The sequence below is a fragment of the Schistocerca nitens genome, chromosome 6, assembly GCF_023898315.1.
Source record: "Schistocerca nitens isolate TAMUIC-IGC-003100 chromosome 6, iqSchNite1.1, whole genome shotgun sequence".
NCBI classification, from domain to species: domain Eukaryota; kingdom Metazoa; phylum Arthropoda; class Insecta; order Orthoptera; family Acrididae; genus Schistocerca; species Schistocerca nitens.
In genome coordinates, this window is record NC_064619.1 from 602,748,947 (window position 1) to 603,037,304 (window position 288,358).

Genomic DNA, 288,358 nt, shown 5'->3' on the forward strand with positions numbered 1-288,358 from the left:
ACGACAAAAGGCAGAGCTAAGCACTATCTGTCGGCGAATTAAGGGAGCTATAAAGTTTCATTTAGTTGTACATTTGTTCGCTTGAGGCGCTGTTGACTAGGCGTCAGCGTCAGTTGATGCTAAGATGGCGACCGCTCAACAGAAAGCTTTTTGTGTTATTGAGTACGGCAGAAGTGAATCGACGACAGTTGTTCAGGGTGCATTTCGAACGAAGTATGGTGTTAAACCTCGTGATAGGTGGTGTATTAAACGTTGGTATAAACAGTTTACAGAGAATGGGTGTTTGTGCAAAGGGAAAAGTTCTGGACGGCCGAGAACGAGTGATGAAAATGTAGCACGCGTCCAGCAAGCATTTGTTCGCAGCCCAGGAAAATCGACTCGCAGAGCTAGCAGATAGCTGCAAATTCCACAATCAACTTTATGGAGAGTCCTACGAAAAAGGTTAGTTATGAAACCTGAACGTCAACTACCCGAGGCGATGGATCGGCCGCCAGGCAGCCCGTGACAGAGCACTTCATCACTGGCCTCCAAGAAGCCCTGATCTTACCCCCTGCGATTTTTTCTTATGGGGGTATGTTAAGGATATGGTGTTTCGGCCACCTCTCCCAGCCACCATTGAAGATTTGAAACGAGAAATAACAGCAGCTATCCAAACTGTTACGCCGGATATGCTACAGAGAGTGTGGAACGAGTTGGAGTATCGGGTTGATATTGCTCGAGTGTCTGGAGGGGGCCATATTGAACATCTCTGAACTTGTTTTTGAGTGAAAAAAAACCTTTTTAAATACTCTTTGTAATGATGTATAACAGAAGGTTATATTATGTTTCTTTCATTAAATACACATTTTTAAAGTTGTGGTATTCTTTTTGAATCACCCTGTATTTCTATTTGAATTTAAGCATTGTGAAATATGTTCGTTAGTATTTCAAGTGCGGGTTACGACAGTTGTTTCGGTGGTTTCACTGTGACGATCCTGTTGTTATGTCAGCTTAAAAGGAAAATGGGATAAGTTTTTAACTGCTCTGCTTTGCCTTACATCCAGTGATGATCTATGACCGAAACCGATGAACCGATATACGACTTCCAGGCTAAGTAAACCAGCTGATACAATCCATTTTCTGAAGTACACTGTGCAAGCCTCCTTATATAACTACAGCAACCTACATCCATTGGAACCTGATTTATGCTATCAACTGTCCCCTTCGTTTAATGAAATACACACCTCGTAGTTTACGTACGTAACTCTACACGGGCTGTATTATTTCTGGCTTTACAACCATCATATTCAGCTACAAGCAGCTCTTCTTAGAGCAGTTAAGAAGACAGCAGTAGGTTCATGATGTAATGTGATGTGAGGTACCGATAACAGATGATTTGTTCGGTGCTTGTATCGTGAGAAAGACAGTCCAAACTGTGGTCTTCCTCCGCGATTGGCTACTGTGTTCGGAAAAGGGCGCTTAACAATAAACACAACAAACTTCTGTTATAAATATTAAAAAACTGAACATGTTGTCTGCCGCAGCCGGTAGCAGTTAAGACTTTATGAGGAATTTGGTCTGTAAATGTGATCGCTCCATCGGTAGTTTCGGAGGACAATATGTTGTCTGCTACGGTCGGTATTGCTGCAGAAGTTAATTGGCAAACTTTGGTTCTTTGGACATGTCACTGAGATCTAGACCGACAGTAACACCGCAAACTAAGTTCATTATTTTGTTTATTGTCTATGAACGTGTGGGGGAATGGAAATTATTTGTGGTTCATAAAGTGGACTGTAGTTGTGCAGTTTCTCGTATTCTGCAAATAAGAAGCGAGTGGCATCCCGTTTAAACAAACCAAAATTTAATTACTTATACAATATCAGCGAGTGCTAACAGTTTGTTACAGCAAACTACGTGCTGTTTTCTGCGCAGGACACAACTACTGTAGAAGACTGCACGTTAGTGAACATTAATCCAGAAATTATGCGTTCCAGGACGGTGGACGCAATTAGCCACCTTACATGCACTGCAGTGTTAGTACAAATGAGATCAGTGACACGTCCTCTGTGATAACAGAGGAAGTATGAAGGAGGGAACTTTAAAGGGAAGGCATTTATCACAGACACGCAAATACTCCCCACCCCCCCCCCCACCCCACCCCCACAATCTCTCTCCCACTTGCTGTAGAGTACCAGAGACTGCTCTCTTTACACTAAAAAAAATTAAAAAATTAAAAAACACGCCAAATATGGCTCCTAGTATGATCTTAGGCCATGAGAGATTCCCTGTATGGGGAATCTAACTCTTGTCAGCCATGCCTGTGCGGTCATCTGGTGCGACACGTGCCTTCGTCCTGTTGAACAGTGGAAGCAACTGAGTCAGTTTGCGTCTCGTGAGAATGGTTAAGGTACGATAGCGTTCAAATAACGCAATAAGAAAACTATGTACATGAAGAGCAAATATTGCATGCAACTGAAAGTCTGTACGTACCCGTGCACAGCCGGCCATACAGGAAGCAGACGGGGAAGAGACGTTTGTGTGGGGCGCTACGTGAGGGTGAGTCCCGGAAATCGCCAAAGACTGAGTGCACGGCAGATGTTGCAATTTCAGCCGCCAGCTGCCCAAGGGTAATTTGTCTCACGCGATAGAAAAGCTTCTTCCACGTGTCGGGTCAAATGTTTTAATGACTTCTCGTGATGCTATCAGAACGAAAGGACTAAGAAATGTCTTGCAGCGACATTTTTTACTCCAGAACCCGCTTTCTCTCTCTCTCTCTTTCTCTCTCTCTCTCTCTCTCTCCCTCCCCCGAATTTCTGCACAAGGATAGATTTAGTAGTTTTATTAACAATCAATAATTAACTGTCTTTTACAACAAAAGGCACTTGATTTTTCTGTATACATTCGAATTCCATTTCTTCCCATCAAACTAAAGTTTGAAGTTAAGAGATAGGATGCTGCAAATGTAAAGGTGCCATCAAGCAGAAGACTGGCTTTAGCTCCGCAGTGCACTACTGTAGATGGTATGCCCTGCCTTTCTCCGACCTTCCAGCTGACTGATCCAGACACTTGTAGGTAGGCCAGTAGTTTAATGCGGGATTCGAACCACGGTGCAACTTCTTCTTTTGTATTAACAATGTACAACTATATACATGCTCCGCTAGCCATTTTTTGCTGGCGGGTACCTTGTACCACTAGTAGTGATTTCCAGGCGCAAAAGAAGCGGTGGAAAAACGACAATCTATATCCCTTCATACGACCACTAATTCGCCTTGCCTTGTCTACGCACTTATTCTTCTTACCTTGTTTACGCTGTCCTTGAGAGAAATGTTCGTTGACGGCAGTAAAATCGTTCTGCAGTCAGCTACAATGCTGGTTCTCTAAATTTCCTCAATAGTGTTTCGAGTAAAGAACGTCGTCTTCCCTCTTGGATTCCCATTTGGGACCAAGAAGCGTCTCCATAATACTCACGTGTTGATCGAACCCACATAGATTGTTTCGATGTCTTCCTTTAATCCGACGTGGTGGAGATCCCAAACACACTAACGTTACTCAAGAGTGAGTCACAAATGTTTCGTAGTTGGTCTCCTTTATAAATGAGCTTAACTTTCTTAAAGTTCTCCCGATAGACCGACAACTACTGTTCGCCTTCCCAACTATCGCCCTTACTTTCTCCTTCCATTTCATACCGCTTTGCAACACTACTAAGTTTGTATATTTAATTAGCATGATTGTGTCACGCAGCACACCCGTAATAGTATATGCGTATGTCACATGACTGTCGTTCCTACTTATCTGTATTAACTCTTTCTTTACATTTAGAGCAAGCTGTCACTCATCACACAAACTACAAATTCCGTCAGGTGATCTCGTATTCTTCTACAGTTACTGATCGACTATACTGCAACAGTCGCAGATTGCTGCTCACCCGATCCCTCAGATCATTAGTGCATACAGAGAACGAGAGTAGTCTTGTTACAGCTCCACTGCCAGAAGCAAAAGGAATCATGAAGTAACAGAAGTGATGACTGGCAGGCAGAAAGACTAGAACAGCATTTACGGCTAAATCAAGAGAGTATGCTGGACGATGAACCAGTTTTAATTGTAACCGATGTATCGTTGGCGACTTCAGTTACTTGGGCATTAGGGTCTGATCGAAGACATGTTTCTGTGTCTACGATTTCGCCTCCTATCGCTGGAGGCATCCTCAAATGCTGTAAAAACTGTTAAAACTAACAGTTCAGCTTACTAACCTTGTTCGAGTTCGAAAATACACTAACGAAGCCCCGGCAGAAAAAATACTTCTCAACAAAAAGTGATGTTAGATGTTAACAAGTTCCTCTTTTTCAGAAACGACTTTCTTACTACTGAGAGTCTGCATTTTATATCTTCCCTACTTCAATCACCATCATTTATTTTGCTACCCAAATAGAAAACTCGTCTATTTTTAATAACTCATTTTCTAATTTAATACCCTCACCACTGCCTGATTTAATTTTCCCGCATTCCATTACTCCTGTTTAGCTTTTACTGATGTTATTCCTCCTATATTACTGCGAAGTCCACACATTTTTCTCGCAGGAGCAAACTGACTGAATAAAATGCCTTGGCTCACGAAAGATCACCCGGCAGTATCTAACGCGGTAAGGCTTCACGTACCCATTGCAGGAGCGGAACCATAATGTCAGATGCAAAGTACGTGTTTACTGTTATGACAGACAGGTGCGCTAGACACTGTTACAGTACTGACTTAGGTTACTGCAGAGCTGACGTCTTGCAACTTTATGTTCTGCGCGCTACAGCACTTATAAACAACATCGAGGAAATTCAGTAGTGACGCATGTCTTGGGTCACGCACGGTGACGCCAGACATCCTGATACCGACAATACATACTTTTAGTTTGAGTGGCAAGTATCACATACAGGTTATATCATAATTAATGGCGTAAACGCATACAGTTTAAAGTACACGATACTAGAAGCAAAAAAGTACAGTAAATGCATACTTTTTAAGAGCTAAGAGCAGTTTTTCATCTTCGATACTGTGAAGCGAATTTCTACTGCAATCACTTTGCTTTCCATATTTTGGGAAGTGGTAGTATGGACCAAACAGTAAACATGTGCTCTAAAATGCATACCTAAAGAGCTATAAGCACTTATTTATCTTCCGTACTTTGGAACACATCTCTTCTTATGAACAAGCGCTCATAACTTTTAAGGTATGCATTTTAGAGCACATGTTTACTAGACCTTTTTTCTTGTTTTGGTCCGTATTATCACTTCCCAAGATATGGAAAGCAAAGAGCTTGCAGTAGAAGAGATTTGCTTCACAGTATCGAAGATGACAAATTTCTCGTTGCTCTTAAAATTATTCATTTTCGACCCTATGATTACTGAGACTTTTTTGCTTCTAGTATCGTGTACTTTCCAACTGCATGCGTTTACGCCATTAATTATGATACACCCTGTATAACGCGGAATAAGATGGAGGAAGAACAAAAATGGGAAACGGAGCCGGCCGGAGTGCCCGAGCGGTTCTAGGCGCTATAGTCTGGCGCGCGACCGCTACGGTTGCAGGTTCGAATCCTGCCTCGGGCATGGATGTGTGTGATGTCCTTAGATTAGTTAGGTTTAAGTAGTTCTAAGTTCTAGGGGACTGATGACCTCAGAAGTTAAGTCCCATAGTGCTCAGAGCCATTTGAACCATTTTGGGAAACAGACTTTTACTCTGAGATGTATTCATATCGGTGTGCTATTACAGGAGGCACTTTTTGCGTGTTTAATGCTATGTTGTTAGACGGGGGCAGACTTGATACACCATCTGATGAAAAACATCCGGACATCCCCATGTAATGAGGAACTGACCACTAAATGTGACGAGAGATAACCTTGGCAGGAGCCAGGGAGTATTATGTCCACAGCAGAGAGACAACAACATCAGAACGGCTGGGCTGGGAGAGCTCAGTGAGTTGGAACGCGAACTAGTCACTGCATGTCGTATGAATAAGAGATCCTCAGGGACGTCTGAACTCTTCCAAAGACGTCCGCCAGATCTCGTGTGCTGTCGGACAGAGACGTCCAACGTTGCAGAGGGTGGTTGTAAAAAAATTAAATCGGCAGAAGCAGTCACTCGAGTTCGAAAGTGCTCTCAGCAGTCCAGACAGCGTTTTGGTTAGGAAACAGCAACAGCCTCCGTGCAGCCCTATTTCTTTCATCGTGTGATTCTCATCTTTGGCGATCTGAAGAAAAACATGCGGGGACGTCGCTTTCAGTCGGACTAGTAGGTGCAAGAGTAGATGCTGTTGTGGATCCGTTAGCTGCCGACCGCTCTCTACGAAACAGGAATTTATCGTCTCCTCTCCCAGTGGGATGATTGTCTTTACGCGTCTGGTGATCAACTTTTGGATGGAACCATTTGATGGTCCCTTTGTGGAAGGTGTTCATTTGACTGCTCCTTATGATATGATGTAATTCCTTGTCCACGACTCCTTTTTCATAGGCGTACATTTAATCAAACACTATGGTAACCTGCGTCATACAGTAAAAAAAAAAAATTAAAAAAAGAGAGATATATGTCATCTTCGTTGCTAAACATGTGTTGCTCTTGTAATATCAACGCGACGAAAACTAATATGGCCACTTTTATTCAAGCCACTGTGTTATTATTCTGTAAATGGCCAAATAGCCATACGCACAAACAGGTTACTTCTTGTACCGCTGCGAAGAAGAGTGGTGTACAGATGTTAGAGTGCGTAGAGTGTGATAAAGAGAGGTACAGGGGGAGAGCGGGTCCTCATAAGCTACATATTTCTGTAGTCACTGCTAAGCTACGCCGCTGCACAGTGGATGACTGGACTGATGAGTCACGCCAGGCCGTGTGGCAATCCCGATGCAACGCTTTGGAATCTGAACACACTACCTCCGCACCAGAAACTACTGTCAACTAACTCTGCACTACGACCGCTCATGTTAGTTGTACGGAGACTTATCGCTCCGTGATGGCTAATAAGTGGCTTTCGTTGCAAGTTTATTTTCTACGACTGTTACACTGACGAGGAATGACAATGAAATGAATCTTAAATTTCTGTTAATTTATGAAACGAAGAACAGACGGCAGCTAAGAAAGAAAAATATTTCTTACGACTGATGCAGGCTTCTCACGAATTAAATTTTCGAACGTAGTTTAAACTGACAAAGTTGCATTTTGTGGCAATTTTATTCTCACGTTAAACATAAGGACACTGGATATCGATGAATATTACCTACTTTGCTTTTCATTAAACCGTCATTGTCTGGTACCACTTGCTCAGCACTGCTGATTCGACGATAAACTTTTAAGTTGAAGTCTGTCAGTGAGCTTCAGTGGATAGGCTCAGTTCTCTTCATTGCGGGAAAATGTTGCTCGCACAAGTAAGCAGTTCCAAACACAGAGGCCTCGCGGGGTAGCCGTACGGTCTGGGGTGCCTTGTCACGGTCCGTGCGGCTTCCCCCGTCGGAGGTTCGAGTCCTCCCTCGGGCATGGGTGTGTGTGTTGTCCATAGCATAAGCCAGTTTAAGTCAGATTGAGTAGCGTGTAGGCTTAGGGACCGATGACCTCAGCAGTTTGGTCCCGTAAGACCTTCCCACAAATTTCCAAAACCGACATAATCGTAGCTACAAACTTGTAATGTCGTTGAAATTTACGCCGGGGAAAATTTTTATACAATTCTACGAGACGTTTTATTACGAAAAATGTCACAGATCCGCTGTACACTGCAGCTCTGTAAGTTCTGTGGCTAGACAGGTTGCACTGGCGTGTTGTAAACTGATGTTTGTGTGCCTGACCTTCACTTTTGAAGTTCTTAGCCCCGGCATCACGCTGCTTTTCATCGGCTTCAAAAGGACAACTCTGCGCTTTAATTACTGCGCCCTGAGAACAAGTGCTTGCGTCTAAGTCTAGGGCAAACGAAAGGCATGGCCATTCCTGTGCAGACGGCGCATAGTTTGCAATTCCCCTGCGCTATATGACGACGGCTATTCGCCGCGAGCGCTCGTGTGCGCCTGGCCGCCTCCTGAACAGTACTGTGACGTTGAGCCATCCAGTGGCACAGCCGGTGTTACAGACGTCACCGTAAATACAATTTGGGGCTGGCTTTTGACCCACTACAACTAATGTGAGCCACGGTAAAACGAGAATAAAAATGGCCACAGCCACTAAACAACAAGATAGGAAGACTGCTTTGCCCGTTTCTATGGCTGGCTCAGAAAGCAGTTCACTGTGCGGCCACAAAAATCTTTGAGCCTTCGCCCAACAACGTATATCTGACAGGTATCAAAAAAAAAAAAATTATAATCTATGAGGGGCAGTCAAATGTAAACCAAATACCCGCCACAACAGGTCCATGGAAGGGTTCCATTCAGTAGTAATTTTTGTGTTGGCAGAAGAGCCAACACCGTGTTGCTAGAGGAGGCCGAAATGCACGCGTTTAATTACACGCAGACTGGCGTGAGGTCTGGAACAGTTAAAGGAGTTGGGTCTAGTAAATAAAGTACGGAGCTTCTGGAATACTTAACTTTAATCCATAATTGGTGAACATCGCTCTTGATGATACATGAATTACAAGATCAATAGCAAATGATAATGGCGCCTTGCTAGGTCCTAGCAAATGACGTAGCTGAAGGCTATGCTAACTATCGTCTCGGCTAATGAGAGCGTAATTTGTCAGTGAGCCATCGCTAGCAAAGTCGGCTGTACAACTGGGGCGAGTGCTAGGAAGTCTCTCTCTCTAGACCTGCCGTGTGGTGGCGCTCGGTCTGCAATCACTGACAGTGGCGACACGCGGGTCCGACGTATACTAATGGACCGCGGCCGATTTAAAGGCTACCACCTAGCAAGTGTGGTGTCTGGCGGTGACACCACAGTAATCACAACACGCTTTAAGACATGTATCTTACGGGATCAGACGATCAATTCCTGTTTGTTAGAACGCGATCAATCGCTGACGTATCCACAACCGCACCCACTGTTGCGCTTCCCGCGGCTGCTACGGTCGCAGGTTCGAATCCTGCCTCGGGCATGGATGTGTGTGATGTCCTTAGGTTAGTTAGGTTTCAGTAGTGCTAACTTTAAGGGACTGATGACCTCAGCTGTTAAGTCCCATAGTGCTTAGAGCCACTTCGAACCATTTGTTGCGCTTCCTCGTCCGACTGAAACATACATCCACGGATGTCTTTCTTCAAATCGCCAAAGATATGAGAATCACACTGTTAAAAATCCGACCTGTTCGGAGTATGTTGCAGTGTTTCTCAGCCAAATAGCTGAAGCGTAGTCTTCGTCCCACTGGCGCTGCCGGGGCAGGCGTTATCGTGCGACAGGATGATTCAGTCCGGCAGCATTCCGACAGCCCGAAGGCAAATGGCAAAGACAACAGTGGAAACGTCCTACATTTTCCCTGCCAAATAAATAAAGCTATCCACACGAGTCCCGGTAAGGTCATGATAATCACCTCCAACTGCTGTGGCCCTTTGCTCGTCGAATTGTTTGTGCGTTGTATGACAATAAGCGTGCAGCACTACGAAGACTAATGTTTCTTATTTCAGTCTTTGATCACAATATGAATTCTTTAGACGATGACCGGTTTCAGACCGTAGTGACCATCCTCAGATCTTTTTTACACCAAGTCCTAAAGTGATAAGGCCATAATGGCAACGTCAAAACATATGATCAGCATAGATGCAATTATGGCCTTATCAGTTTAGGACATGGTGTAAAAAAGATCTGAGGATGGTCATTACGGACTGAAACCGGTCATCGTCTAAAGAATTGATATTGTGATCAAAGACTGAAATAAAAAACATTTGACAGTATTGGAGTCACTGTTTGTATACGCGACCATGTCGCAGTTGGTGAAACTATGAAGACTCTTTGCAGAAATTGCGACGCGCCATGAAGTCAAAACTCTCACGAATACTATCAGACGGAATGACCCTGCTGCACAATAACGCCCGCCCCCACAATCTCAAACGGACGAAGGCTACACTTCAGTGTTTTGGTTAGGAAACACAGCAACAGCCTCCGTGCAGCCCTATTTCTTTCATCGTGTGATTCTCATCTTTGGCGACCTGAAGAAAAACTTGCAGGGACGTCGCTTTCAGTCGGACGAGTAGGTGCAAGAGTAGATGCTGTTGTGGATCCGTCAGCTGCCGACCGCGCTCTATGAAACAGGAATTTATCGTCTCCTCTCCCAGTGGGATGATTGTCGTTACGCGTCTGGTGATCAACTTTTGGATGGAACCATTTGATGGTCCCTTTGTGGAAGGCGTTTATTTGACTGCTCCTTATGATATGATGTAATTCCTTGTCCACGACTCCTGTTTCATAGGCGTACATTTAATCAAACACTATGGTAACCTGCGTCATACAGTAAAAAAAAAAAAAAAGGGAGAGATATATGTCATCTTCGTTGCTAAACATGTGTTGCTCTTGTAATATCAACGCGACGGAAACTAATATGGCCACTTTTATTCAAGCCACTGTGTTATTATTCTGTAAATGGCCAAATAGCCATACGCACAAACAGGTTACTTCTTGTACCACTGCGAAGAAGAGTGGTGTACAGATGTTAGTGGCGTTGAGAAACAGCTAAAACGGCGAAAATTAAACAAGGCTGCACGACCTGATGCGATTCCTGTCAGATTCTATACCTATTTCCAGCTGCGTTAGCCCCAATTTTAACCATAAGACATCTTGAGTGTCTCTAAAAAAAAAAAAAAAATAAATAAATAAAGAAAAAAAAGTGCCCAGTGACTACAAGAACGCAAAGGTCAAATCCATCTCTAGGAAGGATAACGCAGGCTATCCACGAAACTGCGGCCAACGTAGCCTAAATCATGCCGCAGAATCTTAGAACTTAATGAGATACCTCGAACAGAATGACCTCCACCATGCCAACAAACGAGGATTGGCAAAATACCGATCATGCGAAATTCAATTCGCGCTTTTCGCACATGACGTCCTGAAAGCCATGTAAATCAGTTGGATCCAATATTTCTTGACTCCCTAAAAGGCATTTAGTACAGCTGTACTGAGGTATCAAACAATAAATGTGTCTCCGAGGCTTTCTTGGTATGCAGGACGCAGCATGATACCTTCGGTGAAGAGTCATCGACATAAGAAGAAACGACTGTCTGTGTGTCCCAGGGAAGTGTGTTGGGACGCTTAATGTCCATGTTGTGTATTAATAACTCGGCAGACAGGATTCACAGCAACCTCAGGATTTTCAAAGATGGTTATGTCTGTAATGAAGTACTGTCCGAGAAAAGTTGCAGAAATATTGAGGCAAATCTTGGTAAGATCTCGGAGCGTTGCAAAGCTTCGGCACTTTCGAAAGATATACAGATACGTAAAATTATGCTCTTCAAAAAAACAAAAAAACTTAGCATTCTATGACTACAATATCAGTAATTCACGATTACAGTCACCCAACTTCGACAAATATCTGTGTCTAAATATTCACAGACAATGACAATACTTCAACCATAGGTAAAGCAGCTGGAAAACTTCGGTTCATTGCCAGTCTACAAAGGAGACTTATTACAAATCACTTGTGTGTCCTGTCTGAATATTGCTCTAGTGCAGTGGTTCCCAATCTTACTGAGACCACTACCCCTGAATGTCACATACTAGCTAGTATCCCCACCCCCTCTCCCTGTCAGCAACATTAGCGCCTAACTAAACTTCAGGAAAAAAATTTTGAACACATTTTTAAAATGGCGAAAGATAAATGATACTTAGTTTTCGTAGGTGTCTTGTTAAACCATGAACTAATGACCCCATGGCACAATTGGTACTGGTTATTTCTAAGGACCTTTTTATACAACGAAATTCTCTGTGCGTCGCTAGTGCTATCTGTAACTCCTTTTCAGCAAAGGAAAATAACTATGCACACTGAGGATAGACATTTGTTACAAAACATCCTTCCTCTCTACTCTTCCCCTAACGACACTTGCCTCACACATACGTTGCATCCATTAAGTTCAAACGAGTCAAAATATTGCACTATACTTAGGCCTACTGTTTGTAAATCATTTGATTGCTGGGCTCTTTACTTTTGAACTGCAGAAATTGCAGGACTTCAGGCTGTCAATGCTTTGTGTCTGACCACTACTACTTTTTTCAATAATAATGCTGTTAGAACCTACAGCAAAGTTACTACCCTGCTGTGCCAACAATTAGTTCGTATCTGTTGCGAAGTGAATAGTGACGCAGTTTCTGGTCGACTGCGGGAACTGGCTACAACGCTAAGCAAGCATTTTGATGAGATATTTAAGGAAATGTGATGTAGGATATATGTCTCAATTTTACTGTCGCAGATGCATGGTACAAAGTAGGTGTCTACAGGGTGGGAATATGTAAGGAAAATGATGTTCACACATTCGTTTCCCAGCTAGGACCTTCACATGTTAGTGTTTAGCATCTGTAAAAAATGGTAACTATGTAATAAGGTTACAGTCTTACGAAATAGTGATAATAATTACCCATTAAAAATAATTTCACGTCGTAAGCGTCGTAACTGAAACAACTGAACACCTCTCCTTTGCCCCTCAGAAGATTTTATTTTACCCCTTTTGCGGATATTATCCCAGGTTTGGAACCACTGCTCTAATTGTGTAATCCACAGCAAACAAAACAGCATAACGCGGAGCGCTTGCAAAGAATGGCGGCAAAAATTGTCACAGATTAGTTTGGCTCACGGGAGAGCGTCACGGAAATGAAAAAGCGTCATTTACCAGACTTTTAGGCGGACGCAAATTATCGCGCGAAAGCGTATTTACGAAATTTCAAGAACGTCTAAGTAAAGAGAGTCGAGGTATTCTACGTAACGCTTATGGACGTAGAAGCAGACAAGTCGTGGGTACATAGCCTGTCAACTGACCCGTTCTACATCATTTCCATAGAAATCGTGCAAATCATACGAAATACGTAACTAAGTACCACAGTACAGCTGATCTGACGAGTCTGACATTGGCCTTATAGAAGTACTCCATGCTTCTACTTCACTGTACTTAATCTATGTTTCCAAAATGATTCCTAATACATTTATCCACCTCTTCATCCAGTCACTCACAGACCTCTCCCTACAACACCCCAAAAGCTTTCTCTCAGCCTGTGTAGAAAATAAGACGTTTCCGCAGTCGCGTTTTCGCATGACGGGTCAACCAAATGTGAAGTCTCATATTGGAGGGTGGTTTTAATTGTCTCCAACTCTTGGATCAGGTGGTGGTCTACGCATTAACTCCCAGAGACTTTTAAGCCAAACGTCACCAACCATTTTTCACAGTGTGCCAGATAACTAGCAAAATGACGAGCGTGGGCCACTTTTGAACGCTGTACAATACTTCCAAGCTCGACTGAAAGCTCTGAGAAAAGAAAATTGGAAATTAAATTCGGAGTCCGTGAGTGGCATGCAAAGCACAAAAAAACAAACACCTGGGATAACCAAAATGTTTACTATCAAAGACGGCGACGTGAGCAAACACAGAAGTTCCGTCAGACCTGGTGAGCATATATCTGCATCTGTCAAACTAAATAGCAAAATACGTTAGTGAGGTTTGTAAAACTGACGTTTGGCTTTCAAGTTATCATCAGTACTTGGTAGGATATTGCTGAACCAAATCAACAGAATTGCTTTCAACTGTTCATAAGTCGACCTCGTTCGATATGCTGATTTAACTTTTGAAAAATGTTCAGATGTGTGTGAAATCTTATGGGACTTAACTGCTAAGGTCATCAGTCCCTAAGCTTACACACAACTTAACCTAAATTATCCTAAGGACAAACACACACACACACACACACACACACACACACACACACACACACGCCGGGACCAGCCGCTAACTTTTGAAAACGTTTGCTCATAGACATGATAATGATGTCATGCCTGCGACAATTTTTTTCACTTTCGGAAACTCCTTCTCTGTACTTCTCTTTCGGTAAATTACTTAGTTGCAAATCAGTGAGCTTCAACTGTAGTTGAACTGGCACATCAACAAGGTTACAATTACACGGATTCCGACAGAGAAGAATGTCACTCAATTGTGTCACTATCTGAAAATCTCAAAAAGTACCTGAAGTCAGAAGTAACTTATTCAGAAAATCAAGGCTGACGTCTTTAGAGATTGTAGCCCAAGGCTCTTTGAAACAGCCAAAAATGAGAAAGGTTTTCTCCCTCCAGTTGTGCTTGAAACAACGATAGCTTTCTCCGAAATCCTTTGATCCTGTCAGAGATCTTAGCACACCCGGTAACTTCTGCATACATAGAAACGTAACGCAACTACCGCTGGTCACTACAGTTGCTGTGTTACATCAACCACATTTGTATACACTCGCCATTTCTCCTGATGGTACAGCACCCCGCTGTCACGGAAACGGCGTCTACTGTTGCTCCGGCAGCGAAGGAACACACAAGGCCACGTGCTGATTCCACGCCCCTATTCTGACAGCTAAGCCGTCCTGCCACGTGCATTACCCCCTCTACAAGTTCTGTTGCCACTGGGTGCTCTTGATACCAGCGTGCGTTGGATGCCGATGTCTTAACTGACTAGCCAACCAGTTCGGCTTCTAACTGCATACTTGTTACCTGTTCGAGCAAATCGCCTTCAGAAAATTGGTATACTCTGTCCACGACACGCCAAAATGACAATATACACTGGACGTGATAGCCTCCGTGTAATCCGCTGAGCGGCTGTCAAATGTTTACACTTTTGACAAGTAGTTAATAGCCAGATTCCAACGAGAATTATCAGCGCCTCTTGCATAGGCATTATCGCTGCATTCGCTTTTGTTTTTAGTCATCTAGTGAAAATATAATTTAGTTCTCACGACACGGATGGACGGCGAAGTGCTCGTAATACCCGACAGTTTCAAGTTCTGGGTATACAGTAAATTTTCTTTTGTTAAGTCACTCCATAATGCACTGACAGTGGTTCGCTTCGTTGCGATGGCTTCTGAGAGTTGAGCCGACAAATAAGTAATACAAAAAATGCGAAACCGACTTGCAGTGTGTAACCTGACATGTGTACAGATTCTTTGTTCTGTTCCTGAAAAATATATATATATATATATATATATATATATATATATATATATATATATATATATATATATATATACTCAATGGCTGCTGTGAAATGTTCAAGATAACCTTTAGATATATAGTACTGACAAACCACAAGTGAAAAATGAGACGTGAATTCTCAGTGGCATCATTCAATTTGTACAGGACAATACAAATATGTCGCGTGATTGTGCTGTTTGAGGTAGTGAACTCCCATATACCAAGAAGTAGCTGTCACCAGAACAGAACACGAGCAGAAAGGCAACAGTTTTACTCTCACAAAGAAGAGCGAAAACTAGGAGAAATTTCTGTATGAAAACGAGTACACGGTAGAAGGAAATGCAAGTCCGTAACACCCAAGGCAACCTGCAATAAACACAAAATAAAATACGCCCGTTGCTCACGGACTACGATCACTCCAAGACGTCCGCGTCTAAATAGTGTACTACTCTAGGCGTCATCCTCTAAATATTTCCCTTAGAAACTGGTTTGCAGAACGTGTGATACTGTTTCATACCTCGATATCACGTCCATACATAACTGCCTCCCAAACCATCGAAACTGACTGAAGTTATTGAGGTCCAGCGATATAAGCCTAGTATAACTTTAGCACGTTTATCAACCACTCACCCTTTAATTCAGTCCGTTAGGATTCCTCACGGCACAGGTTTTGTTATCCAACCGCACTGCAGACAACATAAATGAACAGGCTTGCGCTTAGACGAAGTCACAGAAACGTAGCACAGATGACACGTATGTTTGACAAAACTGAGAACATATCGGCTGCTCCGCGCCGGGCGAACTAGCTGCGCAGACACAGAGGTCCCCCGCATTACCCGACACACTCACTACGCCAGCGCCCCACAGCGAGCGCCATGCACACCAGCGAGAACAAAAGCGGGGAGAATGGACGCTACCTGTGTGTTTACACCAGTGGCCGGGGTCGCTGGCTCGTCCCTGCCACGCAGCACAAAACAACACGCGACGCAGCTGGACGCACACTGCCCGCTACCGCTCGCTCGCCGCGACTGTGGCGGCGACTCACTTCCGCAGAGAAAGCCCCCCAGCCGAGGTCACGTGAGCGGCGGTGCGCACGCGCACTGGCTCGCCAGATGACAGACGAAGCGCGCAGCGTCCGAGCTGACAGTACAACACCGCACTGCCACGCGGCCCCCAGGCGCGCGCGGGTCGATCTATCGACGGAAGCGCCGCCTGCACTGCGCGCTCCCATCTCTGTAACGAACATCTAAGTCACGTGACGGAGGGCAAAAAGCTGTATCATTGTGCACTATGGTAAACGGATTCGACGGTCACAGGTTTTCTCGTTTACAGCCGATATCAACTGAACGGCTTGTTGTACTAGCATCACACGTGTAGCGGGGCAGTTAACCTAACTTCCCCGAAATTTCTGACATTAATTCGACGGTCATCGTTTTAACATTTGGCCACATGAGAGGATAACAAGGAGTCTGGCACGCTCTGTTGACAATTCTGTGTGTTTTTTTTTTTTTTTTTTTTTTACAAGAGAAAGAGACAGTTCTACAGTCAGTTCCTGTATTTGTTGCACTGCGAGTCATTTAGTTCACCGCAGCGTAGAAAACAAAATATATATATAGCTTTGGCAGGAAGCATTTAGTTTCCTGAGACTGATGACCACGCTGTCTGGTCTCCTTCCCCAAAACCAACCAACCAACCAATTTAGTTTCCTGACATAATCTCAACATTACGTGGGAAATGTTTTGTTTTTCTTTCGTGAGGAATGATATCATTTTTTATCCAAAATCCCCCAGATTTACGTAAAATGAACCTTTATGTTTTGACTTTTGCTTAATTCTGTTTAGACACTGAAAAAAAAATCCACAAAAGTATGATATATCAGAAAACGATGATTACAGGGAAAACTCTTGTAATGAATTACATGTTATTATTTTGTCGTCTCAAAACTTTCCTCATTCGTCGATATTGTAGTAATATATATAACGACCTATATCATTCGGTTTCTAATATTCGGTCACAAATAAATACTCTCGCAATCCTTTGCTTCAGCCTGCAAATTCACTAACTTAATCTCGAAAAAGGAGTTCGAATTTTTTTGTTTTCTTAAAGCAACTATACCTGTGGGGCGAAATATTACTTGCTTTCATATATCTTTGAGTGCAACCAAACGTTACACACGATTTCACCATTGTAACAAGGAGACGGTTACGTAAAACACAACAGTTAAGATAAAGATAAGTCGAACTGTATTCCAGAAGTAGTCTGCAAATGAACCCTGCCTGTTAGGAGCTAGAGCATTTCCTTGTTTCATCCTCATGTTTCACCGAAAATCAACGTGTATAGCCAACTTTTCCTCTGTCAAACAGTGAAGCCAATTCTTCCGCCTTTTCCTAGTTAATGTTTCTTTTTCTTTTCAGATATCAATCGGAGACAGCAGGGCAACAGTGTGAATGATTGACTGACCTGGCCTTGTAGTATCACACATGACCTTGCTGTTCTGGTGTTAACAAACGACTGAAAGCCAAGTGGAATGTATAGTCGTTATCAGAATGTTGTTTCATATCACCGCACATTCCGCTGAAGAGCGAAAATTTCACTCGGGAAACAACGCCCAGGCTGCGGCTAAGCCTCGTCTCCGCAACATTCTTTCTTCCAGGAGTTTTAGTCCTGCAAGTGTCGCCGGAAGGTTTGGGGGACATGAGGTGCGTGCGGAAGTTAAGCTGTGAGGACGGATTGTGAGTCGTGATCAGTGGGTACAGCTCATTCGGTAGAGAGCTTGCTGTCGAAAGGCAGAGGTCGAAAGTTCGAGTCTCTGTCTGGCATATACTTTTAATGTACCGGATAGCTTCATGAACTCCAGGAAAACCAAAACTGGCATGTGGATGTTAGATCCCTTAATCAGTTAGGTGGGCCAGACAATTTGAAAAGACGAATAGAAACATTCAAGTTAGCTATAATGAGAAATACTGAAGTGTGATGGAAGAATGAACAGGCTTTCTGGGCAGAGTTATAAATACAAAATCAAATAGGGGTAATGCACCAGCTGGATCTAATGATGAATACGAAAATATGAATGCACGAAAGCAACTGTAAACAGCACAGGGAACGCGTTATCGTAGTCTAGACAGATAAACAGCCAACAACACCCACCACAGTAGTACAAACCAGATAGCTCAGTTGATGATGATGAGGTTGCAGGAATGTATGTAGGGATAAGGAAATAATTCAGATAGTTAATGGAGAGGGAAGTTTAACTGTGGTAGCAGGCTGGAATTCGATAGTAGGAAAAGGAACAGAAGGAAACATAGTAGGTGAATGTGCACTGGGCGAAAGGAATGAAAGAGAAACGCTCCTGCTACACTTACGCGTAGATCATAATTTAGCCATTGCTAAGACTTAATTTCAGAATCATTAAAGAAAGTTCAACACATGGAAGGGACTCGGAGGCACTGGTGATTTTCCAACTGATTTGTATTATGGTCAGTCAAGCTTTCGAAATCAGATTTTAAACAATAACACATTTCCTGGGGCAAGTTTGGACTCTAACCACTATTTATTGATTATGAACTGTAGATTGTAGCTCAAGAAATTGCACAAAAGTAGTAAATTAAGGAGATGGGAGCTGGATAAGTTGACAGAACGAGAGATTGTTGAGAGTTTTGGAGGGAACATTGGGTAACTATTGACATCAGCAGGATTACAGCAGATGACAAATAGATAGCTTTGAAAGGTGAAATAGTGAAGGCAGCAGAGGATCAAAAGGGCAGAACGATAATGCCTAGTTGAAACCCTTGGATATCACAGGATATTTTGATTTAAGTGATGAAAGGAGAAAATATAAAAATGCAGTAAATGAATCAGGCGAAACGGGATACAAACATCTAATCAATGAGACTGACAGGAAAAGCAAAATGGTTAAGCAGGAGTTGCTAGAGAACAGATGCAAGGTTGTAGAAGCGTGTACAACCAGAGAAGAGATAGGTACTTCCTATTAGAAGATTAAAGACACCTTTGGAGGAAAGAGAAATAGCTATAGGAGTATCAAGTGCTCAGATGAGAAGCCATTACCAAGCAAAGGAGAGAAAACTGAAAGATGGAAAGAGAATATAGAGGGGTTCTACAAGGGAAAAACTTGAAGATAGTACTATAAAAAAAAGAAGAAGACGTATACCAAGATGTTGTGAGAGGTATGATACTGCGAGACGACTTTAATATAACATTAAATCTACGTCGAAAGAAGATTCCTGGTGTGGATGTCATTCCCTCAGAATTATTGAGCTCCTGGGAGAGCCAGCGATGACAAAACTATTCCTACGTTTGCACCATTTGTCAGGGTTGATATGACTACAGTTTTCGAAATTCTGAAGGCACCAGTGTCATATACAGGGAGAAAAAGATTATTTACAACTTGTGCAGAAACAACTGTAGCTATAAAGTCGAAGGACATGAAAAGAAAGCAGTGGTTGAGAAGGGAATGAAGCGGGCTTATCCCAATGTACACTGAGAAAGCTGCGTAGGAAAAGAAAGAAAATTTGGTGTAGGAATTAAAATTAGGAGAGAAGAAATAAAAACTTTGAGATTTGCCTATGACATTGTAATTCTGTCACAAACAGCAAAGGACAATAACAGTTGAACGGAATGGACAGCGTCTTGAAAGGGGGTTATAAGAAGGGAAAGAACAAAAGTAAATCAGGGCTAATGGATGCATCCGAAGTAAATGATCCGTTGCGCAGCGAATTAGTAGATGATTTATGCAATTTCAGCAGAAAAACAAGTGATGATGGCCAAAGCGGATAAGATATAAAATGAAGACTGAAATTAGAAATTTTAGAAATTAAAAGACAGATCTGTATATCCCCACACCTGTTATTAAACGAGCAAACCCAATTCAATTATTCATCTCGTTTAGGGGAGATCACAGTCCCAGGATAGAAGCAAACATTGGGACCCAGTCCATCGTAGTTAAAAAGTTCTTGGCTGACGCATAATTTTATTCTCGTCATTCTAGTGTAATTGCTGAATTGTGTAATAATGTATGTAATTCGTTAAAAATGGTCATTGACGTAATTGCACATTAAGCTATGGATCCATACCTTAAGAAGTTGAGATGATTGTCTTTGCCGTGTCATCATGTTTATCTGTGCATTATCATCTTTCGAAATCAGTAATGGAAAATGGGTTATAACCCGGAACCTAGGTTTCAAAAACCCACAGTTGATACAATTAAAATGAGGGAATCACCGTTTGTCAAGAACCCTGATCGATGACGTGCGCTAGCCCTCTTCCCTGTTGTAGTGGCGTGTCAGTTTCCGGTTGCAAGGGGAAGGCGATTTTGTTCAGCCTGTGGGTGATGGGCCGGTATTTCCCTAATCCTCATAAATGGATGGTGGATGGAGCCGACTAGATGAGCAGGTTGCAGATTAAACCTTTCCAGGAAGCAGCACTTACAGAAGTGCTACAAGCTGGAGAAGGAACTGGGCAATGAGAACGACTACATTTTGATGCTGGAGGGCGTAATTTCATGGTGTAATTTGGTAGCTCGCGAAATCGAAGAGTCGGCCCACAGTGCTCGCGGGTGTAGGTGGTGCTGTGTGCCCTCTGCTGCGGAGTTACTATCCTAAAGTGTATTTCTGGAGTCATTAGTTACTGATCCTGAGTGATGAAGTTACCTTTCCTGCGCGGGAAGGCTACAAGAATCGGAAGTGAGCCGATGTGGAAATCTGCTTAGGCACTTTGTGGCGTTGTCGGAGAGCGTTGCATTTAAGTGCTCGGCATCTAGAGCCCTTGCATGAGATTGCCGCGGAGCTAGTAGCTAGCTGGATGGTGGTACTTTAGTGAACGAGAGATATTTGGCGAGGTTTAACAGAAGGCAATAAAATATATCTGATTCCGTGGGAATTTGACAGTCATGTTTCCGTGAGGCCCTTGACGTGTTGTTGCGATGATTATCGATAGGATTTGTTAGTAGCACGTCTACTGAATTGTTAGTAGCTAACACATTCCAGCCCAGTTCCTAGACCTCTCAATCTTTCCGGAAAGTACACTATTGGCCATTAAAATTATTACATCACGAAGTTGACGTGCTACAGACGCGAAATTTAACAGACAGTAAGAAGATGCTGTGATATGGAAATGATTAGCTTTTCAGAGCATTCACACAAGGTTGGCGCCGGTGGCGACACCTACAACGTGCTGACATGAGGAAAGTTTCCAACCGAGTTCTCATACACAAACAGCACCTGACCGGCGTTGCCTGGTGAAACATTGTTGTGATGCCTCGTGTAAGGAGGAGAAATGTCTACCATCACGTTTCCGACTTTGATAAAGGTCGGATTGTAGCCTATCGCGATTGCGGTTTATCGTATCGCGACATTGCTGCTCGCGTTGGTCGAGATCCAATGACTGTTAGCAGAATATGGAATCTGTGGGTTCAGGAGGGTAACACGGAACGCCGTGCTGGATCCCAACGGCCTCGTATCACTAGCAGTCGAGATGACAGGCATCTTATCCGCATGGCTGTAACGGATTGTGTAGCCACGTCTCGATCCCTGAGTCAACAGATGGGGACGTTTGCAAGACAACAACTATCTGCACGAACAGTTCGACGACGTTTGCAGCAGCATGGACTATCAGCGAGGAGACCATGGCTTCGCTTACCCTTGACGCTGCGTCACAGACAGGAGCGCAAATGGCAAAACGTCATTTTTTCGGATGAATCCAGTTTCTGTTTACGGCATCATGATGGTCGCATCCGTGTTTGGCGACATCGCGGTGAACGCACATTGGAAGCGTGTATTCGTCATCGCCATACTGGCCTAACACCCGGCGTGATGGTATGGGGCGCCATATGTTACACGTCTCGGTTATCTCTTGTTCGCATTGACGGCGCTTTGAACAGTGGACGTTACATTTCAGATAAGTTACGACCCGTGGCTCTACCCGCCATTCGATCCCTGCGAAACCCTACATTTCAATAGGATAATGCACGACCGCATGTTGTAGGTCCTGTACGGGCCTTTCTGGATACAGAAAATGTTCGACTGCTGCCCTGGCCAGCACATTCTCCAGATCTCTCACCAATTGAAAACGTCTGGTCAATGGCGGCCGAGCAACTGGCTCGTCACAATACGCCAGTCACTACTCTTGATGAACTGTGGTATCGTGTTGAAGCTGCATGGTCAGCTGTACCTGTACACCCCATCCAAGCTCTGTTTGACTCAATGCCCAGGCGTATCAAGGCCGTTATTACGGCCAGAGGTGGTTGTTCTGGGTACTGATTTCTCAGGATCTATGCACCCAAATTGCGTGAAAATGGAATCACATGTCAGGTCTAGTATAATATATTTGTCAATGAATACCCGTTTATCATCTGCATTTCTTCTTGGTGTAGCAATTTTAATGGCCAGAAGTGTAGATAGGTAGGTTTAGGGCATTGACTTAGAGCAGTCAGAAATCGAACACTGCCTAGGGCCAAAGTGAGGCTGTCGACCCTTATTCAGACTGATACTACGCGTGTAGGATGGCTGAGAATTAATTGCGGTCGCCCGATAAACTAATCGCGTAATTTGTCCCGCGCGTCGCACATCTCCGAGAGTGCGCGGCTTCTGGCCGCGCAGCGGACGCGAGTGTGATTTCTCGCGTTGCCACAGAATCTCCGAGAGACATATCGAAGGAACGTTTCACTGCGGCTTGGACATCTCAGAAACATCTGAGCAGCAAGCACCCAAACATCCAGTTCACCGTCTAGACAGAGAAAGAGGGACGGCTGCCGTTTTTACATGTTTTGGTACCATGAAACTCGAATGGAGGTCTCGGCCGCGTACCGGTTTATATCTTGGCGCCCAGAGTTTCCACCACTCAATTCCGAAGAGAGAAATTTTAAATACACTGGTACACAGAGCAAAAACAGCTTCTGACGTGTAGGTCTGTTACATTTTCTAAGTGTCCTGCCAATAAAACGCAGTCTTTCGTTAGCCTTCCCCACTACATTTTCTATATGTTCCTTCCAATTTAAGTTGTTCGTTATTGTAATACCTAGGTATTTAGTGGAATTTACGGCTTTTAGATTAGACTGATTTATCGTGTAACCGAAATTTAAGAGTTCCTTTTAGCACTCATGTGGATGACCTCACACTATTCGTTATTTAGAGTCAACTGCCACTTTTCGCACCATTTAGATATCTTTTCTAAATCGTTTTGCAGTTTATTGTGATTTTCTGATGACTTTATTAGTCGATACACGACAGCGTCATCTGCAAACAACGGAAGACGGCTGCTCAGATTGACTCCCAAATCCTTTATATACATAAGGAACAGCAGAGGGCCTATAACACTACCTTGGGGAACGCCAGAAATCACTACTGTTGTGTAAGGCGCTTCAATATGTTACATGTGCATTTCCTTCCTTTTTCTTATTTTGCGACTATCTTCAGTGGCCGTAGTACATTACTGGCATTGATTAAGGTACTAATACCTGAAAAAACCATTTTAAACCATTTTTACATCAAAATTTTGGAATTGCTTTCTCTGTATAGACTATAGCTGTGTTTGGTGATGCGCATCGCGACTGTGACTGTAATTATTTCTACTTAAGACTTCCTGCAATTCCTTTTCACAACTCTGTTTCTTCTACATGGTGATTCCCTAATGATGTTACACACTTTCAGGGATGATGGAGAAGGGTAAATGTCTCAATTTGAGGTAGAGATGCTCATCTAAAAATGACCGAGTCGAAAGTTATATGCTAAAATCGCTCTCATTCCTTTGTCAGTGGAATCTTCTACTGTAAGTTTTTTGCTTTCCATATTTTGGGAGGAGCTAGTATGGACCAAAAGAAGAAGAAGAGAAAAAAACGTGAGATCTAAAGTGCACACCTCAAGACCTGCGAGCACTTGTTCATCTTTGCTACTGTGACGCCCACATATTTCTTACACTTAACAAGTGTTCATGGCTCCTAAGGTGTGCATTTTAGAGACCATGTTTACTAGACAATTTTTCCTTTTTTTCTCCATATCACCTCCGCCCAAAATATGGAAATCAAAGAGCTTGCAGTGGAAGATGTCCAATGACAGTGGAATGAGAGCAATTTTCGCTTACAACTTTCGACTCGGTTGTTTCCGAGCAGGGACCCTGCCTCACATTGATTCATTTACCCTTCTCTGTTATCCCTGAAGGTACATTCATGCTCATAAGTATAATACTGCTACTTGGTGAATCAACGCTCTGATGGGCGGTTTGCGGGTTTAAATCACCTCGGGGTATGACCATGCGGTGCATTTTACCTGCGCTCGTCGCACGGTGGCGCTGACAGCAGTCCACATACGCGGAGGTGTGTTGGTGTATGTCAGAGTACGGTGCAGCGAGTAAGTGTGCAGACGTTTTCAGACGTGCTAGGTGACTGTGTGTTGAAAATGGCTCAAAGAACACATATTGATGACGTTATGAGGGGTAGAATACTAGGGCGACTGGAGGCTGGCCAAACACAGCAGGTCGTAGCACGGGCTCTCCGTGTGCCACAAAGTGTGATATCAAGATTATGGCAACGATTCCAGCAGACAGGAAACGTGTCCAGGCACTACCGTACGAGACATTCCCAGTGTACAACACCACAAGAAGACCGATTTCTCACCATCAATGCCCGCAGACGGCCACGGAGTACTGCAGGTAGCCTTGCTCGGGACCTTACCGCAGCCACTGGAACAGTTGTCGCCAGACACACAAATCTACAGACGACTGAGCAGACATGGTTTATTCGCCCGGAGACCTGAAGGTGCATTTCACTGACCCCTGGTCACAGGAGAGCCCGGAAAGTCGGGTGTCATGAACACAGTACAACGTCATTGGAACAGTGGTCCAGGTTATGTTCACGGACGAGTCCACGTATAGTCTGAACAGTGATTCTCGCCGGGTTTTCATCTGGCATGAACCAGGAACCAGATACCATGCCCTTAATGTCTTTGAAAGGGACCTGTATGGAGGTCGTGGTTTGATGCTGTGGGGTGGGATCATGATTGGAGTACGTACACCCCTGCATGTCTTTGACAGAGGAACTGTAACAGGTCAGGTGTATCGGGACGTCATTTTGCACGATTATGTCCGCCTTTTCTGGGATGCAGTGGGTCCCACCTTCTTCCTGATGGATGATAACGCACGGCCCCACCGAGCTGCTATCATGGAGGAGTACCTCGAAACGGAAGATATCAGGCGAATGGGGTGGCCTGCCTGTTCTCCACACCTAAGCCCCATCGGGTACGTCTGGGATGCTCTCGGTCGACGTATCGCTGCACGTCTTCAAACCCCCACGACACTTCAGGAGCTCCGACAGGCACAGGTGCAAGAATGGGAGGCTATACCCCAACAGCTGCTCGACCACGTGTTCCAGAGTATGCCAACCCGTTGTGCGGCGTGTGTACGTGTGCGCGGTAATCATATCCCATATTGATGTCGGGGTACATGCGCAGGAAACAGTGGCGTTTTGTAGCAAATGTGTTTCGGGACGGTTTTCTCAACTTATCACCATTACTGTGGACTTACAGATCAGTGTCGTATGTGTTCCCTATGTGCCTATGCTATTAGCGCCATTTTGTGTAGTGCCACGTTGTGTGGCACCACATTCTGCAATTATCCTTAATTTATGAGCATGAGTGTATTTATCATCATCACGGAATCACTCTGTGTAGCTGTTCGTACTGCGAGTTGGCGTGTCAAACAATAAAACAAAGACGTTTTTACTTCCTGCGAAATTTTTGCACGGAATTTTTGTCACTAACTTTCCCCTCTGATGGCCAAAATTTTATGCTCACTCCCACTGACATATGGACATTCATTGAACGTCGCCATAAAAAGAAGAGAACTCAGAGCTTGCACCGAAAAACAGACGTGTTCATAAAAACTGAGATGTTCATTTTTCTCCACTTGCTATTCGAGAATGGAACAGTCGAAAAACAGGTCGTTGTACGAACCCTCTGCCAAACACTTTGGTGTGGTTGGCAGCATCCCAGGAGACGCAATGGACTCTGAAATGTGTCGTTGCAACACAGAGAAGCAGACGCCGCTAAAGCGGGACAGCGCTGCGGCGGCGGCGGTGGTTAGGATGCGTGGAAGTGAGCGAGTGATTTGAGTCTCACTGCGGAGTCCCTGGAGTACGTCGCCGCCCGCGCATGCGCAGATGCCGTCTGGCCTGTGCGTCACGCGATTATGCAGCGGCGCAGAGGCCGCGCTTTTACGCGCACGTCGCTTTTTACGGCGGCCGCCGACGTGCCGACGTCCCAGAAGTCCCCACGAAACCAGTCTCTCTCTCTCTCTCTCTCTTACACACACAGACACACACACAGTGTCACGTTGGCTTCTTTCGGTCCCTTCACAGGCCCGCCACCCTCTTCGCTCCGTATGTCTCCACGTACATGCAGCAGGGCAGGACAGCAACCACACGCGATAGCTTGAAACGACCCTTCGCTCCGCGTCTCGGAGCTTCCGTGGCGTCGAACGATGTCAATCAGCGTACGCGTCCACAACCCAAGCGCTCTAGGCGATGTGCGACGTACTTGCCACAGATTTAATCGGAAACGTTTACTGGTGCACCCACATTAACCCTCTGCACTGCTGCACGTGTAACATCAGTCCAAATAAGGTCAGCAGCCACGCTCTGACACGCCCGACAGTGTTAAACTTCTAACCCTATAGCGAACAAAAAAAAATGGCTCTGAGCTCTATGGGACTTAACATCTTAGGTCATCAGTCCCCTAGAACTTAGAACTACTTAAACCTAACTAACCTAAGAACATCACACACATCCATGCCCGAGGCAGGATTCGAACCTGCGACCGTTGCAGTCCCGCGGTTCCGGACTGCAGCGCCTAGAACCGCATGACCACCGCGGCCGGCTATAGCGAACAGGCCGCTTTCAAAAATACCCGAGCTGCGACCAATGAAGTCGAATATCTTATTCACTAAATACTTCCGTAAATGGAGGCTTAGGCCTAATGCCACGAAGACGGAAGTAACTTCCTTCCACCTCAATAACAGAGAGGCCGACAGAGCTCTGGAAGTATACCTTGATGACAGGCGCCTCAACCACAACAAGAACCCAAGGTACCTAGGGGTCACGTTAGACGGAACCTTGTCATTTAAATCACACCTTCCAAAAGCAGCTGCCAAGGTGAGAACAAGAAACAACCTCATCCATAAACTCTGCGGAACCACCTGCGGATCAACGGCATCAACTCTGAGGACGTCTGCGCTGAGCCTGGTATACTCTGCGGCGGAATACTGTGCACCAGTATGGCTAAACAGTAGCCAAGTGAGCAAAATCGATGTCGAACTTAACAACCACGCGCATTATTTCAGGAACCGTTAGGTCTACCTCTAACATATGGCTACCTGTCTGAGTCATATATCACCCACAAAAATACGATAAGCAGCTTTGGTCAGGGAATACAACAAGATCGAAGCAAACCCTGAACTACCGGTACACATCAATATACATGATCTAAGAGGCTTCTTTCAAGACATCTTCCTCTTCCTCTCGACAGCCTCACTGGGTCTGACATCAACTCTTGGAGAAGAGAATGGCTTCAGATTGCCCCAACAACTTGTATTATTGAGGCAGTTCCTGAGATTGATCAGCCCCGCGAGATCTGGTCAACTCTGAACCGATTAAGAACTGGGCATGGAAGATGCGCTGACTAACTCTTCAAATGGGGGCTGCTGTCTTCGCCAGCATGTGACTGCGACGCGCCTTCAACACATCAGAGACGAATGCACTGCTAAAGCCTTCAATGGGGACTTCGAAGAATTCCTCGTGGCGTCCCAAAAATCCATCCAATATACAGGTTGGTCCATTGATAGTGACCGGGCCAAAAATGCCACGACATAAGCATCAAACGAAAAACTACAAAGAACTAAACTCGTCTAGCTTGAAGGGGGAAACCAGATGGCGCTATGGTTAGCCCGCTAGATGGCGCTGCCATAGGTCAAACGGATATTACATATTCGTTTAGTACGTAAAGAAGTATGAATGTTTTAGTTGGACCACTTTTTTCGCTTTGTGATAGATGACACTGTAATAGTCACACGTAACATTCTGCCAGTGCGGACGGTATTTGCTTGGTGATACATTACCTGTGTTAAAATGGACCGTTTACCAATTGCGGAAAAGGTCGATATCGTGTTGATGTATGGCTATTGTGATCAAAATGCCCAACGGGCGTGTGCTATGTATGCTGCCCGGTATCCTGGACGACATCATCCAAGTGTCCGGACCGTTCGCCGTATAGTTACGTTATTTAAGGAAACAGCAAGTGTTCAGCCACATGTGAAACGTCAACCACAACCTGCAACAAATGATGATGCCCAAGTAGGTGATTTAGCTGCTGTCGCGGCTAATCCGCACATCAGTAGCAGACAAATTGCGCGAGAATCGGGAATCTCAAAAACGTCGGTGTTGAGAATGCTACATCAACATCGATTGCACCCGTACCATATTTCTATGCACCAGGAATTGCATGGCGAGGACTTTGAACGTCGTGTACAGTTCTGCCACTGGACACAAGAGAAATTACGGGACGATGACAGTTTTTTTTGCACGCGTTCTATTTAGCGACGAAACGTCATTCACCAACAGCGGTAACGTAAACCGGCATAATATGCACTATTGGGCAACGGAAAATCCATGATGGCTTCGACAAGTGGAACATCAGCGACCTTGGCGGGTTAATTTATGGTGCGGCATTATGGGAGGAAGTATAATTGGCCCCCATATTATCGATGGCAATCTGAATGGTGCAATGTATGCTGATTTCGTACGTAATGTTCTACCGATGTTACTACAAGATGTTTCATTGCATGACAGAATGGCGATGTACTTCCAACATGACGAATATCCGGCACATAGCTTGCGTGCGGTTGAAGCGGTATTGAATAGCATTTCGTGACAGGTGGATTGGTCGTCGAAGCACCATACAATGGAAGGCGAATTAATCGCTGTTGAGAGGAATGTCGTTACCCGTATTGCCAAATGCATTGAGGTTGACGGACATAATTTTGAGCATTTACTGCATTAATGTGGTATTTGCAGGTAATTACGCTGTAACAGCATGCGTTCACAGAAATGATAAGTTCACAAAGGTACATGTGTCACATTGGAACAACCGAAATAAAATGTTCAAACGTACCTACATTATGTATTTTAATTAAAAAAAACCTATCTGTTACCAACTGTTCGTCTAAAATTGTGAGCCATATGTTTGTGACTATAACAAAGCGAAAAAATTCAAGAATTCGTGAAACACCGTACTTTTTCAGTTGCAATAGAACCTAATCCTAAGCGGGACGTCAAGTTACATATAAGTTTTATTGGAGCAGTCTCTGAGCTTCGTTTAATGAATTCAGTGTTGTGATGTGATGGTGGCAGTACCCACAGTGTCGTTCAAAGAAACGTATTAAGCGATTTTATTCGCAAAAGAATCTAGCGGCCAAGTCTTATTCTTCGCAAGTGAACACTGGTATCCCTTCTGCATTGTGACCCAAGTCGCTGGTAACTACACTTAAAAATATTTCGAAGCGAGCGAAAATTGTTTGCAAACATCGGCTTCGGCCAAGGTAATAAACGGAGTTATATGACAAATAACGATAAACTATGAAAAATTCGACAAACAATGTTCCATGATGAATAAAATTTTGTCGATGTCTTCAAAAATCGACGTGATACAGAAAAATGATTTTCTCATTTGAAACTAGCATGATAACCTATGTTGCACATGTACGTATGTTAACCGGGGAAGTAGAAACGACGGAGAGGCTCCATCTCCGCCGCAGCCGCAGTGGTCCACAACCCCACGACGGCTACCGCAGTCCACTTCAATCCTCCGCCGCCCCACACCGAACCCAGGGTTATTGTGTGGATCGGCCCCGGTGGACCCCCCCCCCCCCCCAACCCATATAACGTCTCACACCAGACGAGTGTAACCCCTATGTTTGCGTGGTAGAGTAATTGTTTGCGCAGCAATCGCCGACAGTGTAGCTGAGGTGGAATAAGGGGAACCAGCCCGCATTGCCGAGGCAGATGGAAAACCGCCTAAAAACCATCCACAGCCTGGCCGGCTCACCGGACCTCGACACAAGTCCGCCGGGCGGATTCGTGCCGGGGACCAGGCGCTCCTTCCCACTCCGGAAAGGCGTGGGTTAGACCGCTCGGCTAAACGGGCGGGCTTATATTGCACATAGAAAAATCGTGTGCGATTCACAAAGAACTCTAGCAGGCGATCACAGTAATCGCATAGGCAGTGTTATCCAGGGTGTTACCTTCTGGTTCGGAAGAGCCAACCATCTCGTATCCTGAGAGCACTGATGTGGCTTGTGATGGATATCTGCTACCTCCCACCAAATGTCACGTGACAGGTATCGCTCGCGCACAGCGAGGGGAACGTAATGAGACAAAGAAGTGGTCAGCGAGCGACTTACCACTGCGTGTAGAGTCGGCCGTCCGAGACGTCGTCTTCTGCGGCGCTGGGCGACGGCCGCCTGTCCAGGTCACTCCTGCTTCCGTCCACTGCAAACAAAACGGAGCACGCAATCAAATCGGTCACAACGACTGTTTCGTTACAGGCAAAATCTCTGGACAAAACGGCTAGGTGTCGCCGATTTGCTTCGTGAAACACGGTGGTACGATGCTGGTGTAACTAGGCTGCGCAGTTTCTGCTGTTCGTCAACAAGTACCAGAAGTACGAGGGGCGTTTGAAAAGTCCCCGCAAAAATAAAAACTACTCACTTGTTTGGGGTAAACCTTTTTTATTTTTCGACATAGTCTCCTTTTAGACTTATACACTTCTAATTTGTTGATCCCTTCCGACTGAAATTGTCCAAGTCTGCAAAATAGCTATTAGTTGCTGCAATCACCTTCTCGTTTGAATAAAATCTTTATCCCACCAGCCATTTCTTGAAATTGGGAAACAAATAGTAGTCCGAGGGAGCCAAGTCTTGAGAATAGGGGGGATGTGAAACGAGTTGGAATCCTATTTCCATTAAGTTTGCGACCACAACTGCTGGAGGTGTGTGGTGGTGCACTGTCGTGATGGAAAAGGGCTTTTTTGCGGTCCAATGGCCGGCGTTTTTCTTGCAGCTCGGTTTTCAAACGGTCCAATAACGATGAATAATATGCACCTGTAATAGTTTTACGCTTTTCCAGATAGTCGGTGAGGATTATTCCTTGCGAATCCCAAAAGACGTTGCCATAATCTTTCCGGCCCAAGGAATGCTCTTCGCCTTTTTTGGTGCAGATTCTCCCTTGGTAACCCATTGCTTAGGTTGTTATTTGGTCTCAGGAGTATAGTAATGTATCCATGTTTCATCCACAGTGACGAAACTACGCTTAAAATCCTGAGGATTCTTCCTGAACAGCTGCAAACCATCCTTGGAACACTTCACACGATTCCGTTTTTGGTCAAGCGTGAGTAATCGCGGAACCCATCTTGCAGATAACTTTCTCATGTCCAAATGTTTATGCAAAATATTATGTACCCGTTCATTCGAGATGCCCACAGCACTAGCAATCTCACGCACCTTAACTCTTCTGTCATCCATCCCCATATCATGGATTTTATCAATAATTTCTGGAGTCGTAACCTCCACAGGGTGTCCAGAACATTCAGCATCACTTGTGCCCATATGGCCACTCCGAAAATGTTGAAACCACTTATAAACTGTTCTAATCGAAGGTGCAGAGTCACCGTAATGTTTATCAAGCTTCTCTTTCGTCTCCTGACACGTTTTGCCTTTCATAAAGTAATGTTTAATCACCACACGAAATTCTTCTTCGTCCATTTTTTTGAGAATCACTAGACTTCCTTGATTCACACGGATGCCAAACACAAAGAAATAGCTCAATATGGCTGAAGCTTGGTGTGCGTTCTTTCCAAAGATGCTACTAACTATACATAATCTCGATACGCGCCTTTGGTGCCATCTCTCCGACTTTGCACGGATTTTTCAAACGCCTCTCGTAAGAATTGACAGCCGCAGTTCCTCTTAAACACCAGTACTCGTCACTGTCACCTCAGACTAATTGCTTGAGCTACTGTTTTAATTAAGTCTGTGAACGGTGTACGTAATAAACGGAAATTTGTCACTGCTAGTAGGACCGCTGGGCTAAGGATAGGGGGAGGATGGAGGCAGCGTTGCACAGTAGGAGCGACCGTCGCTGACAAACGGTCCCTGGGTCATCACTGGCAGTGCTGTGTGGCCCGCACGCCACGCACTTCCTGTAGTGAAGCACAGAATACCTCCCAAAGCCAGGGCAGATCGCGAAACCCACCCCCGTCACGAGCTGTGCGACAATCGGATCGCGAGGCGCCTACGAGTGGCCCGCTACCTCCAACTGCCCTTCCACATAGGGTTGAAAGCCGGCACTGACGCCTATATGACTCAGTGTGTTCGCTAGGTTCCGTCACTAACACTCTATAAAATGCAATGTTATAAACTTTTATCGTATTACACTGACGGAAAAAAATGGCAAAACCAAGATAGATTTGTCCGACGTAAACTGAAGTTTCTGCATTTGAAAGATGGTTCATATTAAGCCCCCGTCGTCTAAGAGTGGCGCTAGTAGCGCCTCTATGAGGAAGTAAATCAGGTTTGCTTCACATACACACTGTAACGCTCCTCAACGTTAGTACCTTTGAGATTGCACGTCATGAGTTGATGATAGTAAAAAAAAAAAATGGTTCAAATGGCTCTGAGCACTATGGGACTCAACATCTTAGGTCATCAGTCCCCTAGAACTTAGAACTACTTAAACCTAACTAACCTAAGGAGATCACACACATCCATGCCCGAGGCAGGAATCGAACCTGCGACCGTAGCAGTCCCGCGGTTCCGGACTGCAGCGCCAGAACCGCTAGACCACCGCGGCCGGCTGATGATAGTCAACAATGCCTTTAATGTGAACGCACTGAGTTTGAAAGACGTCTTGTAACTGCGCCACGAGTAGCTGCGATACTGCGGAAAGAGGTGGTAGAAATGTAGCCACTGTTCAAATGGTTCAAATGGCTCTGAGCACTATGGGACTTAACATCTATGGTCATCAGTCCCCTAGAACTTAGAATTAAACCTAACTAACCTACGGACATCACACAGCACCCAGTCATCACGCGGCAGAGAAAATCCCTGAACCCGCCGGGAATCGAACCCGGGAACCCGGGCGCAGGAAGCGAGAACGCTACCGCACGACCACGAGCTGCGGACATGTAGCCACTGTACGTGATTTTTGGTAATGGTGGTCACGGGAAGGTACGATCACAAGAAGACCGGTTTCTGGACGGCCACGTGGCACTTTCCGGAGGGAAGACCATTGTGTTCGCCGGCCGCTGTGGCCGAGCGGTTCTAGGCGTTTCAGTCCGGAACCGCGCTGCTGCTACGGTCGCAGGTTCGAATCCTGCCTCGGGCATGGATGTGTGTGATGTCCTTAGGTTAGTTAGGTATAAGTAGTTCTACGTCTAGGGGACTGATCACCTCAGGTGTTAAGTCTCATAGTGCTTGCAGCCATTTGAACCATTTGAACCATTGTGTTCCGCGAATGGCTCTGGCGCGTCGTACTGCATCTGCAGCAGCAATCTGAGCAGCAGTGTGTACCACAGTGACAAAACGAACTGTAACAAGTCGGTTAATTCAAGGACAGTTTCGAGCTAGACGTCCTGTATCGTGCATTCCACTTACTCAAACCACCGTCACTTCCGACTTATGTGATGTCAAGCGAGAGCTCATTGGAGAACAGGGTGGAGGTCTGTTGTGACTTCTGATGAAAGCTGGTTCTGTCTCGGTGTCAGTGGTGGTTAGAAAAAATGGTTCAAATGGCTCTGAGCACTATGGATCTTAACTTCTGAGGCCATCAGTCCCCTAGAACTTAGAACTACTTAAACCTAACTACCCTAAGGACATCACACACATCCAGGCCCGAGGCAAGATTCGAACCTGCGACCGTAGCGGTCGCGCGGTTCCGGACTGCAGCGCGTAGAACATGCTTGACCACCACGGCTGACTCACATGCTGTTGTCGTTGGTATCTACGGAAAGAGGTAGGAGGACAGTGGAACTACCACTCGGTGCTAAATGGTTGGACGTCCACGACTCTTCACAGAACGCAGCGTTCGGAGGCTTCTTTGCTCTGTAAAGTAGGATAGATGCTGATCTGTGTGGAAAGAGCACAATGCTGGTGCACTCGTGGCACGTCGATAATTGTACATTGTTGAACCGGAGTTCAACAGCAGACCACCCCTACGTGTTCACATGTTGACCCACTGGCATCGTCAATTACAACCGCACTGGCGCGGCACCATCGAGATTCAACCGCCGACCATTGGGAAACTGTCGGCTCTTCGGATGAATATCATATTTGCTACACTAGGTCGATGGTCATCTCCACAAACGCCGCCATCGAGCTGAACGACGGCTCGAAACGTGCAACGCGCCACGGACGCAGGCTGGTGGTAGCAGTACTATGTTATGGGAGACTTTCTCCTGCGCTTGCATGGGGCCTGTGGTAGTAATCGAAGGCAAGCTGACAGCTGCTAACCACGTGCATCTACATCTACATCTACATGATTACTCTGCGATTCACATTTAAATGCTTGGCAGAGGGTTCATCGAAACACAATCATACTACACCATTCCACTCCCGAACAGCGCGCCGGAAAAACGAACACCCAAACCTTTCTGTTCGAGCTCTGATTTCTCTTATTTTATTTTGGTGATCATTCCTACCTATGTAGTTTGGGCTCAACAAAATATTTTTCGCATTCGGAAGAGAAAGTTGGTGACTTAAATTTCGTAAATAGATCTCGCCGCGACGAAAAACGTCTTTGCTTTAATGACTTCCATCCCAATTCGCGTATCATATCTGCCACATTCTCTCCCCTACTACGTGATAATACAAAACGAGCTGCCCTTTTTTGCACCCTTTCGATGTCCTCCGTCAATCCCACCTGGTAAGGATCCCACACCGCGCAGCAACATTCTAACAGAGGACGAACGAGTGTAGTGTAAGCTGTCTCTTTGGTGGACTTGTTGCATCTTCTAAGTGTCCTGCCAATGAAACGCAACCTTTGGCTCGCCTTCCCCACAATATTATCTATGTGATCTTGTTCGTAATTTTAACACCCAGGTACTTACAAGGGAACCTCCCCATCACACCCCCCTCAGATTTAGTTATAAATTGACACAGTGGATAGGCCTTGAAAAACTGAACACAGATCAATCGAGAAAACAGGAAGAAGTTGTGTGGAACTATGAAAAAATAAGCAAATTATACAAACTGAGTAGTCCAAGTGTAAGATATGCAACATCAAGGACTGTGTAAGCTGAGGAGCGCCGTGGTCCCGTGGTTAGAGTGAGTAACTGCGGAACGAGAGGTCCTTGGTTCGAGCCCTCCCTCGAGTAAAAATTTTACTTACTTTATTTTCGCAAAGTTACGATCTGACCGTTCATTCATTGACGTCTCTGTTCACTGTAATAAGTTTAGTGTCTGTGTTTTGCGACCGCACCGCAAAACCGTGCGATTAGTAGACGAAAGGACGTGCCACTCCAATAGGAACCGAAAACATTTGATCGCAAATTCATAGGTCAACCGATTCCTCCACAGGAAAACACGTCTGAAATATTCTATACGACACTGGTGACGGCATGTGCTTCACGTTACAGGAATATGTTGTCGACCCACCTAACTTGCACACTTGGCGAATGGGTAAAAAGATTCTTCTACCTTGCCCGATTTAGGTTTTCTTGTGGATGTGATAATCACTCCCATAAAAGTGATGAAGACGTAAGGGTTTGTCACATAAACTGCAACAAATGAATGCAAGTTTCACAGCCGCACAGTTTTCCCTGTGCTCTGTCAAAACATACGTTTTTAACGTATTCAAGTATTTTCGTGAGTAGACCGTCAAATCCTGCATGTGTCCAAGCAAATCTGAACATGTCCTGGAATTTTGGAGAGCGAAGTTGATCATGTCTGAGTGCATGAACTTTGATAATTTTCTGAAAATAAAAAATTAAAACTTTTCACTCGAGGGAGGATTGAACCAGTGACCTTCCGTTCCGTCGTTGCTCGCGGTAACCACGGGACCACGGTGCTCATCAGTGTACACGTACCCTGATGTGGCTTATCTTGGACACGGACTACTCAGTTTGTATATTTTGCTTATTTTTTTCATAGTTCCATACAACTTCTTCCTGTTTTCTCGATTGATCTGTGTTCAGTTTTTCATGGCCTATCCCTGTGCCAACTTATAACTAAATCTGAGGGGGGTGCGATGGGGAGGTTCCCTTGTTAGTTGAATGGACAGCCTTGAGAATTGTACTATTTATCGAGTAATCGAATTCCAACGGATTTCTTTTGGAACTCATGTGGATCACCTCACACTTTTCGTTATTTAGCGTCAACTGCCACCTGCCACACCATACAGCAATCTTTTCTAAATCGCTTTGCAACTGATACTGGTCTTCGGATGACCTTACTAGACGGTAAATTACAGCATCATCTGCGAACAACCTAAGAGAGCTGCTCAGATCGTCACCCAGGTCATTTATATAGATCAGGAACAGCAGAGGTCCCAGGACGCTTCCCTGGGGAACACCTGATATCACTTCAGTTTTACTCGTCTATTACTACGAACTGCGACCTTCCTGACAGGAAATCACGAATCCAGTCGCAGCTTGATTAGAAGTCGCTTGTGAGGAGCGGTGCTTCGTGCTCGATCTCTTCCCCGACGGCGACGTCATCTCTGAGCTGTCGTTTTCGTGATACGCAGAATCAGTGATGTACTTCGTTCCAAAGACGCTATTAAGCAGGTGATCAAAATGTTTTGGCTCAGCAGTGTATGGCTGGCTGAAGTAAAGCTGCTAGCATAAAAACGAGTCGCGGCAGAGGACAGTTTAGTTTTGAGCCTGGTTGCTGGCCCTTATCGACCACGTCCCGCCACGCTTGCTCAGACGCGGCAGAAGGAGGGGGCAGTCCAGCAGACGGCAGCCGCCCGTCCCGGCGTTTACTTGGCGCCGAGGTGCGACTCGCCGCGTCACGCCGCGACCTCGGCACCCTCTTGACGACGACGCCTCCCAAGGCGATAGCTATCAGCCTGTTTGGCACGCTGTCTGCAGCTCGCCACTGTTTCTTACACCTGCGCTAATTCCCCAGTGGCATTCTACTTCGCCCGAGGAATTTTACGTGTGCGTACTGGAAAATATCGACAGCCGATAACTGAGTGTTGGAGCGCTCGCCTAGCGTCAAGTACACCTCTCGTAGCTGTCGCTAGAATAGGCCGAGCGTGATCCCGGCTGTCTCTCCAACAAAGTTCCTACATCTACATACAAGAACGAGCTAAAACATTACGATCACTGCACGATGTGCTACTGAATCACTTGCCGGTCGCAGTGGCCGAGTGGTTCTAGGCGCTTCAGTCTGGAACCGCGCGCGAGCGCTACGGTCGTAGGTTCGAATCCTGCCTCGGGCATGGATGTGTGTGATGTCCTTAGGTTAGTTAGGTTTAAGTAGTTCTAAGTTCTAGGGGACTGATGACCTCAGATGTTATGTCCCATAGTGCTCAGAGCCATTTGAACCATTTGAACTGAATCAATAAAGGCAAGGCCTCCGGTCCAGATTGTATACCAGTCAGGTTCCTCTCAGAGTATGCTGATAAAATAGCTCCATATTTAGCAATTATATACAACCACTCGCTCACAATAATATCCATACCTAAAGACTGGAAAATTGTTCAAGTCACGCCAATACACAAAAAGGGAAGCAGGAGTAATCCGCTGAATTACAGGCCTATATCTGATGTGTCGGCAGCTGGGCCAACACCTTGTAGATAGAGGTGGCTTAAGGCACGCTATGACTAACGCAGACGGGCGTGAAGTACTGGAACAGGATACGTAATTAATGCTATGAAGAAAAGAACGGAGATTCTCATATACTTATCTTTAATGTCTTCTTGTACATCTCTATGGTGAACACAAGTGAGACTCTAATTACAATCACTGTAAGGCTAATGGCGCCTTGCTAGTTCGTAGCCATTAACTTAGCTGAAGGCTATTCTGTCTCTCGGCTAATGAGAGAGAAAGGCTTCGTACGTCTAGTCGCTAGTACTGTCGTCCGTACAACTGGGCTGAGTTCGAGTCAGTCTCTCGAGACCTGCCTTGTGGTGGCGCTAGGTTTGCGATCACACAGTGGCGACACGCGGGTCCGACATGTACTACAGGACCGCGGCCGATTTAAGCTACCACCTAGGACGTGTGGTGTCTGGCTGTGACACCACAATATCACTATCGTCGTTTTGCAGTAGGGTTTTGGAACATATACCGTATATCTTATCTTTGATTTTCCAGCAACACGGGTCTAAGTAAAATATATATATAGCGGTGCCGGAGGCGGACAGCGCGTGAAATATTCTAAGTCCAATTAGACGACAAAAATCATCACCAGACAACCCCATACCAAAATGACGTCAGATGTACTTCTTTAAGTGCTCTTTCACAATGTGTATTCAGAATCAACATACAACGTATTATAGATAAGAAAATGAGGCAGAAAGATAAGAAATATTTAAAATTTATTGACACACACTCAGCACGGATCCAGAAAATATCGTTCTTGTGAAACACACCTAGCTCTTTATACTCATGTAGTAGTAAGTGCTATCGACAGGGGATGTCAAATTGATTCCATATCTTTAGATTTCCACAAGGGTTTTGACACCGTTCCTCACAAGAGTCTTCTAACCAAACTGCGTGCCTACGGTGAATCGCCTCAGCTGTGCGACTGGATTCGTGATTTCCTGTCAGAAAGGTCACAGTTCGTAGTAATAGACGGAAAGTCATCGAATAAAACAGAAGTAATATCTGGCGTTCCCCAAGGAAGTGTTATATGCCCTTTATTGTTCCTGATCTATATTAACGACATAGGAGACAATATGAGTAGCCGTCTTAGATTGTTTGCAGACGATGCTGTCATTTACCGTCTTGTAAAGTCATCAGATGATCAAAACGACTTGCAAAATGATTTAGATAAGATATCTGTATGGTGCGAAAAGTGGCAATTGACTCTGAATAAAGAAAAGTGTGAAGTTATTCACATGAATACTGAAAGAAATCAGTTAAATTTAGATTACGCGATAAATCACACACATCTGAAGGCTGTAAATTGAACGAAATACTTAGGGATTACAATTACAAGTAACTTAAACTGGAACGATAACATAGATAATATTGTGGGTAGAGCAAACCAAAGACTGCGATTCACTGGCAGAAGACTTAGCAGGTGCAACAGGTCTACCAAAGAGACTGCTTACACCACCCTTGTCCGCCCGATTCTGGAGTATTGCTGTGCAATGTGGGATCCGCATCAGGTGGAACTGACAGATGACATCGAAAATGTATAAAGAAGGGCAGCTCGTTTTGTATTATCGCGAAGTAGGGGAGACAGTGTCACACACATGATACGTGAACTGGAGTTGCAATCATTAAAACAAAGGCGTTTTTCGTTGCGACGGGATCTTCTCATGAAATTTCAATCATCAGTTTTCTCCTCCGATTGCGAAAACATTCTGTTGGCACCCACCTACATGGGGAGAAATGCGCATCACGATAAAATAACATAAATCAGAGCTCGCACAGAAAAATTTAAGTGCTCGCTTTTTGCAGTTCGAGAGTGGAACGGTAGAGAGACAGCTTGAAGGTGGTTCATTGAACCCTCTGCCAGGCACTTTATTGTGAATAGCAGAGTAATAACGTAGACGTAGATGTGAATGATGCCTGGCGGCACTTGCAGGGAAAGAACATAAGCGGAGCAGAGGCGAACGGGGAATCATTTTAGCGGTGAGTCGGATCGCAGAAGGGGGTAATACTGTCTTAAGCGACTTTCCCAAAGGGCAATTCTGGGAACGAGCATCTGGGAAAAGGTGAAACTGGTCGGTTGCTCGCGTGCTACTGCCGTGAGCATCTACGGGAAGCGACTGAAGGACGAGGAAACCACGAGTAGACGACAAAGTGTTCGATGCCCACGCGTCACTACAGACTGGCAGGTCGGAGGCGTAATTAGACGTCAGACCTGGCGACAGAGTGCAACTGTGGCGCAGTAGCAAGTGTTTCGGAGCACACCGTTCGGCGCAGATTGTCGAACGTGGGGTGCCGCGGCGAACGACGCCTACCTGTTCCCTTGTCGACCCAAGGACGTGGTCATTACGATTGCAGTAGTCACAGGATCATCGAGACTGGACTGTGGATCGGTGGACACTCGTCGCCTGGTCGGACGAATCATTTTTTTTTAAAATGACAATGAAATGAATACCCCTAGCTGCATACAGGCGTTGATGTAAGTCAACGGGGGCTGTTGATAATGTGTGCCCCGAGCGGGACTCGAACCGAGGATCTCCTTCTTACATGGCAGACGCTCTATCCACCTGAGCAACCGCGGATACAGAGGATAGTGCGACTGCAGGGACTTATCTCTGGCACGCCTCCCGTGAGACCGACATTCCCAACTTATCGTCCCGCACTATATTCATAGTGCCCCTGCCCATTATACTCATTACTCGCGGCTTCCCGTAAGAGTTCGGGCACTATTTGTACATCCGCACAGAAGAAGATGGTCGAATGGCCGGTGAGCCTTAACTATAAATGCCGTATCGGGATACGTCATACTTAGGCGAAACACTCACAGTGCCACGGACACAGGCCGGGGCACACCGACTTGGGCTTCCATAGGACCTGTGGCAGTGATCAAAGGTACCATGACGCCTGTGGACCCGCCACGATAACTGCGGAACATCTGTACCCTACATGCTGATGTCTTGGCAACCAATTTTATCCGATTTAAACGAGATGCAACACATCTGGAATGCTACGTAGCAGTAACTCCGCGCCGACAAACCACCGGCCCGTGATTTACGGAAATTGCGTGAGCTGTGTGTTCACGTACCTCGTTGAAACCTGCCGAGGGTTGCGCTGGGACGGTGGACCAACAAGCTACGAAGCAAGTGTTCGCAACGTTTTTCTCGCCAGTGTATATACTCGGCGAGTTTATTATGGTTATGGACGAGAGTTTTTACTGCCTCCATATTTTATCGTTACTTGTGGTACAACTTTGATACACGACAACTCGTGATATTGCCAAGGGATGTACTTGCAAACGCTGTTTACCTTCTAAGCACTATGCGACTGCGGGAGATGTAAACCGTGAACCTCGTTGTAATCGTCACTACTGTATGCTCTACAAAGCAACCCACTGTGCAGTACTTGGCGGAAAGTACTTTGCACCAGTGTCGGCCGATTCTCTGCCCCACTCCACCCCCAACTGAAAAAGCGAAAACAGCGCTCTGTACGCCTCTATACGCTACTTGAACTCTCGTATCTTATTCTAGTGATCCCTAAGCGAGACAGACGATTGTAGCATCGGAACAGTGACACAATAAATTTACACAACACGATTTCGTGATAACATTGTCGCCTTTTCTCCAGAGATGACCAGTATCTTCCGAGGGTATCTGTTACACTTTGGCGTGGACTATTTCGCCTTGTTACGATCCTAGCATTCCTCTGATGTCTCTTGTCACGCCTGCTAGACAAAGCCTGCAAACACTGGAACACTATTCTAGTTTTGGTCGCACTAGCCTGTAGTGTGCGGTTTCCTTTTGACGATCAAATGCTCTTTGCCGTAACCTTTCTAACAAATCAAATACTTCCATCAGTTTACCAACTACAGATTTTATTAGCCCGTCCAGTTTCATATCTGTTAGTTTTTTGCAAATGGTTCAAATGGCTCTAAGCACTATGGGACTTAACATCTGAGGTCATCAGTCCCCTAGACTCCCTAGACTTAGAACTATTTAAACCTAACTAACCTAAGGACATCTCACACATGCATGCCCGAAGCAGGATTCGAACCTGCGACCGTAGCAGCAGCGCAGTTCCGGACTGAAGCGCCTAGAACCGCTCGACCAAGTGTTTTGCATCTATCCACATCTCAACAGAGGTGCAATTCATTCCACCAACAGGAAATTTCGTCCATATCTTTGTGGATTTCCTTACGATCGTCCAACGACTATACTTTCCTGCTAGTCAAACATTCATCGCGTGAATCTCACATTTGCAGAGATAAAAAAATGGCTCTGAGCACTATGGGACTTAACAGCTAGAACTTAGAACTACTTAAACCTAACTAACCTAAGGACATCACACAACACCCAGCCATCACGAGGCAGAGAAAATCCCTGACCCCGCCGGGAATCGAACCCGGGAACCCGGGAACCCGGGCATGGGAAGCGAGAACGCTACCGCACGACCACGAGATGCGGGCATTGCAGAGATACTCCGTATGGCTGCATTTAGTTTGGTAGTGTATCAGTGTGGTACAGAGGCGAGTTGCTTTCCGAAATCTAGTAAGACGGAATTTATATGCTCATCTGCATCTGTTGTTTGCGAAATGCCATGTTTTAATGAAGCAACATGGTTTTTACAAGAGTGGTATTTCATAACTGCGTGTTGGTTCTTTGAGACAAGCCTATTTATTTCTCTCTACGACCGATGTAACGGCGGAGCTTAAAATAGTCTTAAGATTCTCCCACAGGCGGACGTGAACGGCAGCGGTCTGTAACTGTGTGCATTCGTTCTAAACAGAGGCGACCTCTGGTATTTCCATTCACGCGGAATCGTTTGCTGCGCGAGATATTCTCGACAAGAGTAAGCTCCTTCATAACCAACTGACCAAATGGTGCGGTGAACGTACTGAGAAAGACCACTGGAAATGCCCTCACGCCTGATTACATTATTAATTGGCGACAGGCAGAGGAAGAAGAAGAGAGAAGATGAAGAAGGCGACATAACGTCCAACCGAAAAGGGAAGTGTTCCATTTGAAGGTCTTCATAAACGTGTTTCGGGTCTGCTGTTTGCGCGACACTTAAAATTCTGCACGAACTTGACAGCTTCTGTAGCAAATACTTGTCTACAGGAACAGCAGACACATCCAAAAAAATTATTCTGTCTGTCAGTGAGGTTTCGTTTGAGAACTTCAGTGTAAGATATTTACATACTAGCAACAAGCCATCTGTGTTTTGTTAATGTGGTGGCTGCTTCTGCTGCTGCTACTACAACTCCTGGTTTCATATTCCAACTCCGCATCTTCCCAGTCCGTTAAATTTGTAGTAACGACAATCGGGAACTTTCCTAAAATAAACAGAGGTATGATATCGCATGAATAAAGAAAGTCGTATGGAATTTTTGGCAGCGAGGGACCAATAGGCAGCTTCAGACGCCCAATCGTAAAAGGGTTGTACTTCTCCGCAGACAATGTCCCCTCTGAAACTTCCTGGCAGATTAAAACAGTGTGCCGGACCGAGACTCGAACTCGGGACCATTGCCTTTCGCGGGCAAGTGCTCTACCATCTGAGCTACCCAAGGTACTGGCAGAAGGAAAGCTGTGAGGACGGGGCGTGAGTCGTGCTTGGGTAGCTCAGATGGTAGAGCAATTGCCCGCGAAAGGCAAAGGTCCCGAGTTCGAATCTCGGTCCGGCAGGAAGTTTCACATCCGCGCACACTCCGCTGCAGAGTGAAAATCTCATTCAATGTCCCCTTTTTTCGCTGAGTGGGAGAGGTCCGTCTTACGTATGTTTGCGGAGGATAGGTGACTTTAATATATAGTGTATAGTGTGATCTTATGTCTGTCCGTGTTGAAGTAAGATGAGAAAAAGAAGAGGGTTAGCCACGGTGTGGTCCCCATCCGATGAACGGACCATCAACGGTGTCACGTGCCCTCACTCCATGAGAAACCTCGGAGAGGTTTCGTGACCAAGAAGTTTCCGCAACGATCTCTCCTCCTCTTTCCGTTTTGTTTGTATCACAATCGCAGATCGAAACTCTTATTTTTACTGTTTCTAAAGTGACTAATTTCGGGCTGAAGATGGATATAATGTTTCGAAACTAATAATCACTCTGTGTGACGCTCAGTTAACCAAATTCTGAAAAGATCGCTGCAATAATTGCGGCAGTGGTCAGCTTTGGGCGAAGCTTCCCTTCTCGAATCGAGTCTCGAATGGTGACAACCCGTTTGTAGGACTGGTTAGTATTGCGCTCTTTGTCGCTGGCACGTTTCTGGTAAAGATTCGCCGTCATTACAGGCAGCGCTTGACACTTTCCGTGTGGCAGTATCGCGAGCATTTGATAAGGGCAAATCCAGGTGAGTCGCGGGCAAACTTCCGCCGGGCAGATAGCACCGACTGCCACCTGGCGCGGGGCCAAAGCACCCTCCGTCTCCCACCTATTTATCGTCGTATTATTTCCACTCAAATAACGCAACAGATGCTTCGTCTTAGCAGTTCGCCGTGCCGTGCGTGGACTAGCGGCAGTGCCAAATCACCGTACAATTTGTTCCTTTGCAACCAGGTGATCTACAGGGTCAATCATAATTCAGTAAAAATATTACGAGGATTGCTTGCTGCTGTGCCCAGCCAAAAGAACAGTTGCTTATTTTTCTTTGGGTTTTGCTGTTTACAAAACGAAAAGAAGTTAAGCATCTAAGTAAAGTGAACCAATGACAAATTTGGAAAAGGATGAAAATTTTGGGAGAAGAGATAAAAACTTTCAGATTAATTGAATTTTTCGTCGGTGCTTGGCAGAACATGATAACAATAAATAGGAAACATTTCCAAATGTTCTCAAAATTATTTTTATTTCGTCGACAACCGGCTTTCGAATTCTTAGGCCATCAATAGGTGGCAATGCCGACAGCGGCATCGTGACCAAATATATACAACTTTGCAAAATATTAGAAGTGTTTCCTGTTTACCATTGAAAACTTTGAAGTTTACTCATAACATTGTAATCATGTTTGAGACAGCGAAGGACTTGGAAGATCAGCTAAACGCAACCGATAATGTCTCAAAAAGACGTTGTAAAATGAACTTGAACAAAAGTAAAAGAAAGATCTGATTTGATCCATTATAAACGGTTCTGAAAGCCTGCGACTGTGAAAACAATAGGTTTGTTTAGAAATAATTCATCTGCTACCAGTGACGATTTTCTTTATTTTATTTTTCGCACGACGCGTTTCGGGTAATGATTTCCATTTTCAAGTGCGTTTTTCTGTGTTTGTTATGCCATTTGTATGTGTGACAGTCCGCTTCATTTCGTTGACTTTAGTTTCCGTATGGTCGATTTGAGCAGAGTCTCACACATTCTGAACATCACACACAACTTGTTGTACACTTTTAAACATTTATGTAAAATAAAAAAAACACTACAAAATGGAAACATTTCCTGAAACGCGTCGTGCGAAAAATAAAATAAAGAAAATCGTCACTGGGAGCAGATGAATTATTTCTAAACAAACCTTTTAAAAGAAAGATAGTGGAATGTAATGGAGTTAAAACCCGGCGACGCTGAGGTTACTGTAGTAGGAAAAAAGACGCTAAAAGCAGTAGACCAGATTTGCTATTTAGACAGAAAGTAACTAACGATGGCGGAAGTGGAGAGGAGAGAAAATGCTGAGTGGCAATAGCAAGGAAAGCTTTTCTGGATGAGAAAAATTTGCTGACACTGTATAAATTGAAGCGTCAGTAAGTCTTTTCTGAAGTATTTGTATGAAGTGAAGCCTTGCACACAAGTGAAACGGCTATGACAAACTCTTGACGAGTGTAGGAACTTCTGAAACATGATGCTATAGAAGAATGCTGGAAATTACGTGAATAAAATGGTTCAAATGGCTCTGAGCACTATGGGACTTAACATCTGAGGTCATCAGTCCACTAGAGCTTAGAACTACTTAAACCTATCTAACCTAAGGACATCACACACATCCATGCCCGAGGCAGGATTCGAGCCTGCGATCGTAGCGGTCGCGCGGTTCCAGACTGAAGCGCCTAGAACCGCTCGTCCACACCGGCCGGCGTACGTGAATACATCGAATAACTACTCAAGAGGTATCAAATAATGAAAAACGACATTTGTGGAACAATTCGACAGGACATATCCTGATATTCTTTGCAATCGAAGAACAGTCGGTCTGATTATGAAGGGAAGTGTGGGGATAGAAATTGTGGAAGGAGACCAGTGGATGTGCACTGTAAGTGGGATCAAATGGATGTGGGCTGGCAGTAGCTGTACAAAAACGAAGAGGTTTGCACAGGGTGGACTAGCGTCCAGAGCTGTACGAAAATCACATCAGCAACAATTACGTGACCTATATTGTGTTCGATACTGTAAACTGTAAGGGTACACGTAAAGAGAACTCCATTATGGATACTGACTAATCACTTAGATTAATTACGTTCACTATGTTAGATATGGCATTTGTTATTTTAAAATTCTCGAAGGTAAAGAAATGAAATGATTAAAAGTAAATTACCGACAGGTGCTGTGGACATTGGTACACGCTCCACGGACTGAAGACAGTAAAAAATATAGTAAGAAAGTTAAACGACTGTGTAGAGGGACCGGTGACAAAAGAAGAACGCTGTAGAGTGGCCCCGTACAGAACGAGGCTCGATGATAACTCAGTGAGTTACTGCTGCACATGCGGCATTCTCGCGGTACCCATTAGCCTGCTGACAGGGATAGGTAAGTAACAGCCGCCTGCCGTTACAACACCCAGTTGACTGAGGGGACTGATGTGAGCTTACAGAGGACTTAATCTGCATTCAGAAAGTTGCATTCGTGGCACGGGTTTTAGTAAATTTTCTACATCCGAATTATTCTTTGCAGCACTTTTCCCATTTCTGTACGAAACCCTGCTTTACTGTCACCATAAAAAAAAAATGGTTCAAATGGCTCTGAGTACTATGGGACTCAACTTCTGTGGTCATCAGTCCCCTAGAACTTAGAACTACTTAAACCTAACTAACCTAAGGACATCACACACATCCATGCCCGAGGCAGGATTCGAACCTGCGACCGTAGCAGTCACACGGTTCCGGACTGCGCGCCTAGAACCGCGAGACCACCGCGGCCGGCACTGTCACCATCACGCCGGCCAGACTGCTCCACAATCCATGTCTCCCACACACGAATGCTGATGGTACCGCTGTCCTCCATAGGTGGTTTTCAACTGCAACTCGATCGACTAGATAAGCGTTCTCACGCTAAGAAATCTTCCAGTTTTGGAGCAACTGGTTGTTTTATCAACTCAAATCATACTTACGGGCCGGCCGGTGTGGTCGCGCGGTTCTAGGCGCTTCAGTCCGGAACCGCGTGACAGTTACGGTCGCAGGTTCGAATCCTGCCTCGGGCATGGATGTGTGTGTTGTCCTTAGGTTAGTTAGGTTTAAGTAGTTCTAAGTTCTAGGGGACTGATGACCACAGATGTTAAGTCCCATAGTGCTCAGAGCCATTTGAACCATACTTTCGGTTAAATCAGCTAATCTTTGCAGTTTTCACAACACCTCATCCCGTCTCAGTCGTACATCTACCTGCCTCCCCCCTCCCCCCCCCCCAATCTCTCCCTCTCTCTCTGCCTCTGTTCATACACAACTGCCAGTATCAAACTCGCAAACGCCCACATAGCTAAATTTATCGTTAAATGAAGCCATCAACATGCTAATCTGTGATGTATAATTGATTAACAATATGTATTGAGTAAGAATAAACCAGTTAGACGTAATTTTAGACCAAGAAGTAATGAAGAAATATCAGAACGCTAGTTTTATAGATTGTGTAAATAGCACACGTTAATGTTATTTCTGCAATTTCATCGCTGTGCAACTTTCGAAAATTCATGTGCTCACCAAAGAAAATCCCTGCTTCAACGCAAACTTTGATATCCGCTTTAGCTACATTGTTTGGTTTCTTTACATCCTATAAGGCATATGGCGAAGTTTGTGTAGAGCTGCGTAACCAACGTAGCTGTAAGACATCAACGCCGGCCGCGGTGGTCTCGCGGTTCTAGGCGCGCAGTCCGGAACCGTGCGACTGCTACGGTCGCAGGTTCGAATCCTGCCTCGGGCATGGATGTGTGTGATGTCCTTAGGTTAGTTCGGTTTAAGTAGTTCTAAGTTCTAGGGGACTAATGACCACAGCAGTTGAGTCCCATAGTGCTCAGAGCCATTTGAACCATTAAGACATAAACTGTGTTTTCCAAAATGACTTGTGCATCAGCATTCTGCTAATTACGGTAAATCAGTGCTAGTTAACGGGGTCACTACCGGCCACTAGTGACCGCTCAAGCTTTATTGGTTAGCTGTAGGCGGTAGTGCTTTTATATATATTTTCATAAGGTTTTGTTAAAATTGACATGAAAGGGAAGTAGTTGTTGGGAAGGGAGTGCGACAGGGTTGTAGCCTATCCCCAATGTTATTCCAATCTGTATATTGAGCAAGCAGTAAAGAAAACAAAAGAAAAATTGGGAGAAGGAATTATAATCCATGGAGAAGTAATAAAAACTTTGAGGTTTGCCGACGACATTTTTATTCTGTCAGAGACAGCAAAGAACCTGGAAGAGCAGCTGAATTGAATGGACAGTGTCTTGAAAGGAGGGTATGAGATGAACACCAACAAATGCAAAATGAGGATAATGGAATGTAATCGAATTTAATAAGGTGATTTTGAGAATATTAGATTAGGAAATGAGACACTTAAAGTAGTAGATGAGTTTTGCTATTTGGGCAGCAAAATAACTGACGATGGTCGAAGTAGAGAGGATATAAAATGTAGACTGGCTATGGCAAGGGAAGCGTTTCTGAAGAAGAGAAATTTGTTAACATCATGTATAGATTTAAGTGTCAGGAAGTTTTTTCTAAAAGTATTTGTATGGAGTGTAGCCACATATGAAAGTGAAATATGGACGGTAAACAGTTTAGACAAGAAGAGAATAGAAGCTTTCGAAATATGGTGGTACAGAAGAATGCTGAAGATTAGATGGGTAGATCACATAACTAATGAGGAGGTATTGAATAGGATTGGTGAGAAGAGAAGTTTGTGGCACAACTTGACTAGAAGAAGGGATCGGTTGGTAGGCCATCTTCTGAGGCATCAAGGCATGACCAATGTGGTATTGGAGGGCAGCGTGGAGGGTAAAAATAGTAGAGGGAAACCAAGAGATGAATACACTAAGCAGATTCAGAAAAATTTAGGTTGCAGTAGGTACTGGGAGATGAAGAAGCTTGGACAGGATAGATTAGCATGGAGAGCTGCAGAAAAGCAGTGTCTGGACTGAAGACCACAAGAACAACATCGTTACTTCACAAAAAATAATATTTGCAGTTATCTCAAATTACGAACTATTATCCAGGCGACGAACGTAGCCTACGGATTCCTCCGTCATCGCGAAGGAACTCTACTCGATCACCCAGGAAACTTTTCATTCTTTGGACTGCGTGGTGACCAATGTGCTTTTCAGCGTCACTGCCACAAGTTAGAGACGTTATTTTCTTCCACTTGTGCAGAGCATCGGCATACCTTGCAGTGTTGGTTGTTATTCAGTCGGAAACCGACCAGATGTGGTTCAAATGGCTCTGAGCACTATGGGACTCAACTGCTGTGGTCATCAGTCCCCTAGAACTTAGAACTACTTAAACCCAACTAACCTAAGGACATCACACACATCCATGCCCGAGGCAGGATTCGAACCTGCGACCGTAGCAGTCGCGCGGTTCCGGACTGCGCGCCTAGAACCGCGAGACCACCGCGGCCGGCACCAGATGTGGCGTGGCAATTCAAAGCCAAACGGCTGCATCAGTATGCAGTTTCATCGTGATCAGCCACACGTGTTTGCAGCAGTCATTAGTATCAGAACCGTTGTCGACTGATATCCTTACGGTTCGGAGCAGTGGGTGACGAGAGCGAAGGCTTCCTTTCCTGGACGTTTAGCGACCGCTTATATATAAGTAAAAAGATGAATATGGAAAGAGACGGATTATTTAAAGCAATTTTATGCAATAGCTGAAAGTGTCACATCTGAACCAACATTTGAACGCGGAATTTAGGTTATTACGAACAAAGGGTCTTCCTTTGCGAAGCAATCGATTAGGCATAAATCTATCTCTGATCCGCGAAAGGATCGGAGCATTCAGTATAATGATGTCGTGTGGTGATGAGGAGGCGGCAGAAGTCTGCGAGACGTAGGGCGCGCTGTCGGGTTGGACGCGTTTTGAGGCCGCGGCCTTGTTTGCGCAACACTGGTGCAGACTGCAGAGCTGCCGGCGAGGCGGGAGAAAGCCAACAAGTGGCCGGCCGCCTCCCCCTCCCCCGCCCGCACCCACACACGGGCCCACGCGCCCAGCCGGCCGGCTCACAATCAGTGGTAGCTGCGCCACAGGCGGGACCGCTACTGCGGTGCGGTACGCTCCGCAATCCCGCCGCACGCGACCAGGCCTAGCCTACACGCTCACTCAACTTTCGAACAAGAGCGGGACCACGTTTAACTTTTAAAGTTGTACGCTTGCCTACCATTGTCACAGTGATAACAATAATGCAATATACACTGATAAACCAAAACATCATCCACCGCGACGTTGTTGGCGCTGCGGGCACGTGACGCGGTAGCAAAATTATACAGGGTGGTCGGAAATTCCCGTTACAAACTTCTAGGACATGTAGAGGGTAGTGAGTACATTACATTTTGAATAGGAACCCACGTCCGGAAATGTATCTTTTCCGCTCTACGACAGTTTCAATGCAGATGATTACCTCATCCACACCCACGTGAGGAATGTACTTAGGCGTGACCCAGTACAGTTGTCGCAATCCATTTGAAAAGAATACTGACTCGTTCCGTTACTACTTACGCATTTGCGTTACAACATACACCTTATTGTTTACATTAGTCGACAACAACAAGAACCCAGCATCTACGGCACCAGCCGCAATGTACCGATGCATTACAACAGCGGCTCGATGTGGCGACCACCAACGTTGTTACACACATTGCACCTCCGATGCATGTTCTGGCACACTCTCTCCATCCCACCTGGTGTCTATTCAATGTCTTATGCAGCGGCGGATCTTCCTCTGTCTACATGTGTCTCATAAATTAGGGTCTTCATACGACCCCACAAGAAGTAGTCCATAGGGGTTAAATCCGGCGATCGTGGCGGCCACGCGGTTGGACCACCACGCCTATCAATCTTTCACCATACCGTCTGTTGAGATGTCTCCAGACAGCCAGTGAAAAGTGAAGTGGTGCTCCATCATGCTGAAACTACATTTCCTGACGGACATTCAATGGCACAGCTTCCAAGAACGGGTCCATTACTAAGTATGCGGGACCCGTGAGCTATGGTCCAATCACAGGACCGTCCAGAATACCTGCCCACACCTTAATTTCAGACCTGGCTTGAAATCCCTGAGTAAGCGTGGCATGAGAGTTTTCCTCCGCCCAGACATGGCTATTGCGCACATTCAGAACACAATCCCTTGTGAACCTACATTCATCTGTGAAGAGAACTCGACGTGGAAACAGCGGCGCGTCGATGCAACGGTGCAGGAACCATGTGCAGAAGGCGACACGTTGTGTAAAGTCTGCTGGACTCATAGCGTGTACCCTTTGTAAGTGGTACGGATGTAATTGTTGCTCATACAGGACGTCCAAGACGGTACTGTGACAAACAGCCATTGCACGTGCAATTGTTCGCGAACTCGTTGACGGGGTATCTTCACTGCGGCGTCTCCGTGGAGCACCACAGTCCTGCCTCCTCACGGCGAGGGTACCTGTTTCTCCTAGCCGCTTGGGCAAACAGTTTGTGCGATGGAGTGTGACGGTGTGGAAAACGTTCGTGATACAGCCGACTAGCAGATCTTACGTTACCTCGAGATTCGCACATACACAAAGAGCATTCCTGTGTATTCCGCAAACGTGCACTGCACCATGTTTCCTCTATCGGTGATGCACAGGTATTGACTCGGTCTCACAGCAAAGCGGACAATAAGTGACACCTGGGGATCGTTTGACGGAGTACACGTCATCGTGTCTACCCTGTTGCATACAAGGACAGGAAACTCTGAGACGTTTCTCCTGCCCTAAACAGACGTTGACGAGGTACGCATCTGAATTGAAACTGTCGTAGAACGGAAACGATAGATTCCGGACATGGGTTCCTATTCAAAATGTTCTGTACTCACTACCCTCTACATGTCCCAGAAGTTTGTAACGGGAATTTCCGACCACCTTGTATATGCGGAGCAGACACGGACGGGGGATCACCCTAACGAAGATACGTGCTGCATATGGGGAAATCCACTGAGATAAGCGACTTTGACCACGGGCAGATTATTACTACGCAGAGCCTGTGAACGAGTACGTCGAAAACGGCGTACCTAGTGGAATGTTCACGCGCTTTTGTCGTGAGCATCTACGGAAAGTGAAACTACCACTGCGCAGAACTTCACAGAACGTGGAGTTCCGAGGCTTGTATGCTACGTAAAATAGGATAGATGGTGATCTCTGCCTGAAGAACACAAAGCGGTGCACGCACAAGAGTTTCGGAGCACACCGTTCAAAAAAAAAAAAAAATGGTTCAAATGGCTCTGAGCACTATGGGACTCAACTGCTGTGGTCATAAGTCCCCTAGAACTACTTAAACCTAACTAACCTAAGGACAGCACACACATCCATGCCCGAGGCAGGATTCGAACCTGCGACCGTAGCGGTCGTGCGGTTCCAGACTGTAGCGCCTTTAACCGCTCGGCCACTCCGGCCGGCCGAGCACACCGTTCACCGTACATTGTTGAATATGGAGGTCCGCAGCAGGCCGCCTCTACGTATTTACTTGTTGACCCAACAACATCGCCGATTACGATTGCAGTGGGCACGGGACCATTGGAATTCGACCGTCGATCAACGCAAACGTGTCAGCTCTTCTGGTGAATCATATTTTTGCAACGCTAGATCGATGGTCGTCTGCACAAACGCTGTTATCGAGGTGAAAGGCGGCTCGCAACGTCCAGCGCGCCACGGGCACAGGCTGGTGGAACCCGTGTTTATGGGAGACATTCTGCTGCGCTTGCGTGGGACCTGCGGTAGTAATCGAAGACACGCTGATAGCTGCTATCTCACGACATAACCGTGTACGCAAATCAGCGGCTCGTTATTTACGCGAATTACATGACCTGTGGGTAGACATCTGACGCCACATACACTATGTGATCGAAAGTATCCGGACATCTGGCTGTAAAGGACTGACAAGTTCGTGGCGCCCTCCATCGGTAATGCTGGAATTCAATATGGTGTTGGCCCACCCTCAGCCTTAATGACAGCTTCCACTCTCGCAGGCACACGTTCAATCACGTGCTGGAAGGTTTCTTGGGAAACGGCAACCCAGTGCTGCACTGAGGAGAGGTATCGATGTCGGTGGGTGAGGCCTGGCACGAAGTCGCCGTCCCAAACGTGTTCTATAGGATTCAGGTTAGGTCTCTGTGCAGGCCAGTCCATTACAGGGATATTATCGTCATGTAACCAATCCGCCACAGGCCGTGCATTATGAACAGGTGCTCGATCGTGTTGAAAGATGCAGTCGCCATCCCCGAATTGCTCTTTTACAGTGGGAAGCAAGATAGTGGTTAAAACATCAATGTAGGCCTGTGCCGTGATACTGCCATGCAAACAACAAGGGGTGCATGCCCACTCCATGAAAAACACGACCACACCATAACACCACCGCCTCCGAGTTTTACTGTTGGCACTACACACGCTGGCAGATGACTTTCACCGGGCATTCGCCTTACCCACAACCTGCCATTCGATCGCCACATGCCGCGTGGGATTAGCCGAGCGGTCTAGGGCGCTGCAGTCATGGACTGTGCGGCTGGTCCGGGCGGAGGTTCGAGTCCTCCCTCGGGCATGGGTGTGTGTGTTTGTCCTTAGGATAATTTATGTTAAGTAGTATGTACGCTTAGGGACTGATGACCTTGGCAGTTAAGTCCCATAAGATTTCACATACATTTGAACATTTGATCGCCACATCGTGTACCGTTATTCGTTACTCCACACAATGTTTTTCCACTGTTCAGTCGTACAATGTTTACGCTCCTTACACCGAGCGAGGCGTCGTTTGGCATTTACCGACGTGACGTGTGGCTTATGAGCAGCCGCTCGACGATGAAATCCGTTTTCTCACCTGCCGCCTAACTTTCCTAGTAGTTGCAGTGGACCCTGATGCAGTTTGGGATTCCTGTGTGATGGTCTGAATAGATGTCGGCCTATTACACATTACGACCTTCTTTAACTGTCGGCGGTCTGTCAGTCAACAGACGAGGTCGGCCTGTACGCTTTTGTGCTGTACGTATCCCTTCACGTTTCCACTTTAGTATCACATCGGAAACAGTGGACCTAAGGATGTTTAGGAGTGTGGAAATCTCGCCTACTGACGTACGATATCAGTGACAGAGAATCACCTGACCACGTTCGGAGTCCGTGAGTTCCGCGGAGCGCCCCATTCTGCTCTCTCACGATATCTAACGACTACTGAGGTCGCTGATATGGAGTACCTCGCAGTCGGTGGCAGCACAATGCACCTAATATGAAAAACGTATGTTTTTGGGGGTGTCCGGATACTTTTTATCGCATAGTGTACATATACAAACCTACCAACAAACTCTCGGATCCCTGATACCCGGAATCAGTGATGTATTTCATTCCAAAGACGGACAAAAAAGCTGTTGAGGAGCTGGTCATAATGCGTTGGCTGATCAGTGCATATAATGTTTTATATTCTAACGAATTGGTGGCATCAGTGTTCAGTACACCGCATTCGAGTAACTCTCATGAACTGTATTCCAGAGAAAAAGATGGTGTTTAAAAAATATGTCACATATTCCTACAGGAGGCAGTCTGGAAACCAATGACTGTTTAGATACGGGCCGCTCTACTTGTGACGAGTATTCGGTGGTGCAGGCCGTTTACTGTAGTAGTTCATTCCGCACGTCTGATTGGTTGCAATTTCCAGGACACTGTTGGTTACTTCTGCAGAAAGACAACGACTGAGTGTATCCACGACGGTGCCCACAACATTTTGTACGGTTCGTGCGACGTTTCACTTGCGATGGATTGGTGGCGTAGGTCCGACAGCATGGTCTACGTGTATGGGGTACGCCCAACAATCGACAATGTGCAGACGTTACAGGAGCGTGCATGTGGCGTAATTCGAATGGTGCCAGGCGTATTGGAAAGAGTGCGTGACTGACTGTGAAGGAGGGCTGAAGTATACGCGAAGTTGCTTGGTGACCACATGCAGCACTGTTCGTAATGTCTACTTCTACGTAACGGACAGACGCCTGTGAGAGGACAGATTGGCACCATATGTCAGCAGGTACTGGTTTTTCACTCATACAGCTAGAGAATATTTTGTTCCAGTTTTGATCAATACCGCCTCCTGTAGGAATATATGACATATTCTCTTTAAACAATCACTGTAGCATCTGAAAAGCGTTCGTCCGATAAATTGTATCTCGCAACTGATTTAATAACTCAACTAACACGACAAGCTCGTAGCTTTGACAGCATCAAAGTTTATGCGATATAAAACTGAAGTGTGCATTTACTATGATCAGTGTTGTGTACAAAGGTGTGGAGACCGTGACCGTGTCAGCGTGCCTATGAGGAACTGAAATCATCGTCTGGCATTGACAGGCGGGAGTCCACACATGAGGAAGCTCGGTCGCCGAGTTACAAATCTTTTCAGTTGACACCACATTGGACGGCTTGCTTGTCGATGATGATGGTGAAATGACAACGCGCCCAGTCCCCGAACGGAGAGAATCTCCGACCTGGTCGAGAATCGAACCCGGGTCCGCTGCATGGACGCGCTGACCACTCAGCCAAGGGAGCGAACGTCAATGAGGAGAAATATGTTTCTTTCAGTCGTTCCTACCTATGTTCGCGTTGTCACAGGTGCTGTTATTTTTTTGCTTAATCTCTCTCTCTCTTGCCGGCCGATGTGGCCGAGCGGTTCTAAGCGCTTCAGTCTAGTACCGCGCGACCGTTACAGTCGCAGGTTCGAATCCTGCCTCGGGCATGAATGTGTGTGATGTCTTTAGGTTAGTTAGGTTTAAGTAGTTCTAAGTTCTAGGGGACTGATGACCTCAGATGTTAAGTCCCATAGTGCTCAGAGCCATTTGATCCATTTCTCTCTCTCTCTCTCTCTGTGTGTGTGTGTGTGTGGCTTGCTCCAACTTCTCGTGGTTTGCCGGAGCCACAACCCTGGACAGATTTCTTTTCTGGCCATGTACAGGCAACCTAAGAGTGGGCGTCTTCACCCGACTGTCACATTCTCAGTAGCCGGCCAGGAGGCAGGTCCATCCATGCCATCGAGAAACTGTGAAAAAAACTGTGCGAACCGTAGCTTGTAATTTTCTACAATTCCTCGCTGTTTAGTTTTTATGTTAACTTAGTCCCCGAAATTTATCTGAGAATTTTGAGAACTGGCGCATGTAAAAATATAAACTCAGCATTTTTTTTGGGAGGAGAGGGGCATGATCAGCCCCCGACCTCTGCGTCATCGCCTGGCTCGAGAAGCGGATACTGCCTACGGCGGAACTGCATCTAAATTTCAAATTTTGACAGTTCTGTTTTCAATGAAAAGAAACGCACTGAAATAAAGAAAAGACGATAATAAAATCAATGACGATGCAATGATATCGGTGCAGACCGTTGAGATAAGCTGAAGCCTCGGTGTAATGAACTAGAAACGGGATTGCCTCCTTTCCACGAACCAGGAACGTCAGTGATGTGAAATGAATATTGCGGATAAAAATCTTGTAGGTTGCCACCTGCGTCAGACTCCTCTTCAATTTCTTCTTAAGCTATAGACGTGACGTTTCGAACTCTCTGCTGGTATCTTTTTCAGGATCTTTGGTATCCCCAGTTAGCTGAACACTGCCTAGGGCTAGTGTTGCGTTCACTTACAAAAGGAAGTTCTGCCTAAGACAAGTGTTGCGTTCACTTCCGAAAGGAAGTGGCGTTATTGCGTGGAATTGGATACGACGTTCTATTAGCCTAGTTTTACTTTTGTTTATGACACTATCCACTGATTTTTGACGTCTCGGACAGAATTATCATGTTATCAACAAACCTCATTTGTTACTCCTGATGACGACATCCACCTGATTAGTTCCCACTTGGAGATCCGAATGGGGGACCATTTTACCTCCGGAACATTTTACCCGAGAGGTTGCCATAATAGTAAAACTGCACAGTAGAGCTGCGTGCCCTTGTGAAAAAATAACGGCTGTTAGTTCTCCTTGCTTTGTTCAGCTGCTCGCAGTACCAAGCTACGGTGCGGATGTCTGAGCAGGTGAGACACTCCACCTTCTAAGGTCTGCGGTACATCTTGTTACTACAGTTTCCATCATTTCAAACCGTCCTCGCAAATTTTTCTCAGTTCACAATTCCATTTTGCTTTTAAGTAATAGTTGTAATAATAATTTATCAAAAAAGAAAGACAGGGGATGGAAAGGTAGAAGCTGGGTGATTTGCAGAGACCGCCAGCACAGTGGCTCATCGTAATGAAGTTCGCTCTCCCCGCCTCTTCTCTGTAGAACAGTTACTCTCCCTCGGCCACTTGATATATTCAGGCCCGGGGCACCATCTACCCTCTGCGGCTTTATTAAACTTCTGCCACGGTGGGGGTGCTGCCCGGCGGAACGCCCTTTTTTTATGTTTTTCCTGCACGTTTTATTACCCAGCGTGCAGACAGCGTACGTAAACACTGGAGGACGACGTGCTAGAGGCTATCGTCCACGCCCCATTTGTCAGACGGGGCAGTGTCTACAACTGTTAGAAACACTTGCGAGGGGGGGGGGGAGGGGGGGAGAGAGGGGGGGGGCGAGAATAAAATGGAAAAAAGTTTCCTCATTCCAAAATGCCACTCTCCAGTTTCAGACATTGGATACAACTACTAAAAAAAAAAAAAAAAAAAACAGCTTCATGATCACCCTGCATTTCACAGTTACATGTTTGGAAAAGGCTGATAGAACCACTTTAGGCTATTTCTCTGATGTTTCACTATAGAAAAGCACATGGGGAAAGTGAACAGCTAAACGTTTGCGTGCGAGTTCTGTTTCCGTTTCTGCCTATCTGGGTGAGAGAACCAAATATTTTGGCACTCAGAGGAGAAAGTTTGTGATTGAAATTTCGTGAAAAGTTCTCGCCGCTACGAAAAACGCCTTTGGTTTAACGACTGCAGTCCCGTCTCGCATATCGTATCAGTGTAACTTTCCCCTTTTTCTAGATAAAAGAAAACGCGCCCTTCTTACTTGAAGCTTTCGATATCCTCTGTCAATCCTACCTGGTACGGTTAGCACAGTGCGCAGCAGTACTCCAGAAGGAGTCGGATAACCTTAGAGGAGGCAGTCTATTTAGCAGATTTGTTGCATTTTCTAAGTGTTCTGTCAATACAATGCAGTCTTCGATTCAACTTCCCCACAGCATTTTCTATATGGTGGTTCCAATTTCAGTTGTTCGCAAATTGTAACTGCAATGCAGAGGTGTTTAGCTAGATCGGCAACGTTTAATTTTCTGTGATTTAGACTTATCTTAGAAAATAGATTACGGAAAGGCAAACCTAAGTTTCTAGCATTTGTAGACTTAGAGATAGCTTTTAACAATGTCGACTGGAATACTCTCTTTCAAATTCTGAAGGTGGCAGGAGTAAAACACAAGGAGCGAAAGCCTATTTACAATTTGTACACAAACCAGAAGGCAGTTATAAGAGTCGAGGGGCATGAAAGGGAAGCAGTGGTTGGGAAGAGAGTGAGACAGGGTTGTAGCCTATCCCCGATGTTATTCAATCTGTATATTGAGCAAGCAGTAAAGGAAACACAAGAAAAATTTGGAGTAGGAATTAAAATCCATGGAGAAGAAATAAAAACTTTGAGGTTCGCCGATGTCATTATAATTCTGTTAGAGACAGCAAAGGACCTGGAAGAGCAGTAGAACGGAATGGACAGTGTCTTGAAAGGAGGATATAAGATGAACATCAACAAATGGAAAACGGATAGTGTTTCTGAAGAAGAGAAATTTGTTAACATCGAGAATACTTGACTAGAAGAAGGGATCGCTTGGTAGGACATATTCTGAGGCACCAATGGATCACAAATTTGGTATTGGATGGCAGGTGGAGGGTGAAAATCGTAGAGGGAGACTAAGAGATGAAAACATTAAACAGATTCAGAAGAATGTAGGTTGCAGTAGGTACTGGGAGATGAAGAACCTTACACAGGATAGAGTAGCATGGAGAGCTGCATCAAGCCAGTCTGTGGACTGAAGACCACAATAACAACAATCGTGTGACCGAAATTTAACCATATTTTTTAAGTATCCTTGTGGGGGTCTGATCCTTTTTATTGTTAAGGGTAAACTGCGATCAACATCTTAATATGTAAAACAATTTTACAGAAAGGAATCAACGTAACCTACTGAAGATCGCACTGAAAGCACTGAAACATGTCTGGGTAAAACAAAACTCCGAAGGTGTCCCGCATAAGGCGGAATTCCTTATCCAGTTTTCTTAGCGAGCACGGAAATAATAAGAACTGCAACACCACAAGACGATTACCTGTTTAAATCATTTTCCTATTAGCTTTGATCTTCTGAAGTCTTTACTGCACCGTAAACGACGGCATCATCTGCAAACAGTGTAAGAGGGCTGGTCAAACTCTTAAATCGTTTATACGGATTAAGAACAGTGAAAGACTATAACGGTTCCTTCGGAATCTCTAGATACATCGTTGGTTTCACTTAACGACTTTCCGTCATTTATTACCAACTGTGATCTTCCTGACACAAAATCTCGAATTGTGTCACACAATTGACACGACACCCTATAGGCACGCAATTTCATTAGAAGCCGCTTGTGAGGAACGGTGTCAAAAGCCTTCCGGAAATATAGTACTATGGAGTCAACTTGAGATGTCATGTCAATGCAATAAATTACTTCGTGTGAATAAAGAGCCACTCGGGTTTCACAAGATCGATATTTTCTGAATTCGTGGTGTTATTTGTCAGTAGATCGTTTTATTCGAGATACCTCATAATGATGGAATATAGTGTATGTTCCACAATCCTACGAATCTGTGTTGTTGATGTGGTTCTATAAATCAGAAGATTACTTCTCTCTTGTGTACTGGTGCGACATATGGAACTCTCCAGTGGAAGCATAGGCTTTGTCGGTGAATTTCATTGATGAAATCGTGTTGGGGTACCAGCGGAGCGACAGCGCAGCCTTGTAGCAACGTTTCAGCGAGTCTCCTACGCGTCACCTTCAGGCGAAGTGTCGGGTTCTTTTACGGCCGGCCGACCGCAGACTGCTCTGGCCAGGACTGTTATGCGCCGCGAGAAAAGTGTGCGGTCTGGCGGCTTTAAAGGATCGCACGCCACACGAAGCCCGCACTGCGCACGGCTGACATCCCGAGAAGATTTCATCGATCTGGGAGCTGCAAGCGGCTATCACGCAGAAGATGTCCGGAGCAATGACTCGGAGGCACAGTCACAAAATGAAATATTAGAACACGTATTTCTTGCTCCCCTGCATCGGCACTGCCGTCAACAATAACGAAAATGATTATGTAGCCCAACGAATCATACTGGATTTGTTTGTTAATAAGCTGAATAAATAAAGCCTCAAACGTAGAAATGGAGTAGACGACTAATTTCAAGTAATAATTTCTCACTAGGGACTGAAGAAGTTAGTGGTCAAGACATAAGTAAAGTTATTAAAACTTTAAGTGATGTCCTTGCCTGCGGTCCAAGGAGCGAAATCACTATCTGAACTAGTTACAGACATTGAAATTAGAAATTTATCTATTCGGCGATGATCATTTAATACTTACGAGTATTGCTCGTTTACAGTTTTCAATGAAATACTCAAGTAGATGTAATGTTTGCACACATCGAACTCAGAGGCAGTGTTTCTATCGCTGGATATTCGTAAAGTAAGTGACTTTTAATGATTAAAAAATGTATGACAATATATTACGTGCTGGACGTTAGCATAGAAGTTCTACCAATTCCTGTATATTTAATCAAAACACGGTACTGTATTACGATTAATTAACTGACATGGAAAGAATAGGAATTCGACACTGTCTGTTAAAGCAATGCAGCAGAACGACTTAACTCAAACTAAAGTAAACAATATTATTTGAGTCATTACTGAAATAGAAACTTATTTACGTAGATCCAAAGATAATTTCGTTTCGCACAACGAGAAGACCACTTCTAGGGTGTCGGAAGAAGAACGGACTGGGGCGGAAATGATATGATAGAATTTCTGGTCTCGTCGACGTCTGAATTGTTATGACTGGATCACTAGGTCAGCTGGAAAGGGCAGTTTGTGCTCGTGCCACTGGGAGAACCATCGCAGCTTTCGGATGAAGTGAATGATGAGAACCATAAGGAACCTGGATTAGGATGGTTCCCGTAGAGGACGCTGACTGTGATTTTGGAAGAGCACGCTGTCGACACACTCGAGTGCAAACAGAGTGTTTTACGAGTACTTGTCTGTATTGGTACACCTCACTACTGAGGTGAGCGACCCTGCTGGTACACTCTGTTTGCAAACATCATTGGTACTGACTAAATGCCTGAATATTCAGAAAAAAAGCAGCAGCCTTCAAGAATTTACCTCTCAAAAATCACAAAAGATACAACACAACTGCAACGCTTGTAGACAGAGAAAAAACTGGAAGTATTCAAACAAGCGTAAACAAATTTATGAGTGACACTGAAGTTTCGTAGAAGACAGTTGCTACTGCTCATCGGGTAGAAACCGACGGTATGGTGAGTTCTAAAACAAAGTCTACATGAGAAATACTGCAAACTGCGCTGATTGTAAGTATTGTATCCTGATGACCCCAACAAGAAAGGTACGAATTTTGCATTACAATTCTAGAGGACACGACATAAAACAATTTTACTAAACGATTGATTTTTTCTGATGAATCCGCATTCCATATTTCTGGTGCAGTTGATTGTCATAATGTTAGATTTTTGGCAAATGGGAATCCTATGGAAGACTCGTCGAAAATTAACGCCTTCTGTGCCATTCCTGTAAACAAGTGACGCGGACCATTCTTTTTTATTGAAATCAGTATCACAGAAATCTGGCATCTCGACATGTTGGAAAACTGGCTGTTTCTTCTACTTCAAAGCGCTTCACCTAACTTTATCTTCGTGCAAGGTGGCGCCCCGTCTCACTTTTCCAAGCGCGTCCGACGTTGCCAAAACGTTGGATTGAAAGAGGACGCCGGCCGATTTCGCCGAGAGGTTCTAGGCGCTTCAGTCCGGAACCGCGCGATTGCTACGGTCGCAGGTTCGAATCCTGCCTCGGGCATGGATGTGTGTTATGTCCTTAGGTTAGTTAGGTTGAACTAATTGTGAGTTCTAGGGGACTGATGACCTCAGATGTTAAGTCCCATAGTGCTCAGAGCCATTTGAACCATTTGAACCAATTTGAAAGAGGACGAGCAGAACTCCAGTTGTATCGTCGGTGACCTCCAAGGTCAGCAAGGGATACATAAAAGCACGCCTTTTTGTCCCATCTTTGCCTACTACTCTTCAAGATGTGCGGCATGGAACTGTTGACGCAGTGAGTCAGATAACTGGACATCAACTGTAAAGCAAAAAAATGAGCTACGCTTTTAACGTTCAGCGCGTAACGTCTGTTGTTGATATAGAGTGACTAAATCTTTCACTGTTAAAGTAACGTTGGAATTTTGCTTCTGCCCTTGTAGAGTTTGTGAGAAATAAATTTTTCAAATCTGCTCCTTCTTTTTGGGTAATTCCGTGTATAGCTGCAATTCTCGTGAACCGATGTACTGGATACCAAAAGCGTTTCATACTGACTACCACATGCAGTAGTAAATTGTGTTGGAAATCGTGAGTTATTTCGTCAGCTGGATACAGAGATGCTTTTGGCAGAACTTTCTTCTGATCAGCTGAGTGAGAGAACGTCGTCACTTCTTTCTTGTCTAACTTGCTTTACAACCTTCTCAGGTTGCTGCTCCATTAAATCGCCACAATGACGCTGCTGCTTTTCAACTTTTTTCAAACGTTCAAAGTCTCTTTCTGTTCTCTGCAGTCACTTCTTTTATGTATCTCAGTGTCAGTCTTTTTAAAGTTTCCAACGAAAGATTTTTGATATTTCTTGCTAATATTATCTGCTTACGTTCCAAAGCTTCGCGATTGGAATTACCTCACAGAGGTAGGGAGGGAATTTGAGATTAGGAAGTCCTGTTTCTTGTAAAATTCTGTCCAAGTCTACGCAGACATGGGTTTGTTTCGGTTAAAAAATTACCAAGTCTTCTGTCACTAAGACAATATGTTTCGCAGCACAACGCTTGCCTTATAAGAAGCAGACATTGGACTGCCGCTGCAACCGCTTCAAATATTTTCCGTTGTTCATATCTTCAGCTCTCCGGAATAGCTGCGCGAGGCTTTCTGCTTCTCTTCTCTGTGGAAGTCAAGGACACTGGCTACCACCTTTGAAGAGATAGAAGGTATTATGTGCGGCTATTTCTGTGGAAATCTCTATTCTTGTTACATAACGAAGAACGAAAGAAGATGGCAAATTTTACCACTTAATGGTAGCGGCGAGCTGCATGTGTGTCGCCGGTAAAGATATGTTACACGAGTACTACGCACAAAAAACTGCTGCGAAGAAAGTGGCTAAAACAACTGTACTTATTTACGAGTCACGTGTAAGTAACACTTACTTGTTTCCAACGTCATTTGGTAGGAAATCGGACTGTTTCTTTGTGTAATATTTACCACCTTTGTATGGTTCAAATGGCTCTGAGCACTATGGGACTTAACATCTGTGGTCATCAGTCCCCTAGAACTTAGAACTATTTAAACCTAACTAACCTCAGGACATCACACACATCCATGCCCGAGGCAGGATTCGAACCTGCGACCGTAGCAGACGCGCGGTTCCGGACTGCGCGCCTAGAACCGCTAGACCACCGCGGCCGGCATTAGGCAACTAACCTAAGGACATCACACACATCCATACCCGAGGCAGGATTCGAACCTGCGACCGTAGCGGTAGCAGTGTAACCTCGTTTCCTTTACTTTTTGAGACTATGCACCGAACTTTTCAGATGCACCTTATAACTTAACGCAATAACCACATGTGGGCAGAAACAAATCCTCAAGAGTACAAGGAAGGAAATAATCAGGTTCACTTTAGTACGAATACGTGGACAGGAAGTGTGGGTGACATAAGGCCATACACTTTACCAGACAGATTAAAAGGTACCTGTGCAACTCGAGAACGTTACACTTTCAGAAAGATAAGGCACGGGGTTTACGAACGACGGGGCATCAGCCCGTTTACTAGGACTCGTGCGACGGTATGTAAACAAAACCGTTCAATGAACGATGGCTCGGATGAGGTGGTCAAGTAGCGTGCCCTGACCTTCATCCCTTACGATTCCTGGCTGTGGGGACGTTTTAAGGTATTCCAGACCGACCGACAAGGTGTACACGTTATGTGAGTGTGTGTAGCGTGCATCTAACGAAACCCGAGAACAGCCAGATGTGTTCGCACGAGTTCGTGATGCTCGACGAGAAGGAGGGGCTCTAGGACGAGTGCTATCCACATTGAGCAGCTCCTAGAATATCAACAAACAAATGGCTATTATCGCACACAATCGCCCATATCTCAACATTTTATTACTATTATTTGGACATAGGCCAGTAGCACAATTTTTCAAGTCTTAACCGCTACTAAGCCTATCTCCTGTAAGAGCCCTCCAAGGTCTCATTAATTATGAGGCTCGTGAAAAAAAAAAAAAATACTGCACAGGTTGGCAACACTGCGATGTGAATGACACAACGATACTGTCGTTTAACCCTTTGTTGCCTGACGGTACTTAAAAGTACCAGTAAGTTTTGACTCTCATTATTTTCTCGTGGTGCAGTTTCGTGATCTGAGAGCCTGTCGGTACATAACAGTAACTCTGCTCTACTGTTTCATAGATGTTATTGTGCAATACATAGACCTCTCTGGCGGTCAGAGCTTGAAACTGTTTTTCGCGCGCTGCTGTGATAACAGAAGATTGTATGTGCTTCTTTCCATGGTGTTGCCTGAATTTGTGCGCTCTTTATTGAAACTTCCGTTGAGTTTTCCATTGTACATACTTACCTTCTTTGTTTTTTTATTATAGTTTGAAGCATTACGTTACAAGTGAATGAGATAAAGTGGAAAATATAAAGCGGACTTATTTGTACCGTCAGGTTGTGCGAACACTTTATTGTAGTAACAAAGCGTAACCTCTCACTAGTTGTTCTGTCCACTTTTTCTCACACAGAAATCGGTAAATACATTTGCCTGTGGAACAATTAGAACAAACAGGAAAGGTTTGCTAGGGAATTTACCTAAAGAAAAATGTCTAAATCAAATCACAGAGAGTCATCTTTAGACCTAACAGTATTTCAATGGAAGGAAAATAAATTAGTGTATTTTGCGTCAAACTTCCATGGCACTGAACAGAGCGTAGTGACAAGAAAACAGAAAGATGGAACTAGTATGACTATACCATGTCCAGTTATTGTATGTGATTTCAATAAAAACATGGGTGGTGTGGATCATGCAGACAGATTACGTTCAACTTATGGTCTTGACAAGCGATCAAAGAAATGGTGGCGCCGTCTCTTCTGGGGAGCAATACAAATTGATTTTGTCAGTGCTTACGTCATTTTCAGTGATCTACATGGGGCACTGCCAGTGCTGGAATTCAGGCGTGCTGTGGCACTAGGGCTAATGAATGAACAGCAAGTGCCAAATCTCAAAAAGAGAAACTCTGGTAAAGATGAAATAACTCTCCCAAAGAGAAGGAAGGGTAACTTTTCTGTTCCGAAGGATGTACGTCTTGGCAACCGAGGAAACCATTTTGTAGTGTTCAGTTGTAAAAGAGGACGATGCGAAATGTGTGCGAAAAATAAAATTCAGTCGAGACCACATTCACAATGTAGTACACGTAAAGTGTATGTGTGCTGCAATGAGAAAAAGAACTGTTTCCTACAATTTCATGAGGTATCACTAAATATGTGATATGTATATACTGTCAAAAATGTATAGCTAAGTTACTATGTATTGTGAAGTAACTCTAGAATACATTTATGCGAAATTTAAAAAAGTTCAGAAATATCATATTTCTGTTAATTAATTTTCTAATGTAAAAATATGTAATATTTATGTGGAATAAAGTACAAGTTATAAAAATTGGAGCATTTTTCTGTGAATGTTGTGATTCTGTCCATGGAGTCTGACGGTACTTCTGAGTACCAGGAGAGAAAAAAGTTGTGAAAAATAAAATAAAATTTTACAAAAAATCCTACCGTCATTTGAGACCACAATAGCATAAATTCTGCAAAGAAAATTTAGGAAACGAAGGGTTAAGTCAGTTTTACGGCAGTATTAAGTAAGAAGACCATATTTTGTTTTTGCTGAAAACGGTGTTTTGTTTTATAAGAACGGAAGTTGAAAATGGTGTCCGTGCTGATCTCGGGTACAGTGACTGTCAAGAATCAAAGATAGTACATAAAAATCGAAAATTTTCGTGGCAAAAATTCTACCAAACATTTGACATACGTGGCCAAACTTTCTTGCATCGTATCGTCAATATTCGTGAAACTTGCGTTACAGAATTGTGAGCCGGAGTTGAAATAACAGTCGAACGACCAAATAAATTTCATGGGGCTCAATCAAAGGTCATCTTTACTTACAACTACCTTGGAAGCATCATTACAGATAGATATCCATGTGGACAAAGTGTCACTGACATGTATTATCTTCAGTGCATTCGCCAGCAGATCAGAAAAACGCACAAAATCCGACGTCAAATCCTGATTCTCCATAACGCTTTCCCGCACAACGACAACGTCGTTACTGAAAAACTGCGCGGATGTGGCTGATGGCTGCCACCTCACCTCAGACGGCGTTCAGTCCACCTCACGCTAGAGCTTCGCGACGCCGGCGTACACGTAGTCTGCTGCCGCCGTTACCTCCGCTGAGGAAAGATGGCGAAGTGCCCCAGCGTTGGGACGCAGTTATTAAGAAGCAAAGACAGTACATTCGAGGACTCACAAGAGTATGATTAAAAAACATGGGAGCAAAAAATTACGTAATATCTGTCAGTTCGCACTTGCCAGACGATTTTCGCTTCATTTTATTCAGGCATGCCTCGCACGTTGTATGTTCCATAGATCATTTGATCGCTTTTTCGTGGTAATGAAGTGACGAGCGAGATTATAGAATATCTATATACGATTAGTTTCAATGGATGGTTACGTGCTGTCCATTTATAAGTTGCTTAATGGCAATCTGGCACAAATTTAACTTGCATCAAAATTTTATTTCTCAAAAATAAAAAAAATTAAAAATAAGGTTCTAATGGCTCTGAACACTATGGGACTTAACTTCTGGTGTCATCAGTCCCCTAGAACTTAGAACTACTTAAACCTAACTAACCTAAGGACATCACACACATCCATGCCCGAGGCAGGACTCGAACCTGTGACTGTAGCAGCAGCGCGGTTCCGGACTGAAGCGCCTAGAACCGCTCGGCCACCGTGGCCGGCACTTGCGTTACTACCTGTCAGACAAACTATAGTGTTGGGTAAATGGTCAAAAAAATTTTTTGATACATACTGAACTCCTTTGTGAGCCACTGACAGTTTAAGTGATGAGTAATGAAGGTGTTTTATTCCTTCTAGTGCTGTACACATGACTATCGCTATTCTTCTTCTCCCTGTATTGAAATCTAGAATCGTATTCGCTCCTACCGCCCGAACACCGTTTACTCCTTGCGTAACTTGAGGCGTCTGGAATGCAGACAAGTAATTTCGTGATGACACTACCCGCTTGTTCCCGAAGCTATAAAGGCTGTCCCATTCGCAATAAGCGCAAATAACACCAAAGAAAAGAAGAAACAAAGAGGCACGCTTAGCCCTTAATTTCTTTACTAAATAACTGTGAAACTGTTTCACTGCCCCAAATTGTTATTTAATCGCTATCTGCAAGTAAGAGTAATTAACGACCGACAGAGGGAGCTAAAATCACGCAGCTCAACAAAAACAGCGTCCCAGAAAAGGAAACTGTGAAGTGTGCAGGCGAGTAGTAGCGTGGTCTCTTCTCCACAGCAGTACTCCGGACCATTATGTTCTCTGAGTGGTCGAAAAATGTATGTACGCTAACGGCGGCACGTCATCCGAGCATGCCGTTCCTTTTGGCAGTTCGGACGGCAGGCTTTCACACGGTGCACCATAATTAGTCACTGTTATGACAGGCACTCCCTGCAGTTTTTAATTAGCGCCTCAGACGGCTATCTCGTAAAGTGAAAGGGGTCCTTCCTGTTTCCTCTATACTTTTCTAACTATCCTGCCCAGCGTGCCACATCTCGATCCGGGCGCTAATTACCGTAGCGCGGAAGCGAGCGCGCTGCGGTTGCACAAAGTAATCACCCGTCATAAGGGCTCCCGTTTCAGCAGGGAATCTGACAGGCGCGATTTTTCTCCAGACTGGGTTCTAATAATACCCGAAAGACCCACATTTTAGAAGGGCAGCCACAGGGACAGCCGCTCTGACCTTGACAACGTTAGTTCAGGAGGTGCCAATTTTGCGTGCAGCAAGTGTGAAAAATCTCCGTCAGTTTCCCTACTCAACTTAGCACCGGCGGAAAGATTGGTGGCTAGGATGGCGTACAGATCTACAAAGCACCCGGTAATTTCCCACGAAGCAACGACGTTGTCATACAACGCGGTAACTCAGAAAGACTTCTTCTTTCCAAAATGAATTTCCATTCTGCGGTGGAGTGTGTCACAGTTTGAAACTTCCTGGCAGATTAAAACCGTGTACCGCACCGCGACTCGAATCTGGGACCTCTGTCTTTCGCGGGCAGGTGCTGTGCCGGCGGAACAGTCCGAGAGCTACTGCTTTCTTCCAGGTGCGCTGGTTCCGCCAGATATGCCCGAGGGCTTCTGTCAAGTGTGGAAGGCAGGAGACGAGGCGCTGGCGGAGGTAAAGCTGTGAGGGTGGGTCGGGAGCCCCGCTCGGATAGGCCAGGCGATAGAGCACTTGCCACACAGTTTCAATCTTCTTCTCAGCGTTAGCACCGCCTAGTACGGGGTGCGATGTACTCGAGACTTGGCACGTCTCTTATATTTACCTCTCTGTCTCAGCGCAGTCGTCAGTTACCTGAGGCGGGGAAATCTACGTGTCTGTTATGGTCGTATTTTAACCGAAATTACAATGAAATGAACACCCTTAGCTGCTTACAGGCTTTGACATACATCAACGGGGAGAGATGAAAACGTGTGCCCCGACCGGGACTCGAACTCGAGATCTCCTGCTTACATGGCAGACGCTCTATCCATCTGAGCCACCGAGGACACAGCGGATAGTGCGACTGCAGGGATTAATCTCTGGCACGCCTCCCGCGAAACCCACATTCTCAGCGTACTGTCCCGCACTACATTCGTAGTGCCCCCGCCCATTATACTCATTACTCGAGGCGCGTTGACGATTCCCGTAAGAGTTCGGGCTCTGTTTGTGCATCCGCACAGAAGAAGAAGATGGTCAAGTGGCCGGTGAGTCCACATTCTCACCCTCTCGCGGGAGGCGTGCCAGAGATAAATCCCTCCAGTCGCGCAATCCTCTGTGTCCTCGGTGGCTCAGATGGACAGAGCGTCTGCCATGTAAGCAGGAGATGCCGGGTTCGAGTCCCGGTCGGGGCACACATTTTCATCTGTCCCCGTTGACGTATGTCAACGCCTGTAACCAGCTAAGGGTGTTCGTTTCATTGTAATTTCATTCTAACGAGCTGCATGGTCACCGATGGTATCTGTTCTTTCGGACATGTACGTATTTTAACTGTTTGTGTATCGCAACCTCAGGTGTGGCAGTTTGGAAATAGCACAGCATTTGCCTAAAAGAGCATATGAAATGGCCCGCCGCGGTCCTTAACGCATCGCGAACCCCTGCCCTCCCTCGTGCCCTGTCTTGAAAGTTAGCGCGCTGGGCGCTACGCTATACGAGCAAGTCCGTAGCTCAGAAGTCCGTAGCTCAGTCTTCTCTCTTACATAATATAATATTTAACGTTTCGGAAGCCAGTACAGGTTTTTAATTACACCAGAGGATGATTACTGTTCGAGACTACAACGTAGTTTTGTACCTGTTTCATTCGTTTTACGAGTGAAGTAATTCTGTTGATATCTTGTGTTATTGCAGCTATTTTGTACTGAAACTTTCCATGAGTGTTGTGGTGTCACCGCCAGACACCACACTTGCTAGGTGGTAGCCTTTAAATCAGCCGCGGTCCGTTAGTGTACGCCGGACCCGCGTGTCGCCACTGTCAGTGATCGGAGACCGAGCGCCGCCACACGGCAGGTCTAGTCTAGAGAGACTCCCTAGCACTCGCCCCAGTTGTACAGCCGACTGCTAGCGATGCTTCACTGTCTACATACGCTCTCATTTGCAGAGACGACAGTTTAGCATAGCCTTCAGCTACGTCATTTGCTACGACCTAGCAAGGCGCCATATTTTTCAAGAATGTATTCTGAACAGATAATATTGTGAATATTGTACCGTCAAGAGCGACGTTCATCGTTAATGGATTAAAGTTAAGTATCAAACTAATTACGTCCGCTTTCTGAATTCTCATTCCTTGTCATGTTCCAGACCTCACGTCAGTATAGTTCTTCCCTCCTCAGGCCAGTCTGCGTGAGCTAAAACGCGTGCATTTCGGCCTCCTCTAGTAACACGGTGTTGGATCTTCTGCCAACATACAACAAGTGTACGTTCGAACGACGCAAAGATTTTAAAAAAATTCTGAGATAGGGACAAAGGTAAGATAACTGTTTTTTCGGACATTTGTAGCGAATGAAAGAAGAGAAGCTAACAACAAATATTGTTGTCCGGAAAAAGATGTCAACGATAGCCTGGATCAGAGAACTAGAGGGAAACAATACCAAAGAATCTTAAAAAGAGATAACAAGTGCATAAGAGCCAAGTTACCAAGGAATACTACCATGGCTTCAGAAATTAAAAAAAAAAAAGAAAATATCGAAAAAAATTAAGAACAAAGTGGAGAGAAGAACAAAAAAGTATGATGGAGAGAAGACGAAAAAGTACTCCAAAAAAAGAGGGGGGGGGGCGGTGAGGAAAGTAGCGAAAATGAATCTGTTAGATCACCCAAAAATGGTTCAAATGGCTCTGAGCGCTATGGGACAACATCTGACGTCATCAGTCCCCTAGATCTTAGACCTACTTATACCTAACTTATTTAAGGACATCACACACATCCATTCGCCAGGCAGGATTCGAAGCTGCGACCGTAACGGTCGCGCGGTTCCAGACTATAGCGCCTAGAACCGCTCGGTCACTCTGGCCGGCAGGATCACCCCAGAGGGTCCGTTCGAATGTATGTAAAACAAAGCCGCCAAGTGAGGAAGAGCGTTCGTTGCGCCCCTGCTGAAAATAAGTAATGTGTGTGTGTGTGTGTGTGAGAGAGAGAGAGAGAGAGAGAGAGAGAGAGAAAAGAGAGAGGGCGGGGGTCGGAAGAGAGGGGCCGTCGAACGGGCGTGGAGGAAAAGCCCATAATTAAAAAATAATGGGAGGGGTGGTAGGTGCCGGGACTCCGGTGGAGGGTGTCTCGCTCACTTGCCTGAGGGGGAGGGGTGGCGGTTGTTGGCTGGCGCTCGCCCGGACAGCGCGAAGCTGTTGGCAGCAATTAGTTCCCCGTGGGCAGACGGGCTGCCGGAGCGGACTGCGATAACGAGTGAGGCGAGCCGAAGCCGGAGAGAAGGGGGGCCGAAGGGGGGCAGGGGGAGAGGTCGCGTGGGCGGCCGGAAGCCCGCGCCAGCGGCTGCCGCTGCACGCAGGCCTCCCCTGCTAGTGCTCCACTGGGTGGCGTCTCACGTTGCAGGTACCAAATTGAGAAAACTACTGTCTGCGGGCACCAAACCTGTGTCACTTGAGTTGCCTATTTTAGCTGTTGGTATAAGCATGCGTATTCAAATAGAGACAGATGTAAACAGGCAGAATACGGTGCTGCAGTATGAAAACGCCTATACAGGGTGTTACAAAAATGTACGGCCAAACTTTCAGGAAACATTCCTCACACACAAATAAAGAAAAGATGTTATGTGGACATGTGTCCGGAACCGCTTAATTTCCATGTTAGAGCTCATTTTAGTTTCGTCAGTATGTACTGTACTTTCTCGATTCACCGCCAGTTGGCCCAATTGAAGGAAGGTAATGTTGCCTTCGGTGCTTGTGGTGACATGCGACTCATCGCTCTACAGTATTAGCATCAAGCACATCAGTACGTAGCATCAACAGGTTAGTGTTCATCACGAACGTGGTTTTGCAGTCAGTGCAATGTTTAGAAATGCGGAGTTGGCAGATGCCGATTTGATGTATGGATTAGCACGGGGCAATACCCGTGGCGCGGTACGTTTGTATCGAGACAGATTTCCAGAACGAAGGTGTCCCGACAGGAAGACGTTCGAAGCAATTGATCGTCGTCTTAGGGAGCACGGAACATTCCAGCCTATGACTCGCGACTGGGAAAGACCTAGAACGACGAGGACACCTGCAATGGACGAGGCAATTCTTCGTGCAGTTGACGATAACCCTAATGTCAGCGTCAGAGAAGTTGCTGCTGTACAAGGTAACGTTGACCACGTCACTGTATGGAGAGTGCTACGGGAGAACCAGTTGTTTCCGTACCATGTCAGCGTGTGCAGGCACTGTCAGCAGCTGATTGGCCTCCACGGGTACACTTCTGCGAATGGTTCATCCAACAATGTGTCAATCCCCATTTCAGTACAAATGTTCTCTTTACGGATGAGGCTTCATTCCAACGTGATCAAATTGTTAATTTTCACAATCAACATGTGTGGGCTGACGAGAATCCGCACGCAATTGTGCAATCACGTCATCAACACAGATTTTCTGTGAACGTTTGGGCAGGCATTGTTGGTGATATCTTAATTGGGCCCCATGTTCTTCCACCTACACTCAATGGAGCACATTATCATGATTTCATACGAGGTACTCTACCTGTGCTGCTAGAACATGTGCCTTTACAAGTACGACACAACATGTGGTTCATGCACGATGGCGCTCCTGCACATTTCAGCAGAAGTGTTCGTATGCTTCTCAACAACAGATTCGGTGACCGATGGATTGGTAGAGGCGGACCAATTCCATGGCCTCCACGCTCTCCTGACCTCAACCGTCTTGACTTTCATTTATGGGGGCATTTGAAAGCTCTTGTCTACGCAACCCCGGTACCAAATGTAGAGACTCTTCGTGCTCGTATTGTGGACGGCTGTGATACAATACGCCATTCTCCAGGGCTGCATCAGCGCATCTGGGATTCCATGCGAAGGAGGGTGGATGCATGTATCCTCGCTAACGGAGGACATTTTGAACATTTCCTGTAACAAAGTGAAATCACGCTGGTACGTTCTGTTGCTGTGTGTTTCCATTCCATGATAAATGTGATTTGAAGAGAAGTAATAAAATGAGCTCTAACATGGAAAGTAAGCGTTTCCGGACACACGTCCACATAACATATTTTCTTTCTTTGTGTGTGAGGAATGTTTCCTGAAAGTTTGGCCGTACCTTTTTGGAACACCCTGTATAAGACAATAAGTGTCTGGCGCAGTTGTTAGATCGATTACTGCTGCTACAATGGCACGTAATTTTAGATTTCAGAGAGTTTGAACGTGGTGTTATAGTCGGCGCACGAGCGATGGGATACAGCATCTCCGAGGTAGCGATGAAGTGGGGATTTTCCTGTACGACCATTTCACGAGTGTACCGTGAACATCAGGAATCCAGTAAAACATGAAATATCCGACATCGCTGCGGCCGGGAAACGGAAACAACGACGGCTGAACAGAATCGTTCAACGTGACAGAAGTGCAACCCTTCCGCAAATTGCTGGAGATTTCAGTGCTGGGCCATCAACAAGTGTCACCGTGTGAACCATTCAACGAAACATTATCAATGTGGGCTTTCGGAGCCAAAGGACCACACGAGTACACTTGATGACTGCACGACACAAAGCTTTCCTCCTCGCCTGGGCCCCTCAACACCGAAATTGGACTGCTGATGACTGCAAACATGTTGCCTTGTCGGACGAGCCTCGTTCCAAATTGCATCGAGCGGATGGACGTGTACAGTTGTGGACACAACTTCATGAGTCCAAGGACCCTGCATATTAACAGGGGACTGTCCAAACTGGTGGAGGCTCTGTAATAGTGTGGGGCGAGTGCAGTTGGAGTGATACGGGACTCCTGATACATGTAGATACGACTCTGACAGGTGACATGTACGTAAGCATCCCGTCTGATCACCTGCATCCATTCATGTCCATTGTGCATTCCGACGGGCTAGGGCAATTCCAGCAGGTCTGTGCGACACCCCACACGTCCAGAATTGCTACAGGGTGGCTCCATGAACACTCTTCTGAGTTTAAGCACTTCCACTGCCTACCAGACTCCCCTGTCATGAACGTCATTGAGCATATCTGGGCTGCCTTGCAACGTTGCTATTCAGAAGGGATCTCCACCCCTCGTATTATTACGGATTTATGGACAGCCCTGCAGGACTCATGGTCTCAGTCCCCTCCAGCACTACTTCAGACATCAGTCGAGTCCACACCACGTCGTGTTGCGGCACTTCTACCTGCTCGCGGGGGCCCTACATGATATTAGGCAGGTGTACCAGTTTGTTTGCCACTTCAGTGTGTATCTTCGGATTCTACAAGACACATAATTTTCTTATCCTTCTCTTTCATTTGCCCAGGCGTGTTTCCACACACACGGATACTGCGATTCACATATTATTTCTAGATACCTGTGACTTACATCTCAAATTTACCCGAGTGTCAAACTTTGGTAGTCGACTCTCCTGATACAACGTAACGCGCAGCGCGCTAGCTTGTGGGGCAGGGAGCTGATCCGGACCCGGTTCAGTCCGGGCAGCTGATCAACCACCGTGGCTGGTACACTGGCCAGCCTTAGTGTGGTGCTCAGGCGTTTTCCCACGTTTGTGTAGGCAAATGCCGGGCTGGCCCTCAAATTCCACGTCAGACAATACCATACAAAAAGTTTTAAAATATAACACACAGAACAAAGTCTACACGATTCGGGGACATATGGTTGAGACGACTTCCCTCCCCTAGGTTACGGTGACGAGTGTGACGTCAGGAGGAGGGAAGTTAAATAGTACAGTAACACCTGCCAAATCCTGGAAAAGTCGACCAAGTACTTGACCGATATTCTCTTGGGAAATCAAGAATAAGAAGAAGAGGATATCAAAATTTCGTAGACACGTGCAAAGACAGCATACTGTATTTTCTTCACATATTATGCTTCCTTGAGTGCGCTATAATCTGGGGTACTCCTTCAACGTCTTTCCTTTTTACCATGGTTTCGGTTTATAACCTACATTTAAAAAAAAACGCGCAAACAAAACACTTCGTCACTCTGTCAAAGAGATCTGTTTAGCTAGTACTGTCACCTTAGCGAACAGAAACATCTCTTAAATTGTAGACGTCAATGACATGCATTAAGAAATAAAATGAGAAGCAATATTTTTCGGGAATTTTTCACTGATCAACACGACACTGCTAAACTAATAAGAATAACTGGGTGGTTCAGTGAGTACGTGCTAGGCCTAAAAAATCCAAAGATCACGTGTATCATTTGTAGCCTGTCGTAGGATTTTTTATCTCAGTTGTCGCTTTTTTCACCCCTGGAGACGGTGTCATAACGTGAAAATGAAATGTTGCACCGTGTTGCGGGGTGCACGTTAAATTGTAGGTGGTGTTGTCCCCAGCACGTAGCTGGGTACTCTGTTGGAGGCGAGAGAAAGAGGCGAGCGCACACCATCTGCAGCAGGACCATGCCTTGTAAAGCTCCGCGCGGTGCTCTAATCAATGTTCAAATGTTAAACTGTGTGTGAAATCTTGTGGGACTTAACTGCTAAGGTCATCAGTCCCTAAGCTTACACACTACTTAACCTAAATTATCCTAAGGACAAACACACACACCCATGCCCGAGGGAGGACTCGAACCTCCGCCGGGAGCTCTAATTATCGCTAAGCTTGGCTCAAATGGCTCTGAGCACTATGCGACTTAACTGCTATGGTCATCAGTCGCCTAGAACTTAGAACTAATTAAACCTAACTAACCTAAGGACATCACACACATCCATGTCCGAGGCAGGATTCGAACCTGCGACCGTAGCGGTCGCTCGGCCCCAGACTGTAGCGCCCAGAACCGCACGGCCACTCCAGCCGGCTATCGCTAAGCTTGATGGCGGCTTTACCTTTTGACAACGACTTGTAGAAAAGTCCGGTTACCATGATGTCCTTTACTGCCCTCATCACCTGTTCAGTATAAGAGTCAACATATCAGTGGCGACAGCGGAAGCTCTACGAGGCTCTTCGCAGGTGTTGCAGTTGCCTGTATGAAGGTACAGGGTGTTTCAAAAATGACCGGTATATTTGAAACGGCAATAAAACCTAAACGAGCAGCGATAGAAATACACCGTTTGTTGCAATATGCTTGGGACAACAGTACATTTGCAGGCGGACAAACTTTCGAAATTACAGTAGTTACAATTTTCAACAACAGATGGCGCTGCAAGTGATGTGAAAGATATAGAAGACAACGCAGTCTGTGGGTGCGCCATTATCTACGTCGTCTTTCTGCTGTAAGCGTGTGCTGTTCACAACGTGCACGTGTGCTGTAGACAACATGGTTTATTCCTTAGAACAGAGGATTTTTCTGGTGTTGGAATTCCACCGCCTAGAACACAGTGTTGTTGCAACAAGACGAAGTTTTCAACGGAGGTTTAATGTAACCAAAGGACCGAAAAGCGATACAATAAATGATCTGTTTGAAAAATTTCAACGGACTGGGAACGTGACGGATGAACGTGCTGGAAAGGTAGGGCGACCGCGTACGGCAACCACAGAGGGCAACGCGCAGCTAGTGCAGCAGGTGATCCAACAGCGGCCTCGGGTTTCCGTTCGCCGTGTTGCAGCTGCGGTCCAAATGACGCCAACGTCCACGTATCGTCTCATGCGCCAGAGTTTACACCTCTATCCATACAAAATTCAAACGCGGCAACCCCTCAGCGCCGCTACCATTGCTGCACGAGAGACATTCGCTAACGATATAGTGCACAGGATTGATGACGGCGATATGCATGTGGGCAGCATTTGGTTTACTGACGAAGCTTATTTTTACCTGGACGGCTTCGTCAATAAACAGAACTGGCGCATATGGGGAACCGAAAAGCCCCATGTTGCAGTCCCATCGTCCCTGCATCCTCAAAAAGTACTGGTCTGGGCCGCCATTTCTTCCAAAGGAATCATTGGCCCATTTTTCAGATTCGAAAATATTACTGCATCACGCTATCTGGACATTCTTCGTGAATTTGTGGCGGTACAAACTGCCTTAGACGACACTGCGAACACCTCGTGGTTTATGCAAGATGGTGCCCGGCCACATCGCACGGCCGACGTCTTTAATTTCCTGAATGAATATTTCAATGATCATGTGATTGCTTTGGGCTATCCGAAACATACAGGAGGCGGCGTGGATTGGCCTCCCTATTCGCCAGACATGAACCCCTGTGACTTCTTTCTGTGGAGACACTTGAAAGACCAGGTGTACCGCCAGAATCCAGAAACAATTGAACAGCTGAAGCAGTACATCTCATCTGCATGTGAAGCCATTCCGCCAGACACGTTGTCAAAGGTTTCGGGTAATTTCATTCAGAGACTACGCCATATTATTGCTACGCATGGTGGATATGTGGAAAATATCGTACTATAGAGTTTCCCAGACCACAGCGCCATCTGTTGTTGAAAATTGTAACTACTGTAATTTCGAAAGTTTGTCTGCCTGAAAATGTACTGTTGTCCCAAGCATATTGCAACAAACGGTGTATTTCTATCGCTGCTCGTTTAGTTTTTATTGCCGTTTCAAATATACCGGTCATTTTTGAAACACCCTGTAGCAACGCCAGTAAGAATGTCGCGAATTGTCGGAACACCTGCAGAGGACTGGTGACGGGTGCAGTTGGCTCTGAATGTAAAAAACGTAACTTATTCCGTTCAATTGCACAGCTGGCGAGTAATCACGGGAAACAGTAAGTACCATAAAATACAGATGAGTAACTATCCGGAGCCACCTAAAATGGAATGATCACGTAAAATAAATCGTAGGAAAATCAGATGCAGGGCTCACATTCGTACGAAGAATGTTAAGGAAATGTACTCATCCACGAGGGAAGTGGCTTACAAGACGCTCGTTCGACAAATTCTTGGGTACTGCTAGCCAGTCGGGTACCCTCACCAAGTTGGACTAGTAGAAGAGATAGACAATATCGTACAAAGTTCTTCATCGGGGTCGCTTAGTCAGCGCGCGAGCGTTCCTCAACTGCTCAATAAACTCCAGAAGCAGACGCTACAAGAGAGGTGTTGGGCATCACGGAGGTATACTGTCGAAATTCCGAGACAGTATGTCCCGGGAAGAGTCGGAAAAGTGTTACTTTCTCGCACGTACACTGTGTGATCAAAAGTATCCGGACACCTGGCTGAAAATGACTTACAAGTTCGTTGCACCCTGCATCGGTAACGCTGGAATTCAATATGGCGTTGGCCCACGCTTAGCCTTGATGACAGCTTCCACTCTCGCAGGCGTACGTTCAATCAGGTACTGGAAGGTTTCTTGGCGAATGGCAGCCCATTCTTCACGGAGTGCTGCACTGAGGAGAGGTATCGATGTCGGTGGGTGAGGCCTGGCACGAAGCCGGCGTTCCAAAACATCCTAAAGGTGTTCTATAGGATTCAGGTCCGTACTCTGTGCAGGCCAGTCCATTACATGGATATTATTGTCGTCTAACCACTCCGCCACAGGCTGTGCATGATAAACGTGCTCGATCGCGTTGAAAGATGCAATCGTCATACCCGAACTGCTCTTCAACTGTGGGAAACAAGAAAGTGCTTAAAACATCAGTGTATGTCTGTGCTGTGATAGTGCCACGCAAAACAACAAGGGGTGAAGCCCCCTCCATGAAAAACACGATCATACCATAACACCACTGTCTCCGAATTTTACTGTTTGCACTCACACGCTGGCAGATGACGTTCACCGCGCATTCGCCATACCCACACCCTGCCATCGGATCGCCACATTGTATGCCGTGACTCGTCACCCCACACAACGTTTTTCCTCTGTTGAATCGTCCAATGTTTACGCTCCTTACGCCAAGCGAGGCGTCGTTTGGCATTTACCTGCGTGATGTGTGGCTTATGAACAGCCGCTCGACCATGAAATCCAAGTTTTCTCACCTCCCGCCTAACTGTTCTAGTACTTGCAGTGGATCCTGATGCAGTTTCGAATTCCTGTGTGATGGTCTGGATTTATGTCTGCCTATTACACATTACGACCCTCTTCAACTGTCGGCGGTCTCTGCCAACAGACGAGGTCGGCCTGTACGCTTTTGTGCTGTACGTGTCCCTTCACGTTTCCACTTTACTATCACATCGGAAACAGTCGACCTACGGATGTTTAGGAGTGTGGAAATCTCGCGTACAGACATATGACACAAGTGACACCCAATCACCTGACCACAATCGAAGTCTGTGAGTTCCGCGGACGGAACCACGCGGCTGCTTCGGTCGCAGGTTCGAATCCTGCCTCGGGCATGGATGTATGTGCTGTCCTTAGGTAGGTTCAAGAAGTTCTAAGTTTAGGGGAGTGGTGACCTCAGATGTTAAGTCCCATAGTGCTTAGAGCCATTTGAACCATTTGAGTTCCGCGGAACGCCTCATTCTGCTCTCTCACGATGTCTAATGACTACTGAAGTCGCTGATATGGAGTACCTGGCAGTAGGTGGCAGCACAATGCAGCTAAAATGGAAAAACGTATCTTTTTGGGTGTGTCCGGATACTTTTTATCACATAGTGTACGTATTGTGAAATGGGGACACAAAAAGAAAATCTGGAATATTAGGGCTAACGGTTTGTCGACAACCGTTCTTCGCAAGCGGCACCCGTGAAAGGAAAAGACAAGAAGGATCAGATAGTGGCACCAGAAATACCCTCCGCTACACACCGTCAGTTGGCTTGCGGAGTATAAACGTAGATCTGGACGTACAGCACCCCGTGGTTGTACATTTTTCCTCTTGGCCTTGTTGTGTGATTCCGCAGATGCCGACTACTCTCGTCTATTTGCAAATAAAGAGCAAACAGCAGAAGTGGACAACGCCAAAGTAGGAAATGGAGATTTACTATTCCATTTGTTCATTAAGGAAGAGGAGAGTCGAAATAATAGCTGGGGCGCGTATGAAATGTGTTGCTACAGGTGAGTGCTAAAAACTAACTGATCAAGTGATGTAGGAATTTATGAGTGCCAAAAACTAATTGAGCAAGTGATGTAGGAATTTAACATACTGTAGACATGACGGGCGAAGATAGAGTTCTTTGGGGTCGTACCAGGAGGAGAGGGAGGAGGGGCTGGAAGGGGGCGGGTGCTCTCCGCTGGGAAACGTACGTCAAGACGCCTCGACCAGTGCTTACGCTGTCTTGCGAGTAAATTATGCTGCTGTTTCTTTGTAATACGGTAAGAACACGGCAGCGAAGTTTCCGGCAGCGAAGCGACGGAGCGCAGTCTGCTTGGCTTGGCAGGGTGGAGGGGGAGGGGGTGTGGGGATGCTCCCCGCGGGTCTGGCGCGCCCAGCCGCTGAGAATTCGATTTGATCGCTTTGCGGAGATGGAAGTTATTAACCTAAGAAATCCAGCCTGCCGAGGGGCGGCCCCTCCTTCGGGAACTCGCAGCTGCACTACACTGCTGCTCCTCTGCTGTCTGCTGCACTGTGTCTATTACGCATGTGCCTGACACTTTTTAAGCATTCGCAGACCTCCTCCCTACTGCATTATGGTTTCTTGCTTTTTGAAGTAATACGCCACAGTTAAATCTTTCTAGATGTTCACTCCATTTCCTACTGTTGTCCTCGATTCCATTTCGTATTATGTTTAGTTCCCCCAAGTAACTGTCGCCTCATCGTACGCCTGCTCTGGTACAACCTCTCACAGCCCTAACAAATCTCACCTCGGCCCCACGAACTTTACTTTCATAACCTTTGTTATTGCCCACTACTCGCTACTACAAAGTATGAGAGCGGCAGTTACTCGATAGAATTCCGTGTCGGAAGTTGCATGCGGCTTTTCGCGGATGATGCTGTAGTATACAGAGAAGTTGCAGCATTAGAAAATTGCAGCGTAATGCAGGAAGATTTGCAGCGGATAGGCACTTGGTGCAGGTAGTGCCAACTGACCCTTAACGCAGACAAATGTAATGTATTGCGAATACATAGAAAAAAAGGATCCTTTAGTGTATGATTATATGATAGCGGAACAAACACTGGTAGCAGTTACTTCTGTAAAATATCTGGGAGTATGCGTGCGGAACGATTTGAAGTGGAATGATCATATAAAATTAATTGTTAATAAGGCGGCTAGCAGGTTGAGATTCATTGGGAGAGTTCTTAGAAAATGTAGACCATCAACAAAGGAGGTGGCTTACAAAACACACGTTCGACCTATACTAGAGTATTGCTCATCGGTGTGGGATCCGTACCAGATCGGGTTGACGGAGGAGATAGAGAAGATCCAAAGATGAGCGGCGCGTTTCGTCACAGGGTTATTTGGTAACCGTGATAGCGTTACGGAGATGTTTAGCAAACTAAAGTGGCAGACTTTGCAAGAGAGGCGCTCCGCATCACGGTGTAGCTTGCTGTCCAGGTTTCGAGAGGGTGCGTTTCTGGATGAGGTATCGAACATATTGCTTCCCCCTACTTATACCTCCCGAGGAGATCACGAAAGTAAAATTAGAGAGATTCGAGCGCGCACCGAGGCTTTCCGGCAGTCGTTCTTCCCGCCAACCATACGCGACTGGAACAGGAAAGGGGGGTAATGACAGTGCCACGTAAAGTGTCCTCCGCCACACATCGTTGGGTGGCTTGCGGAGTGTAAATGTAGATGTAGATGTAGACTATCCGTGTGTCGCTGGGACAGGAAAGTAACAACACATTGGTTCCGAGGAGTTGAGAAACATTCGGTAGCACAAGGAAATGTTTTGAGAACGCAATTATTGAAATTGGAAAGATCCTTCGGCAGGTGGTAACTTCCAATGGGACCAAACTGCTAAGGTCATCGGTCCCTAGGCTTACACACTATTTAATCCAACTTAAACTAACTTAGCTTAAGGACAACACACACACCCATGTCCGAGGGAGGACTCGAACCCCCGACGGGGGAAGCAGCAGGAACCGTGGCAAGCTACCCTAGACCGCACGGCTACCCCGCGCGGCCCCTTAGTAGGGGCGGTGAAGTGAGCGAGCAGGTGTGAAGCTGAGAACAGGAAACAGACACACTGTGAAAAGACGTAAGAATATGTGGGTGGAAAAGGACACAAGAGAGAGAGAAGGAAACGGAACTGGCACGTGATCGAGCAACAGTATATGCAACAGTCAGCCGATGCACTACTATCAGTATGTAAGGTTTCAGTACAGCTGATTCTAGGCCTTTGCAGAATCAGGAAAATCACAAGTATATGAGAATTCTGTTATGAATAAAAACTCTGTACTCCAGAGGGGAGGCAAGTGTCCCCTCTCGGCGCCTTCCATCTTCAGCCAGGAATTATACTAATTTTCAATTTTTCATAAGAACCATATACCGAGCACAAATAAACGGTGAACGAGTAAAAACGAACAGTTCCCAAAAAAGAGCGATCAGCAGTGAACTTCACTACTGGCCATTAAAATTGCTACACCAAGAAGAAATGAGGATGATACACGGGTATTCATTGGACAAATATATTATACTAGAACTGACATGTGATTACATTTTCACGCAATTTGGGTGCATAGATACTGAGAAATCAGTACCCAGAACGACCACCTCTGGCCGTAATAACGGCATTGATACGCCTGGGTATTGAGTCAGAGTTTGGATGGCGTGTACATATACAGCTGCCCATGTAGCTTAAACACGATACCACAGTTCATCAAGAGTAGTGACTGGCGTATTGTGACGAGCCAGTTGCTCGGCCACCATTGACCAGACGTTTTCAATTGGTGAGAGATCTGGAGAATGTGCTGGTCAGGGCAGCAGTCGAACATTTTCTGTATCCAGAAATGCCCGTACAGGACCTGTAACTTGGGGTCGTGCATTATCGTGGTGAAATGTAGGGTTTCGCAGGGATCGAATGAAGGGTAGAGCCACGGGTCGTAAAACATCTGAGATGTAACGTCCACTGTTCAAAGTGCCGTCAATGCGAACAAGCGAGACGTGTAAGCAATGGCACCCCATACCATCACGCCAGGTGATACGGCAGTATGGCGATGACAAATACACGCTTCCAATGTGCGTTCACCGAGATGCACCAAACACGGATGCGACCATCATGATGCTGTAAACAGAACCTGGATTCATCCCAAAAAATGACGTTTTGCCATTCGTGCACGCAGGTTCGTCGTTGAGTACACCATCGCAGGCGCTCCTGTCTGTGATGCAGCGTCAAGGGTAACCGCAGCCATGGTCTCCCAGCTGATAGTCCATGCTCTGCAAACGTCGTCGGACTGTTCGTGCAGATGGTTGTTGTCTTGCAAACGTCCCCATCTGTTGACTAAGGGAGCGAGACGTGGCTGCACGATCCGTTACAGCCATGCGGATAAGATGCCTGTCATCTCGACTGCTAGTGATACGAGGCCGTTGGGATCCAGCACGGCGTTCCGTATTACGCTCATGAACCCACCGTTTCCATATTCTGCTAACAGTCGTTGGATCTCGACCAACGCGAGCAGCAATGTCGCGATACGGTGAAGTGCAATCGCGATAGGCTACAATCCGACCTTTATCAAAGGCGGAAACGTGATGGTACGCATTTCTTCTCCTTACACGAGGCATCACAACAACGTTTCACCAGGCAATGCCGATCAACTGCTGTTTGTGTATGAGAAATCAGTTGGAAACTTTCCTCACGTCAGCACGTTGTAGGTGTCGCCATTTGCATAATACAGCATCTTCTTCGTGTCGGTTAAATTTCGCGTCTGTAGCACGTCATCTTCGTGGTGTAGCAATTTTAATGGCCAGTAGTGTAGTTCTCAAGAATGTACGAGTTTGCCCATCTCTAGTCGGAGCCCGCCTCGCTATGGAACGCCGACCCAGGTCTTGCATCGCACGTGAGATACACTCTATAAAGGAACTGTATACTTGCCTGTTTATGCCTTTCCCTTACTTTCCTGACAGAAAGAGAATGTACCGTTCCAGGTCGATCACACAGTAACTGTCATAATTAGAAGCAATACGAGACGGTGCCTCGGTTCCTCTGTTACTTCTGACATCAAGCAGTGACGTGGCAGGAGTGAGGGCCGCCGCAGGTGCCGCAGCCGGCAGTTACAAGTGTAGCGGCTGCCCTCCATCTCCGCCTCCGGCAGTTTTTACGGCGCCAGTTGGCTCCTGCCTCTATCGCCGCCGCTGGCCGACAGCTGCGCGGAACGCGATGGCTGCGCCGCCACCGCCACGGTTCGTACGAAATACTGCGGCCCACCACTGGGCTAAGGTGATTTAGGGTCCTTGCGGGGGAGATTTGATCCTCTTGTTGTGGTCTTCAGTCCGAAGACTGGTTTAATGCAGCTCTCCACTCTATCCCCTGCAACCCTCAACTCTGCATAACTACTGAAACCTGTATCGATTTCCCCCAGGCTGTGGCTAAGCGATGTCTCCGCTATATCCTTTCTTTCAGGAGTGTCAGTTCTGCAAGGTTCGCAGAAGAGCTTCTGTGAAGTTTGGAAATTTGTTGTGGGGGTTAAAGGGACCAGACTGCTACGGTCATCGGTCTTGGAAATTAGGAGACGAGGTACTGGCAGAAGTGAAGCTGTGAGGACGGGGCGTGAGTCGTGCTTGGGTAGCTCAGGTGGTAGAGCACTTGCCCTCGAAAGGCAACGGTCCCGAGTTCGAGTCTCGGTCCGGCACACTGTTTTAATCTACCAGGAAGTTTCATATCAGCGCACACTCCGCTGCACAGTGAAAATCTCATTCTGGATATATCGATTTAGTTTCTCCGACCTTTGGTCTCTCGTCAACCCCCCTCATATACACACAGTTCAATCTGACGATTAGTTGAGACAGAATGCCTCCTTATCGACTAGTGCCTTCTCTTACTCAAGTCTGAGGTGTATTATCACGGTCCGCCTGGCTTTCCCCGTCGGAGGTTCGAGTCCTCCCTCGGGCATGTGTGTGTGTGTGTTTCGTTCTTAGCGTAAGTTAGTTTAAGTTAGATTAAGTAGTGTGTAAGCCTAGGGACCGATGACCTCAGCAGTTTGGTCCCATAAGACCTTACCACAAATTTCCAAATTTCTGTTACTCAAGCTGTGCCATAAATTTCTATTTTCCCCCAGTTGCATTAAGTACCTCCTTATTAGTTATCCGATCTACCCGTCTAATCCTCAGCATCCTTCTGCAATACTAAATTTCAAAATCTCCAATCCTCTTCCTGTCTGAACTGTTTATCGATCACGTTTCATTCCTGTCCAAGGCTACACTCTGGACAAATACTTTCACAAAACAATTCCTAGTATATTTTAGTGTCCTCCGTTTCGTCCCTGCTGCCTTTAGTAAACATTTTCAAAAGCTTTCTCGATATACACTCCTGGAAATTGAAATAATAACACCGTGAATTCATTGTCCCAGGAAGGGGAAACTTGATTGACACATTCCTGGGGTCATATACATCACATGATCACACTGACAGAACCACAGGCACATAGACACAGGCAACAGAGCATGCACAATGTCGGCACTAGTACAGTGTATATCCACCTTTCGCAGCAATGCAGGCTGCTATTCTCCCATGGAGACGATCGTAGAGATGCTGGATGTAGTCCTGTGGAACGGCTTGCCATGCCATTTCCACCTGGCGCCTCAGTTGGACCAGCGTTCGTGCTGGACGTGCAGACCGCGTGAGACGACGCTTCATCCAGTCCCAAACATGCTCAATGGGGGACAGATCCGGAGATCTTGCTGGCCAGGGTAGTTGACTTACACCTTCTAGAGCACGTTGGGTGGCAAGGGATACATGCGGACGTACATTGTCCTGTTGGAACAGCAAGTTCCCTTGCCGGTCTAGGAATGGTAGAACGATGGGTTCGATGACGGTTTGGATGTACCGTGCACTATTCAGTGTCCCCTCGACGATCACCAGTGGTGTACGGCCAGTGTAGGAGATCGCTCCCCACACCACGATGCCGGGTGTTGGCCCTGTGTGCCTCGGTCGTATGCAGTCCTGATTGTGGCGCTCACCTGCACGGCGCCAAACATGCATACGACCATCATTGGCACCAAGGCAGAAGCGACTCTCATCGCTGAAGACGACACGTCTCCATTCGTCCCTCCATTCACACCTGTCGCGACACCACTGGAGGCGGGCTGCACGATGTTGGGGCGTGAGCGGAAGACGGCCTAACGGTGTGCGGGACCGTAGCCCAGCTTCATGGAGACGGTTGCGAATGGTCCTCGCCGATACCCCAGGAGCAACAGTGTCCCTAATTTGCTGGGAAGTGGCGGTGCGGTCCCGTACGGCACTGCGTAGGATCCTACGGTCTTGGCGTGCATCCGTGCGTCGCTGCGGTCCGGTCCCAGGTCGACGGGCACGTGCACCTTCCGCCGACCACTGGCGACAACATCGATGTACTGTGGAGACCTCACGCCCCACGTGTTGAGCAATTCGGCGGTACGTCCACCCGGCCTCCCACATGCCCACTATACGCCCTCGCTCAAAGTCCGTCAACTGCACATACGGTTCACGTCCACGCCGTCGCGGCATGCTACCAGTGTTAAAGACTGCGATGGAGCTCCGTATGCCACGGCAAACTGGCTGACACTGACGGCGGCGGTGCACAAATGCTGCGCAGCTAGCGCCATTCGACGGCCAACACCGCGGTTCCTGGTGTGTCCGCTGTGCCGTGCGTGTGATCATTGCTTGTACAGCCCTCTCGCAGTGTCCGGAGCAAGTATGGTGGGTCTGACACACCGGTGTCAATGTGTTCTTTTTTCCATTTCCAGGAGTGTATATGAACGCCAAAAATGTAGGTTTGACTTCTGCAGTGTATCTTTTGGGACAAGTCGTACAGTCAGTATGGCCTCGCGTGTCGTACATCTATTATGAACCCGTATCGATCTCTTCCGAGATCGGCTTGTACCAGTTGTTCCATTGATCTGTAAGTACGAGGCGTGTTTTTTAAGTTAGAACCGTTTTGAAATTTAAAAAAGTCGTGCTAAGATTTCTCAATAATTATATGTTTACATGCAAGCCTGTACCTTAATCTACGCACTGACGCCATTACAGTCTGATTCTTCCTTGTTTACGTTGTGTACTGAGTGTTTAAGATGCCTCCGATAATCGTGAGTCCCGCCGAATCTGAAGTACGGGCTGTTATAACATTTCTTAGTGCTAAAGGCCTAAAAGCGATCGATGTTCATCGTGAGATGTGCAGTTTACGGAGAAAACATTATGAGTGATGGAATGGTAAGAAAGTGGGTGAGACCATTTAAAGATGGCCGCACAAATGTGCATGATGAACAACGGAGTGGGCGTCCTTCGGTCGTTAATGAAAGTTCGGTGCAAGAAGAGGACAATAAGGTGCGGGAGAACAGACGCTTTGCGATTTCTTCCTTGCGGGATGACTTTCCTAATGTTTCTCGTAGTGTTTTGTATGGCATTGTGACCGAGCACTTGAATTACCGAAAATTGTGCGCACGTTGGGTACCGAAAATGTTGACGGATGTGCACAAAACCAAACGTTTAGACAGTGCATTGACTTTCCTTGAGCGGTACCACAACGACGGTGATGATTTCTTAAGCCAAATTGTTACGGGCGATGAAACATGGGTGGCCTACGTCACACAAGAATCAAAGCAACAGTCCATGGAAGTTGAGCAAGGGCATCGTTTTGCTGCAAGACAATGCTCGTCCGCATGTGGTGAATCAGACCAAAGATCTCATCACGTCTTTTCGATGGGAAACTCTAGATCATCCTCCGTACAGCCGCAATCTTGCACCCAGTGGCTACCATCTTTTCCCGCGCTCGAAGAAACACCTGGGCGGTCGGCGTCTTCAAGACGATGACGAAGTCAAAATAGTGGTGATGCAGTGGTTAACAAGTCAGGCGGCAGACTTCTATGAGGAGGGTATTCAAAAACTGGTACAACGTTATGACAAGTGCCTCAATATTGACGGAAATTATGTAGAAAAGTAGATTAAGGTACAGGCTTTCATGTAAAAATAAAATTATTCAGATATCTTAGCACGTCTTTTTTTAATTTCATAAACGGTACTTACATAAAAAGACGCCTCGTAGTTCGTCCCCGTAAATTGCGGCAATGACTTTTTAACGTGATGCTTCTGTAATATTCACATCTGTTAGCACCCGCTCTCTTTATAATTTTTACAGTCTTCTTGAAGTCTGACCTCGATGTCTACCATTTTCGAAATCAACGGTTTGAACACTGTGGAACCTCACTTCGTTGTATTGGATGAGTGGTACGGGTCCTGATTATATATACCACCCTTTATCAACAGCTACAATTGGTGAACCACCGTAGAGTGCATACGTAAGTGTACGAAATCACAGTGTGTGGCGCAGAGTACTTTCGGTTCCACTGTCTTTTCCCCGTATCCTGTTCCACTCCCGAACTGTGCTTCAGAAGAGCGCCTGTCGGTAGCCCTACGTACACAGTCCGGTTTCCCTGACATGGTGATCACTTTGTGGGATGTGTGACAGAAACTAATGTTCCTGAATCTTATTTCAACGTCCGCTCTCGGAATTTTAAAAAAATTTGGAAATTTGTGGTAAGGACTATGGGACCAAACTACTGAGGTCATCGGTCCCTACGCTTACTCACTACTCAATCTAACTTCAACACTGCTAACACACACACTCACACACACACACACACACACACACACACACACACACACACACACACATGCCTGAGGGAGGACTCGAACTTCCGACGGGGGGAGCCCCGCGAAACGTGACAGCTTGCCTTGGACCGCACAGCTACCCCGCGCGGCGAATTTTAAGAACATGAACTGTCCGCATCCCTGGTAGGGCCCGCCCTGATTTGGCTCCTGGCAAGAGTCTCACAGTGAACAGCAATCTATATCACTAAACGCCTAAAACTGTCACCCGTCAAAGTTGTTAGTTGCCTATCGGCTTGCGGGCAGTCAAAAATTTAAGTTTCAGTGTTTCATATAATTACCGACAAATCTTACCACGCTTGTGTAGTAATGTACCCATTAAGTGCTATGATGTTACGTTAAAGGTTTAAGACAATAAGTGACGTATCAACCAGAGGCACTAGGTGTATGTTTTGAGACAGCGTAACTCGCACTGCGCATATTACCCACAACGTTTTCACCGAGTATTTGAGAATGAGAGCACTTTGCTACTTCCTCATTGACTTCCCTACAAAATAATGAAAGGATGAAACTACATATTCGCGATTCATACAGTAAAACTGCAGCATCAGACCCGACGTTCTTTGCTAGTCACTCCACTCGTACCACATTTTGCGGACACTCTTCCCATATAACACTGAACTTATCTACAAAATTATATCAATGTACGACACACAGATCGATGGATATGGCGTCGCAAACACTAAGGTGCGTAAAAAACTAGTTATTCTTAAAACAGAGCGCAAATTACTGGTAACCAAGAATTGGCCTAGTGATATACGAACGCCAATTAAAAAAAAAAATGTTCAAATGTGTGTGAAATCGTATGGGACTTAACTGCTAAGGTCATCAGTCCCTAAGCTTACACACTACTTAAACTAAGGTATCCTAAGGAGAAACACACACACCCATGCCCGAGGGAGGACTCGAACCTCCGCCGTGACCAGCCGCACAGTCCATGACTGAAGCGCCTTAGACCGCTCGGCTAATCACGCGCGGCGAACGCCAATTGTTTTGGCAATCAATCGTAAGCTAATATCTGCTTTTCCAGTGCGTAGTTTTATGATGTTGTTCCACTTTAGTTCGCTCCGGGCGATTATTTGTTATTCGCTGGTGTTTTACAGCTGCTAATGTTCCCGCTGATTTATTGCGTATAGTGTAAGAGAGCAGTAATGGACCTCTTTGATTATTTATGAGCAATATGTTAAATTTTTTAACGTTGATAGTCAACTGCCCGTACTTCAGCATTCGCTGATCGTCTGCAGACCTTCCTGCATTTTGCTACAATTTTCTGACAATACAGCTTCCTATTTACAACAATATCGTACCCGAACGTCTTCACAGAGTTTCCTACCTTATCCACCGTTATTTACGTGTATCGTAAATAGTAAGGGCTTTACGGATAAGGTCTGTGATGGATGTATGTAAGGGATGGTTTGGAGAAAACGAGAGTAGCCTACAAATACGATTAAAAATTGCAGACTGATATGATATGGACACTTCTTATGCACACCAGATGGCTCCGTTCGGTGTTGGATAGTTTTAGAAGACTCGTGGAAAGGAATTGGGCACCTCCATTTGTGGTGTCACCGCCAGACACCATACTTGCTAAGTGGTAGCTTTAAATCGGCCGCGGTCCATTAGTACATGTCGGACCCGCGTGTCGCCACTGTAAGTGATCGCAGACGGAGCGCCACCACACGGCAGGTCTCGAGAGACGGACTAGCACTCGCCCCAGTTGTACGGACGACTTAGCTAGCGATGCACACTGACGAAGCCTCGCTCATTTGCAGAGCAGATAGTTAGAATAGCCTTCAGCTAAGTCAATGGCTACGACCTCGCAAGGCGCCATAGCAATTGACAGTTATCGTATGAAGCATGTCTCATCAAGAACGATGTATACAAATGATGGATTAAAGTTAAGTATTCCAGAAGCTACGTACTTTTCTTTATAGCATTCATTACGTATCCTGTTTCAGACCTCACGCCATCCTGCGTGAGTTAGCGCGTGCATCTTGGCCGCCTCTTTCAATTAGTGTGCGTAGTGTTGGCTAACTGCTAACACTACACCATTGACACAGCTACTCTGGCAACCCATAAGCGCTCATTTTGTTCACTAAGCCATACGGTGGGACTGAATGCCACCCGCAAGTCAGCCAACATGGCATCAGCACTGGCGACTGCCGTCAGGCAAAGAAGCGTTCTGCGAATTCTACGCTACATTACTAAGCAACCTTTCTACGTTCAAAAAAATGGCTCTGAGCACTATGGGACTTAACATCTGAGGTCATCAGTCCCCTAGACTTAGAACTACTTAAACTTAACTAACCTAAGGACATCACACACATCCATGCCCGAGGCAGGATTCGAACCTGCGACTGTAGCAGCAGCGTGCTTCCACACTGAAGCGCCTAGAATCGCTCCGCCACAGCGGCCGGCTTTTCTACGTTCGCTCAGTCAACACGTCAGTGACTTTCAGAATCGTTTACAGTGTTTCTGTGCAAGATTTTGTTTACCAGTGAAGTATCCTTCACAAATCAGGTGCAAATCTATCCTCGCAATATACACTAGTGCTGAATAGAAGATAAACGACGACCTTGGCGTGTCACGGTGGAGTATGGAGTTTCAAGAACCGCACCAGCGGTTCTCGTTTCCGTGACGTAATTCCAAACAGCCGCAAGTATCCTAACAGATATGGTGGCGCAGTTATTGGGAGACATCCCACTGGACGTAGGGCAACGCATGTGGTACCAACATGGCGGATGTCTGACCCATTCTGCACTTAGAATTACAGACGTTTTCAACAGAGCGTTGGACATTGATGGTGGAACCTTTCGAGTCGTTAGGCCGTGTCATATTCCTACGCCAACTTCGGCAACCATCTGCTGGGATATTCATTAGGATTACACAGTTGTCCCTGAAAAGACAGTGTCTATAGAAATACAGTAATATACTTACAAGGGAACCTCCCCATCGCACCCCCCTCAGATTTAGTTATAAGTTGGCCTTGAAAAACTGAAAACAGATGAATTGAGAAAACAGGAAGAAGTTGTGTGGAACTGTGAAAAAATAAGCAAAATATACAAACTGAGTAGTTCATGGGAAGATAGGCAACGTCAAGGAGAGAGAAAACGCAGGAGCGCCGTGGTCTCGTGGTAACGTGAGTAGCTGCGGAGCGAGAGGTCCATGGTTCAAATCTTCCATCAAGTAAAGAGTTTAATTTTTTATTTCCAGTTTATGTGACAAACTCTTATGTTTTCATCACTTTTTTGGGAGTGATTATCACATCCACAAGAAAACCTAAATCGGGCAAGGTAGAAGAATCTTTTTACCCCTTCGCCAAGTGTACAAGTTAGGTGGGTCGACAACATATTCCTGTCATGTGACGCACATGCCGTCACCAGTGTCATATAGAATATATCAGACGTGTTTTCCTGTGGGGGAATCAGTTGACGTATGACCTTGCGATCAAATGTTTTCGGGTCCCATTAGAGAGGCACGTCCTTTCGTCTACTAATCGCACGGTTTTGCGATGCGGTCGCAAAACACAGACACTAAACTTATTACAGTGAACAAAGACGTCAATGAACGAACGGACAGATAATAACTATGCAAAAATAAAATTTTCACTCGAGGGAAGACTTGAACTAAGGACCACTAGTCCAGCAACTGCTCACGCTACCACCAGACCACGACGCTCCTGAGCAAAGGCTGTCCATTATGTTGCCTATGCGACACGTGGACTACTCAGTTTGTATATTTTGCTTATTTTTTCACAGTTCCACACAACTTCTTCCTGTTTTCTCAACTGATCTGCGTTCAATTTATCAAGGCCTATCCACTGTGCCAACTTATAACTAAATCTGAGGGGGGTGCGATGGGGAGGTTCCCTTATTAGAAACGGCTGTAGTTTTCCGCGCTTTTTCGGAGAAGTGGAGTCACTGCTTGAAAATCTTCCGGCTGCTATTGATGGACCGTCGTCATCGGATAAATACTGAAATCAAAGACTGACAAAGAGGGGAATCCAAAACGCTATTGTTATCGTGCCGCCTCGGTTGTTTCCGGGTGGTTATTTATGTTCCTCGCACGCCGTGGCTGTGTGTTTACTTCCGTGATAGCGGCTAGCCGCGAAGACGGAAGCGTGTACCCGTCAGCTCTATTGAAATAGAACGTATCAGCTAGCAGGAAAGAAACATGGCGGCACGATAACAACTGTATTTTGGATTCCCCCTCTGTGCCAGTATCTCATTTCAGTATTTACCCAATGACGATGGTCCACCAATACTGCCTAACAACTCATTACCCAGCAACTCGACTAAAAAAAAAAAAAAAAGGCGGGAAAGTAAAAGTAGCCTTTATAAGTGAAACATGACCTTGTCTTTTGATAGCGTTCAGTCACCCAGGGAGACCAGCGGAATGCTGAAGAAGATCCCAGCAGAGGGATCGAAACGTCGAGCATTGAAGACGTTTGAAGAGGAATATGCCGCTGTGCAACGGCTCAGAAGATACTACCGTCGAGACAAAGGCCACGAAAACCGGCGGACGTCAAGCCTATACAAAAACAATTGGAAACAGTTGGATCTGCCGTTCAGCAAACGTAAAAGTCCTGCAAATGTAGCAAACTCTACACCTCTGGACTTTTACCTGTCGGGAAAGTTAAAACGAGATATTTACAAGGAAACACCGACCACTACCGAATTCCTGAAACGCCATGTAACATGGGTCCGTGGTGCGGTAAGTCGAGACGAAATTCTGTGTGCTGGGAATCGCTTCGTAATACATTTCAGTGCTCGAGATTCAAATGGCTCTGAGCACTATGAGACTTAACTGCTGATGTCATCCGTCCCCTAGAACCTAGAACTACTTAATCCTAACTAACCTAAGGACATCACACACATCCATGCCCGAGGCAGGATTCGAACCTGCGACCGTAGCGGTCGCGCGGTTCCAGACTGTAGCGCCTAGAACCGTTCGGTCACAGAGGCCGGCCCCTCGTTAACAGCAACGCGTCTGTATCTTCCCTGGCAGATTCAAACTGTGTGCCGGACCGAGACTCGAACTCGGGACCTTTGCCTTTCGCGGGCAAGTGCTCTACCATCTGAGCTACCCAAGCACGACTCACGCCCCGTCCTCACAGCTTTACTTCTGCCAGTACCTCGTCTCCTACCTTCCAAACTTAACAGAAGCTCTCCTGCGAACCATGCAGAACTAGCACTCTTTAAAGAAACGATATTGCGGAGACATGGCTTAGCCACAGCCTGGGGGGTGTTTCCAGAATGAGATTTTCACTCTGGAGAGGTGTGTGCGCTGACACGAAACTTCCTGGCAGATTATAACTGTGTGGCAGAAGTAAAGCTGTGAGGACGGGGCGTGAGTCGTGCTTGGTTAGCTCATATGGTAGAGCACTTGCCCGTGAAAGGCAAACGTCCCGAGTTCCAGTCTCGGTCCGGCTGCAGAGTGAAAATCTCATTGTTGAAACATCCCGCAGGCTGTGGCCAAGCCATGTCTCCGCAATATCCTTTCTTTCAGGACCATGGAACTTAACTTCTGAGGTCGTCAGTCCCCTAGAACTTAGAACTACTTAAACCTAACTAACCTAAGGACATCACACACATCCATGCCCGAGGCACGATTCGAACGTGCGACTGTAGCAGCAGCGCGGTTCCGGACTGTTATTTGTAGTGATAATATGTAATTAAGAAATAGTAAAATGTGTTGAAAATCCTCTAATGACAGGTGTACCGGTATGAAATGAGCGTTTTTTTTTGTGAAAATGAAACACTAATTTTGAATTGAAAAGTAAAAACATTTTATTCATAGTACTGACCATTGCTTTCTATACATTTTGACCACCTTTCTGGCAATTTGTGGACACCACGCCAATAGAAATCTTCGTCTTTTGAAGCAAACCAATCAGACACCCAATTTTCGACTTCTTCGTAGGAATCGAAGTGTATCTCAGCCAATGCGTGTCCCATTGATCAAAACAAATGGTAGTCGGAGGGAGCCAAGTCTGGTGAATACCGTGGGTGGGGTACCAGCTCCCAGCCGAGTGTTTTGACTGTATCCTGAACCAGTTTTGCTTTGTGTGCAGGTGGATTGTTGTGTAAAAAAATTACTTTGCCATGTCTTCCGGCCCATTCTGGTCTTTTTTCGATCAATGCATAGTTCAAATCGATCATTTGTTGTCTGAAGCGATTAGTATTCACAGTTTCACCGGGTTTTAGAAGCTCATGATACACCACACCTTTCTGATCCCACCAAACACAGAGCATTGTCTTCTTGCCGAATCGATCTGGTTTTGCAGTCGATGTTGATGGTTGTCCCGGATTAACTCATAATTTTTCCCGTTTATGATTCTTAAAATAAATCCATTTTTCATCGCCAGTAACAATTCGATGCAAAACTGATTTTCTTTCATTTCTTTGAAGCAAAATTTGACAAATGGTTTTTCGGTTTTCCATCTGTCTTTCATTCAATTCATGTTGCACCCATTTTCCACACTTTTGGATCTTTCCCATAGCTTTCAAACGGCCAGAAATTGTTTGTTGTGCAACATTTAGCATTGCTGCCGTTTGCTTCTGACTCGAAGTATCATCTTCATCCAATATTGGTTGCAATTCGGCGTCTTCGAACTTTTTTTGGTGGTCTTCCACGTTCTTCATTTCTTACATCGCAATCATTATTTCTGAACCGTTGCTTCTGATCATGATCATCATATGCCTCGACAAGCATTCGATGCGACTCTGCAGCACTTTTTTTCAAATGAAACCAAAAAAATTAATGCTTTCCGCAAATCGTCACTTTCTGGTACAAAATTCGACATTGTTAACACGATGAAAACATATGATGTTGTTTGTTCTAGGACTTGATGTATACTAAATATCTTTGACAGATCTCATACCAAGTAAACAAAAAAAATTAAGGCTCGTTCACAACATATGTTCCCTATCGACACATTTGTATCTTAACGCTCATTTCATACCGGTACAGCTGGTAAATACCACACTTTATATAATTGTGATATATTAAATAACAATGTAATTGGCTCATAGCTGGGCAGCTAGAAGACAGACAAATACAATAAAAAGTAATAAACTCACTGCTATATTGGGTTTCACAGGTGCATCAACACGCTATTTCTTGGAAGATACGTGTATTCTCATCACTTGCCGCATGACGTGACACACGGAACTGGTGACTTATCTGTATACAGAACCCATATAACGCCAAGGATACACGCGTCAATACTTTGCTTACGTCCTGCAAGGTGTCATTAACTACAGCGAAAAGTTTTAGTGCTCTGTGTCGTCAGTTATATGTAACAGAAATATTGCAGCGATAAACATGCTCTGGTGCCCCAGAGCTGAAGAGGCTGGACATGTAAGGGCTCGTTAAACCGCGCGGGTGGAGATGTGTGTGTGTGTGTGTGTGTGTGAGAGAGAGAGAGAGAGAGAGAGAGAGAGACAGAGAGCTGGACCTTGTGCGGTGCGGCGCGGCGCGCGCTTCGCAGTGGCCAGTGCGCATGCGCGCTGCGCCAAATATAGCCGGCGGCCGGCGCGTCCCGTCATTACGACTGCTAGCGCTAGCTAACCTTCCGCGCCGCACGCAATCTGCGCGCACCGCGCAGTAAATATAGACGCCGCGGCGGGCGTGCAGTGCCGGCGCTCTAGCGCGCGGCCCGTCTGCTGTCCCACTTCTGCCGCGCTGCGCCACAGATGGCGAGCCAGTCGCAATTACCGAGCGCCCATTTACACGCTCTTCAAGGCGAGAAACAAATCGCTTTCCAAGGCAAATGGAAAGACGCAGCAGAAGCGCGCACATCAGTACTACGCACAGAGAACAGGCTGATGTGATGCCGAGCGCTGAAAGACAATTGGCAAATTCTTGTTTTGTGTGCGGCCGTTACTGCGTACGTTGCAGTGGTGAAGGATACGAAAAGAAAAATACTGTCAGCACGAATGAAGTAATGAATAAACAGAATGCGAAGGAAAAAAATGGTTAAAATGGCTCTGAGCACTATGGGACTTAACAGCTATGGTCATCAGTCCCCTAGAACTTAGAACTACTTAAACCTAACTAACCTAAGGACATCACACAACACCCAGCCATCACGAGGCAGAGAAAATCCCTGACCCCGCCGGGAATCGAACCCGGGAACCCGGGCGTGGGAAGCGAGAACGCTTCCGCACGACCACGAGATTCGGGCAGAATGCGAAGGAGAGGGGAAGCCTGACTTCCTCCTCGAAAAGAACTGCTGTTAGATTGGTTTCGGAATTATTTCAGGGTGCCTGAGACTACCGTTTCTGAACCTGCTCTTATCTGTCATTCGCGTGTCTAGAAACGAAGGCTGCTAAAGAATTACATTTCTTCTGTGTAAACAGCACGGTGACCAGTGCCACTTTTCTTTGAGGCATCAGTGGCAGAAGACCTTCTCGTCAGTAATTCGAACCCATACGAACATACAGTTTTTATTTTCTGCTTAACTTCCTCCACTATTGTTCGTGGCCAGCAGCGCTCCTCTATAACACTGCATATTTCGTTTGTGGTGAACCACGTTTGCTCCTCTCTAACGTGCGCACTCTGTTCACATCGTGTAAATGAGGAAATGCTGGAATGATATTTTCAGTTTGCAGCGGAGTGTTCGCTGATATGAAACTTCCTGGCAGATTAAAATTGCGTGCCGGACCGAGACTCGAACTCGGGACCTATGCCTTTCGCGGGCAAGTTCTCTACCAACTTTTTTTTGTTTTTTTATTTTTTATTTTAATTTTTTTCTTTATAAGGACGGGAAAATAAACATTTGTTCCAATTTGTAATGAGAATAGAATGAACAAAGTATATATCATTTCATTTCTAACTGAACTAACCAAGAACGACTCACGACTTGTCCTCACAGCTTCGATTCTGCCAGTACCTCGTCTCCTACCTTCCAAACTGGTAGAGCACTTGCCCGCGAAAGGCAAAGGTCCCGAGTTCGAGTCTCGGTCCGGCACCCAGTTCTAATGTGTGTGGAATCTTATGGGACTTAACTGCTAAGGTCATCAGTCTCTAAGCTTACGCACTACTTAACCTAAATTATCCAAAGGACAAACACACACCCATGCCTGAAGGAGGACTCGAACGTCCGCCGGGACCAGCCACACAGTCCATGACTGCACCGCCCTAGACCGCTCGGGTAATCCCTTCGGCCCCAGTTCTAATCTGCGAGGAGAATGCTGTTTCTTTTATTCGTTTCCGCCAACATTTCGGAAATCGTTATCTGACTGAAATGTTATCGGTTACGCCAAATTTCATTCGATATGCGCTGGCTCTCGCGGTCAAAAATATCCTGTATTCAACGTAGCGTATAAGTTCCAGACACTTATTTTTCATGCCGCTTTATTCTCTGAGCTGTGAAAAATGGAAATTGAAGTACGTAAACATATAAACGCTTCGCTTAAAAATGTTCTTTGCGAGGAGAGGGGGTCCATAACCGCATGTCCTCTCCAAAAAATGGTTCAAGTGGCTTTGAGCACTATGGGACTATGGGACCTAACTAACCTAAGGACATCACACACATCCATGCCCGAGCCAGGATTCGAACCTGCGACCGTAGCGGTCGCGCAGTTCCAGACTGTAGCGCCTAGAGCCGCTCAGCCACCCCGGCCGTCGCATGTCCTCTCCCACCCCCCTTCCCCCACCCCCTTTCCAGGATCCGCGCCTGAATGATGCGCATCCAGTAATCCAGTAGCTTCTCGTAGCAGGAAAAGTTACGATTCCAAGGACGTTTGTTGCACAGAAAGTGTGCTTTATGCGTAAACTACGAAGAATATTATTCACAGCTATCCTGAACTGAAGGAATGGGCAAGGCTCGGACGGAGGCGTCCAGATGCGAGCTGCTAGGTTTCTTATAGGCCGGTCCGATCGCTGCAAATGTGTTACAGAAATGCTTCGCTAATTTAGATGGGACTCTTAGAAGAGAAAGGGACCATCCTTTGCGCAACGCTACTGAAGGCGTTTACAGAAACGCATTTGCGACAGACTGAACAATGGTTCCACTGCCACCGACGTTGTTCTCGCTTAAGGACAGAATAAGCAAGATTACAGTTCCTATAGAGGCATGCTCCGCTTGATCTTAAAGTGGAGCAGGATAGGACATTAGAAGTATGGCACAGCGTAGCCTCCGGCATGTGCTGTACACTGGCTTGAAGAGTATGTATGTAGATGTAGATATATACACGGAGGTCTTCCATAGGCTCAGACCTAGTTAAGAAAGCAAGTGTAGGCGTGCAAACTGATCTCGTCGAGGGAATTGTCGTGATTTTTCTCTCTCTTCCATATACTGGCACCACTCTCTGCCGTTATAAACTGCAGAATTGAGTACCCACTCAAGTGTTACAGCAGCGTACATTATTATTGAATTTAAGTCTGCTTTCATCTGAATTCTTACCCTATCGAATGATTCGCGATCAAAAAGATATCTTCTCTAAGACAACGTACAATATTAGTCAGGCTACTTCAAGAACCATGTATTCAGTATTTAGTTATAGGAACACTTAATAAATAGAGTTTTACTCACCAAAACACTACACTATTTTGTACGCCATCTGAAAAAAAGGAAAATACCATATGTAAAATAACTGCAATACGGTACATTCCAGTTAACATTTACGAGACATGGTCAATACATCCAACAAATAATTCATAATGTAGGTTGCGAATGCTACTCAGACGAAGAGGTTGGCACATAAGAGGAATTAATGGCGGGCCGCACCAAACGAGTCAGAAGACTGACGACTCAAAAAAAAATAAGGACGTGATCCAGCGTGCCTTTCCTGTGGTGAGCAACAGGACTGTAACGCAGCTCCTCTGGCAAATACTCACGGCTCCACACCCCCGGCAATACTAGTCTCGGACGACGTCAAACATTTGTGCGTCCTGTTTTTCTTTTCGTTGCGAACTCACAAACAAGAAGTAATATTAGAAATTGAACCCATTTTGACTATTTTTCGACCGTGACTGTCTCAAGGATAGTGTAAAGTTTTTTTAAAAATTACCGCTACCAGTCACAAACTTCGTCAACTGTTGTGTTACTTATTTATTTAACGACATGTTTCGAGGGTTAAACCTCATCTTCAGGCTAAATGGCATTACAAAAACAACTTTAAAATAAGGCCATACTGATGTTACATAGTCTTTTCGTAAATGCTGTGGTCATTTTTTTTCTTCTGGCCTGGGAGTCTCGTAGTGATGTGCTGGGGTGCCTCGATTTCCCTGCCTCTCCTGCTCACTGTTCACAAATTGTCACTACTACAGCAGTAACTTGGAAACAAGATCACAAACAGTTCCGAATTGCAGTGGACAAGGTGGCGGTCGAAATACAGCTGGTTTCGATTTGACTATCGATTTGTCGATCTGTGTGCTGTCAGACGTTTATCTGTGTTCTGTGCGTCTTGTTATCGTATTACAGATGTAAGATGACGAAATGCATTACAAATTGAGCATCTGTTACAATATTATTGAACACGTCATGATATAAACTATTTATTTTATATATTTCCGGGGGCTAGAGTCAAACGACTGTGTCACTAACATAGCAGTAACTTGGAAACACGACCACAAACAGTTCCGTAGTGCAGTGGACAAAATGGCGGTCGAAATACGGTTGGTTTCGATTTGACTATCGATTTGTCGCCAGAAGAAAAAAGATGAACGCAGCATTTACGAAAAGACTATGTAACATCAGTATGGCCTTATTTTAAAGTCGTTTTTATAATGCCTTTTAGCCTGAAGATGAGGTTTACCTCGAAACAAATCGCTAAATAAATAAGTAATACAATACTGGACAAAGTTTGTTACTGGTAGTGGTAATTTGAGAAAAAACCTTTACAAGAAGTAATATTATTTATTCATTCACCTCGGCAATATTACGGCCATCGGGCGCACTCTTACATCTATCCAGGCATTCTACATGCATATTATAAGTTACATCTATCGTAGAATAATACAACATTTAGAATAAATACAGTGCAGAAAAAACACACACATTACGTTCGTTTGTGAGAAGTAAAACCATAAATACGAATACAAGGAATGAAATGGGAACGTGATAAAACACGGTGAATGAAGACAGACGAAGAGACAGTGATGTGATTGCTTGAGAATTAAAAGAGAAAGAAGTGTAATAACACACATAGTACAGTGAAAAGTGTGTCGTCTGTACACCAGATAAGTCAGTTACCCCAGTTACATGTGGCGCAGTGACTTGGTGAATGAGTCTCAGGCTTCATATACGAAGGTACTGAGTTCAAACGTCAATCGAGTGCGGGGTGTTTTCCTTCTCTTATCGCTTACTTCACCTCTGTCAATGCGGAGTTGCACAGTTGTTGAGCGTTGAAAGGTGGCTACACTGAGCCACAGCGCCAGAGATCGCTAGAGAGCATTGTTCCGCCGCCTCCACGGGCAGTCATTATTGAGATGTGCTAGAGGTCAGTGCTTGTCCAGGACTCGTAGTAGTCAGTTGGTGTTCAGATGTGCTAGTAGGGAGTGCTTGCTGAGATGTGATACTGAAAGGTTCTTGTTCAGATGTGGTAATAGCGAGGCGGTGTGGAGATATATTGTAATTATGAGAGTGATTTTGGTCAATATATGAAGGTAACGAAACTTGATTTATTTTTCATTATTTCCATGTTTTAAATAATGTGTCATTACAGGTTCAGTCAACAAAGCATCTGGCTTGGGTTCTTGGATTAGAGTGTAATTGTGGTTCTCTTGAGTAATTATGGTATTTGTATTTTCTTTAATTAATTCAGTATAATGTTATTTAAAAATTGTTGTGTTGTTGAAGAAGAACCGTGCCAGATGCGTACGTTGAGTCACACTCCCACACACAGAACAGTTACTCTTGTGCTTGTTGTTGCGTTGGTTTTATAGTTGCTGGGGGCTTAATTAATTAACTGTGTTAATGAAAATTTCCATTTCATTCTTTGTTATTGTTCTAAGCAGTCAGATTGCGTAACAATAACAGTCAGGGCCAACCGTTACGAGACTTCGTAATCGGACAGACAGCTACTAAAGCAAAAAAAAAAAAATTAAAATTATTTGCATTAATATATTTATTAAGCCCCCATGCACGTGGCGTCCACTGCTTCGGATCGTCCCTTGGAATTCTTCTGATTGTAGAAATAGTAGACAGTAGGATTGTTGTAGTAATTTGTAGTTAGTAATTGTAGTCTATATTGCATGTGTAGATTTGGTAATTAGCATTCTTCTAATGGTATTTTTCAAAATTTAATTTTTATTGCCTTGTATACGCGTTTGACAATTTAATGCAATTATTTCAATTGTTCGTTAATCGTGTTTGAGGGAAGCATTTCGTGTGAAGGGTATTGTTGGAGATAAAGAGTCATTGTGTGTAATTTTCATATAGTGACGAGTTTTGTATATTTTGTAAATGATTACGCGATCAATGAAAAAGGCAAAAATGATGAATAGTGAGAATGACGAAATTGTTGACATGGCGAACTCGCCAACACAGGAGAACAGTATGTTGAATAATGAAGTGGAAATCAATTTAATAAGTCGGGAAAGTAGTCCGGAACCATTTCAAAATTTTTCTCAATCAGAAAATTCACAGAATACGAGATTAACGATAGAAAATTCTGGAATAGCATCAAACACAGATAGCTTTACAGCTATGACGAATGAAACTGGTTTTGCGGGAAATGTTAGGGGCGAAAGGAATTGCGAACAAGCTAATATGGAGCAGTTGATGGGTGCAATATTAAATTTGGGATCACAAATAGGAACAATTAAAACACAGATGGGAACAATGGAAACACGGTTAGACTCACTGGGATCACAGTTACGATCTGAATTAAAAACAGATAGGGGAACAATGGAAACACGGTTAGACTCACTGGGATCACAGTTGGGATCACAATTAGGCACAATTAAAACAGAGATGGAAACAATGGAAACACGGTTAGATTCACGAATAGGGACATGTTTCAAAAATATGAAAGATGAATTAAAGAAAGAAATCAGAGAAGAAGTACAACCGATTTTGAATGCTCACAATAATAGATTAATTGCAGTAGAGATTAGACAAAGGGAACAGGATAGAGAACAGGAGGAGAGAGATCGCGTGATAGTACAGAAATTTTCAGAGTTAAATTTACAACGTGCACACGATAAGGAAGAAATATTTGAGAGAATCGAGGAATCCGTACCAAATGACAGAATAAATAAACTAACACAACAATATGAACAGTTAACTACCAAATGTGTTAATACTGAAACCCGAGTCGCGACACTTACGGAAGACGTAAATAGACAGAAAGAACAAATAGGTGATTTATCGGAAAGAGTTGAGGAGATTTCAGATAAATTGACAAGTCTTAGTTTAAATGGGGATAGAGATTCAGATGATACAGCTCCATTACCATTTGCAGAAACCGAAGAGTACCAGAACATAAATAAGCATGTTGAAAATCAGGGAAAATTTAATGAACGCGTTAAAAGGGAAGTTGAGGCATTACGAAAGCAAGTCAAACAAATTGAAGGCGAAATCGTAGGAAAAGACAGCAGAAGAAATTTAGAATCACAGATAGCAGAGGGGTTTGAAGAAAGTAATTTATTTCATTTACGGGACACAACAAGAGAGCGCCAGGCGCGCGAACTTGACAATAATCGACATTCAAACTGGGACAGACGCGGTAGGTCTTTGTCGCCACGAGGCGAAAACTTTGACTATAAACACTTTTTGACTGTTCGGAAATTTAAGATCTTCCGCAATTCTAAAAATGACATACATCCATGTGCATGGTTAGATCAATTTATGTATGCACTCCCACCAAATTGGCCACTAAGTCACAAACTGGAATTTATGTGTGGATATTTAGAAAACGAACCGGCGACGCGGATGCGTGCACTCATTAGAGATTGTAATAATCTGAATGATTTTTATCATGCATTTCTATCGGCATATTGGTCCGAAAACACGCAAGACAGAGTCAAACACAGTCTTATTATGCAGCGTAATTTCAAACAGTCTGAATTCCGCACGCCAGCAGAATATTTTGAAGACATGATTCGAAAGAATCAGTTCCTTTCCAACCCTTACAGTCCGACTGAATTAATTCGCATTTGTTTAACTAAGCTGCTACAATCCATAAGACAAATTGCTTTAGCCGGAAGATGTAAAGACGACATTGAGACTTTTAAGACTTTGCTACAAGAACTTGAGTATGACAACGACGACGGGACTTCTTGTAATTTTTTCAGTAGCAGTAATTACAATACATTTTCAGAGAAAAGGGATAGTGATCGGAACGGACGTTATTTGGGTAACTTTGAGAATGACAGACGTAACAGACAGGACAATAGATACCAGCCTTATGACAATAACAGACGTTCTAACAGAAATTACACAGACAATTATAATAACGGTAATTCCTACCGGAATGATCAACCATACGGAAACAGTAATCGGTATCATCAAGATAGAAATTATTCATACAGTAACAGAAATTCTTACTACAGAAATAACCAGGGTAGTAGATACAACAATAATTTCAGAAGTGACAGTCGAAATTACACAAGAAGTAGTTATGCAGACAGACAGGAAAACAGAAATTTTAATAACAGACACAACCAAGAATTTGCATCTAACAGACAGGAAGGACCTAATTGGCATCCTCCACGTGACAGAACTTCAGAGAGACAAGTGCAATTAGTAGAAATTGATCCGCGAAATGACGCGAATAATCAAAGACGTGACGCAAACAATCGACAATGACTAGCAGCTTCGGCTTCTGGCAGCAATATAGACGGTTCAGAAAGTAATGACACTTGACTTTACACTACGTACGACTGGAAGACATGGGAGACATTTTGTTAGACGAAAAGGAAACTAATGTAGACGCATTTTTACATCCTGTTATTGAAGTATGTGTGGGTAAGAATAAGTTCACTGCAGTTTTAGATTCTGGGAGCCCATTGAACGTCATTAGTGAATCAGTTTTTCGTATATGTGAAAGAACTATTGCCTGTCCCGTGTTACCTATTTCTAAAACTACAATTCGAGGAGCGATTTCTGGAAAAGGTGTGGAAGTTAAACAACAGACCAACCTGAATTTCATTTGTCAAGGATACGAATTTTCTGCTAATTTTATTATTGTTCCATTACTCAGTACACAGATTATTTTAGGTATGGAGTTTCTTAACGCACATAAGGCAATTTTGAACTTTAAAGAAGGAAGTGTGAATTTGACTGTTGCCGGAATGCTGAAATGTTTGAAATTTTTCGAGTGTTTAGCAAGATCTGAATCAGATACAAAATGTTTAAGGTTTCTTACTTCTGATGCTTTTGTTGAGCATTATGACGACAGTGTGTTTATTCATGACAATGACAATAGATACAGGGACGCGATGGATGATGTAATTAATAGCGAAGAATTAATTAATGAAAAGGTTAAGAAAGCTGAAGTGCCAGATGACGTTGCAAGAGAAGAGCTGCACCATATTTTGACTTCACATGCTACAGTGTTTAGTCATCACACAGGAACTATACAAGGCTTACAATATTTATTTAAAGTAAAAGAACACACACCATTTCGCGGAAAAACGTACGCTATTCCTTTGGCTTACAGAGACAAGGTTAAGAATGAACTTCAATACATGTTAGATCAGGGCATTGTTGAGCCAGCAGTCAGTCCTTATACCAGCCCATTACACGTTGTTCTTAAAAAGGATGGGTCAATTCGTTTGGTTCTGGATTCCAGACAGATAAATAATATTATTATTCCGGAAACTGACCGTCCACAAAATTTAGATGAACTTCTTCAACATTTCCATGGAATTAAAGTTTTATCCACGATTGATATGCGCGCAAGTTTTTGGTAAATAGAACTCCACCCTGATTGTAGAAAATATACTGCTTTTTTAGCCTTTGGTAACTGTTACCAGTTTCGGAAATTACCGTTTGGACTTACTGTATCTTCAGCAGCATTCATTCGTAGCTTAAATGAAATTTTACCTGTTTATCTTCGTGACAATATTACTTCTTATGTTGACGACATTCTTATTGCTAAACGTTCTTGGAGTGAGCATAACAAAATTTTGGATTCATTATTACGTATTTTTGCACGAGTTGGCATGACAGTGAACTTGGAAAAATCTGAATTTGGTCGTTCTCAGGTGAAATTTCTCGGTCACATTATTTCTACAGAAGGTATTCTCCCTGATCCAGAGAAACTAGACGCTATTCATAATTATGCTGTTCCTACCACAAAACGTGATGTTCGTAGTTTCCTTGGTGTCTGTAATTTTCTTAGACGCTTTGTTAGATTGGACAATTTGGCCACACCTCGTTTATGTGAATTATCTGGAAAAAATTCTAATTGGTGTTGGGATGAGGAAGCTCAGTCAGAATTTGAACAACTTCGTGATGCTTTAGTTGCTGCCCCACTTCTTTCACATCCGGATTTATCTAAAGATTTTTGTTTGGCGACGGACTCATCATACAAAGGCCTAGGTGCACATTTATTTCAAGAGATAGAAGAAAACGGCGTTGTAGTACAGAAAACTGTTGCCTTTGGAAGCCGTGTTCTCTCTAAATCAGAGAAGAATTATTCGATTACGGAACTTGAAGCTTTGGCTGTTGTATGGGCCTTCACAAAATTTCGCACATTTTTGTTTGGCAGACATACTAAGGTTTACACCGATCATCGAGCTCTGGAATTTCTTATGTCGACAAAATTAACTCATGGCAGATTGTCACGATGGGCGTTGTACCTACAGGAATTTGATTTTAGTATTGTTTACATACAGGGATCTTCAAATATTGTTGCTGATGCTTTATCACGTGCACCTATGGGTTTGAAACAAAGTGCCGAAGAGGACGGCAAAGAAAACCATTATTGTTTGATGTACATTCAAGGTGTTGCGTTTGAGAACTTTATTTCGTCTTCGCTCCAGGACATCGCTAAGGAGCAAAATAAGGATCCAATCTGGAAGGACATTAAGGAGAAGTGGAGGAGAAAGGAAAGCGTAGCGATCAGACAGTATTATTTAGTTCGCAATGATATTCTTTTCAAACGAAAATCGGTCGACAACTCTGTTTGGTTAGTTTGTATTCCTGATGAGTGGGTCAATAAATTGATTTGGTACACACATTTCAGTTATGCGCACTTTGGTCCCAGAAAATGCTTTCATAAATTACGAGAAAATTGCTACTTCAGTAATATGGAAAAACGTATTCGATCTGTTCTTGCCAAATGTAAATTATGTCAAAAGGCTAAGCCGCCAACAGTTTCTCACAGAGCACCGTTGTTTCCTATCATTCCAGCGAAATTAAAGGAGATGGCTGCAGTCGATTTGTTCGGTCCAGTGGTTCGTTCTACTAATGGTTTTGCGTATATTTTCGTAGCAGTGGAATTAACATCAAAATATGTGTGTTTTACACCTTTACGCAAAGCAACAGCTCGTTCAGTATCTAATGCTTTCATCAAACATTTTCTTAAAGAAGTTGGTCATGTTGATAAGGTTATATCAGATAATGGATCACAGTTTCGCTCTAAAATTTGGCTTCGTACTCTACGGCGTCGGAAGATTAAACCAATTTTCATTTCACTTTTTCACCCTCAATCTAATGCTTCAGAGAGATGGATGAAGGAAATCAATAAATTGTGCCGTCTTTATTGTCATCAGAATCACAGAACGTGGGATCAGTATCTTCATATTTTTCAAAACATTCTGAATGAACTTCCTAATGATTCAACTTCTTTACCGCCTATACTGATATTAAAAAATAAAGTACCAACAAATCGCATTTCTGAAATCGTTCCTTTTCCGCCTTCACGGAAACTGCGGCATTCAGAAGTTGTCAACCTGGCTCTACAAAATATTGCATCGGCGGCTGCTAGAAGAGAGAAATCAGCTAAGCGTCCTGGTCGTTTAAAAATCTTGTCAGTTGGCCAGAAGGTGTTAATTAAGTCCCACCGTTTATCTCATAAAGGAAAAGGCTTATGTCGCAAATTTTTTCTGCTTTATAACGGTCCGTATAGAGTTCGCAAAATTATTCATGATAACACTGTTGAAGTAGAAACTCTTAAATCTCGGCGCTCTAAGGGAATACATCATATATCCAACGTAAAAATTTTTGTGGAATGACATACTTTTGAGAAACCAACAGCTACATGTAAACACGAAGAGAGTACAAGGATACCACGCTGTGTTTTGGCGGCGGCACATACTCAAAGCAACAGTCAAGTCGGCGCGCCGCACAAGGCAGTCGTTAACTGCAAACAATCACTTTCTACGTCACGCGCCTACAGCTGATCGAGCGCTCAGTGCGAATGCACTGACAGACGTAAACAAATACACAGTCTAATTTCTCCGACTAAATTCTGTATAAAGCTATGGTGAGTTTATAAATTATGTTATTAACGTTCAGTATTTTTCAGGATACGGTTGTGTAAAATATTTAAGACCTTCAGGTAAATTCTGTGCATGTCCGACGTTAAGACGACTTACTATGGAGAAAATTTTCAGGAAGAATGTCATTTCGAAGAAGAAAGTAATAAATAAAAAAAAAGGTAACGGTTAATTGAGCTTATTTTTCAGGTAACAGAATTCCACTTAGGTACGTACTTTAGACGTAATTTGCTTCTTGCGATTACGTGATTCATACTTTGTGCTAAATTTCATGTTCTATGAATTTACTTGTGAAGCGACGTGCTTGTGTACATTTGCTGATTTTGACAATTATTGATTAATGAACAGTGTTATTACTTGTGTATATTATGCATCGCTTGGCTGCTATGCTTTTTCACTGATGTCATATTTTTCTATTATGTGCCTGCTGTGCTTATTTATTTAAATTATAATTGTCACCTGATTAATTGTGCTGATGTGGTTAGATATGGAAGTTATACTTTGTGATTTATCTGCTTGCGCCTTCATGTGTACTTATTAAGATTACATATGAACATTTATTTGCTTATGTCGATGTGATGCTAATGACCTGTTTATTGTGTAAGGCATGTTTGCTGCTGTGCGTATGGATTGCATATTTACACATTTCTGTTTTGTTGTCATAACTACTCTTCAATTTAGTATATAGAAATGCTGATATACTGTGTACAAACATAGAGACTAGGTTACACTATGGTATTAATTGTAGATTATTCGCTTGGCAGAGCCTTGTTATAGGGATTGTGCTGCATCCACTTGTTGACATTCTGTTCTCTACTGGTATATTTACTCGCTATTGCATGTTTTGCTTACGCTCAGTGCCTTATATTTTTAAGATAAGAAAATGAACTGCTATAATCCGACGAACGACATTAGTACAAAAAACTTCATGGAAGTCACATGAGTTGGACGTTTTATGGAATCTGTATAAATTTATGCTAATAGGAAGGAAGCTAACGACATGACATACCAAAACTAGGTTTAGACCATTGACAGTATTACACTGCATTTTCGTGAGCAATTGAAATAGGAAGTGACACTTGACACAAAAAATACTCCACATGTTTGCTTCTGCTATGATTCTTGAAGTGGTGTACACACTGTGAAATATTATGATCATTCACACTCCGTAATCGTACTTACTTACTGAGAGTTATTCGAACTAAAGTCTGTTAGAGGTCAGGTATGCATTTCTTTTATTTAATGATGGACAAGGAAACAAAATGTATCTTATAATTTATAATGAGTAGAAAATTTGGGTCAGATGGATTATACAGAGGTTGTGTGTGGACACTGTGTCTTCGGATTGTATGGGATGCTGAATTGAAGTTGCACTAGGATTTTGTCTGTACTTGTTCGAGGAGACTGACTAGAGGAAAGAGTTGTTATGGAAGTGAAATGATATTGGTGCTGAGGTTTATATGTATCGACGTATTATTGAGGTATTGAGAGTATGTGAAGTAGATGATTATTGGAGTTTTCGTGGACAAGAGGTAAGGTAAATGATATTGATGATCGACGTATTGAAAAGGTATTAGTGAAGTATTGAGATTATGTAATGCTGATGATTATTGGAGTTTGGTGGATAAGAGGTGAAGTAATTGAGGAGCATATTTTTTTTGTTGGTCTATATGGAACAAGGAGGATGAAGATGGCAGACTAGAACACTCAAGTAGAAAGAAGATTGCCTACACACACACTTTGTTAAATCAATAAGCAGTATACATTTTTTTTTTGAAGAGAGGAAGTATTTGCATATCTTGGCTCTCTGACAGTTGTTCAGCAACAGTACAATTTGATCTGGCTTGGCAAACATTGGTCTAGATATGATGACTATGACGTTGACTAACTATTATTGACTGTCATACATTGCTGCCACTACTACTTGATACACATGATGAACATAAAATTTTGACAGAATTGCATTTACACAGTTAACACTATTCAATTACACAGTAGCACTAATGTGGAGGAAAGATGAGTGAGTGTGTTTTGTGTGTTTTCCTTTCCTAATCCTACCCACCTATCTCCTAAATATTATTTTATTTGTTGGTAGTGGCTTGCACTGACACCCATAAATATTATAGGTTAACTGTTATTGTGTACTGTAATAGTTAATGTGACAATTAACTGATATCATTTGTGTGTTTATTATGATTTGTATGTTTAGTGTAAGAGCATTGATTATATTTTGTTAAAGAAATTGTATGTGCATTCAAACTATTGTTCATGACTGAACTGTCTCAGTAGTTATGGTGAATAGTATGGACTGTTACTTGCACTTTTTCTACATGATTGGTGCCACAAGGACATGTTTAATTTCTGCTGATGAACTGTGTGATCAGTGATTGTAAAAAAAAATTATGGACTGTTACTTGTACCTTTTCTACAATATTGGTGCCACTAGGACATGTTTAATTTCTGCTTATAAACTCTGATGAACAGTGTGATCAGTGACAGTGTATTTTATTGAACTGCTTCTGCTGAGAAATGTGACTTGTTGCTGTGTGTACCTGCTCAACATTGCTGGGTACCACTGATGGACTGTTTCTACTGAAAAGATGTCACCTGTTGATGTCTGCACCTGCTCAACATTGCTGGGTGCCACTGATGGATTGCTTCTACTGAAATGAAGTCACCTGTTGCTGTGTGCACCTGCTCAACATTGCTGGGTGCCACTGATGGACTGCTTCTACTGAAATGAAGTCACCTGTCGCTGTGTGCACCTGATCAACATTGCTGGTGCCACTAATGGACTGCTTCTACTGAAATGGTGTTACTTGTTGGTGTCTGCACCTATTCAACAGTACTGGGTGCCACTGATGGACTGTTTCTATTGAAAAAATGTTACTTGTGGTATTTGCACCTGTTGACCATTGCTGGGTGCTACTGCTGGAACTGTCAACTGCTTATTCTTGGGCTATGGAAAGCGTTTATGTGAATATTTGTATAAACTGATTTTTTGTGTATTACTGTTTGTGGAAAGTTATGAGACTCTTACCTGCACATATTCGTCATTGCTGACGCTATTGATTGAACTGTTTAACCACATAATACTTGTGTAAACTATTATGTAAAGTCACATGTATGAAAGAATTTGTATTGCTTACTGTATTCTATATAATAGGTTATTGAAAGGTCAGTGCAAAGCCAAAATTTTATCTAGTTATATGATATTTACGTATTAATATTATCTTTTATTTTTGTCTGTATTTTTTTGACGAATTTGGTGGTATTTTCACCACCAATGCTGGCAAAAATACCATCAAATTCTAGCCGTGGAGGAAGGGCATATGAAAGGTGGCTACACTGAGCCACAGCGCCAGAGATCGCTAGAGAGCATTGTTCCGCCGCCTCCACGGGCAGTCATTATTGAGATGTGCTAGAGGTCAGTGCTTGTCCAGGACTCGTAGTAGTCAGTTGGTGTTCAGATGTGCTAGTAGGGAGTGCTTGCTGAGATGTGATACTGAAAGGTTCTTGTTCAGATGTGGTAATAGCGAGGCGGTGTGGAGATATATTGTAATTATGAGAGTGATTTTGGTCAATATATGAAGGTAACGAAACTTGATTTATTTTTCATTATTTCCATGTTTTAAATAATGTGTCATTACAGGTTCAGTCAACAAAGCATCTGGCTTGGGTTCTTGGATTAGAGTGTAATTGTGGTTCTCTTGAGTAATTATGGTATTTGTATTTTCTTTAATTAATTCAGTATAATGTTATTTAAAAATTGTTGTGTTGTTGAAGAAGAACCGTGCCAGATGCGTACGTTGAGTCACACTCCCACACACAGAACAGTTACTCTTGTGCTTGTTGTTGCGTTGGTTTTATAGTTGCTGGGGGCTTAATTAATTAACTGTGTTAATGAAAATTTCCATTTCATTCTTTGTTATTGTTCTAAGCAGTCAGATTGCGTAACAATAACAGTCAGGGCCAACCGTTACGAGACTTCGTAATCGGACAGACAGCTACTAAAGCAAAAAAAAAAAAAAATTAAAATTATTTGCATTAATATTTTTATTAAGCCCCCATGCAGCGTCCTCATGAACCTGCAGGCGGCTGCGTATGAGGGAGGCTAAAGCCCACGTGGTGTTCAGGTCAACCTGATATGTTGAGGACGCCCTTACCTCAACAAGCTACCTGACTATAACTCTGAATAATAATTCATTCAGTTACTATCACTTTCACGACGGCAAAGCATTCCCACTCGTATGTTTCGAGGACAAACGGATGTTCCCAACGCACGTGTCATTGTTGTGCGACCGGACTTGGCTGATGGATGCCTCCCTTAGGTATCAAGATCCTAGATGAATGGTACTCGTGCTGTGAAGAATGGAGGAGATTTGAAAAATATTGCCTGACAAAGCTTAAATGAAAGAAATCGAAGGAACTGCATGTGAAATGCTATTCTGTAGTACCCGGAAACCGGTTCCTCTGCGCAGTCACAAACGCGTGGCTACGCTGTAAAAGTGGACATCACACTGCGCCGTAAATAAAGCAGAAAAGCACACACAGCGGCGGCTGCTGGCACCCTGGACGTACAGCTTTACGAAGTTCTTTTGCTGCCGGCTTAGTTTCCTTTTCTTGGTCTAGCTGAACCTGAACCAATATATCGTTTAATATTACGCAGTTATCGAGAGGAAGCTGAAAAGAAGGAAGAAAACAAAGCGAAAGCCAGATTAGTGGAAAGATTTTTGATTTTACCTAGACGAAGTGTGTTGCGAATATGAATACCAATTGTACATTGGGGGCATTGCTGCTGTTACCGAAACGCGTCCAGAAATCACTGCATAAAAAGCAGATCATCGCAAGGAGTTTGAGTACAGCGTGAAAAACAGAGTGTCACTTGAAATTCAGTTGTACGAACTCTGCAGGTAACAACTAAGTGAATACTTCTCTAACTGCCACACGAAGCATTTTCCCCACTTCTTCTTCATGCCCCAGGCTGGGGCTCTGATTCTGTGCACACTTGGAGACAGCATCCTGTGTATCGTTTTCGCTCTTGCCCGTGCTGGTCCAAGAACTGACGACCAGTTTGCTCTTAATGTGGAAAAACTTAATGCAGATGAGTAGGAAAAACAAACCCGTAATTTTCGGCTATAGTATTAGTGGTGCTCAATACAGAATACAGTCACGTCTATTAAACGTCTACCGAGCGAGGTGGCGCGGGAGGACGATGGTTCAAACCCCCGTCTGCCCATCCAGATTTAGATTTTCCGTGATTTCCCTGAAATCGCATCAGACAAATCGCGTGATGATTCCTTTGAAAGGTTACGGCCAATTTTCTTCCTCATCCTTAACACAATCGCCGGCCGCTGTGGTCGAGCGGTTCTAGGCGCTTCAGTCCGGAACCGCGCCGCTGGTACGGTCGCAGGTTCGAATCCTGCTATGATGTATCATGCAGCGTAACTTGCTGCGACAGTGCGAGAGAGAGACAAAGATATTGTTTATTACTCTGTGGCGGTCAGCGCTCACATAATTATTCTTAGGATATAGAGTTTTTTTGTTCCAGTTACTATTGTGGATTTGAATGATCCATGAAGTGACTTCTTTTCCGAAGAAAACATCGAACTATTTCACTAGAACTGAACGCTCCCGTCGGAACTGTTCTCAATTGGTGTTTATTAGTAAATCACAATAGCAGTACATCGCTGGGTGTATAATAAGACGTACCTTCTTGAAATGAACACTATTTTATTGTTCTATTAACTGATTTCCTTCCATATGCACTTATATTTTACAATGTGAATCAAAAACTCGCAATGGCGCCGATTTTTTACATCACAAGAATGGTTCTCCTGCCCTAAAAAATTACTCTTAACAAGAACAAAAAAACTCTATATCCTAAGAATAATTATGTGAGGGCTGACCGCCACAGAGTAATAAACAATATCTTTGTCTCTCTCTCGCACTGTCACAGCAAGTTACGCTGCATGATACATCATACTGCCTCGGACATGGATGTGTGTGATGTCCTTAGGTTAGTTAGGTTTAAGTAGTTTCTAAGTCTAGGGGACTGATGACCTCAGGTGTTAAGTCCCATAGTGCTTAGAGCCATTTGAACCTTAACACAATCTGAGCTGTCTCTAATGACCTCGATGTCGACAAGACATTAAAACCAATCTCCCTTCCCTTAAACATCTAGGTGGAACGTTGCAAGGCTATGTGGAATGAGAGGAACGTGTAAGATCGGTTGGAGGGAAGGCGACTGATGGACTTAGGTTTATTAGGAGAATTCTAGGAAAGAATGACTCATCCATGAATGAGACCGCGTACACGACACTTGCGCTATCTATTCTTGAGTACAACTCGGGCGTTTGGGATTCTTCATCAGGGCGAATTACAAAAAGAGCTGCTAGATATGTTACGGATAGGTTCGATCAGCACACAAGTATCATGGAAACGCTTCGTGAACGCAAATGGGAATCCATAGAGGGAAGACGTTTTTTCCGCGAAACGCTATTGAGAAAGTTAGATCTGGTTTTTGGGACAGAGCGCAGAACAATTCTACTGCCAATCTGTCAGCAGCGTAGGCCTACACCTCGAATAAGGACCGCAAAGACAAGATAACAGAAACCGAGGCTCATACGACAGCGTACTGCATGGTCAGTCGTTTCACCGTCGTTGCATTTGCGAGTGGGACAGGGAAAGGAATGGCTAGTAGTGCTACAAGGTACCCTCCACTGCGGACCGTCTGTCCAGATACAGAGCTGGCGGCGACTAGACTGGCACGGCTGTCGCTGACTAGAACATTTGCACCCATATTCTGAGAGAAACACAAATTGTCAAGACTAAGCACCAAGGGGCTAAGTTAAGATCAATCTAGGCTCATGATGAGAAACGTCATACCGAAACGGCGGATGCGTTAGGAAAGGACAGCATTGCAAGATACGAGGGCAGTTCAATAAGTAATGCAACACATTTTTTTTCTCGGCCAATTTTGGTTGAAAAAACCGGAAATTTCTTGTGGAATATTTTCAAACATTCCCGCTTCGTCTCGTATAGTTTCATTGACTTCCGACAGGTGGCAGCGCTGTACGGAGCTGTTAAAATGGCGTCTGTAACGGATGTGCGTTGCAAACAACGGGCAGTGATCGAGTTTCTTTTGGCGGAAAACCAGGGCATCTCAGATATTCATAGGCGCTTGCAGAATTTCTACGGTGATCTGGCAGTGGACAAAAGCACGGTGAGTCGTTGGGCAAAGCGTGTGTCATCATCGCCGCAAGGTCAAGCAAGACTGTCTGATCTCCCGCGTGCGGGCCGGCCGTGCACAGCTGTGACTCCTGCAATGGCGGAGCGTGCGAACACACTCGTTCGAGATGATCGACGGATCACCATCAAACAACTCAGTGCTCAACTTGACATCTCTGTTGGTAGTGCTGTCAGAATTGTTCACCAGTTGGGATATTCAAAGATTTGTTCCCGCTGGGTCCCTCGTTGTCTAACCGAACACCATAAAGAGCAAATGAGAACCATCTGTGCGGAATTGCTTGCTCGTCATGTGGCTGAGGGTGAAAATTTCTTGTCAAAGATTGTTACAGGCGATGAAACATGGGTTCATCACTTCGAACCTGAAACAAAACGGCAATCAATGGAGTGGCGCCACACCAACTCCCCTACCAAGAAAAAGTTTAAAGCCATACCCTCAGCCGGTAAAGTCACGGTTACAGTCTTCTGGGACGCTGAAGGGGTTATTCTGTTCGATGTCCTTCCCCATGGTCAAACGATCAACTCTGAAGTGTATTGTGCTACTCTTCAGAAATTGAAGAAACGACTTCAGCGTGTTCGTAGGCACAAAAATCAGAACGAACTTCTCCTTCTTCATGACAACGCAAGACCTCACACAAGTCTTCGCACCCGAGAGGAGCTCACAAAACTTCAGTGGACTGTTCTTCCTCATGCACCCTACAGCCCCGATCTCGCACCGTCGGATTTCCATATGTTTGGCCCAATGAAGGACGCAATCCGTGGGACGCACTACGCGGATGATGAAGAAGTTATTGATGCAGTACGACGTTGGCTCCGACATCGACCAGTGGAATGGTACCGTGCAGGCATACAGGCCCTCATTTCAAGGTGGCGTAAGGCCGTAGCATTGAATGGAGATTACGTTGAAAAATAGTGTTGTGTAGCTAAAAGATTGGGGAATAACCTGGTGTATTTCAATGCTGAATAAAACAACCCCTGTTTCAGAAAAAAAATGTGTTGCATTACTTATTGAACTGCCCTCGTATAGCCCTCAGTCACACTCACGTTACTCCCCTAAGAGGTACAGTCCATTTGCTAGATGGCAATCCCGGAAGGCACGGTTTTAAAATGAGCCTTAGTAGACGGCATAACCGCGAGTAAAGCAACTTTAATAACTTAATAAAAGCAAGTCTTCCGGTCCAGATTGTGTACCAATTAGGTTCCTTTCAGAGTACGCTGATGCATATACAACCGCTCGCTCGACGAAAGATCCGTATCCAAAGACTGGAAAGTTGCACAGGTCACTCCAATACTCAAGAAATGCAGCAGGAGCAATGCACTAAATTACAGCTCTATATCGTAAACTACCATTAAAATCGATGTACAGCAGGATTGAGTTCGAACATAATGAATTACCTCCAAGACAGTGGTCTGTTCACACATAGCCTACACGGATTTAGAAAATATTGTTGTTGTAAAACAGAACTAGCTATTTACTCACGTGAAGTGTGCCATAAACAAACAACTGCCCCGCAAGGGGCCTCCCGGCCAATGACACCAAACGCTCATTTCATTTCCATAAACAAGCGATGTCACATTGATTCCGTATTTTCCCAGAACACTTCTGACATCGTACCTCACAAACGGCTTGTAATCAAATTGCGTGCTTACTGAACATCGTCTCAGTTATGGGACTGGAGCCGGCCGGGGTGGCCGAGCGGTTCTAGGCACTACAGTCTGGAACCGCGCGACCGCTACGGTCGCAGGTTCGAATCCTGCCTCGGGCATGGATATGTGTGATGTCATTAAGTTAGTTAGGTTTAAGTAGTTCTAAGTTCTAGGGGACTGATTACCTCAGAAGTTAAGTCCCATAGTGCTCAGAGCCATTTGAACCATTTGAACCATGGGACTGGATTCGTGATTTTCTGTCAGAGAGGTCACAGTTCGTAGTAATTGGGGGGAAGACACTGAATAACACGTAAGTTATTTCTGGGGTTCCCCAAGGTACTGTTATCGGCCCCCTGCTGTTCCCTATCTATATAAACGATTTACGAGACAATCGGAGCAGCCGTCTTCGGTTGTTTGCAGATGACGCTGTCCTTTATCGACTAATAAAGTCATCAGAAGATCAAAACAAACTGCAAAACGATTTAGAAAAAATATCTGAATGGTGCGAAAAGTGGCTGTTGATCCAGAATAACGAAAAGTGTGAGGTCATCCACATGAGTGCTAAAAGGAACTCGTTAAACTTCGGTTAGTGAACAGAAGATCAAAACAAACTGCAAAACGATTTAGAAAAGGTCTCTATGTGGTGAGGAATTTGGCATTTGCTGTGCACCTCAAGGGGGACGTATTGAACACCTATGAAAAGGCATGAAAAAAAAAATTGAGTTTCCCGTTCATCCAAAAACAAAATTGATTATATATGTTTGTTAGTGTCAGAAATGTAGACGTGCCAAATACGATGATTCTTTCTGACACACGCTGTCTAGGTAGAAGCAGATGTATTAACTGATTTTGATTGTGACTGACTAATAGTGCGATGGCAGGATGCTAGTTTCGTGTTCCGTAATGAATCAGATTTGGCAATGCCCGGGCGTAATGAACTTGTCGGCCGCAGAGAGCGGGCCCTTTGTGGGACGCGTCGGTGGACGGCTGCGTATTGTGTGGCGGCGGCAGGTCAGCCGCGTGGGCGGCCGGGAGGGAGGGGAGAGGGGGTGGGGGTGGGGGCAGGGGACACAAAACGCGCCGGCACCCCGCCACGCGCCGCGATCGATGCCTGCAGCGCCGCGCAAATCGCATTCCGCCGCTCTGGGCGCGTCGTGGCGTTGCTAGGCAACGCGCGCCAGCCGCCGCGGTGACGTAACGCGGCCGCTTAATCAACCTGCAGTGTTTGCGGCGCGCCTACGTCACGGCCCAGCTGGCGGGCACAAGGACGTCGTGCCGACGCCCGCGCGCGCGCCAATGACGCCGCGGCGGTGCGTCTGGCGCACCGTCTTAGACTGACGTTTACCCGTCACTAGGAAATAGCTGTTTGTTTTTAATGTTGTTTCGGCGTTCTCGAGCACTGGAGCGGTTGCCGGGATCTTCCCAGATGCCTTCCGCCGCGCTTTCTATTAATGTTTGGACAAATAGTTTTGGAATGTGAAGTCCGCCAGTTATGCAAAACACCGTCTTTCTCAGTGCCCAAACATGTTTCGGCGCCACTGTGCCATCGTCAGTGGGTTTTCGTTTTTATTTACTCTGCAATGTGAACATTTTTGTTAAATGGTTATAAAATTATGTGCATTTTAGTTCAAACAACAGGTCATTTCTTTTTTAAATACCTTTACATTTGGCGCGCATGAATTTTCTGGATCATTTTTGTGTGAATTACTACAGGTAGCTTGTCATCTGCAACCAAAACGATGTTGATGAGAAAGTTTTTTGCTGGGAGTTAACCTATCTTCTAGAATGTAATTTAGTTTTTCGCTATGTTTTCGCGCCTACTTTCGTATTTACTTACATCATGAAAAAAACGGTGTTTTGCACAACTGGCGGACCTCATATCCAAAAACTTTAACTGCAAACACGGCCAATACAAGGAGCTGCAAATCAAAATGATGGATATTTGGACAAATATTAGTTCATTACCACGCGGACGCAAAAAGGAAATGAAACCCTTACCTGAAGGTTCGGCAGTTGCTATTGGTTTTTGGTAATTTGCTCTAATTTGACAATTCTTCACTTTTAACGATGATATAACGCGACTGTGCTTTACTAACAACGATTTTCGATTGCAGGTAGTTCACATAATTAAGAGTACCCAGTACTGGAGGAACGGAATCTGTACTGTCTCATTTCTTCCTAATAGTCACATTCCTGATACGATGAACTAAATGAATTTTAATTCATTTGCTTTTAACTTAATAAGTTGCAGGACATAAGAACAAAAACGAGGAAGAAACTTCTCATACCACAATCATAGAAATAAAGTACAACACTCACAAAGAGTAAAAGCCAATGTCTGTATCAGAGATTCGATTCCATTGAAATTACTAAAATTTTGTGTAATGATGATGAAGTCCCATACTCCTTGACAGAGCGTAGCGGAACAATGTGGGAGACCCGCACCGCCGTACTAGGCAAGGTCCTAGTGGAGGTGGTTTGCCGTTGCCTTCCTCCGACCGTAATGGGGATGATTGATGATAATGAAGACGACACAACAACACCCAATCATCTCGAGGCAGGTGAAAATCCCTGACTCCGTCGCGAATCGAACCCGGGACAGAGTGCTTGGGAAGCGAGAACGCGACCGTGAGACCACGAGCTGCTGTGTAACGTATGCTACAGTGGATTGCTGTGCCGGCCCCGCTGTTTCCAAAATGGAGGAAACAACCACGAACACATTGCAAAACGCACCGCAATGCCTCAAAGAGTCAAGCCTTGGCACGTTTTCAAACTAGTTCATTTTTAATATTTAATTTATATGTTTAATTCTGTGTTGTGTAAGACTTCTTATGTCGCTGATTTTGACCGCGAATATGAGGCTGGTATGGTTTCGTTTAAGTGTAACTGATAGAACTTAACTGCCACCCCCACCCCACCCGGCCCCGTATAAGTAGAATTACGTGACACATTCAGATTTTTTTATGTGACAGATAGAATTAGAGATGAGACGGGTGGCCACTACGCTTCACTGGTTGCGTGGGACGGTCTCTTGTTACCAGTGACAGACGGCTGACCCAGATTCGTCGTGGGATTATACTACGGTTAGATTTCGGTTTGTTATTATTCTTTTACCTTTGTGTATTTTTATTGAAAATCTTATTGTACATTTGTATGTGCCATATACTATCTTGCACAGGCTTTAGATCCTGGGTACACACACTAAAATAATTAAACAGAATACGCACTCTAGTAAGCAGAGCATCTACATTATAGAACTCTCGAAAGCTACTCTTAATTTTCGTTTTACAAAGACCTAAGTAGAACTCAATTATACACATCTGATAAGTGAAACACAGTATCCGGAATACAAACTGCTGTGTGTAATGAATGTGTCTGCCCATCTCCGTAGCCGAGTCCTCGGCCTTATACGGAGGATGTGCTTTCGATTCCACTAGTGGTCCTGCCTCTAGTTCGGGGGGTGTTCGGTTCGACTCCCAGTTTCCTCTGCTCGAGGACTGCTGTTTGCGCTGTCCTCGTCATTTCACCTCATAATCGTGGATGCGCAAGCCGCCGAAGTGGCGCCAGATAGAAAGACTTGCACCAGGCGGTCCAACTACCCCAGACCGGGGTTTCCTGGCAGACACTGCGAGAGAGGCACAAGGGCAGCTGTGGTCTGTTGCTCAACTGAAGAGATCATTCATGGAGGCATGTTCCATCTATGCAACTATTTGAAGGCAGTTTGTTTATTGCTATACGCGTTTCACTTCTTTTATCTGCGAAGCATCCTTAGTTACCTCTAATACAGGTATCTTTTTATACACATAATAAATAAATTATGTGGTAGTGACAATATGTTGCTATGTTACATTTTGTCATGTTTTTCTCTTGCTTTTCATGTTAGAATTAACAAAAGTAACACCGAAAGATAATTTCACATCACGAAGTTTGGGCTATGAAAGTTGATTCTAACCTGAAAAACAAAAGAAACGCGACCGTAGCGAAACACATGACAAAATTTAACATAGTAACATAACTACCACAAACTACATTTATTATATTCTTCATTTGTGTGGCTATAGTGTCCGTAGTTGCTTTATTATTCTTGAGGGTATTTTTGTTTTGTCGTTGCAACTACAAAACTGCGTGATTTTTTCACCAGATGCGTTTCCCTTTATTGACGTAAATTAAGTTATTTACATTTTTATTTGCTTTTAGATCGAAAAACAGTTCGTTAAGAATAGGTTGATTTGTACTTACGGTGATTTTTCGGCTGATTTCTCGCTTATATCGGAAAATGCCGTCTACTAGCACACCGCCGGCCGCGGTGGTCTCGCGGTTCTAGGCGCGCAGTCAGGAACCGTGCGACTGCTACGGTCGCAGGTTCGAATCCTGCCTCGGGCATGGATATGTGTGATGTCCTTAGGTTAGTTCTAAGTTCTAGGGGACTGATGACCACAGCAGTTGAGTCCCATAGTGCTCAGAGCCATATGAACCATTTTACTAGCACATCGTTATTTTTCTCTGTTAGACACTGATAATTTTAGTTTAAGTTTTAGACGTTATGCAGCAATACGCATTCCTTACGTTTATCACAACACACTTTTATTCAGACCACTGTATTCTGTTTCTTTTTGTATTTCAAGTATGTGTTGTTGTTTGTGTTTTGTAGTGTTGCCAACATAATCTTTCCACTACTTTGTCTTTGACCTACAACATTTTTTTGAAATTAGATTATTGTATGTTTTTAATTCTATTTAATTATGTTTTTGTTTATTTATTTACTGTGTAAGAGTATAGAATGAATAGCGATGGAGGGATTTTTTTTTTTGGTGGAGGAGGGGAACCATGATGAGTGGACATAAGTGTACAGCACTGTGATGGAGCTTGAGTTAGAGGAGAAGGTGAGGAGCGAGATGTGAAATGAAACTGTGAGTGCGAGGTTGTGGCGGGGGTTGTGGGAGAGTGGGAGGGGGTGAAGGATAAAAAAGGCTCTTTTCTTTTTCATGTAGTTTCATCGATTATTCAATTTTCATGTAATTTCATCAATTTCTAATAGTTATCTGGCCATTCAGCAACTGTTTATTTTGTGTTAATGCTTTTTGTATGTGTAAATTTTCTTCGAGATGGAGGAGGTGTCTCTCTTCTCTGATTTTTGTGATATTTATATCGTTTTCGATGTTGCTTGGTCTGTGATGTTATTGAATGATTTGTACCGTATTTAAATGCTTTAATGTGTTCTTTATGCCTTACATGAAAAAGTAAAGGGCCTGTTCCTCTCACTCTCCCACAGCTCCCCTTCCCCCTGTACCCACAGTTTCATTTCACTTCTCGCTCCTCACCTTCTCCTCTAACTCAATCTCACTGCTATATACTTATGTCCACTAATCATGGTTCCTCTCCCCCCTCCCCCCAGCAAAAAAATCCCTCCATCGCTATTCATCCTGTACCCTTACACGGTAAATAAATACACAGAAACATAATTAAATAGAATTAAAAACATACAATAATCTAATTTTTTTAAAAATGTTGTAGGTCAAAAGACAAAGTAGTGGAAAGGTTATTTTGGTAACATTACAAAACACAAACAACACATACTTGAAATACAAAAACAAACAGAATACAGCGGTATGCACAAAAGTGTGTTGTGAAAAAGATAAGAAATGCATAGTGCTGCAGAACATCTAAAAATTAGACCAAAATTATCAGTGTCTAATACAGAAAAAAAAACATGTGCTAGCAGATGGAATTCCCCGATATAAGCGAGAAATCAGCTGAAAACTCACGGTAAGTACAAATCAACCTATTCTTAACTAATTGTTTTTTGATCTAAAAGCAAATCAAAATGTAAATAACTTAATTACAGACCACTGATGATGCTTTACGTCAATAATGCGAAACGCGTCTGATGGAAAAAATCGCGCATTCTTGTAGTTCCAACGACAGAACAAAAATACCCTCAAGAACATTTATTACAGGTATAAAAAGAAACATGTATTACAGGCCACTGAGGATGCTTCGCAAATAAAAGATGCGAAACGTTTATGATAATAAACAAACTGCCTTCAATTAGTTGCATAGACGGAACATACCTCCATGAATTTTGTAGGAACGACGGAAAACGGGTAAAAATGACGATAAAGAGACCAATTCTGAGTACCTGCGCAAGGAACGCTCTCAAAGAGAATGACATCCTCCATGCCAGTCAGAAATAGATTCCGAAAACACAATCACGCGAACCCCAACTTTGGCTTATATCAATTTCACGCTGAATACCGTTAATTGGGGCACTGAAGTGGATAAGAGTTTTCTTGACTTTCGAAAATAATTTGAATTAGTATGACACCCGCACTTATTAATGAAAGCAGTATTATATGGAGTATCTAACAAAATTTGTGATTGGGTTGGGGAGCTTTTGGTAGGCAGGGTGCGGTATGTTACGTGGATGGAGATTCATCGGCAAGCGTTAGCAGTTAACTTCGGGCGCGCCTCGGGGAAGTGCGCTGGAGCCTTTGTCGCTCGAGTTGTACATTAATAACTTGGCACAGAGTATTAATAGTTACCTCACACTTTCTGCTGATGATGCACGTATCTATCATGAAGTACTGTCCGTAAGCAGCAGCAGAAACATACATTCACAAACTGATAAGAATTCAGAGTGGTGGAAAGATAGGCAGCTGTTTTAACTGTACAGTTTTGCAAATCACAAGACGAAAAAAGCACGTATTATCTCAGGAATACAATATCACAGATGCACGATTACGATCAGTCGAGTCATAGAAGTAGCTGTGTGTAACAATTTCTGGCGGTATCAAATGGGAAGATCATACAGGCTCAGTCGTAGGGAAAACCGGTGTCGGGCCCCGCTCCTCTGGACACCATTGTGGGAAAATACAGAGGCTGCTTGCAAATCACTTGTGCATCGTATCTTAGAATACTGGTGATACGAAGTAAGACTAACAGGGGATACTGAACGGAAACAAAAAAGAGCGGGATAACTGGCGAAGGTTGCGGGGGCGTCACGGAACTGCTGCATAACCTAAACTGGCAGACTACTGCAAGTAGGCGGAATTATCTCGCGAAAGCATACTTTCCACAACCAGTTATAAGGGAACAATTTAGTGGTATTGTAAGTAGGCTGTTTAGGTTTTTACGTTGGTAACGCCACGTAGCGCTGACTGGTGTGTGCAGTCTGTGGCTGGTTTGCATTGTTGGAAGTTTTGTTATCGTAGTGTTGGGCAGTTGGATGTGAACAGCGCATAGCGTTGTGCAGTTGGAGGTGAGCCGCCAGCAGTGGTGGATGTGGGGAGAGAGATGGCGGAGTTTTGAGAGCGGATGATCTGGACGTGTATCCATCAGAGACAGTAAATAATTTGTAAGACTGGATGTCATTAACTGATATATAGCAAATGAAAGATTTTGATAGAGAACAAACAATGTATTTTCCTTAACAGTGTTCAAAAGACATTATATATATATATATATATATATATATATATATATATATATATATATATATATATATAGTTAGCAAATGAAAGATTTTGATAGAGAACAAACAATGTATTTTCCTTAATAGTGTTCAAAAGACTATGAGCAAACTGAACGTACTCAGGCATTTCTCTCTTTACTTACTTTTGAACACTATTAAGGAAAATACATTGTTTGTTCTCTACCAAAATCTTTCATTTGCTAACTATGCCTATCAGTAGTTAGTGCCTTCAGTGGTTAGAATCTTTTATTTAGCTGGCAGTATTGGCGCTCGCTGTATTGCAGTAGTTCGAGTGACGAAGATTTTTTGTGAGGTAAGTGATTTCTGAAAGGTGTAGGTTATTGTTAGTTCGGGACATTCTTTTGTAGGGATTATTGAAAGTCAGATTGCGTTGCGCTAAAAATATTGTGTGTCAGTTTAGGAATGGAAATGCCGTGTGGCTAGGGCTTCCCGTCGGGTAGACCGTTCGCCTGGTGCAAGTCTTTCGAGTTGACGCCACTTCGGCGACTTGCGCGTCGGTGGGGATGAAATGATGAGGAAAGACACACAACACCCAGTCATCACGAGGCAGAGAAAATCCCTGGCCCCGCCGGGAATCGAACTCGGGACCCCGTGCGCGGGAAGCGAGAACGCTACCACAAAACCACGAGCTGCGGACAGTTTAGGGATGATCAGAATAAGTAAAGAGAGAAATGCCTGAGTACGTTCAGTTTGCTCATCTGTTTGAATATCAAATAACGTAAGGGGTTTACCAGCACAGTAATTCATTAATTTTTCTAAGGAGAGGTTTCAGTATTCTTCAGCCCTCCTAACTGTCGCTACCTTAAGTACAGTGAACCCAGAGTAGACTAACAATAAGGACAGTACAAAGGCGCTCCATACGCCGTTAGAACGGGAAGTCAGTTTTGAAATACCTTCGATAACTAGAGAAACGAAGAACCTTTCTAATATTTTAGAAAACAAATGTAGAAGTGTTCGAAGCATTGGTCAATATTTCTCCTGTTCTTTTAGATGCCAGAAGAGTTCGTAATTTACTGTACGTCATTCCCGAAGAATTACGATAACTAATTTTGTTTCCACCGTTGACAAATTCGACGTTGTCGCTGCAGCTACCTCGATGAGGAGCAGTCAATGAGGGGAGGCAGAAGAAGACGTACGGCGCGAGCGGTTGCCCTGTCTACCCCTCTGCCGTCCCCTACTTTTCTCTTCATCTTCTCCTACCCACGCCAAGTAATTTCCTTGCGGCGGCGTGGGGCAGAAAGGGAAAAAAATAGAGCGCGCGCGTGCGAGAGAGAGACAGACAGAGAGAGTGAGAGAGAGAGAGAGAGAGAGAGAGAGAGAGACGCACGCACAAAAAGCGACGCGCCGGGCGCAGTGTTTCCCTTGTGGGAAGCCGGCGGTTTCGGGGACTGTGAATAAATGAGCGTGCTGACCGGCGGTGTGGGGAAGGGGGGCCACACCGCCACACAGTGGCATTCTTTACCTCCCTGCTACCCCCCGCTGTGCGTGTGACCCTCCGACACTGGCCGAGCTTCGCTAGCCCACTGGCTCACAGCCATTCCGGCAGGAGAACACTACTCCACTTCGAACGCCTAAATCGAATTAAAATGAGTAAAAAAAAAAACGGAGGTGTGTCTCTTCTACTACCCACCCCTCCCCCCGAACAACATTTTATTAAATGCTTTTAGACGAGGGTGAGTCAAATGAAAACCTTCACTTTTCAACATAATCTCCCCCACGCTCAATGCAAGTCCTCCAGCGCTTACAAAGTGCATAAATTCCTTTACAAAAAAATTCTTTTGTTAGTCCGCGCAACCACTCAAGCACCGCGTGGCATACCTCTTCATCAGAACGCAACTTCTTTCCTCCCATTGCGTCTTTGAGTGGTCCAAACATATGGAAATCACTTGGGGCAAGGTCAGTATTGTGGATGAGGAAGACACTCAAAATGCAGGTCTGTTATTGTTGCAACTGTTGTACGGGCAGTGTGGGGCCTTGCGTTGTCGGGTTGCAACAGGACACCTGCTGACAGCAATCCACGTCGCTTTGATTTGATTGCAGGACGCAGATAATTTTTTAGGAGATCGTGTAGGCTATGATGCACTGGTGACATTGGTCCCTCTAGGCATGTAATGCTCCAAAATGACGCCTTTTTCGTCCCAAAAGAGAGTCAGCATAACCTTCCCTGCTGATGGTTCTGTACGAAACTTCTTTGGTTTTGCTGATGAGGAATGGCGCCATTCCTTGCTCGCTCTCTTCGTTTCCGGTTGGTGGAAGTGAATCAAGGCTTCGTCTCCAGTAATGATTCTTGCAAGGAAGCCATCACTTTCTCGTTCAAAGCGCCGAAGAAGTTCTTCACAAGCATCAACACGTCGTTCTGTCATTTCAGGAGTCAGCTGCCGTGGCACCCATCTTGCAGTCACTTTGTGAAACTGGAGCACATCATGCACAATGTAGTGTGCTGACCCATGACTAATCTGTAAACACGCTGCAATGACATTCAGTGTCACTCGGCGGTTTTCCTTCACTATGGCTTCAACTGCTGCAATGTTCTGTGGAGTCACAACTCGTTGTCCCTGACCTGCAAGGAGCATCTTCCACTGAAGTCACACCATTTGCGAACTTCCTACTCCATTCGTAGACTTGCTGCTGTGACAAACTGATCCTTCATTCGTCGATGAATTTCAACAGGTTTCACACCTTCACTACGCACAAACAGAATAATAGAACGCTGTTCTTCCCTGGTGCAAGTCGCAAGGGGGGTGGCCATCTTTCTACTGATACTGCGACGGTATGTGTGCATCTGCACTGTGCTGCCACCTACAGGCCATTCTGCACGCTGTTTGTAGCATGCTTAACGGCGCGAAATTTCTATTTGTTATTACAAATTTAAGGTTTTCATTTGACTCAGTCTCGTATTTTTAAATATATAATTTTTCCAAGTTTTTCAGCAAACTTCGGGGGTATACAATATTGTGAAACCTACAAGTCTCGAAAATGGGAAAACAGCCAGAAATTCCATAATATCATAAACTTTGTTTAAGGCAAGGCACTTTACAGTTGCGTTCCCCTGGTTTGCATCAGTGCTTGGTACGTACACTATTTGATGAAAAGTTCCCGGACACTCGTAAGTAATACGCCGCTGGCCACCAGATGCCACGAGTATAAAACAAGACGGGCAGTGTCGTGTTGTGAACAGAGAAGCAGTAACCGCTCAATCGCTCGCTGAGCAGAGCTCAATGTCTCCGAACGTGGACCGGTCATTGCACGTGGCCTGCTTAGCAGATCCACCAGGGACTTCTCAACCCATATAAAGCTACCCGAGTCCACTACTTGTGATGGCACTGTCAAGTGGAAACTCGAAGCAACGACCACAACTAAACGCCGTCCGAAGTGGCCGTGCGGTTAAAGGCGCTGCAGTCTGGAACCGCAAGACCGTTACGGTCGCAGGTTCGAATCCTGCCTTGGGCATGGATGTTTGTGACGTCCTTAGGTTAGTTAGGTTTAACTAGTTCTAAGTTCTAGGGGACTAATGACCTCAGCAGTTGAGTCCCATAGTGCTCAGAGCCATTTGAACCATTTTGAACCACAACTAAACCGAGACCGCCCGCATCTCGTGGTCGTGCGGTAGCGTTCTCGCTTCCCACGCCCGGGTTCCCGGGTTCGATTCCGGGCGGGGTCAGGGATTTTCTCTGCCTCGTGATGGCTGGGTGTTGTGTGCTGTCCTTAGGTTAGTTAGGTTTAAGTAGTTCTAAGTTCTAGGGGACTGATGACCGTAGCAGTTAAGTCCCATAGTGCTCAGAGCCATTTGAACCATTTTTTTTAAACCGAGACCGGAAGACCTCGTGCACTGACGGACAGGGCCAGTCGAGTACTGGAAAATACTGCACGAAGTCCGCCGAAGGTGAGTTCCATAGTACTGCTAGTAGTCCACCCAGCACAATGACTGTGCGTAGAAAGCTTAAAAGAGTTGGCTGCAATGGGCGAGGAATCCCTCATTAGTTCAAATGGTTCAAATGCCTCTGAGCACTATGGGACTCAACTGCTGTGGTCATCAGTCCCCTAGAACTTAGAACTACTTAAACCTAACTAACCTAAGGACATCACACACATCCATGCCCGAGGCAGGATTCGAACCTGCGACCGTAGCAGTCGCACGGTTCCGGACTGCGCGCCTAGAACCGCGAGACCACCGCGGCCGGCACCCTCATTAGTTATTCATTCCTGTCGTCAGTGCAACTCATACTCGATATGGTGTAAACACCGACGTCATTTGACGGTGGATGACTGGAAACGAGTGATTTCAACTGATGAATGACATACCATGTGGCAATCCGATGGAAGGATTTGGTTCGGCGTGTGTCCGGAGAACGTTACCTGGCGTTATGTGTAGCGCCGACAGTGGTGGTGTAATAGCACGGTTGTGTTTATCGTGGGAAGGTTGTGGTCTCCTTATTCCGCTTAATAAAACGCTAAATGCGTAAGGTTGTGAACACAGTTTACATCACTGGGTACTGCTTGCAACAGACGAACAGTCCGGAGACATGACAAGCCACCCTGCCAAAAGAGGCAACAGTTTGTGGAGAGTAACACTCCTGAAATGGACTGGACTGCACAGAGTCCCGATCTAAGCCGGATGAACACCTTTGAGATGACTGACAACCTCGGCTTCGCAGAATCCAACAGCACTACCTTCTCTGTCTTCTGCTCTTGAGAAAAAATGAATCGCCATTCCTCCGCAGGGATTCAGACACCTCATTTAAAGTCTTCCCAGCACAGTTCAAGCCGTCATAAAGGCGAAAAGTGGATACACGCCTCAGTATTGTCTGCTATAATAGGTGTCCGGATACTTTTGATGAGATAGTGTAACTTAAGCGTAACTCCCAAGAATCTGCAAGTCAGAGAAATACCTCATCTGTGAAGCGTTTGTCCAAACAACTGAGAAGCACCTGTGTGATGGCATTGTTTTAAGAACTAACAGTAAGTTATTCTACAGCTTTGACAACTTTATCACTTATCCGATGTAAAACCAAAGCGTGTAATCAGTATGACCGGTTTTTTCACTTGGCTTTAAGTTTTCCCTTCTGCCAACTTCCTATGGTTTACCGTTTTCACCTGTAGACTCGCAGTAGGTACGTTCACCCGGTGAATGGCTCCTTTTCGTGAGTGTAAAACGCTCTGAAAACAGACTGTTCCAGTTTAGGTTCAAAGCAGAAAGCCGCAGTGTCGACAGGCTAAAAGCTAGTACAAATTTGTCTGTCACTAAAAATGCTTCATCTTCTCTTCAGGTATTAGGCAGGAATTGACTGTCACGGTACCCATCTCTGTTGGGGTCTTCCTCTGTGTCTTCTCCGATGGCACTTATAATTTCTTGCCTTTAAGGGAAGTCTCTCACTCTCCATTCTTGTTCGTTCCATTTTCTTCTGTAATCTCGAAATTTATCATTCAGGCTAAAGATTCGTAGTTCTTCTCTAATATCTTGATATTTTAGCCTGTCTTCTCTTGTGCAACCAGTAACACTCATTTATTGTGCCTGAATCCGGCTTTCTTGCTTCTGGGTAAACACCCAGGCCTCACTTCCATAGAGCAGTGTGGGAACTGCAACAGTTTCGTAAAATTTAATTTGAATGTCTTTCCTGGCTTTTTTTTAGGTTTCTGTTAATTGTTCCACATACTCGACTGAATTTACTAAGATTAATTTCAATATTTTTGCTGTAGCCATGTCATTTCACATCAGAGGTAACTGAAATGGTTCACTTGCTCTAAACTCTTCTGATAAATCACTGTTTTGGTTCTGATTGGTTCTTTCCCCATGAAGGTCATTGTCTTAGTTTTTTCTTTTCAAATTTATTTCATTAATGTAGATGTTGAACAAAGTTGGAGAGATGCAGCAGCCTTGTCGTACCCCTTTGTTAGTTGGTACCTCATTAGCTGTTTTACCATTGAGATCTAGAGTGATATTTGTGTCTTGATATAAACGTTTTATCGCATTTACTAGATGCTTCGGATATCCGCGATTCGTCATTATTTCCCATAGTTTCTGTCTATTGACATTGTCAAAAGCTTTTTTAAAGCCAATGAAAGCAATGTGTGCTTCTTTATTATACTCTCTCCATTTTTCTGTTATTTGCTGTAGAATAAAAACTGCATCTATTATGGAGCGTCCTTTCCTAAAACCCATTTTTGCCGGCCGCGGTGACCGAGCGGTTCTATGCGCTTCAGTTCGGAACCACGCGACTGCTACGTGTGCAGGTTCGAATCCTGCCTCGGGCATGGATATGTGTGATGATGTCCTTAGGTTAGTTAGGTTTAACTAGAAGTTCTAGGGGACTGACGACCTTAGCTGTTAAATCCCGTAGTGCTTAGAGCCATTTGAACCAAAACCCATTCTACTACTTCTGCTATGTTTTTAAGTCTTGTATTTAAAATCTTAGCATACACCTTGTCTGCTGAGTCCACTAAACTTATTCCTCTGTAATTACTGCATAGGCTTTTATCTCCTTTTTTAAAAAATTGATATCACTCCTTCCATTCTTTAGGAATACTCTTCTTCTTCCAACATTCGTTGAAGAGATGTAACAGTTGTTGGTGTAGCATCATTCCTCCATATTTTAATAATTCAGCGTTAATGCTGTCTTTTCCTGTTGCTTTTCTGTTCTTAAGTGATGTTAGAGCAGATGTTAATTCGTCAGATTGTATGTCATCTAATCCTTTCTCGTCCAGTTGTTCAACTTCAGTTTCTAGTGCTGTATGATCATACCAAAATTCGCTGTAGTGATTTATCCATTGTTTTTCTTCAATACTATTTATTTGTATCTTCTCTTTTTCTGTTGTGTTTAAGGTTTTTAAAATCTTATATGCCATTAGTTGTCTTCTGTGGATATCATGTTCGATATTAGAAGTAAACCTATCCCCGTGTTCCTCATGTGCTTTCCTTAGTACGAAATTTAGCGTTATTTCTTTTCTCCTTATAGTATTGTTTGTTCTCAACAGTGGGGTTGCATAAGTGTTTTATATATGCATCATGTTTTTCTTTGACAGCTTTCATTATATCCTCAGCCCAAATTTTTAGGCCTTTTCTTTTCCGCATTCTTTTCTTTTTCTAAAAATGCTGTTGCGCGAAATATATACACCATCTTTAACAATCAAATGTTAATCGAAGATCTTGCCGTGAACCCGAAAACTTTCTGATCCAACTTAAAATTAGTAAGCGGGTCGAAGATTTTTCTGTTCAGTGACTCGTAGACCAGCCTGGTGCGCAAACAGAAGTTAGCAAAAAGAAAGGTGACGTTTTAAATCATGCGTTTACGAAGTATCGTACAGGTGTATCGCCGTTGGACCGCCGCTAAAACTCTGGTATGAAGCACATACAAACAGGCACCGGTGGCGTCGAAAAGCGGCCGAAAGAGTTGAAAACAAATAAGTCGCCAGGTCCGTACTTTTACAGAGAGCACTTCTTGGCACTGGTTCTGTACGTACCTTGCACTTACCGAGAATCTACCGCTGAGTGGAAAACAACTAGCGACGGGAGAGAGGCGCAGGTGACTCCCGTATATAAGAAGGGGAAAATAACGGTTGCGCAGAACTACAGACTATTATTCTTAATGTCTGTTTACTACAGAATTTATTGAAAATTTTCTAAGTTCAAATACAGTAAATTGATTCGGGACGGAAAAGTTTCTGTCCCCCTTACCAGCACGGATTTAGAAAACATCGCTCGTGCAAAACTCAGCTTGCTATTTGTACACACTTATCCTGCGTGTCATGGGTTGAGCGCAATAGGTAGATTGAACATTCCTCGATTTCTGGGACGTATTTACTCTCTACATACATACAGTGTGACTGATAGGATGAGCAGCAGTCTACAGCTGTTCTCTGATCAGCAGTCTACGGCTGCTCACTGATGAGCAGCAGTTCAAAATGGTTCAAATGGCTCTGAGCACTATGGGACTTAACTTCTGAGGTCATCAGTCCCCTAGAACTTAGAACTACTTAAACCTAACTAACCTAAGGACATCACACACATCCATGCCCGAGGCAGGATTCGAACCTGCGACCGTAGCGGCCGCGCAGTTCCAGACTGTAGTGCCTAGAACCGCTCGGCCATTCCGGCCGGCGATGAGCAGCAGTCTACGGCTGTTCGCTGATGAGCAGTCTATGGCTGTTCACTGAGCAGCAGTCTACAGCTGTTCACTGAGCAGCAAGTCTATGGCTGTTTGCTGACGAGCAGCAGTCTACGGCTGTTCGCTGATGAGCAGCAGTCTATGGCTGTTCACTGAGCAGGAGCAGTAGTCTACGGCTGTTCACTGATGAGGAGTCTATGGCTGTTCACTGAGCAGCAGTCTACGGCTGTTCACTGAGCAGCAAGTCTATGGCTGTTCACTGATGAGCAGTAGTCTACGGCTGTTTGCCGATGAGCAGCAGTCTGTGGCTGTTCACTGAGCAGGAGCAGCAGTCTACGGCTGTTCGCTGATGAGGAGTCTATGGCTGTTCACTGAGCAGCAGTCTACGGCTGTTCACTGAGCAGCAAGTCTATGGCTGTTCACTGATGAGCAGCAGTCTACGGCTGTTCGCTGATGAGCAGCAGTCTATGGCTGTTCACTGAGCAGGAGCAGCAGTCTACGACTGTTCGCTGATGAGCAGCAGTCTATGGCTGTTCACTGAGCAGGAGCAGCAGTCTACGGCTGTTCGCTGATGAGGAGTCTATGGCTGTTCACTGAGCAGCAGTCTACGGCTGTTCACTGAGCAGCAGTCTACGGCTGTTCACTGAGCAGCAGTCTACGGCTGTTCACTGAGCAGCAAGTCTATGGCTGTTCACTGATGAGCAGTAGTCTATGGCTGTTCGCTGATGAGCAGCAGTCTATGGCTGTTCACTGATGAGCAGCAGTCTATGGCTGTTCACTGAGCAGGAGCAGCGGTCTACGGCTGTTCGCTGATGAGCAGCAGTCTATGGCTGTTCACTGAGCAGCAGTCTACGGCTGTTTACTGAGCAGCAAGTCTATGGCTGTTCACTGATGAGCAGTAGTCTACGGCTGTTCCCTGATGAGCAGCAGTCTATCGCTGTTCACTGAGCTGGAGCAGCAGTCTACGGCTGTTCGCTGATGAGCAGCAGTCTATGGCTGTTCACTGAGCAGGAGCAGCAGTCTATGGCTATTTGCTGATGAGGAGTCTATAGCTGTTCACTGAGCAGCAGTCTACGGCTCTTCACTGAGCAGCAAGTCTATGGCTGTTCACTGATGAGCAGTAGTCTACGGCAGTTCGCTGATGAGCAGCAGTCTATGGCTGTTCACTGAGCAGGAGCAGCAGTCTACGGCTGTTCGCTGATGAGCAGCAGTCTATGGCTGTTCACTGAGCAGGAGTTGTAGTCTACGCTGTTCGCTGATGAGCAGCAGTCTATGGCTGTTCACTGAGCAGGAGCAGCAGTCTACGGCTGTTCGCTGATGAGCAGCAGTCTACGGCTGTTCGCTGATGAGCAGCAGTTCAAATGGCTCTGAGCACTAAGCGACTTAACTTCTGAGGTTATCAGTCGCCTAGAACTTAGAACTAATTAAAGCTAACTAACCTAAGGACATCACACACAACCACGCCTGAGCCAGGATTCGAACCTGCGACCGTAGTGAGCAGCTGTCTACAGCTGTTTGCTGATCAGCAGTCTATGGCTGTCCGCCGATGAACAGTAGTCTATGGCTGTTCGGTGATGAGCAGCAGTCAACGGCTGTTCGCTAATCAGCAGTCTACGGCTGTTCGCTGATGATGCTGCAATGTATGGGACAGTGTCGAAGTTGAGTGCCTGTAGGAGGATACAGGATGACTTGCATAGAATTTATATGTGGTGTGATGAATGGCTGCTTAGTATAAATTTAGAAAAATGGTAATTAATGCAGATGAATAGAAAATGCAAGCCTGCAATGTTGAAATGCTATATTAGTGGTGTATTGCTTCGCACAGTCACTTCGATTGAATATCTAGGCGTAACTTATCAAAGTGACTCGGTGTGAAACGAATACTTACGGTCGGTAGTAGGGAAGGCGAATGGTCGACTTCGTTTTATTGAGACAATTCTAGGAAAGCGTAGCTCATCCATAAAGGAGACCGCATACGGAACACTAACGCGACCTATTCTTGAATACTGCATGTGTTTTTGGGATCGGCAACAGGTCAGAATAAAGGAAGAGATCGAAGCAATTGAGAGGTGTATTGCTGGAATTGTTATCGGTAGGTTCGATCAACACAGTACTATTATAGAAATGGTCGGTGAATTCAAATGGGAGGGAAGAAGACGTTCTTTTTTTGGAAACACTAGTGAGAAATTGTAGAGAACTAGTATTTGTAGAATGATTCTATTGCCGCCACCAAACATCTCGCGTAATGAGCGCGAAGAAACAGGAAAAAGTGTGCGTAGCAGTGGTACAAGATACCCTCTGCCATGCACCGCATGGTGGATTGCGCAGTAGGTACGTAGGTGTAGTCAAAGTACCCTCCGCAGTGTACACTCTCGGGGCTTGTAGAGAAAGTAGGTAGGTTTTAGATGTTGACATTGCCGTTCAGTCACTCGTTTACTATTTTAAGTCTGACCCGTGACACGTACCAAATATTTAACCATGCTTCATATTATCCGTAAGGATAACATGCAGAAGGCCGTCAGCGAAAACACAGTCGTTCCGTTTAGAGAATTATGACGCGATTATAAAAGCCAATACGCAACTAAAGAACACCGATCAGAGCTCAATTTCTATCTAACGATGTATCAGTCTGTTTAACTTTAAATGCGAACATTTTTAGGTTAGGCTTTACCGTGACTGTTACTGACATTAAATGAAACAATAAGTTCACTGTTACCAGTCACCGTTTTATTTATTTCCACGACGCGTTTCGAAGGTTTAAACCTCCATCATCGGGTGGATTTACATTAGTAAGTATTACATTTGTGTGTGTGTTGTGTTACGATTTTTGGAGGAACTTGTGGCACTGCCTAGTAGAGAAACGAGACACTATTTCAGAATATGGTTTAGGATAACTTTTGACGAAAAATTAAACTGATATCTAATGGTAAACATTAAATAAGTAAACTACAGTACCTTCAGTGATCACAGGTTCCTTTTGCTGTCGTAACACATCACATGTATACTGCCACATTTGTAAACAAATATGGCGTCTGGAATCAGCTGGGTGCAAAGTTCGTATAACAGAAGTGAAGACATAATCGCAAAGTGCAAAGAGTATACATCATAACAATATTATTACAGAATAATTGCTTTAAGCATTTGGCGGTCGTGGAAATAAATAAAACGGTGACTGGTAACAGTGAACTTATTGTTTCATTTAATTTAGTATCAGTCTGTGTTTCTACGTTCCTCTCCAAAACACAGACAGAGACTAAGCGGTGTCCATTTATGCTTCTTTGATTTTCTTTTCAATTCTCCTGAAAAATCTCTCATGGCCTACACGGCGTTCGACAGAGGCAACGCGGGCGTCAGAATGAAATATGCATGAATGATTACGACGTGAGCATCCTAAGTGGCGGCGAGTCGCCGACTTTATGCACAATGGTTTGTTTAGAGCTATTTATGTGCATATCTTGTGGGGCCGCATCGCCTTAACCGTGTCACGTCCACGCTTGTTTCGCAAGCTGCTGTGTTCAAAGTGACAGCAGAAATATGAGCGTCCATGCCTGATAGAGACAGGCTGCACGCACCTCTTTGCTTACAAATAGACGCGAAGGCGTCTTGTAAATGAACTCGGACGCCTGTGAAACTGTGCCCTGAGCTGTTCTTCCCTAAAGTGAAGCAGAAATTTTTATCGTTGTTCTACACCGTCTGTATTTTTCTCCTTTTTTATGCGGCCCGTCAAGGTGTCCTACGCTGTGTCAGCCCCTTCATTTTCCAGCAGGATTTACACCCGACGCCGTCAGTTATTTGTTTTAGACACACTGGATGAAGCGCCTAGAAGAAGAGAATGAAACGAAATGGAACATCATCGGTTGACAGGGTTGTGAGGTTATTTCAGTCACTACAAAACCGAGCAAAATCGACCAAGAAGTTGGCAGAGTGAGTCCACCTATCAATAAGATCCAGTACTCGACTTATGGAAAAGAAAAGTAGTTTATCGGTTACTGACACATTATAAGCAAAGAAAAACCAAGAAGTGACAACGACGGTTATGAAAATAGAGACATACGTCCTAAGAATAACAAAACATTTTTGGAACTACGATTAAATAGAGTAAATAGGTATCCGTTTACCGCTGCTCGTGCATGTATGAAATGTAGTAGCAAATACGATGATAATGTGCGTCAAAGGGAACATGATTTTACAGGTAATCCAGTTAAGTTTCACTTTTTTTCGCAAAATTGGAATCAAGGAACTGTCAACAATTTTAAGCACTCTTTTACAAGGTGGTAAAAGCAAAATCACGAATACTAACTTCTCCTTCATGGCGTAATGCGAACTGCTGATCTTGACACATAGCGGTTATTCTGAGAAGAAGTTTAATTTATTTATTCATGACTAGTTTCGGATGACTCGTCCATTATCAAATCACGCGTGTGCATCGTTATGACCAGACGTGCGTGTATGTTACCGGCCACAAAACATGCAAACGTGGCAATGTAAAGTGGAGCGTCCACAAATGAACATCGCTATATGTCAAAATACGAACATAAAACACGTATGAATATCGCTGTATGTCAAAACGCGAACGTAAAAACATATCAACATCTCTGTATGCCAAAACGTAAACATAAACACTTATGGATATCGCTGTATGTCAAAACGCGAACTTAAAAACATATCAACATCTTTGTATGTCAACATAAACGTAAACACACATGGACATTGCTGTATGTTAAAACTTAAACATAAACACACGTGAACATCGCTGTCAAAACGTACACGTTTATGTTTACATTTTGACACACAGCAATGTTCATGTGCGGACGCTACGCTTTATATCGCCACGTTTATATGTTTTGTGGCCAATAACTTACACGCACGCCTGGTTGTAACGAAAGGTTTATGTGCATGCATGATTTAACAATAACCACGCCGCCCTTCACGAGACGAACAAATAAATAAATAAACATTCCTACACAATTCAAGAAAATTCCTCTAAACAGTTGCTGTAATCACATTATACTTGTAGATTTATTCCAAACCCGACCCGCTGTTGATACAGAGAGACCATATATTTCGCTAACTGGCCCTATGCTGAGACCCGTCAGATGTGAAACATAATGTTTTATTGGAAGAACAGTCATACCAGCCGGAGAACGGAATGTACAGAAATTGTAAGGTTGTGCCGTACGGGCTGAGCGACCACTACCGTGTCGCGATCGTGCACTGCGTGCTCGGGCGAACACCTGAAACGACTGAAAAATACGTTCCCCGTCTTCAGCTGGTTGTCCAGAAGAAGTCCTTATAACGAAGCGTTGCCTTTTCTGGCCGTTGTTCAAGAGTGCGGACACCAAAACGACCCGACGCGGAGCTTTGGCTACGCAGTGGAAGGGTGACCGCGCGTGGATGAGCACGTTCGTAATTACGTAACGTGAACAGTACTGATTTTAGTTGTGTTTTACTTGAGCTGTACGTAGTTGTTATTGTGAATACGAGTGGTACACATTCCACAGCGATAGTGTGTTGGTGTCGCTAACAAAAATTCTGAAATACTCCTTACTTGTAGCCTAGCAGCCTATCAAACACTTGTAGCGGTCCTCGTTTCAGTCGGGGTCACCAGTGCGGTATGTTCTGCCTACGGCACACGTCTAGAAAAGATGCAGAGGGAGTGGAAAGACCATTCGCCGGGTGTACGCGAAGGGCACCTGCCCACCTGCAACGCCCGCGTGGTACGTCCGGCTTTTACGGCGAGCCCACATCGCCACCTTTTCGGCAGTAACGGCGGCTCCAAATAGGCATCTGGGCAGTGAGCGTCGTGCGGCACTGGTGTTCCACTCCACCCGCAGGTCGGAGTCCCGGCTCCCAGCGCATTTGCGACGGCGACGGCTGTGGTTTTTCAGTTGTTGGCCGGTTCAGCGCCAGACACGGCCGGCCGTGGGCCTCGGCTGAAACGCGAGAGCGTGCGTAACGCGACCCGGCCGCAGGGCGCAAGGCGCGCTCCGCCCTCACCGCCGCGGGCCGGCAGTTTACGTTTGTTACCGTGCCGTCACTATCGCCAGTCACTGACAGCGCCCTAGCTGTCGAAGTTACCTGACGACATATGTGGTGTCACCGCCAGACACCACACTTGCTAGGTGGTAGCCTTTAAATCGGCCGCGGTCCGCTAGTATACGTCGGACCCGCGTGTCGCCACTATCAGTGATTGCAGACCGAGCGCCGCCACACGGCAGGTCTAGAGAGACTTCCTAGCCGACTTTGCTAGCGATGGTTCACTGACAAATTACGCTCTCATTTGCCGAGACGACAGTTAGCATAGCCTTCAGCTACGTCATTTGCCACGACCTAGCAAGGCACCATTATCATTTGCTATTTATCTTGTGATGCATGTACCGTCAGACAGATGTTCACCAATTATGGATTAAAGTTAAGTATTCCAGAAGCTACGTACTATTTTTGCTACTATAAAGACCTTGTCATTTTCCAGACCTCACGCCAGCCTGCGTGAGCTTTAACGCGTGCCTTTCGGCTTCACCTCATAGTGGCTTGGCTGTCTTGCCAAGTCACAACAACATAACACACGGAAGCGTGTAATAACAGCAACTTATCTTTATTTATTTAACTTATGCCGCAGTACGAAGGCCCTTCAATAAGTAATGCAACAAATTTTTTAACCGGCTTGCTTGTTGGTTGGTTGGTTTGGGGTAGGCAATTAAACAGCGAGGTCATCGGTCTCAACGGATTAGGGAAGGATGGGGAAGGAACCATCCCGGCATTTGCGTGAACGCATTTAGAGAAATCGCGGGAAACCTAAATCGGGATGGCCGGACGCGGGTTTGAACCGTCGTCCTCCCGAATGTAAGTCCAGTGTGCTAACCACTGCGCCACCTCTCTCGGTGTGCTACTGGTTATTAGAGGTACCGGTGTGTACAGCAATCTGGACCACCACCTCCCAAGGACTCGCTTTATGGTGTTATAACATGCAGTGTGTGGTTTTCATGAGCAATAAAAAGGGGGAAATGACGTTTATGGTGATCTCTTAGTCGAGATTTCTTCTGTGGCCTCTGTATATTAAGAACAAATTGCCATAGCCCAATAGCATATCCTGACTTTCGCGAAGTTGTTTTATATATCTGCTATATAAAGGCTGAATAACAGGGCAGTCAGAAAAGATGCCACTGGAAGACGATTCTTCAGCTTCATCTGACTGCTCAATCTACAATCAAAAAAAGTTTTGCATCACCTCGGTTCCGAGAGTTCCGAAACCTGTAAAAAAATTGGGATAGAGATCAACATAAACGTCATTTCCGCCCTTTTTATTGCTCATGAAAACCATTCACTGCATGTTATAACACCTTACAGCGAGAACCTTGAGAGGTGGTGGTGCAAATTGCTGTACACACCGGTACCTCTAATACCCAGTAGCACACTGAGCGAAGTGGCGCAGTGGTTAGCACACTGGACGCATCCGGGAGGACGACGGTTCAATCCCGCGTCCGGCCATCCTGATTTAGGTTTTCCGTGATTTCCCTAAATCGCTTCAGGTAAATGCCGCGATGGTTCCTTTGACAGGGCACGGTCGATTTCCTTCCCTAATCCGATGAGACCGATGACCTCGCTGTTTGGTCTCTTCCCCCAAAATCAACCCAACCCAACCCAGTAGCACGTCCTCTAGCATTGATACATGCGTGTATTCGTCGTGGCATACTATCCACAAGTTCATCAAGGCACTGTTGGTTCAAATTGTCCCACTCCTCAACGGCGATTCTTCAGTCAAGATGGTATACTCTGTGATGAAACAAAGCAGTACGCTCTGCCAGAAATATCGACTCTTAGACGATGTGTCTAATAAAAATGGTTCAAATGGCTCTGACTACTATGCGACTTAACTTCTGAGGTCATCAGTCGCCTAGAACTTAGAACTAATTAAACCTAACTAACCGAAGGACATCACACACATCCATGCCCGAGGCAGGATTCGAACCTGCGAACGCAGCAGTCGCGCGGTTCCGGACTGAGCGCCTAGAACCGATCGGCTACCACGGCCGGCGAAAGAAACGCATTTTAATCCATAACGATAGGGTATTTTTTGTTAATTGCGTATCATGTTTACGTTCCAGGCTACAAACGTTGCCTAATGTGACGACCGTCTGCATCCAGGACAGCCTGGAACGACACTAGAGATACCATTTCAGAATTGTTCGCAGCACTTTTCAAATGTTCAGCTGCCGTGACACAGCTCGAGCAATGCTTGAACAACGCACAGTGAAGATCCAGCAGTCTCAGCTATGGCAACAGTAACTTCCTCTACAATCTGTGCCGCAACTGGCAGTCGGTCTCGCTCAAGAGCAATTCCCAAATCGTCAGTTACTCTGAAATTCCGAATCATGTTCTTCAACCCCGGTGCGGAAAAAGGACCTCACCGCATTCCTTTAATGCGTCAATACTCGCGAAGACCGGCTCCGCTACTGCTGTCGTTTTGATAGAACAACTTTACGAGTAGAGCCCTGCTGATCCTGTCCACACCCATGCTGACTGTCTGCGACTGTAATGAACACTGATGCTTGTATTTCAACCTTACGACGCCTTACCAGTCCGGCAGCTTAACGGGCAAGTCATAAAACCCGCTGCTGCTGCTGTTGTTGTTGTTGTTATTGTTGTTGTGGTCTTCAGCCCTGAGACTGGTTTGATGCAGCTCTCCATGCTACTCTATCCTGTGCAAGCTGCTTCATCTCCCAGTACATACTGCAGATTACATCCTTCTGAATGTGCTTAGTGTATTCATCTCTTGGTCTCCGTCTACGATTTTTACCCTCCACGCTGCCCTCCAGTACTAAATTGATGATCCCTTGATGCCTCGGAACATGTCCTGCCAACTGATCCCTTCTTCTAGTCAAGTTGTGCCACAAACTCCTCACCAACTCTATTCAATGCCTCCTCATTAGTTATGTGATCTACCCATCTAACTTTCATCATTCTTGTGTAGCACCACTTTTCGAAAGCTTCTATTCTCTTCTTGTCCAAACTATTTATCGTCCATGTTTCACTTCCATACATGGCTACACTCCATACAAATACTTTCAGAAATGGCTTCCTGACACATAAATCTATAGTCGATGTTAACAAATTTCTCTTCTTCAGAAACACTTTCCTTGCCATTGCCAGTCTACATTTTATATCCTCTCTACTTCGACGATCATCAGTTATTTTGCTCCTTTACTACTTTAAGTGTCTCACTTCCTAATCTCATTCCCTCAGCATCACCTGACTTAATTCGACTTCATTCCATTATCCTCGTTTTGCTTTTGTTGATGTTCATCTTATATCCTCCTTTCAAGACACTGTCCATTCCATTCAACTGCTCTTCCAAGTCCTTTGCTGTCTCTGACAGAATTACAATGTCATCGGTGAACCTCAAAGTTTTTATTTTTTCTCCATAGATTTTAATTCCTACTTCGAATTTTTGTTTTGTTTCCTTCACTACTTGCTCAATATACAGATTGAATAACATCGGGGAGAGGCTACAACCCTGTCTCACTCCCTTCCCAACCACTGCTTCCCTTTCATGTCCCCCACTCTTGTAACTGCCATCTGGTTTCTGTACAAATTGTAAATAGCCTTTCGCTCCCTGTATTTTACCCCTGCCACCTTCAGAATATGAAAGAGAGTATTCCAATCAACATTGTCAAAAGCTTTCTGTAAATCTACAAATGCTAGAAATGTAGGTCTGCCTTCCCTTAATCTATTTTCTAAGATAAGTCGTAGGGTCAGTATTGCCTCACGTGTTCCAATGTTTCTACGGAATCCAAACTAATCTTTCCCGAGGTCGGCTTCTACCAGTTTTTCCATTGGTCTAAAGAGTTCGCGTTAGTATTTTGCAGCCGTGACTTACTAAACTGACAGTTCGGTAATTTTCACATCTGTCAACACCTGCTTTCTTTGGGGTTCGAATTATTATATTCTTCTTGAAAATCCGCTAACAACGCAAATCCTGCAGTACACGGTCTGAACATTCTGAACATCATTCTTATAAAGTTGGGTATCCATACAGTAAACAGTTTTTCGTACGCTATGGGTCAGGTAACGATAATTTAATAATGACAACGCTGGAGACGGGTAATGAGTCATATAAAAATACGAAAATTGGGCGATACTAAAGCAGGAAACGATAAGTAGAATTTCAGTTGGTGATATTTACACTGACGGTCGTAACGATATCAACTCACATACAGTTAAGAGACGCGGAAAGCTGAGAGGAGCTATGTTTGTACGACACTCAACAGCGGGATGGAGTTAATAGATAGCGGTTGCCTCCGTTACAACGGTGGGGAAACACTGTGAGAAGTTATCGATGTGCGTTGCTGGACTGGAAAATGTGGTCGTTACGCGGCTGCCGGGCGCTAATGACTGTGGCGCCGTTAATTATTTGTCGCATCGATTCCTTGTCAGCGCGTCCCGCTCTCCTCTGTGTTGCGCTGTGGTCCTTACCACGCTGCACTACATCACGGCACAATAAGCGCTCCAGCGCGTCACGCAATACGCCACCACGTTTCCAACGCAGCAACAAAAAAGGCTTCGGGATGCAATACTACACTCTTGACTTACGAATTATTTCAAACATCAAAAATGGTTCAAATGGCTCAGAGCACTATGGGACTTAACTTCTGAGGTCATCAGACCCCTAGAGCTTAGAACTACTTAAACCTAACTAACCTACGGACATCACACACATCCATGCCCGAGGCAGGATTCGAACTTGCGACCGTAGCGCTCGTGCGGTTCCAGACTGTAGCGCCTAGAACCGCTCGGCCTCTCCGGCCGGCTTTCAAACATCGCAGGATCATCTTAACTAATCCTGAAAAGACGATACAAGTCGCTTCTTAAGTTTTTCAGCGCTGTATAAAAGATGGTGCTTTGCGCTTCACATTTCAGGTGACCCCAGACAGAAAAATGCAGAGGACTGAGGGCAGTTGACGTTGAGGGACAAGGTAAAGGTCCCACTAGACCTAACTGTCTTGAACCATGTCTTCAAGCAGCAGCAAATTGTGCGCGCGTCCCATCATTCCCCAAGCATATGGCGTGGGTGAAAATTGAATCCATTCTACATCCATATTCCGCAAGCCACCTGACGGTGTGTGGCGGAGGGTACTTCGAGTACCTCTATCGGTTCTCCCTTCTATTTCAGTCTCGTATTGTTCGTGGAATGAAAGGTTGTCGGTATGCCTGTGTGTGGGCTGTAATCTCTCTGATTTTATCCTCATGGTCTCTTCGCGAGATATACGTAGGAGGGAGCAATATACTACTTGACTCCTCGGTGAAGGTATGTTCTCGAAACTTCATCCAAAGCCCGTACCGAGCTACTGAGCGTCTCTCCTGCGGAGTCTTCCACTGGAGTTTATCTATCATCTCCGTAACGCTTTCGCGATTACGTAATGATCCTGTAACGAAGCGCGCTGCTCTCCGTTGGATCTTCTCTATCTCTTCTATCAATCCTATGTGGTACGGATCCCACACTGGTGAGCAATATTCAAGCAGTGGACGAACAAGTGTACTGTAACCTATCTCCTTTGTTTTCAAATTGCATTTCCTTAAGATTCTTTCAATGAATCTCAGTCTGGCATCTGCTTTACCGACTATTTATTTTATATGGTCATTCCATTTTAGATCACTCCTAATGCCTACTCCCAGATAATTTATGGAATTAACTATTTCCAGTTGCTGACATGCTATATTGTTGCTCAATGATAAGGGATCTTTCTTTCTATGTATTCGCAGAACATTACACTTGTCTAGATTGAGATTCAATTGCCATTCCCTGCACCATGCGTCAATTCGTTGCAGATCCTCCTGCATTTCAGTACAATTTTCCATTGTTACAACCTCTCGATATACCACAGCATCATCCGCAAATAGCCTCCATGAACTTCCGATGTTATCCACAAGGTAGAGGTGGACTTAGCTCACATTTAAATCTAGGTCATTATTTCATACTGAAGTTATTGGGAGATAGTACTCACATTCGCAATTATCTCGCAAATAGGTAATTTGCGGACTCTGTCATACTGGCACTTTTTTTGTTTGTATTATGATTTGTTAACAGCAGCGTCACTTTTCGTTACTAATTCTGCTACACCGTGTATGTGTGTAGTATTGTCCTATACCACAACCCTAGCCGGTGGTTATCGGTATGTCGTTACCGTTATGCCCACTGTAGTACTGTCGAGAAGTTCAATAAAGCACGTGCGAACAATCCGCGTCCTTATTTTCATTGTGGGCGATTGAACATCCGTTCTTTTTCCCAGGCCACGTACTAACATAGCAGTACGTAAGTACAGCGTTTGTCGCATCGTAGTACGTCAATCACGTCGCGATTACGAGCGACGTGCAGGTCACGCCTGCATCACGGGAAGTACAATAGCGGCACGTTTCGTCCATTTCACGCGTCAACTTCGCATTCCAGTTTCTTCGGATGTATTGCGACGCACCCAACACCATTATTATTGTAACGTCTCATGCTATTGCTTGTTTATGGAATAATATGGGGTGTTCATTCAATATATATATATATATATATATATATATATATATATATATATATATATATATATATATATATATATATATATATATATATAACATAAATTTGTGTTGAAACCAATTTTTGAACACGGTTTAGAATGTCTTACAGTATTTACTTTCGTGAGCCCCTGTCGTACATTCATACCCTTGACAGCCGTTTGTCAATATCTGTTGTGGTTCCAGAGATATTGACGGTGAAAAGTGTGGGCGGGACACTCTGTATATTTTTGTTAAAATATTTATTACTGGAGTTAAGAATGAAAGAGGTATTATCGGGGGATTTTCAGTGTTACCGATATAATATACCACCTGCTTTAAACACACTGAAGGGCAGGTTTTCCGAATGCAATAAATGAATAAATGAAATCCCCAGAAGGTTAATTAATTGCTGCGTGTCGATTTCAACAATCACCTTCGCAGGAGAGCACAGTAGAATGAAAGAAGCAGCTGTTCACCCTTTTGCTTCGAGACCGGTGCTACGTCACACAGTCGGCGACGTCATTACCAGCCCGCAGAAACAATGGGCGTTCATTGATCAGGCTGCCATCTAATTACTTCGCAAGTATCGCGCGATTATGTGATGTTTCGCGGAAATGCTTGGCCTGCGTCAATGTGGTACCTCACCTGCGACTCTAGTGAATCTTTAGGTGTTGGAGGGTATCATTTCGTCTCCGTCTTGTGCTTTCGTAGTGTCCAGTTTCGTTAACTCTCGAACGTCGATTCCACGTCAATGCAAAGCGTGACAGATAAATGACCTGATGGGTGGTACCAAGGGTAGATCTACGTACACTACTGGCCATTAAAATGGCTACACCACGAAGATGACGTGCTACAGATGCGAAATTTAACCGACGGGAAGAAGATGCTGTGATATGCAAATGATCAGCTTTTCAGAGCATTCACACAAAGTTGACGCCGGTGGCGACGCCTACGTGCTGACATGAGGAAAGTTTCCAACCGATTTCTCATACACAAACTGCAGTTGATCGGCGTTGCCTGGTGAGACGTTGTTGTGATGCCTCGTGTAAGGGGAAGAAATGCGTACCATCACGTTTCCGACTTTGATAAAGGTCGGATTGTAGTCTATCGCGATTGCGGTTTATCGTATCGCGATATTGCTGCTCGCGTTGGTCGAATTCCAATGACTGTTAGCAGAATATGGAATCGGTGGGTTCAGGAGGGTAATACGGAACGCCGTGCTGGATCCCAACGGCCTCGTATCACTAGCAGTCGAGATGAGAGACATCTTATCCGCATGGCTGTAACGGATCGTGCAGCCACGACTATCAACAGATGGGGACGTTTGCAAGACAACAACCATCTGCACGGACAGTTCGACGACGTTTGCAGCAGCACCGACTATCAGCTCGGAGAACCCAGGTTCTGTTTACAGCATCATGATAGTCGCATCCGTGTTTGGCGACATCGCGGTGAACGCACATTGATAGCGTGTATTCGTCATCGACATACTGGCGTATGACCCGGCGTGATGGTATCGGGTGTCATTGGTTACACGTCTCGGTCACCTCTTGTTCGCATCAACGGCACTTTGAACAGTGGACGTTACATTTCAGGTATGTTACGACCCGTGGCTCTACCCTTCATTCAATCCCTGCGAAACCCTACATTTCAGCAGGATAATGCGCGACCGCATGTTGCGGGTACTGTACGGGCCCTTCTCGATACTGAAAATGTTCGACGGCTGCCCTGGCCAGCACGTTCTCCAGATCTCTCACCAACTGAAAACGTCTGGTCAATGATGGCCGAGCAACTGGCTCGTCACAATACGCCAGTCACTAGTCTTGATGAACTGTGGTATCGTGTTGAAGCTGCATGGGCAGCTGTACCCGTACACGCCATCCATGCTCTGTTTGACTCAATACCCAGTCGTATCAAGGCCGTTATTACGGCCAGAGGTGGTTGTTCTGGGTACTGATTTCTCAGGATCTATGCACCCAAATTGCGTGAAAATGTAATCAAATGTCAGTTCTAGTATAATATATTTGTCAATGAATACCCGTTTATCATCTGCATTTCTTCTTGGTGTAGAAATTTTAATGGCCAGTAGTGTATTTTCAAATATTTTTTTTCCCTTTCCAGTCGTTTGAACCGGGGTAATACGAAGAAGGGGAAGAGGTTTTGGCTGTGGCTGCGCCTCGCCTGTAGTTAGTTAATACAGTGGAGCAGGTGAAGGCGGTTGTGGCGGCAGCTGAGATCAGCAAGGCGGCCGGCTGGCCGTATCAGAGAGAGAGAGAGAGAGTGAGAGAGGAGGGCGGGGAGGGGGTAGGCCCACGGCGCTCTTTGCCTGCCCCCTGTCCTCTACATCTGGCTCTGCCCGCAGCAGCACACGAGGGCACACCACTGCTGTAGGTCGTAACCTGAGCGCGGCGGACTTTACTTCAAGTGTGCCACCTTGCAGGAAGGATCAGTATCTTAACTTAGAAAACTTCGCTGTCGTCTGATCATATACAGTGAACGTACTGCTGCATACATAGTTCTTTACATTCTACTTTTGCATGTCCCACAACTTCCATCATTCTATTCCTTGACTGTTGCACATAAGAGATGCCCAAAACCTGTCCTGACGCTATAATACCGACTACTGCAGTACCGTACGCTCCGGAGTGAGATTAAAAACCTTCCACTCACACGTCGGACACATTGAAGACCGTACTAACCACCAACAAAGACGCTACTGAGATTTAACATTGCTGTTGCTTTCAAACTACTTGTTTCTTATTGTAAAGACGACAACAGGTTGGAATATGGGCAAGTAGTTGGTGTGCAGCGCGCTTTTATTTTGTCGCAAAATGTCAATTTAATGCGAAAGTTTTGGGCGGATGGTTTTTTAATGATATTAAGGGCCATCTGAAGAACAGTACCTCGTTTAACTATTGGTGGTCGACGACCCTCGGAAAAAGATTGTTTACTATTGATGCGCACAATTTCGTCGTGCTCGCGCTTCAGTTATGGATGAATTTCGTGAAGGTCGATCACGAGGGGATTGGGCTAAAACACATTATTCAGTGCATATCATGATGGAAGAGTATCAGCATATGGCTTGCCGTGACATACAGGTGATCTTAGCCAAATCGAAGAGTGCAGTAGGCTATAGTGGATTTTACAGGAGCACTTACTTGTTAAAATACATGCTTCCTCGACGTACTGCTTCCAATTTGACCACAGCTCAAACACAGGCTACTCTCAACTGGCGTAAGGAAATGGCCAAGAATCTAGAGCGAGGCAACGCAACATTCGTGTCCAACATCGTGATACGAGACGAAATATGTATACAGTATATTCGTACGAGTAGGAAACTCTGCAGTAATCAACAGCCTGGGTTGTTCCAAAATAAACAAAAACCATAAAAGGTACTAGCGGTAGAGAAAAGGGAAGTGAAACTGACTTATAAATATAGATATGTGCTGGAGCGAACAGAGCCAAACCGCTCTGAGAAAGAAAATTGAAACGGTAATCAACTAACCAAAAGTGTCTACAAGAAGAAATCAATAATTTTTTAACGTCAAGCACAGTAACTGTACAGTATTCTGACCGACGGTATCGAGAAATTGTAAATAAGAGAAGGAGAGATCTCGAGGGAAATCGTAAGCCCAGTCAAAAGAAAATGGTGCAATCAGGAGGCGACACAACAATATACTCTCTACACAAATAGACAAGACCTCAGACACTGAAGGAGAAGTATTATTTTCTACGGCCACATTTCCCGTTTGAGCAGTCTGATGTTCCGTTACTTTCTGACCAAGAAAACCAAGGATAGTACTAGAGTACACACATAAACGCATATCGCTCAATAATTAACTCCAAAACCGCATTGGTCTACAACAAAAGTCACAACGAAAAACTGGCTAAATGTGAAGCGAGACAGAAACAGCAGAGGAAACGAATTCTGGAATGTTACCCATCGAAGTGGTCAGCTCACTGTACTCCCATTCGGGAGGACGACGGTTCAAATCCCCGTTCTGCCATCCTCACTTGGATTTTATTTTCCTAAATCCGTGCAGGATAGTGCCGAGATGGCTCCTCTGAAAGGGCACAGCCGATTTCCTAGCCCATCCTTCAAACAATACGAGCTTGCGTTCCGGTTCTAATGACCTCGATGTCGACGCGATGTTAAACACCTTCCTTCCATCCTTTCTTCCATCCTTCCTTCCTGCCCTCCTTCAGCGGAAGTTAAGGCTCTGGCGCAAGCAAAAGTGGATGGTCGACGTAGTAGGGATCGTCAAATGCCACGATTGCCTTGGTTGGTTACAATGTAATTACGAGAATCCACTCCGACTCGTCCAACCTTCCAGATAACACTATTTCAGCTTGATCTACAATGAGTCACTAGCACCTACATTGGTAATAGAGATAACGAGAACTTTTTGGGCCTTGAATATCTACGGCTCCTTGCATTTTGTCGTGTAAGATATGTGGATTATTTGAGATTCCTGATTTGCCTAAGATATTCAGTTTTAGGCGTTTTAATTAGGTGTCCCACAGGACAATTGTCAGACTTCCAATCCATGGGTCCGGTATCAGTCCCGGACTGGACCAAGGATTCTTCGCTGCTACTTATCGCTTGTTTCGTCCCTGGAAATATTTCTTAACGCGCAGAAAGTCAAATCGCCAAATGATTGGGACTCCGTGCTGAATTGTGGAGTTAGGTGAGAGGAGGCAAGACACCTCCAGCACAAAGAGGGCTAATGAAGCACTGTAGTGTTCAAACCATTCTTCGAACTGAAGCCAGCTTTAACTTTATATTTCCGATAATCAGTGGCGGGCCGTCGTGGCCGAGCGGTTCTAGGCGCTTCAGTCCGGAACCGCGCTGCTGCTACGGTCGCAGGTACGAATCCTGCGTCGGGCATCAATGTGTGTGATGTCCTTAGGTTAGTTAGGTTTAAGTAGTTCTAAGTCTTGGGGACTGATGACCTCAGAAGATAAGTCCCATAGTGCTTAGAGCCATTTGAACCATTTTTTCGATAATCAGTATGTAATGTTTGTATTCAAGACGTAAGCGGAGCAGAAGTGTTGATACGTTGTTGGATGGTTACTGGGGCTATGATACGAACCTTCTGGGGATTTCATTTATTCATTTATTGCATTCGGAAAACCTGCCCTTCAGTGTGTTTAAAGCAGGTGGTATATTATATCGGTAACACTGAAAATCCCCCGATAATACCTCTTTCATTCTTAACTCCAGTAATAAATATTTTAACAAAAATATACAGAGTGTCCCACCTACACTTTTCACAGTCAATATCTCTGGAACCACAACAGATATTGACAAACGGCTGTCAAGGGTATGAATGTACGACAGGGGCTCACGAAAGTAAATACTGTAAGACATTCTAAACCGTGTTCAAAAATTGGTTTCAACACAAATTTATGTTTTTTTTTAATGGACACCCCATATTATTCCATAAACAAGCAATAGCATGAGACGTTACAATAATAATGGTGTTGGGTGCGTCGCAATACATCCGGAGAAACTGGAATGCGAAGTTGACGCGTGAAATGGACGAAACGTGCCGCTATTGTACTTCCCGTGATGCAGGCGTGATCTGCACGTCGCTCGTAATTGCGACGTGATTGACGTACTACGATGCGACAAACGCTGTACTTACGTACTGCTATGTTAGTACGTGGCCTGGGAAAAATAACGGATGTTCAATCGCCCACAATGAAAATAAGGACGCGGATTGTTCGCACGTGCTTTATTGAACTTCTCGACAGTACTACAGTGGGCATAACGGTAACGACATACCGATAACCACCGGCTAGGGTAAACAAAATTAATGGCTGTCAAAGAGCCGCACAGAGGGATCATGCTATTTGTACGTAGTTGTACATCAATTACACAATGATACATGCTACGTACAGGACATGTCACTGAACATCTTCAATGACTGCGATGCATGGTGCAACGCATACATGAACGTGCAATAGTAGCATTAAAAATAGACATAAGTCTTTTCCGCAAGACACAAAATGTACGCTGGTGTGCAGTCGCATGTCTCACAGCTACGATATATTTTCGAAGAGATCGCCATTTGCTTGGCAATACCACTGAGCGCGCTCCATCACGGATCCACTCACGGCTTGTGACCCCCCCCCCCCCCCCCTCTGTCCGCCCCCAGTAGCTGAGTGGTCAGCGCGACAGAATGTCAATCCTAAGGGCCTGGGTTCGATTCCCGGCTGGGTCGGAGATTTTCTCCGCTCAGGGACTTGGTGTTGCGTTGTCTACATTATCATTTCATCATCACCAGTGGAAAGCAACGGGAAACTACCACTAGAATTACTTCCCTAGACGCTCATGCGGTGGACCTCTCTGACGAGGCTTCCCCCGTGACAAGACCTGCCGTAAGGCAGAACACAAAGTCAAGTCTCTCCCTCTCATCTCCTCTCCTCTCTTAACATTTCTCACGCCTCTGTTTCTAACGTCCACTTTAAACGTTTCTAATTCACTCCTAGACATGTTATTTGTAAGACAGTTCCGTATCGTCAATATAATCGCATTCCTAACTAACAATCATTTTTCTCCATGACTGTGGCCGCCTTTGTGAGAGAACATATGAACACCGTAATTATCGTTAGGGGATTCTAAACGATCCAGTGTTGATGGTCTCTCCTACTACACTATGTGATCAAAAGTATCCGGACACACCTAAAAACTTTACGTTTTTCATATTAGTAGCACTGTGCTGCCATCTAGTGCCAGGTACTCCATATCGGCGACCTCACTAGTCATTAGACATCGTGAAAGAGCAGAATAGGGCGCTCCGCGGAACTCAAAGACTTCGAACGTGGTCAGGTGATTCGGTGTTACTTGTCTCATACGTCTGAGTGCGAGATTTCCAAACTCCTAAACATCCCTAGGTACACTGTTTCCGATGTGATGGTGAAGTGGAAACGTGAAGGGACACGTACAGCACAAAAGTGTACAGGCCGACCTCGTCTGTTGACTGACAGAGACTGCCGACAGTTGAAGAGGGTCGTAATGCGTAATACGCAGACATCTATCCAGACCATCACACAGGAATCCCACACTGCATCAGGATCCACTGCAAGTACTATGACAATTAGGCGGGAGGTGAGAAAACTTTAATTGCATGGTCGACCGGCTGGTCATAAGCCACACATCAAGCCGGTAAATGCCAAATGACACCTCTCTCAGCGTAAGGAGCGTAAACATTCGACGATTGTAAACATTCGACGATTGAACAGTGGAAAAACGTTGTGTGGAGTGACGAATCACGGCACACAATGTTGCGATGCGATGGCAGGGTGTAGTTATGGCGAATGCCCGGTGAACGTCATCTGCCAGCGTGTGTAATGCCAACAGTAGAATTCCGAGGCGGTGGTGTTATGGTATGGTCGCGTTTTTCATGGAGGGGACTTGCACCCATTGTTGTTTTGCGTGGCACTATCACGGCACAGGCCTACATTGATGTTTTAAGCACCTTCTTGTTTCCCACTGTTGAAGAGCTATTGGGGGATGGCGATTTCATCTTTCAGCACGATCGAACACCTGTTCATAATGCGAGGCCTGTGGCGGAGTAGTTACACGACAATAACATCCCTGTAATGAACTGGCCTCCACAGAGTCTGAATCCTATAGAACACCTTTGGGATGTTTTGGAAAGCCGGCTTCGTGCCAGGCCTCATCGACCGATATCGATACCTCTCCTCAGTCCAGCACTCCGGGAAGCATGGGCTGCCATTCCCCAAGAAACCTTCCAGCATCTGATTGAAGGAAGCTATCATCGAGGCTAAGGGTGGACCTACACCATACTGAATTCCAGCATTACCGATGGATGACGCCACGAACTTGTAAGTCATTTTCAGCCAGGTGTCCGGATACTTTTGATTTCATAGTGTATATGACAGCTTTAGTATTAGCCTATAACCGCGTCCTGTCATAAAATGAACCATACCTCGACTGGGTACGGTACGGTTGATGTGTAGGGTCTGTGTACGTCGCTAATGTTTGGAGGGACACCGTATACTCGGTGTCTTGTGTTTGTCCCAGTCTCGTCGTCACTCGTGAAGTGTCCAGTTTCGTTGTCCCTCGGTGATGAGGAACGAGGGCAAATGTTACCAGCCTGAGGCACAGAGCGGCTGGGTCGATACGTGCGAGTGAGGGAAGCCACCTGTCGCGCAGGCAGCTGCCGGGGTCGACCCCTCCCCCACCCCTCTCCCTCCGAAGGGTTGCGCCCCATACTGCAGCCATTAGCAGCGGCCGACCCCACATTGGTGCTAATTGCAGACCTGCTCAAACACCCGCCCCCTCTGTCCAAACACCTCCGAACCCCTCTACGGCCACATTGCACGCTGTTAACGCGGAACGCCTCAAATGTGTTTCCCGCGTCCACCTTCATATTGAGCAGGCCAGCACACCTTGCATGGCGTGTGGCAGAGACTGTATTGCCATCGCCCCCGTCCCACTGCACGCGCCCGAGCGGCGCCCGAGCGGCGAATCGCAGCAACTCGACGTTGTATTGTGCGATCTGGCCGCAGATGGGACGTGTGCGAGCAAATCGGAGATCGCAGCGATGAATCGCTGGTCACTCGTGATTCCGAATTAGTATGGCGAATCACATGACACGATTTACCCTTGCGAGGCAATTTGACTGCCTGCCTGCGGCTCGTTTGTCTATTTGTGATCGCTTCTCAGTTTTGGTCATTGATAACTTGATACCAGTGTCTTAAGTTTAATTTGAACACCACAGCACTGAAGATGATCACTATGTGATCTAAAATCGATTCTGCTATCAATAAAACAACGCCGACCTTCCTTTTAATTTAATGGAATTGATTAGGTTGTTGGTCGGTCTTTCAGCCATCCCTGGGTCGGGTTGCCATCTGATTGTGTAACCTTACTCTTGGCTGCCTGTCTCACCTCACCATACGTTAGAGCTAACTCCTCAGGCCGACCCTTGGATCACTTCTGAGCACCACTGTTCTGTTGTTTCAGATTGTGATTTTCATTTTAGTCTCAAGTGCTGTGCAAGGCCTTCAGCCATCTATTAATTTAGTCTGTTTTAATATTAAGATAAGGCCTTCAGCCGTCTTAAATTAAAACTTTGAAGATTCTTGCTTAAACTATTTTTTTTTTAAAGGAGACTTTTGCCCCGATGGAAATCCTTATTATTGTCCGGGCCTTAAGCCTTGAGTTGTTCTATGTCCAGTATGTGGCCTTCAGCTGAACTATACGTGAAATATTTTAAGATAAGGCCTTGAGCCGTCTTAAATTAAAATTTGAGAAGTCACTTGTTTAAAACTTTTTAAATTTTCTTCTCTATCTGAAATTCTTGTAATCCAGGTCTTAAGCCCTCAGTTCTTCTATCTCCAGTGTGTGGACTTAAGCCGAGTTTATTTAAAATTTTGTAACTAAGGCCTTCAGCCGTGTGTATTCCTTAAGGCAATTTTCATAACTTGTTTTCAGGCCTTCAGCTGTATTGTTTTTGAATGCTTTTAATGGCGTGTGTGATTCAAATGGCTCTGAGCACTATGCGACTTAACTTCTGAGGTCATCAGTTACCTAGAACTTAGAACTAATTAAACCTAACTAACCTAAGGACATCACAAACATCCATGCCCGAGGCAGGATTCGACCCTGCGACCGTAGCGTTCGCTCGGCTCCAGACTGTAGCGCCTAGAACCGCTCGACCACTCCGGCCGGCGGCATGTGTGATTAAGTGTTTTAGGAAAATAAAGTTTGTACGTTTTGTGCAACTTAGAGTAACTGATCTTGGCCCCTTTCCACAACTATAACCTGATCCGCTAAGTCCTGCGAAACCAGATTTCAGTCAACATAAAATATAAATTTAAGTGTCAGGAGGTCATTTCTGAATACGTTGGTATGTATTCTGAAGAGAAGGGGATCGTTTGGAATGTGGTGCTACAGAGGAATGTTGAAGATTAAATGGGTACGCCGAAAAACTATTGAGGAGATACTGAATCAAATTTAGGTAATGAAAAACGTACGACAAAATTTGACTACAAGAAGGGATAGTTTGACAGGACACATCCTGTGGCATCAAGAGTTTGTAATAGAAGGAAGTGGAGGCGGGGGGGGAGGGGGAGGAGACGGGAGGTCAGTGCTTGGATAAGGTAAGCAGCTTGAAATGGATGTAGGTTACAGTAATTATGCACTTATTAAGAGGGTTATACAAGATGCGTGAGCGTGAAGAGTTGCTTCAAACCAGTGTTCGGTCGGAGGACAACATCATTACCAACAACAGCAACAAGAACAGAACAAAATGGTTCAAATGGCTCTAAGTACTATGGTACTTCACATCTGAGTTCATCAGTTCCCTACACTTATAACTACTTAAACCTAACTAACCTAAGGACATCACACACATCCATGCCCGAGGCAGGATTCGAACCTGCGACCGTAGCAGCAGCCCGGTTCCGGACTGAAGCGCCTAGAACCGCTCGGCCACGACGGCCGGCAAGAACAGTACAGTAATGTCACATACGAATAGTGCCGTCCAGTGGTCGTGGCTCGTGTTCGAGTGCGCTTTGCTCATTCAGTCCCGTGCCGCCAGGAATACCCAATCTGTCTTCCGGTCTTTAACTTGGAATTCCTTGTTTGGACTGCTCTATTGTCTGTATAATTGCAGCCCTAAAAACTTGGAACGCAGGCAGGCGCTACTCGGTCCTAGGAGCGGCCACGACACGGAGTGGGAGATGAAGCCAGCGCCCGGCCGTCTGTCGCGTCGCCGGATCGCGCGGGCTAGCCGGACACCTGTGGCCTTGAGAGACAGGAACTGCTGGCCAGCGGCCGCCAATCAATGCGGCAGATGCCGGCCACAGCACGTGGGCCGCCGGCTCCCGCTGCACGGCTTCCTGCCAGGTGCCTAGCTGCCGCGCACGGCAAGGGCCGGCCGAGTTGCGCGGACTGCCTGCACTAGCCGTCTCCACCCTGCTGCTGCACGATGCTCGGACCGGAGTGCGAGCGTCACGAATGTTGCCGACACAAGCCGAAGCGTCACTCAATCGTAAGTGTCCTTTCGAGAAATGAAGGCGTCTGTAACAGTCCACGCCGAGGAGGAGATTAGCGTTTAACGTCATGTCGATAACGAAGTCATTAGAGATGGAGCACAAGCTCGGATCTGGGAGGATAGAGAAGGAAATCGGCCGTGCCCTTGCAAAGGAACGACCCCGGCGTTTGCCTTAAGGGGCTCCGGAAAGGCTCAAAATCATGAAAAGATCAATTTTTACTTTTTTGCGTTTTCTGAATCTGCAGACTATTACCTTTTAATAGATATATAATTTATCCAATTCCGAAGACTACAACTATTTTTAAATTTTTTTTGAAATGTGTTCTACATGGGCGTGACCCACTGTGGCTCTGTTAAACTGCTGTCAAATGGTGTTATTATTAACGTCCGTGTTCATCAGGTACATTTTAGTGATGTGAGATAAAGTATGTGTTGTGGTTAACCTGTGATGGTTCAATATATATCGCTGGTGTGATTGTCGATTGTTTCATGTCTATTTACTCTGTCGTTATCTCGAAAATATTCGTAATTAATTCTGTTTCTTGAGTCTCTGTTTTGTTGAAGTATAATAATGAGTAAAAGTAAAGTTATTAGAAATCCTCTGAAGGCTTTTAAGAAAAGGAGAAATGTTGGAAAGCCAAGGTATTTAGAAATATGGGAATGAAGATAGGTTCTAACATGGTACGAGCGCTGCTTGCTTTAGACAAGGAACGCCTTCGGGCTGCAGACAGGGCTGTAAAGAGTCTAGAAATACAAGCAAGAGTAAACAGGAGGAGGAACAAGAGGAAGCTGGAGGAGGAGTTTGCAGAGGATGAAGATAATCCATCCTATGGACCTGGAATGCACTAAAAAGTTAATCCAATAATATATAAAAAGTTCAACTTCCTACCTCAAATACTTTGTGAGGAAAGATGTAATTTATAAGCGTTATTTTAACATTGCAAGTATAGGGCGTTCCGGAGCCCCTTAAGTGATTTAGGGAAATAACGGAAAACCTAAATCAGGACGGTCGGACGCGGGTCTGAACCGTCGTTCCTTCGAATGCGAGTCCAGCGTGCCATGCACTCCGCCACCTCTCTCGGTAACAGTGCAGATTACATCTCGAGCGGCACGCACACAAAGTGATTTCCAGAAGAAGAAAAGTAACTTTCGCGCATGTTTTAATTTACCAATACGAACGGAAGTCCTGTCTTTCTGAGGTAAGAGGCAAAGATACGCGATGGACATACGTGATATACCGTTAACCAAATTACGATTCTCTGTCTCTATTCGCTTCTGAGTTACGATTTTTTGAAATGATAACGGGACTTTATGGACACGTTGTATATTTCATAGGCCTCTCCAAAATGGTTCAAATGGCTCTGAGCACTATGGGACTTAACATGTGAGGTCATCAGTCTCCTAGAACTTAGAACTACTTAAACCAAACTAACCTAAGGACATCACACACATCCATACCCGAGGCAGGATTCGAACCCGCGACCGTAGCAGCAGCGCGGTTCGGGACTGAAGCGCCTAGAACCGCTCGGCCATACGCCTCTCCCGCCGGAGATTCGAGTCCTCCCTCGGGCATGGGCGTTTGTGTTGTTCTTAGCGTAAGTTAGTTTAAATAATGCGTAAGTCTAGGGACCGATGACCTCAGCAGTTTGGTCCCTTAGGAATTCACACACATTTGAAACATATATTTCATATGCACGTTTGAGCCGTAGTGGAGGACGCTGTGTACTACGTGAGGCGTTTTCAGAGTTGTGATTTAGCTTTCCTTTGTGCCCGTAGTGCTTTCCGTCTCTCAGAACGGGCGCTTTTCTTCTCACCAGGCCAACTTCTTCCAGCATTCTTGGGTTTTTCAGCCAGTCCAACAATCAGTCGTGAATTTTCTGTCACATAATCTCCTGCCTTGTATGTCAATTTGCGTTATTCTTGCTGCTTTCAGGTCCTCTTTTGCTGCATCGATACATTTTATTATTGCAACTTTCGCTTTTCTGGAAGTTTCGTGGAATTGCTCAATCTGTCTAGTTGACGTGGCTGGTTGTATAATTTTAATATGCCCATTCAGTTGAGCCTGCGTTTTTTCATATCAGTACACATGTTGCTATGCCTTTCAGTTTCTTTATTTCCTCTTAGTCTGTATGCTCCTTCTTCACCTTATTTGAACCAAAATTTTTCCTGATTTCTTTTCGTTCTCTCGTACGGATTTTTTTTCAACGTCTCTATCATGGCCTCTGTATCCGTCAGAAGTTTTCGATGTCATTGCATTAACGTCCGCTGTCTGTCGTCAGATCAGCGGCCGCACTGCTCAGAACCCCGAGTAACGCAACATCCGCGACCATACTCTGCAGATCACTCTGAAGCTCATGGCAGAGGGTACTTTCCACTGTACCTGTTATTAGTGCCTCTTCCCGTTCCATTCACAAACGGATCGCGAGAAGGAAGTCGGTTTAGAAGCCTCTGTATCTTGCCTTCGCGATCTGTACGGAAGCGACTCATTGCGGGTTGTAGTACAGCCTTAGATTCCCTAATTACTACTCGTTCCTGAAACTCTGTATGTAGGCTTTCGCGGGACAGTTGCCGTTTACTCCAAGTGTAAATCAGCCAATTCAGCTTTCCCAGCATCTCCTTGACGTTCTCCGACTTGTAATACGATCATTCGTGTTACCCTTCTTTTTACACCTTCAATATGCGCTATTTATCCTATTTCCCACGGGTCCTACACCTTGAGCAATAGACCGAGCGAGGTGGCGCAGTGGTTAGACACTGGAGTCGCATTCGGGAGGACGACGGTTCAATCCCGCGTCCGGCCATCCTGATTTAGGTTATCCGTGATTTCCCTAAATCGCTCCAGGCAAATGCCGGGATGGTGCCTTTGAAAGGGCACGGCCGACTTCCTTCCCCATCCTTCCCAAATCCGATGTGACCCATAAATTCGCTGTCTGGTCTCCTTCTCCAAACAACCCAACCCAACCCCTTGAGCAATATCCTAGGATGGGTCGCACGAGCGATTTGTGCTCAGTTTCCTTTGTAGACTAATTGAATTTCCCTAGTATTCTACCACTATGCCCCAGTGTATCACCTGCTTTACCTGTGAGTGAGCATAAGTCATCGTACCGTGTACGAGTTGACCGATTCCTGCACACGTAAAGCAAATTGTCAGTCCTCGCCTGACGTTGAAATCTCATCAATATGCGACTGAACTCGTCGTTTTACCGCTTCCAACTCTGGCGGCAAAAAGAAACTCGCCAATGCAGCGGCAACGGCAGGGCAGGGCCCATTAGAGTGAAGGCACAACCTGTTGTCGGGGCGAGGCAAGGCGAGCTGAGTGATAAACACAGACCAGGACCGGAGGACCGGCGCACGTTCGCCTCCCTCTCTCTCTCTCTCTCTCTCTCTCTCTCTCTCTCTCTTCCTTCCTCTTTCCTCTCCTTCTCTGTCTCCGTGGGCGGCTGCGAGGTGCTGCTCGCCGCAGGGAACTGTCTCCTTCCCCCAGTCGGTTCCTTACACTCCTATTTCGCCGGTCTAGCGAGTTGTCAGCTCAATTTACGTATGCAGAAGAGTGTGCGTTACGGCTGAGATGCTGGCAATAAGGTATGCACTCAGATACGCACCGCATGGTGTCAACGATATTCTGATAATTACAGACTCGCAGCGCGTCACCGAAAAATTAGAACACCAATCTGCAGCCTGTTCCACGTACAGGAAATAATCTTTCAGTTTATAGAACTATACAAAGGACTGCAAGGCATTCCGTAATCGTACACAACTGAACAGTTGACCAATTAGCAATGAGTAGTTGAATGAATACCTTTCTTACTACGCATTTGATGAATGGTGCTGATTCTGGAAAACTTCTCAGATGGCGAGAGGTCGTTTCGTCACGTGGATTAGACCTTCGGCCCCTAAAATAATATGGCATTCAAACTTAAAACTTTTAGGACGCCGGCCGGAGTGGCCGTGCGGTTCTAGGCGCTACAGTCTGGAGCCGGGCGACCGCAACGGTCGCAGGTTCGAATCCTGCCTCTGGCATGGATGTGTGTGATGTCCTTAGGTTAGTTAGGTTTAATTAGTTCTAAGTTCTAGGCGACTGATAACCTCAGAAGTTTAGTCGCTTAGTGATCAGAGCCATTTGAACCTTTTAGGACGACATACATCATCATTGATTACAATACGAAATGAAGACCGCACATCTCCACATAAGCAAAGTTCTAACCTCCACATATTGCGAAGCTCACCCTTCGGAACTGGGAGACCTAAATCATCTACTATTCAGCTGTTCCCACTACACCGGTCAGCGGGTCAAACTTCATAAGGTCAAACTCAAAATTCCCCTACCCACAACTATCTCAAGACTTGCCCGAAAGCCAAAAATATATCTCTATGTTGCAAGATACTTCCAGGAGACGGACGTTTATCTCTAAATTCCGAGAAGTGAAGGCACCGAGGCACAGCAACTACGTTACGTGGTTGACCATACAGGTGTACAGCAGCAACTGATGTCTGAAGAATAAATCTATGTGCACAATTTTTTACAAGTGGTGATTTGTGTAAAGTGGTACTCTAAGTCCTACAAGTTATTTCAAAATGATTGACCCCATAAACCCCAAGAAGCAGGTGATAATAATTGCCAATTAGTATCATCAACATAAAAATAACAATGTTAATACGTTTGTGTTATATGGAGTTATAATATGTAATTGTGAAACAGTGACATACATCGAAAATTCTGTAGAAATATAACAAATGAATATGTAATTGCAAAAATATAAAATAATAAGGTAATTAGCTAAATAAGTGTGCACCTAAAGACAAAGTTCTTGAAGTTTCGTAAATAGTTTTTCGAGGGATAATTTGCGTTGATCTTCAGTAGCCCGCCAGTGCAAGTTCTTCAACACTTCCGCGACCGCCTCAAATGAGTTAAACAAATTTGTTACCATTCGTGCCCGAGTTTGTATACGTTCAGTATCTCCTGTAAGTACGATTTGGAATGAGGCTCACACAATTTATCAATTTTCTAATATGGAACGCATAAGTGATTCGTAAAACTTTGTAGACTGACTGCATTTTCCTGTGATTGAACCTTTGTCATCGTTTCATTTCATTTCCCTACATACTGTTACATTCAGTTATTTGTACGAGAAGACTGATTCCAAACTACGGTCGCAGGTTCGAATCCTGCTTCGGGCATGGATGTGTGTTGTGTCCTTAGGTTAGTTAGGTTTAAGTAGTTCTAAGTCTGGGGACTGATGACGTCATATGTTAGGTACCACAGTGCTTAGAGCCACGTGAACCATTTGATCACACAATTTGAGACGGGTTAATCAGGAGTCCATGAGACTTGGGAACAGCGGGCAGTAGCGGATCACTTCTCCACGTGGCGCTTTACCGCTGACAACGGCGGTTACCTGCTTAGAGCCGCACATAGACTTCATCTGGCAAGTACGTAAATGAGGGCGTTTACGGCGGCGTCGTAAAAGTCCAAGGCCGCTCAGAGACTGCGCAGGGCAGCCGATGCGCAGCCCGGACGGCGCCGTTCACGCCCGCCGGAATTACCGGAACAGCATTGGGGGCGGGGGAGGGGGAAGTGACGGGCTCCGTGCCTGCTACACAGGCCTCGTACTGTCACCACTGCGGATGGGCGGGACGCGTGGTCACAAGATTTTTTGCACTATTAAGCAACCTCAATCTTACGTTGTTTTCAAGTGGCCATGTAACATTTGTGTACAAAACCAGTATTAGGTCTTTAGAGGTCGTTTACACGTATTGACCGTTGCCTTTCGTTCGGGATATTCGGCTCCTGTTGGTGTTTAACATTTTTCATACGTTTCGCCAGCACGAGTGCCTTACATTGTCAGAAAATCATTAAACAAACACCGGCTATATATCCCGAACGACAGCCAACAGGCATACGTCGACGATTGTGTACATCGTTTTCAGCTAAAGTTAAAAATTAAAAACAGTGACCAAACAGAACAACTTTTACTTTTTTCTGGCCTTATCCCGCATCTTGACAATGTTAATCTGGATTTTGCAGCCGACCGAGGTGGACGAGCGGTTCTAGGCGCTACTGTCTGGTACCGCGAGACCGCTACGGTCGCAGGTTCGAATCCTGCCTCGGGCATGGATGTGTGTGATGTCCTTAGGTTAGTTAGGTTTGAGTAGTTCTAAGTTCTAGGGGACTGATGACCTCAGAAATTAAGTCCCATAGTGCTCAGAGCCATTTGAACCATTTTTTTTGAATTTTGCAACGTTAGTGCAAGAGGATGGCCGAATGCCTTTCGCGTCCTGATTTTTTTCCAAACAGTGGAATGGATATGAATTCGTCTATTGACTGTCGACGTAGCTGAACACTTTGACGGTGCGTGGGATTTGGTAATATTTTTGTTGATTTTTGCAGCTGTTTCTGCCCAGTTGCTACGTGAATTATATTTATCAAGTAGTTACAGGACCATAAATAAAAATAAAAATATGCTTCGTGACAAAAAAGCAATAACGGAGCGACAGTATTCTCACTAATCTATAGCTTACTATAAAAAATAAAAATATAATTTAATAAAAAATGTACTTAAAAAGCAATGAAAACATCATTAAAACAATAAAGATAAAGTAATTAATAAAAAGGAGCTATTTCCCAATCCTCTATGCCAGTCACAAAATGTCATTCCACTATCAACATCTACAGTTCCCAAGATCCCTCAGTCAACCCTGTAGCCAGTAGCGCGGTGATGTGTAGTGTGGAACAGGAAAGGTTTTGTGTAGTGAAATGAATACGTTTGATGTACTATAAACTGGAGATCTGTTCTGTGATCTAGTGCCCCCACAAGAACAAACGATACACGAAAAGAATAGAAAATTGGCTGGGCTCTGAGCACTATGGGACCCAACTTCTGAGGTCATTAGTCCCCTAGAACTTAGAACTACTTAAACATAACTAATCTAAGGACATCACACACATCCATGCCCGAGGCAGGATTCGAACCTGCGACCGTAGCGGTCTCGCGGTTCCAGACTGCAGCGCCTAGAACCGCACGGCCACTTCGGCCGGCAATAGAAAATTGAAAGTAAGTGATTTAACACAACCATAAATTTGCAAACAGTTAGATAATTTAAGTATCATCCCAGGAAACACTACAGATATCCTAAAAATATGTGTAATATATAGACCACTGATGGTGCCTACTGTTGGTTAGGAAAACATGTTTGGTTAAAAACAAAATAAAAGTTCGTTGCAAAAGACTGATTTTTTAATGAATATTATGAAAATAATTACTAATATTTCTTCACGGAGTTCCGTAATCATTTTCTTGTTTTTGTATTCACGTACGCAAAAAACAGCCAAGGTATAAGGCCGTGGCTAATCCATTTCTCCCCTTCTTTTCACTCTTCCTTTGGTACTTTCTTCACCTCATTCCCTAGCTCGCACTTGCTATCCGACTTCAGAACGAGGACGAACATTTATCACGACCTGCAGCACTTCCTTATCCCCATTGACCACAGGGCCACAGTATGCTTGCATCTACACGGATGGCGGTAAAACTGAGGCGGGTGTGGGGTACGCCTTCTTCAGCCCTTCTGGACAAACGTGCCAAATGTTCGCACTGCCGCCTGAATCGCCTATCTGCATGCATACTTTCCGCGTCGTTTAGACCCTCAATGACTCCCAAACTGCGTTGCAGAAACTACAACACCTGGCGTTTGATAGACAGATGTCCTGTGACTAGGGCCTCCCGTCGGGTAGACCGTTCGCCGGGCGCAAGTATTTCGATTTGACGCCACTTCGGCGACTTGCGCGGCGATGGGATGAAATGATTAGGACAACACAACACCCAGTCCCTGAGCGGAGAAAATCTCCGACCCAGCCGGGAATCGAACCCGGGCCCTTAGGATTGACATTCTGTCGCGCTGACCACTCAGCTACCGGGGGCGGACGATAAACAGATTAACAGATATATCTCGGACGTCTTGTAGGCCATAACAGACGCACGGGCAATGGGCACTGACGCCGCTCACTCTACATAAAAGGACATCTAGGCATTCTCCAAACTGAAAATGTTGGCCGCCTCGCTAAGACGAACATTACGGAAGGCAAGTTCTGTCCAACACCAATCCCTCGTCCCGGCGGAGGTTCGAGTCCTCCCTCTGGCTTGAGTGTGTGTGTTTGTCCTTAGGATAATTTAGGTTAAGTAGTGTGTAAGCTTAGGGACTGATGACCTTAGCAGTTAAGTCCCATAAGATCTCACACACATTTGAACATTTTTGAACCAATCCCTCGACTCGACGGTCAAGAAAGCTGTTCATCGCGAGTGGAACTGTGAAGGGGCACATACCCTATTCGAACCCTGGGTTGAAATGTTGTGTATGTGTGTGTGTGTTTTTTTTTTAATTTATGTAACGAACTTATCTTTCTACTTCATACGTTTGTCATTGTTCTACTGTGGCAATCGAAGTTATGTTAATAGGGCACTTTTGTAACTACTGTTGGCTGTATGGTCTTTGCTGGCCAAGCTACAATCTGGAGCCGCGCGACCACTACGGTCGCAGGTTCGAATCCTGCCTCGGGCATGGATGTGTGTGATGTCCTTAGGTTAGTTAGGTTTAAGTAGTTCTAAGTTCTAGGGGACTGATGACCTCAGAAGTTAAGTCCCATAGTACTCAGAGCCATTTGCTGGCCAAAGGCAAAGTAAATAAATAAAAATAAATATTTCTCTTCTGTATCCTTTCTTCCAGGAGTGACAGTCCAGCAGAGTACGCAGGAGAGCTCGAGAGAAGTTTGGAAGATAAAAGACGAGGTAATAGTGGAAGTAAAGCTATGAGGACGTACTGGGAGTCGCATTCGGGAGGACGACGGTTCAATCCGGCGTCCGGCCATCCTGATTTAGGTTTTCCGTGATTTCCCTAAATCGCTCCAGGCAAATACCGGGATGATTCCTTTGAAAGGACACGGCCGACTTCCTTCGCCATCCTTCCCTACTCCGACGAGACCGATGACTTCGCTGTTTGGTCTCTTCTCCCAAAACAATCGCCGGCCGGAGTGGCCGTGCGGTTCTAGGCGCTACAGTCTGGAACAGTGAGACCGCTTCGGTCGCAGGTTCGAATCCTGCCTTGGGCATTGATGTGTGTGGTGTCCTTCGGTTAGTTAGGTTTAAGTAGTTCTAAGTTCTAGGGGACTGATGACCTGAGAAGTTGAGTCCCATAGTGGTCAGAGCCGTTTGAACCCATCAATCCAAACGTACTCGGAGAGCTCAGTCGGTTGAGCATTTGACCGCGAAAGGCAAAGGTCACAAGTTCGAGTCCCGGTGCGCACACTCAGTGTGAATCTGTCAGGCTGTTACCAAAAGAAAGCTGCCTTCTTTGCAGAGTGAGAGATCCACACGTCAGCACCCCTAGTAAAATGCAGGCACGACAGAGTACAGAGAAGCCAGACTCTGCCAGCACGGGACGCCGATGAACGGATTCCGACGAGGCAAACGAGTGGAGAGCGCGGAAGGCGTGGGAGTGACGGGGGCAGAGAGTGAAACGTGAGGAAGAGAGGGGGAGGGGATGGTGAGGCGTGATGAATTAGGAGTGCTAATGGCGGCAGTTAGCAGGAGAAAGGCGAAAGTCGTCGCGGGCCGGGCTGGCTTTCATGAAATATTAATAAGCCGCGGCTCCGCGCTGAATGCAGACACACTGGTACACGGCGCCGGCGAGCACAGCCACGCGGCCACACCTCTTCCCCTCTCTCTCTCTCTCTCTCTCTCTCTCTCTGTCTCACCCGCCACTGTAGGGCACGCTCCATGCCGATACCGGTGCTGGCGCGTCCGTGGGTCTAGCCGCTGTGTGGTGCGTTGCGAAGGGTACTCGGTAGCAGTTCAAATGGCTCTAAGCACTCAGTCCTCTAGAACTTAGAACCACTTAAACCTAACTAACCTAAGGACATCACACACATCCACACTCGATGCAGGATTCGAACCTGCGACCGTAGCAGCTACGCGGTTCCGGACTGAAGCGCCTAGAACCGCTACGCCACAGGGGCCGGCTCCGTAGCAGTACTGCACAGCAAAAGGGGGAAGCGGTATATGTAGACTAGTGAGGTGAGGGCGTTTTGTGCATAGAAGAGCTGACGCAGGCTGAAGAAAGGAAAGCTACAGGCATGGATCGCGTCAACAATGAACTGCTTAAATTCGGTGTAATCTGCTTCCGCCTGAGACTGCGAAATCTGTTCAATACGTATTGGAAAAGAAACGTCATACAAAGAGGATAGCAACAAGGAAATGTAATATCACTGTTTAAAGAATGAGTCAGAAAGAGCTGTCAGAATTATGGAGGGACTGACTTACTGGATCCAGTACACAAGGCATACGCTAGGATCCTTAAAAACAGATCAAAAATAATATCAGAGTGCTTATTAAGCGAAGAACAAATGGGTTTCGGCAGAGGAAGTTCGACAATAAACGTAGTATTTTTGGTAAAACATTTCATTGAACATTATGGCCGGCCGCGGTGGTGGATTGGATCTAGGCGCTTTAGTCCGGAACCGTACGACTGCTATGGTCGCAGGTTCGAATCCTGCCTCGGGCATGGATGTGTGTGATGTCCTTAGGTTAGATACGTTTAAGTAGTTCTAAGTTCTAGGGGATTGATGACCTCAGATGTTAAGTCCCATCGTGCTCAGAGCCATTTGAACCATTTTTGAAAAGTATACAGAATTTAATGTAGAGACCCAGTTACCATCTTTTGATACGGAAAAGGCCTCTGATATAGTAAACAGAGAAAAAAATGTCCTGCATAATGAAGAAATGGGGCTCCTTCCCCCCCCCCCCCCCCAAAAAAAAAAAAAGAATCAAATTGCTCTGAGTGATATGGGACTTAACATCTGAGGTCATCAGACCCCTAGTTTTAGAACTACTTAAACCTAACTAACCTAAGGACAGCACACACATCCATGCCCTATGCAGGATTCGAACCTGCGACTGTAGCAGCTGCGCGGTTCCGGACTGAAGCACCTAGAACCGCTCAGCCACAGCAGCCAGCATAAATGGGGTTCCCTCTCCGTTTAATAAACACCTTAAGTAGCCTATGTAAAAAAAGTTAGATGTAAAAGGAAAGGTAGCAGCGCCTTTCATCGTTTACAAAAAGGTTAGAGAAAGGTATAGCATTTCGCTATCGCTTTTTATTTTATATATGTTATTATATATATCTTCCGGTGACGAATGACGGAGGATGATACGGCGGTCGGTCGACTATCGCGTGGCCTTCGGTGCCTTATCGCAGGGTTTCCTTTTTTCCTCTATATTGACCATTTACTGTGTGAACGGAAAACCAAGTTTCATGCAGACATTACAATAGAAAAAGAGTTTGCTCTGAATTGCGTTTCAAATGCATACAATGTCATAATCTTGAGAGAGAAAGAGAATTATCTGCAATAAGGAATCTACCTTCTAAGAGAAGCAGGCGAATGAATGGAACGAGTGCGTAAGGTCAGTTATATGGAAGGCGAATGCTGGACTTCGGTTTATTGGGAGAACTGGATAATTCTAGGAAAGTGTAGCTCATCTATAAAACACACTACGTACAGAAGACTTGTGCCACTCATTCTTGAATAATCATCTAGAGTTTGCCAATCTGAACCGTTCTGATTAAAAAAAGGCATGGAAGCAATTCAGGACTGCTACAATCGTTGCCGATACATTCGGTCAGCATACGAGTATTCCGGGAGGCTCCGAGAAGTGAGACGGGAATCCCTGGAGGAAAGACTACTGGGAATGTTTAGACGACCGGCAGAACGATTCTACTGCCAGCTACGCACATCTCGCTTAAGGATCACGAAGAAAAAATAAGAGAAATCACGGTTCGTAGGCAAACTTTTTGACAGACAGTCGTTTGTGAATGTTCCTTTCGAGAGCTGAACAAGAAAGGGAATGACTAGCTATGGTGCAAGTTGTCCTCTGGTATGCGCCGTATGATAGTTCGCGGAGTATGAATGTGGATGTGAATGCAGATATAGTGTGCGTACTAGTTCGGCGAGGCTGGAAACAAATAATCACATTACGCAGCTTCAGTCGATATAATAATATCAACTACTAGCCGTTCGGGCCACGCGCTGCTGTGGCTTACTCTAATTAAATGGAAAAGAAAGAAAAGAGAAAGCACACGTGTCTAATACGTATGGGATTCCATATACGTCCAAATCTCCTTCTCTGCCCTCTCTCTGCTCACCTCTTCCTCCTTCTCTTTTTGTCCATCTCCTCCTCCTTCATTCTCTCTCTATGTCCCCCTCCTCCATATCTCTCCATCTCCTCTGCACCCCTCTCCCCATCTCTATGTCCATCACCTCACCCCCCCTCCCATTGTCTATATCTTCCTCTTTCTCCATCTCCTCCCTCCTCCATTTCACCCTGCTCCCTCTCTCTGCCCCTCTATTTGACCATCACCTGCTCCTTCCTTTCTAAATCAATCTCCTTCTTTCCGCTTTCGATCTCATTTCCTTCCAAATCTCTATCCTCTCCCTCCTCTCTGTGACATTGAGGCTTGTTTACTGTTATTGCCTATTCAGATTCATAAGCCAATAAGCCATAAACACAACTTTCCTCTTCGCTTACAACGTTTCACTTTTGCACATCATACAAAAAATATGTGTCCCATGTCCATCCGACTGGTCAATGAAGTATTGCGTGAAAATTAAAGTAAATCGCTCAAGTACGTTTCTCGAGAGTTTTGGTAACAACGTTACCTCCTTATATATATATAAAGGATGGTCCGTTGATCGTGACCGGGCCAAATATCTCACGAAATAAGCATCAAACGAAAAAACTACAAACAACGAAATTCGTCTAGCTTGAAGGGGGAAACCAGATGGCGCTATGGTTGGTCCGCCAGATGGCGCTGCCATAGGTCAAACGGGTATCAACTGCGTTTTTTTAAAAAATAGGAACCCCCATTTTTAATTAATTATTCGTATATTACGTAAAGAAATATGAATGTTTTAGTTGGACCACTTTTTTCACTTTGTGATAGATGGCGCTGTAATAGTCACAAACGTATAAGTACGTGGTATCACGTAACATTTCGCCGGTGCGGACGGTATTTGCTTCGTGATACATTACCCGTGTTAAAATGGACCGTTTACCAATTGCGGAAAAGGTCGATATCGTCTTGATGTATGGCTATTGTAATCAAAATGCCCAACGGGCGTGTGCTATGTATGCTGCTAGGTATCATCGACGACAGCATTCAAGTGTCCGGCCGTTCGCCGGATAGTTACGTTATTTAAGGAAACAGGAAGTGTTCAGCCACATGTGAAACGTCAACCACGACCTGCAACAAATGATGGTGCTAAAGTAGGTGTTGTAGCTGTTGTCGCGGCTAATCCGCACATCAGTAGCAGACAAACTGCGCGAGAATCGGAAATCTCAAACACGTCGGTGTTGAGAATCCTACATCAACATCGATTGCACCCGTACCATATTTGTATGCACCACGAATTGCATGGCGACGACGTTTGAACTTCGTGTACCGTTCTGCCACTGGGCACAAGGGAAATTATGGGACGATGACAGATTTTTTGCACGCGTTCTATTTAGCGACGAAGCGTCATTCACCAACAGCCGTAACGTAAACCGGCATAATATGCGCTATTGGGCAACGGAAAATCCACGATGGCTGCGGCAAGTGGAACATCAGCGACCTTGGCGGGTTAATATATGGTGCGGCATTATGGGAGGAAGGATGATTGGCCCCCATTTTATCTATGGCAATCTGAATGGTGCAATGTATGCTGATTTCCTACGTAATGTTCTACCGATGTTACTACAAGATGTTTCACAGCATGACAGAATGTCGATGTTCTTCCAACATGATGAATGTCCGGTACATATCTCGAGTGCGGTTGAAGCGGTACTGAATAGCATATTTCATGACACGTGGATTGGTCGTCGAAGCATCGTACCGTGGCCCGCACGTTCACCGCATCTGACGTCCCCGGATTTCTTTCTGTGGGGAAAGTTGAAGGATATTTGCTATCGTGATCCACCGACAACGCCTGACAAATGCGTCAGCGCATTGTCAATGCATGTGCGAACATTACGGAGGGCGAACTACTCGCTGTTGAGAGGAATGCCGTTACACGTATTGCCAAATGCATTGAGGTTGACGCACATCGTTTTGAGCATTTACTTCATTAATGTGGTATTTACAGGTAATCACGCTATAACAGCATGCGTTCTTAGAAATGATAAGTTCACAAAGGTACATGTATCACGCTGGAACAACCGAAGTAAAATGTTCAAACGTACGTACGTTCTGTATTTTAATTTAAAAAACCTACCTGTTACCAACTGTTCGTCTAAAATTGTGAGCCATATGTTTGTGACTATTACAGCGCCATCAATCACAAAGCGAAAAAAGTGGTCCAACTAAAACATTCATATTTCTTTACGTACTACACGAATATGTAATAAAAAATGGGGGTTCCTATTTTAAAAAAAAGCAGTTGATATCCGTTTGACCTATGGCAGCGTCATCTAGCGGGCCAACCATAGCGCCATCTGTTTTCCCCCTTCAAGCTAGCCCAAGTTTCGCTGTTTGTAGTTTTTTCGTTTGACGTTTATTTCGTGAGACATTTGGCCCGGTCACGATCAATGGACCACCCTGTATATGTATATATATGTACATAAAACAAGTACGCATTCGAATGCAACGTTGTGTCAAAAATTCAAAGCAATCGGTGAACAACTTTCGGAGATTAAGATTTTCAACAAACGAACATGCTAACAATGTCTCGGGCGTATTGGAGTGCACATTATATCAAAATTTCAAAGCAATCGGGGAATAACTTTCGGAGACAGCTTACACGATTTTGAACAAACAAACATTTACATTTTTATTTACGTAGATAAACCCTCAGTCAACATATTCAACGCGTTATAAAGTTCTTTCACACTGTACTGCAGGCAGTTGTAAGCCGTGAAATGTGCGAAGGAAGACGTAAACGAACGCAGAAGCGAGGTTCGGCTCGGTGGCCGGGCTGTGCTGTTCTGTTTCGTGCCTTGGCGCTCGCTATACCTGCGACCAGCCCAGCACAATGCGGCGGTCCCACTGCGCTGCCAGCTGCAGGCAAGCGCGTCTGACGCACGCCAATCAACACCTGGTCTGGCGGTAAACCTGGCGAGCGCCAGGCTACAAGCGGTCTGCCGGCCCCCCTCATCACCACACTAACTGCATGACCCCTGCGCACGAAACTTCAGGAGAGGTTTACTATCTTTGGCACGAAAATAGCATTATCTTTGAGAATTTTTTTCTCGGGCTGTTTTAAAGATATCAGTGTCAAATTTGGTCACAATGTTTATTGATATTTCCTCTACGAACTGGCTAAATCGTTTCAGGCAAATGCCGGGATGGTTCCTTTGAAAGGGCACGGCCGATTTCCTTTCCAATACTTCCCTAACCCGAGCTTGCGCTCCGTCTCTAATGACCTCGTTGTCGACGGGACGTTAAACACTAACCACCACCACCATCTACGAACTGGAATTTTTTCGAACGGAAATGTCGAAGAGCAAAGGCGGAAGTGCCGTCGGAACGAAACAAAATTTCGATGCAGACCTCCACGCGCGGTATGTCACAGGTCAGCCGGCTCGTCTGAAATCAAAATTGAGTTGACGTTAGTGAAGTATATAAGATTCTTTAGGAGTTGTACCTTGCTTAAGTTATTTGGACCACAGGAAACAAAATGGCGGCCATTTGAAAAAAATAAGGTCTTTTTCATCGATTTTTCGACTTCGTCCGCCAAGTAAAAATAATTTATAGTTGATGAATCGGAATAAAAGTGGTACAGCTCCTAGACAATTTACTTAGTGTGGTGTCACCGCCAGCCTTTAAATCGGCCGCGGTCCGTTAGTATACGTCGGACCCGCGTGTCGCCACAATCAGTGATTGCAGACCGAGCGCCGCCACACGGCAGGTCTAGGGAGACTTCCTAGCACTCGCCCCAGTTGTACAACCGACTGCTAGCGATGGTTCACTGACAAAATACGCTCTCATTTGCCGAGACGATAGTTTAGCATAGCCTTCAGCTACGTCAATTGCTACGACCTAGCAAGGCGCCATTATCAGTTACTATTGATATTGATTCATGTACCGTCAAGACCGACGTTCTTCATTAATGGATTAAAGTTAAGTATTCCACCAGCTACGTCCTTTTTTTAAAATTCTAATTTCCTTGTCCTGTTCCAGACCTCACGCCAGCCTGCGTGTGCTAAATGGCATGCCTTTCGGCCTCCTCTAGTAACACGGTGTTGGCTCTCCTGCCAACCAAAAGACTTAGCTTTGTCGGAATCAAAGAATCATGCCAATCGGTTCAGTAGATTTGCCGCGCGATGGAAAAAACGTCATTTCGAGAAAAACGCGTTTGAAGTTTTGACTACAGATAAATGCAATATTACGCAACTTACGTTCAATCTGGTATTCCGGATCCATAAACTAGTCCTTCCTCTTCCTCATAGAGGGCGTTCTGCTCGATCTGGACCATCCTGCGCTGCTCCAGAGCCGCTCGTACGGCCGGTGACAAGCGGTTTTCGGCCGCTTGAATCCAGTGGTCGTCCGAATGCTTGGCGCACTGCGTCGTATAGAGTCCCAGGGTGACGTCCATCGTTGTGATGGTCTTCAGAATTGCTGAATACCCTTCGTTGAAGCTGTTCACTGCCTGGAAAGTCGCAGTCTCCACGGTCTTCGCACCAGAATGCAAATGCTTGGGGGCTAACTTCTAAACACACGCGTTCAAACTTTCATTCGAATTTTGTATGTTTCCTCCCAAGCACCGGTACAATAACGCGTCCTCCGAAAGAAAAAATCTGATGTGTGACAAAGGCCGATTTCAAGCAGGTGCATTTTTTTGTTCAACCGCGAATAACAAACATTTCCGTTCCGTATTCGGAAAAACCGTTTCAGGGGTGGATTCTAAACACTTTTATGGATCCAAAAATGCAATTTAAAAAATCGAATTAAGATAGTAAACCTCCCCTTCAGCGTGCCTGGAGATTCCTAACGTCTGCGTCGTCCGGCATTTTGTGAACAGGGAAAAAGTTTCCATCAGTATGTACACGCACTACATACGTATTTATTTCTGATTTCGAACTTTGTTTAATAAGCTGGATCTAAGGCACGGAACTAACAGATCAGCACGATATTGCAGTACTTCATTACAAGGCGGCCATATGACTAGAATAATTCCTTCTGTCACAAAAGTTACGAGTTTTACCATTTCTCTTGTGCTTTTGTTCCGATGAATATTAACAGCGAGTTCCCATAAAAAAAAAAGTGTGTGAAATCTTATGCGACTTAACTGCTAAGGTCATCAGTCCCTAAGCTTACTCACAACTTAACCTAAATTATCCTAAGGACAAACACATACACCCATGCCCGAGGGAGGACTGGAACCTCCGCCAGGACCAGCCGCACAGTCCAGGACTGCAGTTCTCATCCATTTCCACTATTATCTTCCAAATCAGTCGCTTGTCGCTTTGTACATCTATGTACCTCTCCTGTAATAATAGACCTTATGGAATAGTCGCAAATGCAGAAAATACTCTTGAAAACTGCGTCTGTAACATGGAGTTGCAACATAAAATGTTCGTAGGCAATGAATCGCATCAGATAGCAAGTACGTAAAAAGAAACTCGAGTATATTTCGCTTAAGACTGAGAAGTAGATTACCTTGCACATCTTATTACCAGCTTGTACTTAACGAGTTCTTGGTTACTTCATTCGTAATCATCCATTCGTAATCACCAGTAGTGGCATGTCTTAGCAAATGATGTCAGCCTCATTCAACACGCGTCTGCATTCTTTACGACGCTTGATTTCACACATTACTAGTACTTACATCTGTGGATAATACGAAAAACTGTTTCCTTACTTTTCCTGTAGCTGTATTTTTGAATGTTTGTTGGAGACGCTATCGATTTCGAAGCTAGATAGCCTCATCTTCCGGCGTTTTGATGGGATACGTGCCTGAAGAAATATCTGAAAAGTGTGCTCCCTCATACAATACCGGGGTATACACGGCCGATCTGCATATTCCAGCTTTACGTGAAAAATGACATAACCATAAAATTGCTGGAGGACCTAAAGGTAAACTTCAAAGGATTTTTATAACTTGTAGCGTTTTTCAAGTACGGTTTCAGCCATGTAACAAAATTACTTCCGAAATGCACTCTAGTTATATCGATTTTCAAGTAAAGTTCATTAAAATGCGTAATCGATTTTCAAATAAAGTTCATTAAAACGCGTAAATTTCGCATCAACAGAGATACTGAAGCAGTATATTTTTTATGTAACGGTAGGGAAAAGTTCCCCATTATCGGGCTCCGTTTTTAAACTTAAAATTACGATTAAATTAGCTGCCTTCAGATTATGGAACATGCGCATTACTAGGGAATATTTAAATACTACCCCTGCAAAATGTCTTCGGAATATATTCTCATTCTGTAACAGCTGAACAAACCTGTAATTTTTACCTCCGGAAAATATGGTTTCTAATTTAGGGTTTTCGGGTTTCCTAGTTACGGATTGTAAAGAAACACTATTATTTTTTGAATTATTAACATACCCTTTTTCACACCAAACGCTTGTTTCAAAAGCTCGGCCTTAGTGTTCTTTTTATACAGAAGTCACATTTAAAAACTTTCCAAGCAACATGGTCGACACCTGCACAAAGCTTATAACACTGGCGAAAGCAACCGACGTACTTAATCCAGGACTCTGTACAGGTACCAGCCGGCCTCTGTGGCCGAGTGGTTCTAGGCCCTTCAGTCCGGAACCGCTACGGTCGCCGGTTCGAATCCTGCCTTAGGCATGGATGTGTGTGGTGTGCTTAGGTTAAAGTAGTTCTAAGTCTAGGAGACTGATGACCTCAGATGTTAAGTCCCACCATAGTGCTCAGAGCCATTTTTTAGAGGTACCAGCTGACCACATATGTCGCCATATATGTGCTCCTCGTCGTTTTCATATTCAGATGATGATTATTTCAGTATGGTTTCATCATGGCTTGAACCGGAGTCTTTCTCCCCATGATCCTGTCTTTTCGTGGCTCTCTGGGTTTATTTTTTTATTTTTATTTTTTTTTATACGAACAGCTCCCTCTTTTTAGATCCAGATGTTGTATGTCTATCAGATGAATCAAATGAAGCTCCTAGAGTAGGTTTTCTTGAAGGTGGTGTCTTCCCTGCAGCCTTGGTATGTGCTTTCGTTTTCCCTTTAGCCAAGATATGAGGCAACCATCCGAAATATGGGCACTTTAGCCTATATTCCTTTGTCATGGCACTCGAAAGCACTTTAATAGACTAGTACAGTGATATAAAGACTGTTAACGTTTGCAATAATATATTTCTAGGAGACTGATGACCTCAGAAGTTAAGTCCCGTAGTGCTCAGAGCCATTTGAACCAACTCAGCCTGGATGTTGCTGGACTAGCACGTTTCAAACTGACAGAGATGGTAAGGCACTGGACAAGCATTCGCGGGTGGTGGCTCCACTTCAAACCCGGTCAGGCCATCCAGACAAGTTTTCCCTGATTTCCCAGTATTGCCTCACATAACTGCCTGGACGCACGGGCAATTTCCTTCGCCAGTATGAGTTTGTCCTCCGTCCCGATGACCTCGTCGGACGGCAACCTTCGTGCCTTTTGTTTTTCTCGCAATTTTGAAGGTGTGTAAACGATTGTTATTTTGCGAGGCATAGCATCGTTGAAAAGTTGTCAGCTTATCAGTGTAGCGGTAACGCGATAAGAGCAGCGTCACAGCGAGGACGTTGTGGAAGGTCAGTGGGGGAACGTTATCTGGCGTCCCGGGGAAGCGGCCTCGCCTCTTGAGTGGTGCCCGCACCTTGCAGTGACATCGCTGTTCTCTCCACAAGTGTCGGCGCGCAGGCAAGAGCGGGGTGTCAGCTGCTCACTATATGTTCTGCCGGCGGGTGACGAAGAGCGGGGCTTCAGTCGTTGTTATCAAACGAACCGCTGTCATTAGAGATCCTCGGCGCGCGGGGACTAGGCTTTAAGCTATTGGAATTTTGGGCACCTCTTCCTGTGGAATAGATTGCAGTAAATGTTGTCATCTTTAACGGGTTTAAAACCTATGAAGACAGCAAATAAGGCCATTGAGCTCGCACGTAGGGAGGGCTAGTCTACTTAACACTCTGTCACAGTGTGTTTCTACTTCCGTGGATGTAGAATGTGACCCCTCTTGTTATTACCAGCAACAGTAGTCTCTCAGGAGACCTACACGGAAAATGTGTTTCCTTGTGATACCCATGATGCTACATCAGTCGTTTCTGTTATTGCAGAAAACGTTGTCGAACACCTGTGGGTTATGATTTACTGCTGGTGACGAGTGGGTATACGTAAAGCGTCTTCTTCCTTTGCAGACTGTTACATTTTTCCAGGCGAGTGTCGGTATGCCGCTACCTGCGCTTGCCTGTGGAACACACGCAATCAGGAGCAGGTTTTAGCAGCTGAGTTACAACCTCTGTAACTGCTGCTTGTTTGGAGAGTCGCTTCGTGTCTAAATTTCCTGTGTTGTTACACTCAGATGAATGGGCCTGTTGTGTCACCGCACTCTTACAGGACCCCATTACGTAGACTGTCATTAAAACTAGCTTGCAGCATTGGTAGGAGGCGTGGCTTTGGCTACAAGTGTCCCTGAACCTTTCAGAAGACACAAAAAAAATGGCTCTGAGCACTATGGGACTTAACATCTTAGGTCATCAGTCCCCTAGAACTTAGAACTACTTAAACCTAACTAACCTAATGACATCACACACATCCATGCCCGAGGCAGGATTCGAACCTGCGACCGTAGCAGTCACGCGGTTCCGGACAGTAGCTCATAGAACCGCACGGCCACCGCGGCCGGCGCAGAAGACACATCATCTAAACCTAACACCCCCGCCCCTCCCGGAAGACAGATCGATAGAAATGGTCACGGTTCTTGGCCAACAAGGTCGCCGTACCTTGCCGCTTAAAAGTCTGCCTGCACGGATGGTTCAAAGGCAAAGTCTACAACGAAAAACACCAGAGACGAACTGATCGTCGGAGTTGTGACCTGTGTTTCCGTCACAGAAGAGCGGTATAGCATTGTGTTGTCAAGATAATTAGAAAGCTCATTAGAGTTGGAGATGGAATTTATGAAAATCAACTTTGAACACAAGTGATTTGCTTTTGCTTAAAAGCATTTCTAAGTAATTGTACAAGTACGAGGTCTGTTCAGAAAATTCCGAAACCTTGTCCACAAAATTTTTTCACGCTTACCTTTTACTTATTGTGCATGGTCTCCTTCGAAATATTCTCCTCCCCATTGATACCTCTAGCCCAACGTCGTTTCCACTACGGAAGAAGTCTTGGTAGCCTCTTGCTGAACCGCGCGAAGCGCCGTCTGCGAATTTTCTTTTATCTCGTCTATTTTCAAACCTTCGTCCTTTCAATGCGGTTTTCAACTCTGGAAATCAAAAAAGTCCGCAGGGGTCAGGTCTGGAGAGTACGGAGGATGAGGCAGCACAGTGAATTCGTTTTCTGTGCAACAGTCACGCAGCAACAGGGAAGACTGTGGTCTTGACTCGTGAGCTATGGGACGAACTTGGCGGGAACACTACGCATGCCGAGATGTTGTGTCAGGATTTCATGACATGATGTTTCTGAAATGTTACATTTTCTGCAATCTGTAAGACAGTCAGTCTTCGACTGGCACGTACGGTTTCGTTGACGCTCCTGACATGAACGTCGTCGGTAGACTTCGAAGGGCGCCCTGAACGAGGGCCATCCTTAAGTTACGTCCAGCCATTTTTAAACCGTGTGAACTATACGTATTACCAAGAACGGCTTAAGCACTCATCACCATAGGATTCCTACATCATTTGGTGTTTCTCTGTAACGGTTTCAGCCTGCCGGTGTGTTCTAGGCGCTACAGTCTGGAGCCGCGCGACTGCTACGGTCGCAGGTTCGAATCCTGCCTCGGGCATGGATGTGTGTGATGTCCTTAGGTTAGTTAGGTTTAACTAGTTCTAAGTTCTAGGGGACTAATGACCTCAGCAGTTGAGTCCCATAGTGCTCAGAGCCATTTGAACCATTTTTGATAGAGAACAAACAACGTGTTTACCTTAATAGTGTTCATAAGTCATTATATATATATATATATATATATATATATATATATATATATATATATATATATCAGTTCGTGACATCCAGTCTTACAAATTTACTGTCTCTGATGGACACACGTCCAGATCGTCCGCTCTCAAAACTCCGCCATCTCTCTCCCCACATCCACCACTGCTGGCGGCTCACTTCCAACTGCACAACGCTACGCGCTGTTAACAGCCAACTGCCCAACACTACAATAGTAAATATTCTAACAACGCAAACCAGCCACAGACTGCACACAGCACAGCCAGTGATTTTCATACAGAGCACTACGTGGCGTTACCAACATAAAAACCTAAACAGCCTACTTACAATACTACTGGCGCGAAATTACGAATGTTACGGAATTTTTTGAAGAGACCTCGTAGACAAAGATACTACGATGTTAACTCCAGGTGAGTTTACATTATGGAAACAAAGCTCGGGTAGAATAATACGAGTAACTCATAATATTTCACTTGAGAAATAGACATGCTAGGCAAATATTGGAAATAACTTGCAGGGGAAAGTAGTTAGCAGTTACAACATTGGGGAACCCCTACACACCTTGGAATAAAGCTCGACCGCAAATTTTCTTTCAAAGAACATTGCGAGAACATTAAGATAAAAAAAAGTGTGCAGCCGAAATAATATTATACGCAAGCTTACTTATAGCTTATCGAGGGCTTAACCCAAATACACGTCTACTCCAGCTCTACCTTTGTGTACGGCAGAATATTCTGCGTCAGTGAGGCAGAACTGCGCACACACAGCCGGCCGGAGTGGCCGTGCGGTTCTAGGCGCTACAGTCTGGAGCCGCGTGACAGGCATTTGAACCATTTTGCGCACACACCAGGCACGTTGACATCGCTCCTGACGAGACAGGTTGCATTACAACTGGTTGCCTACGACCTTCCGTCCTATAGGCATATCACACCCGTATATTAGACGGAGAACAGCGACAGAGGTTGGGAAGAAGAAACAGGAAAATGATTTCATGTATCCCATGTTTGGAAGCGGAGTATCATGTCTTAAAAAATGGTTCAAATGGCTCTGAGCACTATGGGACTTAACTTCCTAGGTCATCAGTTCCCTAGAACTTAGAACTACTTAAACCTAACTAACCCAAGGACATCACACACAACCATGCCCGAGGCAGGTTTAGTACCTGCGACCGTAGCGGTCGCGCGGCTCCAGACTGTAGCGCCTAGAACCGCTCGGTCACCCCGGCCGGCATCATGTCTTCTCCAGAAGTTGAGAAACAGCCATCTTCGAACAACTTAAGGGGGGGGGGGGGGGGGGGTAGGACGTCAAATGGGCCAACTTGGAGCAGTAGAGACACCACAGGACATTTTAATGACCATTGTTTATACATTTACAAATAAATTCATAAAACTTTGTCAGCATGTCCAGGAAGGATTCAGAATTCACACTCATAGCAGTGGAAGTTCAAAAACATAACGAAATAATTTTCTTTACATGTGAAATTTCATCATTTTTTTTCACTTATTAATGGCAGCATTTGTTGCTATAGGTCCAGTTTTCTTCTCGATGAATTTTGCACAGCATACAAACCATACTTAGAGGTGTATAAAACTCTAGAATTTTCCAGATCTATTAAAAACTGTGGTAAAAACTGAGGTAATTAACTATAAAATTTGTGTTTTTTCTAAGCATGAAGTTTAAAATATAACATCTCATTCGTTTTTTCATAAATTAAATATATTCTAGAGTTTCATACACCTGTAAGTATGGTATGTATGCTCTGCAAAATTCATCGAAGAATCTCTCTAACTTATGAAGAAAAGTGTACCTATAGCAACAAATGGAGTCATAAGTAAGTGTAAAAATGATGAAATTTCACATGTAAAAAAAATTATTTTGTTATGTTTTCGAACTTCCACTGAAATGAATGTGAATCCTGAATCCTTCCTGGTGATACCGGCAAAGTTTTATGACTTTATTTGTAAAAGTATAGACACTGGAAATTAAAATGTCCTGTGATGCCTCTTCTGCTCCAAGTCGGCCCGTTTGACGTCCTACCCTCCTTAAGTCATTACACCATAAACTTAGGCAGGCCGAATCGAATTGTGGCGAAACAAGGCAACGTGAAGAAGTAATCAAAACTTAAAGTAAGAACCTGCTACTGGTTTGCAACTATCCTACCAGACGTGGTAGACCTTAAATGGGCTGCTAACTGGAGCGATTCGGTGCAAACGAAAATTGATGCCAATGTGGAGAACCTGAAGATGGCGGATACCTCTCGGTCTGCCCGAAGTTGCCTGAAGCCTGCACGCTGGAGGACTCGGTTTCGGCAAATGTTCCAGCAAGCAAGACTGCCGATTTTTGGGCCTCAAAATCAATTAGACCCGTGCAGCCGGCCGGAGTAGCCGCGCGGTTAAAGGCGCTCCAGTCTGGAACCGCACGACCGCTACGGTCGCAGGTTCGAATCCTGCCTCGGGCATGGATGTGTGCGATGTCCTTAGGTTAGTTAGGTTTAAGTAGTTCCACGTTCTAGGGGACTGATGACCACAGCAGTTGAGTCCCATAGTGCTCAGCGCCATTTGAACCATTTTTAGACCCGTGCAACATATAGTGTATACACTGTACGTATGTTTTGAATTACACTACTGGCCATTAAAATTGCTACACCAAGAAGAAATGCAAATGATAAACGGGTATTCATTGGACAAATATATTATTCTAGAACTGACATGTGATTACATTTTCACGTAATTTGGGTGAATAGATCCTGAGAAATAAGTACCCAGAACAACCACCTCTGGCCGTAATAACGGCCTTGATACGCCTGGGCATTGAGTCAAACAGAGCTTGGATGGCGTGTACAGGTACAGCTTCAACGCGATACACAGTTCATCAAGAGTAGTGACTGGCGTATTGTGACGAGCCAGTTGCTCGGCCACCATTGACCAGACGTTTTCAATTGGTGAGAGATCTGGAGAATGTGCTGGCCAGGGCAGCAGTCGAACATTTTCTGTATCCTGAAAGGCCCGTACAGGACTTCCAACATGCGGTCGTGCAGTATCCTGCTGAAATGTAGGGTTTTACTGGGATCGAATGAAGGGTAGAGCCACGGGTCGTAACACATCTCAAATGTAACGTCCAATGTTCAAATTGCCGTCAATGCGAACAAGAGGTGACCGAGACGTGTAAGCAGTGGCACCCCATACCATCACGCCGGGTGATACGCCAGTATGGCGACGACGAATATACGCTTCCAATGTGCGTTCACCGCGATGTTGCCAAACACGGATGAGACCATCATGATGCTGTAAACAAACCTGGATTCATCCGAAAAAATGACGTTTTGTCATTCGTGCACCCAGGTTCATCGTTGAGCTCACCATCGTGGGCGCTCGTGTCTGTGATGCAGCGTGAAAGGCAACCGCAGCCATGGTCTCCGAGCTGATAGTCCTTGCTGCTGCAAACGTCGTCGAACTGTTCGTGCAGATGGTTGTTGTCTTGCAAACGTCCCCATCTGTTGACTCAGGGATCGAGACGTGGCTGCACGATACATTACAGCCATGCGCATAAGATGCCTGTCATCTCGACTGCTAGTGGTACGAGGCCGTTGGGATCCAGCACGGCGTTGTGTATTACCTTCCTGAACCCACCGATTCCATATTCTGCCAACAGTCATTGGATCTCGACCAACGCGAGCAGCAATGTCGCGATTCGATAAACCGCTATCGCGATAGGCTACTCTCCGACCTTTATCTAAGTCGGAAACGTGATGGTACGCATTTATCCTCCTTACAAAAGGCACCAGAACAACGTTTCGCCAGGCAACGCCGGTCAACTGCTGTTTGTGTATGAGAAATCGGTTGGAAACTTTCCTTATGTCAGCAGGTTGTAGGTGTCGCCAACGGCACCAGCCTTGGTGGAATGCTCCGAAAAGCTAATCATTTGCATATCACAGCATCTTCTTCCTGTCGGTTAAATTTCACGTCTGTAGTACGTCATCTTCGTGGTGTAGCAATTTTAATGGCCAGTAGTGTAGTAAGTGACTGTGCTGTACTGTCGTGGAAACGAAAATAATAATAATTATGCCAGTTGCGAAGGAGTCGTGCAAAACGTACGGCCGGTCAGACAGCGACGTTAGGTGCGCGCTGTGGCAGGAGGCGGCGGCGGGGTGTTTATGGCGCGGCGGGCGGCAGAGATAAGCGGCGCGTTGCAGCACATTACAAAGCCGTTTGCTGCGGGTTCAGTGGCACGGCGTGGTTGCACTGGGGGGGGGGGGGGGGGCGGCTGCTGCCTACCATCTCTCTCTAGGCGCGGCACGGCCGCCACCGCCACGTCACGGAAACCAGACCGACTGCACTGCATCATTCCGCTCGTGCTAGCGATGTGGCGTCAGCGGTGTCAGTGGGTGTGACAAAAGTAGATCACCATAAATCAATTCGTAACAAGCCGGGAGGAATTTGGACGAAGCCATTTTGACACGAGGTATTAGCCAGCCAATGTGCCGCTAAAATGACGGTAGCGAATACAACAGATAAGGGCGCCGGCCGGAGTGGCCGAGCTTTTCTAGGCCCTACAGTCTGGAACCGCGCGACCGCTACGGTCGCTGGTTCGAATCCTGCCTCGGACACGGATGTGTGTGATGTCCTTAGGTTGGTTAGGTTTAACTAGTTCTATGATCTAAGGGACTGATGATTTCAGAAGTTCAGTCCCATAGTGCTCAGAGCCATTTTTGAACAGATAAGCGCGACAATCGCTGCCGGGATTTATTGAACTAATCGCATTATCTACGTCTACGCAATTACTCTGCTATTCACAATAAAGTGCCTGGCAGAGGGTTCAATGAACCACCTTCAAGCTGTCTCTCTACCGTTCCACTCTCGAAAGGCAGGCGGGAAAAACGAGCACTTCCATTTTTCTGTGTGAGCCCTGATTTCTCTTATTTTATCGTGATGATCATTTCTCCCTATGTAGGTGGGTGCCAACAGAATGTTTTCCCAATCGGAAGAGAAAACTGGTGATTGAAATGTCATGAGAAGATCCCGTCGCAACGAAAAACGCCTTTGTTTTAATGATTGCCACTCCAATTCACGTATCATGTCTGTGACACTATCTCCCCTATTTCATGACAATACAAAACGAGCTGCCCTTTATACTTTTTCGATGTTATCCGTCAGTCCCAGCTGATGCGGATCCCACACCGCACAGCAATACTCCAGAACAGGGCGGACAAGCGTGGTGTAAGCAGTCTCTTTAGTAGACCTATTGTACCTTCTAAGTGTTCTGCCAATGAATCGCAATCTTTGCTTTGCTCTACGCACAGTATTATCTATGTGATCGTTCCAATTTAGGTTATTTATAATTGTAATCCCTAAGCATTTAGCTGAATTTACAGCCTAGATTTGTGTGACTTATCGCGTAATCGAAATTTAGCTGATTTATTTTATACTGATGTCAATAACTTCGCACTTTTCTCTATTCGGGGTCAACTGCCACTTTTCGCTCCATACACATATCTTATCTAAATCATTTTGCAAGTGATCATCTGACGACTTTACAGGACGGTGAATGACAGCATCATCTGCAAACAATCTAAGAAGGCTACTCAGATTGTCTCCTATGTCATTAACATAGATCAGGAACAATAAAGGGTCTATAACACTTCCTTGGGGAACGCCGGATATTACTTCTGTTTTACTCAATGACTTTCCGTCTATTACTGCGAACCGTGACCTTTGTGACAGGAAATCACGAATCCAGTAGCACAACTGAGGCGATACTACGTAGGCACGCAGTTTGGTTAGAAGATGCTTGTGAGGATATATTATAATTTTTAAAATAACGTTAGCAATAAAAGCATAAGTTCTAATGTCTGTTTTACTCATCATGATAAAATTAGATCTGCGTTGAAATGTTAGACCTGTGACTGTCGCCGTGAAATGACATGATAATTTTTAGCTGCGTTATTTAAGTTGATTAACGTTATTTGGTACTGGAAATTCGTATTTAAGAGGTCATATGTTCTCTTAATGAAATAGTTTAGTACCATTTGTTATTTATAAGAGTCATCAGTCATTTCACAGTGTTGCACTAGCTGCACAGCATTTTCCACTACTACGTTGACCGTAGTGGTCGCGCGGTTCCGGACTGAAGCGCCTAGAACCGCTCGGCCACTTCGGCCGGCTCCAAATTTCCAATGTAACTTTTGTGCAGGCGTTAATAATACCGAAGTGTGCATGAGTGTGTATATACGAGGGTTACCCAGAAAGTAATGCACCGCATTTTTTTTGTCAGTCGAAAACAATGCTGCGGATGTATTATTTGAAGTCTCCTGAATGAGCACGTCAAGCTTCCATCACTTCCGACAGACAAGGTAGCTACAGAGCAGTTTCAAAATAGTCTATGGAGCATCTGGTGTCGACAGAAGTACAGTTAGTCTCTGGGCACGGAGGGTGACGTCATCAGAAGACGATTTGGCGGAGCTCGACGATTTGCAGCGGTCGGGGAGACCATCCACGGCCGTCTCACCTGACCTAGCCCTGTCGGTACACTGTGAGACATTTTTGAATAGGTCTAGGAGAGGAAATGAATTACCGAATAAAAAATACAGGGTGCCATTTAAAAAAGTCATACCGCTGTTCATATCTTTGTAAAAAACAAAGCTACAACGAAGGCAATCATGCTTATTGATGTCCGCCTGACGGCTAAAGAACATTTGCTTGAAACATTTTGTAATTTGCATGGGGGCAAACAGTTATTTAGGGTGAGATTTTCACTCTGCAGCGGAGTGTGCGCTGATATGAAACTTCCTGGCAGATTAAAACTGTGTGCCCGACCGAGACTCGAACTCGGGACCTTCAGGAGTGCTAGTTCTGCAAGGTTCGCAGGAGAGCTTCTGTAAAGTTTGGAAGGTAGGAGACGAGGTACTGGCGGAAGTAAAGCTGTGAGTACCGGGCGTGAGTCGTGCTTCGGTAGCTCAGTTGGTAGAGCACTTGCCCGCGAAAGGCAAAGGTCCCGAGTTCGAGTCTCGGTCGGGCACACAGTTCTAATCTGCCAGGAAGTTTCATATCAGCGCACACTCCGCTGCAGAGTGAAAAGCTCATTCTGGAAACATCCCCCAGGCTGTGGCTAAGCCATGTCTCCGCAATATCCTTTCTTTCAGGAGTGCTAGTTCTGCAAGGTTCGCAGGAGAGCTTCTGTAAAGTTTGGAAAGTAGGAGACGAGGTACTGGCAGAAGTAAAGCTGTGAGTACCGGGCGTGAGTCGTGCTTCGGTGGCTCAGTTGGTAGAGCACTTGCCCGCGAAAGGCAAAGGTCCCGAGTTCGAGTCTCGGTCGGGCACACAGTTTTAATCTGCCAGGAAGTTTCATTTATTTAGGGTGGTCAAGATAAATGGGATATATATATATATATATATATATATATATATATATATATATATATATATATATCTTCGTTGTCTGTCCGTCTGTTTACGCGTCGGACTGTTAAAATCCTTTTTTTCTCATGAATGGGTAGACTTAGCAAGTTGAAATTTATGTCACGTACTAAGGTCTATAGTTACTTGGTGGTATAAAAAACGTTAGCTTCTAAATCAATGCAAACAAAAAAGGCACGGCCATTTCGATTCTCGGAAACTCACTTATCAATACGTACAGGGTACTTCCCGCTGGTCTAGAATCATGAAATTTGGCAAGAGACAACGTTCCGCAAACGGTGAATCTGTAATTATATCACACGGAAGAAAAGTTTCTCATTTCTGTCTGCCCGTAAGTCCGTCCGTCTGGTAAGATGGTTTTTTCCACGGGCCGACGTATCACATTGAAATTTATGTCACATACTCAGGTCTGTGGTCTTTTGGTAGTGTGAAACAGATAACCTCCTAACTCAGTGTTATCAAAAGATGGGGCAATATCTGTCACAAACTTTGGTACTCGAAAACTGACTACTTAAAACCTATAGGGTTCTTCTGGTAGGCATAAAATCATGAAATCTGGCAAGAATCAAGGTTTCACAGTACAAGCAAAGGGAAAAAAATCAGAAAACTGTTCATTTGTAACTATATGACACGAATAAAATATTTCTTTTGTCATTTGTTATTCGACTTCAAACTTGAAAGTAACATATCCACTAAAGTCTTGGAATCTCTTGGACCGATATCTTGCCAGTACCAATGTGGGTAAGAACTGTCTGTATAATAAATAATCAAGTTTGTACGAAGCCCTCAGTGTGTGAGTCGTACTCGCACTTTTCCAACTTTTATAAATCATGGACCACACCTCCGCCAACGTGGTGTATAATTATATATCATGGATCTGTTTCGTTTCAAAAATACACACCTGAAGGCACAGTACTCGTGCTCGCAAGTTATTAGTGCAACACGACGTTGGGTGTCCCTTTATCCTACGGTTAATACTGGGAAAAGCATTTAAATAGTGTAGCTGTCGGTGGCATTCGCTTTCCTATCGGGAGAAAGCCAGAGCCTGTAGACACACGGCGCTTTGATCGATAGCCACTCACAAGGGGAGGCCGCCAATTGTGAAATTCAGATTCGATTCATACTGCGCATAATAACAGCTCATGGCCAGAGGTGTAATGTGGCAAAGCACCAAGATGCACTTCTCAGCGGCTGTCGAGAAAATCGACAGTTAAAAGAAACCGTTGGGGTGAAATACTCTCTACGACTTATAGTTTCCTACATCGTCGTGGCGCAGCGGTAAGCGCTCGGGTTCATAATCAGGTCGCCGGACCGAATCTCGCGCCATGCAACCTTTTTTTTAAATATTTGTTTTTTGTAATTCAAATATATATATATATATATATATATATATATATATATATATATATATATATAATTAACAATTGAGCCTATAAAACGAATATCCTGAGAATCCTTTAAATTATGAATTATACGTCTTACGTTAACTACACGTGTAAACATTATGAAGACAATAACATTTGTGAAATACAACTTTGTTTGCGGAAAACATAATCATGTTCGAAGTCGCCAGTTTTTCCACGACAAACGACTTTCATCAACTTATTATATGCATAATTGATGCAACTGATTGCCGGGAATTATATATATATATATATATATATATATATATATATATATATATATATATATATATATATATATATATATGAATTACAAAAACAAATACTAAAAAAAAAATTTGCATGGCGCGAGATTCGATCCCGCGACCTTCGGATTACGAACCCGGGCGCTTGCCGCTGCGCCACGACGCTGTTGGAAAATATAAATCGTAGAGAGTATTTCACCGCAACGGTTTCTTTTAACTGTCGATTTTCTCGACAACAGCTGAGAAGTGCATCTTGGTGCTTTGCCACATTACACCTCTGGCCATGAGCTTTTATTACGCGCAGTATGAATCGAATCTGAATTTCACAATTGGCGGCCTCCCCTTGTCAGCGCTCAAGTCGCAGCACAGAGCGGGACGGACTTGGCACTGTGGACGTCGCGATGAGAGACTGCGGACAACGCGACAGGTCTGTTTGCGTGGGCGGTGCAGGGTGTGAGCGAGGGCCGTTTGCGGGGGATTTTCCGCGCGCTGGCCCCGTCCCTCGCCACTGTACACCCCGAGTTTAACCCGCTTCCCCGCGAGAGATTTATAGCGCGCGGGCGCTCCCTCGCCGCTAACCGTTCATTATTATCCTTCCTTCCCTCCACGGCGATGCGCCGTCCTCTCCTCGCGCCGTTTGTTTGTTCTCTGCTGGCGCGCAGCTCGCAGCGGACGGCTCTGTTACGCGGCGTCCGCAATATTTGAGCTCACCATTTCCGTAGTAGCGGCTCACTGACAGTTTAGTCCCGCTCTCGGTCCATTTCTTAGCAAACACGTCCATGATCATTCTTTTTTTTCTGATTACCATTTTTGAAAAGTGGTTTTGGTAGTGGATGTCTCGTCGACGTCATGATCATTAGTGGCGGACCATTAGGTCGATTGGACAAGAATGGGAAGTGAAATCTGTTGTGGCCAAGTTAAAGGAACCAACCTGGCTTGCCTCAACTTACGGCAGGTAAAGAAAGAACAGAGTCAGATGGGAGAGGGTGCGTACGACAAACCCGTTTCCTTCGAAAATTTCTCTTCTTCATACCCCCTCTGTGTTACCACGGTTGACTTGTCTCTGATCTCATTTATACTTACATTACAGTACACGCGAGGTCCCTACTTGCTTTCACCGCCCTGATTGGAATCCATAAGGTCTAATTAATGTTCACCAACCTTCAGTCTTCTGTAGCTGTTGTCCCCTGCGCAGAAAATAGCACTTAAGTCGTGAATTCGTTATCTTGAGGCTGTAATAAACTTTTAGCGAGGAACTGATATTTCATAAATAATTAAATTTCTAATTGCTTTGTTTATACGAATGCCACTCGCTTTCTATTAGCAGAATACGAGAAACTGCACAATTACACAAACCAAAACAAGTTTTGCATCTCCTCGGTTCTGCATCTACATATATACCAAGCGGTGTGCGACGGAGGGAACTATTCGCGCCAGAGTTGCGGGACCTGTACAGAAAATTGGAATAGAGATCAACATAAACATCATTTCCGTCCTTTTTATTGATCATGAAAACCACACGTTGAATGTTCTACCACCATACAGCGTCACCTTCAGAGGTGATGGTCGAGACTGATTTACACAGCGGTACCTCTAATACTCAGTAGCACGTCCTCTTGCATTGATGCATGCCTGTATTCGTAGTGGCATACTATCCACAAGTTCATCAAGGCACTGTTGGTCCAGATTGTCCCACTCCTCAACAGCGAATAGGCGTAGATCCCTCAGACTGATTGTCGGGTCACGTAGTTCATGAACAGCCCTTTTCAATCTATCCCAGGCATATTCGATAGGGTTGACGTCTGGAGAACATGCTGGCCACTCTAGTCGAGCGATGTCGTTATCCTGAAGGAAGTCATTCACAAGATGTAGACGATGGCGGCGCGAATTGTCGTCCATGAAGACGAAAGCCTCGCCAATATGCTGCCGATATGGTTGCACTATCGGTCGGAGGATGGTCTTCACGTATCGTACAGCCGTTATGACGCCTTACATGACCACCAGCGGCGTACGTCGGCCCCACATAACGCGACCCCAGAACAGCAGGGATCCTCCACCTTTGCTGGACTAGCTGGACAGTGTGTCTAAGGCGTTCAGCCTGACCGGGTTGCCTCCATGCGCGTCTCCGACGATTGTCTGGTTGAAGGCATACGCGACATTCGTCGGTGAAGAGAACGTGATGCCAATCCTGAGCGGTCCATGCGGCATGTTGATGGGCCCATCTGTACCGCGCTGCATGGTGTCGTGGTTGCAAAGATGGACCTCACCGTGGACATCGGAAGTGAAGTTGCGCATCATGTAACCTATTGCGCACAGTTTGAGTCGTAACACGACGTCCTGTGGCTGCACGATAAGCATTATTCAACATGGTGGCGTTGTTGTCAGGGTTCCTCCGAGCCATAATCCATAGGTAGCGGTCATCCACTGCAGCAGTAGCCCTTGGGCGTCCTGAGCGAGGCATGTCATCGAGAGTTCCTGTCTCTCTGTATCTCCTCCATATCCGAACAACATCGCTTTAGTTCACTCCGAGACGCCTGGACATTTCCCTTGTTGACAGCCCTTCATGGCACTAACAAGGGAACCTCCCCATCGCACCCCCCTCAGATTTAGTTATAATTTGGCACAGTGGATAGGCCTTGAAAAACTGTACACAGATCAGTCGAGAAAACAGGAAGAAGATGTGTGGAACTATGAAAAAATAAGCAAAATATACAAACTGAGTAGTCCATGGGCAACATATGCAACATCAAGGCATATCTAGGCACATGAGCGCCGTGGTCCTGTTGTTAGCGTGAGCAGCTGCGGACTGAAAGGTCCTTGGTTCAAGTCTACCCTTGGGCGAAAAATTTACTTACTTTGTTTTTGCAAGTTATGATCTGTCCGTTCGTTCATTGACGTCTCTATTCACTGTAATAAGTTTAGGGCCTGTGTTTTGCGACGGCACCGCAAAACCGTGCGATTAGTAGACGAAAGGACGTGCCTCTCCAATGGGAACCGAAAACATTTGATCCAGGAAAACACGTCTGATATATTCTATACGACACTGGCGACTGCATGTGCGTCACATGACAGGAATATGTTGCCGACCCACCTAACTTGCACACTTGGCGAATGGGTAAAAAGATTCTTCTACCTTGCCCGATTTAGGTTTTCTTGTGGATGTGATAATCACTCCCAAAAATGTGATGAAAACATAAGTGTGTCACATAAACTGCAACAAATGAATGCAACAGTTTCACAGTCGCACAGTTTTCTCTGTGCTCTATCAAAACATATGTTTTTAACGTTTTCAAATTTTTCCCTGTGTAGACCGTCAAATCCTGCATATGTCCAAGCAAATCTGAACACGTCCTGGAAGTTTGGAGAGCGAAATTGATTATGTGTGAGTGCCTGAACTCTGATAATTGTCTGAAAATAAAAATTAAAACTTTTTACTGGAGGGAAGACTTGAACGAAGGACCTCTAGGTCCGTAGCTGTTCACGCTAACCACGGGACCACGGTGCTGCTGGGCTCAAATTGTCCTTGATGTTGCATATGTTGCCCACGGACTACTCAGTTTGTATATTTTCCTTATTTTTTCATAGTTCCACACAACTTCTTCCTGTTTTCTCGATTGATCTGTGTTCAGTTTTTCAAGGCCTATCCACTGTGCCAACTTATAACTAAATCTGAGGGGGGTGCGATGGGGAGGTTCCCTTGTAAGTAAAAATGCGGACGCGATCGAAACGCGGTACTGACCGTCTAGGCAAGGTTGAACTACAGACAACACGAGCCGTGTACCCCCTTCCTGGTGGAATGACTGGAACTGATCGGCTGTCTGACCCCCTCCGTCTAATAGGCGCTGCTCATGTATGGTTGTTTACACCTTTGGGCCGGTTTAGTGGCATCTCTGAACAGTCAAAGGGACTGTGTCTGTGATACAATATCCATAGGCAACGTCTATCTTCAGCAGTTCTGGGAACCGGAGTGATGCGAAACTTGTCTTGATGTGTGTATATTCCACGTTAAGAATCACAAATAATCTCCAACCTTCATACTTCAATACAAAATAAAAGATGAACTGCGTATTTCCGTAATTACTATCAAATTGTTTTCAATTACATGTCTGTCCATGTAACCATAAATTGGTAATAAAGTGTTAACTGGAACCGGCCCCGGCATACGATATGTCTGTGCTCCTAGTCTACCCCACCAGCTCTCACATTCACAAACCAGAGATTGCTGATAAAATCTTAACTGACACCAACCGCGGCAGACAACATTTCTGCCTTCCAAGTCTGCCATCCTGATTAGGCGCTATCCGAAGATCACCAACTTGCTTCGTCTGCATTTTCGTTTATGTTTATTATTCTGCTGGTTATTAATACTTGTCAAATAATGGAATGATAACACGCTTTTGAGAGATGTTTTAATTTGAAATACAAGTAAAGGCGATCTTCAGTTTCTCTAACATTAGTAACAGAAGACTATCGTTTTAGCGCGAAACTTCCGAACGCACCAGCCGATCGCGGAGAAGGACCACAATTTAGGCGGGCTTTCTCACGATACTCGCACCGAACAAACCATCTGTCACCGGTACCTCACACCACATTACGTTATCTTGCCTTCTCAACGGCTCTAACAAGAGCTTCTAGTAGCTGAATATGATGGCTGCAAAGCCAGAAATATTGGAAACTGGTTGAGAGAATATTCGGAAAAAAACTAAATCAGATTAGCTGAATGGGGATCTGAGTCAGGTTGGTCATCTGATCCATTAATTCCGAAATACGTGATGGATGCTGTACTTCGCAGACTGCTCAATATGTAAGTAAACGGCTGTCCCTTACCTAGTAGTTCAGGGAAATTAAAATAAAAAAGGAACTAACAACAAGCAGGAAGCTACACTGCTAAGGAACTGGTGTCACATCAATTTCTCGTATCCGAAATATCGGACTATCGGTGGCTAAGCTCCTAACACCAAACATTTTGTACAGGAATGTACACAGATAATCGCGAAAGGGAAAATATCATCTTTATTTTGCTGCATACAGCATTTGGAAATTGACAAATGGTTCAAATGGCTCTGAGCACTATGGGACTCAACATCTTAGGTCATAAGTCCCCTAGAACTTAGAACTACTTAAACCTAACTAACCTAAGGACATCACACACACCCATGCCCGAGGCAGGATTCGAACCTGCGACCGTAGCAGTCCCGCGGTTCCGGACCGCAGCGCCAGAACCGCTAGACCACCGCGGCCGGCTGGAAATTGACATTCGCACCCTTGCAAAATTAACACGTTTTATTATTCTGTATGTGAATTTTAAGCTCAAGCCATCCAAAACCCAAGCAGTACTGATTGTTCGTTCTAGGCTCACCAGCGCGAAATATTGGGAATCTACATCATCTTTAACCTTAAATGGGACAAATATCAAGTTCTCTCCTGTACTAACAGAGGAAAATCTAAGTTGAACTGGGCACGTAACCGCACTGAGCAAGAAAGCGTCAGTATTTCTCCATGCCCTACAAAAATGTAAAAATCTGTTCCCTCTTGACCTGAAAAAAAAAACTTACATAAACACTTATACTTCCAGATATTGATTACAACGATGTTATCGTGCAAGGTCTTTTTCACGAACGCCCAAGGCGCCAATGACTGGTTATCAACGCCTGTGTTCGATATATCTGTGACGTTCGATTCTTTGATCATATTTCACCACATATGCTCGGCTATTATCGCTGGATGCAGACAATCGCAGAGATTTCCATACCCTTTCTGTCTTTTCACTGTCTTATCAACGTACGCCCTCCCTCATATCTCTTCTCGACCTTAAATCTCTTCGCTGAAGAACATAGCAAAACACCCATTCCCATCGGAGCAAAATCTTTTCTGTCCCACTCCATCGTTCAGCAGCTTTCTCGAATCCTTCTCGGCAGCATGAACCCGACTCTCGGGTAACGCCCCTCATTATATTAGAGAAATAAATAACATTCCTAGTTTCAAAAGAGAGTTAACGGTATATCTACTGATGCAACAATAATGACTAACATCCTGCCTCTATGCACTCGTTACCCTTTACATCCTTCTTTCCAACCAGATCTTCCTCATTTCCCACTGTTCTTAGCTAGTGCAGTCTTACTACATTTCTCTTCCCCAGAAAATATTTTGCTCACCGATAAATTATTTTTATACCTACCACTATCATTATTATTATTATCTTCTTTCCTTTCTCAGACCTTATGTCTGGTTAAAAATGGGAAGTGACGCGGACCTTGATCAAGCGTGACTTCCTTTTAACTGTACGGTATATGTTACATTGCATTTAGGAACTTTCGGGTAATTGAACATGTATCAATAATTACAGATTTCTGTAGTTGTATATATACGTTTGGATGTAGATGTATTGGGTTGATGTACTGGTGGATATTGTGTGGTATGACTCCTGTAGTTGATAGTATAATTGGTATAATGTCAACATTTTCCTGATGCCACATGTCCTTGACTTTGTCAGCCAGTTGGATGTATTTTTCAATTTTTTCTCCTGTTTTCTTCTGTATATATGTTGTATTGGGTATGGATATTTCGATTAGTTGTTTTAATTTCTTCTTTTTATTGGTGAGTATGATGTCAGGTTTGTTATGTGGTGTTGTTTTATCTGTTATAATGGTTCTGTTCCAGTATAATTTGTATTCATTATTCTCCAGTACATTTTGTGGTGCATACTTATATGTGGGAACGTGTTGTTTTATAAGTTTATGTTGTATGGCAAGTTGTTGATGTATTATTTTTGCTACATTGTCATGTCTTCTGGGGTATTCTGTATTTGCTAGTATTGTACATCCGCTTGTAATGTGATCTACTGTTTCTATTTGTTGTTTGCAAAGTCTGCATTTATCTGTTGTGGTATTGGGATCTTTAATAATATGATTGCTGTAATATCTGGTGTTTATTGTTTGATCCTGTATTGCAATCATGAATCCTCCCGTCTCACTGTATATATTGCCTTTTCTTAGCCATGTGTTGGATGCGTCTTGATCGATGTGTGGCTGTGTTAGATGATACGGGTGCTTGCCATGTAGTGTTTTCTTTTTCCAATTTACTTTTTTCGTATCTGTTGATGTTATGGGATCCAAAGGGTTGTAGAAGTGGTTATGAAATTGCAGTGGTGTAGCCGATGTATTTATATGAGTGAGTGCTTTGTGTATTTTGCTAGTTTCTGCTCGTTCTAGAAAGAATTTTTTTAAATTGTCTACCTGTCCATAATGTAGGATTTTTATGTCGATAAATCCCCTTCCTCCTTCCTTTCTGCTTAATGTGAATCTTTCTGTTGCTGAATGTATGTGATGTATTCTATATTTGTGGCATTGTGATCGTGTAAGTGTATTGAGTGCTTCTAGGTCTGTGTTACTCCATTTCACTACTCCAAATGAGTAGGTTAATAGTGGTATAGCATAAGTATTTATAGCTTTTGTCTTGTTTCTTGCTGTCAGTTCTGTTTTCAGTATTTTTGTGAGTCTTTGTCTATATTTTTCTTCTAGTTCTTCTTCAATATTTGTATTATCTATTCCTATTTTTTGTCTGTATCCTAGATATTTATAGACATCTGTTTTTTCCATCGCTTCTATGCAGTCGCTGTGGTTATCCAATATGTAATCTTCTTGTTTAGTGTGTTTTCCCTTGACTATGCTATTTTTCTTACATTTGTCTGTTCCAAAAGCCATATTTATATCATTGCTCAATACTTCCGTTATCTTTAGTAATTGGTTGAGTTGTTGATTTGTTGCCGCCAGTAGTTTTAGATCATCCATGTATAGCAAATGTGTGATTTTGTGTGGGTATGTTCCAGTAATATTGTATCCATAATTTGTATTATTTAGCATGTTGGATAGTGGGTTCAGAGTAAGGCAGAACCAGAAAGGACTTAATGAGTCTCCTTGGTATATTCCACGCTTAATCTGTATTGGCTGTGATGTGATATTATTTGAATTTGTTTGGATATTAAGTGTGGTTTTCCAATTTTTCATTACTATGTTTAGGAACTGTATCAATTTAGGATCTACTTTGTATATTACCAATATTTGTAGTAACCATGAATGGGGTACACTATCAAAAGCTTTTTGGTAATCAATGTATGCGTAGTGTAGCGACCTTTGTTTAGTTTTAGCTTGATATGTCACCTCTGCATCTATTATCAGTTGCTCTTTACATCATTTATAATTTTGTTCTGTGTTGTATGTGTCATTAATTTCTGTGTAATGACTGAAGTTATTATTTTGTATATTGTTGGTAGGCATGTTATGGGGCGATATTTAGCTGGGTTTGCTGTGTCTGCTTGATCTTTAGGTTTCAGATAAGTTATTCCTTGTGTAAGTGTATCAGGGAATGTGTATGGGTCTGCAATGTAACTGTTAAATAATTTAGTTAGATGTGAATGTGTTGAGGTGAACTTCTTTAGCCAGAAATTTGCTATTTTATCTTTTCCATGGGCTTTCCAATTGTGAGTAGAATTAATTGCTTGGGTGACTTCATGTTGCAAAATTATCACTTCAGGCATTTGTGGTGTCATCTTGTATGTGTCTGTTTCTGCTTGTATCCACTGTGCGTGCCTGTTATGTTGTACCGGGTTTGACCATATGTTGCTCCAGAAGTGTTCCACGTCTGTTATGTTTGCTGGATTGTCTATTTTAATGTGTGTGTTATCTATTGTCTGGTAAAATTTCTTTTCGTTTGTGTTGAATGTTTGGTTTTGTTTCCTTCTATTTTCACTTTTTTTGTATCTTCTAAGTCGTTTGGCCAATGCTTGTAATTTCTGCTTCTTTTCATCTAATTGCTCTATCGCTTCTTGTTATGAGATTTTACCTAACCTTTTTCGTTTTTTTTCTGACATTTCATTTCTTATAAATCGTGTTAGCTGTCCGATGCTTTTCTCAGATTTTCTATTCTGATCTGTAGCCTGTGTTGCCATGCTGGTTTTGTGGGTTTCTTCTGTGTGTTGGTTGGTTCTGATCTCTGCCTAGTGTGTATATTTAGTGTAGTGAGTGCTCATATATAAACCAGTAGTTGTAACTCTTCAATAGTTGTGTTTTCATTTATTTTGTTGTTTATGATTGTGTTGATAGTTTTTATTGTTGTTTCGGCTTGTGGGTTATTTGACGGTCTTTGCAAGAATGGTCTAACGTCTGTATTTGTGTCTTTGTATTCTATATATGTCAGCTGAAATTTTTCTTCTATATCTAACATGTGTGTCACTTCGTGTTCTATTTGTGCCTGTTCTGGTGGCTGTCTTAAGATTTCGTTTTCCTCTGATTGTTTAATTGATACGTGTTGTTCTTTGTTTGTTTGCTCTGGGATGTTTGAGTCCATTACTGTATTTTCTTCTTTGTCTGATTGCACATTATTTTGTTCCAGTATTTGTTGTACTTGTTGTTTGATTTTTCTAATTCTGACTGGGGTATCCTGTTATTTTTGATTATTACACGGATCTGATCAGCTAGTCGTTGTTCTGTTAAAAATTTTAATTCTGGGTATCTGGTGATAAATGCTGTGTATACTTGTGATCTGTATCCAGTTGTGTTGGTTCCTAGATTTGTTCCTTGGTAATAACAGACCATGAGGTGTCGATTAACTTCATCTGACCATCTCATCCTCTGTCTTTGTTTTCCTTCTAGGGTGGTTGCAGGAAGCATATCCTGCAAAACACCTCTATTTGGATTTGAATCATTTTCCAGTTGGCTAGCAGTGTCGTTACCATTGTGGGCGGGCATAGGGTTCAAGCGTCGTCCCCGACCATGACGGCGCTTGTCCGAGGCTTCTTTAGTTCTGTCCTGAACCAACTAATCACATTAAAAGGGGGGTTACCCCTATTAGTGGTTTATTCTTTTCGTCGCCTTTTACGACTGGCAGAACATACCGGAGGCCTATTCTTTTCCCGGGCCCCCACGGGGGATTATTATTATTATTATTATTATTATTTCTTTCTTGTCTCAGACGTTATGTCTGGTTAAAAACGGAAGGTGACGCGGACCTTGATCAAGCGTGACTTCCTTTTAACTGTATTATTATTATTTCTTTCTTGTCTCAGACGTTATGTCTGGTTAAAAATGGAAGGTGACGCGGACCTTGATCAAGCGTGACTTCCTTTTAACTGTACGGTATATGTTACATTGCATTTAGGAACTTTCGGGTAATTGAACAAGTGTCAATAATTACAGATTTCTGTAATTGTATATATAAGTTTGGATGTAGCTGTATTGCATTGATGTACTGGTGGATATTGTGTGGTATGACTCCTGTAGTTGATAGTATAATTGGTATAAAGTCAACTTTATCCTGATGCCACATGTCCTTGACTTCCTCAGCCAGTTGGATGTATTTTTCAATTTTTTCTCCTTTTTCTTTTGTATATTTGTTGTATTGGGTATGGATATTTCGATTAGTTGTGTTAATTTCTTCTTTTTATTGGTGAGTATGATGTCAGGTTTGTTATTTGGTGTTTTTTTATCTGTTATAATGGTTCTGTTCCAGTATAATTTGTATTCATCGTTCTCCAGTACATTTTGTGGTGCATACTTGTATGTGGGAACATGTTGTTTTATAAATTTATGTTGTAAGGCAAGCTGTTGATGTATTATTTTTGCTACATTGTCATGTCTTCTGGGGTATTCTGTATTTGCTAGTATTGTACATCCACTTGTGATGTGATCTACTGTTTCTATTTGTTGTTTGCAAAGTCTGCATTTATCTGTTGTGGTATTGGGATCTTTAATAATATGCTTTAATAATATGCTTGCTGGATTATTATTATTCTTTACTTTCTCAGACGTTAAGTCTGGTTAAAAATGAAAAGTGACGCGGACCTTGATCAGGCGTCACTTCCTTTTAACTGTATGGTATGTGTTATATTGCATTTAGGAACTTTCGGGTAATTGAACATGTATCAATAATTACTGATTTCTGTAGTTGTATATATACGTTTGGATGTAGCTCTATTGCATTGATGTACTGGTGGATATTGTGTGGTATGACTCCTGTAGTTGATAGTATAATTGGTATGATGTCAACTTTATCCTGATGCCACATGTCTTTGACTTCCTCAGCCAGTTGGATGTATTTTTCAATTTTTTCTCCTGTTTTCTTTTGTATATTTGTTGTATTGGGTATGGATATTTCGATTAGTTGTGTTAATTTCTTCTTTTTATTGGTGAGTATGATGTCAGGTTTGTTATGTGGCGTTGTTTTATCTGTTATAATGGTTCTGTTCCAGTATAATTTGTATTCATCATTCTCCAGTACATTTTGTGGTGCATACTTGTATGTAGGAGCTTGTTGTTTTAAAAGTTTATGTTGTAAGGCAAGCTGTTGATGTATTATTTTTGCGACATTGTCATGTCTTCTGGGGTATTCTGTATTTGCTAGTATTGTACATCCGCTTGTGATGTGATATACTGTTTCTATTTGTTGTTTACAAAGTCTGCATTTATCTGTTGTGGTATTGGGATCTTTAATAATATGCTTGCTGTAATACCTGGTGTTTATTGTTTGATCCTGTATTGCAATCATGAATCCTTCTGTCTCACTGTATATATTGCCTTTTCTTAGCCATGTGTTGGATGCGTCTTGATCGATGTGTGGCTGTGTTAGATGATACGGGTGCTTGCCATGAAGTGTTTTCTTTTTCCAATTTACTTTCTTCGTATCTGTTGATGTTATGTGGTCTAACGGGTTGTAGAGGTGGTTATGAAATTGTAGTGGTGTTATTATTATTATTATTATTATTATAACTATTACTATTATTATCATTATTATTGCATGATCACTATCAATGGCAGCAGCAACAGTTGTATAATTACAATAATCGAACAGTTGTATGATTATTACTTCTTAGTCAGTACTCTTTATTTACATTGTCTCTATAGAAGCACAAATTCATTTTATTACTGTCTGTCGTATTAAAATTATCGTTATTTCTCAGGTAACTATCATGTATCCAAAAGTACTGTATGTACGAAATCAGGCTCCGATGATCATTGTAATAAAATAAGACAAATCGGGGCTCGCGCGAAAAGGTTTAAGTGTTCGTTTTCCCCGGGCGCTGAAAATAGAGTGGAAGTGGTTGGATGAACCCTCTGCGAGCAACTTAAATGTGGATTGAAGAGTAGTCGTGTTTACGTAGAGGTAAGAAAGGGGCCCGAAGGCGCTAATGTGATTAGGTTACATAAATAAATAACAAAGTTTGCACGACTGACAGACAGCTGAGGTATACAACGTCCCTCTCTTACGTTATCCTGGCTTCTGTGATGTCAGGAAGGGCACAAAGAAAGAGAGAAGAATAAAGTAATGCAGAAAAAGCCTTGAATCCGCGCCTGGTTCGAATAGACTGTTTCACGTAGCTGCTGTCACATTCCCATAGAATACTGTAAACACCTGGGACTGTGAGCCCATGACTGCCCTTCACAGGGCGCAATATCTCCCTGATTTTCTGACGCGGCCGAAAGACGGTTTTAATTCCATGTACGTTTACGATTCGCTAATTTTGCTTGATCTTACTCCTCAGAAGGAAGATAACAAGCTGATCTTTTCGAGTTCAGTGACTGGACTCAGGTTTCCGTTTTCCGGACAAAGCTGACTTAATTTCATTTGCCAAATTGGCGCTTCGTCAGGACACAGAGGTTGGTGGTGTATTTCTGTATCGAGACGGTTATTGTTAGACATAAGTGTCTACTTGTACAATCACATCTACATGATTACGCTTCAATTTTGCACATCTGTGTTTGGCAGAGAAATGAATACCTAAATCTTTCTGTGGGCGCTCTGAATTCTCACGTTTCATTTCAGTGATCATTTCTCTCCGTGTAAAGGGGGAGGGGGGCGAATAAAATATTTTGGCATTCTGCGAAGAAAGTTGGTGACCGAAATTTCGTGAAAAGAACTCGTCGCAGCGTAGAAAGGCTTCGCTTGTTTTATAATTGCCGCCCCAACTCGCGTATTATATCCGAGACACCGTCTCTTCTATTTTGTGATCATAAAAACTGAGCTGCATTTGTTTTAACTTTTTCAACGTTCACGGTAAACCTTATCTGGTAAAGATCCCATACGGTGCGGGCCGGTTGGGGTGGCCGAGCGGTTCTAGGCGCTACAGTCTGGAACCGCGCGAACGCTACGGTCACAGGTTCGAATCCTGCCTCGGGCATGGATGTGTGCGATGTCCTTAGGTTAGTTAGGCTTAAGTAGTTCTAAGTTCTAGGGGACTGATGACCTCAGAAGTTAAGTCTCATAGTGCTCAGAGCCATTTGAACCATTTTGAACCATACGGTGCAACAATACCCTTAAGAGAAGAGAAAAGCGTAGTGTAGGCATTTTCTTTAGTATACGTATTATTTGCACCTTAAAAGCAATAATAAAACACAGTCTTTGGTTCGCATTCACCACATTTTCTGTATGATAGTTCGAATTGAAGTTGTTCGTAACTATAATAAACACTTTGTTGAATTGACAGGCTTTAAATTTGTATGATTTACCGTGTACGCACTCAGCTCTAAGTGTTAAAATACTGGGCAAAGCTCTCTTTCGGGCAACATGATAGAAAATGTGCGCGTTGAGCTGTTCCACGTGGGTCTGTTTCCGACGCACCCAAGTGACCGAGCCTGCTATCTGAATCCCGCCCCACTAGAACGTTTCCTCCCTTCTCACCGAGCAGCCGTTAGCACACTGGACTCGCATTCGGGAGGACGACGGTTGAATCCCGCGTACGGCCATCCTGATTCAAGTTTTCGGCGATTTCTCTAAATCGCTCCAGACAAATGCCCGGATGGTTCCCTTGAAAGGGCACGGCCGACTCCCTTCCCCATCCTTCCCTAATCCGATTAGACCGATGACCTCGCTGTCTGCTCTCCTCCCCCAAACTACCCGTCCTTCCTTCTCCAATTCGGGACTGAACCTTACGTGTGAAGTTCGCGTGGTCACTGAACTGCTGCTATATTTTGCCGTTACGAGGCTTTAACGCATGCCGTTACCAACATCAGGGAGCTGTCGTGTTGTACTTTAGATTACTAACAGCACCCTTTACCGCGAATAGTTTGCCACCCTAGATCGTAGGCATAAAGGGCGAACCAGAACTCCGGTTACAAAATTTCGGAGGTTATGCAGGAGGACTTTCTGAGTGTCTGATATAAGGAACCCGAGGTGGATGTTACAGAGTAATTGGATTTCTTACTGCTGTTTCTCTTTGTCCCTATTGCACTTGAAATATCTGCACAACAGTGTAAATGTTGACGGCATGCGCTGTATGTCTAGTACGGAAACAAACGAATTGCATCCACTCAGGGTGCTTCTTCGTGACGACAGTAATGCCCACTTTAAGTATTGGAGCGTGTATTCAGTGCTGCTCGTTTCTGTCTTACGTTTGTTTCTCCGTCAGTGATAGTTGCATGTTGACAGTGGCACGCAGCAGAATGGACAGGTTTACCGGTGAAGAAGTGGACGATTTACACCGTGGGTATGGCTTCACTGAATGCAAACGGCAGAGCGGCAGCTACGCTATGCTTCGCTGCTCCCTCAGCGACGGCAGCGCTCTCACAGTACTTCTGCATCTGCGAGTTGTTTGCATTACTCTGTGATTTTTGTTTTATGGCTTGGCTGTCTGGTGTAACAGGATTTTTCGCTGTTGGCAACATATTTCCACAGAAACATAGGTAACCGGATAACAAACTGAATAAATATTAACCACGTAATTACTCTGTAACGAGCTACCGCAGACCAGGGATCCGTCGTATCTAAATAACTCAGAAAACGTGCCTAAATAAATTCCGAAATTTTGTCGGTGGAGTTCTCGTTCATCCTGTACACACATACCGCGCACGCCCGTAGCACAGAACTGGCGCGGTTGGAAGCCAATCTGAGTCACGTGACGGGGTGCAAAAAACGGAGCTAAGTGAATTCGACAGTTACAGATTTTTCTCGTTTACAGCGGAAATCGAGAACTGATTTTAACAGCTGAACAACTTCTGTTAGCGATACTCCTGTCAGAGTACTTTTAACCTAATTTCTCCGAAATTTTCGATATATGCAAATTTGTGGTGACTACTATGGGACCAAACTGCTGAGGTCATCGGTCGCTAGTCTTACGCACTACTTAATCTAACTTAAACGAACTTACGCTAAGGATAACACACACAGCCATGCCCGAGGGTGACTCGAACCTCCGACGGGGGAAGCCGCGCGAACTGTGACAAGACGCCCTAGACCGCACGGCTAAACCGCGCGGCTAAATTTTCGATATTAATGCTACGCTCGTCGTTCTAAAATTTGGCCAGATAATGGTAACACACTGTCTGAAACATTGTATTGACAGACCTTTATTTCTGCAAATGACAAAAATACAGTTGTTTAATAAATTCTGTATTTGGTGCACTGAGTATCAACTAGATCACTGTTTCCAAAGGAGGATATTAGTAACAGTAAATGTTTATCTTTTGTGGCTTTCATTTAATACGGTACAGATACCGAAACAGGGTCCAGGTAAGACGCGTCATGTATTCGAAAACATAGACTATAGAGAAAATTCTTGCAGTGAGACAGATATTAATATCCTGTCATGTCAAAAACTTCGTCATCCATCCAGTTTTACATATGAGGACAAGGCATTTTAACAGACAGATACGCACGGACCAATGGCTTATCTCGCGCTTACATTAACTACATGAACCTGTGATCTCGCAATGTTCATCTCTAAAATATGTTACCTAGACAAATGTATTCCTGAAATTTCATTTCTGTAGATGAATTAGTTTCTCGTTTTTTCCGTCAGTGTATATACTACATGTGATCAAAAGTATCCGGACACCTGGATGAAAATGAGTTACAAGTTCGTGGCGCCCTCCATCCGTAATGCTGGAATTCAATACAGTGTTGCCCCACCCTCAGCCTTGATGACTGCTTCCACTTTCGCAGGCTTAATTTCAATCAGGGGCTGGGAGGTTTCTTGGGGAATGGAAGCCCATTCTTGACGGAGTGTTGCACTGAGGAGAGGTATCGATGACGGTCGGTGAGGCCTGGCACGAAGTCGGAGTTTCAAAACATCCCAAAGGTGTTCCGCAGGATTCAGGTCACGACTCTGTGCAGCTCAGTCCAGTGCCGGCCGGTGTGGCCGAGCGGTTCTAGGCGCTACAGTCTGGAACCGCGCGACTGCTACGGTCGCAGGTTCGAATCCTGCCTCGGGCATGGATGTGTGTGATGTCCTTAGGTTAGTTAGGTTTAAGTCCAGTAAGTCCAGTACAGGGATGTTATTGTCGTGTAACCACTCCGCCACAGCCCGTGCGTTATGAACAGGAGCTCGATCGTGTTGAAAGATGCAATCGCGATCTCCGAAGTGCTCTTCAAGAGTAGGAAGCAAGAGGTGCTTAAAACGTCAATGTAAGCCTGTGCTGTGATAGTGCCACGCAAAACAACAAGGGGTGCGAGTCCCCTCCGTAAGAAACGCCACCACACCATAACACCACCGCCTCCAAACTGTTGGCACTACACACGCTGGCAGATGACGTTCACCAGGCATTCGCTACACCTACACCCTGCCATCGGATCGCCACATTGTGTACCATTATTCGTCACTCTACACAAAGTTTTTCCACTCTTCAGTCGTTCAATGTTTGCGCTCCTTATACCGAGCGAGACGTTGTTTCGCATTTACCAGCGTGATGTGTGGCTTACAGCAGCCGTTCAACCATGAAATCCAAGTTTTCTTACCTCCCGCCTGAAATCCAAATTTTCTTACCTCCCGCCAAACTGTCAGTACCTGCAGTGGATCCTGATGCAGTTTGGGATTCCTGTGTGATGGTCTGGATAGATGTCTGCCTATTACACATTACGACCCTCTTCAACTGTCGGCGGTCTGTATCAGTCAACAGATCAGGTCGGCCTGTACGCTTTTGTGCTGTACGTGTCCCTTCACGTTTCCACTTCACTTGTCCCTTCACGTTTCTACTTCTCTTGCACATCGGAAACAGTGGGCCTAGGGATCTTTAGGAGTGTGGAAATCTCTCGTACAGACGTATGACAGAAGTGACACCCAGTCACCTGACCACGCTCGAAGTCCGTGAGTTCCACGGAGCGACCCATTCTGTTCCCTCACGATGTCTAATGACTAGTATGACTACTGAGATCGCTGACATGGAGTACCTGGCAGTAGGTGGCAGCGCAATGCAACAATACGAAAAACATATGTTTTTGGGGTGTCCGGATACTTTTGATCACATAGTGTATGTGGTCTAACTTCTTTGCAAGTTGTTTGTAACTAAGTTTGCAATGTTTGTACCAAATACAGTCGGGTTGCTAGACTTTCACAGGCTGCATCCTGCAACGTAAAATTATCTCTGTAATCACTGCATCGACAGAAGACAGATAAGGGAACGTTCCAGAATGTACGCCGCAGGGAGCAGCGGCGCGCTAAAGAGAACTGCCACAAATTAGTGGCGAGTGTTCCTCGGGGGCGCGCATCGCAGGTAGATGCGCCGCGCATGCGCAGATAGCGCCTCGTTACGAGCCGCGCAGCCGGCGGCGCGTGAAACGTGGGCCAAATCAGTCCACGGCTGGGAGCTCGCGTTCTGCACGCCGTCCGGGGCGCACGTTCCGAAATTAAGAAAATATACGAGACTTCTGTCCGCTCCAGACCGGATATCGATGCGGACAGGGGTATCGTGTCGTGACGCCGTCCACTGACTCGTAGCTGGATGGATTTGGTTAACATCGAAATTTGCACTGTATGCCGCATAGCTCTGCCAGACGGTCCGCAGCTCGTGGTCGTGCGGTAGCGTTCGCGCTTCCCGCGCCCGGGTTCCATTCCCGGCGGGGTCAGGGATTTTCTCTGCCTCGTGATGACTGGGTATTGTGTGATGTCCTTAGGTTAGTTAGGTTTAAGTAGTTCTACGTTCTAGGGGACTGGTGACCATAGATGTCCATAGATGTCCCATAGTGCTCAGAGCCATTTGAACCATCTGCCAGACGCAATCACGTAGCTGAAAGGCAGTTAGAGGCCGTCATTTGTACTTGAGTCAGGCTCGGTTACAGTGACTACACTAGAACAGACCTGGGCTTTACCATCGTAACCGAACGTGTTTGTGGTCTTCCGACAACCATCGAGATGCACGAGATAACAGTTGTCACTTCTCTGTTTTTATACTTTCATTGTCCGTGATTACGCTACATTCATTTTATTATTAATGTTTATTTCAAAGCCACTAGGTTCAATATAGTGGGCACATGTATGACTTTTTCGTACGTCTAATGTCAACAAACTGAAATATTTGCAACGCCGTCATGCTCATTACAGTACGCTTTTATGTTTCATTCGTATGTGTGATTTCAACGAACTGCCCTCCCAAGCTATACATGGTGATTTCGCTAAATTGGGTAAAACTGCAGGAAACGATCGCCTGAGAGGATAAGGTGCAGAAAAGGTCACATGGAGACGTCGATGACTCGGAAGGAAAATATTCCAACGCAAAAATCAAGATTTTACAGCAGAACCATTCAAAATTTTTAACTGCAGCTGGTAAATAAGGGATTCATGTAAGAACAATGAAAATAGGAACAACTATTCTTTAATGCTCTGAAAACATACCAATTTTTAAATTTCGTCAACATTTTGTTTTGCATAATTTTTTGTATTATAACTTTACTTATTTAAATCCCTAAACAAAACTCTCATGGTCTCTTTGCGAGATATACGTAGGAGGGAGCAATATACTGCTTGACTCCTCGGTGAAGGTATGTTCTCGAAGCCTCAACAAATGCCCGTACCTAGCTACTGAGCGTCTCTCTTGCAGAGTCTTCCACTGGAGTCTATCTCCGTAACGCATTCGCGATTACTAAATGATCCTGTAACGAAGCGCGCTGCACTCCGTTGGATCTTCTTTATCTCTTCTATCAACTGTATGTGGTACGGATCCCACACCGGTGAGCAGTATTCAAGCAGTGGGCGAACAAGTGTACTGTAACCTACTTCCTTTGTTTTCGGACTGCATTTCCTTAGGATTCTTCCAACGAATCTCAGTCTGGCATCTGCTTTACCGACAATTAATTTTTTGTGGTCATTCGATTTTAGACCATTTCTAATGCCCGCTCCCAGATTCCAGGTGCTGACCTGCTATATTGTAGCTAAATGATAAAGAAGCTTTCTTTCTATGTATTCGCAGCACATTACACTTGTCTACATTAAAATATACAAGCGATGGTAATAGCTCAAAAATGCCATTTTTTGAGTTCTTCTGAGCCATCGATATGGCAGGAAACGCATTCCGAGGGAAATGCACGCAATGAAGGATCAGTGACTGACCAGGCGAGTGCGGAGGTTCTGTCTGTACTCCACTTTCACCTCCACACTCAAGAGAGCAGTACATACAGCTGCCACTGTACGTGTTATTTACAACGCTTGCAGCCTTAGTAGCTACAGACCCTGTAGCGTAGACACCATGCATGCCCTCTTAAATGTGGACTGAAACGCCAGTACAGACAGCGGGAGGCGTCGCCTTGGGCAATCCCACACAGCCCAGTGGAGAGCAGTTTCTTCGTGGAACATATCGAAACACAGACCCTGTGCGTAGTAGCTAGTAAACTTAAGTTGTGGTACAGGTATGTAGGCATCACCTTCGTTGTGTGGCGCTATGGTGAGGAATAGCTCAGTGACTTCCCAAGGAATCTTAACAGTGTCAGCGCCAGCGTAAAATTTACTACGGAGGTACACTACTGGCCATTAAAATAGCTACACCACGAAGATGACGTGCTACAGACGCGAAATTTAGCCGACAGGAAGAAGATGCTGTGATATGGAAATGATTAGCTTTTCAGAGCATTCACACGAGGTTGGCGCCGGTGGCGACACCTACAACGTGCTGACATGAGGAAACTTTCCAACCGATTTCTCATACACAAACAGCAGTTGACCGGTGTTGCCTCGTGAAAAGTTGTTGTGATGCATCGTGTAAGGAGGAGAAATGCGTACCATCACGTTTCCGACTTTGATAAAGGTCGGATTGTAACCTACAGCGATTGCACTTTATCGTATCGCGACATTGCTGCTCGCGTTGGTCGAGATCCAATGACTGTTAGCAGAATATGGAATCGGTGGGTTCAGGAGGGTAATACGGAACGTCGTTCTTGATATCAACGGCCTCGTATCACTCACTAGCAGTCGAGATGAGAAGCGTCTCATCCGCATGGCTGTAACGGATCGTGCAGCCACGTTTCGATCCCTGAGTCAACAGATGAGGACGTTTGCAAGACAACAACCATCTGCACGAACAGTTCGAAAACGTTTGCAGCAGCATGGACTATCAGCTCGGAGACCATGGCTGCGGTAACCCTTGACGCTACATCACAGACAGGAGCGCCTGCGATGGTGTACTCAACGAAGAACCTGGATGCACGAATCGCAAAACGTCTTTTTTTCGGATGAATGCAGGTTCTGTTTACAGAATCGTGGTGGTCGCATCCGTGTTTGTGAACGCACATTGGAAGCGTGTATTCGTCATCGCCATACTGGCGTATCACCCGGTGTGATGGTATGGGGTGCCATTGGTTACACGTCTCGGTCACCTCTTGTTCGCACTGACGGCACTTTGAACAGTGGACGTTACATTTCAGATGCGTTATGACCCGTGGCTCTACCCTTCATTCGATCCCTGCGAAACCCTACATTTCAGCAGGATAATTCCCGACCGCATGTTGCAGGTCCTGCACAGGCCATTCTGGACACAGGAAATGTTCGACTGCTGCCTTGGCCAGCACATTCTCCAGATCTCTCACCAATTGAAAACGTCTGGTCAATGGCAGCCGAGCAACTGGCTCGTCACAATACGCCAGTCGCTACTCTTGATGAACTGTGGTATCGTGTTGAGGCTGCATGGGCAGCTGTACCTGTACACGCCATCCAAGCTCTGTTTAACTCAATGCCTAGGCGTATCAAGGCCGTAATTACGGCCAGAGGTGGTTGTTCTGGGTACTGATTTCTCAGGATCTATGCACAGAAATTGCGTGAAAATGTAATCACATGTCAGTTCTAAAAAATGGCTCTGAGCACTATGGGACTTAACATCTGTGGTCATTAGTCCCCTAGAACTTAGAACTACTTAAACCTAACTAACCTAAGGACATCACACACATCCATGCCCGAGGCAGGATTCGAACCTGCGACCGTAGCGGCCGCGCGGCTCCGGACTGAGCGCCTAGAACCGCTAGACCACCAAGGCCGGCATGTCAGTTCTAGTATAATATATTTGTCCAATGAATACCCGTTTATCATCTGCATTTCTTCTTGGTGTAGCAATTTTAATGGCCAGTAGTGTAGAAAAGAACCAACAGCTGGTTACGAGGGATGGTGAGAATCTTGGCTGCAGCGTGTATCGAAAACCGGAACAGATAGACCGATAGCTGCACAAGCTGTCAGACCACCATGCGAGCCAGAAAAGAGAGACGATAAATGCGCTTGTAACGCGCGTAACACGAATTTGAGTACACCGCCAGTTACAAAAAAATGGCCTTGAGCACTATGGGACTTAACATCTATGGTCATCAGTCCCCTAGAACTTAGAACTACTTAAACCTAACTAACCTAAGGACAGCACACAACACCCAGCCATCACGAGGCAGAGAAAATCCCTGACCCCGCCGGGAATCGAACCCGGGAGTGGGAAGCGAGAACGCTACCGCACGACCACGAGATGCGGGCCCGCCAGTTACATATAAGTGTCTGGAAATGAAACGCAGAAGTGACACATATGAAAAAGATATGTCGGGTACGGCCTTTCTGGCATACATTGCTAGGGTGAGGCAGAATCGGCCGTATATTCCGCTAACACGTTGTAAAGACTGGTTTTAAACCGACAAAGAAGATCAAAAAGTGTCTCAGATAGGCAAAGGACAAAAAGGGACCCAATTGCAATGTCTGTAATATACCGCGTGCCATGTACATGTAGAAAAGTCTATGTTGGGATGACAATCAATCAGTACCAGGATCACGGAACATAAGCGGCATAGTAGGTTGGGACAGGTGGAGAAATCGGCCGCGGTCTAGCACGCGCTGTGCGAGACGAGCACGTAGTAAACTTCGACGACACGGAAGTTCTTGCTCAGGAAAGCCTTACAAATGCACAAACATGACAACAGCTTCAACAACAAATAAGAAAGACTCAAGGTGAACGGACCTCGGTTCCCGTGCTTCAGCGAATGTCCGTATCAGGTAGCAAGCGGAGAACCGCAGTGCTAATAACCAAAGAAAAGCCCTCTCGGGCTTTCGTGTGCTAGGTAAATACAAGTGTCAGTCAAATGAAAACCTTAAATTTGTAATAACAAATCGAAATTTCGCGCCGTAATCCTGTAATTGGTAAGTGTGCTACAAAAAGCGTTCAGAACGGCCTGTAGGTGGCAGCATAGTGCAGATGCACACATACCGTCGCAGTATCAGTACAAAGATGGCCGCCCCACTTGCGACTTGCACCAGGGAAGAACGGCGTTCTGTTATTCGGTTTTTGCGTAGTGAAGGTGTGAAACCTGTTGAAATTCATCGACGAATGAAGAATCAGTACGGTGATGCATGTTTCTCACAGCAGCAAGTCTACGAATGGAGTAGGAAGTTCGCAAATGGTGTGACTTCAGTGGAAGATGCTCCTCGTCCAGGTCAGGCACAACGAGTTGTGACTCCGCAGAACATTGCAGCAGTTGAAGCCATAGTGAAGTAAAACCGCCGAGTGACACTGAATGACATTGCAGTATGTTTACAGATAAGCCATGGGTCAGCACACCACATTGTGCATGGTGTGCTCCAGTTTCACAAAGTGTCTGCAAGATGGGTGCCACGGAGCTGACTCCTGAAATGACAGAACGACGTGTTGATGCTTGTGAAGAACTTCTTCGGCGCTTTTAACGAGAAAGTGATGGCTTCCTTGCAAGAATCATTACTGGAGACGAAGCCTGGATTCACTTCCACCAACCGGAAACGAAGAGAGCGAGCAAGGAATGGCGCCATTCCTCATCAGCAAACCCAAAGAAGTTTCGTACAGAACCATCAGCAGGGAAGGGTATGCTGACTCTCTTTTGGGACGAAAAAGGCGTCATTTTGAAGCATTTCTAGACTCAAATTCGGGACATTAACATTTCTCCTAGGCCCAAATCCGGGACACATTAAAAATTTTCCAAAATAGGCTATATTTATTTATTTATTTATTATATGAGAAGAAGGTTTCAATTAAATGTAATAAATACAAAATATCAATTAAAGTTGTTACAAAGAAAAGCACATTTACATTTTATTAATACCTTCTAAGATGAATGAGTGTGATCCAGGGCAACTGTATTTATCAGTGCTGTGAATTTTCTTTATCAGAATTTAATCTGATATAATGTGGCACACACAGGTGACAAATGGTAGTATTCTAGAGACTAGCATACACTGCGTTGGTGACGCCAAAGTCAACGAGAGCGTATATTACTGTTCGTCTGTTCGAGTTACTTTGTATTTCGTCTGCATGTTTGCCAAAAAACCTCCTCTGCCTCTTCCATGGCTATCAGAAAATATGCAGATTTCTACCCTCTTCTGTTCGAGTTACGGTTAGAACCGTTTCGACCGCGCGAATGCGGTCGAGTGCGACTTTTTCCCAGTTGCCGTGGTCTCTGACTGCCCATTAGCTGTTCGAGCTGCGGCCAACACGTGTTTGCACGGTAGAAACAGTTTGGTAACGGTTTCAACAATTTGTCGTACGCTCTTGTCAAACGATTTCCCACCATAACTAAATCTAATAATAAAATATAGCGATACAGGTGAAATGAATGTCTAATTCAGGACAAATTGAATCATGATTGTTAATTTCGGGACAAACAGGTGTCCCGAATTACCTTTGAAAAAATTCGGGAGAGACACGCAAAAATCGGGACTGCCCCGAAAAAAAACGGGACGGATGGTCACCTTAAGAAAAAGGTGTCATTTTGGAGCATTACATGCCTAGAGGGACCACTGTCACCAGTGCATCATGCACAGATCTCCTAAAAAATCGTCTGCGGCCTGCTATCAAATCAAAGCGAAGTGGATTCTGTCAGCAGGTGTCCTTTTGCAATATGACAATGCAAGGCCCCACACTGCCCGTACAACAGTTGCAACAATCACAGACCTGCATTTTGAGTGTCTTCCTCATCCACCATACTTACCAGACCTTGCCCCAAGTGATTTCCATACGTTTGGACCACTCAATGGGAGGAAAGAAGTTCCGTTCTGATGAAGAGGTACGCCACGCGGTGCATGAGTGGTTGCGGGCACTACCAAAAGAATTTATTTCTAAAGGAGTTTAGGCACTTTGTAAGCCCTGGAGGACTTGCATTGAGCGTGAGGGAGATTATGTTGAAAAGTGATACATCTTTGTACCAATTCTGCACAATAAATAATATTTTTAAAAAAATATTGAAGGTTTTCATTTGACTGACCCTCCTATAATCTCTGGCCGCGAGCTCATTCCAGTCCGCCACCAGCAATAAAGAGTGAAGCTTTGATAATGCCAGCTATTCTTGCTAGCAAAACGTATTCTTTCAGTCATTGAAACTTACGCTGCCACGATGTTTCACCTCATTCGAGTGGGTGTACGCCCTCCCTAAAATACTTGCCACTCCTGCTGAAGCGCCCCGCCGACGACAGAGACTGAATTGGTGGCGCATTGTGTCCCGGCGAGGCCCGGCCAAGTGGTATGAATGACGCTTTGAGGCGGCGCGCGGCCTGTTTCGCAATGCGCCAGCTGCAAGTTCAAATGCCGCTCCTCGCTTTCGGCTGTCGCGGTTGGCAGCAGTGCGATTCAGCCAGTGCGGGAGCTGCATCGTTAAGAGCAGCCGTTCACTTCTGCAGGTGTGTGCCACTGATTCAGAGACGCGCACGTACCTGTCTGCGCTCGGCGTCACCTTACTGCTTGCAGGATCGAGCCGAATGAGCAGTTCTCAGTGTAGCGGAGGCATCACTGCGGCGTTCCCTGCGGAAGGAAGATAATTTGTGTCTTATATTCTAGCGGCAAAGCCAGTACACATCACAGATAAAAGCAGCAGGAATTCTGCCTTAGGCGAGGCACCGTATCCTAGAATTCCTTTCACGCAGACATTTTTCAGTACTTTATGTCTTCCCATCCGTGCCTTTATTTGTTTATTTAGTTTCTGCAAAGCTGTTGTTGCATTTTAACCTCTTAGAACAACTGATAGCTTTGGGAGAGCCAGGCATGACAAAACTCTACCATCTGGTGAGCAAGATGTATGAGACAGGGGAAATACCCTCAGACTTCAAGAAGAATATAATAATTACAATCCCAAAGAAAGCAGGTCTTGACAGATGCGAAAATTACCGAACTATCAGTTTAATAAGCCACAGCTGCAAAATACGAATTCTTTACAGACGAATGGGAAAACTGGCAGAAGCCGACCTCGGGGAAGATCAGTTTGGATTCCGTAGAAATGTTGGAACACGTGAGGCAATACTGACCCTACGACTTATCTTAGAAAATAGATTAAAGAAAGGCAAACCTACGTTTCTAGAATTTGTAGACTTAGAGAAAGGTTTTGACAATGTTGACTGGAACACTCTCTTTCAAATTGTGAAGGTGGTAAGGGTAAAATACAGGGAGCGAAAGGCTATTTACAATTTGTACAGAAACCAGATGGCAGTTATAAGAGTCGAGGGAAAGCAGTGGTTAGGAATGGAGTGAGACAGGTTGTAGACTATCCCCGATGTTATTCAATCTGTATATTGAGCAAGCAGTAAAGGAAACAAAAGAAAAATTCGGAGTAGGTATTAAAATCCAAGGAGAGGAAATATAAACTTTGAGGTTCGCCGATGACACTGCAATTCTGTCAGAGACTGCAAAGGACCTGGAAGAGCAGCTGAACGGAATGGACAATATCTTGAAAGGAGCGTATAAGATGAACATCAACAAAAGCAAAACGAGGATAATGGAATACAGTCGAATTAAATCGGGTGATGCTGAGGGAATTACATTAAGAAATGAGACACTTAAAGTAGTAAAGGAGTTTTGCTATTTGGGGAGCAAAATAACTGATGATGGTCGAAGTAGAGAGGATCTAAAGTGTGGACTGACAATGGCAAGGAAAGCGTTTCTGAAGAAGAGAAATTTGTTAACATCGAGTGTAGATTTAAGTGTCATGGAGTCGTTTCTGAAAGTATTTGCATGGAGTGTAGCCATGTATGGAAGTGAAACGTGGACGATAAATAGTTTAGACAAGAAGAGAATAGAATCTTTCGAAATGTGGTGCTACAGAAGAATGCTGAAGATTAGATGGGTAGATCACATAACTAATGAGGAGGTCTTGAACAGAATTGGGGAGAAGAGAAATTTGTGGCTCAACTTGACTAGAAGAAGGCTTTGTGGGACATGTTCTGATGCATCAAGGGCTCACCAATTTAGTATTGGAGGGCAGCGTAAAAATCGTAGAGGGAGACCAAGAGACGAATACACTAAACAGATTCAGAAGCATGTAGGTTGCAGTAGGTACTAGGAGATGAAGAAGCTTGCACAGGATAGAGTAGCATGGAGAGCTGCATCAAACCAGTCTCTGGACTGAAGACCACAACAACAACATGTGGGTTACATGAACTTTTGGCACAAAACATTTAACATGTGTCAATGGAGTCATTTGTAACTATTCACAGGAATTCAGTGACATTAGCCGCATTTGGGCGTCCAAATGAGTCGATAGTAACAGGTGAAAATTAGTGCCAGAGTGGTTAATACACTGGACTCACTTTCGGGACGGCGACGGTTCAAACCCTCGTCCGGCCATTCTGATTAAGTTTTCCATGACTTCTCTAAGTCTCTTCAGGGGAATGCTGGTATGGTTTTTGAAAGGGCATGGCCGATTTCCTTGCCCATCATTCCCTCATCCGAGCTCCGTCTCTAATGAGTTTTCGACGGGAAGATAAACACTCGTCTTCCATTTGTGTTGGGCCGGGACTCGAATCCTCGACTCCGCATAACGCGAGCTGTTGCCTAAACCGCCTCGGCCATCCAGGCACGCTTCCCACCCGACCCAAAGTCCCAGCCTCTTGCATACCGCTACCGTACCTACGCATGAACCCCTCACTCGCCATTTCGGATTTCATAATAGATCAGGCTCGGTGTGCATTCACAAAGAAAGAACGGATCGCTGGTCGTCGCACCAGATTCATTGGCAAGCATGTACCTGTTCCCGGCTTCACCTTACCTTTACATTAGTTTGCACACAGCACAGAGTTCAAACATGTATCACTGACATGAGGTATTCTACGTACTTCATATACGATAGAGGTTTTAGTTTTATAGTAAACTTGGAACAAAACACACAATGCCTCAACTTTCTGATACATGTCTTAACTGTGTACTGAATGGAAACTAATGTAAAATGTATGACAGTTAATTATCGCTCCTTTTACAACTATTAAATATTTTGTGCCAAAAGTTCATATAACGCACACAAGAGGTTAACATTAACAATAAATCCATTGAAGGTTCAAATGGTTCTGAGCACTATGGAACTTAGCTTCTAAGGTCATCCGTCCCCTAGAACTTAGAACTACTTAAACCTAACTAACCTAAGGACATCACACACATCCATGCCCGAGGCAGGATTCGATCCTGCGACCGTAGCGGTCGCGCGGTTCCAGACTGTAACGCCTAGAACCGCTCGGCCACTCCAGCCGACCCAGTGAAAGCACCGCAAGTTCTGAAACATGTATGCCTCGAAACAAAACTAGGAAATGGTGTTTTGTGTAACGCGGAATTCCTCTCCAGTTTTTTTTATCGAGAAGGAAATAAGAAGAATTACGATGTCCAAAAGATGATTATCAAAAGTAAAGTGTACCATTTTCAAAAGACAACTGTTAAATGATAATTAAATCAAGACCCTACGCTGCCGACAGAGATTGATGTACATCAACGGGGACAGTTGAAAATGTGTGCCCCGACCGGGACTCGAACTTGGGATCTCCCGCTTACGTGGCAGACGCTCTATCCATCTGAGCCACCGAGGGCACAAAGAGTATAGCGCGACTGCAGGGATTTATCCCTTGCACACTCTTCATGAGACCCACATTCCCAACTTAATGTCTACACACTACATTCGTAGTTCCCCTGCCGATTATGCTCATTACTCGCGGCAGACAATGTTACCGAGTCCTGTAAGAGTTCGAGCAATGCGTGTGCATCCGCACAGAAGAAGAAGGTCAATTGGCGGTTAGCCTTAACTACACTCCTGGAAATTGAAATAAGAACACCGTGAATTCATTGTCCCAGGAAGGGGAAACTTTATTGACACATTCCTGGGGTCAGATACATCACATGATCACACTGACAGAACCACAGGCACATAGACACAGGCAACAGAGCATGCACAATGTCGGCACTAGTACAGTGTATATCCACCTTTCGCAGCAATGCAGGCTGCTATTCTCCCATGGAGACGATCGTAGAGATGCTGGATGTAGTCCTGTGGAACGGCTTGCCATGCCATTTCCACCTGGTGCCTCAGTTGGACCAGCGTTCGTGCTGGACGTGCAGACCGCGTGAGACGACGCTTCATCCAGTCCCAAACATGCTCAATGGGGGACAGATCCGGAGATCTTGCTGGCCAGGGTAGTTGACTTACACCTTCTAGAGCACGTTGGGTGGCACGGGATACATGCGGACGTGCATTGTCCTGTTGGAACAGCAAGTTCCCTTGCCGGTCTAGGAATGATAGAACGATGGGTTCGATGACGGTTTGGATGTACCGTGCACTATTCAGTGTCCCCTCGACGATCACCAATGGTGTACGGCCAGTGTAGGAGATCGCTCCCCCCACCATGATGCCGGGTGTTGGCCCTGTGTGCCTCGGTCGTATGCAGTCCTGATTGTGGCGCTCACCTGCACGGCGCCAAACACGCATACGACCATCATTGGCACCAAGGCAGAAGCGACTCTCATCGCTGAAGACGACACGTCTCCATTCGTCCCTCCATTCACGCCTGTCGCGACACCACTGGAGGCGGGCTGCACGATGTTGGGGCGTGAGCGGAAGACGGCCTAACGGTGTGCGGGACCGTAGCCCAGCTTCATGGAGACGGTTGCGAATGGTCCTCGCCGATATCCCAGGAGCAACAGTGTCCCTAATTTGCTGGGAAGTGGCGGTGCGGTCCCCTACGGCACTGCGTAGGATCCTACGGTCTTGGCGTGCATCCGTGCGTCGCTGCGGTCCGGTCCCAGGTCGACGGGCACGTGCACCTTCCGCCGACCACTGGCGACAACATCGATGTACTGTGGAGACCTCACGCCCCACGTGTTGAGCAATTCGGCGGTACGTCCACCCGGCCTCCCGCATGCCCACTATACGCCCTCGCTCAAAGTCCGTCAACTGCACATACGGTTCACGTCCACGCTGTCGCGGCATGCTACCAGTGTTAAAGACTGCGATGGAGCTCCGTATGCCACGGCAAACTGGCTGACACTGACGGCGGCGGTGCACAAATGCTGCGCAGCTAGCGCCATTCGACGGCCAACACCGCGGTTCCTGGTGTGTCCGCTGTGCTGTGCGTGTGATCATTGCTTGTACAGCCCTCTCGCAGTGTCCGGAGCAAGTATGGTGGGTCTGACACACCGGTGTCAATGTGTTCTTTTTTCCATTCCCAGGAGTGTATATGAAGATTGTATCTGTTCTTTCGAACATGTCAGAAAGAACAGATGCCATGTTCATACAACTGTTTAAGTTTGTGTAGCATGTCTCGAATTTGCATGAACTATCTACACAAACAGTTTCGATCTGATGATGATGTCCCATACTCTGAGGAACGTAGGGGACGATGCGAGACACCCGCACCGCTTACTAGGCGAGGTCCTAGTGGAGGTGGTTTGCCATTGGCTTCCTCCGACCGCAATGTGGATGAATGATGATGTTGAAGACGACACAACAACGCCCAGTCATCTCGAGGCAGGAAAAATCCCTGACCCCGCCGGGAATCGAACCCGGGACCCCGTGGGCGGGAATCTGCATCTAAGGACGAGATCTGTACAAAAAATAACGGAAATTTTGTAATGTCGTGTGTTGTATTAGTACAGTTTGCGCCATTTTTTCGCTGCTGCTTTGGTCTGGAAAGCATACGTCCAGTGTTAGCCAGTGTACAAAATAGATTCCGGGACTTGGTACCAAATGGTGCTGTGATAATGGAATAAAATGTAACACACTTTTACAAATGTTAATTATTACTGTTGACGAATTTAGTTTTAGTAAAACTATAGTTCACGAGTGGTATAAGCAATTACAAAAAAGTTGTGAAGACTTGGAGATGTCAAGCGTTCATAATTCCCCAATTCCGATGAATTCGTGTGAGAAAGTGAAAGAAATTATCACAAACGATTACCGAAGCAAAGTGTGATAAGGCGCTGATGATTCAGACATGCCATGAATTTGTTTCGAGTGTTTTGTGTGTGAAACGTGTGGTAGTAAAATTTGCTCCAAGATCAATGATTATTTCATTAAATAAAAGAGCAGTCAAAAATGGTTCAAATGGCTCTGAGCACTATGGGACTCAACTGCTGAGGTCATTAGTCCCCTAGAACTTAGAACTAGTTAAACCTAACTAACCTAAGGACTTCACAAACATCCATGCCCGAGGCAGGATTCGAACCTGCGACCGTAGCGGTTCTGCGGTTCCAGACTGCAGCGCCTTTAACCGCACGGCCACTTCGGCCGGCAAAAAAGAGCAGTCGCTAATGCAAATTGCTCGGGAACCGCTTGAGTCGGTAACGATGCAGAGCTACAGAAACGTGTCATAACAGGTGATCAAATATGGGTTTACGGGTGTGGCGTCGAAATTACGGCCCAGTAGTGCCAGAGTAAGTGTTCTGTATGGCACAGACAACAAAGAACCGAGAAGTACAGTCAGATGTGAACATCATGCTCTCTGTGTGCAGTTTGAACGACATAGTTCTCGTCACAAGATTGAACGATCTACAGGTTGAACGTAGTTTGCTTGATACAATCCAGAAAAAATGCCCAGATTTGTGGCGAAACAATTCATGGCTTTTGCCCCAATATAATACGCGTGCCACCTCTTCGTCACTTTTTTGTGATTTTTTTTTTTGGCCAAAACCAATACTGTAACGATGCACCAGCCTCCATTTTCGGCGCATACGGCCCCGTGTGGCTTACCTATTTCCAAAAATAAAGAAAACTGTACCGAGCTGTCGTTCTACAAGCACAGATGAGATTAAAAACACATCCCCTAAATTACCGGCCCATATCATTAACGTTCGGATTTTGGAACATATATTGTGTTCGAACATTATGAATTACCTCGAAGAAAACTGTCTATTGACACACAGTCAACATGGGTTTAGAAAACATCGTTCCTCTGAAACACAACTAGCTCTTTATTCACATAAAGTGTTAAGTGCTATTGACAAGGTATTTGAGATCGATTCCGTATTTCTCGATTTCCGGAAGACTTTTGACACTATCACACAAGCAGCTCGAAGGGAAATTGCGTGCGTATGGAATATCGTCTCAGTTAAGTGACTGGATTTGTGATTTCCTGTAGGAGAGGTCACAGTACGTAGTAACCGACGGAAAGTCATAGAGTAAAAGAGAAGTGATTTCTGGCGTTCCCCAAGGTGGTGTTATAGGCCCTTTGCTGTTCCTTATCTGTATAAACAATTTGGGAGACAATCTGAGAAGCCGTCTTCGGATGTTTGAAGATGACGTTGTCATTTATCGACTAGTAAAGTCATCAGAAGATCAAAACAAACTGCAAAACGATTTAGAAAAGATATCTGAATGGTGCGAAAAGTGGCAGTTGACCCTAAATACGGAAAAGTGTGAGGTCATCCACATGAGTGCTAAAAGGAACTCGTTAAACTTCGGTTACACGATAAATCAGTCTAATCCAGAAGCCGTAAATTCAACTAAATACCTAGGTATTACAATGACGAAAAACTTAAATTGGAAGGAACACACAGAGAATGTTGTGGGGAAGGCTAACCAAAGAGTGCGTTTTATTGGCAGGACACTTAGAAAATGTAACAGACCTACTAAGGAGACTGCCTACACTACGATTGTCCGTCCTCTTTTAGAATACTGCTGCGCGGTGTGGGATGCTTACCAGATAGGTCTGACGGAGTACATCGAAAAAGTTCAAAGAAAGGCAGCACGTTTTGTACTATCGCGAAATATGGGAGAGAGTGTCACAGAAATGATACCTGATTTGGGCTGGACATTATTAAAAGAAAGGCGTTTTTCGTTGCGACGGAATCTTCTCACGAAATTCCAGTCACCAACTTTGTCCTCCGAATGCGAAGATATTTTGTTGATGCCGACCTACATAGGGAGGAACGATCACCACGATAAAATAAGGGAAATCAGAGCTCGTACGGAGAGAGATATAGGTGTCCATTCTTTCCGCGCGCTATACGAGATTGGAATAACAGAGAACTGTGAAGGTGGTTCGATGAACCCTCTGCCAGGCACTTAAATCTGATTTGCAGAGTATCCATGTAGATGTAGATGTACATGGCTGAGAGACCTAACAGCTGTCCGTAAAATCGAGTTCTTGAAGTGTTTGGTGGATTGATAAAAGCGGTGGCATTCAAAATACAAAAATTCCCGGTATGTTTTTGAACACACGTCGTATGACTGTCTGGGCGTTCTGAACATTGTCCCGCACAACGCACACCAGAGTGACCTTTGGACGCTGGTAACTGATAGACGCGGCGCCGGATTGCTAGGCCCGACAAGCATTATCGTCGCGAATATGCACGAGAGTCTTTTGATCCCCTCCGCTTACAGAGCAGACAACAAAATAACAGAATGAGATTTTCACTCTGCAGCGGAGTGCGCGCTGATATGAAACTTCCTGGCAGATTAAAACTGTGTGCCCGACCGAGACTCGAACTCGGGACCTTTGCCTTTCGCGGGCAAGTGCTCTACCAACTGAGCTACCGAAGCACGACTCACGCCCGGTACTCACAGCTTTACTTCTGCCAGTACCTCGTCTCCTACCTTCCAAACTTTACAGAAGCTCTCCTGCGAACCTTGCAGAACTAGCACTCCTGAAAGAAAGGATATTGCGGAGACATGGCTTAGCCACAGCCTGGGGGATGTTTCCAGAAGTTTCATATCAGCGCGCACTCCGCTGCAGAGTGAAAATCTCATTCTGGAAACATCCCCCAGGCTGTGGGTAAGCCATGTCTCCGCAATATCCTTTCTTTCAGGAGTGCTAGTTCTGCAAGGTTCGCAGGAGAGCTTCTGTAAAGTTTGGAAGGTAGGAGACGAGGTACTGGCAGAAGTAAAGCTGTGAGTACCGGGCGTGAGTCGTGCTTCGGTAGCTCAGTTGGTAGAGCACTTTCCCGCGAAAGGCAAAGGTCCCGAGTTCGAGTCTCGGTCGGGCACACAGTTTTAATCTGCCAGGAAGTTTCAACAAAATAACACTTGATAAGGCGAGGCCACTTTCGCATAAATCCTTCGCGTGAGAACCGCTCGCCACGGTGCTGACGTCACGCACGCGTCGTTGACAAGAGCCACACCGTCTGGCGCGAATTCCTGCCAGTGAGGTTTCAGGTCGCGTCTTAAACGCGTTTCTGTCGTTCCCGATGCCCCTAAACAAGTTGTTCTCGCACCGAGCTATTGGATTCCTAGTGCGGCAGCGCGCCTGTTGTCGAATGTGTTGCGGCTGGCGATTGTGCACGAGGTGCTCCGATTTAACTCAGAAGCTCCACATGTTTCGCTGCATAATCTAGGTCAATAAGCAAAGATCCTCAGTCAAGAGAAGCTGTGAACGATTACACTGCTTGTGTCCCTACACTGAATCATTTTGAAACAGCTGATAGTTCATTTTACTTTTCGAGGTCGGCCGTTGTGGCCGAGCGGTTCTAGGCGCTTCAGTCCGGAACCACGCGGCAGCTTACGGTTGCAGGTTCGAATCCTGCCTCGATGTGTGTGACTAGCTTTAAGTACCTCTAAGCCTAGGGGACTGATGACCTCAATGTTAAGTCCCATAGTGCTCAGAGTCATTTGAACCATTTACTTTTCGAGATTACCTTTCCTAACACTTGAAATCAGAGTTTTGCAGAACCCCCCACCACCACCACCCAATAAAAAAGAATTGCTTCCATGTTCGTACTCTAATGGCAACTACAAGTCTGGAGTGCATTGTTCACTAACTTGTGCTTAAATTCTTCTAAAATGTGAAACGTGACACGGGTTCGAAGATGAAATACATTTCTGATCTCTCATGTTTTCCTCGGCGTGACTGATGAATCGTGTGCACGCGGAAGAACATCACTGAAATAAGGTTTCTCTATGAAAGCATGTTTACAGCGTGATTCTGTGATGATGGGATAAACTTTCAGGGATGAGAGAGAAGGGTAAATGTATGAATTTGAGTTAAGGGGCTCTGGTATAGAAACGACCGAGTTGAAAGCTGCACCGGGAACGGTTCCGATATCTCTTCTTCTGCATGGTCTTTGCTGCTTTCCCTATTTCCGGAGTAGGTAGTAGATAAACATGGACTTTAAAGTGCATACCTTCAGAGCTATGAGCACTTGTTCGTAATACACTACCGGCCATTAAAATTGCTACATGACGAAGATGTGCTATAGACGCGAAATTTAACCGACAGGAATACGAAGATGTGATATGCAAATATTTAGCTTTTCAGAGCATTCACACAAGGTTGGCGACGGTGGCAACACCTACAACGTGCCTGGTGAAACGTTGTTGTGATGCATCGTGTAAGGACGAGAAATGCGTACCATCACGTTTTCGACTTTGATAAAGGTCGGATTGTAGCCTATCGCGATTGCCGTTTATCGTATCGCGACAATGCTGCTCGCGTTGGTCGAGATCCAATGACTGTTAGCAGAATATCTAATCGGTGGCTTCAGGAGGGTAATACGGAACGCCGTGCTGGATCGCAACGGCCTCGTATCACTAGCAGCCGAGATGAAAGGCATCTTATCCGCAAGGCTGTAACGGATCGTGCAGCCACGTCTCGATCCCTGAGTCAACAGATGGGGACGTTTGCAAGACAACAACCATCTGCACGAATAGTTCGACGACGTTCGCAGCAGCATGGAATATCAGCTCTGAGACCATGGCTGCGGTTACCTTTGACGCTGCATCACAGACAGGAGCGCCTGCGATGGTGTACTCAACGACGAACCCGAGTGCACGAATCGCAAAACGTCATTTTTTTCTGGTGAATCCAGGTTCTTTTTACAGCATCAAGATGGTCGCATCCGTGCTTGGCGACATCGCGGCGAACGCACATTGGAAGCCATACTGGGGTACCACCCGGCGTGATGGTATGGGGTGCCATTGGTTACACGTCGCGGTCGCCTCTTGCTGACATTGACGGCACTTTGAACAGTGGACGTTACATTTCAGATGTGTTACGCCCCGTGGCTCTACACTTCATTCGATCCCTGCGAAATCCTACAATTCAGCAGGATAATGCACGACCGCATGTTTCAGGTCCCGTACGGGCCTTTCTGGATACAGAAAATGTTCGACTGCTGCCCTGGCCAGCACATTCTCCAGATCCCTCACCAACTGAAAACGTCTTTAAATGGTGGCCGAGCAACTGGCTCGTCACAGTACGCCAGTCACTACCTTTCATGAACTGTGGTATCGTTTTGAAGCTGCATGGGCAGCTGTACCTGTACACGCCATCCAAGCTCTGATTCAATGCCCAGGCGTATCAAGGCCGTTATTACGGCCAGAGGTGGTTGTTCTGGGTACTGATTTCTCAGGATCTATGCACCCAAATTGCGTGAAAATTTAATCACATGTGAGTTCTAGTATAATATATTTGTCCAATGAATACCCGTTTATCATCTGCATTTCTTCTTGGTGTAGTAATTTTAATGGCCAGTAGTGTATTAGCATGGTGGCCAGTTGAAACTGTACTATTTACCGTGGGCCAAGCTGTATAAGTAATGTCCTTTCTTTTTTTTGTCAGTGTGTTATAGTGGTTTTCAATCCTTTGTTTTTACTATCTGGAACAGTGCTAGGAGACGCCTGCAGCGAAATGCTAGTCCAATGCCTCACTCCTTACTTTTGTAAGGACCTCGTACTGCCGGCCGGATGGCCGAGAGGTTCTAGGCGCTTCAGTCTGGAACCGCGCGACCGCTACGTTCGCAGGTTCGAATCCTGCCTCGGGTATGGATGTGTATGATGTCCTTAGGTTAGTTAGGCTTAAGTAGTTCTAAGTTCTAGGGGACTGATGACCTCAGATGTTAAGTCCCATAGTGCTTAAAGACATTCTTTGAACCTCGTACTCGCGAGCCCATCTGCTCTCCCGGAAGCTCCAGAACCGCCGCTTACACCACCATCCTCACGAAATGCTGCACTGACGGGAAGGAATCCGGACGTCATTAGCAGAAGCGACAACAATACGCACTCACCTGGCGGTCTTCCGCGGATTCAGAAGCCGCCGTCCTTGTATAACGCCGTGGCGAAATCGCGCCCGCGACCTCGATGTGCAAATGCGTCTGCCGCGTGAACTCGCAGTAGCGATACAAAGCGTACGCCTCGAGCTGTATGGCCAGGTTTCACTTACTGTGCTCTTACATCACGGATGATGAAGGTAGGGATTTGACGAATCGTCAATAGCCCGGTCATAGGAAGCTGTAGGATCTCCTATGTATTCGTTGCTTCCACAAGACTCGGAGCGCCGGCGTTACGTTACCGCCTGAAATGTTTCGTCACTCGCATGTTTCCTTCCGTGCATGCAGCTCGTGCCCGAGTCGGAAGTTTTCGTATTCCTCCAACCCATTATTCTCAGCGGAAAATACGGGATATAATTTATTTCCTCAGTCGTCATTTTTTTTCCGCACTTAGTCGATTCTGGAAGCGCCTCCAGTATTTGTAATCCTCCAGTTACTTACTCCCAGGTACGTTTCGTGAGTGCAATGGATGGCGTGCGTGACCGACTTGTGCGGGATCTGTGTGTGTCTCTAACATATATTAGTTTTATTTTCCTAAATCAGGCAATCTTCATCGCAAGCCAGAAGGACAACTGATGCGTCTTTATACAACTGACACGCACATTCCGGCCCGTTATTTCTACCGATATACTCTTTCTACTTACAATTTGTACAGAAACCAGATGGCAATTATAAGAGTCGAGGGTCATGAAAGGAAAGCAGTGGTTGGGAAGGGAGTGAGACAGGGTTGTAGCCTCTCCCCGATGCTATTCAATCTGTATATTGAGCAAGCAGTAAAGGAAATAAAAGAAAATTCGGAGTAGGTATTAAAATTCATGGAGAAGAAATAAAAACTTTGAGGTTCGCCGATGACATTGTAATTCTGTCAGAGACAGCAAAGGACTTGGAAGAGCAGTTGAACGGAATGGACCGTGTCTTGAAAGGAGGGTGAACATCAACAAAAACAAAACGAGGATAATGGAATGTAGTCGAATTAAGTCGGGTGATGCTGAGGGAATTAGATTAGGAAATGAGACACTTAAAGTAGTAAAGGAGTTTTGCTATTTGGGGAGCAAGATGACTGATTTTTTTTTCCGCACTTAGTCGATTCTGGAAGCGCTTCCAGTATTCGTAATCCTCCAGTTACTTACTCCCAGGTACGTTTCGTGAGTGCAATGGATGGCGTGCGTGACCGACTTGTGCGGGATCTGTGTGTGTCTCTAACATATATTAGTTTTATTTTCCTAAATCAGGCAATCTTCATCGCAAGCCAGAAGGACAACTGATGCGTCCTTATACAACTGACACACACATTCCGGCCCGTTATTTCTGCCGATATACTCTTTCTACTTACAATCTGTACAGAAACCAGATGGCAGTTATAAGAGTCGAGGGTCATGAAAGGAAAGCAGTGGTTGGGATGGGAGTGAGGCAGGGTTGTAGCCTCTCCCCGATGCTATTCAATCTGTATATTGAGCAAGCAGTAAAGGAAATAAAAGAAAATTCGGAGTAGGTATTAAAATCCATGGAGAAGAAATAAAAACTTTGAGGTTCGCCGATGACATTGTAATTCTGTCAGAGATAGCAAAGGACTTGGAAGAGCAGTTGAACGGAATGGACCGTGTCTTGAAAGGAGGGTATAAGATGAACATCAACAAAACGAGGATAATGGAATGTAGTCGAATTAAGTCGGGTGATGCTGAGGGAATTAGATTAGGAAATGAGACACTTAAAGAAGTAAAGGAGTTTTGCTATTTGGGGAGCAAGATGACTGATGATGGTCGAAGTAGAGAGGATATAAAATGTAGACTGGCAATGGCAAGTATAGATTTAAGTGTCGGGAAGTCGTTTCTGAAAGTATTTGTATGGAGTGTAGCCATGTATGGAAGTGAAACATGGACGATAAATATTTTGGACAAGAAGTGAATGGAAGCTTTCGAAATGTGGTACTACAGAAGAATGCTGAAGATTAGACGGGTAGCTCACATAACTAATGAGGAGGTATTGACTAGAATTGGGGAGAAGAGGAGTTTGTGGCACAACTTCACTAGAAGAAGGGATCGGTTGGTAGGACATGTTCTGAGGCATCAAGGGATCACCAGTTTAGCATTGGAGGGTAGCGTGGAGGGTAAAAATCGTAGAGGGAGACCAAGAGATGAATACACTAAGCACATTCAGAAGGATGTAGGTTGCAGTAGGTACTGGGAGATGAAGCAGCTTGCACAGGATAGAGTAGCATGGAGAGCTGCATCCAGCCAGTCTCTGGACTGAAGACAACAACTCAGCTAACTCTTAAGATGTTCACCGTAGTTCACCACACGTTCAGTAACAAGATATTGTGACACAAGCGTTAACATTTTAAATGTCGACGTGCCATGTTCCGCACTTTGTTTGAACAAATCGTATCAAGACAACGCACTTTTCATAGTTATTTAATGCGCCGACAGCTAGAAACGGCATTCTTTCTCGTTGCACCCAGGCTATAATACAGAAACCAACCCACGCGGTGATTTACTTCCAAAAGCATGATATCAAATCTGACATCGAAAAATAACTTTAACCAAGAATCTGCTGTCGCAAAATAACCATCTGACCCGCAGTTCCCACTCCGTCACATTTTCCCGCCATTCATATGTTAGTTGATCACAAAATATTACTGCAGAAGTTTGACTGATGAAATAAAAGAAGTACCAGAATTTGGTTCCTTTCAAACTTTAAGAAGCAAAACGTCGTTCTCCACAGCAATGAGAACGGCTGTGAGGCGGCGTCTAATTGGGGCACGTCTAAGTGGGCTCTGCCTTAAGGATCACTGCTGGGATATACACGAAATCTTGGATGTCAGAGTGAGGAAGGGCCTAAACATAGACTCAGATCATTATCTGACAGAAATAAAGACCATGTTCCAACCAAAAAAACCTAAACCAAAACCAAGAAGATTTCCAAGAGTAAACACTAAGTTTCTCCTGCAAAAGCAGGACAAATTCTGTCATATACTAAACACACGAAAAATGGATAGTTGGGAAGAAATTAAAGAAACAATGATAGAGTCAGTTAAAGAAATGGGACAGCCACGAAGAATACCAAAACACAGATGGTGGAACGAGCTGTGTGATGAAGCAATTGACAATCGACTAAAGGCATGGAAAAAATGGAACAGTAATAAGAAACACGAATACTGGGAAGAGTTTAAAGAAGAAAGGAAAAAGACAGCAAAAATCATCCGATCAGTGAAAATAAATTTGACAAAGACAGATTAGAAGAAATGGATTCTGATTTAAAAAGGAACAACACTAGAGAATTCTATAAGACTTTCAGAGAAGTTTTAACAGGATTCCAGTCACCAAGTTTACATTTTAAAGATAAAAATGGAAAAATGGTTTTAAGCAATAAAGAGAACTGCCAAATCTTAGCTGAATACTTTGAAAATCTATTAAATTGTGAGGAGCCTAATGACAGGTTACAGTTTCAAAAACCACAACATGAAAATCCACCGTCGGAACCACCTACAGTAGAAGAAATAGAAAAGATTATCAAAGCATTGAAGAATAACAAAGCACCAGGTGAGGATGGGATAGTGGCAGAAATGTGGAAACTAGGGGGCTTATCCGCATGTCAGAAAATTCACAAAGTAATTAAAGACATTTGGACAAAAGGAATCATACCCAGTGACTGGAAACAAGCATTGATCCACCCTCTCCATAAAAAAGGAGATAAAACAGACACCAACAACTACAGGGGCATATCCTTATTACCAGTGACATACAAAATACTTTCTAAAGCACTTTTAAATAGAATAGAGGAACAAGCAGGACCTAATATAGGAGATTATCAAGCAGGATTTAGAAAACGTAGATCATGTGCAGAACAGATTCTCAATTTAAAAACAATTTTGAGAGTGAGAGCTATACAAAATAAAAATACAGTAGTTACTTTCGTAGACTTCAAGAAGGCCTACGACTCAGTTGACAGACAAACACTATTCCAGATACTTTATGAATCAGGGGTAGATGAAAACACCAGAAGACTTGTTGAACAAACGCTCACAGATACAACATCAAGAATTAAGTTTCAAGGCGAAATTTCTGAACCATTCAAAATCAAAACAGGAGTTCGACAAGGTGACGGACTGTCCCCAATTCTCTTTAACTTGGTTTAAGATAAAGTAGTAAAAACATGGGAAAACACATTAAAAAACAGAGGCACAAAGGGTATAAGCATGGGCTAAGGAATGAACAAATTTGAAGTAAAATGTTTAGCCTTTGCGGATGATACGGCATTGATAACTGAAAACCGAACAGACGCAACAGTTACGCTTGATATGTTACACGAGATTGCTGAAAAGACTGGGCTAAAAATATCCTACGAAAAAACCGAGTATATAGAACACAAACATAATACAGAAAAGTTTATGAAAACAAAGTATGGAAAAATTAAAAGAGTTGATAGATTCAAATACCTGGGGGAGTGGATCCAAGCCAATGGACTGGATAACACAACAAATAAAGAAAGAATAAAAAAATTGGAATTTTCATATAAATTAACACAAAACTACTACAATAAGAAATCAATATCCATACAAGCAAAGATTAAACATTATAATTCAGTTATTAGGACACAAGCAACATATGGATCAGAGTGCCTAACATTGAATAAGAAAGGCGAATTAAGAGAACTAGAAAAAAGAGAGAGAAAAATATTAAGAAAAATTCTAGGTCCTGAGAAAAACAAGGAAAATAGGTGGATTAAAAGGAGAAATGAAGACCTATACAAAAATACAGAAAAGATCACAGATACAATGAGGAAGAGACGGCTAAAATTTTATGGACATTTAAAAAGAATGGAAGAAACACGTATTACAAAGACAATTTTTAATTACGTTAGTAAGCTGAAAAACACTGTAGGATGGATAGAAGCAGTAAAGAAAGACGCCAACAAAATAGGTGTTGCAGAAGAAATAATACGTGACAGGAATAACTTTAGGCTACTTATAGAAAACGCAAACTATGAAGAAGATGCGCCAAAACCTCGACCCAAGAGAGTGTGGACAGATGAGCAGAGACGAGCAGTTGGCGAGAAAATGAAGACGTACTGGGAAGAACGGAAGAAAAAGAAACACCATAAGTCTTAAGTTGTATGCGGTCCATAGCTGGCCAAATTAATAATATATCAGTGACATGCCTTCTAATATAACAGGTGATTCTAAAATATTTCTGTTTGCTGATGTCACTAGCTTGGTAGTAGTGAAGGATGCTGACTGTAGCACAGCAATGTATCAAACACTGCAATTTAAGACTTAAGTTAATGGCTTGTTGAAAATAAACCGACTCTAAATCACGGTAAGACTCAGTTTTTACTGTTTCTAACACATAATTCAACAACTAAAACTAACGTTTTGACTACACAGAATAGGCGTATAATTAGTGACTCTGAACATTATAAATTCCTAGGTGTTCAGCTACATGGTACGTCGTCATGGAAAGCCCATGTTCACGATCGTGTGAAAAAACTGAATGCCGGTATATTTACCATTAGAACAGTATCTGCTATAGCTGAGCTAGTAACACGAAAATTAGTCTACTTTTCTTGTTTTCATTCGCTTATGACATACGCCATTATAGTCTGGGGTAACTCTTACCATTCACAAAGGGTATTTGTAGACGTCTAAATAAATAAATAAATAAATGCAAACGTGAGTGCGGTAACTGCTCAGTGGAAATGACGTCCAGTAATGAAAGTAACCAGTAACGAGTACTTTGCACCCCGTATGTGTCACCACAGTACCGAATACATACGGTACAGCGTGTGGTCGTTGCTTTTACAGCCCTATTAGAGAGGAGAAAGAGACCGGATATGTCAAGGATATTATGACGGTTATCAGCCGTCTCCTACTCACGGAGACCATCCGCTCTACTTCAGAGACAGACATTCACGAACTTCTGCCTCAGTTTTTACATCTGTGAGCAGAGCGGCTTTATGCCGGAAATCGATCTCTGCATGTGCCAATTTACTTCTGATATCCTTCTTGCTTAGGAAACAGTGAGCAATCTTGCCTCTTAAACAGAAGAATTCTTTGACTTCTTCCACACTAGTCATCGCCTTCGCGTTTGGTTTATTTATCCTATTTCTGTGCTAGGTACTCTGATGATTCCTTTACTGGTCTGCTAAGCATTCTTAGGTGCAGCCGGGAGATAGTATGTCATCTGCAAAACGTAGCATTCGCACCTCTTTCCCTTGTACTTTTATCTGTTTTCGAACTTTTTTTCACTTCCGAATTTTCTTCTTCGACGTTAAGTTGAAGAACGGTGATCGTAAAATGCAAGTGCACGCTTTTTAGCTTTCTTTACCTTCCAATCTTACTACCCTCACTTTTGCTTTTATAGATTATTCACCTATGTTCGCCAGCCCGTATCTTGTAACAATTGTGAATATCTCATTCCCTTTTACAATGACGAAGGCGTCCTTCACTCTGCTTTCAATAGCCGGCCGCGTTGGTCTAGCGGTTCTAGGCGCTCAGTCCGGAACCGCGAGACTGCTACGGTCGCAGGTTCGAATCCTGCCTCGGGCATGGATGTGTGTGATGTCCTTAGGTTAGTTAGGTTTAAGTAGTTCTAAGTTCTAGGGGACTGATGACCACATATGTTAAGTCCCATAGTGCTCAGAGCCATTTGAATCATTTCTACTTTCAATAACAAAGCAAATTAGAAAATTGCTTCTCGAGTATCTTTTCTCTACTTGAAACCAAATCGATCTTCGTCCATTACGCTTAAAACTTCCCCTTCTATTCTTCTGGATGTAACGTCGGTCATCTATTAACGAGTGTGATACTTCCATTTATCTGAAATAAATTAAAAACACTGAAATTAAACTAACGGATTGATGGGGATGAATATACCGGATGTCCCAGAAGTCTTTCCCTGGTTAAAAACATTCATAGGACATAGATATGACAGACAAATACTTTGTATCTTGAATTGCATGTGACATATTGAGGTGTTTTTGTACGCACGTACTTACTGTTACTTGGTTACAGGGCCCAGTGACGTAACAACAGCGGAATCGAACAGCAATTGCAAACAACATATAGAAAACCACGAAAAAATGGTTCAAATGGCTCTGAGCACTATGGGACTTAACATCTGAAGTCATCAGTCCCCTAGAGCTTAGAACTACTTAAACCTAACTAACCTAAGGACATCACACACATCCATGCCCGAGGCAGGATTCGAACCCGCGACCGTAGCGGTCGCGCGGTTCCAGACTGAAGCACCTAGAACAGCTCGACCACTGCGGCCGGCTGAAAACGACGAGAAAGCCCAATGTGCCCTTTGGTATCACGAGGTACGGTCACCAAAACAGTCCAGAGAAAATACGAGACATCGCACCACGGACAGCTACCAGATGTTAAAAGCATCAAGATGCGGAATGCGCAGTCTGAGGAAACAGAGAACGTGGGCGACCTCCCTAGAACAGGCAGGTCTGCACCTACGGCTCTTGGCAGTTCAAACAGTGAGAGATGCCTTCATGAGTAGTCCCAAGAAAGTCAGCCCGCAGAGCTTCATGTGAGTTGCAGATTCCGACGAGATCAGTGCACCGCATCCAACATAAACAACTTATTTTCCCTGCGTTCAAAGTCAAGATCGTGCAGTATCTCCAAACAACGGATTTCAGTGCCCTTTATGACTTTGCTATGCCGTGCTGGCTGAGATTGAGGAAGATGATCCCTATCTGAAACGTGACCCTCTGCCAGATGAGGGCACACGTCATTTGAACGATGCTGTCAACCGGTACAATAACTTAAGATTTGGGGGGCCGACAGTCCGCACGCTGAGTGTGAGGCGGTCAAAGACAGCCCTAAGCTGAACGTGTCGTGCGGTCTTACGCACGATAAAATATAAGGCCTTTCTTTTTAAGGGGACTGCAATCACCGTCAATACCTGTCTTGGTATGTTGCAGTTATCTGTTGTACCAGCAGGACAAAATGGCACTGAGCACTAAGGGACTTAACTGCGGAGGTCATCAGTCCCCTAGAACTTAGAACTACTTAAACCTAACTAACCTACTACCGCCATTCTGGATTTAATTTTCCAACTGGCGTTAGAAGTTCGTGGCTATTTGGATGCAACATCACCCGAAAGATGCATCGGGGTGGTGGTCCCGTCAACTGGCCTCCGATTGCTACAGTCGCAGGTTCGAATCCTGCCTCGGACATGGATGTGGGTGATGTCCTTAAGTTAGTTAGGTTTAAATAATTCTAAGTTCTAGGGGACTGATGACCTCAGATGTTTAGTCCCATAGTGCTCAGAGCCATTTGAACCATTTTTGAACTGGCCTCCACGATCACCGGACATATACCACCACTGAATTCTGATGTCATAACATCCATACCTCACGAAATATTGACCAACACATTGGTGGATCTGGAATATCACACTGATATCCTTCGAGCAACGAAAGGAGCACACATCGACATTTATTAATTGTGTGTGTGTGTGTGTGTGTGTGTGTGTGTGTGTGTGTGTGTGTGTGTCTGTGTGTGTACACAAAAACTTGAATACACTGGTACCCAAAATTAAAGCAACAAACGGAAATTTTGCAACGTTGCGTTTATTTTGTCACAAAACAGTTTAAACATGTGATAGTAAAACAATGTAAAGAATACAGAACGTAAACAACTGCAACATGCATAACGGTAGACAAAAATGTTCTTCGTTTTTTCCAACTTACCGGATTTGCACACATATTCCGACAACTGGTTAATGTGCTGAGTGTGGGGTATTACCGCGACTGCCTGCAATACAGGCCTGACAACGACAGGGCATGCTGTGAATAAGGTCATCCATCTCATGTTGAGGCAACAACGCGCATTCTTTCTGCGGAGCTGCTCGCTGGAGAGAGGTTGGAGGATGCCGACGTGACGCAACCTGTCTCTCTCGCGCTTCCAAGACATGCTGTACGAGATTCAGATCGGGAGAGCGAGCAGGCCAGGCCATACGTGGAGTATATTCCGTTTCCAAGAAAACATCGACCACCCGTCCTTTACGAGTTCGAGCATTGTCGTCAGTCATACGGAATGTGAGCCCACACGAATTTGCAACAACCACACATGAGGTCCCAGGATATTGTCGCGATACGTGACAGCATTTAAACCTTGCCGATTGTAATGGTACTTGAATTACGCAACCTTTACGGCACCTCACCTGAACCTCTCCATACCAGCTATATTCTACTGTGTTTCTGCAAAGTAGTTGACATATTTCTGAGACAACATTCAGATTTGATTTCATTTGTGATACATCGATATGTTTATATTGCAATGATATTATTCTTATGTGTATTCTTTCTTTTGTCACTATGATCTTTGACGTACTTGTAACTCTGATTTTTGGGCGCGTAAGCGATAATTAGTTAGTTGTTAACTTGTTAGAGAGTCGGACCTTAAAAAAGTCAAGTGTTGGACGTCATGTCGGAAAGACGCATAACGTAGTCCGCTTATAAAATGTGAACTTTAACAGTGACTGTGAGAGAAAGGTTTTCAAGTATGTTTTGTATTGTGAAGTGATGTTTTGTGTTTATGTGATATTGCAATAAAAGCAATTAAAAGGAAGTGTAACTTAATTTCGGAGTGCTGATTATTTTTTACATCACCATTGTCCAGCAAAAGTGTAATCTTCAAGAATGATTTGTGAAGCGCATCTACAAAACTTTTGAATATAGCAGAATAAAACCTAGGCCTCTTTGCATCCGAGCTTGGAATCATAACCACCTAGATTTTCAACGATTGAGCCATGATTTTACGACGAGACCAGCGTGGGAAACACTAAAAGATGAGTGCCTAGTTTTTTGATTATTACATGAAATGACTTTATTAACTGTGCTCTAATGACATCTGCCACATTATATGACTATTGTTGCCCGAAAGTGCAGTATTTAGCAGCGTGAGCAACACCACAATCGTTATTAAATGCTGACCTTTGTTGTGGTAGGGTTGTTATACGATTCACCCGCACAGTTTCATGAAGAGGTGTTGCAGTGGTTAACATAATCCCTGCCCACACCATTAGGGATGCTCCTCGATATAGCTCTCTTTCCTCAGTGTTTCGATTCTGAAATCGTTATCCACGTTCCCCCCAGATGCGAATGCGTCGATGATCACTCTCCAGACCAAATCGAGACTCACGTGTTCGAACGTCCAGGTAGCATGTCGACGACTTCACTAGACATTCCCTTCTGTGAGGACGCAACAGAGGTACACTTACAGGTCTCCGACAATAAAGGCCACTTTGGCGAAGCCTTCTGTAAGCCAACACGTCAAGTGGATGCTGCGAGGTCAAATGCCAGTTGCCGTGCAGTACTAAGGCGGTATCACCGTGCCAAGTAACGACTCTCTCCTTTTGACATCAGACGTGCGCGGCCCTGAGCTGGTCTTTGGGACACTGTTTCGGTTTCTATAAACTGTCGCCACATCCGAGCAACAACAGAACGATTCACATTTAGCCTTCGGGCCACATCGATTTGCGAGTGTTCTGCTTCCATTCTTCCTACGGCCCTCCACCGCAGAGAGTCTGGTAGGCGTCTTCTCTGTGCCATACTGCACCGTCTGTGAATGTGAACACAGCGGTTGTGGATGTGGGACTACCCACCACACACTGCCCCGTTAGATAGATGCCCTGACACCATTGCTGACGTGGTTTTCCATTGACCGGAATGCCATCATCCGTGCAGAACACGACTGTACGGATATCTATTGACATTTTGTAAGACTACACCTTCAATTAGACACAATACGAGGAAACAGCGGTTTGCTAAAATTTGTGACACCAGTGTACGTTACCTGCACTTCAAGATAAAAGATACAAGGGTAAGTTCATTATCATCCGCAATTTAGTTATATTTTTGTTCATTTGGGTAGTACTGTCATTCTACGTTGATCACGCATGCTTTGTTTATTTGTTGTTATATCTTTGCAATTTTCAAGCTGCTAGGTTAGTTTCGTTATCGCTGTCGTGCCGTTAATCATGGATGCTCCGCTGTCTATCAGCACCAAAGAAGAACAACGTACAATGATGCGTTTTTGTGGTCGGAAGGCGTATCGAGGGTCGAAATTCATCGAAGACTTTCGGTACAGTACTGGAACAGTGTTTTGCCACAGCGGAGTGTCTACGAATGGATTGAAAAATTCCGAAATGGTCGCACAAGTGTTACGCACGATGAAGGAGCCGGACGACCGTTTACCGCCACAAATGAAGAAACCAGTGAGCGTTCACATGAAATGATTCTCTTAGACAGACGATTAACTATTGACGAAGTGGCACATGTCTCCAAATTAGTCACGGTTCTGCCTACGAAATCATCCACAACAGACTTGGGTTTCATAAAGTTTGCGCAACATCGGTCCCAAAACAACTCACACAGTTGCATAAACAAACGCGATTGGACATCTGCAAAAAACATTTGGATTGCTATGGTAACGAATTGGACAACTTCTTAGACAGGATCATTACTGGTGACGAAACAAAGATCCATCATTTCGAACGGGAGAGTAAAAAGCAGAGTATGGAATGGAAACATCCAAATTCGCCGTGCAAAAAAAAGTTCAAGACCCAACCGTCCGCAGGATAACTGATGCTTACGGCTTTTTGGGAAGCACGAAGTCCAGTACTGGAACATTAAGGGGAAAGTGGCACAGCAGTAAACAGTATACGTTATAATGAGATGCTTACTGCCAGGCTAAAGCCTGCAATTCGAAGCAAACGCCTAGGGTTGCTGTCAAAAAGTGTTGTGCTGTTGCACGACAATGTCAGTCCGTATACTGCTGCCCACACTGCGGAAACGCGCCAGGAACTCAGATTTCAAGTACTGGATCATCCTCCATATGGTCACGATCTTGACCCTTCTGTCTATCGCTTGTTTGGTCCACTCAAACAGGCATTTAAAAAATGGTTCAAATGGTTCTGAGCACTATGCGACTTAACTTCTGAGGTCATCAGTCGCCTAGAACTTAGAACTAATTAAACCTAACTAACCTAAGGACGTCACACCCATCCACGCCCGAGGCAGGATTCGAACCTGCAACCGTAGCGGTCACGCGGTTCCGGACTGAGCGCCTAGAACCGCACGGCCACACCGGCCGGCCAAACAGGCATTAAGGGGCCGTCGATTTGCCTCGCACGAAGCAGTGAAAGAAGCGGTGCATTCCTGGCTTACAGCTCAACCGAGAACCTTCTTTTGTGAGGGCATCAGGAAGCTTGTACAACAGTGGAGCAAGTGCGTTGAGACGCAATGAGACTATGTCGAAGAATTATGTTCTTGTAAGTTTCCGATTTGATGACAATAAAATTATATAGCTACTTTGCGGATAATAATTGACTTACCCTCGTATGTGTTTATGTGCATGTTTTCTGCCTTGTGCATGTTTGTAAGCAGGAAAAGACTTCTGGGAGACGCTGTGCAGTAACGTAAAAAGATATACACTACTGACCATTAAACTTGATACACCAAGAAGAAATGCAGATGATAAACGGGTATTCGTTGGACAAATATATTATACTAGAACTGACATGTGATTACATTTTCACGCAATTTTGGTGCACAGATCCCGAGAAATCAGTACCCAGAACAACCACTTCTGCCCGTAATAATGTCCTTAATACGCCTGGGCATTGAGTCAAACAGGGCTTCGATAGCGTGTACAGGTAGCCCATGCCCATGCAGCTTCAACACGATACCACACAGTTCATCAAGACTAGTGACTGGCGTATTGTGACGAGCCAGTTGCTCGGCCACCATTGACCAGACGTTTTTAATTGGTGAGAGATCTGGAGAATGTGCTGGCCAGAGCAGCAGTCGAACATTTTCTGTATCCAGAAAGGCCCGTACAGGACCTACAACACGCGGTCGTGGATTATCCTGCTGAAATGTAGGGTTTTGCAGGGATCGAATGAAGGGTAGATCCACGCGTCGTAACACATCTGAAATGTGACGTCCACTGTTCAAAGTGCCGTCAATGCGAACAAGAGGTGACCGAGACGTGTAACCAATGGCGACCCGTACCATCACGCCGGGTGATACGCCAGTATGGCGATGACGAATACACGCTTCCAATGTGCGTTCACAGCGATGTCGCCAGACACGGATGCGACCATCATGATGCTGTAAAGAGAATCTGAATTCATCCGAAAAAATGACGTTTTGCCATTCGTGCACCCAGGTTCGTCGTTGAGTACACCATCGCAGGCGCTCCTGACTGAGATGCAGCGTCAAGGGTAACCGCAGCCATGGTCTCCGAGCTGATAGTCGATGCTGCTGCAAACGTCGTCGAACTGTTCGTGCAGATGGTTGTTGTCTTGCAAACGTCCCCATCTGTTGACTCTGGGATCGAGATGTGGCTGCACGATCCGTTACAGCCGTGCGGATAAGATGCCTGTCATGTCGACTGCTAGTGATACGAGGCCGTTGGGATCCAGCAGGGCGTTCCGTATTACCCTCCTGAACCCACCGATTCCATATTCTGCTAACGGTCATTGGATCTCGACCAACGCGAGCAACAATGTCGCGATACGATAAACCGCAATCGCGATAGGCTACAATCCGACCTTTATCAAAGTCGGAAACGTGATGGTACGCATTTCTCCTCCTTACACGAGGCATCACAACAACGTTTCACCAGGCAACGCCGGTCAACTGCCGTTTGTTTATGAGAAATCGGTTGGAAACTTCCCTCATGTTAGCACGTTGTAGGTGTCGCCACGGGCGCCAACCTTGTGTGAATGCTCTGAAAAGCTAATCATTTGCATATCAAGCATCTTCTTCCTGTCGGTTAAATTTCGCGTCTGTAGCACGTCATCTTCGTGGTGTAGCAATTTTAAAGGCCAGTAGTGTAGTTTCAAACTGGTCAGACATGCGGAAACCTCGATGTAGTGAATAAGTGTAGTGATAAATGAAAGTGCGTGCCAGATCGGGAGTCGACCGCGCACTTGCTGCTTATCGCGAGGAGTCGCGTCAGCCAGTAGGCTGTCCCGGCAGGCCCCCACGCTCGGCTCAAACCTTCCGCTCGCTCGTTACCCGTGGCCTTGGAGGTTCCTCGGCATGGTTGCGGGACAGAGAGCTGCTCGTGGCTCCCGTGCAGGAGCGGGGCGACTCGCTCGCGTTCGTAGCGGACGGGAAATAGGTGGAGTGTCATTACGAATAGCGATCAGTGGAAACTGTACGTTTAAGGAATACGTTACAGGGTGTCGTTTGAAAACGTCATAACATGGAAAGTATTAAAGACAGAGAATCGTGGTCTGTCGAAAAACATTTAGCAACTCCGATTTTTCTTTTCTTTTGTCCCTTTGTCGCCGATTTGGAATTTATCAAAATGGCGACGGTTCAGGACAAGGCGCAGTGTGATATGCACAATGCAAATGTTTGACAACGGTACTGTGGAATCACGACCGCCGGTGTGGGAGGGCATTGCCGCCGAAAACAAGCGTAATGAAGCAGTTCGATGTGGACGTCTACCTAGGTCTGGAGCAGGTGTTGACAGAGCACAGGCTGCACTTCAGCGCAGCCCCCAGAGGGCACTTCACATACTTCACGCTAAATGCGGGAAGTGACGTCAAATGTCCGCAGTTAAAAGAAGGTCGCGTTTCCTCGCTTCTGCTGTACTTGATTTATTGGTTCACCGCTGGTTGCGTTTTACGCCATTCTCAAGCGATTTACTGCAGCAGGAAAATGTGCCTTACCTATTGAGATGGCACCGTTTTTAAATTTACGTTTTCTACTCGTTTTGGTTCAAATGGCTCTAAGCATTATCGGACTTAACTTCTGAGGTCATCAGTCCCCTAGAACTTAGAACTACTTAAACCGAACTAGCCTAAGGACATCACACACATCCATGCCCGAGGCAGGATTCGAACCTGCGACCCTAGCGGTCCCTCGGTTCCAGACTATAGCTCCTAGAACCGCACGGCCACTGCGGCCGGCCCTGTTTATCATCACAACATTATTTTCACCTTTCCATTTTCTGACCAATTCATCAAATTCTTGTCGGGTTTCCAGCCGCATCAAAGTGTCATCTGAGCACAATATTGTACTTCCGATGCATATAAAGCTGCAGTGATTTACGAGTGGAATCAGTTATCGGCGAGAACAGCGTAGCTTTTCTCACCTGATGATGGCGGCCAGGTGGAGCGCTGAAATATTGTGCTCAGATGACAGTTTGATCCGGCTGGAAACCCGACAAGAATTTGATATATTAATACGCCGGGAAAGTCTACATATTCTGACCAATTCGGTTACAAATATCGTAGTACCAGAACACGGCCATATTTTTCGTCCGTCGACCATGTGCCTAGGAGGAAAATTGTTGTCTACTGTAGCCATAGTCAGTTGATCAAGTTGTTTCATGATTCCAGAAAGTCTTCCTTAAGATGCGATATACATCCCTCTCTTTGGCAGAGAACGTAACCCAGGGAACCATAAGTAAGCCTTTCAGCCATTAGCAAATTACCAAACATTGGTTATCCTCTATACATGTTCTCTCTCGTTCCCTTACCTCTTTAAAATAATCAAACGTTTTCGGAACTAGAGGGTAAAAGAAAGGCTGGGGAGAACATTACGATGATTGTCCCCATACTGGTTCCAAGCCGAAACTTGGTGGAAACTTGCTTCAGTAAGTACGAAACCTTATTCAAGTTTCTCGAAGAAATCAAAGAAACAATTTTTTCTAAATCAGTTTTCAAAATTTATTTAACGCTCCGGTCTTCGTTTCCACTTTTCCTTAACGCGAGTTCTGGCGGTGTTCTCGAACCTTGGTCCGTAACTGAATCGTTTAGCTTTATGCGGACCCGAGACTACTTATCGTAAATAAGACGATGATCGAAACAAGTGCTTCAGTTTTTATAATTTTTACAGGCCATTGTTTCATCCGCCACTGTTCATAAACTAAAAGGGATGTGAAAATAAACTTAGGCACTCTCATTTGCAATGGCTGTTCGAGTGAACAAGTAAGACTTCGGGAAAAGCCAGTAACAATGGTCTGCGAACCTCGTTCGTATGACATTAAATGACGCAAATTCCTGGTAGCATTAAAACAACTACTACCTCGCATCGATCCCAGCTGGAACTACCATGGTTTATTACGGGTCTGCCCAGTAGAATGCTAACATTCGCAGCACGTGCTCCTCTGTCGTCTTAGCACTGTGACAAACGGCTCTCGAGTGTCGACGAGTCTTTGGCTCGACGCGCACGAGCAAGTTGACAGCCGCGATTGTTCGCAGGGAGAACGCGGCACCAGCATGTGTGCAATTACGAATTTTGTGGTTGCAGTACAATAAGGAGTCGATTACAAGGAACCGGCTGAGGTAACGGAATTTAACTTTCGTTGCTAACTGAAGATTTTTTCATCAGATGAAAGGGCTCTCGCCAGGGATTAAAGTATTTGCTGCTTGGCGCTATTGCAAGTTTTGAATGGCCACCTTCGTGCAAAAATGCCATCTCTATAGCACAAACACAAAATAGTTTAACAGTGATGTTTACCTACATCAGCCGGCCAGTGTGGCCGAGCTGTTCTACGCGCTTCAGTCTGGAACTGCGCGACCGCTACAGTCGCAGGTTCGAATCCTGCATCGGGCATGGATGTATGTGATGTCCTTAGGTTGGTTAGGTTTAAGTACGAGGTGTGGCTAGAAAAAAACCGGACTAGTACTGGTGAAACAATAAAACGAATGCAATAAGGCTGAAAGTCGCGTGGCCTGTCACGTGACTCTCGCTCCGCCTACTGCTCGAGTTTCATCTGCCTCCTGCACTCAGTCTGCCCGTGGCGTCTGTTTTAAGTAGTTGACGTTTTGTCTGTGCGTCGGAAAATGTTGAGTGTACAGAAAGAACAGCGTGTTAACATCAAATTTTGTTTCAAACTAGGAAAATCTGCAAGTGAAACGTTTTTAACGTTACAACAAGTGTACGGCGATGATTGTTTATCGCGAACACAAGTCTTTGAGTGGTTTAAACGATTTAAAGATGGCCGCGAAGACACCAGTGATGACACTCGCACTGGCCGACCATTGTCAGCAACAACTGATGCAAACATTGAAAAAATCGGTAAACTTGTTCGACAAGATCGCCGTTTAACAATCAGAGCAGTGTCTGAGTTAACAGGAGTTGACAAAGAAAGTGTTAGGCAGATTCTTCATGAAAGTTTCAACATGAACAAAGTGTGTTCAAAAATGGTTCCAAAGTGTCTCACAATTGAACAGAAGGAACGCCGAAGAATGATTTGTTCTAACATCCTGGAAAACATTGAAAGTGATCCCACCTTCTTACAAAATGTTATTACTTGCGATGAATCGTGGTTTTTTACTTACGATCCCGAAACTAAACGCCAATCGATGCATTGGAAAACTCCTGGTTCTCCACGACAAAAAAAAGCACGAATGTCAAAATCGAAATTCAGGGCAATGATGATTGTTTTTTTTTGACATCAAAGGGATTGTGCACATTGATTGGGTACCAGAGGGACAAACAGTGAATCAGCATTACTACATTAGCGTCCTGGCTACCCTACGTGAGCGAGTACGGAGAAAACGGAACGATTTGTGGAGAAAAAAGTCATGGATCCTTCACCAAGACAATGCCCCACCTCACAGTGCGTTGTCAGTGAAGACGTTTTTGGCAAAACACAACATTCCCATCTTAGATCATCCACCCTACTCACCTGATTTGGCCCCCTGTGGCTTTTTTCTTTTCCCTAAAGTCAAGTCAGCTTTGAAAGGAACTAGATTTGAGACTGTTGAAGCAGTAAAAGAAAAAGCGACGGAAGTAATGTATGTACTTACCGAAAATGATCTGCAGCATTGCTATGAACAGTGGAAAATTCGTATGGAGCGGTGTAGACACCGAGGAGGAGAGTACATTGAAGGAGATGACATGAAATTGTAAATAATTGTAAATAAATGTTTTTTCCAGCATCAGTCCGGTTTTTTTCTAGCAGCACCTCGTAGTTCTAAGTTCTAGGGGACTGATGACCTCAGATGTTAAGTCCCATAGTGCTCAGAGCCATTTGAGCCATTACCTACATCATTTCTCTCCTGATTCGGTCTACAGTAAAACGCTCAAAGATTTTACACCCAATTGAAACCATGCGGCTCCGTTCTAGGCCGTATGACGATACTCGTTACGAGTTGTGTCCCATATTAAAGAGTATTTTTTTCACCCCTTCAGAGAACAATGTCCAAACCACGCAGTATTTGCGCTCCGTCAGTCACAGGGCCTCAATACATATACACAGGCTTCACATCTTCACTTATTGTATCAAATCCTTAATATACGATTACACAAGATGAGCCGAAACATTATGACCGCTTGCTTAATAGCTTGCCTGTCCCTCTTTGGAACGAAATACATCACGTATTCTGCGTATCAGGGATACGACAATCTGTTGGTAGGTTTACGGAGGTATGTGGCATTAGATGTCCGTGCACAGGTCACGTAACGCGCGTAAATGACGGGTCGCTGATTTACGTACGCGGTGATGGTGCCGGATAGCGACCCAGACGGGTTCCGCAGGATTTGAATCAGGCGAATTTGGTCGCCGAGACAACAATGTGATTTCGCTATAGTGCTCCTCAAACCACTGTTGCACGGTTCTGGCTCCAAACACGTGCAATTATACTGTTGAAAAATGACACCGCCGTCGGGGAAGACATCAGGCATGCAGGTGCTTCGCAGCTGCCAGTGTGTCTTCGATTACTACCACAGGTCCCATGCAAGCGCAGGAGAATGTCTCCTGTAGCATAGTACTCCTCCCACCAGCCTGCGTCCGTGGCGCACTGCACCTTTCGAGCCGCCATTCACCTCGATGTCGGCGTTTGTGGAGACTACCATCGACCTAGTGTACCAAAAATATTATTCACCCGAAGAACCGACAGTTTCCATTGATCGACGGTCGAATCCCGACAGTTCCGTGCCCACTGCCATCGTAATTCACGATGTAATCAGCTCAACATGTGAACACGTATGGGTGGTCTGTTGCGGAGCTCTATGTTCAACAATGTACGATGAACGGTGTGCTCCGGAACACTTACCGTGCACCAGCACTGTGTTCTTTCGGCAGAGATGCCACAGATCACCATCTGTCTCACTTCACAGAGCAGACAAGCCTCCGAACCCCACCATCTGTGAAGAGTCGTGGACGTCCAACAACTTAGCACCTAGTGATACTTTCAGTGTCCTACCTCTTGCCGTAGATGCTCACGACAGTAGCACGTGAACATTCGTCCAGCTTTGCCATTTTTAAGATACTCGTTCGCAGGCTCTGCGTCATAATAATGTGCACTTTGTCAAAGTCGCTTCTCTCAATTCATATCCCCATTTGCAGCTCGTTCACAGGCCTGCGTCACCGAGCGAGGTGGCGCAGTGGTTACACACTGGACTCGCATTCGGGAGGACGACGGTTCAATCCCGCGTCCGGCCATCCAGATTTAGGTTTTCCGTGATTTATCCCTAAATCACTCCAGGTAAATGCCGAGATGGTTCCTCTGAAAGGGCACGGCCGACTTCCTTCTCCATCCTTCCCTAATCCGATGAGACCGATGACCACGCTGTCTGGTCTCCTTCCCCAAACCAACCAACCAACAGGCCTGCGTCATAATAATCCGCACTTTGTCAAAGTCGCTTCTCAAATGGATTTCCCCATTTGCAGCTCATATCTACGCTAGGGTGATCCCTCGTCCGTGTCTGCTCTGTTCGTCTATTGTAACGCATTTAATTCGGTCAGTAATTATATAAAATACCGAAAATCGAAGGTTAGTTAGCAGGCCACAAATGGCCCATCGGGATCATCCGACCGCCGTGTCATCCTCAGCTGAGAATGCGGATAGGAGGGGCGTGTGGTCAGCACACCGCTCTCCCGGTAGTTATGATGATTTTCTTCGACCTGAGCCGCTACTATTCGATCGAGTAGCTCCTCAATTGGCATCACGAGGCTGAGTGCACCCCGAAAAATGGCAACAGCAGGTGCCGACCACGCCCGACAGCGCTTAACTTCGGTGATCTCACGGGAACCGGTGTAGCCACTGCGGCAAGGCCATTGCCGAAAGTTAGTTAGGCAACCTGTAACTGGGAGTCTAGTGACCGTGTTTGGCGTTTGCTAATATACAGGGTGTCCCAAAATAATGTATACACTCTTTGGAACTGAATATCTCTTTAACTAAAGGATATAGAAATACAGTACAATGTTGGTGGTGTACCTTAAGGTCCATCTAAAGGTGGCAAATATTCAAAATGGCCTCCTTCAGCCACAATACACCATCGACAATGACTTAGAACAGAACGACATGCCAACTGTGTTGTTCCTAATGGAACAGCAACACAGGCCTCCTCAACTTTCCAGTGTTGCGGTCTTGCAGTGTAAACTGTGTTCTTCAGAGTACCCCACAGACAGAAGTCTAGAGGAGTTAAATCAGGGGATCAAGATGGAAACTCTACACTCCCTCTTTGTCCAATCTATCTTGCAGGAAATGTACAACTGATTAATACCCTTCCATCATTGTGAAAGGGATGCGGTGCACCACCCTCTTGAAGGCAATAATCTTCATTTTCAAGAAAGGCATTAAGGCCAGGAGATATCATATGCAAGATTTCTAAGTAAGTCACATGTGACAGCGTTTTCAAAGTAGTACAGCCCAATTAACCTTCCAGAAGACAGACCACACTAGACTCATACTCCTGGTAGATTAACATGTCTTTCCTCTGTTACGTATGTGTTCTCACTGGTCCAGTAAATGCAATTATGGTAGTTAATTGTTCAAAAATGGTTCAAATGGCTCCAAGCACTATGGGACTTATCATCTGAGGTCACCAGTCCCCTAGACTTAGAACTACTTAAACCTAACTAACCTAAGGACATCACACACAATCATGCCCGAGGCAGGATTCGAAACTGCGACCGCAGAAGCCGCGTGGTTCCGGACTGAAGCGCGTAGAACCGCTCGGCCACAGCAGCCGGCGTTAATTGTTCTATTAAGTTTAAAGGTCACTTCATCTGACCAAAGAATTAGATCGCGGAAATGTTGCTGTTCTTCGCATCTGTTAAATACCCACTCACAAAATTCACTTCACCTATTGGGATCATCCTCATTAAGAGCATAGAAAAGTCTTGGAATGTAAGGCATCTATTTCTGAGCCCACTGAAGTATACGAACACTGCATTTGCAGGTCGCAATCTCACGAGAGCATTGCCTTGCAGGTTTATGTGGGATTATGTGTATGCCTGGATCACTACATCCACCCTTTCATTGTCTGCTGAACATCTCTTTCTTTCGCAATGTCCCTTCTTCAAATCTTGTACTGTTTCTCTTATGTCAAACTTAGATTGAAACTTCCTGGCAGATTAAAACTGTGTGCCGGACCGAGACTCGAACTCGGGACCTTTGCCTTTCGCGGGCAAGTGCTCTACCAACTGAGCTACCCAAGCACGCCCTGTCCTCACAGCTTTAATTCCTCCAATACCTCGTCTCCTACCTTCCAAACTTCGCAGAAGCTCTCCTGCACACCTTGCAGAACTAGCGCTCCTGGAAGAAAGGATATTGTGGATACATAACTTAGCCACAGCCTAGGAGATGTTTCGGGAATGAAATTTTCACTCTGCAGCGGAGTGTGCGCTGATATGAAACTTCCTGGCAGATTAAAACTGTGTGACGGACCACGACTCGAACTCGGGACCTTTGCGTTTCGCGGGCAAGTGCTCTACCATATGAGCTACCGAAGCACGACTCACGCCCGGTCTCACAGCTTTACTTCTGCCAGTATCTCGTCTCCTACCTTCCAAACTTTACAGAAGCTCTCCTGCGAACCTTGCACAACTAGCACTCCTGAAAGAAAGGATACTGCGGAGACATGGCTTAGCCCCAGCCTGGGGGATGTTTCCAGAATGAAATTTTCACTCTGCAGCGGAGTGTGCGCTGATATGAAACTTCCTGGCAGATGAAAACTGTGTGTCGGACCGAGACTCGAACTCGGAACCTTTGCCTTTCGCGGGCAAGTGCTCTACCAAACGAGCTACCCAAGCACGACTCACGCCCCGTTATCTCAGATTCTTGCAATCGTTACCCTTGGTGGTGATGGTGTTCCAAATTCAGCCCTCCAACATCATCATACTCCACTCACATTCTCTCTTTTCCAGTAAACTTTAGCTCGTATTTCCGTTGAGCCAATAATAACACCATGTTTACAATTCTGGAACAAAAGAAAGTGTTATGTTTTTCATTGCCTTCTGAATAATTACCCACAAAAATTGCATTTCTATCTCCTTCAATTAAAGAGATACTGAATTTCAAAAAGTGTATACATTATCTTGGGACACCTTGTAGATATGGGTACTATGTGTTACGGAAAGTAAGGTTTTTGTCTATAAGTTGCTGCCAGCAACGGAGGCTGGGGTGGATTCTATCGAAAAGTTCAAGTGAAAGGGGCTCCACTTTTCTTTTACAGGCTGCTCGTGATGAACAGGCAGCCCGGGTTCGATTCGAGTCTGGAAAAGACCTAGAGTTGTCACTACATATTCCTTGAGAATGCGCTAGGTGACGATCAGTTTGGCTTTAGGAAAAGTAAAGGGACGAGAGAGGCAATTCTGACGTTACGGCTAATAATGGAAGCAAGGCTAAAGAAAAATCGATACACTTTCATAGGATTTGTCGACCTGGAAAAAGCGTTCGACAATATAAAATGGTGCAAGCTGTTCGAGATTCTGAAAAAAGTAGGGGTAAGCTATAGGGAGAGACGGGTCATATATAATATGTACAACAACCAAGAGGGAATAATAAGAGTGGACGATCAAGAACGAAGTGCTCGTATTAAGAAGGGTGGAAGACAAGGCTGTAGCCTTTCGCCCCTACTCTTCAATCTGTACATCGAGGAAGCAATGATGGAAATAAAAGAAAGGTTCAGGAGTGGAATTAAAATACAAGGGGAAAGGATATCAATGATACGATTCGCTGATGACATTGCTATCCTGGGTGAAAGTGAAGAAGAATTAAATGATCTGCTGAACGGAATGAACAGTCTAATGAGTACACAGTATGGTTTGAGAGTAAATCGGAGAAAGACAAAGGTAATGAGAAGTAGTAGAAAGGAGAACAGCAAGAAACTTAACATCAGGATTGATGGTCACGAAGTCAATGAAGTTAAGGAATTCTGCTACCTAGGCAGTAAAATAACCAATGACGGACGGAGCAAGGAGGACATCAAAAGCAGACTCGCTATGGCAAAAAAGGCATTTCTGGCCAAGAGAAGTCTACTAATATCAAATACCGGCCTTAATTTGAGGAAGAAATATCTGAGGATGTACGTCTGGAGTACAGCATTGTATGGTAGTGAAACATGGACGGTGGGAAAACCGGAACAGAAGAGAATCGAAGCATTTGAGATGTGGTGCTATAGACGAATGTTGAAAATTAGGTGGACTGATAAGGTAAGAAATGAGGAGGTTCTACGCAGAATCGGAGAGGAAAGGAATATGTGGGAAACACTGATAAGGAGAAGGGACAGGATGATAGGACATCTGCTAAGACATAAGGGAATGACTTCAATGGTACTAGAGGGAGCTGTAGAGGGCAAAAACTGTAGAGGAAGACAGAGATTTGAATACGTCAAGCAAATAATTGAGGACGTAGGTAGCAAGTGCTACTCTGAGATGAAGAAGTTAGCACAGGAAAGGAATTCGTGGCGGGCCGCATCAAACCAGTCAGTAGAGTGATGACCAAAAAAAAAAAAGAAATAAATAAATAAATCCTTGTCACCGTACGTCAATGAAGGTCAGTACTAGGCCGTCAGCCAGGCGATTAAAGTAAATAGTCGGGGGTGCAGAGGGAGCCGTATGGACCATTGGCACATCGCCGAGGCCTGGGCAGTAGGTACGACAGCGTAGGTCCGCTAGGGACGGAGGAAACCGCCTCTGAGCATGCGCAACACGAGTTGGCTAGTCCTAGCGACAGGCAATCAGCCGCGTCACTAGGAGCGACGTCGGCGAGGAACTGAATGGCCGCCAAGGGGAGACAGCCAGCGGAGATAACCCGAGCGGTCGGGGCACGCCTGCCACCACCGCCGCCGAAAACTCGGCTCAACTCGGGGAAACGCTGCCGCGGTACCGACACAGCCTCCCACTGGCGAGTTTTCAAAGTGTTACAGTTGTGGCACGGCACGGATATGTGCACACGAAAACGTTTGCCGAGTACTTCCTCGTATACGTGTAATAGGTGCACAAGTTGCGTTGTAGCTGCTATTCGCATTCCTTTTCTGAAGCGATATTTTAGAAGCCTACGACTGTGTAGGCTCTCCAGACAAAATATAACCCGTTGAAAGGGAACACTGATTTGCAGCCCAGCAGATAGTGTACTGCTAATACCAGGCGGTCGTGTAACCGCGGAACGTTGACGGAAGTCATGACAGTGAAGCGGTATGTATACGCTATTCGCTTCTACATCTACATCTACATCCATACTCCGCAAGCCACCTGACTGTGTGTGGCGGAGGGTACTTTGAGTACCTCTGTCAGTTCTCCCTTCTGTTCCAGTCTCGTATTATTCGTGGAAAGAAAGATTGTCGGTATGCCTCTGTGTGGGCTCTAAGCTCTCTGATTTTATCCTCATGGTCTCTTCGCGAGATATACGTAGGAGGGAGCAATATACTGCTTGACTCCTCGGTGAAGGTATGTTCTCGAAACTTCAGCAAAAGCCCGTACCGAGCTACTGAGCGTCTCTCCTGCAGGGTCTTGCACTGGAGTCTATCTGTCATCTCCGTAACGCTTTCGCGATTACTAAATGATCCTGTAACGAAGCGCGCTGCTCTCCGTTGGATCTTCTCTATCTCTTCTATCAGCCCTATCTGGTACGGATCCCACACTGGTGAACAATATTCAAGCAGTGGGCGAACAAGCGTACTGTAACCTACTTCCTTTGTTTTCGGATTGCATTTCCTTAGGATTCTTCCAATGAATCTCAGTCTGGCATCCGCTTTACCGACGATCAACTTTATATGATCATTCCATTTTAAATCACTCCTAATGCCTACTCCCAGATAATTTATGGAATTAACTGCTTCCAGTTGCTGACCTGCTATATCGTAGCTAAATGATAAAGGATCTTTCATTCTTTGTATTCGCAGCACATTACACTTGTCTACATTGAGATTCAATTGCCATTCCCTGCACCATGCGTGGAATCAGCGCAGCAAATTAGTTCTTGTCAGTTAATATCTTTTTACTTCCTTTTCTCTTACGCTGTTTTATGCATAGATAAGAGTTGCACACCATTCCTTGAGAACACAACTTCTCATCTCTCTTCTTAGGAACAGCAGCAATAAGAAGCATCCAAATATAACGATAAGCAATGATAAAACTGACAAGATTTGTCGTAACACATTCGTTTTACGTGGTATGCGGTAATAGATGCAACACAAGTCCGTGCGCTGTCTCCTGTCCTTTGTAACACCTCCGTTTATTTATCCCGACCTGATCTGATCGAATAGCAGCCCAATAATTATTATTAATGTGACCGTGTACCTAATGGGGCTGGCAATCGGAATTGACTGCTACGGAAGTTGTTACTTTCCAGTTCGTCCTTCTCAATACTGTAATAATGAAATGTCCGGTAACAAGAAAAACACCAACACAGTTTCACTAATTACGAACCTATATTCGTCTCAAAAACACAAAAAGGAGGAGACAGCCACTGCCTTCGTCATACATATCTAATTACGGCTAATCTCAGCACAGGCTTCTTCACTTTCCATTATCATCACACGCTAATCCATCACTGCATCCAACACTGCAATCCAACACTGCAATCCAAGGTGATGCCGGCGCGGTAGACGCGAAACCAAAATATCGGCACTAGAAATGTCACTGACCACTTCCGTAATTATACTTCTTCACTTTCCCGGTATTATTTCTAGTACAAAGGAGTCTAACCACGGCGATGGCGACTCCCTTCTCCGTTAAAGTCTTGCATTACAACAACTGGCCTCCACACACCTCTACCCGCAACATGGCACTCGCTCAACTCCACACTCGCTCTCGCAACACGACACAATCGATTGTTCGCCCTATCGACCTGTGCCGCGTGCAAATTTATAGTAAGGGCCTACAGACCCCTTACACCTTCTTTTTATCAACAATAATCACGGGAGAAGGTCTGGATGACAATATGAAAAATATAAATAACGTATGCCTTATACCCTTACCAGAGTCAGACATGTTATTTATATACAGTGAGAGTACTACGTAAACCCGCCAGGGTAGCCGCGAGCGCTAACGCGCTGCTACCTGGACTCGGGTAGGCGCGCCGGTCCCGGATAGATTAACGACGAGAGCCGACGTGCCGGCCAGCCTGGATGTGGTTTTAAGGCGGTTTTCCACATCCAGCTAGGTGAATACCGGGCTGGTGCCCATGTTCCGCCTCAGTTACACGGCTCGCAGCCGTCTGAACACTTTCGCACTGTTCCATGGATTACACTCGACGCAGACAGTTGGGGTACACTAATTTCGTCCCGGGGGGTACGGGGTGGCGCCACCCCTTAAACATTAACATGCAAAATCCGATTAACAGTGGCTGACCCTGCGTAAATGCGGGACAAGGCTCAAGCGATAGAATAGAGTACTACATAGTAGCGAATAATATAATACAACAGGTGGTTTAATCCTAACAAAAACAATAAATGTATCAAGCTGATATCAAGTAAGATCTATTTCATGACTGCAGACCGCAATGTGGCAGACAGATTTGACACCTTGTCCTCTCGGTTGAAGTCACGTCACCTCAGTTCTACTGGGCGCATCTGGCAAACAGTGAAGCGAGATGTATGCGCATTGCACCCACACGGATACTACAATACACAGGTGTTCAACTTGTGTTTCGAAGCGGTATTCAAAAATTCATTTTTCAAATCTCTTTCATGATCCGAATCAGTAAAATGCATTGAGCAGACACCATCATTTTCAACTGGAAACGAATCTGCATGTTCACAAACACTTACCCACTTTAATTTCGGTTCATTGTTTTCGGGAAATACATGTATCTTAATTCCTAATTTACTTAGTGGTCTGCTGTGATTAGTACAGCTGGCCATCGTGCAGGAAACCATTATGTTTCGCTTGAAAACTTACCATCCCTCGATACACTGATAATTACGCCGTTACTCTGTACTCAATCGCCAGTCACTAGTAAAAATTCACACTGCCGTAAAAAAACCTTCTTTTCGCTCGTAAACGCAACCACAACACAATACGTTATGGCAACTGCGGGCAACTGAGCGCTGGTTGGGTTCTCTCTGACGTCAGCGGCGCGGCTTACTACTATGCATACACCTTGTGATCTCTAGAGTGTATTCTAGTATCCACGATTGCAACAATCCCAAGGGAGTTGTGCCTGACGCTTTGGGTGTCACGTCGCGTCCACGGTCCGATGTAGTGCCGAAGCGATCACAGCTTTCTCTACCCTTCTACAATTGGTAGCTGTCCTCCTTCAAAATTGCTCATCAATGCACGCAGGAGCAGCAACACGAGGGGCGACCTCACCCATTCACTGGCAGGCGGCGGCTTCTGCTGCGAGGCCTCATCAATCCGAAGCAATTACTCAACATTAGATTGACTGCGTTGATGCGATAAATACATTCGTTTTTTTTAATTCTTCACTCTTTCGATTGAGCCATATTTACATCCCCATGTAACTGGTAGACTCAACATCCTCAACCATCTCTTTTGCATAACCCAATTTTTGTCTGCCTACAATGTTTCCGCAGCACTGCGCCTTACAGCACCAAGTTACGTATTTGTGTAAAATGTGGCAGGCGGCCTGTCAACCTGTCCCTACTTCTGGTAAACGCCATACGACGACTTTTTTCCTCACCTATTCCCCTTCGTTGTTCTTCATTCCGTTATCATTCATCCACTTTATTTTTAACGTTGTTCGGTGTGACCATATCTCAAATATCTCCAGTTCTTTCTCCTCTGGATCTGTGACGTGTCATGTTTCACCTCTTTGCAACGCTCTACTCCAGACCCGTACTTTCACGAACTTTCTCCTCATTTCTATATTCATAAAAATTTTGAAAACATTATCAGCGATGTTATATTAATATAATAATTAAAAAACAGTCTTGATCGTAAATCTTTAAAGTCAGTACCGCCATTAGACTGTTTTTTTTATTTGCAGTGTTACATTTACACGATCATGATTTCGGCATTTAAAGTGCAATTATCAGGTGTTTTAATATTATACAGTGCCTAAGATGGCGCACTGTCGTATTTAAAATACATGCCATCTTAGGCGCTGTATAACATTAAAACACTTGATAATGGCACTTTAAATGTTGAAATCATGATCGTTTAAATAAAAACAGTATAATGGCGGTACTGACTTTAAAGAAATATATTATGACTGTGGCCCTACATTATGAAAAAAAAAATTATTGATCGTAAACGTCTTTTAATCGGAGTGAACGGTTTCAATTCTTAAGGATCATCTTCAGACTCTGAAATAACAGACGTATGATAGAGGGATCCTAACAGTAACGTATATACACACTGAAATAAGATTACAAACTACATATACCCAAAACGGGAGGTTGACTTCCGTGGAGCGGCTGCGCCAACCCACGACGCTCAACTGACTGATAAATGGATAGGCAGGGAATGGTCTCAAATAGCACCAGTCCCGCTCACCGTTCTCTGTATGACATCAGTGTTAACCAATCAGAAGTACAGCGTGTACTATTAGCATAAAATGTGCTACAATAGTCTATATTACTAAGATGATGTCCTGTGTACATCAGTGCTAACCAGTCAGAAGTACAGTGTGCACTAATAGCATGAAATGCATTACAATAGTCTATATTACTAAGCTGATGTCATACACGGGACGGTGTGTGGGACTAGTGCTATTTAAGACCACTCCCTGCCTATCCATTTAGCAGTCTGTTCAGCGTCGTGTATCGGCGCAGCCGCTCCATGGAAGCCTACCTGCCGTTCTGAGGATATGTAGTTTGTAATTTGATTTCAGTGTATATACGTTACTGTAAGGATTGGTGTTTACGGTGTGAAACATCTGAAAGCAAGCAAGGAGGGAGCGTCATGACCCGGGGAACGTTTTCGTGGTATTCCCTGGGTGATTTCGTCATTCTGGAAGGCACAATGCATCAACAAAATTATGCATCTCTTCTTGCGGACCAAGTCCATCCCGACGATAAGTTTTTTTCTCCTCAGCACGATTGTAACTACCAGCAGGACAATGCAACGTGGTGGCGTGGTTCTAAGAGCATCAGGATGAGTTTTACCGTAGTTCCCTTGCCAACAAACTTCCAGGACTGAAACTCAATGGAGGATCTGTAGGACCACCTCTATCGGACCCTTTGCGCCATGGGTCCTCAACCGAGAAACCTAGTGCAGCTCGCCACGCCAGTAGAGAGCCCATGGCTGCACATAGGTAACTTGCAGAACCTCAGTGATTCTCTTCCTGCAGGTCTCGCAGCAGTCCGTGCAGCAAAAGGTGGTTATTTATACACTACTGGCCAGTAAAATTGCTACACCAAGAAGAAATGCAGATGATAAACGGGTATTCATTGGACAAATATATTATACTAGAACTGACATGTGATTACATTTTCATGGAATTTGGGTGCATAGGTCCTGAGAAATCAGTACCCAGAACAACCACCTCTGGCCGTAATAACGGCCTTGATACGCCTGGGCATTGAGTCAAACAGAGCTTGGATGGCGTGTACAGGTACAGCTGCCCGTGCAGCTTCAACACGATACCACAGTTCATCAAGAGTAGTGACTGGCGTATTGTGACGAGCCAGTTGCTCGGCCACCATTGACCAGACGTTTTCAATTGGTGAGAGATCTGGAGAATGAGCTCGCCAGGGCAGCAGTCGAACATTTTCTGTATCCAGAAAGGCCCGTACAGGACCTACAACATGCGGTCGTGCATTATCCTGCTGAAATGCAGGGTTTCGCAGGGATCGAATGAAGGGCAGAGCCACGGGTCGTAACACATCTGAAATGTGACGTCTACTGTTCAAAGTGCCGTCAATGCGAACAAGAGGTGACCGAGACGTGTAACCAATGGCACCCCATACCATCACGCCGGGTGATACGCCAGTATGGCGATGACGAATACACGCTTCCAATGTGCGTTCATCGCGATGTCGCCAAACACGGATGCGACCATCATGATGCTGTAAACAGAACCTGGATTCATACGAAAAAATGACGTTTTGCCATTCTTGCACCCAGGTTCGTCGTTGAGTACACCATCGCAGGCGCTCCTGTCTGTGATGCAGCGTCAAGGGTAACCGCAGCCATGGTCTCCGAGCTGATAGTCCATGCTGCTGCAAACGTCGTCGAACTGTTGTCTTGCAAACGTTCCCATCTGTTGGCTCAGGGATCGAGACGTCGCTGCACGATCCGTTACAGCCATGCGGATAAGATGCCTGTCACCTCGACTGCTAGTGATACGAGGCCGTTGGGATCCAGCACGACGTTCCGTATTACCCTCCTGAACCCACCGATTCCATATTCTGCTGAAAGTCATTGGAGCTCGACCAACGCGAGCAGCAATGTCGCGATACAATAAACCGCAATCGCGATAGGCTACAATTAGACCTTTATCAATGTCGGAAACATGATTGTACTCATTTCTCCTCCTTATACGAGGCATCACAACAACGTTTGTGTGATGTCCTTAGGTTAGTTAGGTTTAAGTAGTTCTAAGTTCTAGGGGACTGATGACCACAAGTGTTAAGTCCCATAGTGCTCAGAGCCATTTGAACCATTTTGAACAACAACGTTTCACCAGGCAACGCCGGTCAACTGCTGTTTGTGTATGAGAAATCGTTTGGAAACGTTCCTCATGTAAGCACATTGTAGGTGTCGCCACCTACTCTGGAAAGCTAATCATTTGAATATCACAGCATCTTCTTCCTGTCGGTTAAATTTCGCGTCTGTAGCACGTCATCTTCATGGTGTAGCAATTTTAATGGGCAGTAGTGTAGCTTTGACTCGTGGTCTCATGAGTGTGACTGCACAGAGTATACTGTGGAAAACAATGGTCCTGTACAAAACACTCCGTGGCGGTAGGCCCGAAATTATTTTTGCATTTGGCCATTTCTCTGCGTTAAGAATGACGCGTGGTGTTCTGTTTGCTCGGATGTCTTATATTCAGTAAGCTTGTATTTTGTTCGTCTGCTGGTCTTATATTCCGTAAGCTTGTATTTTGTTCGTTAGGTGCTAGTGCGGAACTTTGTCTAACGCCTTTTGGAACACGGGATAGACCTGGCGCTGTTTTCTGTCTCTATCGGACGGACAGAGGAAGTTGGATTTCACACTACCGTTGTTTGTGGAGCCCACAGTGATTCTTACAGGGGAGATTTTCGGTTACTTGAAATATCATAATACACAGAACGAGTTTCAGAATTGTACAAGATAGTGACGTCAGCGATATAACAAGCCCAGCTGAAATGGTCGCTGCAGATGTTGTTGTTGTTGTGGTCTTCAGTCCTGAGACTGGTTTGATGCAGCTCTCCATGATTATTCTGGGCAAGCTTCTTCATCTCCCAGTACTTACTGCAACCTAAATCCTTCTCAATCTGCTTAGTGTATTCATCTCTTGGTCTCCCTCTACGATTTTTACCCTCCACGCTGCCCTCAACACTAAATTTGTGATCCCTTGATGCATCAGAACATGTCCTCCCAACCGGTCCCTTCTTCTTGTCAAGTTGTGCCACAAACTCCTCTTCTCCCCAATTCTATTCAATACCTACTCATTAGTTATGTGACCTACCCATCTAATCTTCAGCATTCTTCTGTAGCACCACATTTCGAAAGCTTCTATTCTCTTCTTGTCTTAACTATTTATCGCTCACGTTTCACTTCCATACATGGCTACACTCCATACAAATACTTTCAGAAACGACTTGCTGGCACTTGAATCTATACTCGATGTTAACAAATTTCTCTTCTTCAGAAACGCTTTCCTTGACATTGCCAGTCTACTTTTGTATCCTGTCTCCTTCGACTATCATCAGTTATTTTGCTCCCCAAATAGTAAAGCTCCTTTACTACTTTAAGTGTCTCATTTCCTAATCTAATTCCCTCAGGATCACCCGACTTAATTCGACTACATTCCATTACACTCGTTTTGCTTTTGTTGATGTTCATCTTATATCCTCTTTCCAAGACACTGTCCATTCCGTTCAGCTGCTCTTCCAATTCCTTTGCTGTCTCTGACAGAATTACAATGTCTTCGGCGAACCTCAGAGTTTTTATTTCCTCTCCATGGATTTTAATACCTACTCCGAATTTTTCTTTTGTTTCCTTTACTGCTTGCTCAATATACAGATTGAATAACATCGGGCATAGGCTACAACCCTGTCTCACTCGCTTCCCAACCACTGCTTTCCTTTCATGCCCCTCGAATCTTATAACTGCCATTTGGTTTCTGTGCAAATTGTAAGTAGCCTTTCGCTCCCTGTGTTTTACCCCTGGCCCCTTCAGAATCTGAAAGAGTATTGCCTCACGTGTTCCAATATTTTTACCGTATCCAAACTGATCTTCCCCGAGGTCGGCTTGTACCAGTTTTTCCATTCGTCTGTAAAGAATTCGTGTCAGTATGTTGCAGCTGTGACTTATTAAACTGATAGTTCGGTAATTTCCACATCTGGCAACGCCTGCTGTCTTTGGGATTGGAATTATTACATTCTTCTTGAAGTCTGAGGGTATTTCGCCTGTCTCATACATCAGATGGTAGAGTTTTCTCAGGACCGGCTCTCCCAAGGCCGTCAGTAGTTTTAATGGAATGTTGTATACTCCCGGGGCCTTGTTTCGACTCAGGTCTTTCAGTGCTCTGTCGAACTCTTCACGCAATATCGTATCTGCCATTTCATCTTCATTTACATCCTCTTCCATTTCCATAATATTGTCCTCAAGTACGTCGCCCTTGTATAGGCCCTCTATATACTCCTTCCACCTTTCTGCTTTCCCGTCTTTGCTTAGAACGAGTTTCAGAATTGTACAAGATGGTGACGTCAGCGGTGTAACGAGCCTAGCTGAAATGGTCGCTGCAGACGTAGAGGTTCCGACACATTCGCCCAGCCGGGCGACCTGACTGAGCTTCGAACAGCGGGCGCCTGCTTTCCGCCGGCGGCGACACCGTGTGACCGCCCGCTGCCCACGCCCTTGGCACACTGCCAGCGCAGCCGCCACACGGCAGCCGGTCCCCCCAGCTACCGGCGCGCGCCGAGCGTCGGGTCCCGCGACGTTCACTGCCGCCCAGTCGTACCCCACGGTTAACGCTACAGATGTAATCGCTCTACTGCTCTCTCCTCGTGTAACATCAGCAATCGCACAACTTCCGTACGGGCCGCTAGACGCCGCCGCGAGCGCTAAGAGTGCACTGCGATCGCAGGCGCGCGTGTTGCGTACGGGCCGCGAGCTGCCGCCACGACCGCAACCGTATACAGGGTGTTACAAAAAGGAACGGCCGAACTTTCAGGAAACATCCCTCACACACAAAGAAAGAAAATATGTTATGTGGACATGTGTCCGGAAACGCTTACTTTCCATGTTAGAGCTCATTTTATTACTTCTCTTCAAATCACATTAATCGTGGAATGGAAACACACAGCAACAGAACGTACCAGCGTGACTTCAAACACTTTGTTACAGGAAATGTTCAAAATGTCCTCCGTTAGCGAGGATACATGCATCCACCCTCCGTCGCATGGAATCCCTCATGTGCTGATGCAGCCCTGGAGAATGGCGTATTGTATCACAGCCGTCCACAATACGAGCACGAAGAGTCTCTACATTTGGTACCGGGGTTGCGTAGACAAGAGCTTTCAAATGCCCCCATAAATGAAAGTCAAGAGGGTTGAGGTCAGGAGAGCGTGGAGGCCATGGAATTGGTCCGCCTCTACCAATCCATCGGTCACCGAATCTGTTGTTGAGAAGTGTACGAACACTTCGACTGGAATGTGCAGGAGCTCCATCGTGCATGAACCACATGTTGTGTCGTACTTGTAAAGGCACATGTTCTAGCAGCACAGGTAGAGTATCCCGTATGAAATCATGATAACGTGCTCCATTGAGCGTAGGTGGAAGAACATGGGGCCCAATCAAGACATCACCAACAATGCCTGCCAAAACGTTCACAGAATATCTGTGTTGATGACGTGATTGCACAATTGCGTGCGGATTCTCGTCAGCCCACACACGTTGATTGTGAAAATTTACAATTTGATCACGTTGGAATGAAGCCTCATCCGTAAAGAGAACATTTGCACTGAAAGGAGGATTGACACACTGTTGGATGAACCATTCGCAGAAGTGTACCCGTGGAGGCCAATCAGCTGCTGATAGTGCCTGCACACGCTGTACATGGTACGGAAACAATTGGTTCTCCCGTAGCACTCTCCATACAGTGACGTGGTCAACGTTACCTTGTACAGCAGCAACTTCTCTGACGCTGACATTAGGGTTATCGTCACCTGCACGAAGAATTGCCTCGTCCATTGCAGGTGTCCTCGTCGTTCTAGGTCTTCCCCAGTCGCGAGTCATAGGCTGGAATGTTCCGTGCTCCCTAAGACGCCGATCAATTGCTTCGAACGTCTTCCTGTCGGGACACCTTCGTTCTGGAAATCAGTCTCGATACAAACTTATCGCGCCACGGCTATTGCCCCGTGCTAATCCATACATCAACTGGACATCTGCCAACTCCGTATTTGAAAACATTGCACTTACTGCAAAACCACGTTCGTGATGAACACTAACCTGTTGATGCTACGTACAGATGTGCTTGATGCTAGTACTGTAGAGCAATGAGTCGCATGTCAACACAAGCACCGAAGTCGATATTACCTTCCTTCAATTGGGCCAACTGGCGGTGAATCGAGGAAGTACAGTACATACTGACGAAACTAAAATAAGCTCTAACATGGAAATTAAGCGTTTCCGGACACATGTCCACATAACATCTTTTCTTTATTTGTGTGTGAGGAATGTTTCCTGAAAGTTTAGCCGTACCTTTTTGTAACACCCCGTATAAGTGCCGACGGAGTTCGGCCAGCTCTCATTTTGTTGGCATCTCAATTTTGCCTATTCTTTTATTTGCTTAGCTCTTATTCGTTTATGCCTCATGTTATTGTGCTCTCTTTCAGCCATTCTGATTGTTTTGATTTACTCCCAATTGAGAAGTGCTCATTTACGCATTTCACTTTTGTATATTTCTCATTTTGCTAATAATAGGCTCCTTAGCTTTTTACAGTTGAATTGATTAACATAGTCTCATGTACTGTTTGTTCATTTCAGCCTGTTCATAGTTTGATGTTCTTTAAATACTGTAATAATTATCGGAAGCATTTCTTCCGTTAAACTTGTGTAAAGTATTCTCGATGTAGGATTTGTTCTGTGGCACAGGTGTAAGGTTTTGAATATAAAATATATACGAAACTGTGCTTTAAAAGGAATTTATTTTTTCAGTCTGTACTACATCAGACGACAATTTTGTGATATGAAGGTGAAATTTGAGGGGCGAACCCATGGAAATAGTCTTAAGTAATTCCCTTTAAAAATAAAAATTAGTGTGATACTGAAAGACGTGACACTGTAGGCACCGAATATATATATATATATATATATATATATATATATATATATATATATATATATATATATATATATATAAATTATACGTCACACTCCACTCGCTAGACCTCTATCCATCCGTGCTCAGTTACTACCATGGACGCGAAGGCAATCAGAAGAGTCTCACATTTGGTCATCATGCGAGGCTCCAGAAACCGCTGATAGTGTCAGACTCAGGAAAGGCACAGCACTCTACTGAACAACGGAAGTGGAGCTCCCAAATAAACGTCCAAATACACTGAAGAGCCAAAGAAACTGGTATACAGGGTGACACACGGGGGACGGACGGTTTTTAATGAAATAATACTCATCCAACTTTAAAATTAATGCATGTTCATTTACACAAAATCAAAGCTCATTATTTGCCATTTTAGTTAACAAAGTTATTTGTGAAAAATAATGTCGTTAGGGTGTTGTTGTTGTCTTCAGTCCTGAGACTGGTTTGATGCAGCTCTCCATGCTACTCTATCCTGTGCAAGCTTCTTCATCTCCCAGTACTTACTGCAACCTACATCCTTCTCAATCTGCTTAGTGTATTCATCTCTTGGTCTCCCTCTACGATTTTTACCCTCCACGCTGCCCTCCAATGCTAAATTTGTGATCCCTTGATGCGTCAGAACATGTCCTACCAACCGGTCCCTTCTTCTTGTAAAGTTGTGCCACAAACTCCTCTTCTCCCCAATTCTATTCAATACCTCCTCATTAGTTATGTGAGCTACCCATCTAATCTTCAGCATTCTTCTGTAGCACCACATTTCGAAAGCTTCTATTCTCTTCTTGTCCAAACTATTTATCGTCCATGTTTCACTTCCATACATGGCTACACTCCATACAAATACTTTCAGACACTTAAATCTATACTCGATGTTAACAAATTTCTTTTCTTCAGAAACGCTTTCCTTACCATTGCCAGGGACTCAAGTCTCTTCTCAAAATCCTCCACCACACGAACTAAAATCTCTGCAGGGATGGCAGCAAGTTCCTGAATGATTGCACTCTTCAACTTGTCCAAATTTCGTGGTTTGTGGTTATAGACACAGTTCTTAAAGTACCCCCACAGGAAAAAGTCACATACTGACAAGTTGGGAGACCTGGGAGGCCAAGGAACATTGCCAAAACGTGACATAATCCAGCCAGGAAACATGTGTCTAAGAACTGTCATTGACGTGTTTGCGGTGCGTGGCGTTGCCCCATCCTGCTGGAACCAAACGCGTTTTAAAGGGATTCGTCGTCTTCTTAGTTCTGGTTTCAAGAATGCTTCAAGCTACGAATGTAACGAACCGAATTAACAGTAATTGTGGCGCTGTTCTCTTAAAAAAAATAGTAAGGTCCAATAATGCCAACAGAGCCAAGAGCACACCAGACTGTTACTTTGTCTGAGTGTAGAGGACGCTGCTGGATAATGTGTGGATGCTCTGGAGTCCAGTAACGTAGGTTTTGCTTATTCACGGTCCCGTTTAAATGAAAATGAGCTTCATCGCTCATCAATAAAATTTCATTTTCATTCCATCCCAAAATCACTTGCATTCTGTAAGCGAAATCTTCTCGTACAGCAAAATCAGTTTCCTTATGCTGTTGGACAAAGAGCATTTTCCAGGGATGGAATTTTAATTCTTTATGCAAAATTCGTCTAATCGATTCACGATTGATTCGTAACTCACTAGCATGACGTCTAGCTGACCGTCCTGAGCCTCTAGAGTGCCGCTTGCCTTACCCTTCCAAAATTTTCTGGTGCCGTTATTCTGCGTCTCGGGCCAGGATACTTCTTATCCAGTACGTTTCCAGTTGATCTGAAGTTTTCCACCCATCTGAGGATTTTGTTACGGCTCGAAACAGCTCCATGTCGACCGACATTAAACCGCGCACGAAACAATCGCTGCATAGCAATAAAAGACTCACCACTTTTCACCAAATTGTCATAGACAAACACTGGACGTTGCAAGTCCCACTGCTCCATAGTGACTGAGTAAATGAAATGGCGTCTCGTCTGGATCAGAACTATCCCCTCCACGACCACCTGCCACCACCGCGCCCTCAGTACTACGCAGTTCAAAACCGTCCGTCTCCCGTGTGTCACCCTGTACCTGCCGAATATCGTGTAGGGCCTCCGTGAGCATGCGGAAGTGCCGCAACACGACGTGGCATGGACTCGACTAATTTCTGAAGTACAGCTGCAGGGAACTGACATCATGAGTCCTTCAAGGCTGCCCATAAATCAGTAAGAGTACGAGGCGGTGGAGGTCTCTACTGAACAGGACGTTGCAAGGCATTCGAGACATACTCAGTATGTCCATGCGTGGGGAGTTTCGTGGCCAGCGGAAGTGTTTAAACTCAGACGAGTGTTCCTGGAGCAGCTCTGTAGCTGTTCTGAACATGTGGGATGTCGCGTTGTCCTGCTGGAATTGCCCAAGTCCGTCGGAATGCACAATGGACATGAATGCATGCTGGTGATCAGACAGGATGCTTATTTACGTATCACCTGCCTGAGTCCTACCTAGACGTATCACGGGTCCCATATCACTAACTGCACCGCACCACAGCATTACAGAGCCTCCACCACCCTGAACACTCGCCTGCCGACACGCAGGGTCCATGGATCCGTGACCTCCATACCGTACACGTCCATCCACTCGATACAATTTGAAACGAGACTCGTCCGACCAGGTAATATGTTTCCAGTCATCAACAGTCCACGTAGGTGTTAATGGACTCAGGCGAGGCGTAAAGCTTTGTGTCGTGCAGTCATCAAGGTTACTGCTCCGAAAGCCCATATCGATGATGTTTCGTTGAATGGTTCGCACGCTGACACTTGCTGATGGCCCATCACTGAAATCTGCAGTTTGCGGTAGGGTTGCACTTCTGTCACGTTGAACGATTCCCTTCAATCGTCGTTGGTCCCGTTCTTGACGGATATTTTTCCGGCCGCAGCGATGTCGGATATTTGATGTTTCACCGGATTCCTGACATTCACGGTAGACTCGTGAAATGGTCGTACGGGAAGATCTCCACTTCATCGCTACCTCGCAGATTCTGTGTCCCATCGCTCGTGCGCCGACCATAACACCACGTTCAAACTCACTTAAATCTTGATAACCAGCCATTGTAGCAACAGCAACCGATCTGACAACTGCGCCAGACTCTTGTGTCGTATATAGGAGTCGCCGACCGCAGCGTCGTCTTCTGCCTGTTTACATATCTGTGTATTTGAATACGCATGCCTATACCAGTTTCTTTGACGCTTCAGTGTTGGAGTAGATTATGAATGCGACAATAAACATCTTTCCAGACTGCAGTATGTTCCGGCAGATTTCTTAAAGGAAAATTTGATTTGCTCAGCGTTTTTCCGAATGCAAGTATCGAAACGACACGGCATTTGTTTTGCAAATATATTTATCGCTAAGTATATTAGTACGTTTCCATTGGGTGAGATGGCGTAGTGGTAAGGCACCGCACTCATATTCGCGCGATGGCGATCCAATCCTTGTCCACCCGTACTGATTTAGGTTTTACGTCGTGACCATAAATCACTTAACGCACATGCCAGGGTGGTTTCTTTGTAAATCAACACGGCCCTTCCCCACCCTTCCGCAATTCGCCCTTGTGCTGCGCCTCGTAGTCAACGGGAAGTTAAACCATAATCTTCCTTTTTTTCCTTTAAAGCATTTTCCTCTAGGTGCGTATATTCCTACTTCACTCTGTAAATTTAATTTAAATAATTATATGGCTCAAATGACTCTGAGCACTATGGGACTTAACATCTCAGGTCATCAGTCCCCTAGAACTTAGAACTACTTAAACCTAACGAACCTAAGGACATCACACACATCCACGCCCGAGGCAGGATTCGAACCTGCGACCGTAGCGGTCACGCGGTTCCAAACTGAAGCGCCTAGAACCGCTCGGCCACAAATAAGTATAACGTATGTGATAAATACTTGACAGAGGCCAGTAAACAGATTTAAACAGTACTAAAAGTTCAGCAGGTAGAGCACCTCTGACGACGACAGTACGGATGTTAGGTTTATCGTCAGTTATCTATGCGTAATATTTCACGACTTTTCCTCTAAAATTTCTGTTCATTATGAAAATCCAAAAGTAAAACCCACAACCTTCAGGGCGAACGTTCGATCACTCTTATAATTATACGGCGTTTTAGCTTCCTGTGAACTGAAAGCTCGTTATCTTACACTGGCGTCTTACATTCATATTGATTCGTTTGCACAGTTCTGAAGATATACACTGCTCTTCTGTTCAAAGGCCTGTCATCAGTTTTGACAGCTAGCTGGTCGCGGACATAATCGATAACGGTCGAGGTAACCCTTCCGAAAAAACCACGATGCTTGTCCGTGATCGGGAGCGATCGCGCACGCGAGCGTGAATTTTTCAGTCCTCCGAGCAGCAATTTCCAGCGGAGGGCCAGTATCAGAAGGTCTCGACGACAACACCTGCTCAGCTCGTCCAGCGCGTGGTTTCCCTATTTAATACGTAATGATTCGAGCAGTTGCCGACGCTCTGCTGCTGTTACACCAAAGTTATTCGGAATAACGCTCTTCACTTCCAACTTACTCTGAAAAGCAAATAATGCGCACAGTCGTAACAGAAACGAACTTAGCCAACCAAGTCACCGCCGGCTGTTGTGGCCGAGCGGTTCTAGACGCTTCAGTCCGGAACCGCGCTGCTGCTACGGTTGCAGGTTCGAATCCTACCTCGGGCATGGACGTGTGTGATGTCCTTAGATTAGTTAGGTGTCTACATCTACATCTACATTTATACTCCGCAAGCCACCCAACGGTGTGTGGCGGAGGGCACTTTACGTGCCACTGTCATTACCTCCCTTTCCTGTTCCAGTCGCGTATGGTTCGCGGGAAGAACGACTGTCTGAAAGCCTCCGTGCGCGCTCTAATCTCTCTAATTTTACATTCGTGATCTCCTCGGGAGGTATAAGTAGGGGGAAGCAATATATTCGATACCTCATCCAGAAACACACCCTCTCGAAACCTGGCGAGCAAGCTACACCGCGATGCAGAGCTCCTCTCTTGCAGAGTCTGCCACTTGAGTTTATTAAACATCTCCGTAACGCAATCACGGTTACCATATAACCCTGTGCCGAAACGCGCCGCTCTTCTTTGGATCTTCTCTATCTCCTCCGTCAACCCGATCTGGTACGGATCCCACACTGATGTAAGTAGTTCTAAGTCTAGGGGACTGATGACCGCATTTGTTAAGTCCCATAGTGCTCAGAGCCATTTGAACCAACCACGTCACCAAGCAGGGATTAGCACACCGCACTCGCATTCGGCAGGACGACGATCAGACTCGCGTCCGGCCGTCCTGGTTTAGGTTCTCCGCGATTTCCCTAAATACTTTTAAAGGGCACGGCCGACGTCCTCCCCCATCCTTCCCTAATCTGATGGGACCGATCACCTCTTGTTGGTCCCCTCCGCCAAATCTACCAACCAACCAACCACGTCACCAGTTACTGAGTAATTCCATGTCAAACTAACGGTCGTACTCGCAGTTGTTGTGCCATCGGTCCCACAATTAAAGTAAAAGAAGCTCGCACTTCACTCCTCCCATGTCGAGAAGTCTACCGCCAAGAAGTCACAGCTACGGAAAATGAAAATACCAGATCCGCACGAGCTGCAGCCGTTCCTCAAGAACATTGCGGCGTCGCTACAGGATGGGTCATTCCCATTCGAGCAACCGTACCCCCTCTCCATACCAGGCGCTAGCCCGCCTCCCCTCCCCCATCGCCCCCAGCGCTTTAGCAAGTATGAGCTCAAGTGGCTAAATTTCATGACCAAGGAGGAATTAACCCTAATTGACAAATACCCCATCTTTACGACAGACATATTGCAATTACTCGCAGGACTAGCAGAAACGCACGTGACGGGCCAGGTACCTTCCTACGTCTTGAACCCAAGTAGCAAAGCATGGAGAGAGCCTCATCACAACTCGGCGTGAGTCATTCGAGCCCACCGGCCAGCCATTTAGGCCGTTCGTTTTCAGCGTCTCTTACTGTTCCTCTGATTATCCTTTAATCTTTCTTTTATTATAAAAAAAATGCACAAAAGTCAAGCAAAAAAAAATTCAAATGCCATGACATTCTATTCCAGCATTGAAGTAAGAAGGAGAAGCGTCTTTGTCACGCTAGAACTTCGCCAACCGCAGTCTTGTGCCTCTGACCTCTGGCCGTCCTGACCTGGGTTGTCTTGAGGTTTGCAGTGGTAGAGGGGCATATGCTGGAGGTGGAAATCTCGTCCTAATACTCCAAGCTGGAGTGCATGTGCGCCTCTAGCAGCTCACCTGCTATTTGGCTGCGAAGAACCTCATTCTACAGCCTGCTCTACGTCTGCTGGCCGGGCATAACAAGTTCGGATTTAGAATTCTTTATTCACGTCACTCGCCAGCTCAGCGCTCTAATTCAACGTACCGATACACCTAACAACGTCAAACATCTGCCTCATACGTTCACGTCTAGGCCTGCACCTGCGAGTCTTTTCTGACACCACTGCTTCAACTACAGTTTTCAGAAACGGCGCACCCAACCATCCTCTTTGTTCGATTCACTACCCCTATTACGCAGTCATTCTTAATCCTTTATTCGGTTAATGTAACACATCTTCAACTGACTCCGGTGGGGCCATATTTCAAAGGCTTATAACATTTTCTTTCCCGTCTTCCATACTGTTCAAAATTCGCACCCATACAGAGCCGTACTTTTCCTGTCCTCAAGGATTTCTTGGGGTTACCAGATGCTTCTTTTTGTAGAACGACCTGCTGAGTTGTACAATATGTGCTCCTGCGTCTTTCTTACAAGGGAACCTCCCCATCGCACCCCCTCAGATTTAGTTATAAGTTGGCACAGTGGATAGTCCTTGAAAAACTGAGCACAGGTCAATCGAGAAAACAGGAAGAAGTTGTGTGGAACTGTGAAAAAATAATCAAAATATACAAACTGAGTATTCCATGTGCAAGATAGGCAACATCAAGGATAATGTGTGCTTAGCAGCGCCGTGGTCCCGTGGCTAGCGTGAGCAGCTGCGGAGCGAGAGGGCTTTGGTTGAAGCCTTCCCTCGAGTAAAAAATTTAATTTTTTATTTTCAGTTTATGTCACAAACTCTTATGTTTTCATCACTTTTTTGGGAGTGATTATCACATCCACAAGGAAACCTCAACAGGGCAAGGTAGAAGAATCTTTTTACCCATTCGCCAAGTGTACAAGTTAGGTGGGTCGACAACATATTCCTGTCATGTGACGCACATGCCGTCACCAGTGTCGTAAAGAATATATCAGACGTGTTGTCCTGTGGAGGAATCGGTTAACTATGGCCTTGCGATCAACTGTTTTCGGTTCCCATTGGAGAGGCACGTCCTTTCGTCTACTAATCGCACGGTTTTGCGGTGCGGTCGCGAAACACAGACACTAAACTTATTACAGTGAACGGAGACGTCAGTGAACGAACGGACAGATCATAACTTTGCGAAAATAAAGAAAATAAATTTTTCACTCGAGGGAAGACTTGAACCAAGAAACTCTTGTGCCGCAGCTGCTCTCGCTAACCACGGGACCACGGCACTGCTCAGCTTATGCTGTCTATGATGTTGCCTATCTTGCGGATGGACTACTCAGTTTGTATATTTTGCTTATTTTTCCGTAGTTCCACACAACTTCTTCCTGTTTTCTCGATTGATTTGTGTTCAGATTTTCAAGCCCTATCCACTGTGCCAACTTATAACTAAATCTGAGGGGGGTGCGATGGGGAGGTTCCCTTGTTAGTTCTTCTCATATAACAAAATTTTTCCGGAAGTCAGGAAATGCTGCATCCACCTGGTTGCCTCGATCCGTCACTGTCTGGCCCGCTGTTTTGTGGATTATTGCTGCGGCCCTTCTTGCAGACGCGTGTGGCCTGCGCTTTCGTCCGCATCTCGTGGTCGTGCGGTAGCGTTCTCGCTTCCCACGCCCGGGTTCGATTCCCGGCGGGGTCAGGGATTTTCTCTGCCTCGTGATGGCTGGGTGTTGTGTGCTGTCCTTAGGTTAGTTAGGTTTCAGTAGTTCTAAGTTCTAGGGGACTGATGGCCATAGATGTTAAGTCCCATAGTGCTCAGAGCCATTTGAACCTGCGCTTTCTTCCACCCAGCGCGCACAGTTCTCTCGCTGGAGACACGCGCGGTATATCACGAGCAGGCTAGAGAATCTGGCAGGCAGGGAAGGGATCCCCCCTGCAGTGTGTGGCGGCGTGACCCCGAGGCCGGCAGGTGAAAGTGGCTCGCGGCTTTTATAGGGCCGGGGACACAGCCACCCTGCCAACTGCCAACTGCCCGGGCCACACGGCCGCGGCCCAATTGGCGGGGTGGCTGCCTGGCGTCTCGGTATCCGCGCTCCCTCGACGCTGCTCCACAGAAACTGACGAGCGGACTTTAATTTGACCGATTCCATCGTGTTAAAACCACGCTGTGCAGAGGTAATGGGCACGCCAACATTCGAGCAGGGCTTCGCAGACTTGTGTTCCGCGAACAACGACAGGGTGGCGCACGAAATGTGTTACCAATTGTTTCTTTCACAATTTACGACGCACATTAGATATCCCGCTGGGATCTCTACAGCAGTACCAGCAGAGCTCGGAAAAACGAATGAGTTACGAAATGACGTGTAATTCACGATACTGCCGCTAGGAGACTAGTAAGCAGCAATGGCTGACAATGGAAGACTGACGACACAGCAACCATCGGCAATGGTGATACTTTTACATGAAGCGAAAAGCCTTGTTGTGACTCAGCGGCGTTTTCGACAACAGTTTAACACACGATGGGTCCCTTGCAAGAAGACCATCCACAGGATGTACGATAAATTTGTACAGGAAGGAACAGTATTGGAAGCAAAGCGACCTCGGCCTAAGCCTGTTTGTTCGCCGGAGAATATTGAAGCGGTACGAGTTGCTGTATAGAGAAGTCCGGGAAATCGTGATTTAGTGGAGCTCAGAAGACTTATTCTTCAAGCTTGCAGTGAAATTTCGGAAGACATGTGCCGTAGGGTAAACTTCAGTGTTCGTTTGAAGGCAAGTTGGGAAGCGAAAAGGTGGACATATTGAGTATGTGCTGAGTTAGAACAAATCTCCATGGACGGCTCTTCACTGTAGTACATGTTCCTTTCAGATTGTATTGACAATAAAGTTTATATTCAAAAACAAAATGGTAACACATTTCGTGCGCCACCCTGTATTAGTAACATGGCTCTTTTTCTACATTTTGACGATTCAAATTACTTTTTAAAAATTTTATTATGATTTGTACGTTATTACTTATTATTCAAAACTGAAGTACCACTGAATAAAACAAGCTTCTCCCCCCCTTAAAACTTTATGAACCCTCTAAAATAAAACGTTCCATCGAAGCACTGGGATTCTGGAAGTGTTCCGTCAGAGGACAAGTTTGGGAAGCACTGCTATACGAAAAACATTAGTTTCACGCGCAGACGGAACTTCGTGTCACTATTCCGTCCGCTTTGAACTGAGCGTTGACTAACCGCGAATTTTTGTAAAAAAGCGAATGAAATGTTGTCCTGTGCCCTCGACTTCTACATAGCCGATGACGCGTTCAGTGCATTTCAGCTCAATGCTTCATCCCTCCATCAAATAGTATTTGTGCGTCACTTACTATCACAATATGACGCTGAAGTCACGCATAGGCAGTGATGAAAACTACTTGCAGTTATTAGGCGCACGCTGCAGGGAGTAATGACACGCACACACTTATGTCATTGCACTACACACAAATGTTTGCACACGGAAGGAAGGAAAATTAGAGTTTAATGTCTCACCGACGACGTGGTCATTAGAGGCTGAGCTCAGAGTCCGAATGAGGAATGGTGAGGCACCAAACCTGGCGCCCTCTTTTCCAAGATTAGGCAAACCTGCGTCTGGTCGGCCCGACGGGGGTATGAACCGTGTCCTCCTTAATGCGAGCACAGTGTCTCGCACCATACGAAAATTGTCAATCAGCCTACGTAGTAGAGAACCTGCAAACCGATTCACAGAAGATGCTGCGCTGAGAAGACAAACTTTTTCGTAGACCACATATACTGCTCTTTACATCTTCATTTATGTAACAGAGCCACTGACTCTTAGTTAGGCATTACAGTTACGAATAACTTAAACTGGAACGGCCAAGTAGATAATTTTGTGGGGAAAAGAAACGAAAGACTGCGATTAACTGGAAGAACACAAAGTGCAACAGATTTACTAGGGAGACTGCTCACACTTCGTTCGTCCGCCTCTTCTGGAGTATAGCTGTGTGGTGTGTCATCCGCATCAGATACGATTGACGGAGGGCATCGAAAGAGTCCAAAGAAGAGCATCTCGTTTTGTGTTACAAAGAAATAGGGGAGAGAGTGCCACGGATATGACACGCGAATTTAGATGGGAATCATTAAAACAAAGACTTTTTTCGTTGCGGCAAGATCTTCTCGGGATATTTCAAACACCAACTTCCTCCTCTCAGTGTGAAAATATTTTGTTTGTGCCCACCCACATAGGGAGAAACGACCATCATCATAAAAAGAATTCAGGGCTCGCACGGAAAGATTTAAGTATTCATTTTTCCGTGCGCTGTTCGAAAGTGGAACGGTGGTCCGGTGAGCCCTCTGCCAGGCACTTAATTGTGAATTCCAGAATATTCACGTAGATGTAGAAGTAGATGACTGTACAAATTCCCACAATGCGTCGCACATGTTATTCGAAATTATGTACTGAAAGAAGATGACAGTCTTACTTTGAAATATCTCTTATTGCTGAAATGCGGTAGGGAGGTGGCTCAAGTGGTTCAAATGGCTCTGAGCACTATGGAACTTAACGTCTGAGGTCATCAGTCCCGTAGACTTAGAACTATTTAAACCTAACTAACCTAAGGACATCACACACATCCATGCCCGAGGCAGGATTCGAACCTGCTACCGTAGCAGCAACACGGTTCGGGACTGAAGCGCCTAGAACCGCTCGGCCACAGCGGATGGCTAGGAAGCTAGTGATGAGTGGAAAAGTGCTGAGCCATAATGAATTTATTAACGTTTCTAAAAACACTAATGAATTTATTTTTAAAAGTAAACAACCAAAAATAACAACTGAACAGACTAAATTTCAATAACCAATTGATGCAAACATCTCAAAGGGGCAACAGTATAAAATCATTACCAATAGCAAACCATATGATCAAATGATTGTGTCACAAATATCAACCATCAGGTATTGCCAGTAATTATCAAAAGTCATTGCCATCGAAGTAGCCAAAATGACTGACAAAGGTGGTTCATATTTATGATGATAGAGGCGGTGGCAAGGCGACACCAGTTTGGTGTTTCCCTAAAATGTTACCAAAAATTTTGAGTCCTTCAGTGTGTATAAGGACGCCTCGATGTCACGACAGCCCACATGCCGATTCTCCTCAGTCCTGCTGCGCACGTCATCGATATTTTTTTAAACAGCGGCAAATCTGATCGACCGTCAGGAGATTCGTCACTGACCGAAGCGGGACCACGACGTAATTCTGAGAAAAACAGTTGTAAGCAGTCTTTCCTGGGTGTAACTGACTTCCCAAGAGCTGCACGAACCGGTTCGTAGCATTATTATTTATCGAGGCCTGTACGAAAGTTGCAAAGAAAACCTTCGTGTGAAATTTCTATTTTTAATCGACAATGTTTCTTTAAATGCTCACTATAGACGAACTGGCCGGCCAGTTCCTGAGCTGCCAGTGTTCTAACAACAACAAATGACAGATTTGAAAACAATGGCAATGTCGCGGCCCTCGCCACACTGGAGGCTTGAGCGAGCAGTGACCAGGGGACCCACGCAGCACCCCCCCGCCCACCCCCCACCGCCACCCACCACCGACCGCTCACACCAGATGACTTCCGTGCTAACTCCACTTGGCCAGTAATCAGCTCCGCTCGGCCCGAACAATGCAAGCGCGGCGCCCTCCCTCACCCTGTATGGCCAATCACAGCGCCGATTCAACAGCGGTCGCATTCAATCGGTCCCGCAGGGCCAAATAAAGGGACACATTGGCACGGTGGATTATTGACTTAGGCAGATCAATTGTAAATACGACTCCACTCATTCCGAGTGTCAAAGTTACTTGCCTGTCAGAACATTCGTTTCTAAATACAAGCAAGAACTTTGTGAGGCGTTCTTGAAGTATAGCATTAATAATAATAGACACGGAAGTTGCTTACCGCGTGGTTATTCTGTAGAACCCCAAGCTGACATCGAGAGACTAAACGTGTCACTCAAGTAAGGAGGGCAAGATGGAAGACAAATAAATTATGGCTTAGTTGGTTTATGACCCAGTACATAAACGAAACGCTAATGCGTCAAGCAGTAGGTCTCAGATGCTGAAATGAAACAGGGGAACTATTTTCCAGACTAAGAATAGTGCGAGGAAGTTGTTACGGAATGCAGAAGGTGCTGATAATGACACATTTCCGCAATGTAATATTAAAATTGAGACCCACGCTAACCTACAACAGTTCTCGGTACCTTGGCAGTATCCGTGCCACCTGGAGAACTTTGTGACAGAGATCAGACGCTTCTGTGACTTAAAAGAAGAAGAATGACAACAGAGATGGGAGATCTCATAGTGGCTGTACCAGATCGGGGCTTGAGCACGCAGGACTACGAAAAATTAATAGTGAAAACCATTGACGGTGATCGGTGCTGACTTGGTGGAGCGCACGGTGAGACCACGTAGCACATAATACACTCCTGGAAATGGAAAAAAGAACACATTGACACCGGTGTGTCAGACCCACCATACTTGCTCCGGACACTGCGAGAGGGCTGTACAAGCAATGATCACACGCACGGCACAGCGGACACACCAGGACCCGCGGTGTTGGCCGTCGAATGGCGCTAGCTGCGCAGCATTTGTGCACCGCCGCCGTCAGTGTCAGCCAGTTTGCCGTGGCATACGGAGCTCCATCGCAGTCTTTAACACTGGTAGCATGCCGCGACAGCGTGGACGTGAACCGTATGTGCAGTTGACGGACTTTGAGCGAGGGCGTATAGTGGGCATGCGGGAGGCCGGGTGGACGTACCGCCGAATTGCTCAACACGTGGGGCGTGAGGTCTCCACAGTACATCGATGTTGTCGCCAGTGGTCGGCGGAAGGTGCACGTGCCCGTCGACCTGGGACCGGACCGCAGCGACGCACGGATGCACGCCAAGACCGTAGGATCCTACGCAGTGCCGTAGGGGACCGCACCGCCACTTCCCAGCAAATTAGGGACACTGTTGCTCCTGGGGTATCGGCGAGGACCATTCGCAACCGTCTCCATGAAGCTGGGCTACGGTCCCGCACACCGTTAGGCCGTCTTCCGCTCACGCCCCAACATCGTGCAGCCCGCCTCCAGTGGTGTCGCGACAGGCGTGAATGGAGGGACGAATGGAGACGTGTCGTCTTCAGCGATGAGAGTCGCTTCTGCCTTGGTGCCAATGATGGTCGTATGCGTGTTTGGCGCCGTGCAGGTGAGCGCCACAATCAGGACTGCATACGACCGAGGCACACAGGGCCAACACCCGGCATCATGGTGTGGGGAGCGATCTCCTACACTGGCCGTACACCACTGGTGATCGTCGAGGGGACACTGAATAGTGCACGGTACATCCAAACCGTCATCGAACCCATCGTTCTACCATTCCTAGACCGGCAAGGGAACTTGCTGTTCCAACAGGACAATTCACGTCCGCATGTATCCCGTGCCACCCAACGTGCTCTAGAAGGTGTAAGTCAACTACCCTGGCCAGCAAGATCTCCGGATCTGTCCCCCATTGAGCATGTTTGGGACTGGATGAAGCGTCGTCTCACGCGGTCTGCACGTCCAGCACGAACGCTGGTCCAACTGAGGCGCCAGGTGGAAATGGCATGGCAAGCCGTTCCACAGGACTACATCCAGCATCTCTACGATCGTCTCCATGGGAGAATAGCAGCCTGCATTGCTGCGAAAGGTGGATATACACTGTACTAGTGCCGACATTGTGCATGCTCTGTTGCCTGTGTCTATGTGCCTGTGGTTCTGTCAGTGTGATCATGTGATGTATCTGACCCCAGGAATGTGTCAATAAAGTTTCCCCTTCCTGGGACAATGAATTCACGGTGTTCTTATTTCAATTTCTAGGAGTGTATATGGCTGCCAAATCTTGGCGACGTAGGCACAAAAAACAGCGCTCGTATCTTTTGGCAGATATGTAGAGTTCTAGGAGTACCAGGACCGCAACAAATGGTACCATCTCACACCTAGCCTGATGATGATGATGCTTGGATTGTGGGGCGCTCAGCTGCGTGGTTATCAGCGCCCGTACAAATTCCCAAGGGAATCGAACCCGGGACCCCGTGCTCGGGAAGTGCTCGGGAAGCGAGACCCCGACCGCGAGACCACGAGCTGCGGACATACACACCTAGCCTGTACGATAACAAACACGTTCAGCCTGCTACTCTTGTACCTACGCTAGATGAAAGACGTGTCGCTTTACGAATGTCTGAATCCTATGTGATGGGGGCGTTAAGAGGAGGTTTACTATCTTTTGGTTCAAAAAATCGCTTTTTTTAAAAAAATTGCATTTTTGGATCCACAAAAGTGTTTAGCATCCACCACTGCAACGGTTTTTCCGAATACGGAACGGAAATGTTTGTTATTCGCGGTTGAACAAAAAAATGCACCTGCCAGAAATCGGCCTTTTCCACGCACCAGTTTTTTTCTTTCGGTGGACGAGTTATTGTAGCAGTGCTTGGGAGGAAACACAAAATTCAAATGAAGGTTTGAACGCATGTGTTTGGAAGTTAGCCCCAAAGCATTTGCATTCTGGTGCGAAGACTGTGGAGATTGCGACTTTCCTGGAAGTGAGTAGCTTCAAAGAAGGGTATTCAGCAATTCTGAAGACCATGACAACGATGGACGTCACCCTGGGACTCTATTCGACGCAGTTCGCCAAGCATTCGGACGACCACCGGATTCGAGCGGCCGAAAACCGCTTGTCACCGGCCGTACGAGCGGCTCTGGAGCAGCGCAGGATGGCCCAGATTGAGCAGAACGCCCTATATGAGGAAGAGGAAGGACTAGTTTATGGACTCGGAATAGCAGATTGAACGTAGGTTGCATAATATTGCATTTATTTGTAGTCAAAATTTCAAACGCGTTTTTCTCCAAATGACTTTTTTTTTAACGCGTGGTATGGTAACTTCAGATCTACTGAACCGATTGGCATGATTCTTTGTTTCCGACGAAGCTAACTAAATTGTCATCACAGTCGACACACTAATTCTCCCGTCGGCAAAGCGTTGCCATTATCGTTTCGGGAAGACGAGTTACAACAATCATACCTCATTACAAAAGCTTCTACTTGGAATGCTCTGATTTTACAGCCAGTGTCGGTCTTTCAGATTATTTTTCAGGTACAAAAACGTCACCGCAGCGTACACACTATGCCTTCCAAACAACTCCATTACTAAGCGACTGTCCCGGAACCTGGGACCGAGCGAGGCAGCGTGGTGGTTATCAAACTGGACTCGCATTCGGGAGGAAGACGGTTCAAACCCCTCATTCAGTCATCCCGTTTGGGTTTTCGTAATTTCCCTAAAGCGCTTGCGGCAGATGCCGGGATGGTTCCTTTGTAACACCACGGCCGATTTCCTTCCCCTTCCTTCACTAATCCAAGCTTGTGCTCCGTCTCTGACCTGGCAGTCGACGGCACGTTAAACACTAACCTCCTACCCCTCCGGAACCATAAACCTGCAGGTTGCCTATCTAACGGCTTCAAGGGGCAACAAAAAATTTTATTTTCTATATTTCGCGCTTTTATCGACAGAATTAAAAAATTTAAAATGTTGTCATAATAAGAGCTATAATCTTGTACGTTCGACACAACAAGACAAGTACTAGAGTTAGAAACTGTGTGTTTGTCATAAGGCGCGCAAATGCCCTGACTTTATTCACCCAGTACCTGAGAATAAGAGCGCTCAGCAGCTTTCAGCAAACTTCACTCATAATTTCGAAACTTTTCCTCGCCGACACCTGCCTCAAAAGTAATGCAACGAAAAAATTTATCGCTTCCTGTATTTTAGCTGTCCATGCAGTAAAATTTCAGCGTTAGAATGTGATGATTCATTACTCTTTTTGCTACCGGACTTCATAATCAGCACGGATTACATGCAGTATATACACATACATTACTGAACGTACCTGCAAAATTATATCACTGTATGACATATTATTATCACTGTATGATACGTACTTCAGGAAACATGTCGCCATAAACATTGAGCCCGCATCTCGTGGTCGTGCGGTAGCGTTCTCGCTTCCCACGCCTGGGTTCCCGGGTTCGATTCCCGGCGGGGTCAGGGATTTTCTCTGCCTCGTGATGGCTGGGTGTTGTGTGCTGTCCTTAGGTTAGTTAGGTTTAAGTAGTTCTAAGTTCTAGGGGACTGATGACCATAGATGTTAAGTCCCATAGTGCTCAGAGCCATTTGAACCATAAACATTGAGATGCTTCTTTAAAATGGAGCGCCCATTATCCGGACTATATTCATCCAGTGTTCGACAATGAGAGCAAGTAGCGACTTACACCAAACTTTGAGCATAACGTCAAACCTTTTCAAACCGTTTCTCGCTTAGATGTTTAACGTCAAGTATTCAACACATTAATTGATCAGAGATTAGAAGCTTTTCTGTATATGGCAGACTCTTTAAAGAATCTGGGTTCACTGCTGTTTATCTATTGACCTATGTCAAACGTTCTAGATATCTTTAATAGGCGACACGAACTATACTCGTCTTTAAATATGAGAGATCAGCCATACAAATGTTTTGACACCACAACGTCTTTTCGAGTCCATCCGCTACTGCTGCTAGGAATGGACACAGCCGCGTATACTGTGGCACGCTAAGTGACACGCTTCGGCTCCACATAGGGAAAGCAAGAATAGTTGCATGCAGCTGAACAGCCCGGTGCTAGTCCTTTAAGTGGCGCCACTTCGGCGACTTGTGTGTCACTAACCTACCCTAGCCATCCTGCCGGAGAAAACAGAGGTACAGTGTAACGTAAAATCCGAACCACGCGTCGTTGCTGTCGAATCTTCATTCCGCTGGGACGTTAAGGCTATATTGAAGGCAGGAAGTACTAGGTCTCTTCCGCCGTTTTTTCTTGAAGTTCGGAGCTTTATCGTCAAAAACTTACAAAAAAAAATTTATGATTCACAGTACTGCCCATCGCTGGCCACTACATTCTCGCATTAGTCGGGTAGTATACGATTCCCGTGGCGGAGGAACTGGGCGTCTTTTGTGGGGATCCATGAATCGATTCAATTTTGCACTTGTTCATATAGGGTGTTTCAAAAATGACCGGTATATTTGAAACGGCAATAAAAACTAAACGAGCAGCGATAGAAATACACCGTTTGTTGCAATATGCTTGGGACAACAGTACATATTCAGGCAGACAAACTTTCGAAATTACAGTAGTTACAATTTTCAACAACAGATGGCGCTGCGGTCTGGGAAACTCTATAGTACGATATTTTCCACATATCCACCATGCGTAGCAATAATATGGCGTAGTATCTGAATGAAATTACCCGAAACCTTTGACAACGTGTCTGGCGGAATGGCTTCACATGCAGATGAGATGTACTGCTTCAGCTGTTCAATTGTTTCTGGATTCTGGCGGTACACCTGGTCTTTCAAGTGTCCCCACAGAAAGAAGTCACAGGGGTTCATGTCTGGCGAATAGGGAGGCCAATCCACGCCGCCTCCTGTATGTTTCGGATAGCCCAAAGCAATCACACGATCATCGAAATATTCATTCAGGAAATTAAAGACGTCGGCCGTGCGATGTGGTCGGGCACCATCTTGCATAAACCACGAGGTGTTCGCAGTGTCGTCTAAGGCAGTTTGTACCGCCACAAATTCACGAAGAATGTCCAGATAGCGTGATGCAGTAATCGTTTCGGATCTGAAAAATGGGCCAATGATTCCTTTGGAAGAAATGGCGGCCCAGACCAGTACTTTATGAGGTTGCAGGGACGATGTAACTGCAACATGGGGCTTTTCGGTTCCCCATATGCGCCAGTTCTGTTTATTGACGAAGCCGTCCAGGTAAAAATAAGCTTCGTCAGTAAACCAAATGCTGCCCACATGCATATCGCCGTCATCAATCCTGTGCACTATATCGTTAGCGAATGTCTCTCGTGCAGCAATGGTAGCGGCGCTGAGGGGTTGCCGCGTTTGAATTTTGTATGGATAGAGGTGTAAACTCTGGCGCATGAGACGATACGTGGACGTTGGCGTCATTTGGACCGCAGCTGCAACACGGCGAACGGAAACCCGAGGCCGCTGTTGGATCACCTGCTGCACTAGCTGCGCGTTGCCCTCTGTGGTTGCCGCACGCGGTCGCCCTACCTTTCCAGCACGTTCATCCGTCACGTTCCCAGTCCGTTGAAATTTTTCAAACAGATTCTTTATTGTATCGCTTTTCGGTCCTGTGGTTACATTAAACCTCCGTTGAAAACTTCGTCTTGTTGCAACAACACTGTGTTCTAGGCGGTGGAATTCCAACACCAGAAAAATCCTCTGTTCTAAGGAATAAACCATGTTGTCTACATCACACTTGCACGTTGTGAACAGCACACGCTTACAGCAGAAAGACGACGTACAGAATGGCGCACCCACAGACTGCGTTGTCTTCTATATCTTTCACATCACTTGCAGCGCCATCTGTTGTTGAAAATTGTAACTACTGTAATTTCGAAAGTTTGTCCGCCTGAAAATGTACTGTTGTCCCAAGCATATTGCAACAAACGGCGTATTTCTATCGCTGCTCGTTTAGTTTTTATTGCCGTTTCAAATATACCGGTCATTTTTGAAACACCCTGTATGACTGGAAGTGGTGGTCAGCCAGACTGTATACCACTGATCGTAAAAGGTGGTAGTCAGTGAGAGCAACGTATGTAGAATACGACGGGAGGGATAGGACTTCTCATTTCAACGTTTCCGTGTATATTTTGACGGGTTTTGCGACATGGGGTCGAGCACTGACCTGCTGCAAAATTACCTTTACGTGTCTATCGCTGTATTCTGGCCCTTTGTGTTTCAGTGCTGGGCTCGAAAGTATCAACTGCTTTCGATAATGATGTCCTGTGACTGTCTTCGTCTGTTTCAGAAGCTACGAAGACGTTCTGTCTTCCACCACCATGCCGGACTTCCACGTCAAAATCACCGTTCTTAAGGCGTTGAAAACATTCTCCGCACGTTCTTTCACCAATAGTTCACTCACCATTGGTCTTACCCAGCAGTTTAAGAGCCACAGCCGCAGATTTCTTCATGTTAAGCAATCACAAATCGAATAATATTTTTATGGCATTATGTTACTGATGCCTAAGCTTATTGTCTTACACCTATGACCAACCACCTGAATCGCATTTGCCGCTACTGCCGTCTATTGCAAAAGGGCGGAAGCAAAGTTGTAGGCCTAATAATTTCGTGGTCTAACCAGTTTTCGATCCCGCGACCTTTCGGTTTCCAGGCACGCCCTTATCCAGCAGATCCGGCAGGACGAAAGGGTACGACAAGTAACCTCTAAAGATAAAGCTGTCATCCGTCCCACGAGTGGTTTTAAAGAGCACAGCACTTTACTGGGGATGGTATCAAAAAAAAAATACTGTCCGGTATCCTTGACATTCATTTGTTGTACAAACTTAGAATATATTCTGAGAATGAGATTTTCGCTCTGCAGCGCAGTGTGCGGTGATATGAAACTTCCTGGCAGATTAAAACTGTGTGCCCGGGCGAGACTCGAACTCGGGACCTTTGCCCTTCGCGGGCAAGTGCTCTACCATCTGAGCTACCGAAGCACGACTCACGCCCGGTACTCACAGCTTCACTTCTGCCAGTATCTCGTCTCTTACCTTCCAAACTTTACAGAAGCTCTCCTGCAAACCTTGCAGAACTAGCACTCCTGAAAGAAAGGATATTTAATCTGCCAGGAAGTTTCATATCAGCGCACACTCCGCTGCAGACTGAACGGTAAGGGCTACTAGTAGTGAGACGAACTATCACTGAAGTAACAAAGTCAGTAATGGCCCTCTATGAAGTAGAAACAATGTTGCTAGGTCTTCTCCTCGGCATCAAATGGTCAGAATCTACAGCGGTGCTCGTAGAGCTGAACAGCGCCTGCTAGAGGGCGCTGTCGTCGGTGTCTGTCGTAGTGCCAACTTAAGAACTTGTACCTATGCCGTAGCATCGTTGCTATCGATACCACATCAAAGACTTCCAGTTTTTACTTGTAGGCATTTCCAATGATCCACGTTTAAGTTTCACGCAGTTCTGTGTTCCATACTTGAAGCAATTTATCCCTCAGTTCAGTATCAACACGTTGTACTAGTAGAGCTCTATGCTCAGGAAAGCGTTCGTCGCTTATACCAGTTCACTTCTGACGTCTTCCTAGCTTTGGCTATACTTTCTGCATTTGTACGACAACAAGGAGGTGGCTTACGAAACACTCGTTCGACCTATACTTGAGTATTGCTCATCAGTGTGGGATCCGTACCAGGTCGGGTTGACGGAGGAGATAGAGAAGATCCAAAGAAGAGCGGCGCGTTTCGTCACAGGGTTATTTGGTAAGCGTGATAGCATTACGGAGATGTTTAGCAAACTCAATTGGCAGACGCTGCTAGAGAGGCGCTCTGCATCACGGTGTAGCTTGCTGTCCAGGTTTCGAGAGGGTGTGTTTCTGGATGAGGTATCGAATATATTGCTTCCCCCTACTTATATCTCCAGAGGAGATCACGAATGTAAAATTTGAGAGATTCGAGCGCGCACGGAGGCTTTCCGGCAGTCGTTCTTCCCGCGAACCATACGCGATTGGAACAGGAAAGGGAGGTAATGACAGTGGCACGTAAAGTGCCACCGTTGGGTGGCTTGCGGAGTCTAAATGTAGATGTAGATGTAGGTTGGGTGGTGGCGGTGTTGGATGGTGGTGGTCGAGATGGTAGATAGAGGATTAACTTCTGGGAAGAACGTAAAACTGGATATCCCGAACGTCCGTTCTCTAAATAATTCTTTACGATGGGTTGGGGAGCGCAGTTGAATACAGTAGGAGTACCCCTGTCGCGTGATACGATCGGCATTTCATGTTCGAAGGAGGTCGGGGCGTGCGCGGCGGCAGGGCTTGGTTTGGGCAGCGCTGGAGACCTGCCAGAAGGATGTGAATGCCTTCTTAACGGGCGCCCGTAAATCTCCGCGCCGGGGTTATTCCAGGCATCAGGATGGCGAACACGGCACCTGCGGCAAAGGCAACTGGCGTACTCGACCCCTCTCCGCTCGCCGACAGGGGCATTTCTCAGCGGCGATGCTACTTAAATATAATTAGGTGGCACTGCTCACCATTTATATCGGGATTAATGGCTGGAAAGTTAAAAAAAAATTTTTTAAAAATGGAAACGAGAAGCTCTTGCGGGTTATGTCCGCAGATACTGTTTAAGGCTCAGATGAATTGTATCATTAACACATGTGGGTTGTAAACATCGGCCCTAATGAAACAAATAGGGATGGCCGAAATGGACTTTCCGCCGTAAATGGAATTCCTGTGTGGCTAGGTCCTCCCGTCGGGTAGATCGTTCGCCTGGTGCAAGTCTTTAGAGTTTTCGCCACTTCGGCGACTTGCGTGTCGATGGGGATGAAATGATGATGATAGGAGCAACACAACACCCAGTCGCTGAGCATAGAAAATCTCCGCCCCAGCCGGGAATCGAACTCGGGCCGTTAGGTATGACATTCCGTCGAGCTGATCACTCTGCTACCTGGGGTGGACACCGCCGTAAATAGCGAGTTATTTTTTACTGACAGAATACAAATGTAGTGAAAACATACGTTAAGAGCTAGGAGCTGAAAGCATCATTGGTTGGTTGGTGGTTAGTGTTTAACGTCCCGTCGACAACGAGGTCATTAGAGACGGAGCGCAAGCCCGGGTTAGGGAAGGATTGGGAAGGAAATCGGCCGTGCCCTTTCAAAGGAACCATCCCGGCATTTGCCTGAAACGATTTAGGGAAATCACGGAAAACCTAAATCAGGATGGCCGGAGACGGGATTGAACCGTCGTCCTCCCGAATGCGAGTCCAGTGTGCTAACACTGCGCCACCTCGCTCGGTGAAAGCATCATTGCTAAACTAAGTAAACAGAGGAACAACAGAACTTGCAGGGTGTGCCTGAATTTAGGATAGCCAGAACGGTTCGGCGGTACAAACCTGTGTGCCGAAGAAGATAGAAACGACTCCGAAAAAACATGGCAACACCAGCAACGAACGGGTATGGGCCTTGAAGTCTAAGCCCTCAAATCGATGAATGACGTTAGACACTTGAAGGGGGCATTAAACAACACTACTGGCCATTAAAATTGCTACACCACGAAGATGACGTGCTACAGACGCGAAATTTAAGCGACAGGAAGAAGATGCTGTGATATGCAAATGATTAGCTTTTCAGAGCATTCACACAAGGTTGGCGCCCGTGGCGACACCTACAACGTGCTGACAGGAGGAAAGTTTCCAACTGATTTCTCATACACAAACAGCAGTTGACCAACGTTGCCTGGTGAAACGTTGTTGTGATGCTTCGTGTAAGGAGGAGAAATGCGTACCATCACGTTTCCAACTTTGATAAAGGTCGGAGTGTAGCCTATCGCGATTGCGGTTAACGTATCGCGCCATTGCTGCTCGCGTTGGTCGAGATCCAATGACTGTTAGCAGAATATGGAATCGGTGGGTTCAGGAGGGTAACACGGAACGCCGTGCTGAATCCCATCGGCCTCGTATCACTACCAGTCGAGATGACAGGCATCTTATCCGCATGGCTGTAACGGATCGTGCAGCCACGTCTCGATCTCTGAGTCTACAGATGGGGACAACAACCATCTGCACGTACAGTTCGACGACGTTTGCAGCAGCATGGACTATCAACTCGGAGACCATGGCTGCGGTTACCCTTGACGCTGCATCACAGACAGGAGCGCCTGCGACGGTGTACTCAGCGACGAACCTGGGAGCACGAATGGCGAAACGTAATCTTTTCGGATGAATCCAGGTTCTGTTTACGGCATCATGATGATCGCATCCGTGTTTGGCGACATCGCGGTGAACGCACATTGATAGTGTGTATTCGTCATCGACGTACTGGCGTATTACCCGGCGTGATGTATAGGGTGCCATCGGTTACACGTCTCGCTTACATCTTGTTCGCATTGACGGCACTTTGAACAGTGGACGTTACATTTCAGATGTGTTACGACCCGTGGCTCTACCCTTCATTCGATCCCTGCGAAACCCTACATTTCAGCAGGATAATGCATGACCGGAAGTTGCAGGTCCTGTACGGGCCTTTCTGGATACAGAAAATGTTCGACTGCTGCCCTGGCCAGCACATTCTCCTTATCTCTCACCAATTGAAAACGTCTTTAAATGGTGGCCGAGCAACTGTTCGTCACAATACGCCAGTCACTACTCTTGATAAAGTGTGGTATCGTGTTGAAGCTGCACGGGCAGCTGTACCTGAACACGCCATCCAAGCTCTGTTTGACTCAATGCCTAGGCGTATCAAGGCCGTTATTACGGACGGAGGTGGTTGTTCTGGGTACTGATTTCTCAGGATCTATGCACCGAAATTGCGTGAAAATGTAATCACATGTCAGTTCTAGTATAATACATTTGTCCAAAGAATACCCGTTTATTATCTGCATTTCTTTTTGGTGTAGCAATTTTAATGGCCAGTAGTGTACTTTTTGCAGCACAGGTAAATGTAGAAAGATAAGTAAATTCTCAAGATAGCTCATTACGGCGTATTGCTGAAAAAGTTTAGCAACTCGTGTGAAATTCCGCAAATTGGCCGTTCAGGTTTAAGTACCAGATTGCAGGTCAGGAAGTCTGCGGTTCGACACCCGGTCAGTCATAGGACTCTTATCTGCCACGTGTCATTTCTTTCACCGCTAACAACGCCGAGTTGCCCCACAGTTCGGAGTCAAAAGTTAAGCTAGATCTCGCTGGGTAAGTTACTTCGACGCTCGGAGGAAGTCAAGGGCACACCACCTTCCAAACCAAGCCTGTAGTTTGCTACAGGCTGATGAAAACATTGCCTTTTTACCAGTGATACTTGGACCATGTAGACTTAGTAAGATAAACTTGGTAGCGAAAGATACACTCCTAGCCGGCCGTAGTGGCCGAGCGCTTCTAGGCGCTTCAGTCTAGAACCGCGCGACCGCTACGGTCGGAGGTTCGAATCCTGCCTCGGGCATATTTCTCAAGAGGAAACTAGAAGGATAAAAGACTCCATTACGCCACCATGTATTACAGAATACCGGAAACGTACCCTGTACCTTCCACTAGCCCTTCCCACTAAAGCAGTTCGGAATGCTGCTTTGCATTGACGTGACAACACAATCACGTAACTGAATAGCACGGCGAAATCGCGTGCACACGTTAAAAATATTGAAAAAGAACATCGTGATGGAACGGGAATTTGGTAAGTCAATAATACGGATTGGACTTTTAGGTAGTGACCAAGAGAGTGAGCAGGAAACTCGGGCTGTTTCATCCAGGTGACTGGAGTGGAGTTCTTCCAGTACGGCTGGTGCAAGTTGCGCAGGTCTTTTCATATCTGAATAACTTGTTTACAGTAGTTCTGCTATTTGGACATCAAAATTACTGACGATGGCCTAAGCACAGTTGATATAAAACGGCAATATCCAGAAAAGCATTTCTGAAAAAGAGAAAATTCTTAACATCGAATATAAATTTACATCAATGATAGAAAGTCTTTTCTCCAGGTACGTTCCCGGAGTGTAGCCTTGTACAGAACTGATCTTCAACATTCTTCTCTAACGCTACAATTATATACACAACAAAACTCGTCTTTCACTTTCAGCGACTCATTTCCTAATCACCTCCGTATCACTCATTTAATTCGACTACATTTCACTATCGATTACTCTTGTTTTACTTCCTATTATAATCTCTGTTCAAGATGCTATCCCTTCCGTTCGCCTGCTCTTCTTCCAAGTCCTTTTCCGTCACTGACAGTTACAACGCCATCCGCAATCCTAAAATTTATTTCTTCTTCCTGGACTTTTAATTCCCTTTCCAAATTTATCCTTACTTCCCTTTATTACTTGCTCAATGAGCAGACTGGAATGCCACAGAGATTAAGTTACGATCCTCTCCTTAAAACTGCAGTCCGATTTCTGTAGGGGTAGTAGACAATCTTTCGCTTCCCGTATTTTATCCCAGACAACTTCAGAATTCCGATGAAAGTATCCCAGTCATTTCTTACCGAAGTTCGTCATGTAGCCTAAAAAAAAAAAAAAAAAATACTTGAATCTCTTCAGAAGTAGACACATGCCCATAGTAGGATCACGTGCTGTGAGGGGAGTGACGTGCTAGCAGTGTTTTTGGGTGGCATGCGTTACTTCAGCCGCCCTTGTGTGGGAGCGTTGACACGTAACTGTCGTGAGAACTTACTGCTCGCCGGCCGAAGTGGCCGTGCGGTTAAAGGCGCTGCAGTCTGGAACCGCAAGACCGCTACGGTCGCAGGTTCGAATCCTGCCTCGGGCGTGGTTGTTTGTGATGTCCTTAGGTTAGTTAGGTTTAACTAGTTCTAAGTTCTAGGGGACTAATGACCTCAGAAGTTGAGTCGCATAGTGCTCAGAGCCATTTGAACTTACTGCTCGTGAATGCAGCCGTGGAGTCCAGGAGTAACTGCGTCGCGTTTATACTTGTCTCTTCGTTGACAGGCGTGTATGAAGTAATCGTACTGCAGCTTTTGAGATAATTGTAGTCTGTAAACCTGTAGTGAAAGACATGCCCACTGATGAGAACGCTTCACAACAGTTGTACGAATGACAGTGGAGAAGACAGTTTTCATCAGTGAAAGATATTAATCACTGTTATATAACTGCAGTAAATGATGCGTGCATACGAAAGGCAGAAAGCGAGGGATCTGAAAAAGAAGGGACTGTGGAGGTATTTCGAATGCAGTTTTGGTAAGCGACGTTCAAAACGAAGTGCACGGAAGGCACAGGCGGCAAAAGACAGAAACTTATTGAAAAGTCTCTATCAGGGCATGGTAAGACATTTAGGAGCAATCACCAGGGGAAAAACTAAGTCGAAGAATGGCATAAGTAGCTAACGTCTTATAATTCGATAAGTGTAGCGGATACAGTGTAAAAAAAAAGAATAAAGGAAGCTGTTAACGACAATTAAAAGTCGATAACTGCAAAGGAGAGACTATGTTTACCACTTTATCTGTACAATTCTTTAAATTGACAAATTAAAACATCAATAAACTTTTCAATTAGAGACTGAACCTGCGGTTATTCAGAACGACGTATTTCGATGTTCTTGTTCCAACTTCTTGCTTTTCTTTCGTCTGCAAGTCTCTCAGAAACACAACTACAATAAAAGCTACGTAATAATTGAATTTTCCTCCGAGGAACATTGCTTATACAGTAAGAAATATGATTGTGTAAGGTCGTGCAAAGATGCAAGATTCCAAAAGACAGCAGCGAAAACTGACGGAAGACAATCTGAAAAAAAAAGAGGTAATAACGTCTAGCGCGGAAACGTGTCAACAACAAAAACAGTCGTTTAAAATCCTTTCCTTCAGAAAATGTAGTGTGGTGTTACTATGTATTATATCTAGGTTTGCCAGATGAGGACGAAATAGACGAAACTACTAGTAGCAAAATAAAATTTTATAGCAGCGTTTTAGTGGCATATACACGTAAAATGTGTCCCATCAAGTTTGGAGCACAACGTAAAGAACATAAAGCTAACTAAAGCAGATGTCAGGTACGCGCGGAACAAACTGCATGGACCAAAACAGGCTGGGTGTAATAGGGGATACATAACTGAAACGAATGTCGAAACAACAACGTCTGTTTTTATCTTAGTGCTTAAAAAGCGAGTAAATGGAAAGAAAACACTGCGCTTACGAGACACTAGTTCTTTAATTATTCACTCCTACCCCAAGGCGAGCGCATTCTTAGCACAGTAGAACCCACAATGTTGAGTAAAATGAGCGACCTGTGAATGAGGAGATGTTGCGACCTGTGGTGAAATGAGGAGCAGCAACTCCACACGTGGTCTGCCTGGAGGGGGTGGGGGAGGGGGGACGACAGAAGCAGGGAACAAAAAAAGGAAGGAGCCCTCCCTTGTAGCGGCTGCAGTACCACACGCCGCGGGCCAACACACTCTACCGTCTCCTTGCAGGTCGATTACTCTCAAATCGCTGCCATTCACTTCCATCTCAGAATATACGATAGTTACACTACCGGCTATTCACGCATCAACAACTCTGCAGCTGTAAATTTCCCTTTCGACTGAAAGATCAGTTTTTAATTTCATAGCTATCGGCATTATAATAATTCCGTGGAGCTGACCTGCCTGGTGCAAGTCTTTGGACATCACTTCGTTGGCTTACGTGCCTTTAACCTATTCCAGAAAAGTCCCTAACCTACCCCAGCAATCCTACAGTCAATCGGGCTAACTTTGTACCATTTTTTGAAAATACTGGACACAAAATAAATTACACAGCGAAACAGACATTGTAACGTTTTACATCTGTGGTTGCTGGTTGCATGGAAAAGTAAAAGTCTATACTATGTCCTAGCAGAATAAAATTTCAATTTTAATGCTGGTACAAAGTTACTTTGTCATTCAGGGGTCAACAAGACGGAAACAAAAGAACTATATATCATGCTCAGAGCAAATTTAAATCGTGCCAGAAGGAAATAAGGTGCCAGTAATAAGTAAAACCAAACTGTTAATTCAGTAGTGCACATTTGGCTTGAAATATTAAGATATTTGTATCGACCTGACATTGTTCAACTTAAATCACCGTCGGCAAAAGCTTTCTTCACAAGCAAAGTATAATCAAAGCGAAAACGCTTGTAGGAAGTTGGACAGACAACTGAAATACTAACTAGAAATCACAGAGATAATAAAACTTTTAGTTTTAGTACAAAACAATACAAGTAGGCGAAGCAGCAGCCATTTGAAACAAAAATGGTAAGTGGTATAAAGATACCCTGATTTGTAAAATGTTACCCTGATTAACTGCATCACAGAAAAAAGACGTAAAGTTTAGCTTAGAATTCGCACCACGTGTCGTTCTTGGTGAATCTACACATTATTTACAGGTGAAGAACAGGCTAAAGACAGACTGAAAATTCCATGGCCCGACCGGAATTCAATCGCGCGACTTATCGGTTTTCAGTCAAACGCTTTACGCTCTGAAAACTCATTATCGCTGCAAGCGTAGCTGTCACATCCAATGAGTGAGTTATGAAACGTCTACTCGTATCAATCGCATTTTTAGAAATATTTGTTTTACTGTCACCAAAGACATTGCTTTATCAGTTGCAGTCTCAGTAATCGTGCCCTGTTTCTT

General features: G+C 45.0%; 1 long non-coding RNA gene across 1 annotated transcript; it reads right to left on the reverse strand.

Annotated features, from left to right (window-relative positions):
* Positions 1 to 30,530: 30,530 nt before the first annotated feature.
* LOC126263640 (uncharacterized) lies at positions 30,531 to 212,752 on the reverse strand. The gene is made up of 3 exons (XR_007546875.1): positions 212,663 to 212,752; positions 99,647 to 99,674; positions 30,531 to 30,618 (listed from the first exon to the last, which is right to left on the reverse strand). It is a non-coding gene; the product is annotated as an uncharacterized LOC126263640 (long non-coding RNA).
* Positions 212,753 to 288,358: the final 75,606 nt, after the last annotated feature.